This window comes from Schistocerca piceifrons, chromosome 8 (genome assembly GCF_021461385.2).
Source record: "Schistocerca piceifrons isolate TAMUIC-IGC-003096 chromosome 8, iqSchPice1.1, whole genome shotgun sequence".
NCBI lineage: Eukaryota > Metazoa > Arthropoda > Insecta > Orthoptera > Acrididae > Schistocerca > Schistocerca piceifrons.
This window is the reverse complement of record NC_060145.1, coordinates 91212236-91500593: the sequence shown is the minus strand read 5'-3', so window position 1 is coordinate 91500593 and position 288358 is coordinate 91212236. Positions and strand designations below refer to the sequence as shown.

Below are 288358 nucleotides of genomic sequence, written 5' to 3'. Positions count from 1 at the left end.
AAGAAGGTTGTATACATGGAAGAATCCCGGAGATACTAAAAGGTATCAGATAGATTATATAATGGTAATACAGAGATTTAGGAACCAGGTTTTAAATTGTAGGACATTTCCAGGGGTAGATATGAACTCTACCACAATCTATTGGTTATGAACTGTAGATTAAAACTGAAGAAACTGCAAAAAGGTGGGAATTTAAGAAGATGGGACTTGGATAAACTGACTAAACCAAAGGTTGTACAGAGTTTCAGGGAGAGCATAAGGGAACAATTGACGGGAATGGGGGAAAGAAATACAGAAGAAGAAGAATGGGTAGCTTTGAGGGATGAAGTAGTGAAGGCAGCAGAGGATCAAGTAGGTAAAAAGACGATGGTTAGTAGAAATCCTTGGGTAACAGAAGAAATATTGAATTTAATTGATGAAAGGAGAAAATATAAAATGCAGTAAATGAAGCAGGCAAAAAGGAATACAAACGTCTGCCGGCCTCGGTGGTCTAGCGGTTCTAGGCGCGCAGTCCGGAACCGCGCGACTGCTACGGTCGCAGGTTCGAATCCTGCGTCGGGCATGGATGTTTGTGCTGTCCTTAGGTTAGTTAGGTTTAAGTAGTTCTAAGTCCTAGGGGACTGATGACCACAGATGTTAAGTCACATAGTGCTCAGAGCCATTTGAACCAATACAAACGTCTCAAAAATGAGATCGACAGGAAGTGCAAAATGGCTAAGCAGGGATAGCTAGAGAGCAAGGATGTAGAGGCTTATCTCACTAGGGGTAAGGTAGATACTGCCTACAGGAAAATTAAAGAGACTTTTGGAGAAAAGAGAACCACTTGTATGAATATCAAGAGCTCAGATGGAAACTCTGTTCTAACCAAAGAAGGGAAAGCAGAAAGATGGAAGGAGTATATAGAGGGTCTATACAAGGGCGATGTACTTGAGGACAATATTATAGAAATGGAAGAGAATGTAGATGAAGATGAAATGGGGGATACGATACTGCGTGAAGAGTTTGACAGAGCACTGAAGGACCTGAGCCGAAACAAGGCCCCGGGAGTAGACAACATTCCATTAGAACTACTGACGGCACTGGGAGAGCCAGCCATGACAAAACTCTACCATCTGGTGAGCAAGATGTATGAGACAGGCGAAGTACCCTCAGACATCAAGAAGAATATAATAATTCCAATCCCAAAGAAAGCAGGTGTTGACAGATGCGAAAATTACCGAACTATCAGTTTAATAAGCCACAGCTGCAAAATACTAACACGAATTCTTTACAGACGAATGGAAAAACTGGTAGAAGCCGACCTCGGGGAAGATCAGTTCGGATTCCGTAGAAATATTGGAACACGTGAGGCAATACTGACCTTACGACTTATCTTAGAAGAAAGATTAAGGAAAGGTAATCCTACGTTTCTAGCATTTGTAGACTTAGAGAAAGTTTTGACAATGTTGACTGGAATACTCTCTTCCAAATTCTAAAGGTGGCAGGGGTAAAATACAGGGAGCGAAAGGCTATTTACAATTTGTACAGAAACCAAATGGCAGTTATAAGAGTCGAGGGACATGAAAGGGAAGCAGTGGTTGGGAAAGGAGTGAGACAGGGTTGTGGCCTATCCCCAATGTTATTCAATCTGTATATAGAGCAAGCAGTAAAGGAAACAAAAGAAAAGTTCGGAGTAGGTATTAAAATCCATGGAGAAGAGATAAAAACTTTGAGGTTCGCCGATGACATTGTAATTCTGTCAGAGACAGCAAAGGACTTGGAAGAGCAGTTGAACGGAATGGACATTGTCTTGAAAGGAGGATATAAGATGAACATCAACAAAAGCAAAACGAGGATAATGGAATGTAGTCGAATTAAGTCGGGTGATGCTGAGGGAATTAGATTAGGTTCAAATGGTTCAAATGGCTCTGAGCACTATGGGACTTAACATCTGAGGTCATCAGTCCCCTAGAACTTAGAACTTCTTAAACCTAACTAACCTAAGGACATCACACACATCCATGCCCGAGGCAGGATTCGAACCTGCGACCGTAGCAGTCGCGCGGTTCCGGACTGAAGCGCCTAGACCCGAATTAGATTAGGAAGTGAGACATTTAAAGTAGTAAAGGAGATTTGCTATTTGGGGAGCAAAATAACTGATGATAAAATTGAAAGTCAAAGGAAGCGGAGTGCTTTTCGTTTGCGTTTATCCTGTACCTATACGGGGTCAGCCCGGTATTGGTATTGTTAACTGGAGGGGGTGGCAGGATCCCCTTCCTGCCGTCACCCCTTTAACTGCCGGGACGGAATTTGTCTACCTCAACTGTCTGCCTGTGGAAGTGTGCGAACGTTTTCTAAATATTTGGGGATCGTGTAGCTGAGGCGGGATGCGGGTACCAGCCCAGTATTCACCTAGCCGGATGTAGTAAACCGCATGAAACGACAACCAGACTGGCCGGCACACGGACCATCGTCGTTAACCCCGGGCGAATATGATCTGGGGGCGGCTCGGCTGACCGAATCCCGAAAGCGGTCTGCTAACACGCGTGGCTTTCCGGGAGGGTATATTAACCCCGTAGACAGTTCGTTATTCTTTCACAAAAGCAGTTTATTTTAACATGTGGACATCTACACATCTGAAATAGCTTTCCTAACGCCCTATGGAAGTTCGCATACACACGATCCAATCTCTGTAAAGTGGGCTACGAGACTATCTGAAAACACCAACGCGAGCTACGGCGTTGTAAGTTTCAGGAATAACTTCGTTTCTGCAACAGATGCTATTTTACTGGGGAAAATTGGACTGAGACAGAAAATGGAGCATTCCAAGCGTAAATGTGCAATCAATTCAACCCACTGTCGATTCGATTTATACACGGTGTTTCAAAGAAAGTAACCGTAAGAATGAAGATGGAAGAAAGTTTTTATCTTCCTCGTAAACTTCAAGTTAAGAATTCTTCTGTTTGGCATTATCTATGAAAACTGCAAAGTGTCAAAAATCAGGTCCGTAGTTTTCATGTGTTGAGACTACCTCGTGTACTTGCGTTTACTCTGATAACATAAGCACTGTTGTCTATCTTTTCTTTGATGAAAAGGAATTTTTTTACCGTCTCCATCTGGAACATCTAAGCCATATTTCCGAGAGCAGAACAGATAGTAAAAGAAGAAATGCCACATATAGAACCGTACTGATCTCGTATAAAGCTACTTATAACTTGTGTCAACTAAATGTACTAGAGCTACAAATTTTTGAAACTTTTAAACATTCTCTCTCGTTTTACTGCTCTTCGCTTCATGAATGAGGATGAATGGGCTGATAACCTCGTAGCTGAGTCCCGTTAAATCATCATCACTGCAATCACTCTGCTACCTCAGGCATTGGCCAGCCGAGCATTGACACACATTTCCCGAACGCCTCCCTCGTTAGTGAGTGTTCGCTCGGCGCCTCTTCCAAAGTCTGTCACGGGCGAGTCCTAATATTGCGCCGCTGCGGGTGCATCGGCAACAGGCGGCCAACTTGTCGTCGGCACGCGCCTTCTGTTTGATGTTGCTGCCGCTGTATGTTTTCCTAGCAAAGTCCGCGTTCCGAAATACAGTTCTGCGAACTCTACTGCGAGTGGCTGTCTCCTTCTGCTTCGTTATGCGGCACGATGCGCAGCTTTGGCGCCCCATGTGGCTGCCTTACGACTCTGTTCCGTACGGCGATATCCGTAACGCAGTGTTCACATAGTACACTATTTCACGTAAAACGTAACACCTTTCTTACTTGGTGAACGGTACAAGATTTCGAAACGAGGTTTTCTGCAAATGACAGTACGCAAACGAATAGAAAATTTTTATGTATGTTAAATCCTCGTAACAAACGAAATCTTGGAGCAAGTATGCTTTATTTCACAAAATGGAACGATATATTTTCCTAAGGGGAGGTTTACTATCTTTGGCCCGAAAAAGAATGTTATTTGAGAACTTTTTTCTCGGGGTGTGTTAAAGGTACCAATGTCAAATTTGGTCAAAATCTTCATTGATATTTCCTCTACAAACTGGAATTTTTTAGACCGGAAATGCCGAAAAGCCAAGGTTGAAGTGCCGTCGGAACGAAACGTCGATGTAGACCTCCAAGCGCGGTATGTCACAGGTCAGCCGGCTCGTCTGAAATCAAAATTAAGTTGACGTTAGCGAAGTATATAAGATTCCTTAGGAGTTGTACCTCGCTTAAGTTATTTGGACCAAAGAAGAATATAATAATTCCAATCCCAAAGAAAGCAGGTGTTGACACATGTGAAAATTACCGAACTATTAGTTTAATAAGTCACGGCTGCAAAACACTAACGCGGATTCTTTACAGACGAATGGAAAAACTAGTAGAAGCCGACCTCGGGGAAGATCAGTTTGGATTCCGTAGAAATGTTGGCGCCACGTGAGGCAATACTGACCCTACGACTTATCTTAGAAGCTAGATTAAGGAAAGGCAAACCAACGATTCTAGCATTTATAGACTTAGAGAAAGCATTTGACAATGTCGACTGGCATACTCTCTTTCAAATTTTGAAGGTGGCAGAGGTAAAATACAGGGAGCGAAAGGCTATTTACAATTTGTACACAAACCAGATGGCAGTTATAAGAGTCGAGGGGCATGAAAGGGAAGCTGTGGTTGGGAAGGGAGTGAGACAGGGTTGTAGTCTCTCCCCGATGTTATTCAATCTCTATATTGAGCTAGCAGTGAAGGAAACAAAAGAAAAATTCGGAGTAGGTATTAAAATCCATGGAGAAGAAATAAAAACGTTGAGGTTCGCCGATGACATTGTAACTCTGTCAGAGACAGCAAAGGACTTGGAAGAGCAGTTGAATGGAATGGATAGTGTCTTGAAAGGAGGGTATAAGATGAACATCAACAAAAGCAAAACGAGGATAATGGAATGTAGTCGAATTAAGTCGGGTGATGCTGAGGGAATTAGATTAGGAAATGACACACTTAAAGTAGTAAAGGAGTTTTGTTATTTGGGGAGCAAAATAACTGATGATGGTCGAAGTAGAGGGGATATAAAATGTAGACTGGCAATGGAAAGTAAAGCGTTTCTGAAGAAGAGAAATTTGTTAACATCGAGTATAGATTTAAATGTCAGGAAGTCATATCTGAAAGTACTTGTACGGAGTGTAGCCATGTATGGAAGTGGAACATGGGCGATAAATAGTTTGGACAAGAAGAGAATAGAAGCTTTCGAAATGTGGTGCTACAGAAGAATGCTGACGATTAGATGGGTAGATCACATAACTAACGAGGAAGTATTGAATAGGATTGGGAAGAAGAGAAGTTTGTGGCACAACTTGACTAGAAGAAGGGATCGGTTGGTAGGACATGTGTTGAGGCATCAAGGGATCACCAATTTAGTATTGGAGGGCAGCGTGGAGGGTAGAAATCGTAGAGGGAGACCAAGAGATGACTACACTAAGCAGACTCAGAAGGATGTAGGTTGCAGTAGGTACTGGGAGATGAAGAAGCTTGCAGAGGATAGAGTAGCTTGGAGAGCTGCATCAAACCAGTCTCAGGACTGAAGACCACAACAACAACAACAGGAAACAAAATGGCGGCCATTTGAAAAAATAGGGTTTCTTTCATCGCGTGTAAATTGAAGCGGCCCGCCAGATACAATTACTGTCAGTTGTTCTCATAGCGCAGAAGATAGCACAGCAGATGATAGCACAGCTCTCCAAGCTACTCTATCCTGTGCAAGCTTCTTCATCTCCCAGTACCTACTGCAACCTACATCCTTCTGAGTCTGCTTAGTGTATTCATCTCTTGGTCTCCCTCTACGATTTCTACCCTCCACGCTGCCCTCCAATACTAAATTGGTGATCCCTTGATGCCTCAACACATGTCCTACCAACCGATCCCTTCTTCTAGTCAAGTTGTGCCACAAACTTCTCTTCTCCCCAATCCTGCTCAGAGTTTGATTTGGATTCGATCCTCACTACGGTCCCGTGTACACTGTCTTGTTCGGTTTTAGGAACCCAACCCAATTGGCGATACCGTCTCTGGCAGGCCGCTTGAATTTGCATGTGCAACGGCCTGAATGTCTAACTTCAGTGCTATTGAACTCGGAAACAGCGCAACGTATCGATTTTTTCTTTACAATTATTTCCGTACGGAGCCTACCCTGCAATACCCGTGAAAGCCCTTCAGACTGTTTCCGTCCACTCTCTGTGTAGTGATTTGACCGGCTGAGCTAGGTTTTGTCCGAAGGTGGTGTTAGTGTCGCTTTGTAAGAAGCTTACGGTCAGAGTGCCGTGTCGTCACTCCTTGTATGACATTTCGGGTCCGCCATCTGGCCAATACAGTACATGTCCCCGTCGTGGTTTGTGCCAACGGCCTTTCTGCGGTAATATGTTTTGTCTTTATGTGTACGACACTGGTGCGCATTATTTGTAACCTTTGAGAAAACTACTGTACCACGAGCTAACAAAAGGTGTGTCAGAAAACTCATAAAATTTTAAACACAATTTCCAATTTATTTTAATGCTTTTCCTTTTATAGGAGTGAGAAAATATTATAATTTTGAGGAGTAAGTGATTTTAGAACAATTAGGATTCTAGCAAAATGTTATCTTTTAAGAAGCCTGTATTTCAAACACACCCAAGAGTAACTAGTCGAACAATTATTCAATGCTTTGGCACGAATTAAACTCGTGATGATGTACTTCTTTTTTCAAAGTATGCACTCAAATCTAAGTGCCAAGAACAACAGAAATCCTAATGCCCTTTTATTCTGGAACAACAAAATTCACTATCAATCTCAAATTCGAAAACAGTCAGGTCCAAATTAAGTTTCCGAAGAGAAAGTTTCAGTCTGTATGCCTAAAACTGTTCATAGAAGTATCAGGCAGAGCAGAAAAGCAGATGCAGCATAAAAAAGCGTTAAGATGGAATTGAACAAGAGAGAATAAATGTTTAAATTTTTAACGATGAGCTCATAAACTTTTGTCTCGAATTAAAATTGCAATTATGCGTGTGCGTAACTATTCAGCGTAATAGGTTCTGAATGAGAGGTTTAAATTCTGTCAAACAATATTTATTAAAACCCTGTTGGATGTGTGTAATTAATGATCCGGAAGAGATAAGCGGATACGAAATTGCGTGACCTTCTAATTGACAGGACAAGCATAGAACATTGCTTTCCAACGGAAATTTCGGAATAATTTCGGTGGTACGTGGATATGAAATTAAAGTCGCAAGATGATGGAACGCACTGCTCTTCGTTTTACTGCATTTAGAATTTGAGAAAATGACTATTTATGTTATGATTTGACATTTTTTAATTTATCCAAAAGATACTACCATTACTGGGAATGATTTTGTATACAGAGGAAAGGTGCCTATTGTGGGAGAGTTCGCTAATGCGAGACAGTTAGATTCTGACTGAAGTAAGTGCTCAGTTGGTGTTGGGAATTATCAGAACTTATTTACCACAGCGGCTGAGGCACAAAGCAGTGACAGTACGACCATTATTCTACTGGATACTGTCGAGAATCCTTGATTTTAAAAGCGTTGAATTTCAAATTTGTGAGTGTAATATGCTCATAGGGTTTTAATAGCTGAAGTTCAGTAGCTGTTGCAACAATATTCATATGATTACATTGTGCACGCAGTATTTCATTCGCTGTAATAAACTGTCCTTCAAATCCAGCAGCTTGTCTGTGAGGCTAGGTTTATAGCAGACGATGAGTTATTTCTAATATGCGACATCACGCGTGGGTATCCTAATAAGCGGCAGTATCACATATTTGGACGCAGTATCTTATATTGGGGTAACTTCAGCTTGCCATCCTAGTAGCTGGAGTCATACTCCTTTTTTACCAAGTGGTCTGGTGATGATCCAGTTGTGCTAATATTTTACGTGCATTTATCACATCTGAATGGTAGATTTACCGATTCATCTGACGCATAAAAAACAGTATATTGTAGGGAATTCATGGGACCGTCCAAAACTTATTACTCCCAAGAAATAGAAACCTGGTGTGCAAATAACCCAGGTCATATAGTAACATCTTTTTTGATTACGAAGTTATTTGAAGCAGCCATTTTCTGAGCAGTAATAACATAAAATGCTATAACTGCCTCTGGAAAACAGGTCTCGTCCCATGTAACAGACGTATACTTAAAGACAATAACATTGCAGTACACCAGGCGTTTGACATTCAAGATGCGAACAGCAGAGTAAATGCGAGTCCAAATCGTATCCGACCAGCTCCCAAAATCAGCAAGCTAGACCAAGAGTCAAGTGATCTAGTAAAATCAGTAGTTCTAAAACTGTTAAGTAGCTGACATCGTCTCCATACAGGAAACATGTGAAACAATTCAAAAGAAGGCTGTAGCGGAATCAGAAGCGAATGTTTTGTTCCTGTAACAGAAAAAGAGAAAAACACCGGAAAAAAATCTTACAATCATTCGTAATCTGATATAAATTTAACTGAGGAGAGTGCTTCAGATGTGCAATCTGAAGAAGAAGATTCTGAGTGCATATTCTGCAGTGTACGTTTCTCTTAAGAGTAACATACAGAAAGGGCAACAGTGCATAGAATGCTGCCCTTCGGATCTCTAAGGATGCTAACGTGAAAAGAAAAAGGGTTTTGTAAGCCTTGACAGCACTTCTTTTGCACAGTAAACACAGAAATTGTTCGAGTGGCATTAAAGAAGAGAATATTATTTTAGGGTTCTTACGTTTGTCGATATTATGTTTTGTCTATCCCGTATTAGGAAACTATTTCTACTTCGGTTGAAATTGACTTGTTAGTGCTTTCGAATTCAGTAAATAAAATGCAAAGTACAATGATTTCAGGCAGTTCTCCAGTTAACAAACACGCGGTTATATCACATGTTGTAGTATAAAGTGGAGTAATGTGAGACGAGGAAAGTTTCACGTTAGGAATGTGGCTGGTATGATACCTACCCACCATTCGCATCAATTACCTGCACGTAACTAACGAGGAGGTACTGATTCGAATTACGGAGAAATGAAATTTGTGGCACAACTCGACTAAAGGAAAAGGGATCGGTTGATAGTACACATTCTGAGGCAACAAGGAATCGTCGGTTTCACATCAGAGGGAATCATGGGGCGACCATGGTATGAATACCAGCAAGCAGGCTCAAATGGATGTTGGATGCAGTAGTTACGTGGAGGTGAAGAGTCTAGCACAGGATATAGAGTAGCAAGGAGAATTGCATCAAACCAAAGTGAGCTTACAATACCTTAGTTCGTCCAGTCTTAGAATATTGTTCGTCTGTATGGGACCCTTACCAGTTGGGTCTGATTCAAGAGATTGCGAAGGTCCAAAGAAGAGCGGCAAGATTCGTGACTGGTACATTTAGCCATCGCGAGAGCGTTAAAAAATCTCAAAGAAAGTTTGAAGTGGGACACACTTGCAGATAGACGACGGGCTAAACAGAAGGGGCTGCTCACTAAATTCCGAAATCCGATCTTCGCCGAGGATGTAGAGCATATATTATTACCACCAACTTTCAAATCGCGTAATGATCATCATTCAAAGATAAGGGAAATAAGAGCTCGTACTGAGGCAATTGAATATCAGTGTAGACAAGTGTAATGTGCTGCGAATACATAGAAAGAAAGATCCTTTATCATTTAGCTACAATATAGCAGGTCAGCAACTGGAAGCAGTTAATTCCATAAATTCTCTGGGAGTACGCATTAGGAGTGATTTAAAATGGAATGATCATATAAAGTTGATCGTCGGTAAAGCAGATGCCAGACAGATTCATTGGAAGAATCCTAACGAAATGCAATCTGAAAACAAAGGAAGTAGGTTACAGTACGCCTGTTTTCCCACTGCTTGAATATTGCTCAGCAGTGTGGTATCCGTACCAGATAGGGTTGATAGAAGAGATAGAGAAAATCCAATGGAGAGCAGCGCGCTTCGTTACAGGATCATTTAGTAATCGCGAAAGCGTTACGGAGATGATAGATAAACTCCAGTGTAAGACTCTGCAGGAGAGACGCTCAGTAGCTCGGTACGGGCTTTTGTTGAAGTTTCGAGAACATACCTTCACCAAGGAGTCAAGCAGTACATTGCTCCCTCCTACGTATATCTCGCGAAGAGACCATGAGGATAAAATTAGGGAGGTTAGAGCCCACACAGAGGCATACCGACAATCCTTTCCACGAACAATACGAGACTGGAATAGAAAGGAGAACCGATAGAGGTACTCAAGGTACCCTCCGCCACACACCGTCAGGTGGCTTGCGGAGTATGGATGTAGATGTAGATGTAGAGGCGTTCAGACAGTCGTTTTTCCCTCGGGCGATCCGCGAGTGGAACAGAGAGAGGGGGGGGGGGGGATATGACTTTAATCATACAATGAAGGCTTTCACGACCGGATGGTACTGTTGTTGATAATTCTTCTGGGTTATATGGCCGTGGTCCATGGAATTCTCCATTCCTAACGTTTCGTCCAATACTACGTTGGACATCTTCAGAGGTATGGCTGGTCCTGCGGAGTCCTGCCGACTGACGAGTCGGGCGTCGGAGAGCGGCCTAAATACCGAGGAAAGGGGGCGTGGTCTAGCTTGCACGTAGTTATCTTTGACTAGTTTTCTCTCTGCTACTATGTGCAAGCTAGACCACGCCCACTTTCCTCGGTATTTAGGCCGCTCTCCGACGCCCGACTCGTCAGTCGTCGGGACTCAGCAGGACCAGCCATACCTCTGAAGATGTCCTACGTAGTATTGGACGAAACGTTAGGAATTGAAGAATTCCATGGACCACGGCCACTTAACCCGGAAGAATTATCAAAAAAAAAAATATGACTTTGGCGCAATTGTGCCCTCCGACACACGCCGCTTGGTGGCTAGCGGAGTATATATGTAGATGTAGATGTAGACCACAACAACAACAAAAAACAACTAGAATGTCTTTGAGAATTACTAATGATGTCAACGCTGCTGCTGCTGCTGCTGTGTGTGTGTGTGTGTGTGTGTGTGTGTGTGTGTGTGTGTGTGTGTGTGCGGTGCGCCTGATGTAGCCAACAACAGCCAAGAGCGCCGCGGCAGCGAAGTCGTTGGCGAGCTTGTCTTGTCCCATGTGACCGTTTCTGAGCGCTCACCAGCCACGCTGAAAACCACACCCGTCTCCAAGAGTACGTAACAGTTCGTGCCCCATTTGAGAATGACTTCGTTCTTTCTGAGCGGATTGACTTATTATCACAGAGCGGAGACCTGCAGCACGCCCCCACCCCGCCCTCGCCCCTGCCCGGGCTGCGCTGCGTGCACGCACGCGCGTGTGCGTACGCACGCATGAGACCGCGCCAAGCCTGGCTGCAGATAGCGGGCCCAGGAGGCGCCCATTTGCACACAATCGTCTGTCGCGTTGCGCCGCCCGCAGCATACAAACGCACGCGCCGCTTCTCCTCCGCACCTCCCCCCCTCCCCCCTTCTCCTTCTCTCTCTCAAACACAGGCCGGTATCCTTCCTTCTCTGATCTTCTGTGTGCCCGTGCCGCCTGGCCCGACCGGGACGAGGCTATTCTTCCGAAAAGGATCTATTTCATCACGCCACTCTGGCGGTGGTCCCCTTCCTTCCCTTCTCTCCAGTCTCCTCGGACTAACTGCGCCCTCCGGTGCTCTGGAATTCGGCCGTTCGGGAGAGGGAAAAGGAGGGGTCAGCTGCCTTATGCGGAAATTCTACGAAAGGCGGTCGTAGGACCACACAGCTGGTGCACTGAAAGAGCCATTACATTACACTCACACATGGTACTCAGTGATGAACAAAGAACAAGGATACTACTGAAAGTCACGAGCAGTTCACTATTATGAATATTAATTTTTTAGGCTAACCAATACTTAGCCTTCGTCTGAAGACTTTTCCGCTTTTTTTCCTGTATAGCTTCTATTTCTTTATACACATTTCTCCAACCGCGCCGGCCGCTGTGGCCGAGCGGTTTTAGGAGCTTTGGAACCGCGCTGCTGTTACGGTCGCAGGTTCGACTCCTGCCTCGGGCATGGATGTGTGTGATGTCCTTAGGTTAGTTAGGTTTAAGTAGTTCTAAGTCTATCGGACTGATGACCTCAGTCCCATAGTGCTTAGAGCCATCTGAAACATCTCTAACCGCTCTGCTAGTCTCAAAACGGACTTGCTGTAGAAGTCTGTCCAGATTAATATAGACAACCCATAGATGAGTTGGAACAGGTTCCACGAAGATTAATGTACGGAAACCAGCGATCAGTTTGAATGCTCAGTCGCTATGGTACAGAGCGGGGTATACAATAAAGATGGGAAAAACCGACCGGTTAAGGCTGATACAGGTATTTCAGTTCCGAATAACTGGTATTTTTCCGTATTTGTTTGGAAACGGTTTAGCAGAAGTTTTTCTTAATTTTTGTAATATCCGGATAAAAAGAAAAATATCACATAGCAATAACACAGCAGAGCCAAAAGTTTTGGTTTTAAATAAATTTTTATTCGTAAAATTTCCATTGCTTTAAAATATTACGATAGAGGCCGGCCGTTGTAGCCGTGCGGTTCTAGGTGCTTCAGTCCGCGCTGCTGCTACGGTCGCAGGTTCGAATCCTGCCTCGGGCATGGATGTGTGTGATGTCCTTAGGTTTAAATAGTTCTAAGTCCAGGGGACTGATGACCTCAGATGTTAAGTCCCACAGTGCTTGGAGCCATTTTTTGAATTACGATACAATACAAAATGGGAAAAGTTGGGTTGGGTTGGTTGGAGTAAGAGACCAAACAGCGAGGTCATCAGTCTCATCGGATTAGGGAAGGATGGGGAAGGAAGTCGGCCGTGCCCTTTCAAAGAAACCACCCCGGCATTTGCCTGGAGCGATTTAGGGAAATCACGTAAAACCTAAATCAGGATGGCAGGATTGAACCGTCGTCCTTCCGAATGAGAGTCCAGTGTGCTAACCACTGCGCCACTTCGCTGTGTTTGGTAAAATGATCGGTGGAATTTTAATAATAATGCCGACAGAAACGAGGAACAAATACGTGGCATAAGAATTGTTATAGCGTTGCTGAGACAATAATGTGATGTGGCCTATTAGATGGTACGAGTGCACGAGTACACGCATTTTGCAAGATTTTTTCATCTGGTCTATATGGTAGTTTCTAGCTGCCGTCGTCGGATATGAGTTGTATTACAGAATGGCGTCATCCCTAGCCTGAAACTATTTTACGAAGTACAATTTTCCATTAGCTTTAAAAGATTAGAAACTGGAGCAGCCACAACAAGCCTGTGACATAATGTGAGGAGAAAACTTAAGTCTTAAAAATTCAGTCATAGTTTGTGATAAAAATAGAAAGTTTCTGATCTGCTTTCTGTGTCGGCCTAACATGCCTTCATCTGTTTGTAGACCTTGAAATCGGGAATATTAATACGAAATATTGAGTTCTTGAGCCTCAGTTTCCACCCTTTAGCACTGACGATTCGTAATGGCCAAATAGTGGTATGATACTCGGATACAACTTGATTTTTGAGGAAGAGTCACAAAAATTTAGAGTACTGGTGGTTTTTCGTAGCATTCAAACAGTCACCACTTTCCGAGAAGAGCAGCGAACGATGGACGGACTATGTTTTCTTTTATTTGCCTGTTTAATTTAATTTTTTGAGTGTATGCATCTTGAAACAAGGGACTAAAAATTTTGGAATATTGGTCGATTTCTACATTTACTACAAGAAACAGTGGGAACAAAAAACCGAAAATCGGTTACTTCGGAAACCTCTTATTTTTGGCGGTTTTAATAGTCAGGTTAAACTGGCATTGGGCGTTGGAAAAAAAAATCAGTATAACCGAAAGCCTGTTGCTCCATCGATATCCGCCATCCCTAGCATATAATGATCACAACAAACACCAAATTACTGGAAACAAAACTTAATCTTTCGCGGGCAACTATCACACCGACTGCACTATACAGATAAGACTCTTCGCCTTCACAACCTTGGTTCCGGAAGTAGCTCTCTCTTACCTACCACAAGGAAAGCTTCCGGAACTGAATCCCGACTCGACACACAGTTGTCATCTACAAGGAATTTTCACACCGCTGTGCAGTGAAAAATGTTCTCACGGTTTGGTTTCTCGCACAAGTGTGTGTTACTCAGCTAGGACGTTGGCGCACAAACTGATAAGATGCGAAACACAGATGACATGGAAATAGACGCAAGAAGAATTTGCTTTTGTAATGAGGACATCGCCAAACATAATAACCATAGAAAACCTATTGATTCCGGACAATACATCTTACCCGAAAACGATGAAGTATGTTACCGTTAGTTACTGGCCAGCTACTCATAGTGTGTGATGGCAAGGAGAATAGGCAAGCCTGGAGGATTACTGGTACTACATTATTACGGAACATAACAAGAACAGAAACACACAGGAAGTCTTAAAAATTATCCTGTGCTAACTTGTCAGTTTTTTAAAAGTACATGAAACACAAATGGTCAAAGATAACCGCAGCCTAAAGGAGACGGTACAAACATGTATCTGTTCCAATGGAACCGTGTTCAGAGACACCGATCACAAAGAAGACAAACAAAAGGAACACGCTGTGTCACGATTTCCACTCCGAAGTGTGAATGTGTTACACTCTATAAACTTATTTAAAAATACTGTTACGTACTGTGATGTAATTGAGTGAAAGTTGTAATTTGTAAAATAAAATATTTTGAAAACGCATTGGTGTGCCGCTTTCTGGATGTCACTACCATCTTGCGAAGGTGGCTATGCAGGTAGAACGGAGAAGATGGATTATCAGAGGGTGTAAAGTCAGGATTATAAGAGGTTGTGAAGATCTTGCCACGCACATGTAAGTATCTTCACAATTTCCGGGTAGTTTGACGTCACCCGTTGTCGTATTGCAGGATCGTCTTCGCTTTCTCGTTAAAAATGACAGAAACACCTTTCGTTGTTTGTACTAGTAAAAAGAAAAAGTCTTCTTCGTTTAGAAATCTTTGATGATCACTTGGGATATCGGTTCTTCTCTCAACTTTGGGATCTTCGGTGAATAAACATGAAACTTAACGGGCTCAAAGATTTCGATGACCCAAGGTTTGAGTCGTTTCCTGCACTGCACTATGTCTTACTGGAAGTTTTATTATGAGTCAATTCACAGTGACACGCTTGTCTTCTCTAACGAACCCAATAGCTACTTCCTTGTCGTGTACCTTGGGGACAGTTGCAGGAGACCGATGCAAGGTTCATCCCGAGCCTTTGAAGGGCTTCACCCATCTGCTAACACTGCTGTCACCCATGTAAATATCTCCTCGTGAACACTGAAGTCTCATATGAATTACAGCAGCAAGTTTCTCCTCGTACACGAGGAATTTAATGAATGCGCGGTACCGAGACGAAACATCGATGTTGACGATTTTAACTATAGCCTGTGGTCACGTGATAGAAATTAGCGACGTCATAATGTGTCAACATATAAAGTCTGCAGATAGGCATAATGTAGTACTTTCTTCTACTTTCGTTGCAGGCCGCTAACGGCCACAATTAAGCCATTACGTTAACTTTACGCATTCTCCAATACTCCTTTTTATGTTCATTTCTTCTTTCCCACTATTCGTTTTCTTCCTTCTCTTTTTGGAAATGTTTCCTTTGGAAACCTTCCCATCTCTTAATTCTGTTTCCAGTTTTATTCTCCCTTCCTTGTTAATGATAACCTTTCTATCTCTTCATGTACTTTGTTACGTCAGCTGGGTTTGCCTGAAAATCTTTCAAAATGCTCTGCAATTTTTCTTATCAGTCTGCTAGCACTCATTCTTTGGATGTGTGCATAGAACATTAGTCTTATTTTCCTAATTTCGTTTCTAATTGTGTCTACATGCTTGTTTACATTTTCAATCTTGGTTCAAATGGCTCTGAGCACTATGGGACTTAACTTCTGAGGTCATCAGTCCCCTAGAACTCAGAACTAGTTAAACCTAAGTAACCTAAGAACATCAAACACATCCATGCCCGAGGCAGGATTCGAACCTGCGACCGTAGTGGTCGCGCGGTTCCAGACTGTAGCGCCTAGAACCGCTCGGCCACTCCGGCCGGCTTTTCAATCTTGCGATTTACTTCAGCATCTTGGTAGCAATCTATTCTTAAAGTAACTAAGCATGCTGGCATTTTCTTAATAAATTGTTGGAATTTCAGTTGTAACTAAGGGTTGTTCACGACTTTCAGGACAGGCTTTGTGGCCGAGCGGTTCTAGGCGCTTCAGTCCGGAACCACGCTGCTGCTACGGTCGCAGGTTCGAATCCTGCCTCGGGCATGGATGTGTGTGCTGTCCTTAGGTTAGATAGGATTAAGTAGTTCTAAGTCTAGGGGACTGATGACCTCAGATGTTGAGTCCCATAGTGCTCAGAGCCATTTGAACCATTTCTGAGCGACTTTCAGTGTGACTCCAGTTGATGTTTCATGCGCTGGTGGGAAACCGATAACGAAGGCATCTAAATACGGGGGCAGTACAAAAAAGTATGATTAAGGTTGAACGTCCCATTCATGACGCATCTGTTACAAACAGGGTTGAGAAAGGAACTCGGCCGTGTCATCTGCATTTTCGGAATTCTGCCTCGCCAAAATGACGGAAAAATCTGTATTTCTGACATTGTTCAGTTCACAGGAAAAGAAAGTCTCTTAAAAATCGGTGTTAAATACAGTTACTGTACTGACTGACTGTCACCACAGACACACAAAAATTTAAGTATTATGTGAAGAATTTAGGTTGTTTTCATTATACATATATTTAGTAGTGCCGTATCTACTCGAGGAATTAAAGGTTTCAAGTTCTATATTTTATTTCCTTTCAAAACGCGTAAAATACGTATCACACATACACGATCTTAGGCCTAATTTTTCTGGTATACAAGTTTTTATTCTTAACGTTCGTTTAACTGCATTAATATTATACACGTATATTAGTGTTCCACATAACTTTAGTGACTTTTGTGATCTGTAGTTAATAGAACATTACAGTTATTGCCTAGATAAATTTTGTAAAAAATATTGTGAATGACCATGAGCGAGAAGTGTTTGAGCTGCCCTAGAAAAGTCAGTTCTGGGGTTCTGTGCAGCTGTTGTGGCGGATGTTTGCACTGCGGTGAATGTAGTGTCATGGGAATTGGGGAAGTAAATGGGTCTCTTCCATGGTATTGCAGATTATGTTCAAGGGATAGGAAAATAGCGGAACAGGAAGGGAAGATTAGAGCCTTAAGCCCTTCAGGCTGAACTGGATAGTGCTAGACAGGAACTGATGAGGTCAAGAGGGGACGAGGGTGAAGACAGGTGGGAAGTGGTAGCAAGTAAGGGCCACAGAAATAGAACAGTATCAGACAGTTTCATCATTGGCACAAACAATAAATTTGCCTTGCTACCTCAGTCAGCTAAGGAGGAGGCTGAAGTAGATGTAAGTGTAGTCAGCACTCAACAGACTTTCACTAGGAAACCTACTGTTGCAAAAAAAAAATAGAAAGTAGGAGGAAAGTTCTGTTTTTAGGTAGTAGCCATGGAAGAGGTGTAGGCCAGATCTTGCAGGAAAAATTAGGTGACAGGTACCAGGTCACAAGTATTTTCAAGCCCAGTGCATGTCTTAGCCAAGTGATAGAGGATGTAGGATCATTTTGCAAGGGGCTTACAAGGCAGGATCATGTTGTGGTAGTGGGTGGAGCGGAAAACAGTATTGATAGGGACCAGGGCTACAATATTACCTGGTAAAAGTAGCGTCTGCAACGAACCATACAAATGTTGGCTTGGTTCCTGCTCTAATGCGGTATGACCAGCTCCAATTGAACAGCTCTGTCAGGAGGGTCAATATGGAGCTAGATCAGCTGCTTCGGGCGGCTACTTTGTCAGGCATAGGTTGTATTGGTAGGTGAGTCTTCACAAGACATGGCCTGTATCTCAGTAGGAAATGGAAAGGTAAACTAGCTGGGATGATACCAAAATTTTTAAAGGGGATGGGGGTCACTGAAACTCATGGGAGTACTTTTTTATGCTAAGATCAGTGTCCAGTCATCGTACATTGATTGAAATTAAACTTAATGAGAAGTTCAGACAGGCAGGTAGTGGAGATGTGAAAATATCACAAGATTCTCGTAACAGTATAGTGAAAAAATGTTAGTATGTCACAGGATTCACATAAAAGCACAGTGCAAAATAATGTTAATATATTGCATCAGAATATCAGGGGATTAAAAAATAAAGTAGATGAGCTTCTTGTTTGTTTAGAAGATTTAGAAACTGAGGGTGGAATAGATGTACTGTGCCTGTCTGAGCATCGTACTGTCACAGGTATGGAAATGATAAATGTAGGTGGATATAAGCTTTCAGCACATGGAGAGAGGATGGGTTGCCATATATGTCAAAACCAGTCACAGTGTGAGAAATATGGAAACTAAAAATTTTTGCGTAGAGCAACATATAGAAGCATGTGCATGTGAGCTTAAACTAAATAATGGCACTTTTATAATTGTCGCTATGTCTAGGTCCCCATTGGGAAATTTTCAACTATTTTTGAGAAACTTGGATTTTTTTTGTGCTACCTGTAAGACAAAGGAAAGCAAATTATTGTTTGTGGGGATTTCAACGTAGATTTTCTGAAAGAGTCCGATAGAAAGCTTGACCTTGAAGTATTACTTGGTTCTTTCAATTTGACATCATTTATTGATTTTTCTACTCAGATGGTACAGGAAAGCAGCACACTGATAGATAACGCCGGCCGCTGTGGCCGAGCGGTTCTAGGCGCTTCAGTCCAGAGCCGCACTGTTGCTACGGTCGCAGGTTCGAATTCTGCCTCGGCCATGGATGTGTATGATGTTCTTAGGTTAGTTAGGTTTAAGAAGTTCTAAGTCTGGGGGACTGATGACCTCCAATGTTAAGTCCCACAGTGCTTAGAGCCATTTGAACCATTTGAAAGTAACTTTTTCATAGACCAAGATAAAGTTAAACAAATAAAAACTTTTCCTCTGGTCTGTATGACCATGATGCACAGCTAGTTACAGTATGTGATGTAGCTCCATATAGTAGTGCAAAACAGTCCTCCAAAATAGTGCGTTCCATTAATGATTTAACAATTCAAAATTTTAGGGAAGTTTGCAAAAGTTAGACTGAAATGAGGTGTAAAGGGAACATGATGATAATTTAAAGTTTAACCTATTTCATGATACCTTTGTGAGTATTTTTGAAAACAGTTTCCCTAAGAAAACAGTGAAATATAATTGTAAGGAACCATGTAAAAAGGCGTGGCTTACTGAAGAGATAAAAATATCTTGTAAACATAACAGGAAAATGTATCTTATTGCTAGGAGGAGTAATGATCCCAAAACATTATAAGAACTACTGCACTGTATTAAGAAAAGTTATTAAAAAGTCCAGAAGTATGTGCATTATGTCTGAGATTATCACATCTGATGATAAAATTAAAACAATTTGGAACATTGTGAAAAGGGAAACGGGGCAACCGAGAGCACAGGAAGACTATATTTCTATCAAACACAATGAAAAGTTTATTAACAGGAAGTCAGAAGTAGAAAACATATTTCATAATAATTTTTAAGTGTTGTAGAGAAAATAGGAAGCAGCTATTCATTAGAAAATGCAAGGCAGTATATGGAAGAGGCAGTACCTATGCAATTTGATAAAATTGAAATTCGACCCTCCTCTCCTACGGAAATTAGGCAAATAATAAATTCATTTAAAAGTAAAAGCTCACACGGAATTGGTGGCATTTCCAACAGAGTACTAAAAGCTTGTTCCCAACAAATAAGTAGCATTCTCAGCGACATATGTAGTAGCTCACTGAAACAGGCATTTTTCCAGATAGACTAAAATATACTAGTGTTAAACCATTGCATAAATAGGGGATAGCTCTGATGCTAACAACTACTGCCCAATCTCACTTCTGACAGCTTTATCCAAAATTCTTGAAAAAGTAATGTATTCAAGAGTAACTTCACACATTTGTAAAAATGAAGTACTAACAAAATGTCAGTTTGGTTTTCAGAAAGGCTTTTCAACAGAAAATGCTACATATGCTTTCGCTGATCAAATAATAAAAGGATTTAGTAACTGAACATCACCCATTGGAATATTTTGTGATCTCTCAAAGGCTTTTGATTGTGTGAATCATGAAATACTTCTAGATAAGCTTAAGTATTGTGGAATGAGTGGGACAGTGCACAAATGGTTTAATTCATACTTAACTGGAAGAATGCAGAAAGTTGAAATTAACAGTACAGATAGTCTGCAAAAACCGGTAGAGTCCTCTAACTGGGGAGGTATCAACAATGGTGTCTCACAGGGTTCAGTCTTGTGTCCCTTACTGTTCTTAATATATATTAACGACTTGCCACTCTATGGTCATGAAGATGCAAAGCTAGTTCTTTTTGCTGATGATACAAGTATAGCAATCACACCTAAGAAGCAGCTGACGAAATTGCAAATAATGTCTTTCAGAAAATTAGTAAGTGGTTCTCTGCAAGTGGTCTCTCACTAAATTTTGAGAAAACACAGTTGATACAATTCTGTGGAGTAAATGGCATAACACCATTGATAAATATAAACTATGAACGGAAGTCTGTTGCTAAGTAAGAATACTCAAAATTTTTGGGTGTATGCATTGATGAGAAATGGAATTGGAAGAAACACATCGATGATCTGATGAAAGGGTTAGGTTCAGCCACTTATGCTATTAGGGTTATAGCAAATTTTGATGATGAATATATCAGTAAATTAGCCTACTATGCCTATTTTCATTCACTGCTTTCGTATTTTGGGGCAATTCGTCATTAAGAGAGAAAGTATTCATTGACCAAAGCGTGTAAGCAGAATAATAGCTGGATCCCACCCAAGATCACTTGCAGGCATTTGTTTACAAAACTCGGGGTATTCACAGTACCGTCGCAATTCATATATTCACTTCTGAAATTTGTCATTAATAACCCATCGAAGTTCAAAAACAACAACGAAGTGCATAGCTACAACACTAGAAGAAAGGATGATGTTCACTATGCTGGATGAAATCTCACTTTGGCACAGAAAGGGGTGAATTATGCTGCCACAAAAATCTTTGGTCACTTGCCAAATAGTATTAAAAGTCTGACAGATAGCCAACCAACATTTAAAAGCAAATTAAAAGAATTTCTGAATGACAACTCCTTCTACTCAATAGACGAATTCTTAAATATGAACTGGTAACTGTAAAAAGAAACTTAAATTAATTAATTATTTTCTGTAAAGAAAACTTATGCTAAAGTGACACGTTCCACATCATTACGAAATGTCGTATTCATGGTCTATGAAACTAGGATTAATGTATGTATGTATGTATTGAATCGTTACTACTTAACGAATGTTAATCTTTACTTAAGAGTACAAACTTATCATCCAGACTTACTGATACAATGTCTGATGAGATTATTCGCGATAGTATTTCGTCTCTGTCCTGTTAAGAAACTAGTTATATCCACTTTAATATCTTTAACGTGACCACGTGCCTCGCGTCCTTATTTTGGCCCCAGACTCGGTACTGTTGACACGGACAGTATCGTCGAAGCAGACGTGTTGCAATTCAAAGAGAACCAACGGCGGAAGAAAGGTTATACCGTTCCTAGCTATGGCGAGCGGTACGGTTACGCTTATCACACTTACTTTTTGTTGTGTGCTGTCCTTAGGTTAGTTAGTTTTAAGTAGTTCTAAGTTCTAGGGGACTGATGACCATAGATGTTAAGTCCCATAGTGCTCAGAGCCATTTGAACCTTACTTTTTGATGACGCACTGAGTTCCGTTTGCTAGCTCGCCATCCCACCAAAGCTTATGAAGTACTTCCGACTAGCACCACAACTACAATATTTACCGAGCGGCTCGCCACTTTGCAGCAATTAATATGAAAGATGAAACTCCCACTGCACAAATCATCCTAGTAACACGAGTTGCTCACTTGTGTTTCATGTGGGAAGGCTTCAAGGGGCGCTCGTAAATCTGAGCACAGTAGCGTCCGACTGCTATAAAATGAGACAGTGTTACCTAAGCGTTTAGCCATGCCGTCTCGTGAGACTCGGAATGTGTGAAGTATGAGCCGCGCGCCCGGTAAATCACGCCTAATGGCATCCTCTCCGGCTTCCGACTGCCTCTTGGGCGCTTGAGGCGTCTGCACTGCGCCGCCGTACTGTGTGTGTCTCCGAGGGGCGTTCAGCAAGTAATGCAGCACACTTTTTTGCGGCCAATCTAGGCTGAAAAATGCGGAATTTGTTGTGGGATATCGCGCAATAATCCCGCTCCACCCCCTGTAGTTTCATAAAGTTCCGAGAGGTGGCGACGCTGTACGTAGACTTTACTAACCAGGGGAGGCCACGACGTTTGGAACGCAGATTTACTGTAAACTTCGTACACTCGCAGTAATCCATGAGGACAACAAAATGTGTAAGCAGTAGCGCGTAGTTCTCAAGCGTTACTGATAAAATCACAGGGTAATTTCCGTCGTCAAATATATATCTGTGCGTGGCTATTTTAACCATAAAGCGGCTGCAGCCGAGTCGTGACAGCACGGTAGCTGAGCGTGTTCGGTCAGAGGGACTGCCGGCACGGTAGCTCAGCGTGTTCGGTCAGAGGGTTAGCTGCCCCCTGTAATAAAAAAAAAAAACTGAGTTAATAGATCAACAACGAACTTAAATGGATGTCTTACGACGTCCGCCCCGAGCAGATGCAACGAACGAAACCGAACAAAATGAGATTAAAAAAAATAAAAAATAAAAATAAAAAAAGAGGGTTTAGCTACATTCTGTAATAAAAACTGAGTGAAAGGATCCACGAACAACCTGAACGGATGTCATCGGACGTCCGCCCTGAACAAATTCAGCGAACAATGTAGAACAAAATGTTTTTTTTTTATGTGGTTGGCGTTGAAGCCCGCTAGATTGCTGGATCGAGTTACGTTCGTCAGTTTTTTTTATTTTCAACATAGTCATTTTCTTTACTATTTATGTTACAATTGATATAATGGGAGAAATGCCTGTAATCGGACGGACTTTTATTATATTTACAATGTTATTTGGCAGTCTACTAATTTTTATTACCACAGATAATACACTCCTGGAAATGGAAAAAAGAACACATTGACACCGGTGTGTCAGACCCACCATACTTTCTCCGGACACTGCGAGAGGGCTGTACAAGCAATGATCACACGCACGGCACAGCGGACACACCAGGAACCGCGGTGTTGGCCGTCGAATGGCGCTAGCTGCGCAGCATTTGTGCACCGCCGCCGTCAGTGTCAGCCAGTCTGCCGTGGCATACGGAGCTCCATCGCAGTCTTTAACACTGGTAGCATGCCGCGACAGCGTGGACGTGAACCGTATGTGCAGTTGACGGACTTTGAGCGAGGGCGTATAGTGAGCATGCGGGAGACCGGGTGGACGTACCGCCGAATTGCTCAACACGTGGGGCGTGAGGTCTCCACAGTACATCAATGTTGTCGCCAGTGGTCGGCGGAAGGTGCACGTGCCCGTCGACCTGGGACCGGACCGCAGCGACGCACGGATGCACGCCAAGACCGTAGGATCCTACGCAGTGCCGTAGGGGACCGCACCGCCACTTCCCAGCAAATTAGGGACACTGTTGCTCCTGGGGTATCGGCGAGGACCATTCGCAACCGTCTCCATGAAGCTGGGCTACGGTCCCGCACACCGTTAGGCCGTCGTCCGCTCACGCCCCAACATCGTGCAGCCCGCCTCCAGTGGTGTCGCGACAGGCGTGAATGGAGGGACGAATGGAGACGTGTCGTCTTCAGCGATGAGAGTCGCTTCTGCCTTGGTGCCAATGATGGTCGTATGTGTGTTTGGCGCCGTGCAGGTGAGCGCCACAATCAGGACTGCATACGACCGAGGCACACAGGGCCAACACCCGGCATCATGGTGTGGGGAGCGATCTCCTACACTGGCCGTACACCACTGGTGATCGTCGAGGCGACACTGAATAGTGCACGGTACATCCAAACCGTCATCGAACCCATCGTTCTACCATTCCTAGACCGGCAAGGGAACTTGCTGTTCCAACAGGACAATGCACGTCCGCATGTATCCCGTGCCACCCAACGTGCTCTAGAAGGTGTAAGTCAACTACCCTGGCCAGCAAGATCTCCGGATCTGTCCCCCATTGAGCATGTTTGGGACTGGATGAAGCGTCGTCTCACGCGGTCTGCACGTCCAGCACGAACGCTGGTCCAACTGAGGCGCCAGGTGGAAATGGCATGGCAAGCCGTTCCACAGGACTACATCCAGCATCTCTACGATCGTCTCCATGGGAGAATAGCAGCCTGCATTGCTGCGAAAGGTGGATATACACTGTACTAGTGCCGACATTGTGCATGCTCTGTTGCCTGTGTCTATGTGCCTGTGGTTCTGTCAGTGTGATCATGTGATGTATCTGACCCCAGGAATGTGTCAATAAAGTTTCCCCTTCCTGGGACAATGAATTCACGGTGTTCTTATTTCAATTTCCAGGAGTGTATAATATTCATAACTATCGTCTAGTAAACGACCAAACGCATAAAGTGATACTGAAAATGTATGCTTGTCCGTGTCTTCAAAACTGTTCGTATTTAATCGAAAGAGAACGAGAAATTGCTTCTTGAAAGACGCTATTAAAATACACTCGATACTGCATAACCAATTATCGGCGCCGATTTTTAAGGAAATACTGTGTTATGCATGGTTTGCTTCCCAACTATCGTCTGAAAGAGAGGTTTTTGAAGATGTTTACGAGGTTTGTTTTTCCACGGAAAACGTCAAAAGACCTTGCGTATGAGGAAACATAGCATTTATTCAATGTAGCTGGTGCGGTTTAACTTCACGTTTTCCATGCTTTTGCTAAAAATACCATCCTCCAACTTGTACCCGTAAAGTCGAAAGCGACGTTTAATAGTACATCTTTCGAAAGCCGTCTGTGCCGGTCAAAACTTGGAGGTAACAAGTCGTTTCGGTCTCCTTCCAGGTATAAGGGAGTTCTCAGATTAAGGACAACCATACATTTTCAGTATCACTTTATGCGTTTGGCTGTTTACTAGTCGATAGTTATGAATATTACATCATTTGTGATAATAAAAATTAGTAGGCTGCCAAATAACATTGTAAATTTAATAAAAGTTATTCCTATTAAACGTATTTTCCCCATTATATCAATTGTAATATAAATAATAAAGAAAATGACTGGCTGGTGGCTCTGAGCACTATGGGACTTAACTACTGTGGTCATCAGTCCCCTAGAACTTAGAACTACTTAAACCTAACTAACCTAAGGACATCACACACATCCATGCCCGAGGCAGGATTCGAACCTGCGACCGTAGCAGTCGCGCGGTTCCGGACTGCGCGCCTAGAACCGCTAGACCACCGCGGCCGGCGAAAATGAGTGTTGAAAATAAAAAAAAAAAAAAAAAAGAAACTGACGAACGGAACTCGATCCAGCAATCCAGCGGTTTGAACGCCAACCACGTCTTAAAAAAAAAAAAAAAACAAAAAAAAAAAAACTTTTCTGTATTCTTCGTTGAATTTGTTCCGGGCGGACGTCATCGGATACCCGTTCACTTTGTTCGGTGGTCCGTTCGCTCAGTTCTTTTATTAGAAGAGAATGCTAATGCTCTAGCCGAACACGCTTTGTTTTACCACTTTTCTTTTTTTTAATCTTATTTTTGTTCGTTTTCGTTCGTTGCATCTGCTCGTGGCGGACGTCGTAAGACATCCGTTTAAGTTCGTTGTTGATCGATTAACTCAGTTTTTTTTTATTACAGAGGGCTGCTAACCCTCTTTTTTAGTAAAGATTTTATTTCATTGTTGTAATCCTACAAATGTTCATGACACTATGCAGTTTCTTTTGACAGTCAGATATATTATGTAGAAAGTACCTTGAAAATATATGTAGATATGGTCTGGTGAAGAAAGTGTGCGTATTAAAATTTAAAGCAAGTGTTTGCAACAGCATAATCAGGTTTAGTTTGTAGTGTGGGAGTGAGCTCCACGTGGGATCCGAAGCACGGACCCCACGGGGGTACCCGGCATGCGCCACATGCCAGGGCAGAGCTGGAGGCTAGTGTTCGGAAGTCTGAAAATTCCAGCGCCGGCCGGGCTGGAACGTTCCAGACCCCTTACCACTTGTTTGTTTTTTGTTTTTTTTTTGTTTTTCAGTTTTTTTATTTTATTTTTACACAAATAGATAAAGGAAAGCTGTTCCTCTTCGGCTACATAAACAGAATAATCGGAAGTCGTCCCGTTACGACATAAGGATGCTCCATACTATAGCCCGCTGCGAATTTTTCGATTACTGTCGTCTCGATGCTGTGTTATTTCCGTTGTTGTTCAATCTCATAAAAAAGGGAACTGTAAAGGGGTGCTATGGCTATCTTCTCATGTCATCGATAATCCAGCTGCGTGGCGGAATATGGAATGCGCTCTCGCTCCAAAGAAAATTAGAAAAATATTGCCTGTATTTAGGGTTCTTGATGATCGCACAATGTCGTCCGTTGAGGTAATACCAAAAATCGGGTACTGCCTTTTCGCCATTACCGAATAGGTAGTGAACAGCGTGGCCGCAAATCCACGTTACACAGTTCGTTTTTCCTCTTGGGAAATACATCTCATCGGGGAAAAGAAGTGATCGGGTAGTTATCCTGTCGGGAGTCGTGCGTGTGAGAAAACCCAATATCTGGCACACCAAACACCAAACGTCCTTTGCCGTCCCGCATTCGAAACGACCCTCTGACCGAACACGCTGAGCTACCTTGCCGGCTGTCACGCCGAGCTACCGTGCCGGAACTGCTGCCGCTTCATGGTTAAAATGGCCACGCACAGATATATATTTGACGACCGAAATTATCTTGCGATTTTCTCAGTAACGCTTGAGAAGTACGGGCTATTGCTTACACATTTTGTTGTCCTCATGGAGTACCACGAGTGTACGAAGTATGCAGTAAATCCGCGTTCCAAATGTCGTGGCCTCCCCTTGTGAGGGTCTGTCACGGAGGTGTATTCCAAGGAGAGAAGTGTCATTCAGTTAGTTTTGGCGTAAAAATCAGAGCTTCGCAGATATTCATAGGCACTTGCGGAATGTCGACTGAGACCTGGCAGTGCACAAAAGCACGGTGAGTCGTTCGGCGAGGCGTCTGTTATCATCCCACAAAGGTCGCACAAACCTATCTGGTCTCCTGCATGCCGTCCGGCTGCCCACATCTGTCGTGACTCCTGCAGTGTTGGAACGTACGGACACTCTCATTCGCGGTGATGACGAATCTCAATCAAACACCTCGCTGCTCAACTGGAAGTCTGTGTTGGTAATGCTGACACACTCGTCCTCGAGTTGCGGTACTCAAAGCTGTGTGCTCATTGGGTTCCTCACCACCTAACAGAAGACTTCCACGTGTTTGACCCATGAAGGATGTTGAGTAGGTTACTCATGCAACAAGACACTGGCTGCGACTTCGGCCAATAGACTGTTTACCCCGAGGGCATACAGCGCTCCGAATAAGATTGCCTAAGGAGGTTAGGTTGAAGAATAGGGTTTTGTAGCCAAAAGAGGAGGGATAGTAACGTGTATTGGTACCCTGGAACCAACCTGCTTCCAGAGAAAAAATATGTTGCATTACCTTCAAAAATGGCTCTGAGCACTATGGGACTCAACTGCTGAGGTCATTAGTCCCCTAGAACTTAGAAGTAGTTAAACCTAACTAACCTAAGGACATCACACACATCCATGTCCGAGGCAGGATTCGAACCTGCGACCGTAGCGGTCTCGCGGTTCCAGACTGCAGCGCCAGAACCGCGCGGCCACTTCGGCCGGCTGTTGCATTACCTATTGAACACCCCTCGTACATCAGTGCCCCGCAAGCCACCAAATGGTCTGAGGTGGGCCATACTTCTGGTCCACTAACTGAACCCCTCTACCCTGTTCCAGTCGCGAACGGCGCGCTGGAAGAATAATCGTCGGTAATCCTCAGTATTGGCTCTTAATTCTCGAATTTTCTCGTCGTGATCATTACGCGAGATGTACGTGGGAGGAAGTAATATGCTGCCCGACTCTTCCAGTAAAGTGCTCTCTCGACATCTCAGTTCGAGACCTGTCCGCGATGCACAAAGTCTCTCTTACAGCGCCTGCCAGTGAAGTTGTTTGGCTTCTCTGTAATGCTCTCGCGCCGACTAAACGATTCCTCTGTAATGCTCTCGCGCCGACTAAACGATTCCGTGGAGGAACGCGCCGCTCTTCGTTGGATCTTCTCTACCTCTTCTATCTGTCCTACACGGGAACGGTCCCATATTGATGAACAATACTCAAGAATCAGTCGAACAAGCACCTTTAAGCCGCTTCCTTCGTGAATGAGTAACATTTCCGTAACATTCTTCCTATGAATCTCAGTTTGGCATCAGTTTTTTCTATTGGCTTTGTCATTCCAGTGAAGTTCGCTCTGGAAAGTTACTCTAGATACTTGTTGGTTAACACTGTTTCGAGCAGGTTTCTCATCAACAGTGTAGAAAATGGAAATGCTTTGTGGCTAGGGCCTCCCGTCGGGTAGACCATTCGCCTGGTGCGAAGTGTACGCCATTCGGCGACTTGCGTGTCGATGGCGATGAAACAGTGTAGTTGTACGATAGTACTTTTTTTCCCTCTGGATACGCAATATATGCTGCATGTGTTTACCTTCAGGGTCAACTGCCAGAACCTGCACCATTTATCAATTCTCTGCAGGTCATTTACAAATAGATACTGTCTTTCTGGCGTTGCCACTTCGTTACAGACAACCGGACAGACTTAAAGAGCATCCGGCGCTTCTACTACATCATTTATATACATTGTAAACAGTAACAGTCTAATCACATTTCCTTGGGGTACTCCGGAATTTATCTTTACATCTGTCGATTTTGATCCGTTGAGAGCGGTGTGTTATTATCTGCTAGAAAGTCTTGGATCCAGTCGCAGATCTGTTCCGATTCTCGATAAGCTCCTACTTCTTTCACTAAGTATCAAATGCCTTCGTTAAGTCAGGCAACACGGCATCAAGCTCAACACCGTTCTCTACAGCGCTATGGAGTCATGGAGGAACAGAGCGAGCTGAGTTTTGGTACTGATGTCTATGGGATTATTTGGCCAAAACTTTAAAAATCCTGTACTGGAGTAATGGATAAAGCACAAGGTATTTCGAGATCCGTCGATTTCACACGAAGATCAGAGACGTGAGGTAAATTTTAAATTACGCATAAAAGTGCAAAGTTTAATTTTCAAAAAAATCGTCCGTTGGAGACAACAAGTTTACTTTTATCAGTCGTAACTTATTTTATCTTCACTACGCGTATCAGAGTGTAAAGCTCCATCATCAGTTGGATGTATCTGAAGAAATACGGCATATAATTTACGCCTGTGTTTACCACTTTCGGGTAGCCAATTCCACTACGTAGCAGAAGGACAAAAACAGAAACACTATTTTAATACGTTGCTCATAGTTTGTGTGGAGGTCTGCAGCGGTCGTCGTATAACAAGCTCACTCGCAGTTTGTAAACTCTTAAGTGACCAGAAATGGAGTCAAGAATCTAATATGTGCAAATAGCACAGAAGATAATAATTCTGACTACAATGACAAAAACAAAACACTAATTTGGAATAGGGTCTCAAAGGACTGTGGAGGTCTTCGGTTGTATAGATGAGCGGAATATAAATGTTATCGCCGGCCGGAGTGGCCAAGCGGTTCTAGGCGCTACAGTCTGGAGCCGCGGGACCGCTACGGTCGCAGGTTCGAATCCTGCCTCGGGCATGGATGTGTGTGATGTCCTTAGGTTAGTTAGGTTTAAGTAGTTCTCAGTTCTAGGGGACTGATGACCTCAGAAATTGAGTCCCATAGTGCTCAGAGCCATTTGAAACATTTTTTATAAATGTTATCTCCATTAACCACAGATTGTTTTCTGACGTATTTACATAACTTAATACTTTGTATGCGATGTAACAAAAGAGAAGGAGCCTGCGACCATTTCAGGCAATGTCCTGTACAATGTTTTGAAACTTGTTTCAAAACAGTGTTTTTCACTACATAGCGTCGCAGTTCATCCAGTGTTGGAATGGGAGGCGAATAGACACAGTACTTACGAATTCTCACAATAAACAAATAAAAAAATAGTGTATCTTGCGATCTCCCGAAATTGCTGTCGATGCATTGTTAAGAAATGCCCATTTGTGCAGCTGCTAGTGCGGTGGTGCTTCTTCCTATTGGAAAATGAAATTTTTCTCATGGTCTTGCAAATGTGGGGAACACTTCGTCTAATCGAGCGAGCGAGCGGCATCCCAGTTTTTATCTTCATCCACTTAGAAAATGAGAATCCTGCGTAATCGTTTGTTGCTTATTCTTTCATATTTGTGGGGACGCAAATCAGTCACCAAACAAACATAATATTATATCTTAATGTCTCATAACGTCCACAGTTTCGTTGAGTTTCGACCCGGAAGGACATAGTAGATCACAAATTTCGAATGACTCATTATTTTCCAATAGACAATGAGTGAGTAATGGGATTTAAAATGCTGTACTTGAGCAGGAGAGTTTTTGTCAGATTAGAAAAAGTTTAGGCAAATTCCACCTCAAAGAATACGATATACAAACAGTTACGAAAACACAGTTTACACAGTTCGCAGACAGAGGCGAACACGGCTTCCTTCTCTTAGGTTACCTTAAGAGCTGTGCCGTCTGGAAGAGGATCAGGTCACAAAGCTTGGTAATAAAATAAAATTTGCCAATTTCTGAAATAGCAGGCCACGTACTAGACGGGATAAACACTAGGGAACAGAAAGAATGGTAACATTCTTATATTTCAGTGAACATTGTATAGATTGGGGATGTGCTCGTAGCAGATAGAAGTGGTAACAGTCTGGTAACTGTAGTAGAGGATAATCAGGAAGCAATAATGAACGACAGCTCACTGACGATAATTCTGGATCTTTTTCGGTAACTCCCGGCATTCAATTTGATTTTATGCTTGGTTTCCTGGTATCATACACCGTCCAGTGACATTAACGTGACGACTTGTAAAAAGACTGAATAACCACCTTGTGTACTGCGGAATGTTCTGGAAGGCACCGACAGAGATGTGGCGCCACGCCGACTACACTGCCGGGACCAGCTGCTCTAGGTTTCTCGGTAGAGGATCCACAGCCCGATGGAGATGGTCCAAAGATTCTCGACTGGGTTTAAATCCGGCGAGTTTGGTGTCTAGGGGAATACGGTAGACTTATCCTGGTGCTCTTCGAATCACGCACGTACAGTCCCAACTGTCTGATACGTTGCATTGTCCTGCTGGTAGATGCCATCGTGCCGAGGAAAAATAAACTGCATGTAGGGATGGGCATGGTACCCCAGGATAGATGCATACTTGTGCTCATTTAGAGTGCCACGAAAACATTCCCCAGACCATAACGCATGCACGGTGTTTGCTTTCAGACGTTTCACGCCGTACACGCCAACGGTCATCTGTCCGATGAGCACAAAACGTGATTCATTCGAAAAGATCACATGTCATGACGCAGTGGACGTCCAGTTGCGGTACTGGTGTGCAAATTCCAGCCTTCATCGCCGACGGACAGCAGTCAGCACGGATGCGTGAGCCAGGTGCCTGCTGCGGAGGTCCATAGACAGCAGAGTTCGCGGTCCAGTCGTTGAGATGACACTTGGCAGCCCTTGGTTCATCTGGGTGGTCAGATGCTCAACAGTTCCACGACTAACGTTGGAAGCTGAAGAAGTGAATTAAAATTTGCGCTGCGGCCGGGACTCGAACCACGGTCTTCTTGATTTCTAGACACATACGCCGACCATTACACCACCACAGAACTATGGTCAACATAGCTGCACAAACTACATAAGTCAATTAGCCTCCTCAACACAACCTCTAATTCACATCTCCCCTTGTTGTTGTTGTTGTGGTCTTCAGTCCTGAGACTGGTTTGATGCAGCTCTCCATGCTCCTCTATCCTGTGCAAGCTTCTTCATCTCCCAGTATCTACTGCAACCTACATCCCTCTGAATCTGCTTAGTGTATTGATCTCTTGGTCTCCCTCTACGATTTTTACCCTCCAAGCTGCCCTCCAATACTAAATTGGTGATCCCTTGATGCCTCAGAACATGTCCTACCAACCGATCCCTTCTTCTAGTCAAGTTGTGCCACAAACTCGTCTACTCCCCAATTCTGTTCAGTACCTCCTCATTAGTTATGTGATCTACCCATCTAATCTTCTGTAGCACCACATTTCAAAAGCTTCTGTTCTCTTCTTGTCCAAACTATTTATCGTCCATGTTTCACTTCCATACATGGCTACGCTCCATACAAATACTTTCAGAAACGACTTCCTGACACTTAAATCTATACTTGATGTTAACAAATTTCTCTTCTTTAGAAACGCTTTCCCTGCAATTGCCAGTCTACATTTTATATCCCCTCTACTTCGACCATCATCAGTTATTTTGCTCCCCAAGTAGCAAAACTCCTTTACTACTTTAGGTGTCTCATTTCCTAATCTAATTCCCTCAGCATCACCCGACTTAATTCGACTACATTCCATTATCCTCGTTTTGCTTTTGTTGATGTTCATCTTATATCCTCCTTTCGAGACACTATCCATTTCGTTCAACTGCTCTTCCAAGTCCTTTGCTGTCTCTGACAGAATTACAATGTCATCTGCGAAGCTCAAAGTTTTCATTTCTTCTCCATGGATTTTAATACCTACTCCGAATTTTTCTTTTGTTTCCTTTACTGCTTGCTCAATATTCAGATTGAATAACATCGGGTATAAGCTACAACCCTGTCTCACTCCCTTCCCAACCACTGCTTATATTGTCACTATTACTAGGGCATCCCAGAATTGGACGTAATAGGGAAGTACTATATTGCATGTGGTCGTATAGATCTTAAATTAAATGTTCCCTGAGACATTTAAGTCTCTAATTTATCTACGATAACGTTGGAAGCTGAAGAAGTGAATTAAAATTTGTGCTGCGGCCGGGACTCGAACTCCGCTCTTCTTACTTAGTAGGCAGATATGCTGACCTCGAACTACACATTTCACCAGCCGATCCTCACTGCTGTCTATGGCCTCTGGTGCACTGCAGCTGCCTCGGCGCCGGTTTTGGAAGGCGCCATTTTGCCATGCACGGTATACTTTAACAGTTTACAGACTTACCTATTTCGGAAATGCTTCCACCGTTGGGCCAAAAGCCAATGATCGTGCCTAGAGACATAAAACTACAGTAGACTACCGTAAGCAAGCGTAATCTACGGTAGTCTTGCTACTAGCTTTAGCCAGTTATGGACGTACCCGCATTACCTGTACACAAGGCTTGTCGGATACCTATTGGGCATTATCTCAAATCAATCGCTTTTTTCTTGTGTGCGAGCAGTGTCTTACTGGTTCCTTTTGGAAACAGGAAGCGATGAACCGTCTAGAAACTGAGAGACGATATCAAAAGGGCCGACCTACGGGACATTTTTGTTCTGTTCTCCTGTCTGTTACTTAAAAACAAACAGCGTAATAGTAAAATCGAAATGGTCAGCGTTTAATTTGAGCTTTTATTCCATGTTTGTTGATTTGTATCGTGAAACAGAGGGATGTTGCAGTAAAGATAAAAGAAAAAAATACAGATTTATAATGTTACGCTGGAAAACGCAGTTTCTTAAAGAAGCTAATACTAAAACAAATCTGCAAAATAAAAATTAACCAAACATCGCTTCAATAGTTCATCAAACTTGTATAAAAAATTTAGTTCTCATTCATACAGAACTTTCGGATTTAACACCAGTAACAGGACTCTCTTGTGATTGATCACGATGAAGAATGTTCTATTGAATGCAAAATAATAATAATTGTCCAGATTTTTTAAATGTTTGTGCACGTAAACAGTACTTGCATCAGAAGCGACTTCTTTGGCTACATAAAAGGACGGAAGTTACGCGGTCAGCTAATTTTAATTATGTATAAAATGCAATTTATATTCTGTAAGGATATAAAGTACACAACGGACTAGCACTGAATAATGTGCGGTTCTAATTTTGTGCAAAACAAACTACCAAAGAAAGAAAGAAACAGAGAGAAGCCGTCGGCTCCCAATTGCTCTCTCGCACATTCATGTATGTTTCTTTCCCTAACAATGCTACCAGTACCACCGGTAATCCTACAGTTTACTACGTCATTTATATACTCTACCAAAACTACCAAACCGTAGTTTTATTGGAGCGTAACTTAATCATACCCTTGAACGTCTGATAAATCTCTCCGGTACCGCCGTGCGGGATGGCCGTGCGGTCTCAGGCGCCTTGCCACGGTTCGCGCAGCTCCCCCCCGTTGGGGGTTCGAGTCCTCCCTTGGGCATGGGTGTGTGTTGCCCTTAGCGTAAGTTAAAGTTAGATTAAGTAGTGTGTAAGCCTAGGGACTGATGACGTGAGTAGTTTGGTCCCATAGAACTTACCACAAATATCTAGTATCTCCGTTTCCGCATCACTACAACTACTGCACTTTTTCAATGTCTATCCAACGGGCTTTCTACTGGGTGACAATTAATGAACTATATGAAATAAAATTGTCATAGCTTGTGAACTGTCTGCGTTAGGATGTTCAAACTGCAAGGTTGGCAGCGGGACATAATGGGAATAGTATGAGCATGCGCACGAGCCTTGTTGCCGGCCATTTTTCATTTGGATGAGTTCGTCAGTAAGCAAAATTGTCGCATTTGGGGGACTGCGAATCCGCATTTCGCGATCGAGAAGTCTGTTTATCTTCAACGGGTGACTGTATGGTGTGCAATGTCCAGTCACGAAATAATTAGTGCGATATTCGTTGGTGGCACGGTGATTACTGAACGGTACGTGAAGGTTTTGGAAGATGATTTCATCCCCATTATTCAAAGTGACTCTGATTTCAACAAGATGTGGTTCATGCACGACGGAGCTCGACGCCATCGAAGCAGAAGATTGTTTGATGTCCTGGAGGAGCACTTTGGGAACCGCATTCAGCCTTTCGGATGCCCAGAGGCCACTGGCATCGACCTCGATTGGCTGTCGTATTCTCCGAATCTCAACACATGCATCTCCTTTTTGTGTATTAAAGACAAGGTGTACAGCAATAACCCAGAAACCGTTGTTGAGCTGAAAACATTCAGGAGGCCATCGACAGCATCGATGTTCCGACAGTTCAGCTATTCGTCTGCGCCAAGATCATCGCCAATGATGGCAGACATATCGAACATGTCATAACCTAAATCTGAATATCTGTAATGACGTTTACATGTTTAATAAAATGTGTGCACGTCGTAGTTTGTAAATAAATTAACGTTTTTTTCATAGAGTTCAGTAGTTGTCACCCGTATATCCTCCACTGCTAGTGCTGCCACATGTCGGCTTTGAGTTGTTATTGCGCGATGACGTAGAACATAGGTGGTGGTCACATTAAAGTAATTTGACCGCGTAGTACTGATTACTTCCAGATGTTTCGCCGTCGTATCCACGTAAATAAGGCAACACAAGATTTTTCTTAATGTTTCATCACCGAGAGCCAGTTTTTATAATGTGATTCAATGTACGTCGTCAATTCTGCATTTAAAAACGGTCTAAGAGCTTCAGTAAATTAATGTGCGGGCGTTGCCTTCAGTCACTGGCTGGTCAAACACTGAGACACAAATCCTTCATTTTAATGCACATTAAGTACGTTACAATGAGATAACTAACGAAGTTTGCAGATGGATGGAACATTTCCTTACAAAAAAGAGGCAGCACTTTTTCCTGGATGGAGAGTCAGCTCCAGATACTTAAGTAATATCTGGTACGTCCCAGGGGAGTGAAGAAAGATTGTTGCTTTGGTGTTATACATTCGCGATTTATTGGATAGCATTAGTTTCCTTCTCAGCCTTTTCACAGATGATCTACAAAAGTCATTCAGCCTGAGAAAAATTGCAGTAATATCCAGATAGACCTGTACACAATATCGTATTCGTGCAAATACTGACAGTATTTCTTATGTTGAGAAACGAGAAGTTTTGCAATTCACCTAGCGTACTAAGTGTAGAAGTATGAAACCGGAATTTGGTTGCAACAAATACACGTCTGTTGTTTGAAATTGATAAACAATATTTTATTCAAAATAATTTTCATTGCTATTTACTAATTTCTCCCACCTCTCCGACAGTCTGCGAACCATTTTCGTACATTTTCATATGAATTGTAGCGTTGTTCAGTGAGAGTGTGTCCTAGTGACGCAAATAGATGATAATGGAATGGAACCAAGTCTGGAGAATAAGCCGCATGCCTTAGTATTTCGCAACTAAAGGCCTCGATCGTTTACCTGACTCGTTTTGCTGTGGGGCTTTATCATGGAGCGATATGGCTTTGTGTTGCCTTTTTCCATATTCCGGTTGTTTTTCACATAATGCTCGATTTATATCTATCTTTTACTGTTTGTAGCGATCAGTGTTAACGGGTTCACCAGGTTTTAGGAGCTCATAATTGACGACACCTTTCTGATCCCACCAAACACAGGGCATTGTCTTCTTTCCAAAGCGACTTGGTCTTGCAGTGGATGTCGATGGTTTACCTGGATCACCCATAATTTACGACGATTAGGATTCTCAAAATATATCCTTTTTTCATCACCTGTCACTATTCGACGGAGAAACGACTTTCTTTTGTATCTGGCGAGCAGTATTTCACAGGTGGTCTTTAGATTTGCTTGCTGTCTTTCATACAGATCATGCGGAACCCGTTTCCCCAATTTCTGCATCTTCCCCATAGTCTTCAAGCGAAGACATACTGCTTTCTGTCTCACAATCAATTGTTCCGCGAGTTCCTGTTGAGTTTGAGTATCATCTTCATCCAACAAAGCCTGCAATTCGTTGTCTTCGAACTTTTTCGGTGGTTTCCCGAGCTCATCGTTTTACACGTCAGAATCACCACTTTTGAAACTTTTGAACCACTCGTGATACTGTGTTCTCCCAAGAGCATGTTCGCCGATAGCTTCGACGAGCATTCGATGCGATTCTGCAGCAGTTTTCTTCTGATGGTAACAGGAAACCAATGCTGACCGCAAATCGTAGTTCGTAGGCATAAAACTCGATGTGTTTACGGGTTTGAAACAGAAAACGATGTATGGAACTTGGGTTACCGTGTGTTGACATTCGTCGTCAGCCGTTACAGGAAGCAGATGGAGCTGCTGCGTGGTGTCATTGACCCTACACTGACGGAAAGCACCATCTATGGGGAAATTCCGGTTTCATACTTCTACACAGGGTAAAATCGTGTTACCTTTTACTACAGCGTGAATGAGCTGCAACTGGTGTCAATCATTTATTAAAAATATTTGAGAGTAGCAATTTGTAGAGACACAAAATAGAACGACCGTTAGGCTCAATTTTCGGGAAAGGAAATGGCAGGCACTGGAAGATAGTGGGAAACTGCAAATTGTACATAAAAGGGGCAATATACAAAACATGTTTACGGGCCATCCTTGAATGTGGGTCAGGCGTATAAGACCCATATCAGAACAAACAGGAGACATCGGTCGGGTACCAAAGAATGGTTGCACGAATGGTCCTCACTCTTGGGATAACGATAAAGTGTTCAGTAAAAAATGTTGAAAATTCTTAACTGGTTTCCACTCGAAGGAAGGCACCGTACATCTATCGAAAACCTGATAGAGAAGTTCAAAAACCTGACAGAATTGCAGATGATATCAGACAACTCGTAGCGAGGCATATAAGCCGTCATTCTTACCAAACTCCATCCGTGAATGGAGTGGGAAGAGACGGAGGAGGTTGTAGTGGAAAGCCCGAGTTTTTATTGTAGTTTGACACAGCAAATAAGACATTTGAACACACTGTTTCAGGATGCCGTGACGAGAAACTTTGTTCCCATCCGAAACGATGTCACATGTTTGAGTGTCTACAAAATATCCACTGGACACTCGCGAATAGACTTTTGTATACCACGTGTACCGGTATGAAATGAGCGTTTTTTTGTGAAAATGAAACACTAATTTTAAATTGAAAAGTAAAAACATTTCATTCAAAGTACTGACCATTGCTTTCTATACATTTTGACCACCTTTCTGGCAATTTGTGGACACCACGCCAATAGAAATGTTGGTCTTTTGAAGCAAACCATCAGACACCCAATTTTCGACTTCTTCGTAGGAATCGAAGTGTTCCTCAGCCAATGCGTGTCCCATTGATGAAAGCAACTGGTAGTCGGAAGGGGCCAAGTCTGGTGAATACGGCGGGTTGGGTAACAGCTCCCAGTCAAGTGTTTTGATTGTATTCTGAACCATTTCTGCTTTGTGTGCAGGTGCATTGTCGTGTAAAAAAAATTACTTTGCCATGTCTTCTGGCCCATTCTGGTCTTTTTTCGATCAATGAATAGTTCAAATTGATCATTTGTTGTCTGTAGCGATTAGTATTCACAGTTTCACCGGATTTTAGAAGCTCATGATACACCACACCTTTCTGATCCCACCAAACACAGAGCATTGTCTTCTTGCCGAATCGATCTGGTTTTGCAGTCGATGTTGATGGTTGTCCCGGATTAACCCATGATTTTTCCCGTTTAGGATTCTTAAAATAAATCCATTTTTCATCGCCAGTAACAATTCGATGCAAAACTGATTTTCTTTCATGTCTTTGAAGCAAAATTTGACAAACGGTTTTTCGGTTTTCCATCTGTCTTTCATTCAATTCATGTGGCTCCCATTTTCCACACTTCTGGATCTTTCCCATAGCTTTCGAACGGTCAGAAATTGTTTTTGTGCAACATTTAGCATTGCTGCCATTTGCTTCTGACTCAAAGTATCATCTACATCCAGTACTGCTTGCAATTCGGCGTCTTCGAACTTTTTTGGTGATCTTCCACGTTCTTCGTATCTTACATCAAAATCATTATTTCTGAACCGTTGAAACCATCTTTTGCATGTTGCTTCTGGTAGAGCATGATCACCATATGCCTCGACAAGCATTCGATGCGACTCTGCAGCACTTTTTTTTTCAAATGAAAACAAAAAATTAATGCTTTCCGCAAATCATCACTTTCTGGTACAAAATTCGACATTGTTAACACGATAAAAACATTCGATGTTGTTTCTTCCATGACTTGATGTATACTAAATATTTTTCACAGATATCATACCAACCAAACAAAAAAAAATTAAGGCTCGTTCACAACAAATGTTCCCTATCGACACATTTGAGTAGGTTAGAAGCATAACTCACATTCTCCAGAATCATAAATTTTCACAAATGACTAAAAACGTGTTTTACATGCGTCGTGCTCAAATGGTTCAAATGGCTCTGAGCACTATGGGACTCAACTGCTGAGGTCATTAGTCCCCTAGAACTTAGAACTAGTTAAACCTAACTAACCTAAGGACATCACAAACATCCATGCCCGAGGCAGGATTCGAACCTGCGACCGTAGCGGTCTTGCGGTTCCAGACTGCAGCGCCTTTAACCGCACGGCCACTTCGGCCGGCCGTCGTGCTCATATCCCATATATTGACATCAGTATGTGCAAGAACAATGCTATAAATCATTATGTATATTTCAGATTATGTTTGCTTATTGAGAAATTACAATTATTTAAGGTCATATTATGGATCATGTGAGTTTTGTTAATGAGCTATGGAACATGTGAGTTTTAACAATCCCCATATTGGATCTTGTGAGTTTTGGTACTGAGCTGTTTGGACGATGTTGGTTTCGCAGAAACTATCGTGTTGCGACTCGACATGCAACACTTTTTGGTACCGACCGCAAGCCACTTTCACTTCTACCGTGTATTATTATATTCCCCAAAATAACTGAACAGAACAGAAAATGCACTCCACTGGCATCAATATTTACTAAATGGTTCAAATGGCTCTGAGCACTATGGGACTCAACATCTTAGGTCATAAGTCACCTAGAACTTAGAACTACTTAAACCTAACTAACCTAAGGACATCACACACACCCATGCCCGAGGCAGGATTCGAACCTGCGACCGTAGCAGTCCCGCGGTTCCGGACTGCAGCGCCAGAACCGCACGGCCACCGCGGCCGGCAATATTTACTACTACACAAGAAAATGGCAGCGAGTGAGCTAATCGCTGATTGGTCAAGATGAGGTACGGGACAAAACTCACAAGATTCGGCGGATCATGTGACTTTTGAAACTAACCATGAAGTTTAACACCGGTTTTCTCAAGGATCTTGTGCTAAATGTGAATAACTGTTTCGTGAATTATGTTCTATGTATAAAGCTATATGAGAATATGTCGGCATCTCAATTTTCATTATTTTGGAGCATGTGAGTTATGACTCTAACCTACACATTTGTATCTTAACGCTCATTTCATACCGGTACACCTGGTAAATCCACTTAATTTCTAATGAAAGCTGCACACTAGAGATGGGTAGTTCGCGAACGAACGGGTGCAAAGGAACGGTTCACCAAGATGAACGAAAGGACCGAGGAACGAATTCCAAGGAACGATCGGTTCATAGTTCACTTCGGTCGCGGCGGTCTACTTATAGTTCCCGGGAACGAGGAACGATCGGTTCATAGTTCACTAGTTCACTTCGGTCGCGGCGGTCACTTCGGCAGTTCTCGTTCCAGCCTCGGTCGCGTGCTCGTCTGTCTCGGTCTCCCTCGGCCGCACTCGTCGTTCTTCGCATGACCACCTGTCTCGGTTCCACTGCCGACTGCTCCTAGTTAGTTCAGTATCCCGATGTTCGTTTCGTTCACTGCGCTCGCCCATTTTACATGTGTTCCAAACTGTTCTTGCACTTAGTTCTGGCTATTAAGCATCCACGACCGGTAATCAAAAAGTATTTTACAGTTACGTAAATTACATAAAAATCACGTTGTATGTAATAGGTAAGTCTTTTCAGGTAACAAAAGGGCATATCAGCTCACTTCATTATATCGATGAACAGCAGAAGACATACTTATAACAAGGCAAGTTTTTTTTGTTATTCATATATTTTTTTGGTTTCATCGATTTGATTTAGGAACTAACTTTCAATAATTTGCTTAATTTTTTGTGTAAGAAAGTTCATATAAAACTATTTTCGTGTATCTTTCATATACAAAACATTACATTTAGGAAGGCTCTAATTATTTTTTAAGTTTGGTTGTTTCCAATTTGCGTTACCTGCTAGTTTGGTTTACTTGAAAAAAAAAGTGGGTTATGGATTATTTTGGCTCAGTAGCAAAAGCGGTGCCTCTCCATTTGAAAAGACATAGATTGCCATAAAATCATATTCACTTATTATCTCAAAAACATTTGTTCAGAAGGAGCTTTCAAACCAAAAACTTTATTACTGCGAACTTAATTATTATTATTATTGCTGCATTCACTTTAATAATGCAACATTTAAACCTAATTTTTACCAAGCGTGTGACGGAAGTATGATGAGAAAACCACATTTTATTTTATGCTTCCATAAAGTCTATTTCGCCTATGAACTCAGAGACAACGTGAAGTATATATAGAGTGTAAACGGTTATTGTTTACAACGTAGCATAGCTATGTAGTGGAAGTCGAGACGAAGAATTTTATACAAGACACTTGTGGTCTATTAAGTTGGGAAACAGCCACCAACAGGTTTACAAGAACGCGTGCAATAGCCCATGTGCGTCGCGTGAGATTTTCATGCTCTCTTCTCCAGCTCTCTACACATCGTCATCGATTGTTTCGCCATTGTTTCTTGCATTAGCTTGTTATTTCTTCACTGCCTAATTATTACATGTTTGTCTGTTTGTTGTATCTGCTCGTAACTGGCAACACATCGTCCGTAATTGGCGAGCAGTCTATACTCGGGCCGGTTTTCCGCGCGCCACCCTATATATTATTTCCCTGCGATCAGCCACACAACGCTACAGTTGGCTAAACGAGAGCTTCTGCAGAAGCACAGCAATTACTTCTAAAAGTGTGTAAGAATTCTGTAATGAATAAAAAGTCTATACTCCAGGGGGGAGGCCAGTGCCCCCTTATGGTGCCCTCCATCCTTCAGTCACCTACACTACTATTTTTCAGCTTTTCATAAGAACCATATACCAAGCACAAATGAACGACGAACGAGTAAAAATGAACGGTTCCCAAAAAAGAACGATCAGCAGTGAACTAGTTCCCAAGAATGAACGAGTTTGCCCATCTCTACTGCACACCAGAAGACGCGCGACAGATGCCGGAACACGTCGTGGGTGTTCTCGAGAAAGAAAGTGTAACTGGCTCATGTATCTGCTTCTCTTGCTTCATACTGCAAATGTTACTGTCTTTCGAGATAGCGGTCCAGCCTGGACGGCACAGGATTAGCTCCTATCATTTTTAGGAAAGTTAAAAGAAACAGGGCGTCAGGAGCGTTTGGAAGAGCGAGGGAACTGTGGGAGCGCGTGGGTAATTATCGCGTTCCTGCAGCGACGGGACACTGGTGGTGGTTGAGGAGGGGGAGGAGGAGGAGGAGGAAGAAGCCATGAGCCTCTTCCCGTCCCGTCCCGTCCCAGCGGCTGCTAAATAAGTTGTAACGGCGGCGGCAGACGGCAGCCAGACTGCGTGGCTGTGTGGCTGGCGCCCGGCACGCTACGGTCCGTTCTGAAAACGTCGGCCGCTACTGTGCGCGGCAGCGCTGCCCGGCCAGAGGCGAGCATCTGCGGGCGATCACGTCACGCGTCAAATGGGGCCCCGCGCTGGGCCAAAGGCGCCGCAGTCCTGCAGGGGTCAATGCGATTCTTTGCCGCAACTCACAAACAGTCTGCCCCGATTCTTTCAGACGGCCACATTTTCATCTATATTCTGCGTATTACTGCGCAACAGAGGCTATTTTTTGTTTACTGTTTTGTGGATAAAACCATCTAGGTCACTTAACAACTTTCTTTGCTTATTACGCCGTTTCGGATATTGCCATCATCAGATACACTCAGTCCAAAAGTATTCGGACAGTGGGAAGTTTCACAATGAGTACTCAAGAAACACTGACTATGAAACCAAAACATATTTATTAGCAATATATATGCGTAACAACATTAATTACAAAAGAATTACTGTATTATTTCGTTTCCAAAACATAAATAACAGAAAAATTAACAACGAAACTGAAACATCCTGCACACCCTGCTGCTACAAAAGTATTCGGACACTGTCCAATAAATGTTCATAAGTTGTACGACGAAAATGTCAATACCTTGTGGGTCCACCTTTCATTTTCAATACCTCCTCCAATCTACTAGGAATACTTTCCACGAGTTTTTTCGTGAAATCTGGGCCTATATTTGCCCATTCTTGGCGCAGGTTCTCTTTCAAGGTCTCCTTCGTATAGATGTTGTCCGCGCGGAGGGTCCGTTTGAATTCATCCCACAAATGTTCGATTGGGTTAAGGTCTGGTGATTGGGGAGGGGGGGTGCAATACTTTCGGACAATTGAAGACCAACCACATTTGTACAATATGCGCGGTATGCTTGGGATCATTATCCTGATAAAAATGAAAGTTATCCGCAATACCTGGATGTCGTGCACTCTCCTTCAAATGTCCTCGCAGTATATTCAAATACGCTTCCTTGTTCATCGTATTATCAATGAACACTAAATCACCCACACCATTGCCGGACATGCATCCCCACACCACGATGCTCCCACCTCCAAACATTACTGTTCGTTTGTGGTTCCTGGGATTCAGCTCTTCATTGGTCTTTCGCCACACGTTTGCCTTTCCGTCGCTTTGCCATAATGTAAATTTACATTCGTCGCAAAATATCACCCGATTCCACCAAGCCTGATCGTATTCGGCGTATTCCCTCGCAAACTGCATACGTTTCTTCTGGTTCACTGCATTTATGAATGGCTTTCGCCGTGCCACTCTACCATGGTACTGCGATCGTCGTAGTACTCTCCGCACGGTTTCGGGATGAACTTTTGTACCAAGGTCTCCCTCCACCTCACTTGCAATTCGTGCAGCAGATATTTTCGGATTCTGTTGTACCTTTCGCACAATCACACGTTCATCTCTCTGTGAAAATGTCCGTGGCCGTCCTGTACTGCAACGGAATTCCAATCGGTCTTCTTTCTCGAACCGTCGTGAACTATACTTTTGTTCATGTTCACTATTGCGGCAATTTCCCTGCAGGTTTCCCCTTCGCGTGATGATAAACGACAAGTTGCCTTTGCTGGAACGTAGAACACTTCCCTCTGCGTTCCATCGTCGACCTGCACAGGCTCGCGATACGTGTTTACTAACCATCGCTATCGTCTCGCGGAAATGTCGGACACACTGCAGTCGCTTCACCCTCTCTGCGTCTCGGAATGAACTATTCTCTCACGTTGTCCGCCTTTGTCCGAATACTTTTGTTGCACCTTCCCGTGCCGTTTTCAATAAATATTACGTAACAGACACATGTCCAACAACAATTCTTCGTGTTTGACGCGTGTTTCACGTTGCGACGTCGTACCCAGGGTCCCAAATACATTACAAAGTGCAATTTCTGTAATTGTTCATGCGGCAAACTGCAAAATTATGCGCCGTTACGTGCTGTCCGAATACTTTTGCGACTGGGTGTATCTGCAATTACGAACATAAAGAGCGAGAGGCATTTGTTACATAACACCACTGCAAAAGATGATTTTGTCTTTAAATGTTCATCTACCAGCAAAACGATGTTCAGCTTCAGTATTAAACTTTTTTGTTTTTAAAATTCAGTCTTAATCACACCACGTATGTTACAAGAACATAGGTGACCGGTTTCGGTCATATCACCTGACCATCATCAGACCTGTAATTTAATTTAGAAAGTAATAGAAACCTTACTAGATTTACAATAAAATAAGACAGTGTGTAGTGTTGGCAGAAGAGCCAACACTGTGTTTCTAGAGGAGGCCGAAATGCACGCGTTTAATTACACGCTGACTGGCATGAGGTCTGGAACAGGACAATGTCTTGAGAATTGCAGATAAAGTACGTAGTTGATATAATACTTAACTTTAATCCACAATTGTAGAACATCGCTCTTGATGATACATGCTTCACATAATAAATATCAATTGAATACGGCGCCTTGTTAGGTCGTAGCAAATGTAGCTGAAGGCTATGCTAACTATCTTCTCGGCAAATGAGAGCGTATCGGTCTGTGTAGCTTCGCTAGCAAAGTCGGCTGTACAACTGGGGCGAGTGCTAGTAAGTCTCTCTAGACCTGCCGTGTGGTGGCGCTCGGTCTGCTATCACTGACAGTGGCGACACGCGGGTCCGACGTATACTAATGGACCGCGGCCGATTTAAAGGCTACCACCTAGCAAGTGTGGTGTCTGGCGGTGACACCACATAATGCTTATAAGGAAAAAATACAATAAGACGTGCTATACCCATGGCATCCTTCGAAGATGGTAGGTGGAGCAATCTTCTCAGATGCTGTGATGTCAGTTGGTGCCAGCAAGCGACGAGCATACGCTTAAGTACGAAGATGCTCCGCCTACCTGTTCTCCCTCCATCTCACATCAACCAATCAATATAAAAATGGGTTCACATAAAGTGTTATTTCTCTTGGTCTCATTGAGTATTTTTCTTTCGAATATCTTCCGTACTTCACTGTAATATATCTTTCTATGCAAGGTCCAAGTTTCATCGAGCTGTCTTACTTGTTGGTGACACATCGTACGAAAGTGTATTCCTCACATCGTCAAATTCTACAGCGGAGTACCCTTCAAAAAAAGGTAGATGCTTACTTCAGTACAGAGGTGTTCATATTTACTTTCTCCACCCCTGTCAACGAATCGTTGCCTCGAAACACTATCCTTCACTGGATCAAACAGGAGAAGTGGAAGGCTCCATATCCTAGCTGCATGGTGAATTGGCTGCTACGGACCAAACTTCAAGTGTTCATTAATTGTCATGAACACCGATTGATATCGAATGTTCTTCTTCCGCTGGGCTTCTCTAAGCTTCTGAAGTGTCTTAGTGCTTTTTATGCTGTTCGTTGAATCTCATACTTAGGTTTGGGGAATGGCTGTGACAGCTCAATTGCTTCTCTGAGCTCCTAGCGTGTCTGAGTACTTTTCTTGCTGGTAGTTGAATCTTATACTTAGGCCTGTACAATGGCTGTGACTCGTTCGTCGATTCTGCATCAAAAAAAGCTCCCTGTTATCCTCATTTCAACAGGTTGAAGCCAATTGAGATCAAGGTTTTTTCCCAACACAAATCAGAGCAGACTTTTATGTTTGTGTGATGGTACCCGTAAGTTTTCCACCATCATCCGTACGGAACTGTGGTCACAGCTCAGTCGCGCAGCAATCCCACAGGTTGTGACACAGCCGTCCGCCTGAATCAACTCGTCCTCTAGCTCACTGTTCGTGCAAACAGTCACAGCTGACTATCTCCCATTGCGCTCTTTATCTTCATTGACGATTTTCTCTTCTGTCAACTTTTTCGTCTATCTGTGTGCGCATTGCTCTCATAATCTAAGGAAACACTCAGTAACCATCCTAAATTTTACACACATCAATAACACCGTCGCACCTGCTTGAAAAACGTTAGTCCCAGCTACATGTGAAATTTGAACGATTTACTTTCTGTCTGCCGTCAGACTTCCCGCTTTCAGTACAGCCGCTTTATTGGGGAATATCCTGTACTGCTATAACTGCCTGCCTTATTGGATGAAGAATTTGGAAGGAAGTCTGTACTGTTAGTTCATCCCACTGCTCTCCATATGGCAAGCACGTTCTGCTATAACGAACATCGAGAAAATAGAATTACAAGGTCAAATGACGCGTTACCACAGCTAGTTAGTCCTAGTTGAGTGCTTGTTGCAAACTGAAGCCTCTCCTTTGCGTCGCATGGTTTAGAAGTCTGAAAATGGGAGCTCATCCGTGAATGTTGTGTAGGCAGTTCCAGACACAATTTTGTCTAGAGGCACAGTATCTTCAGCAGCTGCTTTCGTGGTGGCAGTCTTTCATTACACGTAAATATCCTTCTTATTACTGTCCTATCTTTATTTGTAAGATTGCTGTACCCAGAACTATTGCTTTTTAACACAAAGCTGAACTTTGTCACAAGATTTACGATTGTTGTCACAATTCTAGCACGCCAGATTAACGCAATGTGCGGGAAAACGTCCTTATAAGGTAAGCGATTATACTGGGAGCAGTAGTGTTCAGTATAGATCGAAATTTATCAAAATACCTTACGCGATTAACGCGTTTCAACGAACACTATCAACAGTATCAGCGATAGCAAAAAAGCAAATTATAATTAGGAGTATCTACATAATTACAAGCCGACTAAATATACCGTAAGTCATACATGCTAGAAATAAATACAGTTTATTATATCAGGCCTGGTATTTTTTTATGGCCATTTCGTTGTTGGGCTGAACATGGTAACCTTCAACCGAGAGTATAAAAATGTGCATCCGCTGTCAAAAAGCAATAATAAAGTGAAAAATTATGTACATTTTTAATTATCAAAAAGAGCAGTTGTAAATTTAAGTTCTCGGTTATGGCAATGTCAGTAAAGAAAACGAATAACTACACTGCACTAAGCTGTGGAATATGCACTACGAAGCATAAATTTGGAGGAGGACTGTTGACTGGTACTGCGAGAAGTGGGATGATAAAGGAGTTTGTGGTCTGGTATATGGGGATGTGTAATGGGTGGTAGGAGACAAGGCTTACGGGAGAGGAGTGTCTAGGATGGAGGATAGTACTTGGTTGTGGATAGGGAGGACAAGTATGGGTGGGAAAGCTGTCCGCGGGAAGATGTGTTGCATCGCACTACTAGGATATTAATGTGGCACCTATATTCAGCAGTCGCAGTTTTTCAAGTAATATGATAGATACTCTGTTTCTTGAGACTATAGTGAAAGTCTTATAATTATGTACTACACGCGTTTCGCCTCTTCAGCGGCCAGTTTTCTGGCTGTTACGTTATTTCCATGTGTTATTCTATACGCAGGATTTCGATTTTTAGCACGCAGCGCTGCACTGAATCGAACTCCTGTGTGTAGAAGTAGGGATGGAAGTATCGTAAGAGCCAAAAAACTGACCAGTAAAGAAGCGAAACGCGTTTAGTACAAGTAAGTCCTTATTACAGTCGCAAAAGACGGAATAACGTTCACATTACTGGCAGACACCTGTATCTCTTGAACGAAAGATGAGATGCTGTCCCACGACCAGCGCGATCACCGCATCTCACTGTTAAAGCATTTTTCTCCTTTGTTGATGAGATGAAGTCGTCGATGTACGGCACTCTGGTAGAAACTGAATTCAGGAATAATTACTCGGGCGAAACACGCTTGCTTTATCAGTAACCCATCACGTCCGTAATACCCTTTTAGGTCGCTAATAACGAGAGACTACTTGTTGTTAAAACTTTTTAATTACTGCGTTTCACTCATGACGGAACGTCGGATAAGAGAAAAACTTAATCCAGAGGTATTCAGCCAAGTGGTATCTTTATTATTATTATTATTATTATTATTGCCATTCTTTCACTCACCATATTTTGCGAATAGCAGCTGCAGATGAGCATGTAGGTGAGCAGATTTCCGAAAGGTATGTGACACTGGAGCATATACTCTTCTTTCTTCTCCTTTTCCTTCTTCATCTCCTTTAGTGTTCAGGCGCGAGATTGGTTTGCAGCAATACGCCAGCCCACTCTACTGTCTGCCTTCCTCTTCATTTCCGTGTGCGTGGTACATAATCTTCTGCATGTTCTAATATCGTTGACCGTCACCGGCGATTCTACCCCCAAATAGATCTTTGTACCATAGTTCCAATGACGTTACTGTGCCTTAAAATGTGTCCTATTTTCTCTTTTTCCATTTGTCTCCGGAGACACCTGGTTTCCGTACTCTTCTGAGCACCACCTCGTTGTTAACTCTTATCTCTGGAACTGGTCTTCATCATCTTCATCATCTTTTTGTAGCACCAAATCTCCAGGGCTTCGTGGGATAATAGGAAAGTATGATGTACGAAGTACGGGGGCAGTTCAATAAGTAATGCAACACATTTTTTTTCTCGGCCAATTTTGGTTGAAAAAACCGGAAATTTCTTGTGGAATATTTTCAAACATTCCCGCTTCGTCTCGTATAGTTTCATTGACTTCCGACAGGTGGCAGCGCTGTACGGAGCTGTTAAAATGGCGTCTGTAACGGATGTGCGTTGCAAACAACGGGCAGTGATCGAGTTTCTTTTGGCGGAAAACCAGGGCATCTCAGATATTCATAGGCGCTTGCAGAATGTCTACGGTGATCTGTCAGTGGACAAAAGCACGGTGAGTCGTTGGGCAAAGCGTGTGTCATCATCGCCGCAAGGTCAAGCAAGACTGTCTGATCTCCCGCGTGCGGGCCGGCCGTGCACAGCTGTGACTCCTGCAATGGCGGAGCGTGCGAACACACTCGTTCGAGATGATCGACGGATCACCATCAAACAACTCAGTGCTCAACTTGACATTTCTGTTGGTAGTGCTGTCACAATTGTTCACCAGTTGGGATATTCAAAGGTTTGTTCCCGCTGGGTCCCTCGTCGTCTAACCAAACACCATAAAGAGCAAAGGAGAACCATCTGTGCGGAATTGCTTGCTCGTCATGTGGCTGAGGGTGACAATTTCTTGTCAAAGATTGTTACAGGCGATGAAACATGAGTTCATCACTTCGAACCTGAAACAAAACGGCAATCAATGGAGTGGCGCCACACCCACTACCCCTACCAAGAAAAAGTTTAAAGCCATACCCTCAGCCGGTAAAGTCATGGTTACAGTCTTCTGGGACGCTGAAGGGGTTATTCTGTTCGATGTCCTTCCCCATGGTCAAACGATCAACTCTCAAGTGTATTGTGCTACTTTTCAGAAATTGAAGAAACGACCTCAGCGTGTTCGTAGGCACAAAAATCTGAACGAACTTCTCCTTCTTCATGACAACGCAAGACCTCACACAAGTCTTCGCACCCGAGAGGAGCTCACAAAACTTCAGTGGACTGTTCTTCCTCATGCACCCACAGCCCCGATCTCGCACCGTCGGATTTCCATATGTTTGGCCCAATGAAGGACGCAATCCGTGGGAGGCACTACGCGGATGATGAAGAAGTTATTGATGCAGTACGACGTTGGCTCCGACATCGACCAGTGGAATGGTACCGTGCAGGCATACAGGCCCTCATTTCAAGGTGGCGTAAGGCAGTAGCATTGAATGGAGATTACGTTGAAAAATAGTGTTGTGTAGCTAAAAGATTGGGGAATAACCTGGTGTATTTCAATGCTGAATAAAACAATCCCTGTTTCAGAAAAAAAATGTGTTGCATTACTTATTGAACTGCCCTCGTATCTTCACTGATATGCGATTTTCTCGATGTGTTTTCGATTAACAGAACCCAGTTGGTAGAATGTCGAACGGAAAATAAAGTAGTACCGACCGTACCCCAAAGAAGAGTAAATGGCCTCTAACACAAGCATAAAGGCTTCATCAGATGGGATCAGAGCACAGTCAAATTGTTCACTTACGATACTTGTGTGTACCGTAATTGGGCGATCATATGGAAATGCAGAAAGACTTGAATAAAGTTTCTACTGTGTGTTACGAATTGCAGCTCTCTTTAAATGTGAATAAAAAAAAGACAGTGCCATAACAAGAACCCATAGGGCCCGTCTGTGAGATTAGATGTGAATATCTAGACTCTAGAACAATCAAACTGTGTAAGTATTTTGCGATAATGCTAAATATGTGCCGAGTATGCAAACTACTTGTGGGGAAGGCGAATGGGAAACTTAGTTTTGTTGGAAGGGCTCTAAGGAAAAGTGCGCTGGATGTGTAATAAATATTGCGTCAAGAAGCTAGTGCGACTAGTTTTACAGTATTTCTTCAGTATTTTCTAGTCCCTGCCAAGCATGCAAGGCATTTCTAGAAACTGTATTGGAAGAAGACTGTACAAGTATTATGCTGCCACCGTTGTACATCTCGCATAGGGCTCATGATAATAAGATAGGGAGATAGGGATTGTACATTTCTCTTCGTCTCCGTATGCGGCAGGGAACTGGTGGCATAATTCTTCTGATCATAGGAGTTTCCACTAGTGTCCTGGTTGGAATTTCAAACTTCAACATAATGTCTCATGAAGTGAGGGCATGTAACGCTGCTGATGGTGATCAATCCTCCGCCAAATGGCGACGCTGAGCACGACTGCGTCCCACCTTCTCCGGATTTTACCCTCTCCTTTCCCTCCATCATCATATAAAACAATCAAGACAACCCGTATACACGCCTACACAATCACCTACACTCAACTGATACATTTGGCACACAACTTCCTAACTTCGCGACAGCAATGTGTCACTGTGCACGAAAGAAGAAAAATCTTTCCGATTAGGCAGATAAACCGACCCCTTGGCATCTCCAAGCCATCCATGCCATTCGACAGTATCCGTGATACTGGTGTAGGACGAAATTGCATATTTTTAAAGATACTTTTCACAGGGATAAACGCCTTTGATTCCATTGACACCTGCAGACTGTTCTTCGAGTTTTTCGCTGCACTTCTTTGAGAATTACAAAGTTGCTGTTTCATGCGTGTCCATTGTCAGAATAAAACTTTGTCTGCGTGCATGGGTATCTCCGAGTGCGTTTTTGTGTGTGTGTGTTTCTCTGTCTGTCTGTCTGTCTCTCTCTCTCTCTCTCTCTCTCTCTCTCTCTCTCTCTCTCTCTCTCTCTATGTGTCTGTGTGTGTGTGTGTCTCTCTCTCTGAGTGTGTGTGTGTGCGTGTGTGTGTGTGTGTGTGTGTGTGTGTGTGTGTGTGTGCGCGCATGAGAATCAGATGAGATTGGGCTGTGCAGAGAGTCATATACTCAGTCATTTTTCGTTCGCTCAGTACGTGAATGGATCGGAACATAGCACTGAAGGGGTCGGCGGAAGGAATTGCTAAAACTCAAGATCAAATTTTGCGTTGCTACATGCTATATGTCTGGTTAAATTCAGAGGCAAGAACATAAATATAATAAGACCGAACTAATTATATAGCAGGCAGCATTTTCTAGTGATCATACCGGAACTATTTGTTACCAGTGTGTGGTAAACACGAAAGCACAACAGATAATTTGATAGACTAATATTTAGTAAACTGGGGGTTGACACTTTCCACCGTCATTTCAATTACCAACACTAGTTCGAACTACCGTCCGCCAAGCACTGTATAGTGGCTGCGTAATATGTATTAGACGTCGATATTTTCCAAATGCAATAATACAGTAAAAGAGTGATAGATTTTTTTGGAGAATTAGTTGTTAATTATTATTTCCATAGATCATATTCGTGATAAACGTTATGATGTGGAACGTGTCAACATAGAACATATATATCTACTTCTTTTTTGTGGTTTTGGCCCCATCTACTTGTGGTCGACATGGTTACCACTGTGTCTGGCGTGGTTCATTTAAGGCCTGTCCGGATACTCTTCCTGTCGTTAACCAAACTCTCCGCGTGCAGTGTTACCAACTTAATGTTTCGAAATATTTCCTAATCGTGTAATTGAGGCGGCATGGGGGTACCAGCTCGGTATTCACCTAGTTGGATGTAGCAAACCCCTTAAAACCACATCCAGGCTGGTCGGTTCGCCGGCCCTCGTCTTTAATCTGTCCTTCAACACGCACGGCTATCGGGACGGGTAGACATAGAAAGCCGGCCGCGGTGGCCGTGCGGTTCTAGGCGCTGCAGTCCGGAACCGCGGGACTGCTACGGTCGCAGGTTCGAATCCTGCCTCGGGCATGGATGTGTGTGATGTCCTTAGGTTAGTTAGGTTTAAGTAGTTCTAAGTTCTAGGGGACTACTGACCTAAGATGTTAAGTCCCATAGAGCTCAGAGCCATTTGAATCATTTTTGTAGACATAGAAAACACACACACACACACACACACACACACACAAACACAAACATATAAATAGGGTGAGTCAGGAGGAAAGGTACGTGTTTTGACGGGTGGTAGCATTACTGATTCTGAACAAAAAACTTGATGTGGATATATGCCCTATTCCGAATAGAACATGTTTTACGTACATCTCTATTTATTTTCCGTATTATTCATTGTCATTGTTTACAACGTACCACAGTGATAATGAGGAAGTTGAGACTAACATTTTGATACAGGGCGATTGTGGTCTATCAAGTCGGAAAACTACCTCAAACTGGCCTACAAAAAGTACCTAAGCTACAGCGCACTCGTGTCGCGCGAGATTTTCAATATTCCCGCGATCTCTCCGCGCCAACTGTTAGTCCTAGACAAAAAAATAAATAGGACCTGTTTTGCAGCAAATTTAATTTAATCCAATTGTGTACTGAGACACGTTTGCGTTGGAGTATGCGGTTTTCGAGTTATTAAAGAGAAACGTACAAAAGTGATATTAGACGTGTTCCATCTCGGGAACCATTAGCAATAGGGCACATATCCAAATGAAGTTTTTCGTTCAGAATCACTAATATTATCGCATCTCAAAGCATGCACCTTTCCTCTTGACTCACCATATATATCACCCTGCAAAAATAATGACTTGCTCATATTCAAGAATTCCTCTATAGTGTAGAATGAGCTGTTAAGGAGAAACACACATAATTTACATTTGGATATACTTCTACTAGCTATCAGACATCTTATTCCTAAGGGAACACAGTCAGAGAGTTGTATAGCTGCATGTTTCATCCCTCTGTGTCCAAAGTTAGATTTGTTAAAGGGTAATGCAGATCATTTTTCCTTCTACTGACGTACTTGTGAATATTACTTTTACTCTGAAATTCATATGGGCTGTTGATAACAAAATTCGTAAGTGGATAAAGATAATGTAAAGCTACGGTTAATATTCTCAGCTTCTTAGAGAGATGCCTTCAAGATGTACGTGAGTGAACGATCCCCACACATGATTCCAATTATTTTCTTTTAGGCAAAGATTACTTTTTGCCAAAGTGAGGAGTTACCCGAGAGTTTATCCCATAAGATATCAGTGAATGATAACGCGTAAAATATGTTAACTCACTGACTTTTTTATATCCCCAAAGTTGGCAGTTATTCTTATGACAAAACTAGTCGAACCTAAACGATTTAGCAGGTCTACTACATGGTTTTTCCAGTTTATGTTTTCTTTATTATGCATAACTAAAGACTTAGAACTTTCTATCATGTTTATTATTTCTTGTTGGTGTGATAGGTTAATAAGGAGGGCATTTATGACACTGCAAAAGTGGATAACTTCTGTTTCTTATGGATTTAAGCTAGCCCATTTGTGCATAACCAGCCAACAGCTTTCACAAAAACATTCTGTACTTTTTCCTGTGTTGACAGCAATGCTTATACCATCTACAAACACGACTAAGTCTGCCTCTGGATTCATATAAAATGGGGTGGGGGATGGAAATCGTTAGCACAAAGCCATTCCAATCCCAAAGGAAGTAGGTGTCGACAGATGTGAAAATTACCGAACTATCAGTTAAATAAGCCACAGCTGCAAAATACTAACACGAATTCTTTACAGACGAATGGAAAAACTAGTAGAACCCGACCTCGAGGAAGATCAGTTTGGATTCCGTAGAAATGTTGAAACACGTGAGGCAGTACTGACCCTACGACGTATCTTACAAAATAGATTAAGGAAAGACAAACCTATGTTTCTAGCATTTGTAGACTCAGAGAAAGCTTTTGACAATGTTGACTGGAATACTCTCTTTCAAATTCTGAAGGTGGTAGGGGTAAAATACAGGGAGCGAAAGGCTATTTACAATTTGTACACAAACCAGATGGCAGTTACAAGAGTCGAGTTGCATGAAAGGGAAGCAGTGGTTGGTAAGGGAGTGAGACAGGGTTGTAACCTATCCCCGATGTTATTCAACCTGTATATTGAGCAAGCAGTGAAGGAAACAAAATAAAAATTCGTAGTAGGAATTAAAATCTATGGAGAAGAAATAAAAACTTTGAGGATCGCCGATGACATTGTAATTCGGTCAGAGACAGCAAAGGACCTGGAAGAGCAGCTGAACGGAATGGACAGTGTCTTGAAAGGAGGATTTAAGATGAACGTCAACAGAAGCAAAACGAGGACAATGGAATGTAGTCGAATTGAATCGGGCGATGCTGCGGGAATTAGATTTGGAGATGAGAGGCTTAAAGTAGTAAATGGGTTTTGCTATTTGGGGAGCAAAATAACTGATGGTGGTCGAAGTAGAGAGGATATAAAATGTAGACTAGCAATGGTAAGGAAAGCGTTTCTGAAGAAGAGAAATTTGTTAACATCGAGTATACAGTTAAGTAGAACTTCCTGGCAGATTAAAACTGTATGCCGGGCCGAGGCTCGAACTCGGGACCTTTGCCTTTCGCGGGCAAGTGCTCAACCAACTGAGCTACCCAAGCACGACTCACGCCCCGTCCTCACAGCTTTACTTGTGCCAGTACCTCGTGTCCTAACTTCCAAACTTTACAGAAGCTTTTTCGTTCTATAGAGTTAAGTGTCAGGAAGTCGATTCTGAAAGTATTTGTATGGAGTGTAGACATATATGGAAGTGAAACGTGGACGATAAATAATTTAGACAAGAAGAGAATAGAAGCTTTCGAAATGTGGTGCTACAGAAGAATGCTGAAGATTAGATGGGTAGATCACATAGCTAAGAAGGAGGTATTGAATAGAATTGGAGAGAAGAGAAATTTGTGGCACAACTTGAGTAGAAGAAGGGATCAGTTGGTAGGACATATTCTGAGGCATCAAGGGATCACCAATTTAGTATTGGAGGGCAGCGCGGAGGGTAAAAATCGTAGAGGGAGACCAAGAGATGAATACACTAAACAGATTCAGAAGGATGTAGGCTGCAGTAGGTACTGAGAGATGAAGAAGCTTGCACAGGATAGAGTATCATGGAGAGCTGCATCAAACCAGTCTCTCGACTGAAGACCACAACAACAACAACAACAAAGCAGTAACATTGGGGGGGGGAGGGGGCGGGGGGGGGGGGGCAATGGTCGAACTCAGTGGGACTACCATTGTAATGCAGGCGATGCGGCGTGAGCGGCCGCGAGACAGGGAGACTGTAGGTAAACTGGTCGGCTAAGGAAGCAGGAAGGAAAAATATGAGGAGGGATTTATTTGGGGAGCGAGCGCAAAGAGGAGTTAAGTGGAAGGCGGCCCCAGTTGCGCGCAGCTGTCGCGCCGGAAGTGGGCGCCAGCGGCCGGGACGGGCAGGCTCTGCCGCCAGTGAGGGAATGCGTGCCGCCGCAGCACCTGCGACGCCAGGGGAGCTGACCGGCGCCACACGTTCACCACTTTTCGTTACCGTCATCAGTTCTTACACAGGCGTGATGCGACTCCACACAATCGCCTGTGTTGTACAAGGCACTTCATCTCTGCATAACCAACACATAACGAGTGGTTATAATTAAGATGCAGCTACTCACACAGGACCAGTGTAGCTTGCAATTATCGTACGGTAGCGAAACTTGCCAGGTATTCTAATGCGTTAATGCAGAACCGATTTACGCTGGAAAAAAATTAGTTCCGATTTTCGCCACTAGGTGCAAAAGTAGCTTGCGAATGCGAGAAAAAGTACACTACTGGCCATTAAAACTGCTACACCACGAAGATGACGTGCTACAGACGCGAAATTTAAGCGACAGTAAGAAGATGCTGTGATATGCAAAAGATCAGCATTTCATAGCATTCACACAAGGTTGGCGCCGGTAGTGACACCTACAACTTGCCGACATGAGGAAAGTTTCCAATCGATTTCTCATACACAAGTAGCAGCTGACCGGCGTTGCCTGGTGAAACGTTGTTGTGATGCCTCGTGTAAGGAGGAGAAATGCGTACCACCACGTTTCCGACTTTGATAAAGGTCGGATCGTAGCCTATCGCAATTGCGGTTTATCGTATCGCGACATTGTTGCTCGCGTTGGTCGAGATCCAATGACTGTTGGCAGAATGTGGAATCGGTGGGTTCACGATGGTAATACGGAACTCCGTGCTGGATCCCAACGGCCTCGTATCACTAACAGTCGAGATGACAGGCATCTTATCCGCGTGGCTGTAACGGATCGTGCAGCCACGTCTCGGTTCCTGAGTCAACAGATGGGGATGTTTTCAAGACAACCATCTGCACGAACAGTTCGACGACGTTTGCAGTAGCATGGACTATCAGCTCGGAGACCGTGGCTGCGGTTACCCTTGACGCTGCATCACAGACGTGAGCGCCTGCGATGGTGTACTCGACGATGAACCTGGGTGCACGAATGGCAAAAGGTCATTTTTTTCGGATGAATCCAGGTTCTGTTTACAGCATCATGATGGTCGCATCCGTGTTTGGCGACATAGCGGTGAACGCATGTTGGAAGCGTGTATTCATCATCGCCATAATGGCGTATCACCCGGCGTGATGGTATGGGGTGCCATTGGTTACACGTCTCGGTCACGTCTTGTTCGCATTGACGGCACTTTGAACAGTGGACGTTACATTTAAGATGTGTTACGACCCGTGGCTCTACCTTCATTCGATCCCTGCGAAACCCTACATTTCAGCAGGATAACGCACAACGCCATGTTGCGGGTCCTGTACGGGCCTTTCTGGATGCAGAAGATGTTCGACTGCTGTCCTGGCCAGCACATTCACCACATCTATCACCAATTGAAAACGTCTGGTCAATGGTGGCCGAGCATCTGGCTCATCACAATACGCCAGTCACTACTCTTGATGAACTGTGGTATCGTGTTGAAGCTGCATGGGCAACTGTACCTCTACACGCCATCCAAACTCTGTTTGACTCAATGCCCAGGCGTATCAAGGCCGTTATTATGGCCAGAGGTGGTTGTTCTGGGTACTTATTTCTCAGGATCCATACACGCAAATTTCGTGAAAATGCAATTACATGTCAGTTGTAGTATAATATATGTGTCCAATGAATACCTGTTTATCATCTGCATTTCTTCTTGGTGTAGCAATTTTAATGGCCATTAGTGTAGTTCCATTTGCACTGCCAGGGAAAACTGTCTACTACATAAATTGTTTGTCTAATTGTATTGATCTTCTTGTCTGTGAATTTAACCAACATATTCTCATACAGTAACATCAAAATGACTCAGTCGTGTGTTAGCACTTTCTTTCACCGAGCCTTTCAGTTCTGTCTGGAAAAAATTAAAATAATGTCCAGTCACACCTCGATAAGACATCAGCATGGAGCAAAAGCTGGTAAGTAGCACCTAAAAGTGAAAAATGCAAACTTATAGCTGCCATACCAGTGAACTTTTTTCATATCGATCACACAGGGCTTATTTCCATTCAGGTGCGATTTGTTTATTTTTTGTTCCTTTTTTTGTGCATGTTGGTCAACTTCAGAGAGAACATTCCCCGTTCACAGTGAAGTTACCAGAATGGAGAAGAGGCCTTTTTTGGTATCTTGGAAGCTTATCCGCGCACCAGTGAAGTAAGCGAAAGAAAATCTGAGAAAATGAACAAATACCAGAACTAGAGAGCTCTTCTGGCGGTCGTAAAGAAGTCTCAGAATACCTGTCGATAGGAGTAGGTAACAGAATAAGGATAAAAAAGTAAAGGTGAAGGTGATGAGCAGCAATCAAAAGGAGAATAACCACTTGCTTAACATATAAATTGGAAACGACTTAGCAATGCAGGCGACAAAAGGTTTTCTTCTGTATGTAGGTCTACTGCGTCGGGTATTGATGTGGAACCGAAGGGGAAGTTGCTGGACGTGTTGGACCAGAGCACAGGAGTGTATGGAAGTGAAATGTGGGCACCGGAAATACGGAGATGCAGAAACTGGAAGCATTTGAAATGAGTTACTATCGAAGTATGTTCAGAATTAAGTGGACAGGTGAAGTACGAAATAAGTTACTTCTTATTAAAAAGAGTAGGTGATGGTAGATGTCTATGGAACAACTTTCCCAAAAGAAGGGACATCTTAACGATATATGAGGTTTTTTTATTTATTTTTATTTTTTTTTTATCTTACGCTGGGAGGAACAGTAGAGGGAAAAACAGGGGAAAGATGAGATATAAAGAAAACATTCTAGAGAATGGTGGGTGTCAGTAGTTCTACAGGGACGAAATTATCAGCTGGTCTTTTTCTCTTCTTCCCTCCAACTAGGATGAGGCTTTAGTGATGCTTTTCTAGCTTTGCTGGATTTATTCCCAATTTTTTTATTCGTCTTCTCGCAATTCGACTTCCGACTGCCTAGTCATCTGCTTGCTGCTTTTCAAATGGCTCTGAGCACTATGGGACTTAGCATCTATGGTCATCAGTCCCCTAGAACTTGGAACTACTTAAACCTAACTAACCTAAGGACATCACACACATCCATGCCCGTGGCAGGATTCGAACCTCCGACCGTAGCGGTCTCGCGGTTCCATACTGAAGCGCCTAGAACCGCTCGACCACTGCGGCCGGCAGCTCACTATTCATATCTTGTGAAGAAAATGCGTAAAGCCAGCTCACTATGCATATTTAGTGACACCTTTTTCTTTTTAGAGGATACACAACACGTTAAGTTACAATCGGACGCCACGTAGGAATACTGTGCTGTAGAGACAAGTGACCAATATTGAAAACACATACAGATACCTTCGAAACGGCGACCTCAGCTTCATCGGACAGTGAAACAATTCATTCTCTGTCACACCAAATGCGCCACTGCCATCGAAAACCTGTATATTTCAGTCGATGGCCTAGAATTATAACTGAATTTCTTGAAGCTACACGGTTGCATTACTCTGTTGAGTATGAACTGAACTAAGCTACGACGAAAAATTGGAAGGACGACGTGAAAGTACTTGAAGCGGACGTTTAGCTACAGGAGGAGTAGAAAGTGGTGAAAGTGACAGAGACCACAGGGAGACTGTATGAAACACAATACCAAAGCAAACAAGAGTGTAGCACAGCGTTTTTCTAACAACGGACATGCAGATGGAAGAAAAAGAAAAAATCCAGAACTCGCAAGCAGGGAAAGGGATGAAGCACCAGACAGAGGAAGATGGCGACTAGGAAGACTGGAACATGTGTGACGGAATAGTGAAGACAATGACAGTAACACGTTTGTAGAAAAATTGAATGTACGATGACATCGAGTAATGTTTTGACCACGCTCATTAGCTATGTTCAGACGGAAGTTTTGTCTTGAACCTGCGATAAATTTCTTGTCGCGTCATGCTTCCTATGACATTTTTCTTTACTAGAGGGAGAGACGCAACTCGAAAATTTCGCATGCGTGACAAGGTCAATAACACTCGCAGCGCGCCTTGTCGCGGCGTTCCCCTGGATGTCAGGCTGACCCGCCAAACGTGACGTGCTGCGCTGGGGGCCCCTCGCAGCCGGGCGGCGGCGGACGCCTTTGAAGATTTTCTGTGTGTGGCCAGCGTGGCCTCGACGTCATCACAACAGAACGAGATGCGCTCTGAACCTTTAACGAGCACGTTGCGAATTGACCGCTCCCAGATTGGAGTTGCTGGCACTGTGCTATGTGACAGACGTCACAGCGCTTTTAGGTATGATGACCCCTTCCTGATCCGCTGTCCTGTGGTTTCCTGAATCACACTGTGCTGACAGTCCGCCCCCGGTACTTGAGTGGTCAGCGCGACAGACTGTCAATCCTAAGGGCCCAGGTTCGATTCCCGGCTGGGTCGGAGATTTTCTCCGCTCAGGGACTGGGTGTTGTGTTGTCCTAATCATCATCATTTCATCACGATCGACACGCAAGTCGCCGACGTGGCGTCAAATAGAAAGACTTGCACCAGGCGAGCGGTCTACCCGACGGGAGGCCCTCGCCACACGCCATTATTATTATCATTACTGTGCTGACACAGAGAAATTTCTCCGAGTATTCGTGGGATTGTACGTATTGTCACTAGTCGCATCCGAAGCTTTGAAGATATCCAAGACGCTTCGATGTCTGGCTGTGGAGAACTACAAACAAAAAGGTGCGACATTCAGTAATCCATCATGATATGAAAACCAGCAAAAGATACGTATGTACTATATCTGTCTACGTAGTTGTGATCATATAGAAAGATATTGCTAAGTGCAGATATTTCCATATAGACCTTCAAGGAACGTTCAAAAAATTACGAGGATCACTCCAAAAGAAATTCACACTATTTTTTTTAAATCCGTCTTTTATTCTACACGTTTGAAAGTATTAGAGTGTGTAGATACATCCTTTAGAAACAATATTTTCATTTCTCCATATAATTTCCACCCCTCTCAACTGCCTCACGCCATCTTGGAACCAGCGCCTGTATACCCACACGGTAAAATTCTGGACAAACCTGTTAGAGCCACTGTTTCGCAGCGTGCACAAGGCAGTTGTCATCTTCAAACCTTGTTCCACGAAGAGAGTCTTTCAGTTTCCCAAAGAGATGGTAGTCACATGGAGCCAGGTCAGGACTGTAAGGCGGGTGTTTCAGTGTTGTCCATCCGAGTTTTGTGATCGCTTCCATGGTTTTTTGACTGAAATGTGGTCGTGCATTGTCGTGCAACAGCAAAACATCCTGCTTTTTCCGATGTGGTCAAACACGACTCAGTCGAGCTTGAAGTTTCTTCGGTGTCGTCACATATGCATCAGAATTTATGGTGGTCCCACTTGGCATGATGTCCACAAGCAAGAGTCCTTCGGAATCGAAAAACACCGCAGCCACAACTTTTCTAGCAGAAGGTGGGGTTTTGAATTACTTTTCCTTGGGTGAATTTGCTGATACCATTCCATTGATTGCCTCTTCGTCTCTGGTGAAAAATGATGGAGCCATGTTTCATCACCTGTCACAATTCGTCCAAGAAATTCATCTCCACCATTCTCGTACTGTTCCAAAAGTTCGCTGCATACCGTTTTTCTTGTTTCTTTGTGAGCCACTGTCAACATCCTGGGAACCCACTTGGCACAAACCTTTTTTAACGCCAACACTTTCAGTATTCTGCGAACACTTCCTTCCCCTATCCCAACGTATCGTGACAATTGTGACAATTGGTTCACTGTGATGTGTCTGTCAGCAGTCACCAATTCGTTAACTCTCTGCACATTGTCTGGAGTGTGTGCAGTACGAGGCCTGCGAGGACAATCCTCAATATTGCCGTGCGCGCTTTCATCACATAACCTGCTTGCCCACCGACTGACTGTACTGTGATCGACAGCAGCATCTCCGTACACCTTTTTTCAACCTCTTGTGGATGTTTCCCACTTTCTCGTTTTCACAGCACAGCAATTCTATGACAGCACGTTGCTTCTGACGAACGTCAAGTGTAGCACCCATCTTGAAGACATGCTGTGACGGCGCCACTCACGGGAACAGGTTGAACTAAATTTGAAAACAAGCGGAAAGGATGTGTTTACACAGTGTAAAACTTTCACACATGCAGAATGAAAACCGTATTTTTACAAAAATAGTGTGCATTTGTTTTGGAGTGACTCTCCCTCGTAATCGAACGTCGCTTACAAGCGAACGTTGACTAAAAAAAAAATTTAATGAAATGCAATGTTTATTATGTTTGCCGGCCGTGGTGGCCAAGCGGTTAAAGCCGCTACAGTCTGGAACCGCGCGGCCGCTACGGTCGCAGGTTCGAATCCTACCTCGGGCATGGATGTGTGTGATGTCCTTATGTTAGTTAGGTTTAAGTAGTTCAAAGTTCTAGGGGACTGATGACCTTAGCAATTAAGTCCCATAGTGCTCAGATCCATTTGAACCATTTTTGTTATTATGTTTGATACATAAATAATAATATGAATATGTGATAGGATATGGGTAACATCGGTAGACAACCTGGAAAACGTTCTCATAATATAGGCTGTTATAATAAGATTCATCCAATTTCACAAGCCGGCCGATGTGGCCGAGCGGTTCTAGGCGCTTCAGTCCGGAACCACGAGGCTGCTACGGTTGCAGGTTCGAATCCTGCCTCGGACATGGATGTGTGTGATGTCCTTAGCTTAGTTAGGTTTAAGTAGTTCTAAGTCTAGGGGACTGACGACCTCCGATGTTAAGTCCCATAGTGCTTAGAGCCATTTGAACCAATTTCACAAGTCTATATCTTCCATATGAATGACGACAGAAACAGGGGGTGAATATTAACTTATGCCTAACGAAGTTGTTATTTTAAAATGAACCATTATATTTTAAATGGGTATATCTACACTCCTGGAAATGGAAAAAAGAACACATTGACACCGGTGTGTCAGACCCACCATACTTGCTCCGGACACTGCGAGAGGGCTGTACAAGCAATGATCACACGCACGGCACAGCGGACACACCAGGAACCGCGGTGTTGGCCGTCGAATGGCGCTAGCTGCGCAGCATTTGTGCACCGCCGCCGTCAGTGGCAGCCAGTTTGCCGTGGCATACGGAGCTCCATCGCAGTCTTTAACACTGGTAGCATGCCGCGACAGCGAGGACGTGAACCGTATGTGCAGTTGACGGACTTTGAGCGAGGGCGTATAGTGGGCATGCGGGAGGCCGGGTGGACGTACCACCGAATTGCTCAACACGTGGGGCGTGAGGTCTCCACAGTACATCGATGTTGTCGCCAGTGGTCGGCGGAAGGTGCACGTGCCCGTCGACCTGGGACCGGACCGCAGCGACGCACGGATGCACGCCAAGACCGTAGGATCCTACGCAGTGCCGTAGGGGACCGCACCGCCACTTCCCAGCAAATTAGGGACACTGTTGCTCCTGGGGTATCGGCGAGGACCATTCGCAACCGTCTCCATGAAGCTGGGCTACGGTCCCGCACACCGTTAGGCCGTCTTCCGCTCACGCCCCAACATCGTGCAGCCCGCCTCCAGTGGTGTCGCGACAGGCGTGAATGGAGGGACGAATGGAGACGTGTCGTCTTCAGCGATGAGAGTCGCTTCTGCCTTGGTGCCAATGATGGTCGTATGCGTGTTTGGCGCCGTGCAGGTGAGCGCCACAATCAGGACTGCATACGACCGAGGCACACAGGGCCAACACCCGGCATCATGGTGTGGGGAGCGATCTCCTACACTGGCCGTACACCACTGGTGATCGCCGAGGGGACACTGAATAGTGCACGGTACATCCAAACCGTCATCGAACCCATCGTTCTACCATTCCTAGACCGGCAAGGGAACTTGCTGTTCCAACAGGACAATGCACGTCCGCATGTATCCCGTGCCACCCAACGTGCTCTAGAAGGTGTAAGTCAACTACCCTGGCCAGCAAGATCTCCGGATCTGTCCCCCATTGAGCATGTTTGGGACTGGATGAAGCGTCGTCTCACGCGGTCTGCACGTCCAGCACGAACGCTGGTCCAACTGAGGCGCCAGGTGGAAATGGCATGGCAAGCCGTTCCACAGGACTACATCCAGCATCTCTACGATCTTCTCCATGGGAGAATAGCAGCCTGCATTGCTGCGAAAGGTGGATATACACTGTACTAGTGCCGACATTGTGCATGCTCTGTTGCCTGTGTCTATGTGCCTGTGGTTCTGTCAGTGTGATCATGTGATGTATCTGACCCCAGGAATGTGTCAATAAAGTTTCCCCTTCCTGGGACAATGAATTCACGGTGTTCTTATTTCAGTTTCCAGGAGTGTATTACATGCAATCACCTCCAGCCTTGGGATACTTTTTACTATTACGCTTAGTACAAAAGTTTCATTTAACGTTCGCAGGTATTCAATGCGCATTTTGTTTGACCCAAAACAAACATCCACACGGTACTCAGACTCCTCTCATACTCTGGCGAGCGTGTACGGCAGTAAACTTCATTCACTGCTGCTGTTATGCAGCGTCGCAATATGCACAAAGTTGTTGGAACGTTAGGCGAAATGTTTCATAAAACCTCCACAATTTCCCCGTAAATAAATCAAACAATGTCTAGGAACTGCTGGTGCCATAGACGAATATTTTGGTGCAGTACCGTATTCTTGGCGAAAATACCTTTTGCTGCTGTTATTGATTCTACGCATACTGAGTAAAGCTAACAGCACCAGAGAGACCCCCCCCCCCCCCCTGGTAACCACATGAAATGACTGGCGCCAAGGTAAACTTTTTATTTCAATGTATAATTAAAATACGCCCCATCTTCTTTCCTGTAGAAGTTCAATATTTGCCAGACTTATCGCTCGTAGAACATCAAGACGGTTAGTAGGGTTCTGCCCAGGTACGAGTCAGCACTACAGCATCAACAATTCTGATTGCTTCATTAATTAGTGCACGAAGGGTAGCAATGTCATTGACTGGTGTGGTGTACACGCGATTTTTGACGTAATCCCACAAAACAGGAATAATGGCACGAAATCGGGAGAGCGCGGGGGCCATGCTATGGGACCATCACGAACCATCCACCTCTAAGGAAATGTGTCATTCAGCAAATCCTGCACGTTCAGACTCCAATGTAAGGGTGCACCATCATTCTGGAAGAAGATGAACGTCTGCAGCTCTTCGATCTGTGATAGCGGGAACTGTTGGAGCACGTCCAGGTAAGCATTTCCCGTTATGGTTTTCTCTGCGAAGAAAAATGGGATCATCAACCTCTCGTGCATTAGATCACACCGCACACTCAGCTTCGGGCTGTCGTGGACGTGTTCACGTATGCTGTGTGTGTTTTTCGGAGCCCCAAATCCTAATGTTGTGGCGATTCACGTTTCTAGAAATGTGAAATGTTGATTCATCTAAAAACAGGTATTTTTCTGGGTAGTCGTTGACGGCGGAGGATGTCATCATAGAATACGAGAATTCATATCACATAGGACGATGGTCTGGCTCCGATGCTCGGAGCATTTCCACTTTGTACGCAGTGAGACGCAGTCGCTTATGTAACGCTTTATGAACAGTTGATCTTGTTTCCTGCAACTCGCGTGATGCACGACGAATTGACCTCTGAGGGTTGCGTTCAAATGCATCTTGCACTCTTATCAGCACACGTTTAAGACACGGGAGGGCGCACATTCCGAGGAAGGTCTTTGACACTGTCTGTCTCTTTAAAGTTTTTGAACCGCCTCAGTATGCTAGTTTTTGCCGGAGGTGACCTCCCACACTAGCGTCGATAATTCCGCACAACCGTTGTCACAGATTTGCTCTGCATACCAGACGACACATTACTCCTTTTTCTGACCTTTTGCCATTTTGATGCAGTCCAAGCCGAATCACATTTAACAATAAAAATCTGTAGTATCTTCAAAGATTTTCGGAAATGATAGCGAACCCCTGTAGAGTATATAATTCTGTCTATGACTTTCATGTCGCCATCGAGTACCTGAATGTCTTTGACATCGAAGAATTAATATCGTCTCTCATAATCTCAACATCGATTTTTTTTTAATTTTTTTATTTTGAATCCAAGCAACCTCCCTTTTACCTGTTTACTGTGATGATAACTTCTGTGAGTATTTTTTTATTTCGATAACTTATTTATATTCATTTTAAATGATTCTGACTTACAGGGTTATTACAAATGATTGAAGCGATTTCACAGCTCTACAATAACTCTATTATTTGAGATATTTTCACAATGCTTTGCAAACACATACAAAAACTCAAAAAGTTTTTTTAGGCATTCACAAATGTTCGATATGTGCCCCTTTAGTGATTCGGCAGACATCAAGCCGATAATCAAGTTCCTCCCACACTCGGCGCAGCATGTCCCCATCAATGAGTTCGAAAGCATCGTTGATGCGAGCTCGCAGTTCTGGCGCATTTCTTGGTAGAGGAGGTTTAAACACTGAATCTTTCACATAACCCCACAGAAAGAAATCGCATGGGGTTAAGTCGGGAGAGCGTGGAGGCCATGACATGAATTGCTGATCATGATCTCCACCACGACCGATCCATCGGTTTTCCAATCTCCTGTTTAAGAAATGCCGAACATCATGATGGAAGTGCGGTGGAGCACCATCCTATGGTACGTTTAGCTCCTTGCTTGCTTTATTCGTCGACTTCCGCGGGCTACGCGTGAAACTTGCCCGCACGCGTTCAACCGTTTCTTCGTTCACTGCAGGCCGACCCGTTGATTTCCCCTTACAGAGGCATCCAGAAGCTTTAAACTGCGCATACCATCGCCGAATGGAGTTAGCAGTTGGTGGATCTTCGTCGAACTTCGTCCTGAAGTGTCGTTGCACTGTTATGACTGACTGATGTGAGTGCATTTCAAGCACGACATACGCTTTCTCGGCTCCTGTCGCCATTTTGTCTCACTGCGCTCTCGAGCGCTCTGGCGGCAGAAACCTGAAGTGCGGCTTCAGCCGAACAAAACTTTATGAGTTTTTCTACGTATCTGTAGTGTGTCGTGACCATATGTCAATGAATGGAGCTACAGTGAATTTATGAAATCGCTTGAATCATTTGTAATAACCCTGTATATGTTTTTCACCAGCTGCGACATAGTCGCGAATATGAAAAGTGATCTACTACTGCCAAACATTTTTTATTCCAGTCTTTGATCACAATATCAATTCTTTTGACGATGACCGGTTGCAATCCGTAATGGCCATCCTCAGATCTACAATACAAAAATACATACACCTAGTAGGCAGTATGACTTTCAACACAATACAGCATAATGTATCACAATATAATATCATACACCAGCGAAATGTACAGATAAAATACGGTAAAATGTATCTGCTCTACACCATGTCCTAATGCAATAAGGCCGTAATGGCATCGTCAAAACATAAATATACTCAGCACAGCATCGTCACATAGGTCTAAAATAAGGTGTAGAATAGGCCACATCGTACCCGCAGTCAATTTTGCAACTGGCTACTGAAGTACAGTAGCTACCCGAAATCTGTTTGCCTGCATCCTACATAGATGTCGCTACTGTGGTCTTAGATGTAGTCATTTACGTAAGAAACATAATCTGATAAAAACACATTAGGTAGCAGACTTTTAAATATTGATCCCTCTTGTTGTTGTTGTTGTGGTCTTCAGTCCTGAGACTGGTTTGATGCAGCTCTCCATGCTACCCTATCCTGCGCAAGCTTCTTCATCTCCCAGTACTTACTGCAACCTACATCCTTCTGAATCTGATTAGTGTATTCATCTCTTGGTCTCCCTCTACGATTTTTATCTTCCACGCTGCCCTATTATAGAAACCAATAGTGATACAGTAAAAGACGAATATAGTTACCCATATAAAATTGTTGAAAGGAAATATATAAAGATAATAGGTCTGACACTTTTATGGTCAATTTACGGTCAAAAGTAAATATACGTAATAAATTGCCTGTAGCAACCTACAAATTACCTATGAAAGATAAAATGTCTATATGACAACTGAAGAAAAGACAGATCAGTGATCAGCGCCCTCTGTTGCGTCGGCCGCCAGGATGTTACGTATTCGCGCACCGATCGTAAGAACTTAAGCACTAGAGGGCTTTTCGTACATCGTTCTTACGATCGGTGCGCGAATACATGACATCCTGGCGGCCGACCCCGGGATTTAATGCCAGTGTAAGTGAGGTTTTATATATATATATATATATATATATATATATATATATATATATATATATATATGCTTATTACCATACTTGATTGTTATGTTTCTTTGCTTCCCTAATGTCAGGAATTGCTTTACACATTCCACAAAAAATAAAATAAAATTAGGACAAGCAATATTAACTCAAGACTGAGCTATGTGGTAATATAAGAAAAAGCAAAAGGGCTTTGAAAATTTTTGCCATGGTAAATTTTGTTTAAATATTTTGAATTGTTTACTTACAATTGTTGAAAGTTTTGATCGCAAGTGTGTATTTTGACCTATCTTGAAATTTATACCAAATATGAGAAGTACGTGTAATGTATATAATTGTTTTTTTGCAATAGAACAACATGAAGCTGCAGATTTGTGTGTATAATTGTCGTGTTTAAGTTCTGAACTATCACATATTACACCATCTACAAAAAACGCAATGTGGTTTCAAATATTTTTTGAGGCTCATTCATTGTTAACTAACATTACCACAGAGCAATTAATCAATTGTAGCCCTCTTGTACTTTTAAAATGCGCTCGATAATAAAAGGGATAACTAAAGTTTTCCCCCTTGGTTCCTATTCTCTTTTCAGATTTATCCTTAGTTATCTTTTTTGATTGCTCTACGTACAAAGTCGGCAGAGGACTCGTTTCTCATCCACTCCTTTCCTTTCATGCCCTTCAAGTATTGAAAACCAATGCCACTGAAAGCTGTCCCAAGTCACATCGCAAAGGGAAACATATTTCATCATACAGAAGATGCTATGGGAGTACCGGCCTCTCGGAACAAATCGTTGGAGCTAATATAATGCATATTTATCTTTAAGGCACTCCAACAGAGGTTGGTTCAAATGGCCCTGAGCACTATGGGACTTGACTTCTGAGGTCATCAGTCTCCCAGAACTTAGAACTACTTAAACCTAACTAACCTAACGACATCGCACACATCCATGCCCGAGGCAGAATTCGAACCTGCGACCGTAGCGGTCGCGCGGTTCCAGACTGTAGCGCCTAGAACCGCTCGGCCACTCCGGCCGGCTATTTGGCAAAGAGTATAGATACTCGAAATATATGAGAGTGGCGTTTGGTCGAACACGGAGTGCTGTGATTTGTTGGGAGATACAGAGATGCTTAAAAGGAATTGGTAGTTTGATTGCAAGTGGCAACTAAGGGGATAATATATCCAGCGGCAAGAGCTGTTCGTTTGGACTGAAGGGGAGGATTAATTCTTGTTCAACGGCTAGGGGTTTTTCCTTACATTTCTGCGAGGAGGTGGAGTCGGTTGCTGGTGCCGCGAAGGGGAGGGATTGTAGATGTAGATGATACAAAAGAAAGAGTCTAAATTTACCTTACGGACAAGTGGGTGAATTTTTTCAGTCTTGAGTTAAATAGTTATTATAGATAAGGTATTTGAGAGGTAAACGAGATCTCTGTTTATAATGAGATAGTCAGAGATCAGCTGGAAATCAGAAATATGTAAAAAAGAAAATTGGGATTGTTTTGTTTCATGTGCAGGGATCTGGATCCGCCACTCACAGTTGGAGATGAGCTACTACAACAACGGCTTGCTCTGTGGCTAACCTTTGGTGGCTTTCAAAAGTGGATGTTTTAGTGTTAGCCCACGAAAGTGAGTAGTCGTGCTGTAAGGCGTCTTCGTGTAATCCCACAAGTGTGAGTGGAAGGACTGGGAAAACGATAGACGCGTTCGAACGAGCTCGAGATATCCTGATACACCGCAGAGCTTAATACAGTATCGAGAGCTGCTCAAAGATTCAAAAAATGGCTCTGAGCACTATGGGACTTAACATCTGAGGTCATTAGTCCCCTAGAACTTAGAACTACTTAAACCTAACTAACCTAAGGACATCACACACATCCATGCCCGAGGCAGGATTCGAACCTGCGACCGTCGCAGTCGCGCGGTTCCGGACTGAAGCGCCTAGAACCGCTCGGCCACCGCGGCCGTGTGGTGCTCGAAGAGTCACGTGACATTTGACCCACGCGGCGCGAAAGCAATTGATCCTGAGGATCTAAAAAATTGCCACAAGAGCAAGCTATAGCTCCGCTTGAAAAAAGGCATTGTGCAATACAGTTAGAAATGGTAATAAATACTACCAAGGCACAAACTCCTGTATTTATGCCGGCCGGAGTGGCCAAGCGGTTCTAGGCGCTACAGTCTGGAACCGCGCGACCGCTACGGTCGCAGGTTCGAATTCTGCCTCGGGCATGGATGTGTGCGATGTCGTTAGGTTAGTTAGGTTTAAGTAGTTCTAAGTTCTGGGAGACTGATGACCTCAGAAGTCAAGTCCCATAGTGATCAGAGCCATTTGAACCATTTTGAACCTGTATTTATGAATACGACATGTAAGCATTTTATGATGATTATGTAAAGCTAACAAAGACGAAAGTATGGCCCTTCAAAAATGTTACTCGACTCTCATCCCAATATTTTTTTCTTTATTGTTATTTCGTCCCCCTCGCCCCATATAGGCGGGAGGGTGGGCTCTCAGCAGTACAATTCTCCGCTCTTCAGTCAAGCGAATTAAAAAATGTACGACGAAAAATACAAACAAAATTTGTGGCTGTTTTGTATTTTAGATTAAAAAATGGCTCTGAGCACTATGGGACTTAACAGCTGTGGTCATCAGTCCCCTAGAACTTAGAACTACTTAAACCTAACTAACCTAAGGACACCACACACATCCATGCCCGAGGCAGGATTCGAACCTGCGACCGTAGCAGTCGTGCGGTTCCGGACTGCGCGCCTAGAACCGCGAGACCACCGCGGCCATTTTAAATTAAAAATGAAAGACTGACAGTTAAAAAACGGAAAGACATACATGTTAAAACGTAACGCAATAAGGTGAAATTACTCTGACAAAAATAACGAAGGACTACTCTTTCACTTAAAATCAGAGGGACCTGCACTAGTTTCAGAAGTATTGCCGGAGGAGAGAGTATATTCCATAGGTTTGAGGGTGTGGATGGAAAGATAGCAAAACTATGTAGATGAGAGGTAGGAGCTGAGTTAGTGGGAAATACAGCCGATGGGAAAGACACAGGGCGAGCACTAGTGTGTCTGGTAGCTAGGGCAGTGGTTGTAAGAGGAAAAGGATGAGGATGGAGATAGGAGCCCTGTTGTGAAGTTCGATAGACGGGGAAGAGTTAAAGTATTAGGAGGGATCTCATTGTCTGGGAGAAGGAGTTGGCTGAAGTTGTGCTGGTATAGGATATGGAGTAGTGTGCAGGTGTCGGGACGGAGGGATGTTTTGTTGATAGTGTGGCGGCATGCTTTGTGATCAGAGGGGGACAAACTGATTGAGGAGGATTTGGAGGGATCTCTGGGATTCTGGAGTGTAGCGCAGAGGACGAGGAAAGCGGTGTCATCGGCATACTGAAGGAGGTGGACCCTTGAGGGTGGTTTGGGCATATCAGCGGTGTAGAGGCGATAAAGCAGTCGACAACAGAGCCTTGGGGCAGTCGTGCAGTGGGATAGAAGGTGTTATTAATAGTGACAAAGGATGGGTGATTGGATAAGAAGGTTGCAATAAGGCCCGTCGTTAACTGGAAATGCGTATGGCTGAAGTTTGAAAAGGAGACCGGAATGCCATACACGGTCGCAGGCTTTTTCTAGGTAGGGGAAGACAAAAAATAATGGAATTATGGGAGTTGGGTTGGTGGGATAGGAGATGTGTAAGATGCAGGAGCTGGTCATCAGGGGAGAAGTAAGGACGGAAGTACCACTGGTTAACGGGAAGAAAATGGTTTTGGTTCAAATGTTGATGGATGCGTCGGGAGAGGATGGATTCGAAGGCCTTGGTAAACACTGAGGTGAGGCAGATGGAGCGGTTTGAGGTTTCGGTAAGTAATGCAGACGTGAGCGGGGAAAGTGTTGCGCGCTTTTTGTGGAGTACTTGTTTTATGTTTTTTGGCGTATTTAATACTATATGTAGTATGTCGTCCGAGTACTGGAAGCTGGATGCCGGGCTGGGGCAGCAGTATTTGTATGTTCAAGGATGGTAGAGAAAAATGAGTAATGAAATTGTGGGTCATCAGGGACGGAGTAGATATCAGACAGATGTAATTCAAAATTGTTAGCTCTGCTCGGATTAATACGAATGCAATGTTTTGGTTATTTGTTAGAGACTATAATAGCTTACTGTGTGAACTGCAAATGAGAATTTCGAGATGAATCCTTAATAAACGAAATAATTCATGTTAAATTGACTGTGGTTGCGATCGCGAGAATAAATAACAGCTGCAAGACCCGTTGTGGATATAGAAACAACAGCCGTCACTAGATCGCAGGACGAGCTAAAGCCGTCGGCACACGGACCGTGCATCCGAACATCGAGAGTTGAGTCGGCACGGTAGCTCAGCGTATTCGGTCAGAGAGCTGGTTGGTCTCTGTAATAAAAAACTGAGTGAAAGGATCAATAACGAACTTGAAAGGATGTTACGTGACGTCCGCAACGACGAAACAAAAGGATCAACAACGAACAAAATGTTAAGAAAGAAGCTGTGCCAATGTCCTGAATAGAGTTATTTGTACGTGCGGTGGTTCGCGTCTTGAGACTTCCAATTTTTTTTTCCCAACATTCCATTTTTTATTAGGTTCTGATACTTTATTATTAGTTTAAGATAAGTATATATTACAATATTTGATGTTATGTAAATATAAGTTCACCTTTCTTTGAGGAGTGACTTTGTCGTCTGGCTTAATTACAGGACAGCTTGCGCTACTTGTATAAAGATATTTTGCTCCTTTCCTTTTACGCTTCGTAATTCATATGTTGCAAAGAGTCTGCTTCTGGGTAGGAACAATGATCAAGTAAGACTGACCTTGGGGTTTTACTAAAATGTGGAAATGGTGAAACAATGTTTATCTTATGCGGAGAAGTATTCCAAATTTATACCGCACTCTTTGTAACGGAACTTCTCCAAGATTGTGTCCTTATTGATTGGACATGGTACTTTCCTTTCCGTGGACGATGGAGGGAATGTGCGTTTTAATAGAGCTAACGTGGGAATTTTACGCGCGCCCGCTGAGTAAACAGTGTGATTTACGAACTAGAAACATCCCTCAACTGCCGCTGGAGTGCGTTGCGATCGCGTATACCATGTTGAGGGCCCACATACCGTATGCAGAAGTCGCATCGTTCCTGAGCGTTCAGCAGCACGTTCAACTTGGCACGCTCAACGTTAACGTTAGACAGCACTGCCCGTGCGCCAACGGCTTAAGGCTCCACGATTAGACAGAATCGTGTGAACCATGATTGTGATCATTTATTCCTTAATGGCTGTGTTTGCCGCCAATAAAACGCAGTCGTTGGGCCGGCCTTTGTCGCCGAGCGGTTCTAGGCGCTACAGTCTGGAACCGCGCTACCGCAGTGGTCGTAGGTTCGAATCCTGCCTCGGGCATGGATGTATGTGATGTCCCTAGGTTAGTTAGGTTTAAGTAGTTCTAATTTCTAGGGGACTGATGACCTGGGAAGTTAACTCCCATTGTGCTCAGAGCCATTTGAACCATTTTTAATGGCTGTGTTTACATATGATCTGTTCTCTGTAAGATACCGCAGCACGTGTTTTACGGTTATTTTTATGTTTAAAATCCATAATGCATTAATAATGTGATGACACATGAAAGATTGGGGTTGGGTTGTTTGGGGAAGGGGACCAGATAGCGTGGTCATCGGTCTCATCCGATTAGGGAAGGATGGGGAAGGAAGTTGGCCGTGCCCTTTCAGAGAAACCATCCTGGCATTTGCCTGGAGTGATTTAGGGAAATCACGGAAAACCTAAATCAGGATGGCCGGACGCGGGATTTAACCGTCGTCCTCCCGAATGCGAGTCCAGTGCCTAACCACTGCGCCACCTCGCTCGGTGACACATGATAGAGATGGACGAACAGAATTCGTTAGATTAAAACTGTGTGCCCGACCCAGTTCGAGTCTCGGTCGGGCACACAGTTTTAATCTGCCAGGAAGTTTGTCCGCAGCTCGTGGTCGTGCGGTAGCGTTCTCTCTTCCGACGCCCGGGTTCCCGGGTTCGATTCTCGGCGGGGTCAGGGATTTTCTCTGCCTCGTGATGACTGGGTGTTGTGTGATGTCCTTAGGTTAGTTAGGTTTAAGTAGTTCTAAGTTCTAGGGGACTGATGACCATAGATGTTAAATCCCATAGTGCTCAGAGCAGTTTTTTTTTGCCAGGAAGTTTCGTATCAGCGCACACTCCGCTGCAGAGTGAAAATCTCATTCTGGAGAATTCGTTAGCCCGAGATTTGACGATCTGTGAACTGCTCGAACTGCACCAGTAGATAGTAGTGTTGCAGGATTTGACACCGCACTGTGACTGATCATTTTGACGAAATGAGAAGATCGTATGGCATTTATTGGCCGGGATATCCCCTTCGGAGTTCGCCCGTATTGCAAGTCTTTGTAGTTGACGCCACTTCGGCGACTTGCATGTCAATGCTGAAGGACACACAACACCCAATCCCCTGCCGGGAATCGAACCCGGGCCCCCTTGCGTGGGAGACGGTAACGCTACCGCTGCGCTACCGAGGCGGATATCATGTTCATGGAGTACTGGTCTGTGTCAGCCAACATGCGTGGCTGGTCGTGTTAGGCTCAGCATCACTAAAAGCGTTTCTGGTGTGGCTGGCCTCTCGCCGTCGCGGCACCTCGCTAGCGTTTCTGTTGGTCGCGTTGCAGGTTCGCGGCCGCGGCTGTCGCTGCAGGCGCTGCCGGCCACCGTGAGCGTGCGCGAGGGCGACCGCCTGCGACTGGTGTGCCGCGCGCCCGCCAGGCGGCAGCACCAGCGGCCCCGCCAGCGCCAGCGCCAGCGCCAGCGGCCCGGCTACGGCCGGCGGCCCCGCCGGACGTCGGCGTCGGCGTCGGCGCCCTCCTCTCCCTCCTTCTCCTCCTCCTCCTCCTCCGGCGCAGTCAGCTTCTCCTGGTACCGCGACAGGGCGCGCCTGCTGCCGGCGCCGGCGCACTCGCGCGGCAAGGGCGCGCCGACCCACCTCAAGATCCGCAATAAAGCGTAAGTACCCACTGCCCGCTGCCGCCTCTCTAGTCTCTTATGGTTCTGCTCTCTGACAAAGTTGACAGTAGGACGGGTTTTCGTAATAGTGCGAATCTGCACGATAGCTTCGTAAATGGGAACGTTATTAAGCACATGAACGAAGATCTTCGCCTATTAACAGGTGTCACAAACGGGTTTAAAGCATTGCATTGTTTTCTATACAGGGTGGTCCATTGATCGTGAACGGGCCAAATACTCACGAAATAACCGTCAAACGAAAAAGCTACAAAGAACGAAACTTGTCTAGCTTGAAGGGGGCAACCAGATGGCGCTATGGTTGGCGCGCTAGATGGCGCTGCCATAGGTCAAACGGATATCAACTGCGTTTTTTAAAATACGAACCCACATTTTTTATTACATATTCGTGCAGTACGCAACGAAATATGATTGTTCTAGTTGGACAACTTTTTTCGCTTTGTAATAGATGGCGCTGTAATAGTCACAAACATATGGCTCACAATTTTAGACGAACAGTTGGTAACAGGTAGGTTTTTTAAATTAAAACACAGAACGTAGGTGCGTTTGAACATTTTACTTCGGTTGTTCCAATGTACCTTTGTGAACTTATCATTTCTGAAATCGCATGCTGTTACAGCGTGATTACCTGTAAATACCACATTAATGCAATAAATACTCAAAATGATGTCTGTCAATCTCAACGCATTTGGCAATACGCGTAACGATATTCCTCTCAACAGTGAGTAGTTCACCTTCCGTAATGTTCGCACATGCATCGAGAATGCGCTGACGCATGTTGTCAGGAGTTGTCGGTGGATCAAGATACCAAATATCCTTCAACTTTCCCCACAGAAAGAAATTCCGGGACGTCAGATCCGGTGAACGTGCGGGCCGTGTTATGGTGCTTTGACGACCAATCCACCTCTCATGAAATATGCTATTCAATACTGCTTCAACCGCACGCGAGCTATGTGTCAGACATGCATCATGTTGGAAGTACATCGCCATTCCGTCGTGCAGTGAAACATCTTGTAGTAACATCGGTAGAACATTACGTAAGAAATCAGGATACATTGCGCCATTTAGATTGCCATCGATAAACAGGGGGCCAGTTATCCTTCCTCCCATAATGCCGCACCATACATTAACCCGCCAAGGTCACTGATGTTCCACTTGTCGCAGCCATCGTGCATTTTCCGTTGCCCAATAGTGCATATTATGCCGGTTTATGTTACCGCGCCGCGCGGGACTAGCCGAGCGGTTTAAGGCGCTGCAGTCATAGACTGTGCTGCTGGTCCCGGCGGAGGTTCGAGTCCTCCCTCGGGCATGGGTGTGTGTGTTTGTCCTTAGGATAATTTAGATTAAGTAATGTGTAAGCTTAGGGGCTGATGACCTTAGCAGTTAAGTCCCATAAGATTTCACACACATTTGAACATTTTTTACGTTTCCGCTGTTGGTGAATGACGCTTCGTCGCTAAATAGAACGCGTGCAAAAAATTTGTCATCGTCCCGTAATTTCTCTTGTGCCCAGTGGCAGAACTGTACACGACGTTCAAAGTCGTCGCTATGCAATTCCTGGTGCATAGAAATATGGTACGGGTGCAATCGATGTTGATGTAGCATTCTCAACACCGACGTTTTTGAGATGCCCGATTCTCGCGCAGTTTGTCTGCTACTGACGTGCGGATTAGCCGCGACAGCAGCTAAAAGACCTACTTGGGCATCATCATTTGTTGCAGGTCGTGGCTGACGTTTCACATGTTTCTGAACACTTCCTGTTTCCTTAAATAACGTAACCATCCGGCGAACGGTCCGGACACTTGGATTAAGTCGTGCAGAATACCGAGCAGCATACATAGCACACACCAGTTGGGCATTTTGATCACAACAGCCACACATTAACACGATATCGACCTTTTTCGCAATTGGTAAACGGTTCATTTTAACAGGGGTAGTGTATCACGAAGCAAATACGGTCCGCACTGGCGGAATGTTACGTGATACCACGTACTTATACGTTTGTGCCTATTACAGCGTCATCTATCACAAAGCGAAAAGAGTGGTCCAACTAAAACATTCATATTTCTTTACGTACTACACAAATACGTAATAAAAAATGGGGATTCCTATTTTTAAAAAAAAAACGCAGTTGATGTATGGCAGCGCCATCTAGCGGGCGAACCACAGCGCCATCTGGTTTCCCCTTCAAGCTAGATGAGTTTCGTTCTTTGCAGTTTTTTCGTTTGATGCTTATTTCGTGAGATATTTGGCCCGGTCACTATCAATGGACCATCCTGTATATCGTGATCAAGCATGGTGGCAACGACATTCGCTTGAGATGACCCGGCCGTTACTTTTACAACTGGTGACCTCGTCCCTGTGTTGGTAATGTGCTGGTAGATGCCGACAGTGTACCCTTCAGCATTTTACGTCAAACGATAGAAATACAAGAGCATCTGAGTTAGAGACAGCTTCTTAGCAGCGTGTAGAGTCCCTTCCGCAGTGGTGGCGGCGGTGAAGTGTCATGGCATCGACTTCACCAGACACTGATGGAATTGGGAGCTGACCGCTCAACATCCACCCGCAATTCACGGAAGTGTTCTCTATGATGGTGCTATAGGTTTGAGTGCAAGTGGCAGCGACCTCGCATAGAGAGGCGATAAGGAACAAGGGCTGGGAGAAAGAGGCGGCATACAAGTACCAACACGCTTGGAAGGGTCATGTTAGCTGCCCGTTATGCTGCTGATGTTACAGGACACTTAGTGCGTTGTAGGCAAAGAAACACGTGCAAATGATTGGACACTTGTTCTTAAATTAACGACGGTAGCAGACTTGTCAACGACCGCATTTCATTTAAGGGCATTAGTATGTAAACAAGAATTTAAAAAAAAAATTTTAATTTTTTTCTTAAAAATTCTCTGTACTTTACTGCATAAGATAAAGTTTTCTTCGAGGAAACTGCACCGGACAAAGCCAGAAAACTAGAGGAATTAAAAGTGTATGCACACATGACGACGCGACAATGTGACACAGAAAGCTCTGTCAGAAACATAATTTTGTTCCCACTTGTTTGTTTTTATGGCTTTTAGTCCCATATTTCTTAGTGCACTAGATTATGACAAGTAATTACACTGCAGGACTCAAAACCCAGATGAAAGTTTTAACAACTGTATACGGGAACTGATACCAAAAACTGTTCTGGTTGGACTAAATACTTTGAAAATAGGTGTCCTGGATGCTGTGCTACGCTTCAGTCGTGGTGCAGTGTCAAGGTATAAGGTTATCGAATTGATGAGAGTGCCTGTTGGACTAAATATGCAAAGCATTTTAACTGGCGTTGACCCCTGGCAACTCTTCGAAGAAGAGAAATCAGTGTTGGGAGCCATCAAACAAGCAAGCTTTAATTTTAATTCACCGGATGTTCACTTTTTGAATGTTCTGGTACACATGGGTTAAAAACTGTAAAAGACAGAAGGCTGAAATTTTGTATATTCTTTTAAAATATACTTAATTAAAAAGTAGGCTATTAAAGACTTTTTAGATGAAAATTATAATTACTGGAATTTTTATAATCACTATTAAAAAATTGAGCAACATCTTTTTAAAAGTCTACTGTAAACATAATTGTGTAAAGAACTCCCAGAAAAAAATGAAGCTCTACTTAGTTTTTATTTCTATATACGTGATTGTATGTTGTTGTTGTTGTTATGGTCTTCAGTCCTGAGACTGGTTTGATGCAGCTCTCCATGCTAGTCTATCCTGTGGAAGCTTCTTCATCTCCCAGTACCTACTGCAACCTACATCCTTCTGAATCTGCTTAGTGTATTGATCTCTTGGTCTCCCTCTACGATTTTTACCCTCCACGCTGCCCTCCAATGCTAAATTTGTGATCCCTTGATGCCTCAAAACATGTCCTACCAACCGATCCCTTCTTCTAGTCAAGTTGTGCCACAAACTTCTCTTCTCCCCAATCCTATTCAATACCTCCTCATTAGTTACGTGATCTACCCACCTTATCTTCAGCATTCTTCTGTAGCACCACATTTCGAAAGCTTCTCTTCTTGTCCAAACTGGACAGCCGGCCGAAGTGGCCGTGCGGTTAAAGGCGCTGCAGTCTGGAACCGCAGGACCGCTACGGTCGCAGGTTCGAATCCTGCCTCGGGCATGGATGTTTGTGATGTCCTTAGGTTAGTTAGGTTTAACTAGTTCTAAGTTCTAGGGGACTAATGACCTCAGCAGTTGAGTCCCATAGTGCTCAGAGCCATTTGAACCATTTTTTTGTCCAAACTGGTTATCGTCCATGTTTCACTTTCATACATGGCTACACTCCATACAAATACTTTCAGAAACGACTTCTTGACACTTAAATCTATACTCGATGTTAACAAATTTCTCTTCTTCAGAAACGATTTCCTTGCCATTGCCAGTCTACATTTTATATCCTCTCTACTTCGACCATCATCAGTTATTTTACTCCCTAAATAGCAAAACTCCTTTACTACTTTAAGTGTCTCATTTCCTAATCTAATCCCCTCAGCATCACCCTATTTAATTTGACTACATTCCATTATCCTCGTTTTGCTTTTGTTGATGTTCATCTTATATCCTCCCTTCAAGACACCATCCATTCCGTTCAACTGCTCTTCCAAGTCCTTTGCTGTCTCTGACAGAATTACAATGTCATCGGCAAACCTCAAAGTTTTTACTTCTTCTCCATGAATTTTAATACCTACTCCGAATTTTTCTTTTGTTTCCTTTACTGCTTGCTCAATATACAGATTGAATAACATCGGGGAGAGGCTACAACCCTGTCTCACTCCTTTCCCAACCACTGCTTCCCTTTCATGCCCCTCGACTCTTATAACTGCCATCTGGTTTCTGTACAAATTGTAAATAGCCTTTCGCTCCCTGTATTGTGTGCTGTATATAAAATAATTAACGTGCTTTATTTCTGTTGCAACACGAAATGCAATTAAGAAATTGTTGTGAGACCAAAACATGTGGTTCATATACCAAAGTGTTTCCACCAGATCTGTTAAAAGATTGCAAACATCACAAGAGCTTGCAGCTCTTATTCTTTGAGCTACACTAATTAGAAAACTGACAAATTTTTCCAGATTTCCCCTAGTGTTCACGAACCAGCTCCCTTAACGTGAACCACCCATCAAGAACACTGCTGTGTTAGAAAGTGGAGCGCATAGCCTCCGGTCGTTTCCGTCACCTGCTGACGTGCGGACTTACAGCGTTCACGCTGCTACCTCTTTATCACACAACATTGTACTGAAGTATTTGCGCACCACAAGACTAGGGAAAGTTTTTCGTAATCAGGCACGTTTGATTACGCGGAATGTCAGTAACTTAATGTCGGAAGAGGCCAGCAAGGAAGCAAAAATCTGATTAAAAGGTGTGCTAGAGAGGGTTGCAGGAACTGCCAGTTATTCTAATTCCACAACAAAGAGAATAAAAAAGGAGGGTGTTGGGGGATGTAGATACCAGTAATGCCCCACGCTTCATTACTACACGAAAGCTGCACAAGGAGAAGAATTTTTTATGTTTTGATAATAACACCAAACAGGGTATCACACGTGCCCGTTTTTCTTTATTTTACACTGGCAGTATCGTAGTAGGCAATATTGTCCACAGTGCTACATTTCTGACCCATTTTTAGTTTTACGAGATTTTATTCTAGCAGTGGATGGTCGGACTTATTTTACTTTGAATCTTTGCTTACGTGACCATGCCTTTTGAGCACTCTAGTGAGAAAGTGTCGACTTTTAACGTCCATATTTGTCGAACTACTGGCCGTACTGACGTAAACTGTTAATACGATTCATTCCATACTAGCTAGCTGTAGGAATATGGTCGAACTAAATCGGGTGATGCTGAGGGTATTAGATTAGGAAATGAGACACTTAAAGTAGTATATTCTGAGGCAGCAAGGAATCAGCAACTTAGTATTGGAGGGCAGCGTGGAGGGTAAAAATCGTAGAGGGAGACCAAGAGATGAATACACTAAGCAGATTCAGAAGGATGTAGGCTGCAGTAGGTACTAGGAGATGAAGAAGCTTGCACAGGATAGAGTAGCATGGAGAGCTCAGGACCGAAGACCATAAAAACAACAACAGCTGCAGCTACTACATTACACGAGATATGCGTTAATGCATGGGCTCCATCTGTCGAGCTGCACCTCCCCTATTGCAGTGTAGTCGTTCACGACGGAGTCTCTCTCACCCACTACAGCAGTCCCTCTCCTACCTCGCCGTCTGTGCAGATGCGGATCATATTATTTTCTGTTTACTCCACAACTCTTGATGGTCGACGCCGTCCGCTGATACCAGAAACTACGACACGCGAAAAGCCCAGTTTGCTTAGAAATAAATAAAAGAGAGACAGAGAATAGCCAGTACCATGCATCTTCCTCATCCTACATTCTACTTTTACTCTGACAGTCAGTACAGGATCCCGAAAATCCGACGACATCGCCTTACTTCACACACTGAACTATTTCATTTGCAATCCATTCGAGTACTTCTCTCCATCGCAACAGCTGTCATTAATCCGATTGATGATGAGTGTATAACCTACTGAGAAGTAAACTGTAGCCTTCCTCCACAAAACCATTTTGCGTATTTTACATACATTGACGAAATCACTCGCATTAGAGCGCCAAAAGGTCCCAAATAATTTATTACACGGTAGTACTATTATAGTAGGAAAACATAAAATGACACTCTAATTAAGAAATGACTTTTCGGCCAACTTTGTGCGGTAACAGAGCCACTTGGGATATAGCGACAGAATGAATTAGCAACGTCGTCGGAACTCAAAATACACTACTGCCCATTAAAATTGCTACACCACGAAGACGACGATCTACAGACGCGGAATTTAGCAGACAGGAAGAAGATGCTGTCATATGCAAATGATTAGCTTTTCAGAGCATGCACACAAGGTTGGCGTCGGTGGTGACGCCTACAACGTGCTGACATGAGGAAAGTTCCAACCGATTTCTCATACACAAACAGCAGTTGTTCGGCGTTGCCTGGTGAAACGCTGTTGTTGTGCCTCGTGTAATGAGGAGAAATGCGTACCATCTCGTTTCAGACTTTGATAAAGGTCGGATTGTAGACTATCGCGATTGCGGTTTATTGTATCGCGACATTGCTGCTCGCGTTGGTCGAGATCCAATGACTGTTAGCAGAATATGGAATCGGTGGATTCAGGAGGGTAATACGGAATGTCATGCTTGATCCCAACGGCCTCGTATCACTAGCAGTCGAGATGACAGGCATCTTATCCGCATGGCTGTGACGGATCGTGCAGCCACGTTTCGATCCCTGAGTCACCAGATTGGGACGTTTACAAGACAACAACCATCTGCACGAACAGTTCGACGACATTTGCAGCAGCATGGACTATCAGCTCGGCGACCGTGGCTGCGGTTACCCTTGACGCTGCATTACAGACAGGAGCGCCTGCGATGGTGAACTCGACGACGGACGTGGGTGTACGAATGGCAAAACGTCATTTTTTCGGATGACTCTATGTTCTGTTTACAGCATCATGATGGTCGCATCCGTGTTTGGCAACATCGCGGTGAACACACATTCGAAGCGTGTATTCGTCATCACCATACGAGGTGCATTCAAGTTCTAAGGCCTCCGATTTTTTTTCTCCAGACTGGAATGAGATAGAAACATGCGCATTGTTTTAAAATGAGGCCGCGTTCATTGTCAATACGTCCCAGAGATGGCAGCACCGTACGGCAGATGGAATTTTACCGCCAGCAGCGAGAATGAGAACTGTTTTAAATACTTAAAATGGCGACGTTTTCCTTACTTGAACAGCGTGCAATCATTCGTTTTCTGAATTTGCGTGGTGTGAAACCAATTGAAATTCATTGACAGTTGAAGGAGACATGTGGTGATGGAGTTATGGATGTGTCGAAAGTGCGTTCGTGGGTGCGACAGTTTAATGAAGGCAGAACATCGTGAGACAACAAACCAAAACAACCTCGGGCTCGCACAAGCCGGTCTGACGACACGATCGAGAAAGTGGAGAGAATTGTTTTGGGGGATCGCCGAATGACTGTTGAACAGATCGCCTCCAGAGTTGGCATTTCTGTGGGTTCTGTGCACACAATCCTGCATGACGACCTGAAAATGCGAAAAGTGTCATCCAGGTGGGTGCCACGAATGCTGACGGATGACCACATGGCTGCCCGTGTGGCATGTTGCCAAGCAATGTTGACGTGCTATGACAGCACGAATGGGACTTTCGTTTCGTCGGTTGTGACAATGGATGAGACGTGGATGCAATTTTTCAATCCAGAAACAAACCGCCAGTCAGCTCAATGGAAGCACACAGATTCACCGCCACCAAAAAAATTTCGGGTAACCGCCAGTGCTGAAAAAATGATGGTGTCCATGTTCTGGGACAGAGAGGGCGTAATCCTTACCCATTACGTTCCAAAGGGCACTATGGTAACAGGTGCATCCTACGAAAATGTTTTGAAGAACAAATTCCTTCCTTCACTGCAACAAAAACGTCCGGGAAGGGCTGCGCGTGTGCTGTTTCACCAAGACAACGCACCCGCACATCGAGCTAACGTTACGCAACAGTTTCTTCGTGATTCCTCATGCTCCCTACTCACCTGACATGGCTCCTAGTGACTTTTGGCTTTTTCCAACAATGAAAGACTCTCTCCGTGGCCGCACATTCACCAGCCGTGCTGCTATTGCCTCAGCGATTTTCCAGTGGTCAAAACAGACTCTTAAAGAAGCCTTCGCCGCTGCCATGGAATCATGGCGTCAGCGTTGTGAAAAATGTGTACGTCTGTAGGGCGATTACGTCGAGAAGTAACGCCAGTTTCATCGATTTCGGGTAAGTAGTTAATTAGAAAAAAAATCGGAGGCCTTAGAACTTGAATGCACCTCGTACTGGCGTATCGCCCGGCGTGATGGTATGGGGTGCCAATGGTTACACGTCTCCGTCACCTCTTGTTCGGATTGACGGCACTTTGAATAGTGGACGTTACATTTCAGATGTGTTACGACCCGTGGCTCTACCCTTCACTCGATCCTTGCGAAACCCTACATTGCAGTAGGATAATGCACGACCTCATGTTGCAGGCCCTGTCGGGCGTTTCTGTATACAGAAAATGTTCGACTGCTGCCCTGGCCAGCGCATTCTCCATATCTCTCACCAATTGAAAACATCTGGTCAATGGTGGCCGAGCAACTGGCTCGTCACAATATGCCAGTCACTATTCTTGATGAACTGTGGTATCGTGTTGAATCTGCATGGGCAGCTGTACCTCTACACGCCATCCAAACTCTGTTTGACTCAATGCCCAGGCGTATCAAGGCCGTTATTACGGCGAGAGGTGGTTGTTCTGGGTACTGATTTCTCAGGATCTATGCACCCAAATTGCGTGAAAATGTAACCACAAGTCAGTTCTAGTATAATATATTTGTCCAATGAATACCCGTTTACCGTCTGCATTTCTTCTTGGTGCAGCAATTTTACTGGCCAGTAGTGTAACTATTCATGGGGCATAGTGGGCGCATGCAAAACCTGATACTAAGTCAAGGGTCTTCGTACCCAGCAAATTTGCTGTGAGCGCACGAAAGGCTGTTTATCTAATCTGCTTTCCCGCAGCTAACAACTGTTAAGTAAAAGCAAGATTGAGAGACAATCTCCGCTCATTCCAAATTAATAATGTAGATGTAGACCAGATGTGGCTTGAATTCAAAGAAGTAGTATCGGCAGCAATTGAGAGATTTATAGCAAATAAATTAACAAACGACGGGGCTGATCCTCCTTGATACACAAAACGGATTAGGACGCTGTTGCAGAAACAACGAAACAAACGTGCCAAATTTAAACAGATGCAAAATCCCCAGGATTAGTGATCTTTTACAGAAGTTCGAAATTTAGCGCGAACTTCAATGCGAGATACTTATAACAGTTTCAACAAAGAAACTGTCTCCAAACTTGGTAGAAAATCCAAATAGATTCTGGTCGTATGTGAAGTATGTTAGCGGCAAGAAACAATCAATGCTTTCTATGCACGATGGCAATGTAGATACTATCGAGAACAGTGCTGCCAAAGCAGAGTTATTAAACACTACCTTCCGAAATACCTTCGCAAAAAGAAGACAAAGTGAATATTCCAGAATCTGAATCAAGAACAGCTGCCAACATGAGTAACGTAGAAGTAAATATCCTCGGAGTAGTGAAGCAACTTAAATCACTTAATAACAGCAAGTCTTCTGGTCCAGACTGTATATCAATTAGGTTCCTTTCGGAGTATGTTGATGCATTAGTCCACACTTCACAATCATATACAACCGCTCGCTCGACCAAAGATCCGCACCCAAACACTGGAAAGTTGCACACGTCACACCAATATTCAAGAAATGTAGTAGGAGTAATCCACTAAATTAAAGGCCCATATCGCTAACGTCGATATGCAACAAGATTTTGGAACGTATATTGTGTTCAAACATTATGAATTACCTCGAAGAAAACTGTCTATTGACGCACAAAAAGTGGTTCAACTGGCTCTGAGCACTATGGGACTTAACATCTGGGGTCATCAGTCCCCTAGACTTAGAACTACTTAAACCTAACTAACCTTAGGACATCACACACATCCATGCCCGAGGCGGGATTCAAAGCTGTGACCGTAGCAGCAGCGCGGTTCCGGACTGCAGCGCCTAGAACCTCTCGGCCACAACGGCCGGCCCAGAGACTGCCTTTTATTGGCGGGACACTTAGAAAATGTAACAAATCTACTAAGGAGACTGCCTACACTACACTTGTCCGTACTCTTTTAGAATACTGCTGCGCGGTGTGGGATCCTTACCAGATAGGACTGATGGAGAATATCGAAAAAGTTCAAAGAAGGGCAGCACGTTTTGTATTATCGCGAAATATGGGAGAGAGTGTCAGAGAAATGATATAGGATTTGGGGTGGACATCATTAAAAGAAAAGCGTTTTTCGTTGCGACGGAATCTTCTCACGAAATTCCAATCACCAACTCTCTCCTCCGAATGCGAAAATATTTTGTTGACACCGATCTACATGGGGAGAAACGATCACCACGATAAAATAAGGGAAATCAGAGCTCATACGGAAAGATATAGTTGTTCGTTCTTTCCACGCGCTATACGAGATTTGAATAATAGAGAATTGTGAAGATGGTTTGATGAATCCTCTGCCAGGCACTTAAATGTGATTTGCAGAGCATCCATGTCGATGTAGAGAGCAGCTCGTGGGTAAATAGCTCAAAATAATTAAGCTTAATTTCCAAAGGTAGGCAAACTTTAAACTCCTATCCATGGCTGGCATCGTTAGACACTATTTATTAGCATTTGAAACTTGCCCATGCAGCCAGCAAACCACAGGGAAAAGTCATATTACAATTGGTTTTGACTATTTTGGTAGAAATTATTTAAGTCCTACCCTCGTATCATTATACGATGTAACATAGGATTAACAAATGACCAACGTTATTTACTATATATCTAAATTAACAATAAAATTTTCTTCGCATCTGCTGTGAGAACTGCTTCACAACTTTCGGATAGAGAACTGAATATTTATGCAGGTGTATTAATACCATTTAGACAGAATAGGAGAATAGTGTATATGAACCAGAGTTGTGTGTTACAGCAACCCATGTAGTTACATACGTATTCAAACGGGTATACGTAGGAGGTACATAGTGACATACATCTGGAAGTTGACCGTTCCATTTTTTGCAGCGTATTACGTAGGGATATAGTCAGCTAATTGAGTTTTGGTCTTCCCCTCGCATTCTAAGTACAGGAGAATTAGATTAGCAGCGCAAGGAGCTATACCTTGATGTTGGCACTGTTGACGAACCAGTACAGTAGCTTACAAGCTGGCACATTGTTGGATGTTAACAAGGTTTAGAGGCCGCTTGGGAACTTATGAGCAAGAGACTTAAGATTACTAGCAAGGACATTTATTTGGTGCGTTTTCCGGGTTCAGTTTTTCTTGCTCTCCGCATTCACATAGACGGGCTGCGCATACGATGAGGCGACAGAGGTGTTTGTTGAACTTTCATTGACTAAATTTCAGACGTGTTGTAATTGTCGTGAGCCTCGTTGACGTTTCTGTCTTATTACACCATGGTACTCTTGGAATCGTGGGGCGAACTAGTGCGTAGTGACTGCCTTCGATTTTGATGTCCGCGACCATTTCTTTTGCTAGTCCGATGATAACCGCTTTCTGAGTATAGGTATTATATTTGTCAGAGGCAGTTTACCATATTTACTTAGTCCATCCAGAGATGCCTGCTTTGCTAGGGCGTCTATTTATTCAATCCCAGATATACCAGAGTGGCATTCCTTCCTTACCATCATCACGACGTTGCGACTGTTCCTTTGCACACGAAACACAACGTCGACAATTGCTGCAGCTGTGGGGTTGGTAGAACTATAATGATAGTTTCTAATTAGTTGTAGAGCTGACGTACTATCAGAGATCATAACTATTGGGTCTGCTGTGGACCTCTGTGCGAATGTAGGGCTTCCAGAGTGGCAGTCAGTTCGGCTAGAACAACTGTGGAGTGTGGATCCATCTTGTATGTCCTTGTTTGCTCCACGGTATCCAAAAACCCTTCACTAGACTTGGGCACATCTGTATACACCAAGCACGCTTGGCAGTAGTGAGACATAAATTCCACAGCTGTTGCGTTAGTTGAATCTTTGCTGTAGAAGAGGGCTTTTGCACACCTGGTGCGTTAATGTCTGCATTTTCATACGAGGTGCGACAATAAAGTAATGATACTGATGTGAAAAAAATGTTGCTTACCATTTTAGTCAAGTTTAGTATATTCTCCTTCAAAGTAGTTCCCTTCTGATTGCACACACTTTTTCCAGCACTTCTGCCATTGATGGTAACATTTCTGGAACTCCTCTTCTGTAATATCCTCTAAGACCCTCGTCTCAGCGTTTTGGATGTCTTGTGGTGTTTGAAAATGGTGTCCCTTGACCGCCAATTTGACTCTTGGAAATAGAAAAAAGTCGCATGGAGCGATATCTGGTGAATAAGATGGCTGTGGTAGTACTGAAATTTGTTTTGAGGCTAAAAATTGCTGTAATGAGAGAGCAGTATGGGATGGCGCATTATCGTCATGCAGAATCCAATTATCAGCAATGTTGGCATGGACACAAAGAATTCTTTTACGAAGTCTTTCTAAAATTTCTTTGTAGTAATATTGGTTAACTGTTTGTCCAGGAGGCACCCACTCTTTATGAACTATTCCCTTGGAATCAAAGAACCAAAGGAGGTTGATGGTCGTCCACTGCGGTCTTCATCTTCAACATTCGTTCTGCCTTTACTAAACATTTTATGCCAACAAAAAACTTGAGCTCTTGACGTAATCTCACCTCCAAAAGCCTTCTGAAGCTTACTGTAAGTTGTCACCTTTTCACCCAATTTAACTCAAAAAGAAATGGCATACCATTGCGCAATATTATGCGGTTCCATTTCCTTGATGAGAGACACAAACATATGTTAACTTATTACAAAAATGGCTCTGAGCACTATGGGACTCAACTGCTGTGGTCATAAGTCCCCTAGAACTTAGAACTACTTAAACCTAACTAACCTAAGGACATCACACACATCCATGCCCGAGGCAGGATTCGAACCTGCGACGGTAGCGGTCGTGCGGTTCCAGACTGTAGCGCCTTTAACCGCTCGGCCACTCTAACTTATTACAGCACAGCTCACGAGCAGTTGCATCGATGTGCTGCTTGGATTAGAAGCAGCTTATAGACCAAGGTCAAAGATTTGTACCTACGCAAGCGTGCAGGGTTGCCACATCTTGCAAAGAGAATCAGTCTCATTACTTTATTGTCGCACCTCCTATATCCAGCCACGACAGGTGGAAGTTGCTTATTTATCCAGTACCTTCTGCAGACACAGTGGGATATTAATTGCCAGATTTTTTCGTCAAGACACAAGAGGAGGAATTTCGTGCAGAAGAATATTCGTCGCAATTTTAACGGTGGTTGGTTGGTGTTGGCATGAACGCCCCAGTGAGCATAGGTAAGGTTTTGTACTGCATAGCTTCGAATCTTTGGAGCGCACTGTCTGATGCTGATCCGTAACATAGGTGTCCGTTTCCGTGATACTTAGCGATTAAAACTAGACTTCTACATCGATTATGCTATAATTAATGCAATTTTGTTGGTTAATATAACAAGACTTACGGCTGTATAGTCGACATGGTGTACTGTATGACGCAATGTTTTCAATAACAGAATGTAAGGGAGACTTGTTTTCATTGTTGTTAATCTATAGAGAGCATGAATTAACTTTTGTTCCAACAAGCTAATTAGTAACTGTTAACTAAGACAGTAGTAATAAACGTAAACAGAAAATAATTCTCGACATACGTTTTGTATGAAATGTCGTTTTCACATTAATTGCCCAAAATTTTTATCTTCAGCACTAGTGCAAAGTTCACACCCTCGAGGAAATGATTGGCCCTTCCTCTAGGAAATTCCTAGAGTTTTGTTAAGGATTGTCGTAATCTAAAAAACTCTTGCAACCAGCTCCTTAAGAGGAACTCCTCGCTGGCTGGCAACACTTTCGACTGAAGCACCACAGTGCCACATTAACGCCATGTTATCTTTTTTCTGCGTCATGTAAAAAGCCAATGATGGCAGCTAGAGGGACTATCGCGAAAGAAGTTCTAGAAAATTCTTAATCATTGCAGAAAGGAAAAAACGCCAAGGAACACTTTTAATGTACCAGAAACCAGAAAATTACGACGTTTGGCTTTAATAAATTGAAGCAGTTTATTTTACTAACGACAAACAACCCACTTACAAAACAGTCTACAAATCCTCTCCATTATTTGCCTTTGTCATATCTGTCCACGAGCTTAAGAATTCTCATTTCAAAGTCGGCTGCCGCCAGTCCATTAAGCCATCGGTTCGCACTGCTTTCGTCACTTCGGCGTCAGTTTCAATTTTTTTCCGCTCAGGAAGTATGTGGTCCTCGGTGAAAGGATGTACTGCAAGAGTTCACTCTGAACCTGTCTCTTCAAATCCCGTGCGATGAGTGTCGGATGACCGGGTGGAGGTCCATCATTTTTTTTTCACAATTGTTCGGATACTGCTCAACATTTACACCACTTTTCCACATTTATTTCGTTTCTTACTGTATCTCCATACTATTTCTTTCATTTAAGGTAAATGTTTGCGATCTCAACTTCCTAGCATTCTAAAATACACCGCCTGACAGAAAACGTAAAGCACCCAAAAGGGAAGTAGGTCCGAAATGAAACTTCACTGTTTGAGGGGTTATGTGATATTATTGCAGTGATTACAAAATCGATTCGAATTCACAGTGAACTTGGCAGTATGAACCCACTTATCTGTACGGAGTTGCTGGCTCCCTGGTCTGGGTGGAAGCACTGATTCGATTGGGAAGGATGTCATAAAGCCAATGTCCACATTCCTGTGCAGGACTGACCATCAACTGTTGTAACTGGTCCTTGATATATGTCCAAACTGGTCCCACACATATTACATCGCGAACGAATCTAGGGATAATGCTGACCACAGGAGAATCTCAACACCACCCAGGCAATCCATACGTATTTTTCGTGTGCTGATGAGCATTAACCTGTTGAAAAACGGCATCATGAAGGTGTACACAACTAGAGGTGATACATGAAGACGCAGGATGTTGGCGACTGTCAGATTCTCCTCAATCACTACCACCCGTGAACTGATGTCATACACGATCACTCCCCATACTATAGAGCCAAGAGTAACACCGCGATGCCTCTCGAAAACATTGGAAGAATAGGACTTCTCTACAGGTCGCCATCATCCTCGCCAACCATGATACTCCTGGGTAGTGCAGAACCGAGATTCATCTCTGAACACAGTGCGACGTCATTCACCAGCCCTCAGCGCTTTCCAGTCACTACTCCAAACGCAGCCGTTTGAGTTTTGGTGTTACCAGTAGCCAATGGAAAGGCAATTCCCTTGTTGGTTACTGTATTAATGTTGCGGGACGACACAGAACACGGCAGGGAGTCCATTACTTGCTCTCTTCGTATTCCCAAAAACCGACTTGTTGAGTCCATGTCAAGTCCAGCTGCTACACCTCGCCGGGCAAAAGGAAGTCCGACACGATATTAGGGCGTTGTTGTTGTTGTGGTCTTCAGTCCTGACACTGGTTTGATGCAGCTCTCGATACTACTCTATCCTGTGCAAGCTACTTCATCTCCCAGTACGTACTGCACCCTACATCCTTCTGAATCTACTTAGTGTATTCATGTCTTTGTCTCCCTATACGATTTTTACCCTCCACGCTGCCCTCCAATACCAAATTGGTGATCCCTTGATGTCTCAGATCATGTCCTACCCACCGATCCCTTCTTTTAGTCAAGTTGTGCCACAAACGTCTCTTCTCCCCAATCCTATTACCTCCTCATTAGTTATGTGATCTACGCATCTAATCTTCAGCATTCTTCTGTAGCACCACATTTCGAAAGCTTCTATTCTCTTCTTGTCCAAACTATTTATCGTCCATGTTTCACTTCCATACATGGCTACACTCCATAGAAATACTTTCAGAAACGACTTCTTGACACTTAAATCTATACTCGATGTCAACAAATTTCTCTTCTTCAGAAACGCTTTCCTTGCCATTGTCAGTCTACATTTTATACCCTCTCTACTTCGACCATCAACAGTTATTTTGCTCCCCAAATAGCACAACTCCTTTATTGCTTTAAGTGTCTCATTTCCTAATCTAATTCCCTCAGCATCACCCGACTTAATTCGACTACATTCCATTATCCCCGTTTTGCTTTTGTTGATGTTCATCTTATATCCCCGTTTCAAGACACTGTCTGTTCCGTTCAACTGCTCTTCCAAGTCCTTTGCTGTCTCTGACAGAATTACAATGTCATCGGCGAACCTCAAAATTTTTATTTCTTCTCCATGGATTTTAATACCTACTCCGAATTTTTCTTTTGTTTCCTTCACTGCTTGCTCAATATACAGATTGAATAACATCGGGGAGAGGCTACAATCCTGTCTCACTCCCTTCCCGACCACTGCTTCCCTTTCATGCCCCTCGACTCTTATAACTGACATCTTGTTTCTGTACAAATTGTAAGTAGCCTTTCGCTCCCTGTATTTTACCCCTGCCACCTTCAAAATTTGAAAGAGAGTATTCCAGCCAACATTGTCAAAAGCTTTCATTAAGTCTACAAATGCTAGAAACGTAGGTTTGCCTTTTCTTAATCTAGCTTCTAAGATAAGCCGTAGGGTCAGTATTGCCTCTCGTGTTCCAACATTTCTACGGAATCCAAACTGATTTTCCCCGAGGTTGGCTACTTAGGACGTATTCGACGACTTTTGTCACCTCCGTGTAATCTAATACGTCACACTGCATGGTGAATGTTCTACAGAAATAAAACTAACGTGGAGTATGCCCAAGGAAGCTTCATAGAACCTCTCATGTACCTGGATAAACGAATGTAAGACGGGCCGCGGAATGGTTTTTTGGATGTGAAATACCTGAATAAAAATAATAGAGGCAGTGATGTGAAGACGAGGGAGATTGGAAAAAGCAAGTAAACTGTTTATTATTTCAGAAGTAACAGCTACAGCTGGTAATACGTTTATTCCACTGAGAGACAATACCGTCGAAGCTTTCAGGGAGAAATGTTTGCTGTTGCCTACGGAACCATGATTCTATCCTGCGGTACGTCTTCGTCCGAGGCAAAGTAGTGTATTTCCAGGATGTGTATGAATGAAGTAACCTGTGTCGCATAGGGGTGGTTTTCCCTCAACGCGTCATCGTCGGTGTGGAAGCTGACTGCGAACTGTTCACTCAGCGGCCGGTCTGTTTGGTAACACGTCGCAGGAGACGGTACTTGTACGGAAATTGGCACGGTGGATGACAGCTGCTGGGTGGGGTCGTTACTCAAGATTTACGTGTGCACAGGGTGGGCTGACTCAGCCGGGCCGGAGTACGCCGCCGCCGCCGCCGCCGCCGCCGCCACAGGAGCGCTTCTATTTTTCTTGGCGCCCGCAGGCGCGCCGCCGGGCTGCTAACTATAGCAGCGGCCGCCACCGCCTCCGCCTCCGGAGCCGGCCCGCTGAGGCCACGCCGCTTCCTTGTTATGAATGCGACTACCATTGTGCTGCGATCGAGCTCCCATCTCGCCCGTGCTACCTTTCCGATGCTCCTGACCCCTTTACTCGTAGGCCTTTCGAGATAGGGACTTCAAATTTCTGCCGTGGGGCCTACATTGAATACAGCGTCGTCACATGCCGCATCTGCTGTAATAAAGATCAATCTCTTAAAAGAAACCAGTCAACCCCTCACCCCCGATTCTTTACACAGTCGAACTCACACGAATAAAATAGCTCCAAACACCTGATTACTTTAGAAATGAGTTAATTTTGTTAAACATTTAATGTTAAGCGTATAGTCGAGAAAAAAGTTTAGAGAAGGTTTGAAATTATGTTCACATTTTATTAGACGTGCAGTCCTGGTAATTTCCTCTCCATTTTAAGCAAAAGCTAGTTTTTCACTCGTCTTAATGTTTATAACTTCGTATCTCCTGGATCATGAATCGTACAGTGATATAATTTTCCAGGTACGTTCAGTGGTATAAGTGTAAAATTTCTGCCAGTTGTGTTGCGAATAGAGTAAGTACACTACTGGCCATTAAAATTGCTACACCACGAAGATGACGTGCTACAGACGTGAAATTTAAGCGACAGGAAGAAGATGCTCCGATAAGAAAATAATTAGCTTTTCAGAGCATTCACGCAAAGTTGGCGCCGGTGGCGACTCCTACACCGTGCTGACATGAGGAACGTTTCCAACCGATTTTTCATACACAAACAGCAGTTGACCGGCATTGCCTGGTGAAACGTTGTTGTGATGCCTCGTGTAAGGAGGAGAAATGCGTACCATCACGTTTGCGACAGTGATAAAGGTCGCATTGTAGCCTATACTTTTAAAGCAACAGCCACTACCTAATAATATACCGCCGGAAAAAAGAATGCAACACCTTAAGGACAAGGTGATTTGATTGACAAATGAAGTGACGGGCAGTTCATCAGTTGTCCCAAATCTTTCTGCGGTATCGCGGAAAGAACGTCCAGCTCCTCGTAGCTTTATTACACGACCTCGTTCAAACTCAGTTATGTGTTGACAACGGTGTCTTTGTCGCCTTAAAGGCATTCTTGACTAAAATCAACTCACCACGTCGAGTCTCAAAGGTATCAAATGCTCACGACCGTTACAGCGTATATTTAAACCAAACCTGATTTGCATCCTCATAGTGACGCTACTAGCGCCAGTCATTTGTGACTGGCGCGAAACTTGAATAGACATCATCTTTCAGATTTAGAAACACACCTACCAACCTCGTTTATGTTGCACTACTTCTTCTTGGTGTTGTGATTTTTACCGCTGTTGTGTAAGGACGGAGCTCCCTTTTTGATGTCTCCCCAGTTACTGAAACATTTTACCTTTCCAACATTGTCTCAATCATTCAACACAACTTCTTGGATACTGTTTCCTACCGAATGAGGCGCAAATGTCACAGCAAAATGTCCACATCAGTACACAGGAAGTCGCTTCAACCATAAAGAGGCTACAGAGAAGGAAGGCACCCGGCCCTGATGGAATTACACTACTGGCCATTAAAATTGCTACACCACGAAGATGACGTGCTACAGACGCGAAATTTAACCGAGAGGAAGAAGATGCTGTGATATGCAAATGATTAGCTTTTCAGAGCATTCACACAAGGTCCCGTGGCGACACCTACAACGTGCTGACAAGAGGAAAGTTTCCAACCGATTTCTCATACACAAACAGCAGTTGACTGGCGTTGCCTGGTGAAACGTTGTTGTGATGCCTCGTGTAAGGAGGAGAAATGCGTGCCATCACGTTTCCGACTTTGATAAGAGGTCGGATTGTAGGCTGTCGCGATTGCGGTTTATCGTATCGCGACATTGCTGCCCGCGTTGGTTGAGATCCAATGAGTGTTAGCAAAATATGGAATCGGTGGGTTCAGGAGGGTAATACGGAACGCCGTGAACGATCCCAACGGCCTCGTATCACTAGGAGTCGAGATGACAGGCATCTTATCAGCATCGCTGTAACGGATCGTGCAGCCACGTCTCGATCCCTGAGTCAACAGATGGGGAAGTTTGCAAGGCAACAACCATCTGCACGAACAGTTCGACGACGTTTGCAGCAGCATGGACTATCAGCTCGGAGACCATAGCTGCGGTTACTCTTGACGCTGCATCACAGACAGGAGCGCCTGCGATGGTGTACTCAACAACGAACCTGGGTGCACGATTGGCAAAACGTCATTTTTCGGATGAATCCAGATTCTGTTTACAGCATCATGATGGTCGCATCCGTGTTTGGCGACATCGCGGTGAACGTACATTGGAAGCGTGTATTCGTCATCGCCATACTGTCGTATCACCCGGCGTGATGGTATGGGGTGCCACTGGTTACACGTCTCGGTCACTTCTTGTTCGCATTGACGGCACTTTGAATAGTGGACGTTACATTTCAGATGTGTTACGATCCGTGGCTCTACCCTTCATTCGATCCCTGCGAAACCCTACATTTCAGCAGGATAATGCATGACCGCATGTTGCAGGTCCTGTACGGGCCTTTCTGGATAGAGAAAATGTTCGACTGCTGCCCTGGCCAGCACATTATCCAGATCTCTCACCAATTGAAAACGTCTGGTCGATGGTGGCCGAGCAACTGGCTCGTCATAATACGCCAGTCAGTACTGCTGATGAACTGTGGTATCGTGTTGAAGCTGCATGGGCAGCTGTACCTGTACACGCCATCCAAGCTGTGTTTGACTGAATGCCCAGGCGTATCAAGGCCGTTATTACGGCCAGAGGTGGTTGTTCTTGGTACTGATTTCTCAGGATCTATGCACCCAAATTGCGTGAAAATGTAATCACATGTCAGTTCTAGTATAATATATTTGTCCAATGAATACCCGTTTTCATCTGCATTTCTTCTTGGTGTAGCAATTTCAATGGCCAGTAGTGTAGCTTTTCACTCGTCTTAATGTTTATGACTTCATATCTTCTGTACTACTTATCGTACAATGACATAATCTTGCAGGTACGTTCAGTGGTATAAGTGTCAAACGTCTGCAAGTTGTGTTGCGAATAGAGTAAGTAGTTCGGCAGCAATACAGTAAAACGCTACGCCTGGTGCTCAAGTTTTAGTACATGAACAGCGAAAAAAGCGATAAACTTATTCCCTTTCATAATTTTGTGGGGGATGTCAGCGGTAGAAAGTTTCGTAAAGATTTGAAATTATGTGTAAAGTAGGAAGTCCCTGAGTGAACTCATTCTCAAATACTGGATGAATATACTGTGTGTAACTGGCCCTCCATGAGTTACGCTGCCTAAAGATACATACGCAGCTTCTAACTGTAATACTTGACTAAGAGTTGTTAAAATTTTAACCTAAGTTACAGCTCTGAATGAGTAGATTAAGACAGCATTTTAAATTCATTAAATTCGGGCAATAATTTTTTGAAATAATGAAAATAAAATATTTGTTGCCCCTGGAAGCCGTTAGACGGCCAACCTGAAACTGGCACGAGGTGAACGTGAACCAAGTTATAAAGGATACTTAAATTGGGATCAGCGTGTGGTATAACTGAAGAATTCTATAATAACAAATTCCTGTGAAAAAACGCAAAAATAAGGTACTACAATACAGCAGTCAAGCCAGAATATCTATTAGAAAGTGAATGTCTAGCAGCAAACTGTAATTTAGATAAATTAGAAATAATGAAACAGCGACTCATTAGCAAAATATTAGGCCCAAGGAAAACTGTGGAAGGTTGAAAATTATGAAGTAACGATGGTATTTATAGAAACAGGAAAAAATATTACAAGAAACTGGTATTTTTTGGAATTTATATCGAATGTAAGACAATAGATTAACCAAAAAGATCTTCAAAAATTTGTGGAATAAAAAGCTAACAAATTTGGATCCACGAAGTGTAAAATGTATAAAATATAATATAAAAACTGAAGAAACAACTGAGAGAAAAGTTTTTAGGAAGTATTGAATATCGAAGTATTCTAAGGTAGAGCAGTGGGAAAAAATTAGTCTGAAGTAGTTAGAAGACAGCAAGATAAAACATAGTGAACAGATGAAAGAGTAATAGAAGATATGCAGAGAACAACGGAAGAAGAACTGAAACCGGCATGTGGCCCATAGCTTGCCCACCCCAGAAGAAATAAAACAAAATGTCGTTATTCTACTGCCCTTCCGATAAGAAATAAAATAAAATGTCGTTATTCTACTGACCTGGTATGAAGGGTTTTTGAATAACACGAAAGGTGTCAAACTTTTTTTATATTTTTGTCGCAATTTCGACTTCCTTGGCTTCCAAAAGACGTTCGATACTGCTGACCAAGATATGATCATACAGAGTCTTTTCCACAGGAACTATTTTACGTTTAACTACATTTGAAGAGAGCTTCCTTCATTATACCAAGTGGAAATTTTGCCCAAGTCTTTCTGCAGTTCGTTACGCACGCCCAACGACGATACTTCCCTACACACAAGAGCATAGTCAGCTAGCCATCTTATAGTGCTGCTGATCGAATCTGCTATATCGTTTATGAATACTGAAAATATAAGATGTCCTACTCAGTTTCCTTGGGGTACACACGATGTTACTTTCGTTTCCGAGGAACATTCAGCGTCTAGCATAATATACGTATCTGTGACTGACTTGAGGAATATTTGACTGAGAAGTATACAGGGTGATTCAAAAAGAATACCACAACTTTAGGAATTTAAAACTCTGCAACGACAAAAGGCAGAGCTAAGCACTATCTGTCGGCGAATTAAGGGAGCTATAAAGTTTCATTTAGTTGTACATTTGTTCGCTTGAGGCGCTGTTGACTAGGCGTCAGCGTCAGTTGATGCTAAGATGGCGACCGCTCAACAGAAAGCTTTTTGTGTTATTGAGTACGGCAGAAGTGAATCGAAGACAGTTGTTCAGCGTGCATTTCGAACGAAGAATGGTGTTAAACCTCCTGATAGGTGGTGTATTAAACGTTGGTATAAACAGTTTACGGAGAATGTGTGTTTGTGCAAAGGGAAAAGTTCTGGACAGCCGAGAACGAGTGATGAAAATGTAGCACGCATCCAGCAAGCATTTGTTCGCAGCCCAGGAAAATCGACTCGCAGAGCTAGCAGAGAGCTGCAAATTCCACAATCAACTGTTTGGAGAGTCCTACGAAAAACGTTAGTTATGAAACCTTATCGTCTGAAATTGGTTCAAGCACTGTCTGCAGCTGATAAGATTAAAAGAATCGATTTCTGTGATTTTATCCTTGCTCAAATGGAAACAGATGAATCTTTCGTTTCAAAGATTGTGTTTAGTGATGAAGCAACTTTCCACACTAACGGGAAAGTCAACCGTCACAATATCTGTATATGGGACACTGAGAATCCGCGGGAAACAACTCAGTATGAACGTGACTCGCCTAAGGTGAACGTTTTTTGTGCCATTTCAGCCAATAAAGTTTTTGGTCCCTTTTTCTTCGAAGGTGCTACTGTAACTGGACTACAGTATCTGGAGATGTTAGAGAATTGGCTGTTCCCTCAGCTCGAACAAGAAGCACAACAATTCATATTTCAGCAGGATGGAGCACCATCACATTGGCACTTATCTGTCCGTAACTACCTGAACGTCAACTACCCGAGGCGATGGATCGGCCGCCAGGCAACCCGTGACAGAGCACTTCATCACTGGCCTCCAAGAAGCCCTGATCTTACCCCCTGCGACTTTTTCTTATGGGGGTATGTTAAGGATATGGTGTTTCGGCCACCTCTCCCAGCCACCATTGATGATTTGAAACGAGAAATAACAGCAGCTATCCAAACTGTTACGCCTGATATGCTACAGAGAGTGTGGAACGAGTTGGAGTATCGGGTTGATATTGCTCGAGTGTCTGGAGGGGGCCATATTGAACATCTCTGAACTTGTGTTTGAGTGAAAATAAACCTTTTTAAATACTCTTTGTAATGATGTATAACAGAAGGTTATATTATGTTTCTTTCATTAAATACACATTTTTAAAGTTTTGGTATTCTTTTTGAATCACCCTGTATTGTACTAGACGGTGAATGTTCCTCGGAAACGAAAGTAACACCGTGTCGTGCCCCAAGGAAACGGAGTAGGATTTGTGATATTTTTCAGTACTCATAAACGACACAGTAGATTGGATCAGCAATACCACAAGATGGCTAGCTGACCATGCTCTTGTGTGCACGGAAGTATCGTCGTTGGGCGAGAGTAACGAACTGCAGGAAGACTCGGGCAAAATTTCCTCTCGGTATAATGAAGGCAGCTCTCTTCAAATGTAGGTAAATGTAAGATACTACCTGTAAACAAAAAAAGAGTAAGATCCCGATAGTATCTTATTACAAGATTAGTGGTGAACATCTTGAACATGTCAAATCTTATAAGCATTCATGTGTTAAGAAATCGGACGATGACATTTAGTCAGTCTTCGGTAATCAAATGAAAAACAAGTTTGTTGGAAGGGTTCTGGGGAAGTGCGGTGCATCTGTAAAGGAAATCGCATACACGACGCTACTGAGACCAGTTCTAAAATATTGTTCCAGTGTTTGGAGTCCTTATCATGTAGGTGTTAGAACAGTCAGCGAACGAACTCAGAGATTCTCAACAGATCGACAGAAACAGTACGAAAGTGTAACAGAAATACTCGGGTAATTAAAAGGCTATCTGTGGAAGAGAGACGATTTATTTCTCGTGAGATCTCGTTGGATTAATTTAAAGAACCTGTATTCACTGATGACTGTGCAACAAATATGCTGTCACCAACGTGTATCTCGTGTGAGGATCACGAGAATGACATAATGGAGACTGAGACACTTACAGAGGCATACATTCAGTCAGTTTTCCCTCGTTCAATACGGGAATGGATTTTGAACGAACATCAATAATTTTGCTATGATGCACCCTCAGCCAAGCACTAAATAATGGCCTGGGAAACATATGTAGTAGATGATGGTGACCGTTTTTATGCACATCTAACGTACAGCGATCATCGTAAATCCATGGCTTTACGGATAGTTTCACAGAACCTTTCCTGATTTATGACCTATTTTACCATCCCATCAGTGCTGAAAACTTCAGAGTAAGTCTCATCTTACCAGCACGTATTTTTCCCAATTATAATGTCGTTATTGGAGAAGATTTAAATCATCCAACAGCAGATTGAGATTATTGCAGTTTTGTAAGTGGTGGCAGTGACATCCTCCGAAATAATACAACCCACTTTCTCTGAAAACCATTTATAACAAATATTTCTGGAGCCCATTCAAGATGAGAAAACACTGCCTGACAAGAAAAGCGGAGAACCCAGGAGTGGAGGAGGAAACGAAATGAATTTTCACGGTTTGAGAAGGTACGTGATGTTATTTCAGTGATTATAACATCGAGTCAAATTTACAAGGAATTTGGTTCTATGAACCTATTTATACGTATGACGTTGCACCCCATTCTGTAAACGATCAGTTGGGAAGGCTGTTATAAAGCCGTCGAACCCTCACCTGAGGCAATCTGTCCACGAATGTGGGTAACTTGTCCTGGATATCTTGGGTACTGACACTGGGATGGAGATGACTTCAGAGATAGTGGTCTCTGAGAGCTGATCTGGAGATACTGGTGGCCACAGGAGTACTTCAGCATCATGCAGGCAGCTCTTAGAGACACGTGCCATATGTGGACGAGCACTTTTCTGTTGACAAATGGTACCACGATATTAGTGCAAGAGAAGAGACACATGAGGACGAACGATATCCGTGACATAGAGATCTGTCACAGAATTTCCTCAGTCACTATCATCTGTGACTGAAATCATACCCAATGGATCCCTACCCCATGACGACAAGAGTAACACCGCTGTTCCTCTCCAAATGATTGGTAGAATGGGACCTTCCAGACCATAACACAGGAATTCCAAACTGCAACAGGATACACTGCAAGCACTATGATAGTTAGGCAGGAGGTGAGAAAACTTGGATTTCATGGTCGAGTGGCTACTCATAAGCCGCACATCACGCCAGTAAATGCCAAACGTCGCCACATTTGGCGTAAGGAGCGTAAACATTGGTCGATTGAACAGTGGGAAAACGTTGTGTGGAGTGACGGATCAAGGTACACAATGTGGAGATCCGATGGCAGGGTGTGGGTATGGCGAATGCCCGCTGAACGTCATCTGCCACCATGTGTAAAGCCAACAGTAAAATTCGGAGGCGGTGGTGGTATGGTGTGATCGTGTTTTTCATGGAGGGGGCTTGCACGCCTTGTTGTTTTGCGTGGCACTATCACAGCACAGGCCTACATTGATGTTTCAAGCACCTTCTAGCTTCCAACTCTTGAAGAGCAATTCGGGGATGGCGATTGCATCTTTCAACACGATCGAGCACCTGTTCGTAATGCTGGGCCTTTGGCGGAGTAGTTACACAACAACAACATCCCTGTAATGGACTGGCCTGCACAGAGTCCTGACCTGAATCCTATAGAACACCTTTGGGATGTTTTGGAACGCCGACTTCGTGCCAGGCCTCACCCACCGACATCGATACCTCTCCTCAGCGCTGCAGTCAGTGAAGAATGGGCTGCCATTCCCGAAGAAACGTTCCGGCACCTGATTGAACGTATGGCTGCGAGAGTGAAAGCTATCATCAAGGCTAAGGGTGGGTCGACACCATATTGAATTCCAGTATTACCGATGGAGGACGCCACGAACTTGTAAGTCATTTTCAGCCAGGTGTTCGGATACTTTTGATCATTTAGTGTATGTCCAACAAAATGATCTTCTCCAAGCCAACCAGCAGGGATTCTGAAAACATCAATCACGCGTAGTACACCAACTTGCAGTTTTCTCACATGACATTCCGTAAGCCATAGATCAAAGTAATCATATGGATGCAGTATTTCTTGACTTCCAGAAAGCATTTGATTCGGCATTATACCAGTATTTATTATCAAAAGTAAGATAATACGGAGCATCAAACAAAATCTGTCATCCCACTGAGCATTTCCTGCTGAGGACGCAGTATTTCGTCTCTGACGGAGAGTCATCGACAGAAGTGGCAATAACTTCAGGCGTGCCCCATGGCAATACGATGGAACCATTGCAGTTCCTGTAGAATTTAATGACCTGATTAGACCGTATTAATAGTAACCTCAGGTTTTTCATAGACGATGCAGTTATCAGTAAGGAACTACTGTTGTCCGAAAAAAGTTGCACAAATATTCAGTAAGAACATGACAAGATTTCAAAGTGGTGAAAAGATTATTATCTTGCTTTAAACGTACAGAAATGAACAACTGTGCATTTCACGAAACGAAGAAAAGCGTCCTTTATCCCCAACATCAATGGGTCACAACTGGAATTTACCATTTAAGAGAAGTATCTGGGTGATTACAGTTTGCAGGTATGTGTAAGAGACTCACCAGTCATGGATACGGTAAGTGGTGGACTATGATTTACTGACACCACAGGGGGAAAATTCAGCGCAGTCTACAAGAGAGACTACTTTCTAACTATCGTGCGACCTGTCTTAACACACTACAAAGTGTGTGGCACCCATACCAAATAGGACTCCTTCTCCTTCTTTCCGGTGCCCTGTTTCCAGCGGACGCCGTGTCGGCATTGATATGGTACATCTTCAATGCTCACGCAGAACCAGCCATACCTGTATACAGGTTATGATTACAATGGGGTCGCCACTCCCAACGGCATTTTAACGCTACTTCCATGCTATCGTCCTCCTCGCCATCCACCCCAAACCCCGTCTACCCTCTCCTTCCCCTCCCCATCCCACTGCATCTAGTATTCTAGTAACCAACACACCAGAACCCGCCGTTAATACGCAAGGCGGATTTGATCTGAATCGACGCGCCTCATCATGTCCTGGAAGTGGGCGTTTTAACGACCTCGGCTATCCCACAAGGGGATTCTCCAACAACACCGCACCTTTAAAGAAACAGCATTAAGTGAAGAATCTGCCGATGTTGTTCCGTCCCATACGTAGCACAAACATAGGGATCGCAAAGATGCATTCTGCCAGCGCTCCATACGCGATTGGAACGGGAAAAAATACCAACATGTGGTGCCATGATAACTACCTTCTGCCCCACGTCTCACAATGGTTTGCAGAGTATGTATCTAAATGTAGATGCCGACAATTGTAATCTGCGGGCCGGCCGGGGTGGCCGAGCGGTTCTAGGCACTACAGTCTGAAACCGCGCGACCGCTACGGTCGCAGGTTTGTATCCTGCCTCGGGCATGGGTGTGTGCGATGTCCTTAGGTTAGTTAAGTTTAGGTAGTTCTAAGTTCTAGGGGACTGATGACCTCAGAAGTTAAGTCCCAAAGTGCTCAGAGCCTTTTTTTTAAAAAAAAATCTGCGTGCACACGGAAACTGAGATAAGTTTCTGTCCTTACAGTTGATAAAGACACTGCCTAAGAATGGGAAACATGCTGCCCCATTCGACGTTATACATTTTCTCTATATAAGTGAAATTATTAAGCATGCAAGATCCACAAATAATATATAAGACATTAGTAACAGTAGTAAGTTTTGAAGCACTTTGCCCAGACGATGTGCCCCAGCACTCGGTCACCCGAAAGGATACTCTACGTGCACACATTGTCCGTTATTCGAGTAACTTCCGTGCTCACAGAGAGTAGGTGTACACTGTCTGATCACGGACTCTTCGCCTTTTTGCCTCTTGAACTCTGCTGGGTCACTGTCAATGAGGTGTCCCAATGTCCGTGCAAGAATGGCAGCCCATTTTTCCTCAAGAGCCAAAAACAGAGGTTGTAGTGATACAGGACGCTGAGGTATGGAGCGATGTCCACTTTATACCTCATCTTATAGGTGTTCCACTGGGTTCAGGCAGGAACTCTGGACAGGCCAGACCATTTCAGGAATGTTATCGTCCACAAATCGTAGCCTCACAGCTTCTGCTTTAAGACAGGATGCATTGTCATGCTGTAAAATTTGTTTATATCCTTCCACATTATCTAGCGGTCCTAGCTCCAGGACCCGATGAGGGAGTTTTTTTTATAACATCACCAATAACCTTGAGTACATGATATCATCAACAATCTTGAATGTATGATGTCATCAAGATGGGAAATGATGAGACATTTAAAAATTTAAGATGGTGGATAACAGGCAGGAACATGAAAAATTCCAGGATGGTGGAACTAGCCCAGTTCCCTTTTTAACTCCTCTCTCTTCCCCTCCTCTCTCCGAAAAACAGAGCCTAGTCCTTTACATATCATTAAAATGAAACAGCTCATAACACTGCCGGCACCTTGTTGCTCAAAAGTATCTGAACGCACTGAATTGTTTTTTGTACCATGTTCAAAAGTGTTTATCCAGAAATTTGCATCACGTGTGGTACTTGAATTATTTTTGATACTGCTCAAAATATCCCAACTCACTGAAGTTTTCTTTGCAGCATGTTGAAAAGTAGAGTGTATCCGAATGCTCTCAATTTTTTGCGCAATGTTCAAAAGTATTTATCCAAAAAAATTGCGCAAAGCAGCACTCACGCGTGAGCAAGGTTTGATTTCTGTACTACGGATGATGTAAGGCACAACAGAGCTTCATATTATTTATTTCCCACTTCCATATTGTTCTGTGATGCTTGTCAAGTGTCACAGAACAGTCAAGCAGGAATGAATTAGTAATACTGAACTCGCTGAATGAGCATATGCTTGTTGCACCAAATGTTGTCTTGGTGATCCTGACCCTCGGCATAATTTGACACTCATACTGCATTGCAAAACACACATTGGTACTACTGCTGATCTAACTTACAGCTTAAAGTGTACTTGCTGACTACGGTCGTCGGTTCGAATCCTGCCTCGGGCATGGATGTGTGTGATGTCCTTAGGTTAGTTAGGTTTAAGTAGTTTTAAGTTCTACGGGACTGATGACCTCAGATGTTAAGTCCCATAGTGCTCAGAGCCATTTTTATTTGTATTTGCTGACAAGAATTACCACATGTATAAATTCGTCTCAAAAATCTATATCAAAGTCAGACAAACATTATATTGAACCCATGTTAGGGTATTAGCTTCATCTTGCAGCTCAAAAAGTTTGTCATCTTGTCACACAGAACATCCTGAACAGGAGTAATACATGCTTTCAATTACCCTCTTTGAAATTCAGTCAAACTTTATAGAGACCCAATGCTACGGTATTAACTTTATCTTACAGTACAAAACGTTTCTTACTTTCTCCCTCTCTCTCTCTCTCTCTCTCTCTCTCTCTCTCTCTCTCTCTGTAGCCCTCTCTTTCTCTCTCTGTAATGGTTACTTGAATGTAGCACCAATATCATACTACAGAGGGAATGGAAAAACTGAACAAAGATACTCGCGATATAAATATTATATACACTTCTGGCCATTAAAATTGACACACCAAGAAGAAATGCAGATGATAAACGGGTATTCATTGGACAAGTATATTGTACTAGAACTAACATGTGATTACATTACCACGTAGTTTGGGTGCATAGACCCTGAGAAATCAGTACCCAGAACAACCAACTCTGGCCGTAATAACGGCCTTGATACGCCTGGGCATTTAGTCAAACAGAGCTTGGATGGCGTGTACAGGTACAGCTGCCTCTGCAGCTTCAACACGATACCACAGTTCATCAAGAGTAGTGACTGGCGTATTGTGACGAGCCAGTTGCTCGGCCACCATTGACCAGACGTTTTCAATTGGTGGGAGATCTGGAGAATGTGCTGGCCAGGGCAGCAGTCGAACATTTTCTGTATCCAGAAAGGCCTATACAGGACCTGCAACATGCGGTCGTGCATTATCCTGGTGAAATGTAGGGTTTCGCAGGAATCGAATGAAGGGTAGAGCCACGGGTCGTAACACATCTGAAATGTAACGTCCATTGTTCAAAGTGCCGTCAATGCGAACAAGAGGTGACCGAGACGTGTAACCAGTGAAACGTCCCCTTAGGAAAATTATACATGACTGTGCTTAAACTGACACACAATATTTTTAGCGCAACGCAATCTGACTTTCAAAAATCCCTACAAAAGAATGGCCCTGACTAACATTAACCTATACCTTTCACAAATCACTTACCTCACAAAAATCTTCGTTACTCGAACTACTGCAATACAGCGAGCGCCACTACTGCCAGCTAAATAAAAGATTCAAACTACGGAAGGCACTAACTACTGATAGGTATAGTTAGCAAATGACAGATTTTAATAGAGAACAAACAATGTATTTACCTTAATAGTGTTGAAAAATCAGTTCATGACATCCAGTCTTACAAATTTCAAAACTCCGCCATTTCTCTTCCCACATCCACCACTGCTGGCGGCTCACCTCCAACTGCGCAACGCTATGCGCTGTTCACATCCAGCTGCCCAACACTACAATGGCAGACAACAATGCAAACTAGCCACAGACTGCACACACCACAGCCAGTGATTTTTATCAGAGCGCTACGTGGCGTTACCAATATAAAAAACCTAAACAGCCTACTTACACCAGTGGCACCCTATACCATGACGCCGGGTGATACGCCAGTATGGCGATGACTAATACATGCTTCCAATGTCGCCAAACACGGATGCGACCGTCATGATGCTGTAAACAGAACCTCGATTCATCCGAAAAAATGACGGTTTGCCATTCGTACACCCAGGTTCGTCGTTGAGTACACCATCGCAGGCGCTCCTGTGTGTGATGCAGCGTCAAGGGTAACCGCAGCCATGGTCTCCGAGCTGATAGTCCATGCTGCTGCAAACGTCGTCGAACTGTTCGCGCAGATAGTATTGTCTTGCAAACGTCCCCATCTGTTGACTCAGGAATCGAGACGTGGCTGCACGATCCGTTACAGCCATGCGGATAAGATGCCTGTCATCTCGGCTGCTAGTGATATGAGGCCGTTGGGATCCAGCACGGCGTTATGTATTACCCTCCTGAACCCACCGATTCCATATTGTGCTAACAGTCATTGGATCTCGACCAAAGCGAGCAGCAATGTCACGATACGATAAACTGCAATCGCGATAGGCTACAATCCGACCTTTATCAAAGTCGGAAACGTGATGGTACGCATTTCTCCTCCTTACACGAGGCATGACAACAGCGTTTCACCAGGCAACGCCGGTCAACTGCTGTTCGTGTATGAGAAATTGGCTGGAAACTTTCCTCATGTCAGCACGTTGTAGGTGTCGCCACCGGCGCCAACCTTGTGTGAATGCTCTGAAAAGCTAATAATTTGCATATCACAGCATCTTCTTCCTGTCGGTTAAATTTCGCGTCTGTATCACGTCATCTTCGTGGTGCAGCAAATTTAATGGCCATTAATGTAGCTTTTCAGCTTCTACTTTGCTTTTCTGTAGCAACGCGTTTGCTGAAAATATTTCGTCGTGAGTTCAAAATCCAACTTTTAAACACTAATCTTTCGTGCAACGATACGGAGAGGCATATTGGCAATCGCAATGATGAATCGACATATGAACTGATTACAAGCAAACATCTCAATTTAAAAAAAAATTAATATCCACTTTGCATGACAGGAAAACGTAATACACTATATGAACCTAAAAGTACTTGCATCACAGACGGGTAATGATAAAGCTTGACCAGATAGTGTCATTCCGTCCAGCTAGGGCACTTACTTTAGAATTCAAAGGGGTGACAAACTTTTTGTGCTACAAGATAAATTCTAATACCCTAGCATGCAGTCAGTATAATGTTTGGCTGACTTTGATATCGGCTTTAGAGACAAGTTTAGATACGGGAACAACAATGTTTACTTCGGTGATTCTCGTCAACAAGTGCACTTTAAGCTGTAAATTAGATCAGCTGCAGTGCCCATGTATATTTTGTAGTTTCATTCTACGCTGAGCCGGGAGTCAGATGCATTGGATGTCAGCAAGACAAGGCTTGTCAGAACAAGTAATAAGCTCAATCAGCGAGTTCAGTTTCGATGACGCCCTATCTGCCTGCCTTGGTACACTTGACAAGAATCATATAACAATTTAGGTGTGTAAAATAATTAATCTGAGGCTCCGTTGTGCCTTACACCACCTATATTACAGAAATCGAAGTTTGCACTGATGTGAGTGCTGATTTATGTAGTCTTTGTGCAAATACTTCTGAACATAGAGCGAAAAGAAGTTCAAAGTTTTCGGATGCTTTTGGGCAACAAAGACGGCTGCATTGTGATTGGCTGACTGATTTCAGTGGTCTGTAAAGTATTACACTCTGATTGGAGGAAAGGGGTAGAGAGAAGGCAAGGTGGTAATGTTACAAAGTAGATTAGTTCCAACATCTCTGATTTTTATTTTTTTATTCATCTTTAATTTGACATCACCGCCAGCAAGAAAGACCCACCAAGTGACACAAAGAAAAATAGATATAGAAAAATTAGCAAACCAGGAAGAACAAATAGCACAAATAGAAACTTTAATAGAGGAAGGATACCTTGAAAAAGCAACAGACCAAATAGAAGACCCCCTAAAAAAAATTCAGTGATACAAACAAACCAAAAAACAAGGACGGCAAAAAGATGGTATGATGGTGAATACTACAGCAAAACGAACCCTGTTCTTAGAACGCTCCACAGATTAAGAACCAGCACGACTAGGAAACATACAAACTGTACGCAGAAGAGAGGAGAATCTACAAAAAACTGACAGAAGAGAAGAAAGAAGAATACATAGAAAGAAGGGCAAAAAGAGAAGCGGATGAAGCAGAGAAAGACCCATACATAGCAGCAAGATCAAGAAAACTGCCTCATACACCAAATATAGACATGAAGGAATGGGGAGACCACTTCAATGAGATACTGAACAAACGAGGAATCAAAACACCCCCAAAGAAAGAGAAACAACGTCAAACTAAGGAAAAAGACAATGTATGGTAACCTCTAAATGAAGAAGATGTAAAAGAAGTAATAAAAGCACCAAAGAACAATAAAGCAGCAGGACCCGATAATATACATAATGAACATACAAAAGAAGCGAAAGAGGCCCTCCAACACGTATGGATCAAACTATTCAACAAATGCCTTGAACTTGGATGAATTCCGACCCAATGGAGACAAGTTCAAGACTCGACAATAAAAGTTATCTACAACGGCAGAGGAGACCCAACGGACCCAAACAAGTACAGAGGTATAGCCCTGGAAAATACTCAGTTCAAGATTTTTTCGAAGATAATTACACAAAAAATCCAAGCCTCTGTGGACAGTCATCTCCCAGAACGACAAATGGGTTTCAGATCTGGAAGATCAACACTTACGGCGGTAAGGCTTCTTCTAAACAACATCGACGAAGAGCTACAAAAGAAACAAATGTTCTACACAGTGTTCATAAACTTTACCAAAGCCTTTGACCTACTGGAAAGAGATCTCATAGTCCGAAAACTGGAAAACACAATGGGAGAATATAGCATATGTTGTTATTGTGGTCTTCAGTCCTGACACTGGTTTGATGCAGCTCTCCATGCTACTCTATCCTGTGCAAGCTTTTTCATCTCCCAGTACCTACTGCAACCTACATCCTTCTGAATCTGCTTAGTGTATTCATCTCTTGGTCTCCCTCTACGATTTTTACCCTCTACGCTGCCCTCCAATACTAAATTGGTGATCCCTTGATGCCTCAGAACATGTCCTACCAACCGATCCCTTCTTCTGGTCAAGTTGTGCCACAAACTTCTCTTCTCCCCAATCCTATTCAATACTTCCTCATTAGTTATGTGATCTACCCATCTAATCTTCAGCATTCTTCTGTAGCACCACATTTCGAAGGCTTCTATTCTCTTCTTGTCCAAACTATTTATCGTCCATGTTTCACTTCCATACATGGCTACACTCCATACGAATACTTTCAGAAATGACTTCCTGACACTTAAATCAATACTGGATGTTAACAAATTTCTCTTCTTCAGAAACGCTTTCCTTGCCATTGCCAGCCTACATTTTATATCCTCTCTACTTCGACCATCATCAGTTATTTTGCTCCCCAAATAGCAAACCTCCTTTACTACTTTAAGTGCCTCATTTCCTAATGTAATTCCCTCAGCATCACCCGACTTAATTAGACTACATTCCATTATCCTTGTTTTGCTTTTGTTGATGTTCATCTTATATCCTCCTTTCAAGACACTGTCCATTCCATTCAACTGCTCTTCCAAGTCCTTTGGTGTCTCAGACAGAATTACAATGTCATCGGCGAACCTCAAAGTTTTTATTTCTTCTCCCTGAATTTTAATACCTACTCCGAATTTTTCTTTTGTTTCCTTTACTGCTTGCTCAATATACAGATTGAACAACATCGGGGAGAGTCTACAACCCTGTCTTACTCCCTTCCCAACCACTGCTTCCCTTTCATGTCCCTCGATTCTTATAACTGCCATCTGGTTTCTGTACAAATTGTAAATAGCCTTTCGCTCCCTGTATTTTACCCCTGCCACCTTTAGAATTTGAAAGAGAGTATTCCAGTCAACATTGTCAAAAGCTTTCTCTAAGTCTACAAATGGGGCAAAAATAATCAAATCAGTCCTCTAATACAACTTAATCACAATATCAGACAACCTCTCTTTTTCGAACCTCATTCTACAATCGAATGGAGTCTTACAGGGTGACACAATGAGCCCTTAGCTGTACATTTTTGCCACTGAAGAAGTACTCCGAATTGGATACAATGAAGAAGATGTATACGTATAAGCATACGCCGACGAAATAGCCGTAGGTTTAACAGATATACATAAGCTGCAGAAAATCATTGAGAAAATAGACAAATGGTGCAGTGAACACAAACTACACATAAACATAACAAAGACAGAAATGGTGATTTTTCACAAAAGGAGGCAAAACACCCAAGAATGCGGAAACCAACATCAGAGGACAAAAAATAAAAATCTCATCAGACTTTAAGTACCTAGGGGTGACATTGCAACCAACAGCCAAATGCTTCACAAAACATACAACAGAACGTGCAGCCCAAGCAATAAGAGCAATACAGGACATCAAAAACATCCGCCTACTCAGTCTAGAAACAGCCATGAAATTATTCAACGCAAAAATCTTGCCAATCCTGGCCTATGGGATGGAGGTCATATGGGACCACCTGACAGAAAAAAATCTAGAAACACTAGAAAAGGTAAAATCGACTTATCTGAAAAGAGCTCTAGGTCTCTCAAAGACAACAAGATCTAGACTAGTGTACCTGCTAGTGAGAGAGACATTCCTAATTGAAGACATCAAACTTCGATATATGATGCCACACACCAGAGCTTCCAGAAATCAACTGAATATCATGGAGGACAAACGAGAAAAAGTATGGCCGGATTTCTATGGCGCTGAAGCAATGACGAACCGCTTATGGACAGCACCAAACTTCTAGCTGCGATATGTCGTAACTAGATTTTCTATTCACGGCTTTCATCATCTAATTTGCAAAAACAAAACTTATCACGACCCAACAACAAAATGTGTATGTAAACTGTGTAACGAAGCCTGTGAATGATATCACATAGAACTGTGTAGTAAAAGAGTGAAATCGATAAATGAATATGCAAAAATGTAAAATGTTAAGCAAAGTAACTGTATATGGCTATTTGGCTGCAATTTTATTGAATAAAAAAGAATAATTTGCCAAATGCTGCCATCCGCCATCTTTGATTTTTAAATTTCCTGCCCTCCTGAAGACGTCATACATTCAAGGTCACTGACTTGATGCTGGTTCAAGGTTCAAGGTTACTGATGACGTCAAAGCAAAAATGTCCTGACTGCGGCCCGAAGCTAGGACCTCTTGATCGAGCTCAGGGCTGACGTGCGGTCTGCAGTCGCCATAGTATCGTACAATACCTCCAAAACGCAACACCACCTCCTCCATACTCCCCTGTTTGCACTATAAGCGATAGCAGGTGATGTTGTCCAAACATCTGTCACACCCAGACTCTTGCACCCGATCCTAGTGGTGTCGTTCTCTACACCCCCTCAAGAATCGCTCAGCATTAATTACAGAAATTAATTACAGAAATGTGCGGCTCATAAGCAGCTGCTCGACCCTTGTACCTCCCTCTTTTTAACTCGCTACGCACAGTCATTGTGCTAGCTTGACTGCTGGCAGCACTTTCGAACTCAGGAGTGATTCCTTCGACTGATTTCATGCGATGTTTTACTACCACCCTTCACAATTCTCGGCGGTCCCTGTCCGTCAGTACATGGGGCTTGCGTTGTATCAGTTTATTAGTGGTTGTTCCCACGCGTTTTCGCTTCACAGTCACTTTACTATACTATACTCCATTCACCAAAACAAGAGACGTACTGTAAACACGACAAGGCGCGTGACCAAAGCGCTACCGTCGAGAGGTGTACAAGGCAGGGGCGTCAGAAATTAAAAAATCAAAGTCGTGTTTTTTATAATTTGGCACCAGAACATGATAAAGTGATCCGAGAACTACCTTCCGATACCTTTTTTTACGTTACATTAAAATTTATTGTCACTGAAAAAGAGAAATATTTAAGCTTTCATGAAAAGTTGTTTTTTCGCGTTACTCTATATTTATCACGCCATATCTCCTAAACTGTGTGTCGCACAGCAAAATAATTTTATAATTGCCTTCAGTACTATATGTTGACGACGTCTGCAAATTTTCTGCCCAATAGAGTCAGTAATAGTGAAGTAATAAATTAAAATCTCACGTCTGATGCAGAACTTTTACCAAACCATCATCCGAAATATAGTAAGCGACAAACTTTTCCACTTTAAATTTTTTTGTGGGGGCGTAAGCGAGAAAAGTTTCAGAAAGGTTTGAATTTAAATATGTAGTTTGTTCGAATGCGATGGGTGCAACCGTTTCTCCTTTATGAGCGATGCATTGTGCGGTTCGCAGGCGCGGCGCTCAGTCAGTGTGGCCGTCTCAGCTGCAGGTTTGAGCTCGTTAGTGGGTGTTGTACAGCGGCGATTTCAGGATACCTTAAGTTCATCTATTAAGACGCTTGAAAGACTAGTTGTTGATTATTAGAGTAAGTATATGTGTTTGTAGTCACGCTGAGCATTCACTGTTTATGTGCGCATCCAATCTATACAGGTGTTGGACGTTCTTCAGTGTATCGTGTGATAAGTGGGTACAAGGCCACACACTCCTTGAAGTCTCCCAAGAAAGGAAAATTACGACAGAAACTTTCTGAAAGTGTTGATGACTTCGATAGGAATGCGATACGAAGGAAAGTACACGATTTTTTTTTTTTTCGTAACGAATTGCCAACAATTGACAAAGTGCTTACAGTCGTGAACGTAGATGCAGATCTGGGCAATTTTCGGAGAACTACATTTTATAAGTTATTGAGAGAAATGAATTTCAAATATGTCCGGTGTGGGCGCGATAGCATGCTAATAGACAGGGATGATATCATTTTATGGAGGCGGTTTGTCTTCGAACCATTACACGGTTGAAAGATGAAGGCAGACCCATTTACTATTTGGACGAGACGTGGGTGAACGCAGGACATACCGAAGTTACGTCTGGGTAAATGACACTATAAATTCCTCAAAACAAGCTTTTCTGTCCGGATTATCCACCGGAAGCAAGGGCCCATCAGGTAAAGGGAAACGTCTGATTATCGCAAACATTGGCAACAAAGCAGGGTTCGTTGAAGGATGTTTGTGGACTTTCGAATCCAAGAAAAGTGGAGATTATCGAGAGGAGATGTGCGCCGAAACCTTCGAGAAGTCATTTCAAGATGTTCTTCCTCGGCTTCAGAAAAATGCAATTATTGTTCTTGATAGCGCGCCGTACCATTCTCGGAGAAAAGAAAAAGTTCCCAATGCGAATTCCAATAAGCACGAAATATCAGAATGGCTAAAATCTAAAAATGTTGAAGAAAGAACTTTTAGATATAGTTAAAAATCACAGAACAGCGCACAACGAATACACAATAAATGAAATGGCGAAGAATGCATGGAAAACCGTTCTCAGAATTCCTCCGTAGCACTGTGAATTAAACGCCATCGAGTTAGTGTGGGCCAGAATCAAAGGCTATGTTGCAGCGAAAAACAAAACATACAAAACGCCGAAAGTTAAAGTACTGCTAGAAGAAGCAGTAAGAACAGTGACTGCAGAGGGTTGGAATAAGTGCTTCCTCCATGTAGTAGAAAAAGTGGAAACTCAAATGTGGAAATTAGACTGCATTATAGAGGAGAGAGAGGAGCAGTTTGTTATGAACTTCAATGAAAACAGTTCAAGTTCGGCAGAGTGAAAATTGTTTCGTCCTTTATCATTATTATTACTGGTATTGTTATTAAAATTAACAATTAATTGTGTTTGAATGGAGCGTTTTGTTAGCAACCTGAATGAAAATAAATCTACTTCGACAGAATGAACTCAGTTTAACATTATTTTAACATTATTGTTAAATTTATTTTGTTCATTGTTGTCCAGGTTTCTCATGGTCCGCTGTGACAGCTCGGTAGCCAGCCGAACGCCACCAGCTGCAAAGCGTGCGCCAAGGATTTTCCACACCCCTACGTATCACGTGAACACCGAATGCTTTCTCTGGAAACGAGCGTAGTTGCTCACGTGACATTGTTTATGTTTCGCCCCAGCTCTCGGTGAATAGACTTCAGCAGCCAACTTGGGCAGCTTTAAAAGGGCTGAAACGTCCCAGGCGTATTTGTTACTTAGGTTACACATAGTGACTAAAGTGCGCGCCATTTATGACAGCGGCCAAGTTTAGGTTCGTTCTCCGCATCTGACGTCACAAAACAAAGTCAGCCAATGAACAGAGAATGACGTTGCCAGAGCTCGACTGCAGTGCAGACCACGGACGAGTGTCTTCAGTTTTAGGAACGTGAGTAATTCATAGTCATACCAGCAGTGTTTGTTGGTATTTTGCATGATTTTTTAAGTCCTCCAGGAGAAGTATTGAATGTGAGCTGCGTTAGCGTAATGGTTAAAGTGCATGGCCATGAAGTGAAAGGTTCTGAGTTCAAATCTTATTCGGGGCTTAATATTTTCTTTATTTAAAAACAATATCGAAGTGTCTCACTTCATGAATTTTATTCGTTTGAATGTAATTTTTTGAAATTTCTAATGGCAACTATACGCTATGGACTTTTACTTCTGCAAACTCTTCAAAATTTCATGCAATGGTTTACTACATTTAATGCTGCACAATAACTGCATTGAAATTCGAAACAAAATTAAGTCATTTATGGGGAGAAGGAATCAGTCAAGAAGATTTTTATAAATCAAATTTTTGGGCCAAATAGTATTTGTGAAATCGAATGATAAAGTGTGTCAAAGCAGTCGAAACACCATGTGTCTACACAGGCGAGCAGTGCAATGATGACAAAATCGCGCACATCGTGGAATGCGGGGAGCACGTCTCTGTAGCAGCAAAACGGTTAATGCGGCCGTGGTGGCTTTACTTCATAAACTGCGCACTATCCCCTAAACGTAAGTTTGCGAACTATACTATGGCGCTGCTTCTCTTGGCGGGTACAACTGGCAACGCAGCAATCTCCCGCGTCTGGGCAGGCATGTGCGAAACGCCAAGATAAAAGAATTGAACTATAGTCCACGTTGACAGCCATTCAGGTCTCTCGACTGATGTTACAGCTTCTCTCCTGACGACACGACACTCCCCGCCAAAGCGGCTTCGCCCCTCGTGACAACTAGTGGTTCATTCCACATTACATAGCGGTGTGCGGATACTTTTGATCGGCTAGTGTACACGATAAGTTGTGGTGAGCAGGGAGAGCTTGTGTTGCAGGTGGAGGTCGGTGGTGCTGATCAGCAAGGTGACGCTCCAGGACGCGGGCCGCTACGAGTGCCGAGCGGTCGTGCCCGGCACCTGCTCCGCAGCCAGCACTTCCACTGTGGTTACTGTCAGTGAGTACCTCTGCCTTTCTCAAGGGTGCGCCTGCACTTCTGACCATCCCTAGTCCCTAAGCTTATCACCTCATATGCCGCTAACACTACCAATATGACCACAACCAGTATGTACCAACCTGCTCCGCAGCCAGTACTTCCACTGTGGTTACCGTCAGTAAGTACCTCTGCCTTTCTCACGGGTGCGCCTGCACTTCTCACTGTCCCCAGTCCCTAAGCTTATCAACTCATATGCCGCTAACACTACCAATGTGACCACAACCAGAATGTACCAACCTGCTCCGCAGCCAGCACTTCCACTGTGGTTACTGTCAGTGAGTACCTCTGCGTTTCTCAAGGGTGCGCCTGCACTTCTGACCATCCCCAGTCCCTAAGCTTATCTCCTCATATGCCGCTAACACTACCAATGTGACCACAACCAGTATATACCAACCTGCTCCACAGCCAGCACTTCCACTGTGGTTACCGTCAGTGAGTACCTCTGCCTTTCTCATGGGTGTGCCTGAACTTCTCACTGTCCCCAGTCCCTAAGCTTATCAACTCATATGCCGCTAACACTACCAATGTCACCACAACCAGAATGTACCAACCTGCTCCACGGCCAGCACTTCCACTGTGGTTACCGTCAGTGAGTACCTCTGCCTTCCTCAATGGTGCGCCTGCACTTCTCACCATCCCCAGTCCCTAACCTTATCACCTCATATGCCGCTAACACTACCAATATGACCACAACCAGTATGTACCAGCGTATTCCATAAAGTGCTTATCATATGCAGTCCTCCTTCCTTCACGCCGTACTCTGCGCATAAGCCACTTACGCTTTGTAGAAGTTCATTTCAGTCTTCTATATTCATCGATATGATGGTCAACTGTGGTCCTGAAAAGGACCAAGATGGTGTCGCTGGAGGGCGCAGAAAAATGGTCTACCTCAGGGAACATCTATACCAACGACCAGCCATTGATCACAGGCACAAGGAGATTCTTATATGCAGATGACCTAGCCCTTGCTACGCAGAGCTCATGCTTTGAAAGAGTGGAAAGAAATCTGACAACAGCACTTAGAACACTGTCAAGCTACTACAATCGGAACCAACTCAGACCAAACCCTTCGAAGACACAAGTGTGTGCCTTTCATTTAAGGAACAGGGAAGCTAATCGTGAGCTACATATTACATGGTCAGGCATCCAACTCCAGCATCATTACGCACCTAAATACTTGGGAGTCACTCTCGATAGAACTCTGAGATTCAAAGTCACTGCAAGATCACCAAAATGAAAATCTCCGCTCGAAACAACCTAATTCGCGAACTAGTGGGCACACAGTGGGGATCACATCCACAAACTATTCGCTGTTCTGCAATGGCACTGTGCTTTTCTACTGCTGAATATGCTTCTCCAGTCTGGTACAGGTCATCTCATGCCAGACAAGGAGACATTGCTCTCAACGGAACCTGCAGGTTGATCACAGTTGCTTAAGACCTACCCCAACTGATAAGCTCTGCTGCCTGGCTGGAATAGCGCCACTATGGATACGCAGAACAGTGGCTGCCAACAAAGAGAGACTGAAAGCTCTCCATTTCACCAGAGAACGCAAGGCTGGAGTTATGGAAGAAGTCGACGCCTCACCTGCAGACCCCAGAACCTGAAGAACTACCACCTGGACGCAACGAGAGGTGGCTGGTGTGGAAATCTTTAAACAGATTACGATCAGGAGTTGGACGATCCAGAGACAACCTGAAGAGATGGGGCTTCATAACAGAAGATACGTCCTGTGATTGTGGGCAAGAAGAAACCACAAGCCACCTGTTCCTGTGCCTTTTGTGCCCTACATCCTGCACGAAGATTGATCTCCTGCAAGCCACTCCAAGCGCCTTGGAGGTTGCAAAGTACTGGACACATGTAATATAAATACAATTTATATATATATATATATATATATATATATATATATATATATATATGTACATATTTATTAGTGTGTATGGCTACTGCAAATCTGTATGTTTCTGATTCGAGAATAATAATAATTTCAGTCTTGGTCTCCTGCAGAAAATTACCTAAGGCACTTATTGCAGTATGTCAGTGGAAGATGCAAAAGAACCAAAGAAACAGCGTAGAGTTTTCTTGTTTGGGGAAGCAAATAAAAGTGTCATTAATGAATGTCTTCACAGTCAACTCCAAGCATTCACTGCAGGACACAAAGATATTGAGCATCTTTGGTCAGAATTTAAAGCTATTGTCCACCATGTACTAGAGAAATATCTGTCTAGCAAAAATATAAGGGAGGGAAAGGATCCACCTTGGTTCAACAAACATGTTAGGAAGTTGCTGAGAAAGTGAAACGTCCCCTTAGAAAAATTCATGAATTACTGTGCTGGTAAACTCCTTACGTTATTTGATTTTCAAACACCTGAGCAAAACTGAACGTACTCAGACATTTCCATCTTTACTTATTCTGATCATCACTACACTGACATACAATATTTTTAGCGCAACGCAATCTGACTTTCAATAATCCCTACAAACGAATGGCCCTGACTAACAATAACCTATACCTTTCATGAATCACTTACCTCACAAAAATCTTCGTTACTCGATCTACTGCAATAAAGCGAGCGCCAATACTGCTAGCTAAATAAAAGATTCTAACTACTGAAGGCGCTAACTACTGATAGGCATAGTTAGCCAATGAAAGGTTTTGATAGAGAACAAACAATGTATTTATCTTCATAATATTCAAAAGTCATCATGTATATATTAGTGTATGATATCTAGTGTTACAAATTTACTCTCTCTTTAATTGTTGTGTTCCTGTTTTCGCGTCCCGCGATTGTCAGCGTCAATTTCCAATTCTTGTAACAGTCTCTGAAAAGCTTCATTGTCGTCTTTGCAACGTCCTGCCAAGATTACATGTCGTAAACGTTCAGGCGATTTGATTAAGCAAATGTTGATGAGTTCTGAGGGGCTGTATGGGTTTGACAGGTACTGATCCTTGTGAAACATGTCTTCAAACTATTTCACAAGACTGGAAAATTCAGATTGTTCGAAATGTTTCATCATTATGATGCTATATTTTACTCAGTCTTGTGTAGCTTGAGACCAATATGCTGAGAGGAAGGCATGATAAAATTCTCCTTCACTGTGACAATCGTGAATGACCGATCGCATCTTACAGCTGGTTCATTCTCTAAATAGCCACACATAAATTCTGATCTGTGCCCTAGTGACCAGCTGGGAGGAAAAAAAAGAGAGAGTTCATGAAGCCACGCCAGTGGATGAATGTCGTGGCCAGAATTCTTAAATGTTTTGAATTTACGTGTAGTAATGAACAGCTTAAAGTCAAAATCATCGTGTCGGCGAGTCGCAAATCAGTAATGGTTACGTCGTGTCGGCGGTTCCATCACAAAATTCGGTGCACCTTGCCAATTTCTTTCATAATTTCCGAAATGCCCTGTGTTATTATTTTGTGGCTTTTTCGTATTTCTAAGTCCCTCTTCCCGTGTTGGAGCGCGAGTCTCCTCTGAAATATGTAATTCTTGTATTACTGCTGCTAACTGATCTTGTACTTCCCGGTTTTATCTGTGTTGCGTGTTAATTTGATTTTGATTTTGTTTAGATTTCTTAATTTGGACATACTCTTCTGTGTCAGTGAAGGCTACGGGTCTTGTGTTAGTCAGATCATCATCTACCTTAGTAGATAAGTTAGTGAACTGATCCGAAAGTTCGGCTACTTTCTCCGATAATGAATTGATTTCCTCAGTGTGTTTTTCTGGACCAAGTTTCAGAGTGTCCATTTGTGTTGAAAACGTATCTACTGCGTCCTTTAAGTTTTCCTGAGTTTTTGCAAGTTGCATAACCGAATCTGTAGATGCAACTGAGTCAATTTTAGCTTGCAAGGTGTCGTGATTTTCATGAACAATAGTTTGCAGTTCCTTTATGGCTGCTTCGTGATTCTTTAATTCATTTTCATGATGCGTAAAAATTTGTGTTTTTACATTATTACAGACTTTTTGACATTTCGATTCGATTTTAAATTGTTTGTTCTCTATCAAAATCTTTCATTTGTGAACTATGCCTATCAGTAGTTAGTGCTTTCAGTAGTTAGAATCTTTTATTTAGTTGGCAGTATTGGCGTTCGCTGTATTGCAGTAGTTCGACTAACGAAGATTTTTGTCAGGTAAGTGATTCATGAAAGGTATAGGTTATTGTTAGTCAGAGCCATTCTTTTGTAGGTATTATTGAAAGTCAGGTTGCATTGCGCTGAAAATATTGTGTGTCAGTTTAGTGTTGATCAGAATAAGTAAAGAGAGAAATGTCTGAGTACGTTGAGTTTTGCTCAGCTGTTTGAAAATCAAATAACATAATTCATGAATTTTTCTAAGGGGACGTTTCAAAAGCAGAGAATTTTGCACAGTTGTTTTAAAAGTGTTCACTGCCCCACTGACAAACAGAAATTATGCGAAATGAAAACAGCTGTCAAAAGGTCGATGAGAGACTCTTTTAACGAATTTGAAAACAATACTTTGTCTGCAGATTCTAAAAATAACCCCAAAAAATTTCGGTCGTACGTAAAATCTATGAACGCTACAAATAATTCAATACCTTCTATTGCTGACACTACGGGTAATGTAATCGATGATGATAAACAGAAGGCCGAAATTCTAAACCCAGTTTTCAAAAACTCGTTTACGGTAGAGGACTGTATCACCATTCCCCGTTTCAGTTATCAAACAAACGCAAAGATGGCTAACATAGTCTTTAGTGTATCTGGGATTGTAAAATAGTTAAGATTCTTAGAGGCCAGGAAGGCATCTATGCCAGACGGCATCCCCGTAAGATTCTATGTTGACTATGTGTTTAGTGTACCATTTTTGTCCATCATCTATCAGAAATCATTGGAACAGCGGAAAGTTCCACGGGACTGGAAGAAGGCCCAGGTCATAGCAATCTATAAAAAGGGTAGAAAATCGGATGCATATAATTACCGGCCAATTTCACTGACATCGATTTTTTGTAGAATCGTGGAACATATTTTGTGTTCACACATAATGACCTTTCTAGTCTCTGAAAAGCTCATCTGCAGAAACCACCACGGTTTTAGGAAACAGCGGTCATGCGAGACACAGCTGGCCCTATTTGTGCATGATACACAACAGGCTCTAGATACCGGCTCCCACATTGATGCCATATTCCTCGACTTTCGAAAGGCATTCGACTCAGTTCCGCTCTGTCACTTACTCCAAAAAGTCCGCGCTTACGGTCTGTCCGATGGCGTATACGGTTGGATCGAAAGTTTTCTAACAGACAGAGAGCTGTATGTCGTCCTGAAAGGGGAGACTTCAGCAGAAACAAGCTGAACATCAAGTGTGCCCCAAGACAGCGTAATAGGTCCGCTGCTTTTTACGATTTAGATAAACGATGTGGTTGATGGTACTGACAGCGGCATTAGACTGTTTGCCGATGATGCTGTAGTCTACAGGAAAGTAGTATCACACGAAAATTGTGTGCAAATCAATGAGGATTTGCAGAAAATAAATGCGTGGTGTAATTACTGGCAGTTATCTCTCAATATTAGCAAGTATAACAAAGCCAAAATCCCCATTAATGTGTGAATACAAAATAAATGCCCAGTCTTTTTAAGCGGTAACATCTGTCAAGTATCTGGGTGTGACTATTCGAAATAATCTCAAATGGAATGATCAGATTACACAAGTAAGGGGTAAGGTGAACTCTATATTGCGGTTTATTGGTAGAACCCTGAAGTGATGCAGTCCTACAACAAAGGAGATTGCTTGCAATACTTTAGTTCGTCCAATCTTAGAGTATTGTTCGTCTGTATGGGACCCTTACCAGTTGGGTCCGAGTCAAGAGATTGAGGAGGTCCAAAGACGAACGGCAAGATTCGTGACTGGTCCATTTAGCCATCGTGAGAGCGTTACAAATCTCATAGAATGTTTGAAGTGGGACACACTTCCAGATAGACGACGCGCTAAACGGAAAGGGGCTGCTCACTAAATTCCAAAATCCGATCTTCGCCGAGGATGTAGAGCATACATTATTACCACCAACTTTCAAATCGCACAGTGATCACCATTCAAAGATAAGGGAAATTAGAGCTCGTACTGAGGTGTTCAGACAGTCGTTTTTCCCTAGCGCGATCCTCGAGTGGAAAAAAAAAATGGCTCTGAGCACTACGGGACTTAATTTTGTATCCCGCCTGGGAGGCGGCGCGTGGATAGGAACGGGAAAAGGTAATACAAGTCGGTACTGCAAGAACGTGGTTTATTGATGCAAAAACAAGGCGAGAAACGATTACATAACTTTGTACGTAGGTGCGATGCTGAAGCGAAGTGTCCTGGCTGGCTGCACCTGATCAAATGGGGTGAAGCAGTCGAGGAGCTCGTAGACCTCGACAGCACCGGCTAGAGGACGCTGTCGTCTGTGTCTCTCGTAGTGCCACCTTGAGAAACTATTCCGTGGCATCGTTGCTATCAATGCACTGTGGGAGTTAACATCTGAGGTCATCAGTCCCCTAGAACTTAGAACTACCTAAACATAATTAACATAATGCATCCACGCCCGAGGCAGGATTCGAACCTGCGACCGTGGCGGTCGTGCGGTTCCAGACTGAAGCGCCCAGAACCGCTCGGCGCGACGAACAGTGCCCACCGCCACACAGCGCTTGGTGGCTAGCGAAGTATATATGTAGATGTAGACAGTAGCGTACTTCTAAATTATACAGGGCTATTACAAATGGTTGAAGCGATTTCATAAAATCACTGTAGCTCCATTCATTGACATATGGTCACGACACACTACAGATACGTAGAAAAACTCATAAAGTTTTGTTCGGCTGAAGCCGCACTTCAAGTTTCTGCCGCCAGAGCGCTCGAGAGCGCAGTGAGACAAAATGGCGACAGGAGCCGAGAAAGCGTATGTCGTGCTTGAAATGCACTCACATCAGTCAGTCATAACAGTGCAACGACACTTCAGGACGAAGTTCAACAAAGATCCACCAACTGCTAACTCCATTCGGCGATGGTATGCGCAGTTTAAAGCTTCTGGATGCCTCTGTAAGGGGAAATCAACGGGTCGGCCTGCAGTGAGCGAAGAAACAGTTGAACGCGTGCGGGCAAGTTTCACGCGTAGCCCGCGGAAGTCGACGAATAAAGCAAGCAGGGAGCTAAACGTACCACAGCCGACGGTTTGGAAAATCTTACGGAAAAGGCTAAAGCAGAAGCCTTACCGTTTACAATTGCTACAAGCCCTGACACCCGATGACAAAGTCAAATGCTTTGAATTTTCCGCGCGGTTGCAACAGCTCATGGAAGAGGACGCGTTCAGTGCGAAACTTGTTTTCAGTGATGAAGCAACATTTTTTCTTAATGGTGAAGTGAACAGACACAATGTGCGAATCTGGGCGGTAGAGAATCCTCACGCATTCGTGCAGCAAATTCGTAATTCACCAAAAGTTAACGTGTTTTGTGCAATCTCACGGTTTAAAGGTTACGGCCCCGTTTTCTTTTGCGAAAAAAACGTTACAGGACACGTGTATCTGGACATGCTGGAAAATTGGTTCATGCCACAACTGGAGACCGACAGCGCCGACTTCATCTTTCAACAGGATGGTGTTCCATCGCACTTCCATCATGATGTTCGGCATTTCTTAAACAGGAGATTGCAAAACCGATGGATCGGTGGTGATGGAGATCATGATCAGCAATTCATGTCACGGCCTCCACGCTCTCCCGACTTAACCCCATGCGATTTCTTTCTGTGGGGTTATGTGAAAGATTCAGTGTTTAAACCTCCTCTATCAAGAAACGTGCCAGAACTGCGAGCTCGCATCAACGATTCTTTTGAACTCATTGATGGGGACATGCTGCGCCGAGTGTGGGAGGAACTTGATTAACGGCTTGATGTCTGCCGAATCACTAAAGGAGCACATACGGAACATTTGTGAATGCCTAAAAAAACTTTTTGAGTTTTTGTATGTGTGTGCAAAGCATTGTGAAAATATCTCAAATAATAAAGTTATTGTAGAGCTGTGAAATCGCTTCAATCATTTCTAATAACCCTGTACATCAGAAAAATCAGCTGACTAAAATGTTCTCGGTTTTCAAGCCACTTCAAATACCGACTTCGACTTCAGGAGTTCAAACTTTTACCTGCCGGGATAGACAGGATATTCGCTTTATACAGGGCCAACCAAAACCCCATTGACAAAATTTTTGAGGCTGTCCAAGTTATTTCCTGGGTATTTTTGTATAAGGGACCCTTTGTAACAGGTTGCTCATAACAGACTAATTGCATTTCATTTGATTTATTTCCTTTATTAATCTTTGTATTGCGATGAAAACATTTGCACAACTATGCAATTGCCGACATATGCGTTGTGTGGATTGTTTTGAAACAAGTTTGCTCCATTTACCCACGGTACTCGATGTTGACAACAATAATACATTCACGAAAACGTCATGTAAACCAGTCACAAACTTCACGAAGCCACATGACCAACAACTAGCATTTCGAGATCAACTCTTGTTTAGTGGTGTACCAGTCTCAAACGATAAAAAACCCTGGGCAAACCAATTGTCTGGTATGTCAGCGGAGCTCCACAGAGGACAAGCTGAAACTACTGAGCACCGAGGAGAACAGCTCGCTACACACTGTGGGACAGGAAAAGATCTGATTACATCCTTAACGATGTCAAAGTAAAACCCATTATCAACGCAGTGCAGGACATGTTGGAAAGACCATGTATTACGGATGAAGACCAGCCAGATACCCCGAAAAATCCTCAAGCGGCAACCAGAGGTAGAAGAGATGCAAGAAGATCAATGAGGAGATGGAATGAGACCGTAACAGCTCACTAGATTTAACAATAGATGGAATATGGTGTGCGTACTGTAAGACCTTCGGTACACACACCATCAGATTATTTGACTTGTCGCTCCAGCAAAGTAGGCGAGTGTCAGCAATATGTCTCGTTGTCTTATTGTGGCGTGTTTATCTTCTGCCGTTAGGTCAGACGATAGAAATGCCACTTGCACGCTTAGAGTAGCAGATTGACTGTGACCAACTTTAAACAGAACTTGATTAATTTTCACACACATTTATTAAAATAATAATAATCATAAACCTTACTTAACTTGATTCTGGATGCTATTTACAATTGACAATCTGAAGTTCCTTTGGTCTTGGTACGTTCATCTTATTCTCACATATCTCTGATACTTGACAAAGTCTCTATACATTTCTCTTCATGGCTATGTACAGGAATATGAAATCTTATTAGGCGCAGACGGAAACTTGACTAGAGACTAATGCAGACTGACTAATCGGAGGTCTGTACACTCGTTATAACACCTCGAGCGTTCAGGTATCACTGCGCGAGTGTGATCCGCAAGGAGAAAAGGTTCTACATTAGCAGCAATTTCATTGGCTGCGTTACATATTAATACGTGGATCGGCGGAAGCAGAATTTGGTCCGTCTCTAAAACAGTGCCATCTCGTAGTGCGGAGACGGACGAGCGCTGCGCCTGCGCTGTTGTGCTTACAAGGGGAGGCCGCCAATTGTGAAATTCAGATTCGATTCATACTGCGCATGATAAAAGCTCATGGCCAGAGGTGTAATGTGGCAAAGCACCAAGATGCACTTCTCAGCCGTTGTCGAGAAAATCGACAGTTAAAAGAAACCGTTGCGGTAAAATGCCCTCTACGGTAAATTGTTTTATGCAGCGTCGTGGTGCAGCGGTAAGCGCTCGGGTTTGTAATCGGAAGGTCGCCGGATCGATTCTCGCGCCATGCAACAATTTTTTTATTATTAGTTTTTTGTAATTCAAATATAACTATTAATGAATAGCTTACGCATTTTGGTGAAGGCGGATCACTTTCCAATTGTACCGCCTCCATTTTTCCGTTTGTTTGACAGGGTGTACCAAAGCTCTCACGTCCGCACTGATTTTCGACGATGTTATAAGTTGTGCTAGGGACCGCATCTACCTTCTTTCGAAGTTAGCAGGCAACTACGCTTTTATGCGGCGGCTCGTTTCGGCCCATTCAACATCTGTCCTTCAAGTGTAACGAGCGAGTAACGGAGCTTATATTTCATACCTGCCACAGCAAATTTGTGTTCGTGGGGTTTCTATTCTAATTCGAACGTTTGACTTACGCTATACGTATTCGTTTCGGAATATCGTTTCTACGTCTTCCATTAACTACACGTGGTTAACATTATGAAGACAATTAATAACATTAGTGAAATACAACTTTGCGGAAAACATAATGATGTTCGAAGTCGCCAGTTTTTCCACGACAAACGACTTTCAACAACTTATTATATGCATAATTGTTGCAACTGATTGCCGGGAATTATATATATATATATATATATATATATATATATATATATATATATATATATATATATGTGTGTGTGTGTGTGTGTGTGTATAGACACATTTAAATAACAAAAAACAAATACTAAAAGAAAAAAAAAAAATCGCATGGCGCGAGTTTCGATCCGACAACCTTCGGATTACGAACCCGAGCGCTTACAGCTGAGCCACGACGCTGCCGATAAACACTATTCGTTGGGAGTATTACACTGCAATGGTTTATTTTAACTGTCGATTTTCTCGACAACGGCTGAGAAGTGCATCTTGGTGCTTTGCCACATTACACCTCTGGCCATGAGCTTTCATTATGCGCAGTATGAATTGAATCTGAATTTCACAATTGGCGGCCTCCCCTTGTTAGTGGGGCGCGCTCTAGTGGGAAAGTCATGTACGCGCTGACTTCGTGGAACTATGTACACAACATGGAAGAAGCAGAAAAACTACACAACAGTGTGGATTTAGGAACGGAAGAATTATGTAAAGGGCCCACGAAAGGTTCTGTAGCATAAATGAGAAATAAAATCAGTAACGATGAAAAGACAAGAACGTAAACCATATGGAAAAGTACAGAGGTGGACAAAAATATGAAATACCAAAAACACAACCCACTGCCATGTCTAATAGGATGTATAATAACCGTTCAAAATAGCTTCCGGTCAATGAATAAATACAGGTCCTGTATGGTTTGAAAGGGAATATTACACGATTCTTTCTGCAAAATAGTGGCAAGTTCAGGTAATGACGACACAGGTCGGTAGCGATCATGCACCCTTATCTCCAAAGCAGACCACAAAGGTTCAATAATATTGAGATCTGGTGACTTTAGTAGCCAGGGGAGATTCGACAGTTCATCCTCGTGCCCGCAAAACCAGCCCGGACGATACGAGCCGTGTGAAAAGAGGTCCTGTCATCTTGGGACACAGCACCACCACTGGGAAACAAACAATGTAACACGGGACGCACCTGATCGGCCAAGCTGGTCACACATCCTTTGTCAGTAATGCGACCTTGCAGAGTAACCGTAGGGCCCAAATCATCACCACCAAATCCCTGTCACCCTTCACTCTCGGCAGCAAACAGTCTGTATCGTTGGCTTGGGATAACGTACACCAGACGCAAACAGCCAGATGTTGGAAACTGTGCAACAAAACTCATCCTACCCAATGAGTTTCTTCCGCTGCTCCACAGTCAGGTTTCAGAGCTTCGGCGCCACGTTGTCCTGTTTCGGGCATTTGTATCACTCATGTGTGGGTTTGGAATTCCAGCTCACTCTGCAATTCTACATCTACATTTATACTCAGCAAGCCACCCAACGGTGTGTGGCGGAGGGCACTTTACGTGCCACTGTCATTACCTCCCTTTCCACTTCCAGTCGCATGTTGTTCACGGGAACAACGACTGCCGGAAGGCCTCCGTGCGCGCTCGAATCTGTCTAATTTTAAATTCGTGATCTCCTCGGGAGGTTTAAGTAGGGTGAAGCAATATATTCGATACCTCATCCAGAAACGCAACCTCTCGAAACCTGTACAGTAAGCTACACCGTGATGCAGAGCGCCTCTCTTGCAGAATCTGCCACTTGAGTTCGCTAAACATCCCCGTAACGCTATCACGCTAACCAAATAACCCTGTGACGAAACGTGCCACTCTTCTTTGGATCTTCTCTATCTCCTCCGTCAACCCGACCTGGTACGGATCCCACACTGATGAGCAATACTCAAGTATAGGTCGAACGAGTGTTTTGTAAGCCACCTCCTTTGTTCAAATGGCTCTGAGCACTATGCGACTTAACTTCTGAGGTCATCAGTCGCCTAGAACTTAGAACTAATTAAACCTAACTAACCTAAGGACATCACACACATCCATGCCCGAGGCAGGATTCGAACCTGCGACCGTAGCGGTCACGCGGTTCCAGAGTGAAGCGCCTTTAACCGCACGGCCACACCGGCCGGCACCTCCTTTGTTGATGGACTACATTTTCTAAGCACTCTCCCAATGAATCTCAACCTTACACCCGCCTTACCAACAATTAATTTTATATGATCATTCCACTTCAAATCGTTCCGTACGCATACTCTCAGATATTTTATAGAAGTAACTGCTACCAGTGTTTGTTCCGCTATCATACAGTCACACAATAAAGAATCCTTCTTTCTATGTATTCGTAATAAATTACATTTGCCTTTGTTAAGGGTCAGTTGCCACTCCATGCACCAAGTGCCTATCCGCTGCAGATCTTCCTGCATTTCGCTGCAATTTTCTAATGCTGCAACTTCTCTGTATACTACAGCATCATCCGCGAAAAGCCGCATGGAACTTCCGACACTATCTACTAGGTCATTTATATATATTGTGAAAAGCAATGGTCCCATAACACTCACCTGCGGCACGCCAGAGATTACTTTAACGTCTGTAGACGTCTCTCCCTTGAGAACAATATGTTGTGTCGGTATCTGGGCCGACACCGTGAAGTTGAGATGGCTGAAAATGCACGCTAGACTAACGCAGACGGGCGTGATGTACTGGAACAGGATACGTAATTAATGTTAGGAAGAAAAGTACGGAGCAGGATTAATACTTATCTTTAATATCATTGTGGTACATCGATCTTGACGATACACAGGAGACTTTAAGTACAATCACTGTATGGCTAATGGCGCCTTGCTAGTTCGTAGCCATTAACATAGCTGATGGCTATTCTGTCTCTCGGCTAATGAGAGAGAAAGGCTTCGTACATCTGGTCGGTAGCTAGGTTCTCGTACAACTGGGCGGTAGCTAGGTTCTCGTACAACTGGGGCGAGTGCTCTCTCGTATCACGAGACCTGCCTTGGTGGTGGCGCTAGGTCTGCGATTACACAGTGGCGACACGCGGGTCCGACATGTACTAAATGGACCGCGGCCGATTTAAGCTACCACCTAGCAAGTGTGGTGTCTGGCGGTGACACCACATTCCTCCCCCGCAAATCGGCGAATGGTCGTGTGATAAGGCTTCCGCCCGCCGTGGGGAGGACCACATGTTGACGTATGCGATGAGGTGGGGAGCCTAACAACAGGCGAGGCTGTGCCACCCGCACCCGGCCATTCGGTCCGAGGGGAGCTAGGAAACGCCTGAAAAACTAGTCCAGGGTGCACGTCAACATGCGGTGTATGCGCCCGTAAAGAGACAGGAGGGACCGAAAGATCAACCTCCATTGCGTCGGGGTAGCCGACGCGCGATGACGTCATGTGGTCCGGAGCGGGCGGGAGTTCCATGGCGGAGGACAGCTGGTCACGGGAAGCGATCGGCGGCGCGTGACCCTGGGAGGCGCTTGGCGGCTGCAACGAAGCGTCGAATGCGGGCGGCGCCGGCGGGAGAACAAGCGGCGGCGGCGGCGGCGGCTGCTGCTGCTGCAGCGGCGGCGGCGCGTCGCCATGGGGCAAAATGGAAGGCATCGTCGGTAACACCTGGGGATGAGGCGAGCCAGTAGATGGGTCCCCAGGGCGCTGACCGGACGGCACCGTCGCTGAAAGCAGACGGGGAGCGGCAGAACCCGAGCGACGACAGAGGCGCAGCTGATTGAGATGCCGACGCACCTCACCAGAGGCCCCCAAAACCAAATACATCGCGCGGCCGAGGCAGCTAAGAATGCGCCCTGCGAGCCAACGCCGTGAACCGCGATAGTTGCGATAAAATACAACGTCGCCTGGAGCAAAAGCAGGAGTCTGCCGCTGCACAGGAACCTGATGCGGCGGATGCAGCAAAGACATCAAGGTGCGATGAGGACGACCGTGGAGCAACTCAGCCGGCGAGCGACCATCTCGGGGCTGAGAGCGATACAAAGACAAAAAGAGCAACAATGCGTCCTCCCGAGAATGCGACTCTTTCAATTTCAACATCTGTGACTTGAAAGTCCGGACCAATCGTTCAGCGGCACCGTTGGACTGAGGCGAAAACGGCGCGGATGTCAGATGTTGAATACCATTGGCCTGGCAGAATGACTGAAATTCTGCGGACATGAATTGTGGGCCATTGTCGGAAACAATAGTCTGCGGAAGACCTTCAATGCAAAAGATAGCAGACAACGCTTGGATGGTGGCGGAGGACGTCGTGGAAGACATCCGGACAAGAAAAGGAAAATTACTGAAGGCGTCGACCAGAACCAACCATCGAGCATTCCAGAATGGACCAGCAAAATCAATGTGCAAGCGTTGCCAAGGGGAAGTGGCTTTTGGCCATGCAAAGACTTTCCGCGGCGGTGCGGATTGTTGTTCGGCACACGCCGGGCACGAAGAACACATATTCGTAATCGCAGCATCGATTCCGAACCAAGTACAGTGCTGACGAGCAAGTTGTTTCGTTCGCACTATACCCCAATGTCCTTGGTGAAGAAGCCGTAAAACAGAGGACTGTAACGAACGTGGGACCACGACTCTGGACTGATCATTATCAGAACGCAACAACAAAACACCACGTCGAACAAAAAGTCTCTCCTTGTGAGCAAAAAATCGGCGAACCAACGGATCCTCGATCCGAGACGTTGACAAAGGCCATTGCGTAGCAACAAAACGTAAAACAGTAGCAAGGACAGGGTCAGCAGCTGTGGCTGTAGCGACACGACGAAAATCAATCGGAAACGATTCGACCACTTCATCGGTTTCCGAATCAATGAACATGCAAGCAAGTTCGGAAGAATCGAATGCTTTATCCTCAGCAACAGGCAAACGGGACAACGCATCGGCGTTTCCGTGCGTAGCAGTGGACCGATACAAGATATCGTAGCGGTACTGCGAGAGGAAAATAGACCAGCGAATGAATTTCTGCGCTGTACGTGGAGGTACAGGCTTGGTCGGATGAAAAAGCGATGTCAAAGGTTTGTGGTCTGTGATGATGGTAAAGTGACGACCATACAAGAAATCATGGAACTTAGTAACACCAAACACGAGAGCCAAAGCTTCTTTCTCTATCTGTGAATAATTTCTTTGCGCAGACGAGAGCAATTTGGACGCAAAGGCAATAGGGCGATCATGGGAGCCAACTTTGTGCGCAAGCACAGCACCGATCCCGAAATCCGATGCATCTACCATCAACAAAAGGGGTTTCTGGGGATCGAATGGCGTAAGGCAAGTATTAGAAAGCAACGCCGATTTCAACTGGCGAAAGGCGCGTTCGCATTCCGTCGTCCAGACGAACGGAACACCTTTACGGCGTAAGCGATGAAGCGGAGCTGAAATGGAAGAGGCATTGCGCACATATTTATTGTAATAATTAATTTTACCCAACACACTCTGTAGCTGTTTCACATTTTGAGGGGAAGGCAATTTTTGTACGGCACGGAGGTGCTCTGGACTCGGATGTATGCCTTGGGCATTAATGACATGTCCCAGGTATGGTAAGTCACGAGCAAAAAACACACATTTGTCCTTCCTCAAGCGAAGACCATTTTGCCGCAAGACCTGAAATAATGTTCGTAAATTCGCAAGATGATCTTCTTCTGTCTGTCCGGAGATCACTATATCGTCCAGATAGTTTGCTGCAGTAGGGACCGACGCACAAATAGTTTGTAAATATTGCTGAAACAAGGCAGGGGCGGATGCACACCCGAATGGCAGTCTTTTGAAGCGGTACAATCCAAGATGCGTGTTAACCACCAATACGCGCTGGGATTCGTCGTCCACCGGTATTTGCAAGTACGCATCGGCTAGGTCCAACTTTGAAAAATATTTTCCCGGGCACAGTTTAGCAAAAAGATCTTCCGGGCGGGGCAAAGGAAAAGTAGCAGTCACTAGCTGTGGATTCACTGTGGCCTTGAAGTCCACGCAAAGTCTCAATTTTCCGGAAGGTTTTGGCAAAATTACTAAGGGTGAGGCCCAGAGAGAAGCTTGCACACGTTCAATTACACCCTGTGATTCGAGATCGTGTAACGTTCTTGCGACCTCATCACGCAATGCGTGGGGAACATTGCGCGCCCTGAAAAATTTCGGTTGCGCGTTTACCTTCAGTTCTAAATGTGCTTCATAGTTTTTAGCGCAACCTAAGCCCGGTGCAAAAATGTCTGCAAATTCGTCACACAGCCGAGAAACACTGTCTGTAGGCACAGTCTGATTCACTGATAGGACCTGATTTACAATAGCCATGTTAAACAACTTAAATAAATCTAGACCAAACAAGTTCACTGCAGAAGAAGAACGAAGAACGTAAAATGACACAAGTTTTGTTTGTCCCTTGTATGTTGCAAGAAGGCTGCACTGTCCTAACACAGGAATTTTCTGTCCGGAATATGTAGTTAGCTTAACATTTGCGGAACGCAACGGAGGTTTGCCCAGTTGTTTGTATGTGTCATGATTGAGCAATGAAACTGCAGCTCCGGTATCGAGCTGGAATGGTATCACTTGGCCTTCAAAGTCTAAGTCCACAAAAAGTTTATTGTTCTGCTGACGACAAGAGCGACTGTTTTGTGCAATTGGAACAGACACTGGTACAGAATCACTTGCTAATTGACGTGATTTCCGGCGACGTCGACGCACAGTTTTTGTGGGACGAACACAGTTACTGTTAGAGAAAGTGTCACTGGACGAAGCGGAATTAACGACATGAATGTCCATAGGCGAAGGTCCACGAGCCTGTGTGTCCCTGGTTCGATTCCGGCGCGAAGCAAAGGGCCTGGAATGATCGTGATTGTCTGATCTGAGCTTTTTCTGGCAAACACTTTGAACATGTCCTTTCTTATTGCAGAAAAAGCAAATAGCTTGGCGTGACGGGCAATGTTCACGCGAATGTCTAGTAGCACACCGCGGGCATGATTTCACTGCATTTGTGGGCTGGCGCGGCACACCTGGCTTAGCACGCGGCGGTCGCTGTGTCGACGTGCGCGAGGCCCGGTTACCGGGCCGCGCAGCGCGTCCAGCGGGCCGGTTAATGTTACACACGACTGGCGAAGTTTCAAAAGATTCCTGAGCACAGTCAAGTGTGTCCTGTCTATCCAATATGTCTATCACTTGTTGAAGGGAGGGATTAACTAGTTTCAAAATTTGCTCCCGTATGCGAACATCAGAAACGTTCTGTGCAATTGCATCACGCACCATTGTATCTGAATAAGAAAGACCACAGTCACATTCAAAGGCACAGTCCCTAGTAAGTCCTTGCAATGTTGCTACCCACTCCCTATTAGTTTGACCGGCCGTACGTTTTGTACGAAAGAACGTATACCGTTTTGCAACCACATTAACTATTTCTTTGAAATAGGCATCTAATGCAGACAAAATTTCCTCGTAGGACAGAGTTGCTACGTCGCGTCGGGGAAACAATTTCACTATCACACGGTATGTGGACACACCGACACAAGAAAGCAAAAACGGCTGCCGCTCTTCACCTTGAATTCTGTAGGCTGCTAGATGAAAGTTGAACTGGCGAGACCACTCGTGCCAGGTCTCATCGGCTGCCACGTATGGTCGAAAGGGAGGTGCAACAGCGTTCAGTGGCAGCGGTAGCGAAGAAGCGGCGGCGGCCGCATCGGTTTGAATGGTACGTTGACCCTGGACGAGCTGTCCAAGGGCATCCAATAACGCCTGCGTCTGCTGATTCTGCAAGCGATAAAATTCGGACAGTACATCTGGAGAATGTGGCGAAGCCATGACACAAATGTAAGCAATCAGAAAGAACACTTTAAATCGTCGCCAATGTTGTGTCGGTATCTGGGCCGACACCGTGAAGTTGAGATGGCTGAAAATGCACGCTAGACTAACGCAGACGGGCGTGATGTACTGGAACAGGATACGTAATTAATGTTAGGAAGAAAAGTACGGAGCAGGATTAATACTTATCTTTAATATCATTGTGGTACATCGATCTTGACGATACACAGGAGACTTTAAGTACAATCACTGTATGGCTAATGGCGCCTTGCTAGTTCGTAGCCATTAACTTAGCTGATGGCCATTCTGTCTCTCGGCTAATGAGAGAGAAAGGCTCCGTACATCTGGTCGGTAGCTAGGTTCTCGTACAACTGGGCGGTAGCTAGGTTCTCGTACAACTGGGGCGAGGGCTCTCTCGTATCACGAGACCTGCCTTGGTGGTGGCGCTAGGTCTGCGATTACACAGTGGCGACACGCGGGTCCGACATGTACTAAATGGACCGCGGCCGATTTAAGCTACCACCTAGCAAGTGTGGTGTCTGGCGGTGACACCACACAATATGCTGTGTTCTATTTGCTAAAAACTCTTCAATCCAGCCACACAGCTGGTCTGATATTCCGTAGGCTCTTACTTTGTTTATCTGGCGACAGCGCGGAACTGTATCGAACGCCTTCCGGAAGTCAAGGAAAATATGCATCTACCTGGGAGCCTGTATCTAATATTTTCTGGGTCTCATGAACAAATAAAGCGAGTTGGGTCTCACACGATCACTGTTTCCGGAATCCATGTTGATTCCTACAGAATAGATTCTGGGTTTCCAGGAATGACATGGTACGCGAGCAAGAAACATGTTCTAAAATTCTACAACAGATCGATGTCAGAGATATAGGCCTAGAGTTTTGCGCATCTGCTCGAGGACCCTTCTTGAAAACTGGAACTACCTGTGCTCTTTTCCAATCATTTGGAACCTTCCGTTTCTCTAGAGACTTGCGGTACACGGCTGTTAGAAGGGGGGCAAGTTCTTTCGCGTACTCTGTGTAGAATTCGCCGATTATGCGCATCCTCCGAGTTGTTTTGGCCCTGGCGATCGAGACGTTCAGATCTGCAGTGACCTTTGCAGTTGTCGTCCTTTTATTTTTCGTCATATTCTACTCAATGACCGTCTGTCACTACCACTCCACACACACTTTTTGTCCCAGTCCTGACTTAGCGGATGATGTTTCCCGCTTTCTCTGTATGGGTACAAATCTTCGACATGGTGTCTCTTCAAACATCAAACACTTCGACTACCTTGGTTACAGAACCACCCACGTTAAGAGCACCAAACATTTGCCCACGTTCGAATTCACATAGCTCCGACATAATGCACTCACAAGTACACAGAATACTTGTAACGTCCCCTTAGAAAAATTAATGAATTACTGTGCTGATAAACCTCTTACATTATTTAATTTTCAAACAGTTGAGCAGAACTGAACGTACTTAGACATTTCGCTCTTTACCTATTCTGATCAACGCTAAACTGACACACAATATTTTTAGCGCAACGCAATCTGACTTTCAATAATCCTTACAAAAGAATGGCCCTGACTAACATTAACCTATACGTTTCACAAATCACTTACCTCACAAAAATCTTCGTTACTCGAACTACTGCAATACAGCGAACGCCACTACCGCCAGCTAAAGAAAAGATTCTAACTACTGAAGGCACTAACTACTGATAGGTATAGTTAGCAAATGAAAGATTTTGATAGAGAACAAGCAATGTATTTACCTTAATAGTGTTCCAAAAGTCATGATATATGTATATCAGTCCATGATATCCAATATTACAAATTTACTCTCTCTGATAGACACACGTCCAGATCGTCCGCTCTCAAAATTCCGCCATCTTTCTCCCCACATCCACCACTGCTGGCGGCTCACCTCCAACTGCGCAACGCTACGCGCTGTTAACATCTAACTGCCCAACACTACAATAGCAATACTGCAAAAATGCAGACCAGCCACAGACCTCACACAGCACAGTCAGTGATTTTCATATAGAGCGCTACGTGGCGTTACCAACATAAAAACCTAAACAGCTACTTACACACTGTTTCGAACAGGAGTGACACATGCAACGCATTCAAAGTGTTGTACAGACGCCGTTCATGGCCAAATACGACGGCACCACTTGCAGGCTTGGCTTGCAACTGAGTTTATTTTTAAGCATGCATTTCTCAACGTGTTTCCATAGTACGGTCCAACCCCTGTAGTACAGTATCACAGAACGTAAGAATGTAAAGAATTAAAAGGAAAGAGAATGTGACTGATCCATATGAGTAAAGGAAACCGGGAATGGAGCTAAGGATCTTATTGGGTAGATAAACAATAATGAAGGAACCTGCATATAAAATTTTCACATCGATTGAACTAGAAGTTATGGATTCACAGACGCTGGACTGTAAGAAAATGTCGTGCACATTCTGAGTATAAAATTTCTTAATTTGCACTCGTGCCTTCAATTTAGTTTACGCAGACGTGGCGGTCTGTCGTCAATGATATGTAGATTTGCGAGGATTGAGTGTTTATTTCAAATATGCATCATCAAATAAAAGGCAGATAAGGTATCACCATGAATGTCGGATGGATTGCGTCACACAGTGAATGTGTTTATGGGCGGCACTGCGTGTGTTTTCCCCGCTGGGGTGGACATAATACGATATCACAGTAAAGGCACTGCTCGTATACAAAGCAAATGGCTGAAGTGAGAGTTGCGGAACATTTGGAACAAGCGACGCTACTTATTGGTAAGTTTGCATTGGAGGTTTTCTATGCTTCCTCTATGTACAGAACACAAAGCAATACTGCTCATGAATTCCGTACATACTGTGAACAGGACAGTCTGATGTTCTTATGAGTGTAAAGCGGTAAAAGCCTGCGAAAAGAAGGCAGGAAAATTAATGGAAGGCAGATGACTGACATGACATACAACGCTGTTGCTTAATGGACAAGATTCGGGCTCACCGAGAATCGGCCCAGATTTGTGACTGGATTCGAGTCAGGGTGTCAGACAGAAACTAACACGTTGTTTTTAGCGGGACGAAGTCGAAGAAAGCAAAGTAACCTCGGGAAAGCACCAGGAGCGTGATACAAGGCTGTAAACGCAAATGAATATTACATATGGAATGTCAATGAATTACAAACATCACTGATAGAATCAACGAGGAGAGTTGAAAATGTGTGCCCGATCAGTATTCGAACCCGGGATCTCCTGCTCACTCGGCAGGCGTTCTAACGCCTAAGCCACCGAGGAAAAAGGAATTAGCGCCGCTGCGCAGGCTTACCCCAAGCACGCCCCCTAGCATACTCGGATTCTCAACTCACTCCACACACCACGAAAGAAGTGCTCTCCGCCCATTAATCTCAATGCTCGTGGCAAGGCCTACTCCTGCATGATTTCGAGCGTATGTGTGCACCCGCACAGAAATGATCCTTGGCTTGCGATCTCCGTGACTATATGTGTATGGTGTCCGTTTCTTCGGACATGTCCAAAAGAAGACACCATGGAGGATGGTGACAGCCCTGAAGAATGAAATGTCAATGAATTACAAGCATCAGCTGCGTACGGGACGTTGATAAATCAGCAGGGAGAGTTGAAAACGTTTGCTCGACCAGGATTCGAATCCGGGATCTCCTGCTTTCTAGGCAGGCGCTCTAATCCTTTTTTTTTGTTTTGTTTTCATTTTGTTCGTCATTGTTCGTTGTATTTGGTCGTAGCGGACGTCACATGACATCCGTTGAAGTTCGTTATTGATCCTTTCTCTCAGTTTTTTATTCCAGAGCCCAGTCAGTTCTCGGACCGAACACGCTGAGCTACCGTGCCGGCATACTGTGCATATATTGGAGACGAGTTCCATTACTGTAGTATTACACTATTGGGGATAAGTCATAGTAAACAATAACAACTGTAAAATATATAGGAGGTGCCATCCACTGCAGCCTAGGATGGAATGACCAATTAAAACCAGCTGCAGCAAGAGTATATGCCAAACTGAGATTCACTGGGAGAATCTTGAGGAAATTTAATTCATCTTCGACAGAAGTGACTTACAGAACAGTCTTTCAATTGATTCTTGGCTATTGGTCGTCAGTCTGGAACCCTTACCGATATGGATTAGTAAAGGCGATAAAAAATGATCCAAAGAAGAGCGGCACGTCTCTTCACGGCAGGAGAGCATTACGGCAATGCTCATCAAAACCCAAAGACAGATGCTACAATAAGGGACGTAGTACATCACACAGAGGTTAACTGTTAAAATTTCGAGGGCTTAAGGCCCAGTAAGAACCCAGCAACATGTTACTTCTTCTCACATACATCTAGCGAAATTACCACGATGAAAAAAATCAGAGTAATTTGCGAAGGGAACGGGTAAGGAGAAATATGACAGTGGGTACCCTCCACCACAAACTTAACGTGGCTTGCTAAGCGTAGATGTAGATGTTGATGTAGGAGGTCAGGCGATGGGACAACAATAGTCTCCGCTGAGTGACGTAAGACAAGCCAAGCAGCGGCAAGCAACGTCAGAGGTTTGTTCTGTCTCAATGAGTCAACGGAGAAGCTCGCTTATAACAGAGCCTGTGCCTGCGACAGAGAGGCATGGGATCTGCTGTTATTAAGGTTGCTGGCGACGTAGTAATACGACAAAATGAAGTTGTAAACGCCGTGTAGGGTGGGATGCGCAATAAAATAATATTGTATTAAAATCATTGCCATCTTAAGAGGGGCACATTTAACAGTAGGTACAGAACTAATCAACAGTGTGAATGAATGTAACTGTAGGGAGCCTAATCTCTCTTATCTTATTCACATGATCTCAGCGTGCAATACGAGTATACGATAGTAGCAGCAGAACTGTCGCACATTATTTGCCGAATATCGTTTTTCTATGTCCATCGAAAAGTGTTTCGCAAAAGACACCTTTCGTAGGGAGATTTCCGCTTACGTTACCGACCATCTCTGTTAAAATTCACTGGGTGTTGTGTGATGTCCTTAGGTTAGTTAGGTTTAAGTAGTTCTAAGTTCTAGGGGACTGATGACCATAGATGTTAAGTCCCATAGTGCTCAGAGCCATTTGAACCAATTTTTTTTTGTTAAAATTCATTACGCTCGCACTGCGCTTCCTAGAAATAGATCCAACCAAACTAAGTATTCCATTCGCCTTCTTTTCTACTAACGTTAAGCGTTTGTCCCACTTCTTAATATTACCCCTGACTACTTCAAAACATATACAATTACTTTGCTCCAACCTTTTGAAATGCGTCGAAGAAAACGATCTATTAGCACACAACCAGCACGGATTCAGAAAATACCGTTCTTGTGAAACGCAAATGATTTTTTTTTTTTCAGACGAATGCTGTCAACAGGGGATCTCATGTTGATTTTATCTTTCTAGATTTCCAGAAGGCTTTTCGCATCCGTCTTTACAAGTGGCTACTAATCAAATTGCGTGTCTATGGAGTATAGTCTCAGTTGTACGACTGGATTCGTGATTTTCTGGCAGAGAGTAATTGATGGGAAGTTACGTAGCGAAGCAGAAATGATATATGGGATTTCCCTGGGACCTCTGCTGTTCTCAATCTTCATAAACGGTTTAGGAGAGAATCTAAACAGCCAATGCTGACTGTTTTCTGGTGATGCTGTCAAAAATGATTTAGACAAGGTATCTGCGTATTGTGAAAAATGGCAAATGACGAAAGTTAGTACAAAGTGTGAGGTGCGTCACACAAGTACTAAAAAATTCCATTAATTCTCCGCTACGAAATAAATCTCACAAATTTAAAGATTTTAGATTGAAGTAAATAATAAGAACAACTTTAATTGGAACCATCACAAAGAAAATAATGTGCGGAAGAGAAAACAAAAACTTTGTTTTGTTGGCAGACAGAAGATGTAAAAATCTACCTATACACTACGGTTGTTCATACTTTTCTGGAATATTTCTTCGTGGCATGGTATCCCTACGGGACAGGGCTGACAGAGAACATCGAAAGAGTTTAAATAAGGGTACCTCGTTTCACATTATCGCTAAACAGGCGACAGAGTGTTACTACTGTAATAAGCAAGTTGGGGTGGCAATCTTTAAAAGAGAGGCGTTTTTCGTTCCGGTGAAATCGTTTCACGACACTTCAATCATCAATTTTTCCTCAGAATACCAAAATATTACAGTGACTCCCACGTACATAGCGATAAATTTTTATTTAGTAAGAGATAGATAGATAGAGAAAGAGAGAGAGGGAGAGAGAAAGAGAGAGCAGAGCTTGCACGGGAGGATTTAATCAGGCCCTTTATTTTTGCTATAAGTGCGAGAGTTAATCGGAAAGCAAGGAACGGTCGGTCGCGAAATGGAAACCACAGTGAAAATCCGATGTGTTTGGCAGTGTCTCTAGTATTCCCGTCGATCGCGTTACGTCGTTCTTTCTAGTTCTGAGCACACAGGCAGCACATAAAGATACCTAGAACAATAGTGTCTCCCGCCAAGTACGAAAGACTGGTGAGAAATTTCGCCTGAATCTATGCAGTCAACATTACATAACTCTCGTGCGTTTTTTCTTCAAGAAAATTCTCAACCTCATTCCGCAGGGGTAATGACGATGATTCTGCATCGTTTTCAATTGGAAATGTTTGATTACCAACAATACAGCCCGTAATTGTCTCCCACTGAGTTTCGTCTCTCCTCACATGAACCGCTGGCTATGTAGACATTTTGGTACAGACAATGAGCTGTAGGCCAGCGTAGCGAACTGGCGGAAAGCACTGGCGGCTGCCTTCTATAACGAAGGAATTGGAAAGTTGTACAATGCCACGACAAACGTCTAAGTCGAATCGTCGACTGTGGAGATAAGTAGCTGGAAGTTGTAGCTAACTATCGCAAATAAAACAGTTTTGATTTTCACTGTGGTTTCTATCGCGCGATATGTCGTTCCTTACTTTTCGAAAAGCCCTCGTATTACCTTGCATTTCTTCACATTTAAAGAGAGCCTTCACTCATTACACCTAATGGAAATTCTGACCAAATTCTTGTGCATATCCATACACGACCAACGTCGATATTTTCCTCTAGAGCCGGCCGCTGTGGCCGAGTAGTTCTAGGCGCTTCAGTCCGGAACCGCGCTGCTGCTACGGTCGCGGGTTCGATTCCTGCCTCGGGCATGGATGTATGTGATGTCTTTAGGTTAGTTAGGTTTAAGTACACTACTGGCCATTAAAATTGCTACACCACGAAGATGACGTGCTACAGACGCGAAATTTAAACGACAGGAAGAAGATGCTGTGATATGCAAATGGTTAGCTTTTCAGAGCATTCACACAAGGTTGGTGCCGGTGGCGACACCTACAACACGCTGACATGAGGAAAGTTTCCAACCGATTTCTCATACACAAACAGCAGTTGACGGGCGTTGCCTGGTGAAACGGTGTTATGATGCCTCGTGTAAGGAGGAGAAATGCGTACCATCACGTTTCCGACTTCGATAAAGGTCGGATTGTAGCCTATCGCGATTGCGGTTTATGTATCACAACATTGTTGCTCACGTTGGTCGAGATCCAATGACTGTTAGCAGAATATGGAATGGATGGGTTCAGGAGGGCAATAAGGAACGCCGTGATGGATCCCAACGGCCTCATATCACTAACAGTCGAGATGACAGGCATCTTATCCGCGTGGCTGTTACGGATCGTGCAGCCACGTCTCAATCCCTGAGACAACAGATGGGGACGTTTGCAACACAACAACCATCTGCACGAATAGTTCGACGACGTTTGCAGCAGGATGGACTATCAGCTCGGAGACCATGGCTGTGGTTATTCTTGACGCTGCATCACAGACAGGAGCGCCTGTGATGGTGTACTCAACGACGAACCTGGGTGCACGAATGGCAAAAAAATTTTTCTGATGAATCCAGATTCTATTTACAGCATCATGATGGACGCATCCGTGTTTGGCGACATCGTGGTGAACGCACATTGGAAGCGTGTATTCGTATCACCCGGCGTGATGGTGTGGGGTGCCGTTGGTGACACATCTCGTTCACCTGTTGTTCGCATTGACGGCACTTTGAACAGTGGACGTTACATTTCAGATGTGTCACGACCCGTGGCTCTACCCTTCAGTCGATCCCTGCGAAACCCTACATTTCAGCAGGATAATGCACGACCGCTTGTTGCCGGTCCTGTACGGGCCTTTCTGGATACATAAAATGTTCGACTGCTGCCCTGGCCTCACATTTTCCAGATCTCTCACCAACTGAAAACGTCTGGTCAGTAGTGGCCGAGCAACTGGCTCGTCACAATACGCCAGTCGCTACTCTTGATGAACTGTGGTATCGTGTAGAAGCTGCATGGGCAGCTGTACCTGTACACGCCATCCAAGCTCCGTTTGACTCAATGCCCAGGCGTATCAAGCCCATTATTACGGCCAGAGGTGGTTGTTCTGGGTACTGATTTCTCAGGATCTATGCACCCATATTTCTTGAAAATGTAATCACATGTCAGTTCTAGTATAATATATTTGTCCAATGAATACCCGTTTATCATCTGCATTTCTTCTTGGTGTAGCATCTATAATGGGTAGTAGTAGTGTTCTAAGTCTATGGGACTGATGACCTCAGATGTTGAGTCCCATAGTGCTTAGAGCCATTTGAACTATTTTTTCCCCTCTGGACAACAGTATCAGCAAACAGTCTGGTAGGCGACTTCTGGGATAGTCAGCAGCTCTGCGTGTATTGAGAGCATCGCTCTCTCGAACCTCTGGCGAACTACAGCAGGCTCACGTCGAGATAGGGCGTAGTCGCTGCGCAGTCGCCGCCCGCCGCCGCACACAGGCCATAGCTCAGCTAAATTGAGCCGCAATTGGCGCCTTCATTGAAAGGTCCGCGCGACGAGCGACGACTGACGCAACCGGAGTAAGGCAAGTTCACGGCCCGAAATAAGAGCGCGTCGCGAGGCAGCGGGGCGCTCCTCTCTTCCCAGACAATTCGGTGCCGTGGCGCACCTGTCCGTCGGCGATTAGTGTGCTGCACGAGGCTGTGGTTTAGAGACCTTGCCACTCCGCTGGAGGCTACGGTATTCCATTAGGCTGTATACGACAAACTCCTCTGTAGAAATCAACATGGGGCCCGAAAACAACGATCGTGTGAAACGGAGCACGCTCTGTCCGTCCACGAGATCCAGAAAGCAATAAATCAGGCGCCCAGGTCGATGCTGTGTTCTTTGACTCGCGCTTAGCGAACAAAATACGGAATATCACACCAGCTGTGTTTACTATTAAAAACAGTCTTGATCACGATTTAATTATCAAAGTGACCGGTTTCGACCATTTCTGTGATCATCTTCAGACCTACAAGTTGTATACAAAGCTTTAATTAGAGGGCTACATAGATTAAAGAAAATACATGAAGTTATAAAGCTATAAAACGATTAATTACCATTGAATAGGAACCTCTTTCTGTTGGAGAATCACTACTGGAGAAACCAGTGCACGTCTTACTATATATAATGGAGGCTACGCCCACTTCTGACGGCATGATGTCATTACTAACCAATGAGTTATAAGTCGAATTACAATTTAAAATCTCTTAGCTAAAAGAACATTGTCAAGAATTAAAAATAAATACACACTAAACTTAGCTTATCAAAGAGCTATTGTCAATTAAGAAGCGTTAAAAGTATTGAAACATGTAGGATAAATGAACTTCGGTTTGGCAGTACATGGGTTGCTCTCTCAAGGCCTGTTAGTGAACCATTTGGAACCAGTGGTTGCCATGGTGAAGTTGGACGCCGTTCCAAAGATGAGGCAGCATGCTTCTTTCCACTGAAGTTGTTGTAAAGTCGATAGCCGAGCTAGTGGCTGCCATGGTGAGGACAAACGCCAATGCAAAGATGTGGCAGCAGGCTTCTTTCCAACGATGTTGTTGCGAAAGTGGAATGGCGAAGACTGTCGCGTCAGACGATGTATTATTGAGCAGCAACATGTCTTTATGTCTTTATTGAAACGATTTTCAATGAGTAGGCTGCAATAATCTTTAGCTGACATGTATACTACATGCTCCACAAATTCGATACGAAGTAGTTGTCCATATATATGAAATATTGTCTATGAAGTTGGTATGTTAATTACATGTGACAACTTTTAAAAGCCATTGCTATTCCTTAAGTTATATGTCAGTCTTATAAACAAATATAAATAATGAAAATAGAAGGAATTTAAAATTATAATATTATGAGCCATAGTGTCAAAAATAAAAGGATGTGAATTAGCAATATGCAGTCTGAAAGAAAATAAGCAAAAATTCTGAAACAGATAGTCAGTCATAAAATAATGTTTGGTGAAATAAAATTACAATGTAAAGATAAAATATTTCCTAAAAGTCTTAATAATTTTAAAAAACAAAAGATAGAAGAGTAAACATTCTAAAGCAGATCATCGAAAAGCTCAAAGAAATGTTTGTCTTTGAACTGAAGTTGTTCGTTTAAAACAGATAATGAATTACTTTCGTGAAGTGAAAAGATTTCTATGGCTGGACTGAAGAGTTTTCAGCAAATAGAACAAAACAATCATCCTCAATGAATAGAAATCTTCATACATAAAAGTAACTTAGAGCGTACCCTAAAAGAGTGTAACAGCACCATTACTTTTCACAGTTTATATAAATGACGTAGCAGATAACATCAGAAGCTCCATGAGGCTTTTCCTGGATGATGGTGTTGTATACAGGTACGCTAGACAATTGTAGCGAAACTCAGGAAGACCTGCAGAGCATCGACGTTTCCCTTGGGAGCAGAAATTGGCCTTCATCATATAAAAAAAATGTAATACATTGTGAATAAACAGAAGCAGTCACATGCATAAAATCTCTAGACGTATACGTGAGGAGTGATTAAACTGGAACGACCACATAAAACTAAACGGAGGTAAAGCAGATGCCAAACTGAGAGTCATTGGAAGAATGCTCGGGAAGTGAAGACCACCCACAAACGATAAAGCTTACAATACCTTCATTGGACAAATACTTGAGTACTGCTCGTCAATTTTGGACCTCTATTAGATGGGATTGATAGAGGAAATAAAAAAGGGCCGAAGCAGAGCAGCACCTTTCGCCACAGTTTCATTTAGTAAGCGTGTAAGCGTCGCGGAGATGCAAAGCCAACTCTAGCGCCAGAGAGGTGTTCTGCGTCTGACAGCGTACGTTCCTAGAAGAATCAACCAATATATTTCTTTCTCCTACGTACATCCCACAAAAGGTGGCGAAGGTAGAATGAGAGAGATTCGAGATCACATGCTATGCTAGATCTTTAAAGAAAGTGAGAGATAGACTATCCCCTTGTCGAACACCTTGGTTTACTGAAATTTCATCCATTACTTTTTAGCCTTTACTTACAACGATTTTCGTATACACCTACAGACTCTTTATCGTATTAATAAGTTTCTTAGAAAAGCCTTTAATTTTTAATATTTTCCACTGATGTGGTATTTTACCTTATCAAAGGCTTTCCCGTAATCGATAAATTCTGATTCAGTTTATAAGTTAAATTCATGGCGTTTATCAACAATTTGTCTTATTATAAACATATTACCATTACACGATCGTCCGTTCAATGAAGCCTGATTGGTCTTCTGGCATCATCGTGTCAGCGGTAGTTTGCAGTCTTTGATTAAGAATATTCCCGTAAATTTTGTATCCTGTATTTATTACATTTTCCTCTATAATTTCCTGTCACCTTTTAAAATATAGAAATAATTTCAGCTGTCTTCCATTCGTTAGGTACGGACAATTCTTTCAGGACACAATTAAAGCATGGAGAAAGCAAAATCCTATTTGATTAATTCAGCATTAATTCCATTTAGGCCAGTAGCTTTTATATTTTTTTTTTCTTTTTTTGTTGCATTGAAGGGGTACTTTTAATTCTTTTATGTCTATTCGATCTACAGAGTTACTTCTTATATAGTAACTTCCTCCATTATCTTCGTCATACGACAAATTTCTGTATTGTATCTATAATTTTCAGTTATCATATTGATGTTTCAGTACCTCTATCCATTTTATTCATATGTTTCATAAGTTATGTCTTCTGCGAATGTCAGGTTCAGCATTAGCAATTAATTTTTCCCAAGATTCCTTATGGCATCTTTTTATTAAATTCTCTGATTTGTTTCTTTTCTGTAATGTGTTTCCCAGGCGTCGTTGGCCTATTTTTGCAAATATGTGTTATAAGTATTTTAGTTTTCAATAAAGATATCTTTATTCTGGCCGTGAAATTATGTGCAACATTTGGTTTTACCGAAAGATATTAAAGGGAGTAAAATTTCATTCTACAGGTAAAGTTGTTATAAAAACAAACGATGATTTGCGAAAACATTTTTCGAGATGAAGTCAGTGAATTTACAAGCCGAAGGTTAGGAGTGATATCGTTACCAAGCAGACGTGAATCGGTTTCTGATTGAAAGAATCTACTTGTGTGTACATATTACGAATTGCATGTTAAGGATCGTTATATATCTATCACGTAAAAATATATTGGTCCTCAGACCTGAAACGCGGTGTATGACGAAGATTTTTGGGCGATAGAATGTTATCTAACTCACTACAGAAGTTCTGAATATAAGCAATGTTTTTTAATACACCGTATTCTTATTATGATATTGTTTCGTTATCAGCACTGGTTTAAGGAAAAGTCATAAACCATAAAGATTTATTTTGTGTAAAAACCGAATTATGGATAGAAACGCGAAAATCAATTATTTTAGCAGAAAACGAGATAAACTGAACTAGGGCTCCATTTCGCATAGTGTGTAATGACAGAAACTCGGCTTTTTGCTCTCCGTCATGTTGGTTTGTATGTAGAATATTCTAGAGATAGGGTCGTGAGCGTTCTACACGTATCTGTGGGCTACGAGTAATCCTAAAGGCAATCTACACATGGAAATGCTGACTCTGCTTTCTGCCAGGATATGTGTCAGAAATACACGTGTGAAAGTAAAATCGCTACAATGGATACAAACTCAGAGAACGTATAGAACAGTGTACCAGTAAAGCCTGATCACATAGAAAAGGAGTTCCTCGCGACGGCATTCTGATGTAAAATTATCGCTAGACTTGTCGCGTCAAATTTGACCTGAAAGTCGAGACTCGGGACATACGACCGTCCACGGCCTTCGTCTGTCACAACTGACTCATCGTTCTGCCAGAGATCGTGTGGATGTCTGGACGTTAATGATGTCCGCTGCAACGTAAGCAACGTGGCGAATTTCTCTAAATCTCTCGACATCGACGACCACTTCTTGCAACATCAATGTAAACGGCTTTGTTTGTAGCAGACCCCCCAGTTAGACTTGAGCAGCAGATCTGGAAACTAGGGTACAGTACAAAAATAGGCCAAGGGTTGTAAATTTTAGTTTCTGTAGCCTTCCTTCCGCTTCTAACATTACTTAATCGTTGAACAATATAAATAAAGCAAACAAGCAAGTGATTAATACATAGAAGTTGTTAGTCAATAAGTTTTACTAAATGATCTCCTTTTGTCAGATAAACGGTCGTTCAATAAATAATGCAAATATTTTTCTTCCTCAAAAACAAGGGTTGTATTCATTTACCACAAATGCATTACGTCACCTTAATTTGAGAGCCTCTCTGCTGTCATGCCACGACTCTATTGTCGTGCGTCTCAGCCGAGTTCTTGCTGCATCAATAACTTCCCCGCCATTGCTGTAGTGCTTCCTGCACAGTCACCCATCAGTGGACCAAAGAGATGGAAGTCAGAAGTTGTGAGACCCAGGCTGTAGGTTGGACGAGGAACGTTCCACTGAATTTTTGAGATTTCCTCTCGGGTGCACATACTCACACGTGGCCACGTTACTGCGAAAAGGAGAAGTGTGTTCGCATTCTAGTGCCACGAACATGCCATTACCGTTTCATCAATTTCCTAAGTCTCACAATGGACTTCAGATTTGACCGTTTGGCGATGGCGGAGGACACTGAAAAGAATAGCGCCTTCAGTGGCTCACAAGGCTATAGCCGGTAATGGCTGAGAGTTCTGTTTCGAACTTCTTTTTCAAAATCGATTGGTGTCAATCCATGAACAGGGCCAGTTCATGAAAACCCATTTCACATACAAGCGCGTATCATAACACGTCCCTCCCCTCCCAGCCCTGTTTCCCTCTATCCCTCATACATAAGTTGCCATACCTTTAAAAATGAATATAATTAGTGTGTTTCCACTACTAATTATGAGAGATTCAATGTACAGATTCCACGCTAGGGCCGCCTTCGGCGCCCCTCTCAGCTTGTTGGTAGTGGGACAACCTTCATACCAGTGCATTTTGTCAGTGCAGGCTGTCAACGTCAGGGGCAGGTATGCACTCAGGGGCAAATCTATTGTGACCCTTTGATTGACATGTATTTAACCTATTGTTCTCCTTTGATTGACGGGTCCTTAACCTATTTTTCTGCTAAAAGTATCCTTCCTTTTGATTGAGATGCACTAACCCATTGTTCCCCTGCCCCTCCCCTCCTCGTCCCCACTCGCTGCTGCAGGCACACTTTCAGGTCTGAGTTATTGGAATAAGTCTCTCTCACACTTATCAGTTTGATTGACTACTTAATTAAATTGATCAATTGATTAACCTCACCCCCCCCCTCTGGTAAACCCCCTCCACACCCACCCACCCTCCCTCCCGGAAATTGGCGCGAAAAAGACTCAGTTGATCGATCATTTACAGGGAATTCGATTGTAGTGTATGGAATATTGTTAAACAATTTAGACATTGTGTGGAATACATGGAAATTGGTGGAGAGGAAGGATCTCATAACAGGAAATTCAAGGGCGTATTGTCTATTTATAAAAAAAATTCATTTTATGGGGTTGGATTTCTCTTGCTCATCATTCTCTGCTGTTTGGAAACATGTAGGTCTTGTAAAAAGCAATTGCATGGAGCAAACATGTTGCATAACCTAATGTTCAGCACTGTACTCTGGGTGTCTTAACCTACAGTTTGACCCTTTGTCGCCACTTAACCTATTGTTCTATTAAGTGGTTTTCTATGTCACCTCCATTTCTTTAAATTATTGTACCGCATTTGATACCAAATTAAGTAATGAGTTATGTCATCCCACCATTTTCTGGCACACTTTTCGAATTTCACATGCTTTTGAACCCCATTTCTGGCGCATTCTTCTTTGTCACCCACCCCCTTAAACTATTTTACTGCATTTTACATAAAAATTATGCAAGTTAACCTATTGTTCTGCACTTAACCTGCTGTTCTGTTCCATGTCACCCGCTCACACACACCCGCCCCTTTACTATTGCACTCCTAACACCACGTTGATACAAATATTTATGCAAATAAATTAAATTGGTATTCTTCACATGTATGGGGTAGTTTTTCTTAAATCACAGCACCCTCTTGGTCGGTAAAACCGATGGAATTTAGAACAAAAGATCACTGACAAAAAATACATTCGGCCACCTGACACCTGACGCCAACACCAGTGTCTGGGTGCATCGGCAGGCCCCGTGAAGTGGTGACGTGGCCATCAGCTGCCCAGTGATGCACAGGTGTCCATTCGGGACCTGCAAGCATGAGGCAGTGTCATCCCTTTCATACTTGATACCCGAGAAATTCCTGTTGAAATACATTTTCACTTAGGCACCATTGCTGGCATGATGATGCATAGCTGAGGTGCGGGTCCAGTGCCAAGAGATGCTGCAATGCTTCCCAGAATAGCACAGATTGCATTGTTCCTAGCAATCCTAACAGGACAGCCCATCTGTCACTGAATTTACCCATCAAACTGCTGTGACTCCACTGTGGGAGCACTGTCTGCCCTTTTTTCTGCAGACAAGACTTTCAGTGGCAAAAAACTATTCTCTACACATCGCCATATTGCACTGGCAGTTAAACCCCACAAACGTTGTCTACAGATCATCAAATACATACAAGTCTCACAAGAATATTGGGAGCCAGGAACATATTTACCAGTGTCACTACAATTAAATATTATGATTGCTGCTACAGTCTGATGCCAGTTGATGTACAGGTAATGTCTCCTCTTGAGAGCTGTGGTTCTGGAACGAATCTCACTATCTATAGCACATATAATTTTCCACATAAAAATCTGTCTCATACACTCACAGCTATCGATGTGCTGAACCTATACTCCCTCACGACAGGACACACACTCATTTTCTCTGATCATGCCACGACATAAGCCATAGTAAATTTGCACTGCAATATACATGCATTTCAGACAAACAGTGCAGTTATCTTTTATATCTGTACAGTGCCTGAAAAAATTATAGTATGCCTACACTCACACCAGTTATATGCCTTGATAATCCTCAGTCCTAGGAAATTATCTGAAAAATCTTCGAATCAATGCTTCTGGAAGGTGCTGCATCCTGCCAAGATTCTCTCAAACAAGTGTTATGAAGGACAGGCGTCCGGCACTATGTGTGATAATGAATGCCATACCCACGGACATAATGCTTGGAAAGACATCACCGACACAGGTTGGTGTACTGTAATCAACATCGTTATCGACAGAACAACAAGGAAAATGTGAGGGTATGCTTAGGGGTGCCGATAACATTCTCACTGCTATGTAGAGACTCCTATATTCCAGTGCAAAGGATGTCTCGTGAATGAATGTTTATGATTGGCTCTTATCGAATTTACCCACCTAATTACTGATACCACCGATGTGGAAGCACAATCCACCATTTTTTCTTTCTGCAGACAAGACTTTCAGTGGCAAAAACTGTTTTACACAGATCGTCATATTGAACAAACCATTAAACCTTGCAAAGTGCCCTACATATCGTCAAACACGGAAAGATGCTTACTCAATTACACTGCTCTCCCAAAGAGGACAGGAGCTTGAAAATGAGAGTGTGAAACTGATCTCCAACCCAGCAATATATCACCGTGTCCTGTGTCGATGTAGTAAACATACAATTTGTATCCTGTGCCATACAAAATCACCCCTTTTACATCATTTGTACATATACCGCAAAGACAGACAGAGTAAGCACATACACCATAGGTATACTCGTGGCACTAGATATTTCCCACAAGGTCGGGCGGTCATCCAGACCAATGCATGACCAGAGGGTCCTCAGCAGATCGAAGTCACTCTCAGAACTGTTGTGCAAACACTGACTAATTTTCCCCTCAGCAAAAATGCGTTAATGTTTCTGGTCCGGATATACTAGCTTGCTCGCTTTTCTACACGCATCTCCAGACTCTGTGATTACAAGAACATATCTAATTTCACATGGTTTGCTAGAATATCATACCATTTTCCCGGTACTTCTCGATATCAAGCACATAGCAATATCGCTTGCATAGCAGTATCGCTTGCATGGCATAAATCCGAAGATATAGACTGGAAACTATTTCTCTAGAAACCCTAAACTTTAGCTAGTTGGAGCATTCTGTAAACCATGGAGTAACTAGAAACATATCCTGTCTGCGAAGACCTTTACATGACAACTCGAAAAAAAAATAGAGGAAACTGATATTTCCACTCACGAACACCGATGACAGTGATGTAACAGATTTCAAATCATCCTTATAATTTACAAAGTCGACTAAGGTGTTTCTCATGTGTAGAGAACCAGCAAACGTGTATTCCACCTGTCTTTTACCTCCTAGATGCACACACCACGATCAATGTCCTCTCAACTAAATAAAGATGCGAAATGTGAAGAAGCAGTCAGCTGAACAATTTATGTGGGAGGGATAATGGTTCAGCGCAACACATGTCTATGTTGAATCTCCTCAGGTTTCCACACTATCACGAAAGCTACCAACACATACTAAGTATTAGTTCGCTATTCGGCCATTCATTCACTACCAACAGACCTTTCCATTCGGACAGCTCCTGCTGTTAATGGGAAACGTGAATCATTACCGCTGTAGGACACCGACCCTGCACACCAAGCACTCCTAGACAGAATTATCCTAGTTAGTTGGTCACATATATAAGTGATCACTGTACTTACAATTGAATGTTATGATAGTGGTCTCAATTGAATGACATTCGACAATCTCATTCTGGAAATATCCCCCAGGCTGTGGCTAAGCCATGTCTCCGCAATATCCTTTCTTTCAGGAGTGCTAGTTCTGCAAGGTTCGCAGGAGAGCTTCTGTAAAGTTTGGAAGGTAGGAGACGAGGTACTGGCAGAAGTAAAGCTGTGAGTACCGGACGTGAGTCGTGCTTCGGTAGCTCAGTTGGTAGAGCACTTGCCCGCGAAAGGCAAAGGTCCTGAGTTCGAGTCTCGGTCGGGCACACAGTTTTAATCTGCCAGGAAGTTTCATATCAGCGCACACTCCGCTGCAGAGTGAAAATCTCATTCTGGAAACATCCCCCAGGCTGTGGCTAAGCCATGTCTCCGCAATATCCTTTCTTTCAGGAGTGCTAGTTCTGCAAGGTTCGCAGGAGAGCTTCTGTAAAGTTTGGAAGGTAGGAGACGAGGTGCTGGCAGAAGTAAAGCTGTGAGTACCGGGCGTGAGTCGTGCTTCGGTAGCTCAGTTGGTAGAGCACTTGCCCGCGAAAGGCAAAGGTCCCGAGTTCGAGTCTCGGTCGGGCACACAGTTTTAATCTGCCAGGAAGTTTCATATCAGCGCACACTCCGCTGCAGAGTGAAAATCTCATTCTGGAAACATCCCCCAGGCTGTGGCTAAGCCATGTCTCCGCAATATCCTTTCTTTCAGGAGTGCTAGTTCTGCAAGGTTCGCAGGAGAGCTTCTGTAAAGTTTGGAAGGTAGGAGACGAGGTACTGGCAGAAGTAAAGCTGTGAGTACCGGGCGTGAGTCGTGCTTCGGTAGCTCAGTTGGTAGAGCACTTGCCCACGAAAGGCAAAGGTCCCGAGTTCGAGTCTCGGTCGGGCACACAGTTTTAATCTACCAGGAAGTTTCATATCAGCGCACACTCCGCTGCAGAGTGAAAATCTCATTCTGGAAACATCCCCCAGGCTGTGGCTAAGCCATGTCTCCGCAATATCCTTTCTTTCAGGAGTGCTAGTTCTGCAAGGTTCGCAGGAGAGCTTCTGTAAAGTTTGGAAGGTAGGAGACGAGGTACTGGCAGAAGTAAAGCTGTGAGTACCGGGCGTGAGTCGTGCTTCGGTAGCTCAGTTGGTAGATCACTTGCCCGCGAAAGGCAAAGGTCCCGAGTTCGAGTCTCGGTCGGGCACACAGGTTTAATCTGCCAGGAAGTTTCATATCAGCGCACACTCCGCTGCAGAGTGAAAATCTCATTCTGTAAACAATTAATTTTACACGCAAAAACGCTGCGTTTCCATCTGTTGCCAATCCAATTGAACAGGAGCGCTACTCAACTGGGGAAAAAAATTCCATCGTGCATGCAAAATGCATACCCATTTATGTCTTAAAGTTAGTCTGTTCCCATCTTTACATCGCGATCGCATAACCAGCCATATTAGCGGACTGAAAATTTCCATCTATTCAGTTATCTATCTAGTCTGAAACCAAAAGCAAAGAGAACAAAAGGAAAGCCGAAAATTCAGAGAGGTTCCAAAGGTGCCTCAAGTACTACCCTCTCCTGTGGATACTGTCTCTTCTGTGGGAAATGCAGGAACCATCATTACTTGTCCACTTGACTGCGAATGGAGTCTCAATGGCAGGTCTATGCATTATATATAGATGCAACAGGGAACAGGGAGAACTCAGGATGTTAGATCCATTCATCTAACCAACAAGTTCGAGGTGCTGTGTTCCACTAAAACCGAAACTGAGCCAATTACACTCACTTCACTTCACCTGTTGGGAAACGTGCTGTGTACTATGACAAGCCAAGGCGAATGCAATTGGGCAGGGGGGGGGGGGTGGTCTATTAAATGTCTGCAGTTCAAAGGTTTGGCAAATAATGGTACCCCTTAATGTAATGGCAGCAAGAGACGGAAAGGAACATCAGATGCTCTCAGTGAGTATGCCTCGCGGCCTCATTCAGCATGCAGAAAATGCTATTCTGGCAGCCAACGAGGCAACAAGAAGCAACCAACCGCAAATTGTGGCACACATTGAAAAGAAAAAAAAAACGTGGTCTGTCGTCTGGGGACTGAGGTCATACGTGAATCATTCCAGCGATAAGCAGAGGAAGTTGAGAATACCATACTAGCCCACAGAGTTTCGATGAAGCTCACGGTCTGCAGATTGTCCCTAGAACTGATTGTGGCCCCGTGGTTCTGAGCTGAGTGGAAGGCTTGAATGAGAGACTGCGAAGGTTCTGTGAGAAATTGGGCTATGCCTTCCTAGACATGTGCCCCAGGGCTAAGAGCTTTAGGTTCCCCTAAATGGGTCAGGTGTGCACTACACGTCCTAGGCAGCTACCAGGCAGCTGACCGCCACAGGTGAGAGTATTAAAATGCTAGCGGTTAACTGCCGAAGCATTCACAATGAAGTGACAGAATTTGAAGAACTCCTAAAAACTGCTGAAGCTCAAATATTATAGGTACAGAGAGCTAATTAAAACCTGAAGTTGACAGCAGTGAGACACCTGGAGAAAATTTAAGAGTATGCCGAAAGGATAGGCTAATGGGAAAAGGAGGTGGTTTAGTTGTTGCTGTAGACAAGAAACTCAAATCCACTGAGACAGAAAATGAAGCTCCATACAAGACCGTTTAGGTAAAACTTCGTATCAAAGGTGAGCATAAAACAATGGTTCAGAACACCATTCATGACGGAAATATATTAAATGCAATGACAGCAAATAGACTCTACCTCTTTGAGGGTGTCTACGTTGAAACTAGTATCTGTGACCATGAGGTGATTATAGTAACAATGAATATCCAAGTAGAAAGGGTAACTAAAACAAGTAGATAGATTTATATGCTCAAAAAACTAGACGAAGATCCAATAGCGTCATATCTCAATGAGGAACATGAAACTTTTAGCTCAGGACAGAAGCATGTTGAGGAACTACGGCTTAAGTTAAAAATAATTGACCACACATGAATAGTTGACCACGCACGGGAGCGATATATACCCAGTAGTGCACTTCGTGATGGGAGGGGCCCTCCATGGTACACAGTCACTGTAAAGAAACTTCTAAAGAAACAGAAACTACTGCATAACAGGTATAAAACAAAACATAGAGCTATGGATACAGAGAGAGCAATATGCGAAGCCGTCTGTGACTATTTTCGAAAGAGCTTTCAAAAACCCAAAGAAATTCTGGTCGCCTATGTAAAGGCTATTAGAGGCATCAAAGTCAGTGCCCAGTCACTCGCAGATAAGACAGGAACTGAAATTCGGAGTAACAAAGCAAAAACAGAAATGCTCAGTTCTTCTTTTCAGATGTTCCTTTGCAAAGGAAAACAGAGAAGTATTGTTCCACTTTAGTTTTCGTACGACTGGGAAGATGAGGGGGGACATATTGCTGCCTCTAGCATCGAGAAACAGCTGAAATCGTTAAGACTGAACAAAGGCTTAGGATAGTGCTGGATAAATTTTTAAAGATGTCGATATACACTCCTGGAAATGGAAAAAAGAACACATTGACACCGGTGTGTCAGACCCACCATACTTGCTCCGGACACTGCGAGAGGGCTGTACAAGCAATGATCGCACGCACGGCACAGCGGACACACCAGGAACCGCGGTGTTGGCAGTCGAATGGCGCTAGCTGCGCAGCATTTGTGCACCGCCGCCGTCAGTGTCAGCCAGTTTGCCGAGGCATACGGAGCTCCATCGCAGTCTTTAACACTGGTAGCATGCCGCGACAGCGTGGACGTGAACCGTATGTGCAGTTGACGGACTTTGAGCGAGGGCGTATAGTTGGCATGCGGGAGGCCGGGTGGACGTACCGCCGAATTGCTCAACACGTGGGGCGTGAGGTCTCCACAGTACATCGATGTTGTCGCCAGTGGTCGGCGGAAGGTGCACGTGCCCGTCGACCTGGGACCGGACCGCAGCGACGCACGGATGCACGCCAAGACCGTAGGATCCTACGCAGTGCCGTAGGGGACCGCACCGCCACTTCCCAGCAAATTAGGGACACTGTTGCTCCTGGGGTATCGGCGAGGACCATTCGCAACCGTCTCCATGAAGCTGGGCTACGGTCCCGCACACCGTTAGGCCGTCTTCCGCTCACGGCCCAACATCGTGCAGCCCGCCTCCAGTGGTGTCGCGACGGGCGTGAATGGAGGGACGAATGGAGACGTGTCGTCTTCAGCGATGAGAGTCGCTTCTGCCTTGGTGCCAATGATGGTCGTATGCGTGTTTGGCGCCGTGCAGGTGAGCGCCACAATCAGGACTGCATACGACCGAGGCACACAGGGCCAACACCCGGCATCATGGTGTGGGGAGCGATCTCCTACACTGGCCGTACACCACTGGTGATCGTCAAGGGGACACTGAATAGTGCACGGTACATCCAAACCGTCATCGAACCCATCGTTCTACCATTCCTAGACCGGCAAGGGAACTTGCTGTTCCAACAGGACAATGCACGTCCGCATTTATCCCGTGCCACCCAACGTGCTCTAGAAGGTGTAAGTCAACTACCCTGGCCAGCAAGATCTCCGGATCTGTCCCCCATTGAGCATGTTTGGGACTGGATGAAGCGTCGTCTCACGCGGTCTGCACGTCCAGCACGAACGCTGGTCCAACTGAGGTGCCAGGTGGAAATGGCATGGCAAGCTGTTCCACAGGACTACATCCAGCATCTCTACGATCGTCTCCATGGTAGAATAGCAGCCTGCATTGCTGCGAAAGGTGGATATACACTGTACTAGTGCCGACATTGTGCATGCTCTGCTGCCCGTGTCTATGTGCCTGTGGTTCTGTCAGTGTGATCATGTGATGTATCTGACCCCAGGAATGTGTCAATAAAGTTTCCCCTTCCTGGGACAATGAATTCACGGTGTTCTTATTTCAATTTCCAGGAGTGTATATTGTACCGATATTTGTAAAAGGCTTCTATATTACCGCGAAAAATACCGATATTTTCAAACATCGGTGTTTTTGGCCCATCTCTAAGCGTGACAAATCTCAGGAGTGAAATACTTTTCATGTGTGTTCGGTGCATGAAATATTGTACCTATCATAAACATTTCAGGCAACAAGAGTCCATTTTCCATTAAATACCAGTGTAACTTTTGTGCCGGGTCTGCCTTACTTTTATTGTCCGTCTGTCTTTTCCTCATCCAGACACTCAGGAGGTAAGGAGAGCACACATACCGCCCTATAGCTGGAAGCAGGGGGTGGTAATTTCCACCATTTTCATACAGTGCTGTCACCAGCAGTGTTCGTTATGCATCTTGAACCTTCTTTCTCATCATCACCAACACTTGACACAGATGCAAGTCGCCGAATGTAGCGTCACCTGAAATAAGACTTGCAACTTGGCGGTCAAACTCCCCTGGATGGGGTTTCCTGGCCATCAGTGCCACACGATAATTACTTTTTTTTTTATTTTGATGGTAGAAATGACACATGGAAGTAACAAATGTTCGTCAATATGCAGTACAGATACATTCATGTTCAAAACTGGTGTTGATTTGTAGTACTCTATGAAATTAAGTACAATGTAAGACATTTACTGTTAGATTCTAAAGATAACTGCCGATGAGAACTATAGTGCCTATGAGTCAAGAAAAGACAATGAAATATATCACCTTCGATATTCAATATTTAATATAGACTGATCAATTTAGAGATTATGTAGATATTGGTGACATATTTCAATACTGTTGTGAGACAGTATATATATTTTGATATATCGATGTTGTTTGCCCATCCCCACCCACGGTCAAATGGAATCCATATAAGATTTGCAGCTGAGTTAGCCCATCTGTTACTATAATCCGTGATAGATGCTTCTAACAGAAAAAAAATGTGCATAGTAGAATGAATGCGAGCACAGATCACATTCATCTACAAGAAGGGTACCAGAAGTGATCCATAAAATTACCGTCCAATATCCTTGACATATCTTTTGTAGAATCTCAGAATATATACTGAGCTCAAATATAATGACGCATCTCAAACAGAATGACCTCCTCAACACCAACAAGCACAGATATTGAAAACACCGTTCATGTGAAACCCAATTTACACTTCCATTACAAGACATACTGAAATCTATGGATCAAGGCAGTCAGATAGACGCAGCATTTCTCAGTTTCCGAAAAGTATCAGGCTCAGTACCGGTACCATACCCGCACTAGTAATCAAAAGTACGATTGTGGTGTGTTAAGCGAAATTTGCTACTGGATTGAGGGTTTTTTTTTTTTTTTTTTTGGTAATGAGGATGCAGCAAATCATCTTGGGTGGAGAGTCATCGACAGATGTAGAGGTTTTTTTAAAATTTTTATTGTGCGTTTCGTAGATCCAGGTAGGATATGGAACGTGGCAAATTCTAAGGATTTTGAGTATAACTTATATGGCAATAGCAATGTAATGCAAATAAAATATCATTTACAGAATGTAAAATAAATTAATGGAAAATTTCGTTTCACTTTGAAAGGATGAGTAATGTATACAGGCTGCAATGTTAAGTTAAATGTTACAATAAGTAAATTCATAAGCACAAAAACAAAATTTTCGCTTGTCTATTATAGTGTCCAAGCATAAGGGTAGTAAAAGTTCGAACATAAAACATATTTAGGAATACAACAAATATGTAAAATATGATACACACATTGTAGGTTACTGTTCTTGAGTGGGGCAACATATTTAAAATAGAATTACTGACATAAAATTTCTCAAGACTAGTTCCAAAGTTTTTCAAGGTTAGCAACGACAAAAAAGATGAAAAACATGCTACAGGCACTGTAGTTTCCACTGATTGTTAAGTGGTGCATCAAAATAATTTTTAAATTAAATATCCGGACATAAAATTAATCAAATCCCTTTCTAAGGTGATTGTAAGTTTAGCAGAGATATTGATTTTGTCTCAGAAATTCATCAACTGCATAAAAAGATTTGTCTATTAGGTACTCTTTGAGATTTTGTTTGAATTAGGGTAATTGTTTGTGAAAACATTTAATACACTCCTGGAAATTGAAATAAGAACACCGTGAATTCATTGTCCCAGGAAGGGGAAACTTTATTGACACATTCCTGGGGTCAGATACATCACATGATCACACTGACAGAACCACAGGCACATAGACACAGGCAACAGAGCATGCACAATGTCGGCACTAGTACACTGTATATCCACCTTTCGCAGCAATGCAGGCTGCTATTCTCCCATGGGGACGATCGTAGAGATGCTGGATGTAGTCCTGTGGAACGGCTTGCCATGCCATTTCCACTTGGCGCCTCAGTTGGACCAGCGTTCGTGCTGGACGTGCAGACTGCGTGAGACGGCGCTTCATCCAGTCCCAAACATGCTCAATGGGGGACAGATCCGGAGATCTTGCTGGCCAGGGTAGTTGACTTACACCTTCTAGAGCACGTTGGGTGGCACGGGATACATGCGGACGTGCATTGTCCTGTTGGAACAGCAAGTTCCCTTGCCGGTCTAGGAATGGTAGAACGATGGGTTCGATGACGGTTTGGATGTACCGTGCACTATTCAGTGTCCTCTCGACGATCACCAGTGGTGTACGGCCAGTGTAGGAGATCGCTCCGCACACCATGATGCCAGGTGTTGGCCCTGTGTGCCTCAGTCGTATGCAGTCCTGATTGTGGAGCTCACCTGCACGGCGCCAAACACGCATACGACCATCATTGGCACCAAGGCAGAAGCGACTCTCATCGCTGAAGACGACACGTCTCCATTCGTCCCTCCATTCACGCCTGTCGCGACACCACTGGAGGCGGGCTGCACGATGTTGGGGCGTGAGCGGAAGACGGCCTAACGGTGTGCGGGACCGTAGCCCAGCTTCATGGAGACGGTTGCGAATGGTCCTCGCCGATACCCTAGGAGCAACAGTGTCCCTAATTTGCTGGGAAGTGGCGGTGCGGTCCCCTACGGCACTGCGTAGGATCCTACGGTCTTGGCGTGCATCCGTGCGTCGCTGCGGTCCGGTCCCAGGTCGACAGGCACGTGCACCTTCCGCCGACCACTGGCGACAACATCGATGTACTGTGGAGACCTCACGCCCCACGTGTTGAGCAATTCGGCGGTACGTCCACCCGGCCTCCCGCATGCCCACTATACGCCCTCGCTCAAAGTCCGTCAACTGCACATACGGTTCACGTCCACGCTGTCGCGGCATGCTACCAGTGTTAAAGAATGCGATGGAGCTCCGTATGCCACGGCAAACTAGCTGACACTGACGGCGGCGGTGCACAAATGCTGCGCAGCTAGCGCCATTCGACGGCCAACACCGCGGTTCCTGGTGTGTCCGCTGTGCCGTGCGTGTGATCATTGCTTGTACAGCCCTCTCGCAGTGTCAGGAGCAAGTATGGTGGGTCTGACACACCGGTGTCAATGTGCTCTTTTTTCCATTTCCAGGAGTGTATATAATGAGGGGTGCATTAAAATTCTTTACGCTAGAATAATAAACTCTTTTTTGAACCAGATTACAACTTTTCAGTTCAACATACAGACTGTTTTTGTTTCTTATGTTGTGGTTGTGATATTTGCTGTTGTCTTTGTAAAGAGAAAAGTCAACAAGGTAAGAAACATGCTTTAAGTCAGTGGTAAGAATCCCCACCCTTCGAAACAGGTGCACCATTCATTACTCTCTGTCTCTCTTGTTTTGCAGGAGGTTGGTTCCACCTGAATACAATCACATTAATGAAAATAGCGAAAGTAACAAGCCTTAATGCCATCTGCTTCATACACTGAAGTGACCACCATAATGCAAATGTTGCTGAACCAGATCTTTTAAAAAGATGAAGAATGTGGATTGGCTAATTTTTGTGATGTATAGAACCTTGTATAATGGATTTTATGTGCGTTAAGTGTGAGGCCATTTGAAGAAAACCAGTTTAAGATTTCAGAGAAAACTTTGACCACAGTTTGTTCATGACTATTTTCTGATAATTCATTAATGATATTTGTGGTATCATCACTGAAAAGGGTAAGTTTATTCTTTATATGAGAACAAAGTGGGAGGTCATTTATGAAAATAAGAAATAACAGTGGACCTAAAACAGAGCCTTATGGCACATCAAAACTTAAAATTCCCCACACAGATTATGTATGTTCTCGATATAAGTCATGAACTGACAGTTCCTACTAAACCATAATCCTCCACCTTTCTAGACAATCGAAGGTTTTCGAGAGATCTCAAAAAATACTTACTGTTGACATTTATGTGTTAATGGTTTCTGAAACCTGATTGTTGAAAGAGAGTATTGCTTGTTCAGTAGAAAGACCATCATGAAACCCAAACTGACATCTGTTGAGGATGTTGTGGAAGTTTAGATCATCGACAGTCATTCTGTGAATGAGTTTTTCAGAATTTTTGGGAAGACCGTTAAAAGGGAAATTGGATAATAGTTTGTGGCTTTACTTTTGTCATTTTTTTAAAAACGTATGGTACCACTACAGCCAATTTTAGTCCATCAGGGACAATTCCTCCTTACAGGGATGTATTGAATATGTCTCATAAGGCTTTGAGTCTGGACTTATACGATGGGGTACCTAAAGCAAACCAAACTTTTTTAACTTGATTATTCACATTTTAAGCACAAATCTTAAATTCCCTTCAAAGTACTCTCCAATTGCACTAACACACTATTCTAATTTTTATTCCATTTTCAAAACATTGTTTAAGTTCATCTTGTGTGATACTTAAAAGTGCCTCTGTCGTTTCCTCTCTTCACCTCAAGAACATTAGCAAAAGAGTTTCCTTTCATGTATCTTTTTAGTTTAGGAAACAAAACAAACAAAAAAATTGTACGGAGCAAGGTCAGATGAGTATGGAGGTGAGAAACTGGGGATCATATAATTTTTGGTAAAAAATTGTCGTACAGACAGAGCTGTGTGAGCAGAGGCATTGTCATGATGGGAAAAAACAGTCACCTGATTGCTACAATCAGTCCGCTTCCGCCGCACACTGTTGCGCAATCTTTTCAAAACTTCCAAGTAGAAAACCTGGATAACTGTCTGACCTTGTGGAACGAACTGTGAATGGACGACTCCTCTCATATCGAAAAAAAAAATCAGCGTTTTTTAAATGTTTGAACCTATCGAGTTTTCTTGGGACGAGGCGAACTTGAAGTCCTCCACTGGCTTGATTGTTGCGTTGATTCAGGATCGTAACCATAGCACCAAATTCGTCACCTGTGATAATTTTTGAAAAAAAAAATTTTTGGGGCTCATCTTTCAAAGCACAGCAAGCTTCACGCGATATTGTTTTTCTTGAGCAATCGTTAGTCGTGTTACGAATTTCGCAGCCAACCTTTTAATTCCCAGATCTTCTGTCACAAGTCGCTGCACTGCACTCCAAGTCACTCCCGACGGCTCCACAACTGCTTCAACGGTATGTCGTCGATCTTTGATGATGGTTGCACCAATGTTTTCAACATTTTCATGTGTTCAGGCGATGGAAGGACGACCAGAACAAGGTTTGTCATCAACTGACATTTTATCATTTTTGAAACGGCAAAACCAGTCAAACACTTGACTTTTCCCCATATCATCGTCCTTGTACGCCGTTTTCAACATTTCAAGACTTTCTGTTCCACTTTTTCCGAGCAAAAAGCAGAATTTCCCCGCCCGACGCTGTTCACGAAAATCAGCCATTGCAAAAACGACAGTCACACATATGGCATTTATAATAACATTTAAATATTTTTTGAGAAATATTGTTCACACCAACAGAATTTTTATTTCTTATTGACTTGGTTACTCTTTTAATCTCGTTTCCCATAACACAAGGTCTGCAGCGTTCTGTTGCTAATAGCTTTTGATAAATGAGTACTCGCTTGATCCACAGATCCTTTACAGTCACCCTTCTCTGCTGCAATCAAAAAAGTTTGTTTAGTAACCTTGGGAATGCCCAAGGGAAATGTACTTGGTTCCTTGCTGTTTATGTTATACATTAATGGCCTTGCAGACAGAATTAATAGTAACATCATATCCAGTTACCTATAATAGTACAATCTGAAAGAAGCCACACAAAAAATTCAGTCAGATCTTGTTAAGTTTTCATACTCATGCCAACATAGGCAACTTGCTTTAAATGTTCAGAGACGTAAAATTGTATACTTCTCAAAACGAATGAATCCAGTATCCTGTGACTGTAATGTCAGGAGGAATCAGTGAACTCATACAAGTACTTGCACGTAACACTTGGTCAGGATATGAAATTGAATGATCACAAAGGCTCAGTCATGGGTAAAGCAGATGGCAGACTTTGGTTTATTGGTGGAATACTGGGGAAGTGCAATCCGTCTACATAGGAGAGTGCTGAGAAATCACTTGTGTGAGCCATCCTAGAATACCTCTCAGGTGTGTGGGACCCATTCCAAATAGGGCTAACAGAGGATACTAAACGTAAACAGACAAGGGCAGCACCAATTTGTCTGAGCTATGGGAGAATGTCACAAAGATGTTGAAAGAAGTGAACTGGCAGACTTGTGAAGACAGATGTAAACTGTCCCAAGAAATTCTGCTTACAAAGAACCAACTTTAAAAAATGACTTTAGCACCAGGCCTATAACACACTGCCAATGGCCTTGACACAGTGGTAACACCAGTTCCTGTCAGATCACCAAAGTTAAGCACTGTCGGGCTGAGCTAGCACTTGGATAGGTGACCATCTGGTCTACCAAGTGCTGTTGGCAAGAGGGGTACACTCAGCCCTTGTGAGGCAAACTGAGGAGTTACTTGATTGAGAAGTAGCGGCTCTGGTCTTGGAAACTGACACACGCCCGGGAGAGTGGTGTGCTGACCACAAGCCCTCCATATCCGCATCCAGTGACGCCTGTGAGCTGAGGACGACATGGCAACCGGTCGGTACCATTGGGCCTTCATGGCCTGTTCGGGAGGATTTCTATAACACACTACTGCTCTCATAGGGATCATGAGGATAAAATTATATTAATTACAGCACAAAACGAGGTATTTAAACACTCGTTCTTCCCATGCTCCATACGAGAATGGAGTGGGAAAATGCCCAAATAAGTACAATGGAATATTTCCCCTGCCATGCACTTCCCAGTGGTTTGCAGAGTATGGATGTAGTTCGAGAAAAAATTCAAAGTCAACATTCAAAGCTTCACTTATGGAACTGAAAGTCTTAAACAGGTTACATAGGAATGAGTGTATAAAGTAGGAACGGAAATTGTTTAAAATGGTTGACCAGATGGCCAATGTACAGGATCTTACTGCTTTTTGAGGTTGAAATGAGGACATCTAAAGATAACATAATGGAAAAAAGTTGTAGATGTAAGTTAAATAATTGGTTACTACAAAATGGTTGTACAGTGCTACAATGTAATTCATAATGCACTCTTTAACAGGACAATTGTATGGAAAATACTGAAAACTCAATAGAAATTTCATTATGTTTCTGAGGGGAACATTATCTCATCTGAATGCCTCCACCATCATGGTTTATTGGCTTTTTATTTACATTCCTACTAATATGCAGCACTGATTTTTGACAAAAGCCACCACACAATCTAACAGAGCAAAAATTTTGCTATGAGCAACCACCCTAAAATCTCACTGCTCATAACATTTTGAAATACTCAGAACTTTTATTTCAATTGATGAGGATAATGACAACTTGATGAGAATTACAAAAGTAAAAACTCTTCAGCTTCAATAGTTAGTAATCTTTTCCCATATACTTATTTGCACATTTATAGCTGAGTTGCAACTTAACATAGTTTGATTTGGGTATATGCTCATTATAATTTAATGGTATTCAGTCTCCAAGCTGCAATTATTTTGCTTGTATTTGGTGCTTTACAGACAGGATACCACCGTTCTATGGAGAACCTTGCCCTGTCGAATACTGCATGAATGGCGGGACATGCATCTTGATTAAGGCTGTAGGAGAGCTAGCTTGCCAGTAAGTACAACACAACTTCTTTATTCATGTTTGATCCTGTAATATCTACAGCCATCAGAGATATCAAAGATAATATAAAATCTGACTTTGATATGCTCTGACTTAAGTCTATACTTTAATGTGCATATGTATAATTATTCATAATTATCTTAAGTACCCAATGATTTTATATCATCTGATGATCAAAAACCATCAGAAATAATTTTAGTTTGTTCTTAATCAGGTTACATTCTTTTCCAGTTTGATGTAGACTGGTAAGTTGTTCTGGGGCACTTTTTTTGACAGGAAGGTGTTCTGGTTTGGGGGACATGAATGTTATGACAACTTCTGGTTCTATGATTATGAATGGAGTTGTTTTAGCAATAAGCATTAGAGGCTACCAGATATTCTGTTTGAAAAATTATTGTTTTATGTGCTTATAGTAATGGTAGACTCAGTAGTTTTACTTTAGGGAATAACAAACAACTTACACAGTCTGACTACATCTGCATACATACTCTGCAAGCCACAATATGGTGCAGCCAGAGAGTACCCTGTACCATTACTAGACATTTCCTTTCCTGTTCCACTTGCAAATAAAGCAAGGAGGAGGAGGGAGGAAATTAGTGTTTAACATCCCATTGACAATGAGGTCATTAGAGATGGAGCACAAGCTCAGATTAAGGAAGGATGGAGAAGTAAAGTGGCTGAGTCCTTTCAAAGGAACCATTTGCCTTAAGCAGTTGTGGGAAATCCTGGAAAATCTATCCAGAATGGCTGGACATGGGCTTGAACCATTGTCCTTGAGAATGCGAGTTTAGTGTGCTAACCACCGCACTATTCCACTCAGTAAATAAAGCAAGCAGAAAATGGCTATAAGCCTCCATATGAGACCTAATCTCTCCAATCACATCTTTGTGGCCTTACACGAGAGGTATTTTAGTGGCTGTAGAGTCATTCTACTGACAGCCTCAAATACCGGTTCCCTAAAGAATGTCACCTTTCCTCCATTGGTTCCCATTTGAGTTCCCAAAGGATCTCTGTAATACATGTGTGTTGTTGTAACCTACCAGTAACAAATCTTGCAGCCCACCTCTAAACTGATTCGATGTCTTTCTCTAATCCAACCTTGTATGGATTCCGAACACTCGATCAGTACTCAACAATGGGTTGCACTAGTGTCCTACAGATTGCATTTCCCCAAAATTGTTCTGTACGTAGCTACAAATTAGAAATATCCACAATATTAATTCACCATATGCATAAAATAAGTATTATATGAATGCTTCCAAAGATAAATGCAACATCATATAAATTCAGTGCAAGAAAATAAAATTTATGATGATGATGGTGGAACAGGTTCTAACTACTTACCTAGGCTAAACAGAACTAGTTAGGCAGTTCATAGAATTGTTAATAAACATAAATAGCTTTGGTGTTTGCCAGTATGACACCTATAGCATCAAAAGTGTCAACTCATCCTCACACTATCACCCCACTGCCTATAATAAGTGGATGGTTAAAGCTTAACAAGCTATTATAAGTGGCTTGAGAACTAATTCTCCACAATGTTTCTGTCGAACACATCAAATTGGAGCTATTTTGAAATCACACACACCTTTAACCTCATATGGTCTAACCATAAATGATTCAATAAAAGACACCAAGTACACAAGCTTATGCAGCCACTTGTGTCTTCTTCTGGCAGAACAGTTGAAGAGAAAGTAAGAGGGGTGAAGGAAATGGACTGGCAAGGTTTAGTAAATGGGGAGAGTTACAGAAAAGCTACCCAGAATTTCATGTCAGAGGTGACTTACTAGAAGGGTTGAGAAGGAAAGACTGATTGTTGATGCGTGCTCTACAGGAAATTTGAAAACCTGCGAACTTAAATGTGAAAGATACAGTAATAAGCAAGACGGATATTACAACAGTGCAAGAATCAATAAGGCTGGAGGGCAAAGTGTATCGCATGTGGTAGATAGGTGAGGGGGCAGGGGGATGCAGGGAGAGAAATAGACAGGTCAGAAAATAAAATAGATTTAAAATAAAAGGGATTGAAGAAAAGGAATAATTAAGAAAAAGAAATGCTGAGACCATAGAAATTCATGTAAATTTAAGTTAGTTGGGTACCAAGAACCAAACACATCTTGTGATACCAGTTTCCATCTGTGGCATTCTGAGAAACTGGCATCAGGAGGTAGAGTACAGATGACATGTGTTATGAAACAAGGCACCTAGGTCACAACTAGCGATAAGTTACAGTTTGTTGCCAGCATACATCCTCTATCTATGCCCATTCATCATAACCACAAGCTTCTTTGGAAAGTTTCCCATTATGATTCAGGAAATAGCATTATACTCCTCACTTGTGTTTGCTAGTGACAGTACTTTTGTCCAAAACTCATTACCTATGATATTTATAAATTTTGCACAGTTTTCTGTAGAAATATTTCTTTTATATGTGTAATGTGCTTTTGTTTGTTTCAATAGTATTGAAGGCATTTTGAAGGCAAGAGAACTGTCACTTGATATGCCTAAATCTGAATTTTCTATTTCCTACTTTCATAGGTTTAATATTAACAAGGATGTTGTCCACGAGTCTGCAGTCTTTGTCATTGTTATAGGTTATATACCTGAATAAGAGATTCAAGAACTAATCTTTCAGCCACCTTTTCTTCATGAGATTTACAGAAGTGTCCGCCCCTGGTAGCTGAGTGGTCAGTGCGATAGAATGTCAATCCTAAGGGCCCGGGTTCAATTCCCAGCTGGGCCAGAGATTTTCTCCACTCAGAGACTAGGTGTTGTGTTGTCCTAATCATCATCATTTCATCCCCATCGACACACAAGTCGCTGAAGTGGCATCACATCAAAAGACTTGCAGCTGGCGAACGGTCTACCCGATGGGAGGCCCTAGTCACACAACATTTAATTTTTACTGAAGCCCACACAGACAACTGAAGTATTTCCTTCAATAAATAGAATGTCCAGCAGTGTTTTTAAGTGATTAGTGAATATTTGTCTATAAACTGCAATGACAATGACTTTACCCCGCACTTAATACAATTTCATGGCTGGTGTAATTCCCCTCCCCCCCCCCCCTGCGCTACACTAAAGAATTTTGTTTCACACCTTCTTTTATATCTGATACGTGATTTACTAAAGATATGTACTCCCCCATTTTTGCATCATTCCTGCAGTACCGGTACTGACTTGATAATTTATACACAGATGTATTTTGATATTACTTAGTCCAACTTTCCTGTAGCAGTGTTCCACAATTTACATCCAATCAATATTGACACCATTGATTACCCACAATATAAATACAATCACAATCGACACTGTTTATTAAAAAATCAAAAAAATCAAGTGCTAATGAATTGTTTCTCAGTCTTTGGATGCTTAAAATCTGTGAGTGACTAGCATAGGAAATGTTTACAATTGCATTGACATTTTGCAGTGTCATGTTCCGTCCCTTTCCTTGTGTGACATCGTCTGAGCCTCACTGACCATGATGTGCTGCTTGCTTCTGCTGGTGCTGCAGATGTTTGTTGTACAGTTGGTGGTGATAAGCTGTACTTCATAGTTTGCTGTTCACTACCCATCTTTTCTGACTCTGCTGCTGTTTCTGCATCCATGATAGATTTATATGCTGCATGACTTTTCCAGACTAGCCCAGTGGAATGACCAGTGTGACATGTTGCCATTATGTTTGGTTAGTGTCATCCAACACTTTACTGATATTTCCAAATGGAAATGTCTTGTCCTTTCTTTTCAGAAGATGCTATGTTTTCTATAGCAGCATGGCAGCACCTGTTGAGAAAATCTACACTAAGGAAGCTAGTATTTGGATATATTCGGTAGGCCTCCTGAAACTGCCTCTTAGCTTATGAATTTCAGTGTTTACATTCAAAGTAGACATAATGTTTAAGTTGTATCTCATTATGCTCTGGTTCTCAGCTGTGGCCAGAGCTTCTTTAGACCGGGGGCAGCATTCACTAGATTATTCCTATAAATGTCACTTGTACCTCCAATTAATACAGCACAATAGTTATTGGTTTTTCTATAGTCCATTACAACTTCCTTAATGATTTCCTGCATTGGAACATCTGGTTTCATGTATATTTCCTGAATGCTTTTAAATTGTAATTGCTGTGGAGAAGGTCTGAAACACAGTATCAGTGGCTAGCAGAATAGTCATGCTGCTGGGAGTTGCTCTCTCATGGCTTGCTGACACAAAAATCTCATATTTTATGCTTGATAATATGTGTCAGGAGTGAACCATCACTACCCTTGTATATATAGACTGAGTCCCTTAAATGTTCTTCAGTTATATGTTACAGATTCCCTTGATGCATTTTCAAAGTACAGAGAGTCAAACTTATTTATTAGTGGCACACATGTATTACTTCATGTAGCGAGAGAGTGTGGACTTATAGAATTTTTGAATGTTGGTGTATGGAGATTTTACTTTATGCCATAGAATTTTTGAGGCTTAATGTATAGAGATTTTACTTTATGCCTTAAAACTTCAGTATGATCAGTCAAAAGCTGTTCCATGTCCTCCAGCATTTACACGTATTCTTTTGAGTGCACTTAAATCTTTACATAGTACATGTATCACAATCTGGAACTACACATTTTCATAGGAGCTTCTTGGCTGTTACACAAATGGCCACAGGCACGTGAAAATATATCGAGGTTTACTTCCACAAAACACTCTGAATGATCCAATAAAATACATCGCTGAACAACCTCTAAACCATTTTTAATTTTTTTTGTTGCATGAAAGACACTCTACTGATGGTAAAACCTTGTGATTTCTGATACACCTGCATTACTGTCTCTTACATATTAATTTCTGGTATGTACTTCTGTAAAAGCAAAACTGAAACATTATTACCATTATTTCAGTAGAAAGGTAATAGGTATCGAGATGGCATGCTAGATGATTCATGTTCTTATATAAGTAATTAACTAAATAACAGATAAAAAGGTAGGCCTAAGATGGAGCTAAAATTCTAGCCTTTTGGGATCAGTAATCTGACTACATTGACTGAACTAACTTCAGTCTTCAATGGAATCTCCTCTTCTGTTAACTGCTTAGTAACTCCCTCCTCAAATCTGTTATATAGATATGAAGAGGATTAATAAAAAAAACTCACTTGCATCAAAAAGATGCTGCCACTTGGTTGATAAACCTAGAAGATGTCATCAGAATGTCACTTCATCTGCAACTTCGTTAGTGATATTCAAAAAACTTCACTATTCAATATTCACAAGTAAACCTACCCAAGGGATACACCTTGATTTTGATCATCTTTGAATACTTTTTAGTACAGTGCAGGATAAGAGACATTCTGTTAACAGGGTGTAACACCACCTTGAAATAGTTAATTTTAATATTTCTGAATAAATACAGTTGAAATGGTAACAGATACACAAAAACTTCAAACAAGAGTTCTATTGTTTTTAATTTATGTTATAACAGTGCACCAAGATTTGTTGAAAAAAGTATTTGTTTTTCCACTTACTATTTTGTTTTCATTTCGACATTTGACCAATAGAAAATGTATATCATCATTAACACAAAATACAGTGATATTTAATGAAGTGGTTCAGCAAAGACATGTGTGGTTGTATCTCTGTTTGGTTGGCAAAATTTAAAGTACATTCTGCATTTTTTTGACCCAAGCAATTCTGCACTTCCTCTTTTTTGCACAAATTTATGATAATGTTACAACAATAATTTACAAACAATTTCAAACATAAATTAATTAAATCTGAAAATATTACAAACTGAGTAGAAAAAAAATTAAAAAAGAAGTACACACACACACACACCCATACAGATATATGTGGGAAATGCTTTAAGCAACACGTATCACAATTGAAATTGAACTGAACACATATCAGGCCCATGTAGAGTGATTTAGAGGTACTCTAGCTTATTTCTGGCAAATGCGTTGGGGAGTGTCACTTTATCGTACATATATATTTGAACTTAGTGTTAATGATGTTGTACATTTTGATATTTGTGAAACGTCAAAATGAAAAACAAAATAGTGAGAGGGAGAGGATTTGGAAAAAAGATGATGTCTTCAACAAATCTAGGTGCACTGTTATAACATACATTAAAAACTATAGAACTTTAATTTGAAGGTGTTTTTTATATATATATATATATATATATATATATATATATATATATATATATATATATATATATATATATATATATGTGTTACTGTTTCAATGGTATTCATTCAGAAATATAAACTTAATTTTTTTTCATCAGGGTGTGTCACTCCCTTAACAGCTGTATGGAAATGTATAAAAATATTTGTGTCTCTCATTTTGATATACACTACAACATATTCAAAGCTGATCAAAATCAGAGTGCACCCGTTGGGTAGGTTTATGTGTCAGTCATTTGTGTTGCTGTTGTGGTCTTCAGTCTGAAGACTGGTTTGATCCAACTCTTCATGCTAGTCTATCCTTTGCAAGCCCCTACATCTGTGACTAACTACTGCACCCGATATCCTTTCGAAACTTCATACGCTCGTAATGCGAGCAGGACAAATATGTGAGCCGCAGCACCTCAAACATGAAATGCAACATCTGGAAAGTGTTCTGAGGAGCAATGGGTACTCCACAAATTATATTAGAAGTGTAACAGAGCCAAACACTTGGCGAAATAAGAAATCAGGAAAAGAAATGTCGGGTACGGCCTTTCTGCCATACATTCCCAGAGTGACGGACAGAATCGGCCATATATTGCACAAACATGGCGTAAAGACAATTTTCAAAAATGGTTCAAATGGCTCTGAGCCCTATGCGACTTAACTTCTGAGGTCATCAGTCACCTAGAACTTAGAACTAATTAAACCTAACTAACCTAAGGACATCACACACATCCATGCCCGAGGTAGGATTCGAACCTGCGACCGTAGCGGTCACGCGGTTCCAGACTGAAGCGCCTAGAACCGCACGGCCACACCGGCCAGCCAAAGACAATTTTCAAACCGACAAGGAAGATCAAAGAATGTTTTAGATCGGCAAAGGATAAAAGGGACCCACTTGCAGTGTCGGGAATATACCGCTTACCATGCACATGCGGAAAAGTTTACGTTGGAATGACTGGACAATCAATCAACACCACAATCAAAGAACATCGGCAACATTGCACATTGGGGCAGGTGGAGAAATTGGCTGTGGCAGAGCACGCACTGAGTGAGAAAGACCATGTAATAAAATTCTCTGACACGGAAGTTCTGGCTGTAGAGAAGCACTATCACACCCACATGTTTTGAGAAGCTGTAGAAATACACAAACACAAGAACAGCTTCAACAAGAAAGAGGAAAGCCTTAAAGTAAACAGATCCTGGCTTACCGTACTGCAGCAAATGACCGTCGCAGGTAGCAAGAGGAGAACCGCACCGGAAATGACTGCGGAGAAGCCCTCAGATGTTGGCGCAGCAGGTACATATAGTCTGTGGCCACAAGCTCAGCTCCAGTTCACCACTGGCAATGGAGGGTGAAGCTTTGATTATGCCAGCCACTTGTGCTGGCAAAATGACAGTAAAATCATCAGACAAATGCCGGCCAAAGAACCCAAGACAGAAGCAAATAGGTAGTGTGTCAGTTCAGTCTATATTTGATGTTAAGAAATTTCTCCTCTTCAGAAATGCTTTTCTTACTGTTGCCACACTAAATTTTGTATCCTCTCTACTTCAGTCATTATCAGTTATTTTGCTGCCCAAACTGCAAAACTCATCTACCACTTTTAGTGTCTTTGTTTCCTAGTCAAAGACCCTCAGCATCACCTGATTTAACTCAACTCCATTCCGTTACCCTTGTTTTGCTTTTGATAATGTTCATCCTTTCAAGACACTATTCACTCCATTCAATTGGTCTTCAAAGACCTTTGGTGTCTCTGACAGAATTACAATGTCACCGGCAAATGCCCCCTTGAAAAGAATTCAGTTTGTATTTCTTCTCCCTGAACTTTAACTCCTCCTCCAGATTTTTAGTTGGCTTCCTTTACTGCTTGTTCAATCTACAAATTGAATAAAATCAGCAATAGGCTACAATGCTGCCTCATTCCTTACTCAGCCACTGTGCCCCTTCATGCCCCTTGACTCTTATAACTGTCATCTGGTTTCTGTACAACATGAGTATACCTTTATACTTTTCACTTCCTGTATTGTACCTCAGCTGCCTTCAGAATTTCAGAGTTTATTCCAGTTGACATAGTGAAAAGCTTTTTCCAAATCTACAAAAGCCATAAACGTGGGCTTACCTTTACTTAACACATCTTCCTGTTTTTTTTGGAATTGTTGTTATTACATTCTTCTTGAAGTCTGAGGGTATTTTGCCAGTCTCACACATCTTGCACACTAGGTGGAATAGTTCTGTTACTGCTAGCTGTCCCAAGGATATGTGTAATTCTGAATAATGTCTTTACCCCAGGTGCCTTGTTTCGACTTAGGTCTTTCAGTGCTCTGTCAAATTCTTCCCACAGTAGCATTATCTCCCATCTCATCTACAACCTCTTTTGTTTCTATAATACTGCCTTCATTTCCCTTGTGTAGTCCCTCTATATACTCATTCCACCTGTCAACTTCCCTTCTTTGCTTAGTGCTTGCTTTCCATCTGAGCTCTTGATATTCAGAGCTGCTTTTCTTTTCTCGAAATGTTTGTTTAATTTCTCTATGGCTGTATCTAGCTGTCCCCAAGCTACATATGTTTCTACAGCCTTACCTCTGTCCTCTAGCAAGAAATCTCAGTCTTTATAAGACACAAAAAAGCTGCCAAAACTAATGAAGTCAACAAAAAAGTGCAGTTAAATTAGCAAAGGGAAAACTTACAGTTTGATATTCATGGTTAATCAATTATGACTTAATGTGCCTCTTAAATGGTTACTGATACCTGATTTTTAAATGACTTGTACTTATTAGTAATCCTTTTTATATTACTGTTTTGGTCACTGTACCATTTCTGAAGAAAATAAAATTGTAGTTCTCAGAAGATCTTTATGTACTATGAATAGATAACTGAATGTTTTATTTCTCACAGTGATTCATTGTGAAATTGTGCAACAAGGAAATGGAATTCTCATTTATGTTGCAGATGCGCAGAAGGGTTCCAAGGCTTCCGCTGCCAGAACAAAGACCTCACGTCAAATGGGAGTACGTATGGACGTGGATTGCTCTCTTGTACATTAGGCATTTCTTCCTCGTATTACTGCTAGGAAGAGGGTTGGAAGACAGCAATTTGCAAGTCTTTCAACACTCAAAAAAATCCAGACAAAATTATTTAAAGAACGTAAGCAACCCAGTGCCAAAGAATTAGAAATAAAGAATCTCACAGTGTCTATTAAAAACTGGTTGGATAGTTTTCCCTCACAGTACAATGCACACATATATCTACTTTTATCTGTTAGCGTGTTGCTAGTTCTCGAAAAGTGAATGTTTTTATGGAGAAATAAAACTGGAGTTTTTATTTATTCATCCATCTCACAACAAATTAGGACAATGCCTATGGAAGCCAAATCTGTAAAAATAATATAAAATGTTTGTAAAAAGCAAGTAAAGACAGAGTGAGAAAGTGAGAGAGAGAGGGACAGTACTCGGAGGTGCTCTCCAGAGGCAGACGAGTCGAGTCACAGGACAGACGTCGTGTCGTGCGTTATTCAGGTATGTCGCACATATTCCACTCAGAACAGTTGGTTTGTCTGCCTGTCTGTATATATATATATAAATATATGTGTTGTGCTAACATCAATAATACTCTCTGTTCTCTCACTCACATCCATCAACGATAGCATCTTCTGGTTTGAAACAAGCACTGCTGATCACTGCAAGAGGTGAGCACTGAAATGCAAGTAGTATGAAGAGATGTTAAAAAAACACACACTATCTCTCAGCAGTGTCAGTTCTTGTAGAAACTGTTAGCTTTCATTGTTACTCATGAAGAATGAGTTCAGATTGTATGACCTTCACTGTACCATATCTGTTTTGTTTTTAACAAGTATTTTACTAGGAGCATGCTCCTACATTTGTTGTGAGAAGGTGCATCATGATTGATTTTCTTTGTAATCAGCACAACATGTCTGCTTCTGAGCTACTGAAACATTTGTCACACAAATAAAATATTGTATACAATGTACAGGCATACTGAGCCACACTTGCATTGCTTGCTGTTTGAGTAACATACCACAGAACCTTGTGAAATATTGCACGATATTATCTCTACTGTTTGTAATTATTCTAACAAATACTGAGAATTAACTCCCCTATGATATGCATATTTGATGTAGCTTGTAAATGATGGTAATATTCTCATGTATTGTGAAATTTTTAATATCTATTAGTCTACTTTGTTTGTATTACTAACAGTCAGGCACTAACTTGCATGTGTAACAGTTGTGCACTGTGGCATGGAAAGAGTTCCAGTGCATACCTACTCCATTAATTTTCACAACACAAATTCAGAGAAATGATCCTATGTAGCTGATAATAAATAAGCAGAAAATTCCAACGACTTTTAAAAGGCAGCAGTCAATATTAAACACACAGAACCAGAGTAGACTATGAGTCACTGACAACTATCATTCATACAGATGGTTCGTCACCGCAAGTATTTAGTAGAACATTTTGTTGCTTCTGATTATTGTGTTCTGTGGAATAATCCATGATAAAGTTGACAAGTGAACAAAAACAGCCTGTCCACTAGTTCTGCTTATGATGCTTTAAAATCACTAAATTGTTACATTGAGTACTTCTGCCAGTAAAAATGAGACTGATTATAAAAAAGCTTAGTATCTTTTTCTCTGCTAGTAACTGTTTAACAGATTTCTGCCAGTGATTCAAAACTCAAGTAACAGATGCTAAGAAAGTGAAACTATGCTGGAAAGATATGCAGGGTGTGTCAGATAAATTATTTGCCTTTGTAACTTACAAAATAATACATGACAAGAATATTTATTGAGACAGGTCCACATAAGAAAAGTTATACTTTCTGCAGGTTTATCAATAAGTTTACTGAGTTATTTTCCTGAAAGGTATAGCAATAAGATACAATTTTTTAAAACGAACTAGTTTTTCTGTCATGTAGCTGATGTATTTAAAACAACTGTGTACAAATCTCCTGAAGGGTACAGCAATGAGATAGTAAAACATTGTTTTTTTTTCCTGTTATGTAACTGATGCTCTTAAACCAGGTGTGTACAAATCAGTTTAAATCACATTTCTGTTGTGTTTGGTTTGGGAGCCATAAACATTCAAAATGTTGGGGGTGGATACAACATGCTGTACAAAATTCTTGGCTGTATGCTGGTGGATGTTCTGATAGTGGAATGTTGATTTAAAGTGGGGTGTTGAAATATGTGCCCATTTTCCTGAATGCACAACACAATGTGCCTTCTAAAGTACCTGTGGACAAGCTGTCACACTGCCTTTGTCAAGGAGCAACAAGCTTCCTCAATGCACCATTTGAAGCCATCTGGAATTATGGGTTCAGTGTTACACTCATTATTCTTTAGATATCCCCACAAAACAAAATCTACTGTTGTTAAATTGGGCAACAGTGCAGGCCATTCCTGAAGACCATAGCACCCCAGCCACCTTCCAGATAATCTGTTTTTCAGTTCTTGCAAATTATCACACACAGAATGGGCTGGGCAACATTCATGCTACATCCACATACAGCCTCTAATGTCTAGATGGACATTTTCAAGGGGAGCACCTAAACTGTCCATGATAAAAGTGTGATATGTCTCACCTGTCAGTGTACCTGCAAAATAGTGTGGACCAATGATTTCATCCCCAAGGATTCTATACCACACATTAATAGACCACCTCCATTGATGACTGACAAGACCTACTCACCAATGATTATTGTGGCTCAGTAATGCATTTATGATGGTTCACTGCACCATAATTTGTGAACATGTATTCATCGGAGAACATAACACTTTGTAAGATGGTCCAGAGTGAAATTACTCATGTTGAATTTGCAGAAAGTAGCTCTCCAACTGCGGGTCCTGTGTCAGTGACAGGTGGTGTGGGTGAAACCAGTGACCCTGTACTATACACCACACAGATGTAAGGCTGATATCAGTGACTGCAGAAATGCCTCATAAGCTAACACGAGGATCATGGTGTATCACAGCTAAAACAAATTCCTCCATCTCATCGCTTCTTGCTGGTGTACATCTGTTACCACCACACCTTCTCAAACTACTTGTTTCGCAAAGTCATTGTTCAACACGTAAGAACATAATGTCTTCTGGAGCTCTTCAACAAGGATTCTCATGGCATCCACCATTTCTGGTTCATTGGCATTGTGTCGGCATTTGCCGAGGGTCAGCAATATGTCAATATACTCGTATGTGTATGCCATGTTTATTCAACATCAATATCTGCAGCACACTGAACCCCATTTGCATGTACAGTCCAATCTGCATTGTATACTGTAGTGTAAGGCAATGGTCCGCAGTCTAACTGAACATGACATCTAACAGCACATCAAGGGAGCTTGCAGCTCCCTGGCACTGGCTATGCTACATCTTGTCTGCAGGTTGTGTAGAAGGCATATTGCATTGTGTGTTCAGAAACATTGGTAAACATTTGAACACCTCACTTAAATCAATATTCCACCTCTGGAACACCTCTCTGCATACAGGCAACTATTATTGGCAGCATGTCGCATCCACCCCTAACACTTTGAAGGTTTATAGCTCCCAAACTAAACACATAGAAATGTGATTTAATTTGATTTGTACACAGCTGGTTTAAATACAACAGCTATATAACAGAAAAACTAAAGTTCTGTTTAAACAACAGTATTTTGTTACTGTACCTCTCTGCAAAATAACTCAATAAATTATGTTGATAATGCCACAGAAAGTGTAGCTTTTGTTATGTGAACCTGTCTCAATAAATATTCTTCTCAGATATTTTTTGTAAGTTACAGAGGCAAACAATTTATATGAAACACCATGACTAATATAGTGAAATAGTTGCCTTAAGTATCAATAGTTTTAGGGTTACCATCATCTACATTTCCTGTGCCATTATTCCTCAGTATTTTCACAAGCTGTTTTGCTTTTGTGAAAAATTCAAAACCAGTCTTTTATTTTGTGACATAAATGCAGGAGTAGCTTAATAATAATTCAAGAAGTCTCTCAAAGATAAGTGAAATCTGAGCAGCAGTGTTTAAAAACCATTGCCTACCTTAAGCACTTAGGTCAACTCTATCACATTACAACATGTTATCAATCAATTTCTATACTTCAAAACAGACTTTTTATACTGATTACAGTAGAATGAAACTTCCAGTCCATAGCATTATTTCATATAAAATGCTCTACAAGCTAGTAAGAATAGTTGCCATTCCTTATTTTTGATACATGATTGAACAATGCGGAATGGATGACTGGTATTTAATAACCGTGTGGCATATTTAACATTAGTATCAGCTAGGTGTGACAAAAAGAATGAATGAAAAGTTGACCTAATCAACATGATACATTGGTATGTGTGCACACATTTGCAGAGGGCTGTCAGTTTGACCCGTAAAGTATTACCACTCATGACTTCGAATCATCCGTGATGCATGCCAGATGATCAACCAACATTCAGTTGATTTTTGACTGTCTTCATCAGTAATTAGGTTCAAAATGGTTCAAATGGCTCTGAGCACTATGGGACTCAACATCTTAGGTCATAAGTCCCCTAGAACTTAGAACTACTTAAACCTAACTAACCTAAGGACATCATACACACCCATGCCCGAGGCAGGATTCGAACCTGCGACCGTAGCAGCCTCGTGGTTCCGGACTGCAGCGCCAGAACCGCACGGCCACCGCGGCTGGCCAGTAATTAGGTAACAGAGTATTATAGGATGAAAGTGTTCAGGGTTCCCCATGTATCCACCGAAATTTTTGCCATGGTGTTGTGGTTATCACATATGGTTGGTTGGTAACAACACACACAAAGTATCAAATATGCATTTGTTAATCACTGAGACAAAATGAAAAAACATGGCAGAAGAACAAGTTGTGTGCCAAGAATGAGCTAGCATAAAGTAGTCCAAAGAAGTAAGAGTCAAAGATAGGGCATTCTGTGCCAGAGACACCACAGGCCCCCCTCCCAAGAGTGTGGAGCACAGCGAAGGGAAGCTTCATCAGACAAATTCATAATCTTTGTGCCATCACGGCAGTTGAAGGCAGCAACTGGCATGAGAAGTAGGTACATCGGATCTGCAGTGCGAAGGTCCCATGGTTCCAACAGCTGCACAGGTGGAGAGACATCGGCTGAAGGTAGGTTGGCAGCGTTGGGAGGCAGGTCGGTGACTGACCACACCAGTTTCAGTCAATTAGCAGACACAGTCAGTGGACGTCTATGTAGGCGGATGATGAACATGTTCATACTGTGACGTAGCATGCAATGAGGACCCAAATAAGGTGGCTGCAAGGCTGCGTGCACGGTGTCATTCCGCAGCATCACAAAGTCACATGAATCAAGGTCCTTGTGGATGAGCAGAGGGGGTGGAGGCAAGTGATGTGCATACAAATCCATTCAACCAGAGTGGGAAGATCCACAGTAGTGGTTGACAGTGAATCCTTGACAAACTCACTGGAAAGGAGGAGGGGTTCACCATATAGAATCTCAGCAACCGAGGTGTTCAAGCCTTCTTTATGGGCTGAGTGACCAGGACCCATGGGAAGGCCTCGGACCATAGGCCACCATGGCACATAAGTGCGTCCTTGAGTGTGTGGTGCCACTGTTCGACCAGGCCGTTTGCCTGAAGGTGGTAAGCCGTGGTGTGAAATTTGGTGGTGCTGCAGAGTTTGCAGAGTCGTGCAAAGAGATAAGACTCAAACTGGTGTCCCTGGTTGGTTGTGAGGGACAGGAGACAGACAAAATGAGCAACTCCCACCAAGACAAAAGAATGTGCAATGATCTCGGCCGTGATGTCAATAAGAGGGACCGTCTCGACCCAGCAGGTCACGTGGTTGATGATTGATAAGAAGTAGCTGTAAGCCTCTGAAGGGGGGAGGGGACCAACAACATAGATATAGACATGCCGAAGACACCCTGTCAAACTTGCCCAATGGAGATTGAGCATGCCTGCTGACCTTGCTGCTCTGGCACAGGATGCATGCATGGGTCCAAGTATGTCAGTCATGCTTCACACCAGGTCAGACAAAACACTCTGTAACCAGCCACATTGTAGCTCACATTACAGGGTGGCCAAGATGTGCAAGGCAGTAAAGACCCTGTGACAAAGGGTGGTAGTGCCCAGAGGGTGAGGTGTGCCGGTAGAAGTGTCACAATAGACAAGGATCGTCCACACGTGTAGTATATGGGGCTGGACAGAGAGCAATAACTTGTTGTCTGATATTAGCTGCTGTATATCATCATCTTCGGCCTGAAGTCGAGCGAGCTCCTCCAGATTCAGCAGTGCAGTTAGCATGCAGATGTGAGAAAGGTTGTCTGCCACACCATTCTCCATGCCGAAGATATAGCACATGTCGGAAGAGTGCTGACAGATGTAGTCCATATGGTGGGAATGCCTCAGTGGAAGGTCCTTAGCAGGATTACAAATAGCATCCATGAGTGGCTTGTGACCTGTGTAGATCATGAAAGGTCACCCATCGAGGTACTACAGAAACGTTTAATCGCCTCGTACACTGTGAGGAGCTCACGGTCAAAAGCCGACCATTTACATTGGCTCTTAGTCAGTTTCTTGGAAAAGAAGCTGAGGGGTTGGGTGGAGTTGGCAGTGTGCTGTTGTAAAACAGCGCCCACAGCTGAGTCACTCGTGTTGGTAGTGATCGAGACATGGGCCTCAGTATCAGGGTGGGCAAGTGTGATAGCCTCGGCGAGGGCAGTTTTAAGGTTAACAAATGCGTCGAACATGGGTGTGGTCCACTCCAACTTCCATTTCCCAGTGGTGTTTTTGCCAGAAAGGGCATCGGTGAGGGCCATTTGGACGGAGGCAGCCTGAGGAATATGGTGGCGATAAAAGTTAGCCATACCCAGAAAACGACGGAGCTGAGCATAATCCCCAGGAAGAGGGAGATGAAGCACGGTTCCAACATGAGAACTCATCTGTCAGAGGCTGTTGGTGGTAACAGTATGGCATAGCAAGGTCACTGATGTGGAACACAGTTGAGATTTTTCATCATTGATCACCACGCTGTTGTTTGCAAGTGCCGAATGAAACGCATCAGTATTCAAATAGGCCGAAGGGTGTGATGATGGCCATCTTAGGAATATCCGAGGGATGCATAGGGATCTGATGGTATGCCTTGGAACAGTCTGAAACAGAGAAAAAATTAGAACAATGTAGTAATTGTGTGAAATCCTGTACATTAGGAACTGGGTAGTTATTGATAATGGCGTGAGTGTTAGGGGACCTGTAGTCCTTGCACATGTGTAAGGTGCCGTCCTTTTTAGGAACAAGGTGAATGGGTGAAGACCAGTTGTTATCGGAGGGGAAGAGGATGTCTGAAGCCAACAGATCCTGAATGATCTCCTTGGCACGAAGACGTTTGGATGCTTAAGGTGCCTGGCCTTATAACGTACAGGTGGGCCATCGGTGGTGCCATTACTGATCGCTGTCAGTCTTGAAGGGGGGTTGGCCAGAGGGGTCAAGAAGGGATCTGCAGGCAATGTCAGTTCACGGATTGGTGAGAAGACATTGTAGAGGTGTGTGTTGGATCACCTTGTTGCAGTTCTGCAGATAGGCAACGTATTGTATGCCATGTGTGTGACAACTCAGTGGAGGTAGAGTCTATGTGGGTGCATAAGGCAGCGTTCTGGGTACGGAGTACAATTATTTGTGAGCACACATCTGACAGGTCAGAGAGCTGTGCAGTAATGCACTTGAGCAGGGATGCACATGTGGAAAGCATAGCCAAGGAGTCAGAGAACGAAGTCATACTGAACTCATGTGAGCACAGAACGGTAGAGCCAGATGCTTGGCGGAGCACAGCAGCTTGCAGATCTGTTGAAAGGTTGTAATGATGTAGAAAATCCAACCTGATCACAGTTTCATCCATGTCGGCAATGTGGGAGGTCCAAGGGGAGGTGTGAACTGGTGATAGGCAAAGTGGCATCTTGATGGAGCCATGGACTGCAATGTCTGTGGCATAGAGGCGTCACATCACTGAAGCAAGAGGTGCAGCATTGGACAGTAGGCACCGTGAAGGAATGTGGCAGGATGAGGCACCTAAACGTGCCCACTGGAATCATTTGGGTAGGTGCAAGGTGCACGCCAGTTGTGGATGGTTTCCCCATAAGTAGTGTGGAACCAGCACAGCGGGTATGCCGGTGCCGGTAAGTGGGGCGGTGCGGAGCCGATTGGGCTGCTACCTGGGTGAGGTCAGCGGCTGTCAGGAGGCCACAGACATGTCTCCTGTTGGCTGCTAGGTGGCAGCTCCTGAATGGCAGCTGAGGCACCTAGGCGAGTGCGCTGGCCCCTGGAGGCAGAGTGCGGAACTAGTGTGCCACCTGAGGGTGATGGAGGTGTTGTCCATGACAGGCAGTGTTGGTTGAAAGCATAAGCCTGATCTGCCATGCCTAAACAAACCTCAAGTTGGTCGACGACATGAGAGAGTAGATGAAACTGCAGATTCGAAGGCATTTTGACCATCCATAATGCCCAAAGTGTGGCATCAGTTACTGCTTGATAATCAGCTAACGCATGTAGGCACCGCCAAAGCTGTGAAGGAGTGCAGTCATCGAGATGCTCATTGTGAATAATGTTGTGAATAGCCTCCACCAGAGGGCAAGAAAGGTGCTCAATGAGCAGTGCTTTCACCATCGAATACTTGTGGGAGGCGGGAAGTGAGAGAAGCAAGTCGCTGATGAGGTCCAAATGAGCATTAAGGTGACTTACCAGGCAGACAAAATGGGCATCGTCATCCAAAATGCCTTTTACGTCCAGTAGGTGATCCACTAAGGTGAACCAAGTCTTTGGGTTATCATTTTGCAAAGCAGGGTGCTTGGGAAACCTGCCGGGTAAGACATGTTAAGGCAGCACCGGCAGACGGAGGTCCGTGTCAGCAGAGCAGTATGCCTCTGACTCTGTAAGTGCAGTAGCAGTGAATAGTGCATCACCTGAAGCATGTGTGGGGTGGCAGCCACATGCAGCACATGGTATGGATGGGGAGGCATAAAAGTTGGCATGGTGTATCCAAACTGCAGGCCCGGTGAAGAACACAGTGCGGGTGTAACAGCGAGTGCCGTTGCAACAGTGGGTGGAAGGTGGTTGTGGCACTGCCACAGAGGGGCTGAGCTGGGAATTGGTGTGGGCAGAATGGCCAGTGCTGTAATGAAAGTGGGCGGAAGGCAGTTGTGGTGCAACTGTGGTGCAACAGTCACAGAAACCGGCACGGTCTAGGCAATCGGCATCACTGAGATGATGTGATGATGTGTGGGAAGGGGGGGGGGGGGAAGCAGTTTCTGCGGCACTAGGCAAATAAGAATTTGCTACCCCATGCATAGAAATGTTCAAATTACAGTTCTGAAACTTTGTCAGTATGTCAAATCATCCTGAAGGTAATGGCGTAGATGAAGGATAAACCACAGAGTCTTTAACAGGAAACATGTCCACAACATCATTAGATGGCATGCACTGTCCATGTTGTGACTGTTTTTGTGCTGCCATGCTAGATGGTGGCTATGTTGAGCTGGTTAAGGTTAGGTAGCTGCTGGAGTGGCCGGGCGTAAATAATTGTTCACTTTTAACCAAACTCTCATTAGGTACACTTGACCATTCGCAGTCGCATGCACAGTTAATAGGGTGCATGACACTTTCAGCAAAAGACACTGGTAGATCCATTGTGGTAGAAACAACGTGGGCTGGCACATGAAGTTTGCAAATGACAAAAACAAGCACAAAATAACACGCAATGATATGATGATGGTGGCGGGGTCACCACTCTGGTTGTCACGTATGATTGGTTGGTAATAACACACACAAAGTATCCAATATGCATTTATCAATCTCTGAGACAAAACAAACAAACATGGCAGAAGGACAAGTTGTGATTGAGAATGAGCAAGCATGAAGCAGTCCAAAGAAATAAGAGTCAAAGATAGGGCACTCTGCTCTGGAGACACCACAGTGTCATTACCTCTCCACACATGCCATTTTAGGTGGTGAAAATAATCTATTCTATTTTTGTATGCAGTGAGTAGTTCAAGGATTTATATGTAGTCAGAACGCAGATGAAAATTTAATCCTTGGTCATGTACAACTTTTTGCTGTCCTCAAGATTGTGTATTACTTACCACCAGAGATTCTAAATTATTTCATCTTGAAGGCATGTACATGTTAAAAATTTCTTGGTAAAAAGAGACTGTATGTCCCCCACACAGATTCATCAGTGTTTAATTCTTTAAGGTAGCACTGGATAGCTAAAATTTGCAGTAAATTGATTTGAAATTATAATCTGCTGTGTACAGATTATTGTGTGCTAATAACTTATAACCAGTCCAGACAACCAAACAGGGTCATAGAGTGGTTAATTCTGAGGCTGCTTGGAAACTGTAATTTCATTCACAGGTAGTACAATTATGAATCCTTAGCAAAAAACTGAAGACTGTTGTATGGTTCAATAAGAAATCTACAAGGAAGAAGGAAGGAAGATTGGGTTTAATGTTCTATCAACATCAAGATCTTTAGGGGCAGAACACAAACACAGATTGTGTCAAAGATGAGGCAGGAAATTGGCTGCCCTCATTTAAAGGAATTTTAGGGAAATCACAGAAAATCTGAATCTGGATGGTCAGACATGGGTTCAAACTGTTGTCCTCCCGAATGTGAGTCCAGTGTGCTAACCATTGGGGTACCCTGTCATTAAGGAATCTACAGTGTACATTAATGTATAAGGGGTGAACAGAAATGTTGTAGGTATGTTAACTACACTGCCACCCCAATCTACTGGTTAAAGTGCACTTTATTGCCTGTTTTGGCACAAGTGGCTATGCATGGCAGTTTGATGTGATGATCTAAGAAAAGAAGAAACAGACAGTTTCTCACCACTGTTGCCACCTGTTAAACTTAACTGTTACACAAAGTGATTGCCTCCTCTAGATTAATCCTTACATTAATGTCTTCAAATTTTGAAAATGCTGTTCAGTTTACCAAGTGCACTCAGGATCACTTTTACTCTTGTACTAACCTGTTTTGCTGTCCATTAAACTGTAGTCTTCAGTTGCCTCAAATGTGACTATTCATCAATTTGTTCTATGACTTAATTGTTGATCTGCAAAATTTTTTTTGATGTGTTGATTATGTATTTTTTTGTCTTACTGTATTTGATTTTTAGGTCTACTTCCTCTATTAACATTTTCCATTCATTTTTGAAGTTTATCTGCAGTAGAGGCAACAGTACAGTGTCAGAAAAATGAATGTAGTCCAAATATGTTCCATTAACACACATTTATTTTTCATTTTCCCATTTTTAAGGATCTGAGAACTTCCACTAAGACCAACGAGAATAGTTTTAATCTCCCCCTTGTGTCACTCTTCTTAGCGTTTCAAATCTCTCACTACACATTCATAATCTGATGAAAGCTTTAACAATGATGTACATATTTGTCAGTATATTAACCTGGACTGAATTAGTATGTTGTTTCTTAAATGCTGTTACTACAGATTTTGTTGAAATGAGTCAGAAACTTTGTCTATGAATCCTTAGAAAAGTGGCAATTCATGCTGATTGCTGTAATTTTGTTCACAACTTGAAACGGTCGATTGTGTTATATTTACTTTTGAAGAGAGCTTATTCCTCTGATTGATTAAAATCTATTTTTCTCTGTGTTTGGTGACATCTTTAGTGAATATTGCATACACTATTTTTATGTCTCTCACCTTTTGTACAAAGTACAATAATAACAGCCTTACTCTGGTTTTGTGGAATTGTCTTCCTCTGCAGACATCCTGTAAACTAACTTGCAAGTTAATTTTGTATTACTTTTTTCCCAGATTTAACCATTTCTACTCAAACACCACAATCTCCAGGCACCTTTTCATTTGTCATACTACTTCTCTCTTTATACACCTCAACTAGTTTTATATGTCTGATGTGCACAGCTTCCAGAATTTTATTATTTTCATTATCACCTCTCTGATCTCTTGATCTGTGTACAATCTTTGAAGATTTCTTTACATGCCTCTATGTTCCTCATTGTTGTTAGCTGCTGGACCATGTACCAAATTAACTGATGAAATGTGATGCCAATCCAATATAAGCTTTTTATACTCGTGCAGTTTTCTGTTGTTGCAATCACATTCTGCATCCAGCATTTCACATTAATCTATAACAGAGCTTTCAACAACTGTAACAGTTTAAAAATATAATTATAAATTTTAATGAGTGACCAGTACTGTACATCAAACAGTTTAGTCTGTAAATGATGGGACAGCAAAACTCAGATTCAGATTCGTATCTCAGTTTGTTTTCACTGTATCTGCCCACATCCTCTCAAAGATATTTTTCAAATGTTCCTATTATCATCATTTGCTTGAAACACTTACTCAACTGCAACTTCATTCCAGTTGAGATTTTGTTTTCATTTGCCTTTATTATATTTGCAGTGTCCTTTGCTGTTTTCTTAAGTACTTTTGTTAAATTATTTCCTTTTTTTATGTCTCTATAATCTTTATTTTCTATGACTGTGAACTTGTTCCTTAGTTTAATCTCATTTCCTCCCATTAGTTTAATAAAGCTCATAATCTATAATTGCAGCTATATGGCTAACAAATTGGTTTCTTTCCCATTTTGGAACTATTGTTACTCTCTACCATTCCACTCTTTAATAACACATGTAAAAAACAAACACTCAGTATTTCTGTGTGAGCTCCAATTTCTATTATTTTGTTACAATGATCATTTCTCCTATGTAGGTGGACATCAACAAAATATTTTTGCATTCACTGCAACAAAAAACACCTTTGTTTTAATGATTGCCAACCCTTCTTGCTTTTCTATTCCATGACACTCTCTCCTCTATTTTGTGACCACACAAGATTAGATTAGATTAGATAAGTTTTTTGTTCCGTGGATCCATGCTGATGAGATCCTTGTGGCTGTGGAACCTGCCCTTCTTTGAACTTTTCTGATGTCCTCATCAATCCCATCTGGTAAAGATCCCATACTGCACAGCCATACTCTAGCAGAGGATGGACAAGTCTAGTGCAGTCAGCCTCTTTAACAGAAATGCGGTATCTTCTAAGCATTCTGTCAATAAAACACAGTAAGTGTTCTGCCAATAAAACACAGTCTGTGGTTTGCCTGTCCCACGACATTCTCTATGTGATCATTCCAATTTAAGTTGTTCATAATTGTAATTTCTAGGTATTTAGTTGAACTGACAGCCTTTAGATTTGAGTGATTTATTGTGTAACTAAAATCTAATGGCTTACTTTTAGTACTCATATGGATGACCTCAAGCTTTTCTTTATTTAGAATTAATTGCCACTTTCTGCACCTTATATAAATCTTGTCTAAATCATTTTACAATTGGTTTTGATCTTCTGATGGCTTCACTAAATGTTAAATCAGAGCATCATCTGCAAACAATCTAAGATAGCTGCTTAGATTACATAGGCTAGAAACAGCAGAGTGCCTCTAACACTTCCTTGGGGAACACCATGTGTCACTCCTGTTTCACTTGATGGCCTACTGTTAATTACTATGAAATATGACCTTTCTGACAGGAAATCACAAATTCATTCATACAACTGAGTTTATGCCCCTGGGCACACAATCTGATTAGAAGCCACTTGTGAGGGATGGTATTGAAAGTCTTTTAGAAATCTAGAAATTTGGAATCAATCTGAGAGCCCCTTTCAATAGTACTCATTACTTCTTGAGGATAAACAGCTAGTTATGTTTTTCTACAATGATATTTTCTGAGTCTGTGCTGACTGTGTGGCAACAGACTGTTTTCTTTAAGGTAATTCATAATGTATGAACACAGTATATATTCCAAAATCCTACTACAATTTGGTGTCACTCGAATGAAATCAATTGGATAATGTTTCTTGCAGCAATTTACTCCATAAGTTAACATTGCTTGAATAGGAATTTTGACATATCTTTCTAAATCTATGATAGCACAAAGCATAGCTAACATCATATGCCTCATTGTCTGCCTCCATTGCTGAGTGGACAGCATGGTTGACTGCCATTTGAAGCACCCATGTTCAATTCCTGGTATTGCCAGGGATTTGTCCTTGGTGGGAGGACTGCAAAGGGGTGCACTAACCCTCATGATGCCAACTGCAAAGTTACTTGACTGAGTGGTAGCAGCTCCAGCTAATGACAATGGCTGGGAGAGCAGTGTGCTGACACCATGCCCCTCCAAACCACATCCAACAATGCCACTGGCGGAGGACGGCACAGCAGTCAGACAGTACCAATGGGCCAGTCCGGGCCTGTGGATGGAGTTTACATTTTCACACACCTCATTTGGGCATTCACTCCTGTGAGTGACATTTGATACTTTTTCTGAGACTGTCACTAAAAAATTGCACAACTTGCCCTACATAACTGTTATGATATTAGGAAAGAAGTTGTTATCATTAGTAGTCTACAACTTCCATTAATTTTAAGAAAAATTACTGAGTAATTCATGTGGTACTTAAGAATTATTAAAACCATCTGCTAAAGTACATAATTAACCTTTACACCAAGTGGTAAATGTTTCATTCTAGCAGAGACAATCAAATGCCTAGATTTCATTTGCAATCTCCTGCAACCATTCCTGTTCATGTAAATCAATTAAAATGATACTTAAGTTTGTAAATGAGTAATTCTTTGTCATGTTGTTTGGTATGAAGTAAGTTAATATGATCTCTTACTAAAGTCACACATTAAACTGGGCCACACATTAGGCTTAAATCATTTTGAGAAATTTTCTGTAAACACCGGTATCTGTGAATGTCATTATTTTATCAACTTGCATTCAAGAATACTCCACTTCTACATGAGGAACTCCATGACTGGATTAATGAGACTCCAGAAACAATAGGTCAGTGCATCTGAAGAAAGCCTAATCTGATTGTGGGAAGCTGTAGCTACAATCCCAGTACATCTCGCCAGAAATATGAAAGACTAAGGGAGAAATTTAACGACTGCGAGCAACACCCAATGGTCCCAAACAAAATGAAACAATGACTTTTCTTCCATTCATAAACTATACTCCATTGATGCCATAGCAAGTGAAAACTCAATATGTGAAACAAGACTAAATAAATGCTCAGCAGCAGTTACATTCACTGTGGTACAGCTGCTATGTGCCCATCACTGCTTCACCCATCTAAATTGAACTTTTTATATTCAGTAAATTTACTCATTTTTAAATACAACAGTATTTCCATATATGCAAATGCACTAGAATTTATAGGGTTATTTCCCAGCATCAGTAGAATTTAAGACAATGACACTGCTGCTCAGAGTTTCACCTAGAGAGAGTGTAGACTAGTGTAAGTGTCTTGTGTTCTGCAGGCATAGACATGTAACGAACATATGCTGTGACGTTTGGCAAGCAGAACTGAAGAGGTGTGGCCGCGGTGGGAGTGGCGGGAGCGATGCGAAGGAAGATGGCGACGGCAGGAGGCGAGCGAGGGGCGGCAGTTGCGTGATCGGTGGTGGCAGCAGGTGGCACCGGGTGGACGACAGTTCCGCTGCTTTCCAGGCTGGGAAACTGCCTCATCAGAAGAGGTACAGCATCAGTTATGAAAATGTATGTTTAGAAGAGATGCCGCTTTGCTAACTGGCAGTTGTGAAGTGACATTTTGGCCTTTTTTTGTTTGATGTTTGTGGCAAAGCAGCTTTGAACCCATAGCATCCTCTCTCTACTTTAAGACATCCTCTCTCTACCTTAAGTCTTCCATCTTGAAGTACATAAATCTCTCAGCACTGAAGTTCTACAACAAGTAACATATTTATGAATCCTCTCGTTTCATCTGCATAATTCTAGCAGCATTTTTTTTCTTTTCCTTACCTTCACTATACTGCATATTCATACATGTAGAGTGAGACAAAACATAAAATAAGTTTTTACTTGCACACAGCATACACATTTCACTGCATGTACCACCAGATTCTGAACAGCCAATAGTTGTGGTTATTCTCAGTAGCATGTCTGTTTTTCTTTTCTTTTCTTTTTTTCTTTAATTTTTTTCACATTGTCATTGATTATAAACTTGCCAGTAGTTTTATGTTATGTTGGTGGTATGTATTGATGACCATCATAAATCACTTTGCTGCATTCTAAAATCTTTTTCTTAGAATTCAATATCAGCTACGTTTACAATATCCCCAATCACCATTATAGGGGATTTAAAAATGTAGGAATATTTATGGAATTTCGATAGTTGTGTCACAATATACATATACAACAATGTTATTTGTTGATACTATTATTTCTCTTTTCCTGAAGAAGTGTGAAGTATGACTATAATGAATATATTACTAGGAACAAAAGTGCCCTCTACACGGATTTCAAGAGTTTAACACTTGCACAGATAGGAGACTTGTAGATAGTGTAAACTATTGGTGCAGGAGAGAGGTAAGGAGGATTGAATCATGATGTCTCAAATGCACTAACTTCATAAGCCTTCAAGTTATTATGTAGGATTATGACCTAGGCACATTCAGTTCCTAAGCTCTGCATAGTAACACAGTTATTAAATGGAATTTGGCTCGTGAAACAAAAACAATGCCCTATGTTACTGAATTTTATTATCCCTAAAATTTGTATGGTAACATCAGTAATGCAGTCACCACATACTCTCATCTGTCACTTGCACCATCTCACACCTATTACCACTGAGTAAGCCAGTTTCTTGAAAGTTATCACTTAAAGAGATCAGCAAAAGAAAGTGCTAACCCACAAGAGTGTAATTTTGTGTTACTGCATTTGATATGTTTGTTATATTCAAAACCAAGAACAGAAATTCAGTAAGACAAAACACTTTTGACAGTTCCTTCTAGCTGTAGAGGTGACACCACTTATTACAAGCATGTGGTGCATTTGAAAATAAAACAAATAACGTGATCAAACTAATCCCTGCTATACTGAGGGTTAGTACTTTCTTTCACTTGACTCCTTCAATTCCCACCTACAAATTCTTAACTCACTACCTTGATAAAGCAATGTAACCACCCCATACTAAATATAATGATTACCATGGTCCCACACATCTCTCCAGATCGACGTCCCACTTCAGACTTCCTTCGAACATTGCTACCTGCCAGTTCACACCTGCCTCCACAATAATATCCAGCAGCCCATACTACTAAAGGTGTGCTAAAGATGCAACAGAAAATTCCAGAAAATATCTGTCACATAACTCATACCAAATTCAAAGGACCACAATGTCAAAGATATAGTGGTCTGCCAAAAGATATTGTGAGCTTACAATAGAAACACATTATGTGTCATCCTTCCAGAACATACAAAAAATTTTATGAGTAATGCGATGCAGTTTAAGACAGAACTCAACAATTTTCCGTAGAGTTCTGAAGAGTACAGCAGTTATAATTTAATTAGTATTAACTCTATAATACAAGGGTAATCCCAATAGTAAGGTCTCCTTTTTTTTATAAGTACATAGACCTGTTTATTTCTACAATAGTTTACATCAGTTTACAGCTTGAACATTTAGCTATTTTTTGACATAATCATCATTTCTGTCCATGCATTTTTATAGATGCTGTGGCAGTTTTTGTATGCCCATCTCGTACCAGCTCGCTGCCATGCTGTTCAGAAAGTTATGAACCTCTTCTTTCACCTCGTCATTGGAGCTGAATCACTAGGACCACAATTAACACTGACAGGTACTGTGAGACTCTGAAAAAACTTAAATGGGCAATTCAGAACTGGAGAAGAGGAATGTTGAGCAAGGGCATAGTCATTCTCCATGACAATGCTTGCCCACACATCGCTCAGCAAATTGATGCTCTCCTGCAACAGTTTCAGTGGAACATAATCGCCCACCCACCCTATAGTCCTGACTTGGCGCCCAGTGACTATCACCTGTTCCCTAGGTTAAAAGAAAATTTGGCCGGAAAGTGATTCAGCTACAAAGATGAGGTGAAAGAAGAAGTTCACAACTTTCTGAACAGCATAGTGGCGAGCTGGTATGACATGGGCATACAAAAACTGCCACAGCATCTACAAAAATGCATCGACAGAACTGGTGATTATGTCGTAAATTAGCTAAATGTTCAAGCTGAAAACTGATGTACACCATTGTAGAAATAAACAGGTCTATGTACTTATAAAAAAATAGGAGACCTTACTTTTGGCATTACCCTCACACTATAACCATTCATTTCTTACACATACTGCACTGAGTGTGTTTTCTAAATTAAATTCTTCTACTTTATTTTTCAACTGCAGGTAACACAGCTGGTATCACAACTAGTTTCGATTATTTGGCAAGTCATGATTAGATGATCTGATTAAAAGGAATGAAAAAGGATGGTAAAATGCTGTAGAACAAAACTACAAATTCAAATTAGATCCTACATACAATTACAAACATTTGAATACACTTCACAATAACTTGTCAATGTACATGTTTAGATACACTTTGATGAGTTACTATGTAATATAATCAAGTGCATGTAGTTGTCTTTACAAGTCAGTTTGATTTTGTAATTTAGTTCCTACTATTTCTCTGTTCCAACTTTTCTTTCTTTTTAAAACCTCATCTGATCATGACTTACTAAGAAGTCAAAACTCTTTATGATACTATTTGTGAGACCTGAGGTGAAGAAATTCAATAAAAAAATTAGTAAGACATTTTCATTGCATTAAACATAAATAAAATGTAGTCCTTGATTTCTTTCCACACCTCATAAATCCTTCTCTCTGGGACCATGGAAAGTGATTCATGTAATTGGAAGAATTGTAAATACCTAGGCTTAAAGTTACTCATGCCAGTATCAGCAGTCAAGAATAAAATATACATTTGGAGCAGTATTATGAAGTGTTCTTGTTGGTTAACAAACATCGAAGTGTGTGTACTGCAAATAAAACAATTAACCATTCCAAAAGAAAGTTGAAATCATTCAGCGCATTCTTTAAGAAGAAACACATAAAAAAATGGCATAAATAAAATTAATTTCCCAAACATTACTGACTAACAAATTCGTGGATTACACCAGTTGGGTTTGCCTTCTATTATTTATTTGCAGGGATCAACACACTGTAGCCATACTGTGATGGAAGCTTGATGCTCCAGCTCATTGCTCTGACAGTGTGGCAAGTGGCACGTTGTTCAATAACTAGATGAGACCCTCTTCATGGCAGGGTAGTTCCTGCTGACAGAAACACCTTGGAATACTGTCATAAATCTATCTTCACTCTTGTCCTGCATGAAATAACCATAGATCTTTATGTTATTTTTCTAAAAAATGGTTGCAATATATTGCTCACACACCTATGAGAAGTTATGGTTTGACAGAACGAGATCAGTCCAGTAATCTGTGTTGCACTAACTGCACACTGCAGACTCCTTTTCACACAATGTAGAGGCTCTTGATGTAACTGAAGAGGATTTCCTAGATTCCAACATGGATTAGTCTGTGAATTCAAGTACACCAATAAGTGCAGCCATGGTTTCTCAGGAAAAAAGAGCATTTCAGGATCAACCCCCTTAGTATGGACACACTGCAGTACAATGTTGCACTATAGATAACAAACAATGCTATCTGAATTGTTACTTTATAAGGTTCCAATTTGCATCTGTGCACAGCTGTGTGACCTTGTGTTACTGACAGACCATTCTGAAGTGCTAAACGAGACAGAGATTTTCTCAGGCTTTATTTTTTCAGTTAAAACCAATATGCAACCTGTCACTGTCACACAGTGCTGTCCACTGTTATAATAGTAAAAGAAATAAATGGACATAATACCCAAACGTGTGGGAAGCTGGGAAAATGAGACAAAGCACTTGTAACACTGGGAGGAAGTGGTGATTATTGACATCAGTATCACTGAAATGTAATTGCTAGCTAGTTACTGCTCGAAGTTCATAGTAGGGTTGACTAGGGATGTTCACTGACAATTCCAACTGCTCAATACATTTGTGAAAGTTTCGAACTGCATCTTTAAGTAACTGTTTTACATCTTCTCTAGCCCCTGTGTCCACAGCATCCAACTCCAACAAAGTCTGAGTTAGTTTCTCATCGAGGTAAATAAATTCTTTACCATTTCTGCAAGAGCCACTAAATATGTTTGTCATACTCTTTAGTGTCTACATATCTTGCAGAACTGTGTTGAGTTGGCTGTTTGAAGGAGGAGGTCATTTGGTTTTGGAAACTGTGCTAATCCTCAATGTAACAGCTGATGCTCGATCTCATCTAGCTTGCTGATTTTGTCTCTCAAAATTTTGTGTAAAACAGTTTTTGTTCTCTAAATTTGAATGTTCATTCTTGATGTCTGCATACATCTGTTCCAAAGTACCCAGCTGCTTCTTTAGTGAACAGTAATATTCCTGAAACTGTTTTGTTGATGAGGTACAGGAATCTTTTGACATCAGAGGTGTAGGAACAAGTGATCTGCTGATCACTAGGTACGGAATCATCACTATTATTCCACCTGTTAAAGTGGGGCACAAGTAGAAATGATGTAGAAAATCAGCACCCAGCAGTGCTTCATTGACATCTGCCATGTTGAAAGTCCATGTAAACAGGGCATTCAGACCTAAATTGACTGTGCATCTAGTAGAACCATACAGCTTAATAGTTGTATCATTTGCTGCCCAGAGCTGTTGAAGGGAACCTGAGGTATTAGATAGAACAGTTGTCTTTGGGATTGTGCTTACTTCAAATTTGGGTTGACGAGAAAATACCTATCTGTGCTTCTATCAAGAATGTATAATCTGCCACTGTCCTCGGAAAACTGAGGCAAACTCGTTTGACTTACATGCTTGAGACATAGGCATTGTTGCATCTTATCATGACCCATGATGCCTACTGGAGGTCATGACTGGCATTTGGTTGTAAACATGGTGTAACGTACTTGTAAGTGTTTGCTCTGAAATAGGAATGAAGGCAACACCCGGATGCCATCTGCTAGCTGTGTGGTTGTAACCCTGAGTGACATCAGTTGGGGCCAGTTCACTGTGCGCAGCTGATCATGGGGAATCTGGGAGATATCTGGTGGCCTCACCATGTTTGTACAGATGTGTTTGTTCCATTTTGGCTACTGGTTGCTGTAATATGGTGCATAATACCTGTTGCTGTTGTAGGTCACCGTTGATTCCTATGTACGAGGGTGGTTTGAAAAGTTCTTGGAACAGAATAGAAATATAAGTACTTACATCATTGAAAAATTTCTTTATTTTTCAGTGTAGTCTCCTTGTAGATTAATGCACTTGGTCCAGTGATGTTCCAGTGCCTTGATCCCACCTTGAAAATGAGTTTCCTCTAGGCCTGCAAAATAGTTGTAAACTATCACTTCCTCATTTGAAGTGAATCTTCATATACCAAGAAAAATTTTCAGTGATGGGAAGAGATGGAAGTCTGACAGAGCCATACCAGGTGAATAAGGTGGGTGTGGCAATAATTCATACCCAGATTGTGTAATTTCACCATGGCAACACCACATGGAAGTCTGACAGAGCCATACTAGGTGAATAAGGTGGGTGTGGCAATAATTCATACCCCAGATTGTGTAATTTTGCGATGGCAATGCCACATGTGTGCAGGCACGCATTGATCCAGTGTCAAGAGTCGCAGCATCAATATTGCAGATAATTTTTCCATTTCTAATTCTTCAGCTGAAATGTGATTTACCCTGTCAGATGACATGTGGCAAGCATTATCAATTTCACGCACTTTCAATTGATGGTCCTACGTGACCATTTTGTGCACTTTTGCAATGATTTCTAGAGTAGTGACACATCTTGGCTAACCACAGCGCGGATCATCATCTAAGCTCTCCTGACCAAATTTAAATTCGTTTGTCCACTTGGCAACAGTTGAATATGAAGAAGTACAGTCCCCCCAGTGTATTCTGGAAATCAGCATAAATGTCCTTTGCTTTAATACCTTTCTTTACAAAGTTCTTAATCACAGTTCAAATCTCGATTTTTTTCATCTTCGCAAATCACTAAGCAGGAACAACAACAGAGCCGTGTCACCACCACAGTTCTCTTCCAAGAGCACTGACATGGCATGTGTTTACAGGCAACAGTCCAATGAATATCACACAAACAACTCGTTGTGCTAGCACTGACTTCTCGTGTTGATTTCAAGAACTTTTCAAACCACCCTCGTAGTTATGTCATTGATTTGGAAGAGCAAAAATTGGGTTGGCAATCCATAATTTGTTCTCACAGATATCGCTCTCATTTGAAATCAAAGAAACTTGGATTTCAGGAGGTAACTTGCTTGTCCATATTGCAGACAGTGCATCATCGAGCATAAGAGTAGTGTCCACTAATTCCCACATATGTTGCCAAAACTAGCAAGGTGTTGTGCAATTTAGAATTTCTGTATAAATCACCTACTGAAGTTGTTGCTCCAGTGATTTGCACAACAATTGCAGTAAGGCTGCCTCTGCTGTGTCAAACTTGCAAATAATCGAAGGTGATGGGATGATGTCACAGGTAACAGAAGTTTTAGTTACAAATATTGCGCAACGTTGTGGGTAGTCACGACAGTCTTTGCAGTGTTGAACCAAGTCTGCAGTTAGGTAATGAACACCATGTTGTAGGAACATCACTAAACGTAGCATGTATGGCACTAGGTTATGTGATCTGGGGGTTTCGTCATATGGTACCCCATTGATCATGTGTGCCATGGGAGATAAACTGTAATTCTTCTAATATGACCTAATGGCCAGGTTCAACATGGGGGAGAATGGGTTCATCTCCTCAATTTTCAGTGTGAAAGCACAAACATTTGAGATACAGTATTGGCAGTTAAATTTTACATGATAATTTGGTTCAAGCAAGTGAGTATGGTTTTGTACTGAGGCAGTTTTATCCATCTCACTTATGAGCACAGTAAAATCAGAGTGTTATGCCGTATTAATTTATTCCAAATGTTTCACATGGTCACTTTTACTTTTCACCTCACAAATAATTTACTCCATATCATTTGTCACACCTTGTAGTCCACTAAAAACAGTAATTGATTAGGCAAAATGTCCCAGTAAACTTTGTCTGGTTTCATGATCCATTGTTTGGCAGGAACAAAGCATTATTCGCTACTGATGTACTAATATTTCAGTACCCTTGTTGTGGATCACCGATGTGGGAAATTCCATGTAGATAAGTAGGGGCAACAACACTCACTTAATGTTGCAACAAAATTAAATCACTTTATTAGCATACTACCAGGCACCAAAAAGTATACATGAGCTAAACCAGATACCACAAAAGATATCTTAAACTGAAAATGAAGATATGAAAACACACATTTTGTTCCTAACTCTCTTATTTCAGATGCCATATTGACCTTTGCATGTTGTGTTCCCCACAAGTGTACATCAAGAGAAAGGGTGGCTAACATCTGAGGTGAAAGAGTTTTGTGCTAGGAAGGGAGAACTTTAATCTGCAGGTCTAACTCTAATCAAAACTAAATATCTTTTGCAAGCAACTTTGGAAAGCCTACTCTGTGTCATGAAGAAGAAAAAACTTTGCATTATGTACAAAAAAAAATTCACAGTTCCAGGAAGAAAACAAAGACAATATGAAGTATTATTATTATTTGTAAAATGTCTGAAATTAATAGTTCAGATAATAAATATAAAATCTGTCATTAAATAGGCAATACAGAAATCAAAAAACCAGTTAAGTAATATGAGAATTTTGTTATTAAAAAAAACATGAAAATAATAGCAGTTCAAAATATAGTAAGGAAAGTTCTGGAACACTAAATAATATAGAAGTACAGTAAAACACTCACCGAATAGCAGGAGAGTTGAGTAATTGACCGGATACACAAAACAGAAATAAAACTTGCTAGCTTTCTCAATAAATCCTTTGTTGAGCTAGAGTACCCATACATGCACAAAAACAAAAATGCACTCACCCACAAACACAAAAACGAACACGCACACGCATATGCACATGCACTTGTGCCCCTACATTGTGTTGGCTGGAAACACAATGCACAGATTGCATTTTGGCAGGTGAACTGGGGTGAGGTTAGAGTTGTATCGGATGAAATTGATGAAGCAGAAAGAGGCAGGAGATGAGAGGAGGGGCCAAAGTGGGTGCCTAGTGGCTCAGAGGTAGGCAGCAGGTTTGCTGACTAGGAATGTCAGAGGGAAAGGTGGCAGGTGTACAGGCTAGGCACCAGGCACATAGGTAATGGAGCTGGTGAGGCAAGGCGCCCGATGAATATGATGTGGAAGCACAGATTGGGAGGGAGTGACAGGACAGTGGAAGAGGAAACAGTTGGGTATGGGGTATGGGGACAGTGGGTTAGTGGAGGTGGAAGGCAGGAAGGTTCCGACAGCAAAGGATTTTTAAGGATAACTTCCACCTGCATAGTTCAGAAAAGCTGATGCTGGAGGGAAGGATCTGGATGAAGCAGCGACCAAAACCCAATATGTTTGCTCACGTGTTTGAGCCACTGGTCAAATTTGTTCTTGGTCCCAGTTTGGCAGTGGCCATTCAGTCCAGTGGACAGCTGGGTTGCTTGTCATACTGACATAAACAGACTGTCTAGCAAATTGCAGCAGAATTGGTATATGACATGTCTGCTTTCACAGGAGGCCCTGCCTCAGATGGGATAGGATAAGCCTGTGGTGACAGGGCTGGAGTAAGAAGTGCTGGACTGGTGGATAGGACAGGCCTTGCAGCTAGGTCTTCCATGGGGATATGACACCTGTGACAAGGGCGTGCGATGGATAGTGATGGACAAGGCTGTTGCGTATGTTGGGTGGACAACAGAAACGACTTTATGAGAGGTAGAAAAGGTCTTGGGTAGCATGTCCCTCATTTTTGGGCATGGTGATAGGTAATCAAAGCACTGGAAAAGGATATCCTTTGCAGCTGATACTTTGAGGGTGGTGGAAGCATTAGGGAGGATGTATGTATAAGGATATGGCATGGGGAATCTGTTTGTGGGGGGGGGGGGGGGGGGGTAGGAAGAAAGGGGAGAGGGGGGCTCTGTTTGTGAAGTCCCTCCTGAGACCCTCAGTACTTCAGTATACTGGGCAAGTGAACTGTTGTCACTGCAAGTATGCTATCCACAGGTGGCCAAGATGTATGGAAGCGATTTTTTGCTGTGGAAGGGGCCGTCAAAATCAAGGTACTGTTGGTGGTTAGTAGGCTTACTATATGCGGAGGTATGGATGAAGCTATCAGAGACCTGGAAGGTGGCACATTGGGCTGTGGAGGATCAGATCAAGGTGAGACAGTGTTGATGATGTGTAGGGATGAGGATAGGGTGTCTTGGCCCTCAGTCCAGATCATGAAGATATCATCAATGAACCTGCAGTCAAGGTGTTTGGGATCTTGGGAGGCTATGAAGATTTCTTCTAGATAACCTATAAAAAGGTTGGCATAGGATGGTGCCATGTGGGTGCCCATGGTTGTGCGATGGATGTGTTTGAGAATATAGTTGGTAAGGTCTATGAGGAATGAGGTAGTGGGTTTGGAGTTCGGTAGACAGCATGTTAATAATGACTTCCTTGAAGTAGCTCAGGAGATTGGAATGAACAGTTCAAGGGATAAAGCAATGTCACATACATACATACATACAATGCTCAGCCATGGAAATTAAGAATGTAATTAACTTCCACAAGACCGAAAACTCTCACAGCATAGATAATTCACAGCATAGATAATATCTCAAGTAAAGTACTGGTACTAAAATCCTGTTCTTCAGATGTAGGCAAAATATTTTTTTCACATATATGAAAGGTATTACTACCATAAGGGTTATTCACATACAGACTGAAATATACTATTGTCAGACCCCTTTACAAGAAAGGTAGTAAGACAGATATTAATAATTACTGACAAGTGTCATTATTTGCCTCCTTCCCAAAGGTACTGGAAAAGATTACGTATGCAGGAAAAGATGATGAATTGGTCACAATATGAATTTCATATCATCTATCCACAGAACTTGAGATTTTTCAACTCATAAATAAGATTTTAATGACAAAATATTGCAAACTAATATTTTCTGTGCCAATTCATAGTATTCTCCTTGAGTAGCTCAGATACTGTAGTATCAAGGATCCTGCTGGTACATACAAGGTGTACAACTTTGCTTCTGCCATTTTTTGCCCAACATTTGAGGCTTTAATGAAACAATTTGGTTACCCATGTATCATTCAAAGTATTTTCCAATGCTGGCCACTACTTTCTCCCATCAAAAAAATTGTTCATCTTTTGAAGCAATCCACAAATCAATCCAGTTTGTGACTTCTTCACTAGATCAGAAGTGTTGGTCAGCCAGGCCATGTGCCATTGATCTAAACAGGTGATAGTCAAAGGGAACAATATCTGGAGAATATGGCAGGTGTGGTAGTACTTCCCATTTTAATGTTTCCAAGTATGTTTTGACCTCTTTTCCAACATGGGTCGACCGTTGTTGTGCTGCAAAATCATTTTATCGTACCTCTCCCTGTATTGTGGCAATTTGTCTTTTAATGCTCTGCTCAGATGCATTAATTGCATTTGATAATGAGCACCTGTGATTGTATCACCTGGTTTTAACACCTCATAGTACACAACACTGAGCTGGTCTCATCAAAGGCAGAGCATGATCTTGGAGCTGTGAATATTCAGTTTGGTCGTCAATGTGGAAGCATGGCCGGGATATACCCATAATTATTTGCATTTAGGGTTATCGTAATGAACCCATTTTTCTTCCCCGGTCACAATGTGATGCAGAAATCCCTTCCGTTTTTGCCTCTGAGGCAACTGTTCACAAACACACAAAGTCATTCAACATCTCTTGGTTTCAGCTCACACGGGACCCAAGTTCCTTCTTTCTGAATCATGCCCATAGCCTTGAGATGTTTTGAAATGTCTTGCTGTGTCACTCTCACTAATTGTGCCAATTCTTTTTGAGTTTGACGTGAGTCTTCACTCAGCAATGTCACCAATTCGGCATCTTCAAAAACATTCTCTCTTTCACCACCATGCTGGTCTAAGATATTAAAATCACTGTTCTTGAAGCAGTGAAACTTTCACTAATAGCGTCCTTACCATATGTACTTGAGAGCATTCAATGAGACTCAGCCGCTGTTTTCTTTATATTGAAACAAAACAGTAACACCTCCCACAAATGACGAGAATTAGGCTTGTAAACTGACATTTTCAATCAAGGACAACTTTATGATGCAGACACAAAACGACTAATGTTTGAATAAGGTTATGTTGACTGAGGTCCAAGCTAACTGCCTGATGTGTGCGATCTGTTTCTTTTGACTGCTACTTACCATTGTTGCCACCTATTAGCAAATGGCAGAAGCAAAGTTGTACACCTTGTAGTTTTCATCCTATTTCACTAAAAGGATTCTGAGTGTTGCATTTTGAAACAGTATCTTTGGACTGAGGAATAATTAACACAGGTGTGCTGCAGGGATCAATATTGGGTCCCTTCTTGTTCTTTATATACATGGTGATTGAGCTAAGCTGTTCAGGTATAGCCTGAACAGTTTAAGATGCCATAGTTCTGTTTTCAACTAAATGAATAGTGAAAAAGCCCTCACTCTTTTCATAGCTATATTAATATCAGAGATGTCAGTATCAACTTCATTTTTTGAAACATTGATTTTATGATGGTAGTATCATAGCTCTGAAAGACACAAGTTTAACAGCATTTCATTCTTCAAAATCTGGTATATACTTTCTGAGAAATAACAACTTAGAACTTAGGATTTATTTGTTTTGAACATAAAACTGACTGCTGTATTATTTGAAACTCCGTGTGTTATTCAGAGATGTTGCATCAGGCTGCTAGGGTGCACCAGCTTTATGCAGCTAAGAAAGTCTGCTTGCAGAATGGTATGGTGGAGAAAAGTTTATATCATCAAGTGTTCTGAATGCTCACCATCAACTTCAAAACTCATTTGCAGCCACTGGGTGCAAAAACTGAAGCTATCCCATTGATACAATTGCACATACAGCAACAATGCAATTTTTAAATCATCTTGGGTTGCCAGAACTTGTGCATAGTGGCATCAAATCAGGTGACTGTATGAGGCAACTGGACACCTTCACATCCTTCCCTGCAACCAGGGAAGAGCTTGATGAGCACTATGCCAGCCACACATGGATAATGGGCTGTGCATCCATCATGCTAGTATCACCTACCTCAATGTATTAAAATTGGAACTTCCTGTAGGAGAGCTGGTAGCACTTTGCTAAGAAATTTTGCATATCTTTTACCTGCTAAGGTTGCTTTAATTATGTAAAGAACAATCACGTAGTCTCTGAGAACCCTACACTAAACATTCACACTCCACTACCTCCTTTGTTACCACTACTTCAACCTCTGTGGATTCTCAGTGTCCAAATAATGCAAATTTCTCACATTCCATGACTTGTAAAGATACCCTCATCAGTAAAGAGAATTCATTGTAGATGGAGCCTATTGTCCTTAAGTTGTCTCATAACTTTTGCATAAGACGGCAGTCAGTGCTAACTACTGTAATCAATTCCGAATTAGTAATCAGATTTTGAAGAGTGAAATCCCATTGAATCTGTCTCTATTAGAACTACAATGCTACCTGTATAAATTACTACTGTCTCATTTGGCAAAGGAAAGTTAACACTTCTACATCTATACTCTGCAAGTCACTTCCCCCTTTTCCTGTTTCAGTCACACATGGTGCACTGGAAGAATAATTACTGGTAAGAATCTATATGTCCTCTAAGCATTCTAATTTTATTTTCATCTTCTTTTCACAAGATATCTGTAGGAGCAAGCAGTATATTGATTGTCTCTTCAAGGAACATATATCCTTAAAATTTTAACAGTAGACCATACCATGATGCGGAACACTTCTCTTGCAGTGTTTGCAACTGGAGTTGACTGAGTGCCTCTGTGACATTTTTGTGCTTACCAAATGAAGCTGCAATGAAATATGTTGCTCTTCTTTAGATCTTCGTTATACCCTCTATCAATCCTATCTGGTGCGGATCCCAGGCTAATGAGCAACATACAAGCATTGACTGTGTGAGCATTTCGTAAGCTCCTCCCTTTTGGTGATGGACTACATTTCCTGAGGATTCTTCCAATAAATCTCAATCTAGCATCTGCTTTACCTGCAATTAATTTGATGTGGTCATTCCACTTCAAACTGCTCCATAGGCAAACACCTAGATATTTTATGGAAGTAGCTTCTTGCAGTGACTGTTCTGAAATCACACCATAAAGGGCCTTCCTGTCTATTCACAATATGTTGCATTTGCTTAAACAGAGACTCACTTGCCACTACCTGCAGAAAGCATCAATCTTCTGCATGTCTTCCTGCATTTCACTACAATTATCTAGTGCTGTGACTTCCCTGTATACAACAGCATTGTCCATGAAAAGCCTCATGGAACTTTGGACGTTGTTTACTAGGTTATTTACACGTACTGTGAAAAGTAATGGGCCTAAAAGAGCCCCTTGGGCAAATGCAAAGTTTCTTTTATGTCTAAAGACTTCTCTCAATTCAGAAATACATGTGGTGGTTTGCAAGAAACTCTGCAAGAAACTCTTCAATCCAGTTACACAGTTGGTCTGATTTTCTATACACTCATATTTTGTTCATTTGGTAGCAGTGCAGAACTGTATCAAATACGTCCCGGAAGTCAATGAACATGACATCTGTCTGTGTGCCTGTATCTACCACTTTCTGGGTCTTGTAGATGAATGGAGTGAGCTGGGTTTTACATGATCACTGTTTTAAAAACCCATGTTGATTCCTACAGATGAGATATCTGGTGTCTAGAAATGTCATAATACGAGGTGCGACAGTGGTATGCCATTTCTTTTTGTGTTAAATTGGGTGAAAACGTGACGACAAATTATGGAAAGCTTCAGAAGGCTTTTGGAGAGGAAGTTATGTCAAAAACTCAAGTTTTTCATTGGCATAAAATGTTTAGTGAAGGTAGAACGAATGTCGAAGATGAAGACCGCAGTGGACGACCATCAACCTCACGAGCAGATGTTGACTTGGCCAGGGTGCGTGAACTCGTACGATCTGATCGAAGATTATCCATGAAAATGATTGCAGAAGAACTGAACATCTATCAAGAAATGGTTCATCTAAGAATAACAGAAGATCTTGGTTTTAGAAAGATTTGTGCAAAAATGGTCCCCAAAAATATCACACCACAACAGCAAGAAACACAGAAAAATGTGGCAGCCAATCTGTTAGAGCAAACAGAAATCAATCCAGAATTGTTGAGCCATATTATCACTGGTGATGAAAGTTGGTTTTTTCAGTATGATCCAGAGACAAAATGCCAAAGTTTGCAATGGTGCTCAAAGGGATCACCCAGACCAAAAAAAGCTCGCATGTCAAGGTCAAAAGTGAAATGCATGATCGTGTGCTTCTTTGATTCCAAGAGAAGTGTACATAAAGAATGGGTGCCCCCTAGACTAACAGTTAACCAATATTACTACAAAGAAATTTTAGAAAGACTTCGTAAAAGAGTTCTTCGTTTCCGTGCCAATATTGCTGATAATTGGATTCTGCATCACGATAATGTGCCATCCCATACTGCTGTGTCAGTACAGCAATTTTTAACCTCAAAACAAATTTCAGTACTACCACAGCCACCTTATTCGCCAGATATCACTCTGTGTGACTTTTTTCTATTTCCAAGAGTCAAAACGGCGGTCAAGGGACACCATTTTCAAACAACACGAGATGTCCAAAAAGCTGTGACGAGGGTCTTGGAGGATATTACAGAAGATGAGTTCCAGAAATGTTAACATCAATGTCAGAAGCACTGGAAAAAGTGTGTGCAATCAGAAGGGAACTACTTTGAAGGAGACAACACTAAACTTAACTAAAAGGGTAATCAACATTTGTTTTTCACATCAGTCTCATTACTTTATTGTTGCACCTCGTATGTGAACATAAAAGAGTGAGTTTTTTCAAGGACTCTTCTTGAAAAGTGAACTGACCTGGGCTTTTTTCTGATCATCAGGAGCAGTTTGCTCCTCTAGAGACCCAAGGTACACTTCTGCTAGAAGATGGGCAAGTTACGTCACATACTCTGTGTAAAATTCAATTGGCATCCTGTCAGGTCCAGCAGCCTTTCTGCTGTTGAGTGATTTCACTTGTTTTTCTATCATTTCATCACTTACATTGATTTTTCTCATTTTGCCATATGTGTCATGATCTAAAGGAGGAACTAAAGTGCGATCTTCTATTGTGAAACATTTTTGGAAAAGATGTTTAGTATTTCAGTCTTTTCTGTGCTACTCTCTGTTTCAGTACCAATATAGTCACAGTGTGTCTATACAGATGAATTTTTATCAGTTTACTGATTTAACATAACAGTAATACTTCTTATCTGTCAAGTTGGTAGACAGAATTTTACTTTCAAATTCATTGAACACTTCATACATTGCCCTCCTTATGCTAATTATGGTTTGTTTGGTGTTTGCTTGTTTGTAAGACTTTGGGTACATTTAAATTTGTAATGAAGCTCTTTTTGCTTTTGTAGTAGCTTTCTAACATGGTTATCAAACCATGGTTGATCTTTTCCATCTCTCACAATTCTGTATGGCACATACTTGTCTAAAGCATTTTGTAAGGTGCTCTTGAACTTCATCCCTTGATATTCAACATTGTCAACGCTGGTTATGAAATTTTTTTGTTGACCTGTCAGGCAATCTGAAATCTGACTCTTGTCACCTCTTGTTAAACAGAAAGATCTTCCTACCTTCCTTTGTACTCCTATTTACAGGTGTATACAGTGGTGCTTTAATTGCCTTAATCTCACTGAGTCCCTTTTCTACACTAAGTCAGTTTGTTGTCAGTGGGTCTCATATGTTATCTTCAGGAGTTGGTTTTCTGGTTTCAGATAAGCCCCTCAAAACAATTTTGCATGATTCTCTGCCCCTACTAGCCATCATAATTACTTGAGTCTCTCAGTCTATAGCTGGTAAGTTAAACTTTCCATTTAAAATTACAACATGACCAGGACATTTACATGAAACATTCTTCAAGTTTCCACTCAGATGTTCCATCACTACTGCTGCTGAGGCAGGGGTCTATAAAAGCATCTGATAACCATGTTTCATCTGCCTTTAACAGTTGACTTCACCAAAGTATTTCACATTCTGAATCTGTACTAATCTCACCAGACATTATCATATTTTTTATTGCTAGAAATGTTCCACTACAACCAGTGCTCAACCTACCTGGTTTCAGCCACCTAGCAATTCCTACTACTATGTGGGGCTTGTTATTATTTATAAGTGAGACTGATTCTGCGACCTTTTCATAGACACTCCTGCAGTTAACTAATACTACATTAACATTTTCATTCTCTGATACGATGAATGCTACCCTGTCTGGATTCAAATTGTGAGTTTTTGGGCCTGTGAACAGATTTATCTAATCTAAAAAGACCACATGTGCACACCACATGTACTCTGCTATCCTGGTAGCAACCTCCTGAATTTAGAGCATGCCTGACCTATTACAAGGAATCTTAAATTTTCCCACCTGATATTGGAGGTCAAGAAATCTGCATTCAGGGTCATCACAGAATCACCTGAGCCCCTAGTTTAAGACCTCCACTTAGCTCCAAACCAGAGGATTGTGATCAGTTCTGGGAATGATGCAACAAAATGATAGCTCTGCATCCACCCCACAGCAAAGCTGGCTGTCATTACCAAATCAGCCAGCTGTCTGTAGAAACTGAAGATCACCCCTGAACCCAGGCAGTAGGAGTCATTTATGCCAACATGAGTCATGATTTGCAGCTGGGTGCACCCAGTATGCTCAGTTGCTGCCAGCAGAACCTCCTCCACATCTTGGATAAGGCCCCCCTTGCAAGCAGCTTGGACACTGGCCTCCTTTTCTGACCCACCTGCTATTTCTCTGAGTGACTCCACCACTCATCTAACATTCGATTTCCCAGTGACAACCAATCCCACCTGGTGTACTTGTACAGACCTCTCTGGAAGATTGGCCCATGTCCCAACAGCCAAGGCATACTGGCTCAAACGTACTGTCAGTAGTTACTGAAGTGTAATAGGGGCAGCCACACAGATACCTCTGTAATTAATAATATTAATTCAGTTTACAGTATCTAAAGTTTTGTTACTATGATGTTAATTTTCAGAAATGTTGTGGCTAAAATTTATTAGTTATCTTAGCAAAACTATAGTTGGATTCAGTAAAAGTAATGTATTTTATTGGAAAACTGACAAAGCAAATATGTACTTGGACTTACTCCATAGATGTACTTCATAAGCTGATAAATAAATAAATAAATATAGATATTAAAAGAGACTATACATAGTTTAGTGAGGACTTTGTCAAAAATCATCTGGATAATAACAGAATTATAGTATCTCAGAAATATCGGGAAATATTTGAGGCTAACAGCTTCTGAAAATTATTAATAGGGGTGGACATGGGAGGTGGGAATGGTTAGTCACTGAATGTAGATGAAACACAATACAAGCAATTCAGTATTGTACAAGACCTGATGACACCATTAGAAATAATGCGCAAGAGTAAATGAAACAAAATATTTTAAATTTTTGGGTGTTTACATTGATAGGAACCTGAGCTGGAAGTTACACATGTTGCAGATTATCTTAAATGTCAGATCTGCAACTTTTTGTGTTGTGGATAATATCAGATTTTTGAGAGTAAAAAGTTGAAAAATTGATTTACTTTTCCCACATCCATTCACTTATGTCTTTTGGCATTGTATTCTGAGGCATCACTTCAATATGGAAGAAAAGTGTTTCTTACACAGAAGGATGACATTTACCATCCACCCTTGAATCTTCTATTAGACAGACCTTTAAACATTTGGGCATACTGACAACATTCTCACAGTAAATTTACTCCCTTATGAAGTCAGTTGTAAACCATCAGCTACAGTGTAAACACATCAGGAAAATTTTATGTTACCCATTACTCACACTCAGCCTTAATATGGTGTACAAAACATTTTTGACCATTTACCCACAGATATAAAGAATTTAACATACAATGAATGTAGTATGGCATGTGTGTGTGTGTGTGTGTGTGTGTGTGTGTGTGTGTGTGTTTAACAGATGGGGAGGGGGGGGGGAGGGAGAGAGAGAGAGAGAGAGAGAGATCATAGTGGATTATAAATCACTGTATATATATGTAAAACAAATGTAGCAGTGCTGGGAAAGAACCAGAGTGCCAAGCAGTAATAGAAAGCACTGATGCTCAAGTCGTTATGGGTACTGATATCTGGCTAAAGCCAGAGATAAGTTCAGCTAAAATTTTTGTGAAGGACCTAACAGTGTTCACCAGATGTGGCTTGAATTCAAAGAAATAGTATCAACAGCAATTGGGAGATTTATAAAAAATAAATTAACAAGTAACAGAGCTGATCCCCCTTGGTACACAAAATGTGTTAGAACATTTTTGCAGAAACAACAAAGAAAGCATACCAAATTTAAACAAATGCAAAATTTCCAAGACTGGTGATCTTTTGCTGAAGCTCAAAATTTAGTGGGGTCTTCAGCGCAAGATGCTTATAATATGAGGTCTGTTCAAAAAATTCCGAAACATTCATAATTTCACATCATTGGTGTGTTGGAGCAAAATGTGGTAGGCATCCCTGCACATGCCTGTGTTTAATGTGTAACTGCTGGGAGTTTAATTGTTGTATGTCTGTTTATTATTGTTCAGTGCTGTATTGAGTAGAAAGTTGTGTTGCACAGTTTGTGAATTTTGAGGTGCAAGAGTTAGAGAAGCAGTGTGTCTGCATTAAATTTTGCATGAAATTCTGGTGGTCCCACCTGCTTTATTTATTTTGGTTGTTGTCCTCAGTGTTGACGTACCGTGTTGCTACATTGGCTGAAAAATGGGTTGTGGATTCCAACACAAACTACTGCAAATTATATAGCTGACAGGTGCACAGCTGCATTTCACAGTACTTTAATTTTCACTTGGCACAACCCCCCAATATTACACAGTTATATGGCCAGTGCACTATTGTTAAAACTTTCCACAAGCCTCATAAAAAATTGCAGCCAAAACTCCACACACTGCTATGATAGTTTACTGTTGAACAGCTAAGAGCAGTAAAACCTAACCACAAAGTTCACAGTTCTTGAAGAATAATCAGGTACATATGGAGCACTCACTGTCATTGGTTTTTACATGTGGCCTAATTGTTTAACACTTATGTCACAGTTAAATTGAAGCATTGTTGTTGTTCTTACCAGCACAGGTTACTCATCGGAAACTCGACCATGAACTGACTGTCTCATGACCAAAAATCAGGCCCTTATACATCATCACAATAATAGGTGCCAAAAGTATACATTGTTTAAAGTTAAATTTACAGAAATTACAATTAAAACTTAACTCACTCAATTAACTGAATACATTGAAAAATTGGTTCTTTTTAACAGTTTCTTCTACTGCAAGAGTTAGGCCAAATTATTTGCTTAAATCATGAAATCCACAAATATAGTTATGCAAACAATACTTTTGACAAAAGCTGTTAATTACTTTGGAATTAATCAAGGGCTGGTTTTGCTAACATGTTTCTGAATAGAGCCAGATAGATACTTTTAGATTACTAGCATTTTGTCTTCCAAATGTTTACAATTATTACAGAACTTATATTTGTTTATATGTCAATAATGGAATTTAAGTTATGAAACAGTTACCGTATTTACTCGAATCGAAGCCGCACTTTTTTTCCGGTTTTTGTAATCCAAAAAACCGCCTGCGGCTTAGAATCGAGTGCAAAGCAAGCGGAAGTTCTGAAAAATGCTGGTAGGTGCCGCCACAGCTAACTTCTGCCGTCGAATATATGTAGCGCTACACAGGCGTGCTTTGTAGGCACAAAGATAAATACTGGCGCCAAAACCTCTGGGTCAGTAAATAAATTTAAAAAAATAAAAAATAAATAAATAAAGGTGGAAGACGAGCTTTTTTCTCCGCCCCGAGTTTCGACCACTGCATTTTCATACATTATTCAACGAAGTAAATACAAATTCCGTATTGTTCATCTTCGAATGTAGCAGAATTTCAATGTAATACGAAAATCCGACTGGCAAGACTGTTTGGGATGTTTGTCAATATGGCCAACTCTACGTTCTGAATTTTTTCCTACCTGTGAGAAGAGGTGGTTGCTAATAGGAACCTGATGAAATGTGAATCAGATGCAGTATTCTCTTCACTATAAGAATAATACGAATATAAACATTTTGCCATGTATTCTTTCGTGTTTGCTGCTATCTCATTTAAATCCTGTCTGCCTAATAAACTACAAAACTAGAGTGAGACAACAGCAAACGCGGAAGAATATACGTATCGTTTCATGTTTATATTCGTATTATTCTTATGCCTAATAGTGACACAGTCAGAAATGAAGTACGGCAACTGACTAGATTTTTAAATCTAAGGTGACTAATTTCTGTGCAGAATTTGATGTACTAAAGAAGCGTCCGCAAAGATTTTCAAACGGAGAAAAATTTTCGACTAACTCTCGTTCAGAACTATGTTCTATCATATGCAGTCTATTATTTGGTTCTGGTTGATCATTATCAAAGAAAGCAGCAGTGTAAGTAACAACAAAGAGCAGTCTCTTGCCGTTGTTTCGGTTATGAGACAATTCCTCTCTTTTTTATTATTGTAAGCGACGGTAGTGCGCACAAAAGCAAGCCATGCCGCGAGCGGCAACAGGCCGTAAACACGAACTATCGGAATGTGACAAACAATGCATGATGCAGTACAGTAATGCATTTTCAGCTTAGAATGACGTAAACACCTATAACAAAGAAAACGGCACTTATCAGATCAAAGCAAAATAAGCAATCGATTCAAACCAGACGAAGCGCGTGAAAAAGGAAGGGTACCCATATAAATACGGATGGAGCACCTGACGCATAGCAATGGCTACCTGGTAAAGCTTAACTGCTAAGCTTACGACTCGAACCAAACTAGTGTAGCTGCATCGTCATTCATTCGACTTAAATTGTGTCTCATATTACAATGTACCAACTTTGTTTCGATTTGGAGGTGCGGCCTAAAACTTTTTTCTCACCTTGAATTTCGAGTCTCAGATTTCAGGTGCGGCTTAGATTCGAGAATTTTTTTTTCCTTTATTTCGAGTCTCATTTTTCAGGTGCGGCTTAGATTCGAGTGCGGCTTAGATTCGAGTAAATACGGTATTGATTTCTCCCTATAATGAAAGATACTAACTAGGAATAATCAACATAAATTAGAAAAATCAATTACATACATAAAACTGAGCACAAAATGAGATCTGATGTTAAGACCTTTAGAACTGAGGGCCAACCTTCCTCTTTTACAAAAAACATATTATATTCATGTATGTTAATAGCAAATTGTAAAAACTGAAAAATCCAATTTAAGGAGGCAGATGGCAAAACAAGAGAGGAATTAAAATTATCCCAGCTTGCTTTGTCACAAACTCAAGAACCTTTAGAGAGACACACCAAATGATGCAGGAAGGCTAGGGAGATGAGTGCTTAAGCCATACTTGGTGTTATGAATAGTTCACACAGTTTAAAAATGGCCAGATGGAAGTTAAAGATGACTCTCATTCAGGACTCCTCTACCAACAATTCTCATGTCAGGAACATCAACAAAATTGGGTGTGCCAGTTGAAGACTGACTGTTTGAGAGATTGCAGAAGAATGTAACATTTCAGTTAGATTTTGTCATGAAATCCTGTCACAGCATCTTGGAATGCATTGTGTTGCCTCCAAGTTCGTCCCACAGCTCATGAGTCAAGCCCAGAAAGACCTTTGCCTCGCAATCTGTGAACAGCTCTTGGATTGTGCAAATGAGAATGAGCTGTTCCTTAAGAGAATCCAAAGTTGAAAACCCCACCGAAAGGATGAAGATTTACAGTGAGAGACAAGATAAAAGAAAATTCACAGGCAGTGCTTTGTGTGAACCAGCAAGAGGCATACCAAGACTGCTTCTGGTACTGGAAATGGCAATGGCAGCTGAGTATCAATTGTAGAGGAGAGTGTTTCGAAGGAGTAAAAGGTAAGCATAGAAAAATTTCGTGGACAAAGTTCCAGAAAATTTTGAACAGACCCTGTAGTTTTCACAACAAAACTTTGTTACGAAGCCTGGCAGAAAACCCAAAGAGATCCTGGTCATATGTAAAGTTTGCTAGTGGCAAGACACAAGCAATGCCTTCTCTGCATCATAGCAATGGAAATATTATCGACAGCAGTGCTGGTAAAGCAGGGTTACTAAACACAGCCTTCATAAAATCCTTCACCACAGAAGACAAAGTAAATATTTCAGAATTCTAATAAAAACAGCTGCCAACATGAGTAACTTAGAAGTAGATGTCCTTGGAGTAGTGAAGCAACTTAAATCACTTAGTAAAAGTCTTCCAGTCCTGACTGTATACCAATTATGTTTGTTTTAGAGTATGCTGATGCAATAACTCCACACTTGACAACCATACACAACTGCTCGCTCAATGGAAGATCCGTACCCAAAGACTGCAAAGTTGCACATGTCACACCAATGTTTAAGAGAGGCAGTAGGAGTATCCCACTAATTATAGACCCATATCATTAACATTGATATGCAGCAGGATTTTGTAACATATATTGTAGTGTTCAAACATTATGACTTATCTTGAAGGGAACGTCCTATTGACACACAGTCAACATGGATTTAGAAAACACCATTCTTGTAAAACAACCAGCTCATTACTCACACAAAGTGTTGAATGCTATTGACAAGGGATTTCAAACTGATTCTGTATTTCTAGATTTCCAGAGGGCTTTTGACACTGTACCTCATAAGTGGCTTATAATCAAACTGTGTGCTTATGGCTTTCTGTATCAGTTATGCAACTGGATCCATAATTTCCTGTTAGAGAGGTTACAGTGCACTGTAATTAATGGAAAGTAATTGAGTAAAACAGAAGTGATTTCTGGTGTTGCCCAAGGTAGTGTTATAGGCCCTCTGCTGTTCCCTATCTATATCAATGATTTAGGAGACAATCTGAGCAGCCGTCTTAGGTTGTTTGTAGATGATGCTGTCATTTATTGTCTATTTAGAAAATATATCTGCATGGCGTGAAAATTGTCCCTAAATATTGAAAAGTGTGAGTTCATCCACATGAGTGCTAAATGGAATCCATTAAACTCTGGTTACATGATAAATCAAAATAGGTCATAAATTCAACTAAATACCTAGGAATTACAGTTACGAACAACTTAAATTGGAACAAACACATAGAAAATGTGGGAAAGGTGAAACAAAGACTGTGATTTACACGCAGAACACTTAGAAGATGCAACACATCTACTAAAGAGACTGCCTACACTGCACTTGTCCATTCTGTTTTGGAGAACTGCTGCATGGTGTGGGATCCTTAACAGATAGGATTAATGGGGTACATCAAGAAAGTTCAAAGCAGAACACCACATTTTATATTATTGAGAAATAGGGAGGAGAGTGTAGTGATCATGATACAGGATGTGGGGTGGACATCATTAAAACAAGGGTGTTTCTCACTGTGATGAGATCTTGTCACGAAATTTCAATCAGTAACTTTCTCCTCTGTATGTGAAAATATGCTTTTGATGGCAACCTATATAGGGGGACATGATCACTATAATAAAATAACAGAAATCAGAGCTTGCACAGAAAGATATAGGAGTTTGTTTGGTCCGCGTGCTGTTTGAGAATGGAATGATAGAGAATTATTGTGAAGGTGCTTTGATGAACTCTCTACCAGGCACTGAAGTGTGGTCTACAGAATATCTGTGAAGATGTAGATGTCTTAAGAAATCATAAAATGATCAACATGTTGCCATATTTTTTACTTCAAAATGTCCTACAATTGTAAAATTTACTCATTTCACACCATGAAGATGTTGCAATTATGATGCACAATCCTTGCATGGGTGGGATCATAGTTCAACAAAGCAAATAGAGGATCACATTAACAAATGATACCACAAAAATAAAAATAAATTCAGATTGGGGGAACATTAAAAATTGAGTTCTGCTGCTTCACTATACAGGGTATGGTCCACACCTGTTCTGAATCTATAAATAATGTGTCCCTGATACTGGAGGGCTATTTAAAAACTGTAATCTTCTATTTACACAATTAAGTAACATCCCTCAGTTGTATCTACTTTACACATAATGGCGAAAAACCTTGAGTGAATAGTAGATATCCTGATGATGGAGCTTTAGCTCTGAAATACAAAATACATATTTGAAACAAAAACCTGAATAACTGATATACACTCAGTTGACAGACTTTAGTTGATAAAGTATATATGTGTCACACAGTTTTAAACAAAGACAAGTAAAAAGGACCTACAGTTACCAGAAGTAGAAATCCATGATACATACTAGACCCATTTGATTTGGAGTCAGTAGATTTTTCTTTATAGAAATATATTCTTAAAATGATATCCAACCATATTTGTGACTGGATGGAAAACTTTGACAGCTGGACCCAGCAGATTATCCTAGATGTAGAATCATTTAAAGTCAATGAAGTGTTATATGGTGTGCCCAGGGGAATGTAATAGGGTGATAGGATACTGTCGTCATTGTGTTACTTGCCGTCTAATACATGTTGCAGGCGATGCTGTTATCTGTGAAGAAATTCTATACAGTAAAATTTGTAGTAATTTCCAGTTAGATCTCAACAAAATATCTGCCTGGGCCAAAGACTCTCATCTAGTTCTTATATGGAGAAACACACATTTATATACTTTACGTTACTTAACTTTGTCTGTGTGCTTTTGCAATTTCATCTTTTATTTTTTGAGCATTTGTGTGTTTACAAGGAGTAGACCCACAGTTATTAATTGTATAGTGTAGCTTTATACAGTACGTAGCACTGTTGCCAGTTGATCTGTGTAGGCAGCAACTACTGTAGAGAGCTCAGTAAGGCACCCGCCTCTGTACAAGCAGCATCACCCTTGTTGATTGTTTGTTCACTGTATTACGAATTTCTATGTACAAGTAAGTTACTCATTTGACTTAGTTCAAGTGCTTCTGTAGTTTTAATTTCTTGTGCTTGTGTAGCATAAATGTATACTGTCTTTGACATGGATAGGGACTGTGAATGCTATATTCAAATGCAACCTGAGCTGAAACACCTTTGCTCACAGCTCTAGATGGTGCTGTCTTCAGTCACAAAGCTTAAGCCTTTTGCCAATGAGTATTACTGTGGGAGATCCAAGTGACATGCAGCACTACATACATGACCCTTGACTATTACAATGCTGTGGTTGACCCAGTTACTGTCCACATTGTGGTCAACCCCTCACACATGGTAGAATGGTAGGTAGTTTCCAAGTGTAGCAGACTTTCTGGGAGACCAATCAAAAGGCCTCACATTTTGTCTGACAAAGAGGTTCAGGCACTATCTATGGCTGATAACGATTCTGAGCCAGCTGCAGTCAATTTTACTCTGTATCAGAAGAAGCCTTTCAGTCTGCAAGGTCTGCGTATTCACAGAGGGTGGGATTATTGGTTATTAGGAGCTCCAATGTTAGGCATGTGATGGTGCTGTTTAGGGATGTGGCTGTGAAGGAGGGGAACAAATCCAATATGCACTCCATGTATATACAATGGAAAAGCACCCAGATATGGAATGGGTCCATCCAGATGCTATGAGGAGAACAGTGAGTAGCCAGTTGCAGGTGATGGCTCCTGTTGGCACTAGCAATGTGTGTTGCTTTGGATCAAACAAGGACTTCTCTGTTTTCCAGCAGCTATCTGGAGTGGTAAAGACATTCAGTCTTGCTTGAAAGGTGTTGGGAGCTATTTAATAGATCAGGGGTCTTCTGCATACAGGAAGCACCTGCATGGCTAATGGGAGCTGTGTAGATTGAACTATGAGATTTTTTAAGTTAGAGGGTCATGGAAAAGTACCAAAACAGGTACAGAGAGCAGGTCAAACACAGGGCATTGGTAATACAGGAAACATCATTATTATTATGGTGAACTGTTGCAGCTGTGTTGGGAAAGAGCTGGACCTCCAAGCATCATAGAAAGCACTGAAACAGAAATCATTGTAGGTACTGAAAGCTGACTAAAGACAGAGGTTAAGTTCAGCCAAAGTTTTTGCCACAGATCTAGCTAGGTTCAGGAGGGATAGGCTAAATTCAGTAGATTGTGGTGTGTTAGTTGCTGTCAAAAGCAGGTTATCTTGTAGTGAAACTGAAGTAGATAGGTGTTGTAAGTCAGTATGGACAGAGGTTATACTTGACAAAAGAAATAAATTACTAACTGGCTCCTTTACCTTATCACCCAATCACTGAAAGTTTCAAAGAAAATTTGAATCTCATATGAATACATACCCAACTCTTAAAATTGCAGTTGGTGCTAACTTAAATCTACCCTCAATATGTTATCAAAAATACATGTTTAAAGTCAATGGTAGGCATAAAATACAGGGTTATTTTAAATGATGGACCCATTTTCAAAACTTCATATCTATTCAAGTACAAATCCATAATGAACAAGCTTTCTACCAATGAAAAGAGGAAGTTTCAAAGTTTTTTTCATAATGTTTGATATCAGTTTACTAAATTTAATAATATGTGATAAATTAGTTTTTAAAAAGTATTCGTATGGAGTGTAGCCATGTATGGAAGTGAAACATGGATGATAAATAGTTTGGACAAGAAGAGAATAGAAGCTTTCAAAATGTGGTGCTACAGAAGAATGCTGAAGATTAGATGGGTAGATCACATAACTAATGAGGAGGTATTGAATAGGATTGGGGAGAAGAGAAGTTTGTGGCACAACTTGACCAGAAGAAGGGATCAGTTGGTAGGACATGTTCTGAGGCATCAAGGGATCACCAATTTAGTATTGGAGGGCAGCGTGGAGGGTAAAAATCGTAGAGGGAGACCAAGAGATGAATACACTAAGCAGATTCAGAAGGATGTAGGTTGCAGTAGGTACTGGGAGATGAAAAAGCTTGCACAGGATAGAGTAGCATGGAGAGCTGCATCAAACCAGTCTCAGGACTGAAGACTACAACAACAACAACAACAATCATTATTTAATAATTATAAATGTAATAAATGTTATAAATGTTCAATGTGGCCACTGCTAGCTGCACAGCAAACATCGATGCAGTAGCCAAACTCTGCTCACACACGCGAAAGGTATCTGCTGTTGCTGAGTGCACAGCAGCTGTCATCCAGTTCCTCAGATCATTCAGAGTGGTTGGTAGAGGCGGAACATAAAGAGCTTCTTTCACATAACCCCGTAAGAAATAGTCGCAGGGTGTGAAACCAGAAGAACATCACAGTGCCAATGGGGTGGAGCTACATCCTGTTGGAAAATGAAGTCCTGGGGATCTTCCATACCTTGAGGGAACAGCCATTGTTCCAGAATGTCCAGGTTCATGATTCCCATGACAGTTCTTTCTGCAAAGAATGCAGAAAACCTTGTACTACACAGTCGCCATCTCACTCACAACTGACAGTGAAATGGAAATGAAACCATAACAGCCCACCCACCACTGCCGCCAAAAATTTTTGAAGCTTCATCTTTTCATTGGTATAAAGCTTTTTCATTTTGGATTTGTACTTGAATACATACAAACTTTTGAAAATGAGTCCATCATTTCACCACATGCTTTTCCTGAAAATTGTGTTGAGTAATGAGTTCAGAAGCCCACACAAAGTGCAAATGGTTATGATAGGACACGTTACCTCTTAGTGACAAACAATTCTAAGCAAATAGAGTGTCATGACAGAAGTAGGAATTAGTGACCAGATGGTCATTACAGCAGAACTGAATATTGTAACATACAAATTTGTTGAAAATTAACTTTTGAAAAAGCAGATAAAAATTTGCTTGATGCCTTCCCAAGAGACAATCTCCATTCTTTCTGTACTAACTATGTACGTGTTGACCAAATACAGCTTAAATTCAAAGAAATAGTGTTTATGGTATTTGAGTTTTACATTAAGTAAAGTAATAAAAGATAGAACAGATCCCCCATGATACAGGAAACTACTGCAGAAGCTATAAGAAAAAGCATGCCAAATTTCAAAGAATACAAAATCTCCAAGACTGTTGATGGTTTAAAGAAGCTACAAACTTAGTGCACATTTCAATGTGACCTGGTTTTAATAGTTTCCACAATGAAACTCTGCCTCAAAATCTGGCAAAAAATCCACAGAGGTTCTGTTCATATGTAAGATAAACCAGCAGCAAGTCGCAGTCAATATTTCCAACGCATCATAGGAATGGTAATGTTAACAATGACAGCACCACTACATGGAGTTTTTCGAAATTCTTTCATCAAAGATGATGCAGTAAATATTCCAAAATTAAAATCAAGAACAGCTGCTAACATGGGTAGTTCAAAAGTATACAGTCTTGGTTCAACTTAAGTCACTTAATAAAAGTAAGTCTTTCTATCCTGACTTATCATTTAGATTCCTTTCAGAATGTGCTGACAAAGTAGACCCAGTTTTAGCTGCCATATACAACCACTTGCTCAAAATACCCACACCTAAAGACTGCAAAGCTGCACAGGTCACATCATTCACAAGAAAGAAAATAGATGTAATCCATTGAATTATTGACTCATTCTGCTGACATAACTTTGTAGTAGAATCATGTAACATGTATTCCAGCACTATGAAATATCTAAAAGAATGATCTATTGACACATAACTAGCGCAGATACAGAAAACATTGTTCTTGAGAAACACAACTGGCTCTTTGTACACATGAACTAATGAGTGATATTGAGAGGACATCTCAATTTGATTACACATTTCTAGTTTCCAGAATACTTTTGACACGATTGCTCACAAGCATGCCTATGGCGTAGTGTCTGAGTCGTGTGACTGAGTTTGTGATTTCCTGTCAGAAACATCACAGCGTTTAATAATTAATGGGTAACCATCTAGTGAAATTGAAGTGATACCTGGGGTTCCCCAAGGAAGTACTATAGATCCTTTGCTGTTATTAATCTATGTAACTGAGTTAAGAGAAAATCTGAGCAACCCTATGCCATTGTTTGTATATGATGCTGTTGTTCAATGTCTAGTAAAGTCATCAGAATCTCAAAAATAACTGAAAAATTATTTAGACAAGTGGCAGAAAGTGGCAACTGATTCTAAACAATAAAAGTCAATCAATGGAATATCCAGGATGGAATGTAACAATATTGTGAAAAGGAATGTTACCACTCATCATATAGCAGAGATGCTACGTCGCAGATAGATACAAAAAAAAAGACTGTCACAAATAATAGCTTTTGGACAGTAAGGCCTTCTCCAGAATTAGACAACAAACACACGCATACACACTCAGGCAAATGTAACTCACACACACGTGACAGCAGTCTGAGGCAACTGAGGCCACACTGTGAGCAGCAGCACCTGTGCATGATGGGAGTGGCGGTTGGGTGGGGGTAAGGAGGAGGCAGGGATGGGAAGGGGGAGGGATAGTAGGGTAGGCATAGTGGACAGTGATGTTCTGTTAGGGAGTGCAGAGAGACAAATTGTAAAGAGGGCAGGGCAGCTATGTGCAGTCGGGAAGTTAGACGGAGGGTGCAGAGAGGGGGGGAGGGGGGGGGGGGATAGCAGGAAAAGGGACAAGTAAAATGACTGCTTGCAATGAAGGAATGAGGGCTGTGTAGTGCTGGAATGGTGACAGAGAAGGGGTGGATGGGAGGGGACAATAACTAATGAAGGTTGAGGCCGGGAGGGTTATGGGAACATAGGATATATTGCAGGGAAAGTACCCAACTGCGCAATTCAGAAAAGCTGCTGTTTCTGGGAAGGCTACATATGGCATAGGCTGTGAAGAAGTGATTGAATTGAAGGATGTCATGTTTGGCAGCATGCTCAGCAACAGGGTGGTCCACTTGTTTATTGGTCACAATTTGTCAGTGGCCATTCATGCAGACAGACAACCTGTTGGCTGTCATGCCCACATAGAATGCAGCACAGTGGTTGCGGCTTAGCTTGTACGTCACATGACTGGTTTCACAGGTAGCCCTGCCTTTGATGGCATAGGTGATGTTTGTGACAGGACTGGAGTAGGCGGTGGTGGGAGGATGATGTCTAGGACAGGTCTTGCATCTAGGTCTATTACAGGGGTATGAGCCCTGAAATAAAGGTTGGGAACAGGGTTTGTGTAGGGATCATCATCATCATCATCATCATCATCATCATCATTTAAGACTGATTATGCCTTTCAGCGTTCAGTCTGAAGCGTAGTTCCCCCTTGTTAAATTCCTCAATAATCCCCTATTCAGTGCTAAAATTGATGCCTCTTCTGATGTTAAGCCTATTACTTCAAAATCATTCTTAACCGAACCCAGGTACCTTCTCCTTGGTCTACCCTGACTCCTCCTACTCTCTGCTGCTGAACCCATGAGTCTCGTGGGTAACCTTGCTTCTCCCATGCATGTAACATGACCCCACCATCTAAGCCTGTTCACCCTGACTGCTACATCTATAGAGTTCATTCCCAGTTTTTCTTTGATTTCCTCATTGTGGACACCCTCCTGCCATTGTTCCCATCTACTAGTACCTGCAATCATCCTAGCTACTTTCATATCCGTAACCTCAACCTTACTGATAAGGTAACCTGAATCCTCTCAGCTTCCACTCCCATACAACAGAGTTAGTCGGAAAATTGACCGGTGCACAGATAACTTAGTCTTGGTACTGACTTCCTTCTTGCAGAAGAGAGTAGGTCATAGCTGAGCACTCACTGCATTAGCTTTGCTACACCTCACTTCCAGTTCTTTCACTATGTTGTCATCCTGTGAGAATATGCATCCTAAGTACTTGAAACCGTCCACCTGTTCCTCCTATTTGGCAATCAATCCGTTTATATCTCTTTCCCATTGACATTACTTTCGTTTTGGAGATGCTAATCTTCATACCATAGTCCTTACATTTATGATCTAGCTCTGAAATATTACTTTGCAAACTTTCAATCGAATCTGCCATCACAACTAAGTAAATCGCGTATGCGAGACTGCTTATTTTGTGTTCACATATCTTAATCTCACCCAGCCAGTCTATTGTTTTCAACATATGATTCATAAATAATATGAACAACAGTGGAGACAGGTTGCAGCCTCGTCTTACCCCTGAAACTACTCCAAACCGTGAACTCAATTTTCCATCAACTCTAACTGCTGACTGACTATCTATGTAAAGATATCAATATAATGGAAGGAAACATTCCACGTGGGAAAAATTATATATAAAAACAAAGATGAGGTGACTTACCGAACAAAAGCGCTGGCAGGTCGATAGACACACAAACAAACACAAACATACACACAAAATTCAAGCTTTCGCAACAAACTGTTGCCTCATCAGGAAAGAGGGAAGAAGAGGGGAAGACGAAAGGAAGTGGGTTTTAAGGGAGGGGGTAAGGAGTCATTCCAATCCCGGGAGCAGAAAGACTTACCTTAGGGGGAAAAAAGGACAGGTATACACTCGCACACACGCACATATCCATCCACACATACAGACACAAGCAGACGTATTTAAAGACAAAGAGTTTGGGCAGAGATGTCAGTCGAGGCAGAAGTGTAGAGGCAAAGAAGTTGTTGAAAGACAGGTGAGGTATGAGTGGCGGCAACTTGAAATTAGCGGAGATTGAGGCCTGGCGGATGACGAGAAGAGAGGATATACTGAAGGGCAAGTTCCCATCTCCGGAGTTCGGATAGGTTGGTGTTGGTGGGAAGTATCCAGATAACCCGGACAGTGTAACACTGTGCCAAGATGTGCTGGCTGTGCACCAAGGCATGTTTAGCCACAGGGTGATCCTCATTACCAACAAACACTGTCTGCCTGTGTCCATTCATGTGAATGGACAGTTTGTTGCTGGTCATTCCCACATAGAATGCATCACAGTGTAGGCAGGTCAGTTGATAAATCACGTGGGTGCTTTCACACGTGGCTCTGCCTCTGATCGTGTACACCTTCTGGGTTACAGGACTGGAGTAGGTGGTGGTGGGAGGGTGCATGGGACAGGTTTTGCATCGGGGGCGGTTACAAGGATAGGAGCCAGAGGGTAGGGAAGGTGGTTTGGGGATTTCATAGGGATGAACTAACAGGTTACGAAGGTTAGGTGGACGGCGGAAAGACACTCCTGGCGGAGTGGGGAGGATTTCATGAAGGATGGATCTCATTTCAGGGCAGGATTTGAGGAAGTCGTATCCCTGCTGGAGAGCCACATTCAGAGTCTGGTCCAGTCCCGGAAAGTATCCTGTTACAAGTGGGGCACTTTTGTGGTTCTTCTGTGGGGGATTCTGGGTTTGAGGGGAGGAGGAAGTGGCTCTGGTTATTTGCTTCTGTACCAGGTCGGGAGGGTAGTTGTGGGATGCGAAAGCTGTTTTCAGGTTGTTGGTGTAATGATTCAGGGATTCCGGACTGGAGCAGATTCGTTTGCCACGAAGACCTAGGCTGTAGGGAAGGGACCGTTTGATGTGGAATGGGTGGCAGCTGTCATAATGGAGGTACTGTTGCTTGTTGGTGGGTTTGATGTGGACGGACGTGTGAAGTTGGCCATTGGACAGGTGGAGGTCAACGTCAAGGAAAGTGGCATGGGATTTGGAGTAGGACCAGGTGAAACTGATGGAACCAAAGGAGTTGAGGTTGGAGAGGAAATTCTGGAGTTCTTCTTCACTGTGAGTCCAGATCATGAAGATGTCATCAATAAATCTGTACCAAACTTTGGGTTGGCAGACTTGGGTAACCAAGAAGGCTTCCTCTAAGCGACCCATGAATAGGTTGGCGTACGAGGGGGCCATCCTGGTGCCCATGGCTGTTCCCTTTAATTGTTGGTATGTCTGGCCCTCAAAAGTGAAGAAGTTGTGGGTCAGGATGAAGCTGGCTAAGGTGATGAGGAAAGAGGTTTTAGGTAGGGTGGCAGGTGATCGGCGTGAAAGGAAATGCTCCATCGCAGCGAGGCCCTGGATGTGCGGAATATTTGTGTATAAGGACGTGGCATCAATGGTTACAAGGATGGTTTCCGGGGGTAACAGATTGGGTAAGGATTCCAGGCGTTCAAGGAAGTGGTTGGTGTCCTTGATGAAGGATGGGAGACTGCATGTAATGGGTTGAAGGTGTTGATCTACGTAGGCAGAGATACGTTCTGTGGGGGCTTGGTAACCAGCTACAATGGGGCGGCCGGGATGATTGGGTTTGTGGATTTTAGGAAGAAGGTAGAAGGTAGGGGTGCGGGGTGTCGGTGGGGTCAGGAGGTTGATGGAGTCAGGTGAAAGGTTTTGCAGGGGGCCTAAGGTTCTGAGGATTCCTTGAAGCTCCGCGTGGACATCGGGAATGGGGTTACCTTGGCAAACTTTGTATGTGGTGTTGTCTGAAAGCTGACGCAGTCCCTCAGCCACATACTCCCGACGATCAAGTACCACGGTTGTGGAACCCTTGTCCGCCGGAAGAATGACGATGGATCGGTCAGCCTTCAGATCACGGATAGCCTGGGCTTCAGCAGTGGTGATGTTGGGTGTAGGATTAAGGTTTTTTAAGAAGGATTGAGATGCAAGGCTGGAAGTCAGAAATTCCTGGAAGGTTTGGAGAGGGTGATTTTGAGGAAGAGGAGGTGGGTCCCGCTGTGACGGAGGACGGAACTGTTCCAGGCAGGGTTCAATTTGGATGGTGTCTTGAGGAGTCGGATCATTAGGAGTAGGATTAGGATCATTTTTCTTCGTGGCAAAGTGATACTTCCAGCAGAGAGTACGAGTGTAGGACAGTAAATCTTTGACGAGGGCTGTTTGGTTGAATCTGGGAGTGGGGCTGAAGGTGAGGCCTTTGGATAGGACAGAGGTTTCGGATTGGGAGAGAGGTTTGGAGGAAAGGTTAACTACTGAATTAGGGTGTTGTGGTTCCAGATTGTGTTGATCAGAATTTTGAGGTTTTGGAGGGAGTGGAGCTGGAAGTGGGAGATTGAGTAGATGGGAGAGACTGGGTTTGTGTGCAATGAGAGGAGGTTGAGGTTTGCTGCAAAGGTTGTGAAGGGTGAGTGAGTTGCCTTTCCGGAGGTGGGAAACCAGGAGATTGGATAGTTTTTTGAGGTGGAGGGTGGCATGCTGTTCTAATTTACGGTTGGCCTGTAGGAGGATGCTCTGAACAGCCGGTGTGGATGTGGGAGAGGAAAGATTAAGGACTTTTATTAAGGATAGGAGTTGACGGGTGTGTTCATTGGCTGAGTTGATGTGTAGGTGAAGGATTAGGTGGGTGAGGGCAATGGATTGTTCAGTTTGGAACTGGTATAGGGACTGATGGAAGGAAGGGTTGCAGCCAGAGATGGGAACCTTGAGTGTGAGGCCTTTGGGGGTAATGCCAAATGTCAGGCTTGTCTGACATTTGGCATTACCCCCAAAGGCCTCACACTCAAGGTTCCCATCTCTGGCTGCAACCCTTCCTTCCATCAGTCCCTATACCAGTTCCAAACTGAACAATCCATTGCCCTCACCCACCTAATCCTTCACCTACACATCAACTCAGCCAATGAACACACCCGTCAACTCCTATCCTTAATAAAAGTCCTTAATCTTTCCTCTCCCACATCCACACTGGCTGTTCAGAGCATCCTCCTACAGGCCAACCGTAAATTAGAACAGCATGCCACCCTCCACCTCAAAAAACTATCCAATCTCCTGGTTCCCCACCTCCGGAAAGGCAACTCACTCACCCTTCACAACCTTTCCAGCAAACCTCAACCTCCTCTCACTGCACACAAACCCAGTCTCTCCCATCTACTCAATCTCCCACTTCCAGCTCCACTCCCTCCAAAACCTCAAAATTCCGATCAACACAATCTGGAACCACAACACCCTAATTCAGTAGTTAACCTTTCCTCCAAACCTCTCTCCCAATCCGAAACCTCTGTCCTATCCAAAGGCCTCACCTTCAGCCCCACTCCCAGATTCAACCAAACAGCCCTCGTCAAAGATTTACTGTCCTACACTCGTACTCTCTGCTGGAAGTATCACTTTGCCACGAAGAAAAATGATCCTAATCCTACTCCTAATGATCCGACTCCTCAAGACACCATCCAAATTGAACCCTGCCTGGAACAGTTCCATCCTCCGTCACAGCGGGACCCACCTCCTCTTCCTCAAAATCACCCTCTCCAAACCTTCCAGGAATTTCTGACTTCCAGCCTTGCATCTCAATCCTTCTTAAAAAACCTTAATCCTACACCCAACATCACCACTGCTGAAGCCCAGGCTATCCGTGATCTGAAGGCTGACCGATCCATCGTCATTCTTCCGGCGGACAAGGGTTCCACGACCGTGGTACTTGATCGTCGGGAGTATGTGGCTGAGGGACTGCGTCAGCTTTCAGACAACACCACATACAAAGTTTGCCAAGGTAACCCCATTCCCGATGTCCACGCGGAGCTTCAAGGAATCCTCAGAACCTTAGGCCCCCTGCAAAACCTTTCACCTGACTCCATCAACCTCCTGACCCCACCGACACCCCGCACCCCTACCTTCTACCTTCTTCCTAAAATCCACAAACCCAATCATCCCGGCCGCCCCATTGTAGCTGGTTACCAAGCCCCCACAGAACGTATCTCTGCCTACGTAGATCAACACCTTCAACCCATTACATGCAGTCTCCCATCCTTCATCAAGGACACCAACCACTTCCTTGAACGCCTGGAATCCTTACCCAATCTGTTACCCCCGGAAACCATCCTTGTAACCATTGATGCCACGTCCTTATACACAAATATTCCGCACGTCCAGGGCCTCGCTGCGATGGAGCATTTCCTTTCACGCCGATCACCTGCCACCCTACCTAAAACCTCTTTCCTCATCACCTTAGCCAGCTTCATCCTGACCCACAACTTCTTCACTTTTGAGGGCCAGACATACCAACAATTAAAGGGAACAGCCATGGGCACCAGGATGGCCCCCTCGTACGCCAACCTATTCATGGGTCGCTTAGAGGAAGCCTTCTTGGTTACCCAAGTCTGCCAACCCAAAGTTTGGTACAGATTTATTGATGACATCTTCATGATCTGGACTCACAGTGAAGAAGAACTCCAGAATTTCCTCTCCAACCTCAACTCCTTTGGTTCCATCAGTTTCACCTGGTCCTACTCCAAATCCCATGCCACTTTCCTTGACGTTGACCTCCACCTGTCCAATGGCCAACTTCACACGTCCGTCCACATCAAACCCACCAACAAGCAACAGTACCTCCATTATGACAGCTGCCACCCATTCCACATCAAACGGTCCCTTCCCTACAGCCTAGGTCTTCGTGGCAAACGAATCTGCTCCAGTCCGGAATCCCTGAATCATTACACCAACAACCTGAAAACAGCTTTCGCATCCCACAACTACCCTCCCGACCTGGTACAGAAGCAAATAACCAGAGCCACTTCCTCCTCCCCTCAAACCCAGAATCCCCCACAGAAGAACCACAAAAGTGCCCCACTTGTAACAGGATACTTTTCGGGACTGGACCAGACTCTGAATGTGGCTCTCCAGCAGGGATACGACTTCCTCAAATCCTGCCCTGAAATGAGATCCATCCTTCATGAAATCCTCCCCACTCCGCCAAGAGTGTCTTTCCGCCGTCCACCTAACCTTCGTAACCTGTTAGTTCATCCCTATGAAATCCCCAAACCACCTTCCCTACCCTCTGGCTCCTATCCTTGTAACCGCCCCCGATGCAAAACCTGTCCCATGCACCCTCCCACCACCACCTACTCCAGTCCTGTAACCCAGAAGGTGTACACGATCAGAGGCAGAGCCACGTGTGAAAGCACCCACGTGATTTACCAACTGACCTGCCTACACTGTGATGCATTCTATGTGGGAATGACCAGCAACAAACTGTCCATTCGCATGAATGGACACAGGCAGACAGTGTTTGTTGGTAATGAGGATCACCCTGTGGCTAAACATGCCTTGGTGCACAGCCAGCACATCTTGGCACAGTGTTACACCGTCCGGGTTATCTGGATACTTCCCACCAACACCAACCTATCCGAACTCCGGAGATGGGAACTTGCCCTTCAGTATATCCTCTCTTCTCGTCATCCGCCAGGCCTCAATCTCCGCTAATTTCAAGTTGCCGCCACTCATACCTCACCTGTCTTTCAACAACTTCTTTGCCTCTACACTTCTGCCTCGACTGACATCTCTGCCCAAACTCTTTGTCTTTAAATATGTCTGCTTGTGTCTGTATGTGTGGATGGATATGTGCATGTGTGCGAGTGTATACCTGTCCTTTTTTCCCCCTAAGGTAAGTCTTTCCGCTCCCGGGATTGGAATGACTCCTTACCCTCTCCCTTAAAACCCACTTCCTTTCGTCTTCCCCTCTTCTTCCCTCTTTCCTCATGAGGCAACAGTTTGTTGCGAAAGCTTGAATTTTGTGTGTATGTTTGTGTTTGTTTGTGTGTCTATCGACCTGCCAGTGCTTTTGTTCGGTAAGTCACCTCATCTTTGTTTTTATATATAATTTATCTATGTAAAGACCTTTAATTGCTTGCAAAAGTTTGCCTCCTATTCCATAACCTCGTAGAACAGACAATAACATCCTCCTAAGAACCCGGTCGTATGCCTTTTCTAGATCTATAAAGCATAGATACAATTCCCTGTTCCGCTCATAACACTTCTCCATTATTTGCCGTAAGCTAAAGATCTGGTCCTGACAACCTCTAAGAGGCCTAAACCCACACTGATTTTCATTCAATTTTTCCTCAATTAATACTCGCACTTTCCTTTCAACAATACCTGAGAAGATTTTACCCACAACACTGATTAAAGAGATACCTCTGTAGTTGTTACAATCCTTTCTGTTTCCATGTTTAAAGATTGGTGTGATTACTGCTTCTGTCCAGTCTGATGGAACCTGTGCCGACTCCCATGCCATTTCAATTATACTGTGTAGCCATTTAAGACCTGACATTCCACTGTATTTGATGAGTTCCGCTTTAATTTCATCCACCCCAGCTGCTTTATTGCACTGCAATTTATAGACCATTTTCTCCACTTCCTAAAATGTGATGCTATTTCTATCATCATTCCTATCCCATTCTACCTCGAAATCTGAAACATTACCGATCGTATTTTCACGTATATTGAGCAACTCTTCAAAATATTCCCTCCATCTGCCCAAGGCATCAACAGGATTCACCAGCAGTTTCCCTGACCTGTCCAAAATACTTGTCATTTCCTTCTTACCTCCCTTTGGAAGACTGCTAATTACACTCCAGAATGGCTTTCCAGCAGCTTGACCCATGGTCTCCAACCTGTTTTCAAAGTCTTCCCAAGATTTCTTCTTGAATGCTTCAGTTATCTGTTTGGCTTTGTTTCGTTCTTCAACATAACTTTCTCTGTCTACATGAGTTCTAGTATGTAGCCATTTTTGATATGCCTTCTTTTTCCTTTTACAGGCTGCCTTAACTGTGTCATTCCACCAAGCTGTTTGCTTCATCCTACCTTTACACTCTACTGTTCCAAGACATTCTTTAGCCACTTCTAGTAGTGTGTCCCTGTACCTTGTCCATTCCTTTCCCAATGACTGTAATTGACTATATTCAACTAACTGGTACCTTTCTGAGATCACTGTTATGTACTTGTGCCTGATTTCCTTATCCCGAAGTATCTCCACTCTTATCCTCATACATATGGACCTGACCTCCTGCACTTTCAGCCTCACAATACCAATTTCACTGCAGATTAAATAGTGATCAGTGTCATCAAAGAATCCCTTGAATACACATGTGTCCCTCACTACCTTCCTGAATTCCTGATCTGTTATTATACAGTCATTGACAGATCTGGTTCCCCTGCCTTCCCAAGTATACTGGTGAATGTTCTTATGTTTAAAAAATGAGTATGTGATTACCAAGCCCATACTGGCACAGAAATCCAAGAGCTGTTTCCTGTTCCTGTTGGCCTCCATATCCTCTCCAAATTTACCCATAACCTTTTCATACCCTTCTGTTCGATTTCCAAACCTGGCATTAAAATCACCCATGAGCAGAACACTGTCCTTGTCCTTTACTCTAACAACTACATCCTTGAGTGCATCATAAAAACTATCCATCTTATCTTGATCTGACCCTTCACAATGTAAATATACTGACACAATCCTAACTTCCTTGCTAGACACTGTCAAATCTATCCACATCAGTTGTTCGTTTACATACCTTATTGCAACTGCACTGGATTCCATTTCTTTCCTGATGTAAAGCCCTATACCCCATTGTGCTATTCCTGCTTTGACTCCTAACAGGTAGACCTTGTATTCTCCCACTTCCTCTTCTTTCTCACCCCTTACCCGAATGTCACTAACAGCTAAAACGTCCAACCCCATCTTACTTGCAGCCTCTGCCAGCTCTACCTTCTTCCCAGAGTAGCCCCCATTAATATTAATAGCTCCCCATCTCATTACCATTTGTTTGCCAAGTCGTATCTTAGGAGTCCCTGGTTTGTCAGTTAGAGGCGGGACTCCGAGGCATTTTGCTCTGATTGTTGCCAGCATCATATTTAAAGTACCAGGGAAGCAGGTTGCTAGCCTTACTTGCTCCAAGTCACATTGGGTTTTACCCCTAATGGTTGAGGGACTAACTGGTGGATTTGGTAGTCTTTGCCATTGGAGCACAAAGGTGTAGAGATGGACAAGTATATTGTGTAGGTTCAGTGGACAGTGGAATACTACTGTGGGAGGGGTGGGAACGATAATTGACAGGACATGTCTCATTTCAGGCCACAACGAGATTTAGTCGAAGCCCCGGTGAAGAATGTAATTCATTTGCTCCAGTCCTGGGTGGTAGTGAGTTATGAAGGGAATGCTCGTCTTTGGCTGGATGCTGGGACTTTGTGAGGTGCTGGGGGACTGAAAAGATAAGGCATGGGAGATTTGTTTTTGTACATGGTTTGGAGGATAACTATGGTTTTTGAAGGCTTCAGTGAGACCCTCAACATATTTCAAGAGGACTGCTTGTCACTGCAGATGTGATTACCACAGGTAGCAAGGCTGTATCAAAGGAACTTCTTGGTATGGAATGGATGGCAGCTGTCAAAGTGGAGCTACTGTTGATAGTTAGTAGGTTTGATATGGAAGGAGGTACTGATGTAGCCATTTTTGAGGAGAAGGTCAACATCTAGGAAGGTGGCTTGTTGGGTTGAGTAGGATCAAGTGAAGCAAATGGAGAAGTTGTTGAGGTTCTGGTGGAATGTGGATAGCATGTCCTCACTCTCGATCCAGATCGCAAAGATGTCATCAATGAATGTGAACCAGCTGAGGGGCTTAGGATTCCTCTAGATGGCCCACAAATAGGTTGGCATAGGATGGTGCCATGCAGGTGCCCATAGCCGTACCTCAGATTTTTTTGTAGGTGCCCTGTAATGCCTTCAAAGGAGAAGTAATTGCAGGTCAGGAAATAGTTGGTCATGGCGACCATGGAGGTAGTTGGTTTGGAATTGGTTGGGCATTTGCAAAGGTAGTTTTCAGTACTGGTAAGGCCATGGGCATTAGCGATGGTAGGGTAAAGGAAGGTGGCATCAATAGTGATAAGCAGGGCATCATGTGGTAAAGGGACAGGAACTGTGGAGAGTCGTTGCAAGAAATGGTTGGTATCTTTTATATAGAAGGGTAGGTTCCGGGTGTTGGTCTATGAGAGCAGAGATTCTCTCAGTGAGGCCACAGTAACTGGCCACAATGGGGTGTCCTGGATGGTTGGGTTATGGATTCTAGGAAGCATGTAGAAGGTGGGAGTGTGAAGAGTGGTAGGGGTGAGAAGAGAGATGAAGTCCAGGGAGAAGTTCATGGAAGAGCCTAAGGATTTGAGGAGTGACTGGAGATCCTGCTGGATTTCTTGAATGTGGTCAGCGTGGCAAGGTTTTGTACTTGGATGTATCTGACAGCTGATGGAATCCTTCTGCCAGATAATCCTTGCGGTTCAAAATAACAGTGGTGGAGCCTTTATCCGCAGGTAGAATTGTAAGATCAGGATCAGTTTGAAGATGGTTGACTGTTGTTCTTTCTGCGGATGTAAGGTTAATTTGAATGTTGCTCTTTTTACTTCTCTCCTTTTTCACCACTATCCCACCCCTGCCCATCTCCCCCCCTCCCCCCCCCCCTCTCTGCTCCCTCTATCTAACCTCCCGACTGCACATAGCTGCCCTACCCTCTTTCCACCTTGTCCCTCTGCGCTCCCCAACAGCAATCCCTCCCATCCCCACACACCCCAGCCTCCTCCTTACCCCCACACAGTTTCCACTCCCATCATGCACTGCTGCTGCTGCTTGCAGTGTGACCTCAGTTGCCTCAGACTGCAGTCGTGTATGTGAGCTATGTTTGCATGAGTATGTATGTGTATGTTTGCCATCTGATACTGAAGAATGCCTTATTTGTGACAGTCTTTTTGTTGTGCCTATCTGCAAGTCAGAATCTCTGCTATGTGGTGAATAGCACCTTCCCTTTTCACAATACTGTAAACAATAAAAGTGTGAGACCTTCCACATGAATACTAAAAAGAAATTTCTTAAATTGCAGTTACATGATAAATCACAAAAATTTAAAGTTAGTCAGTTCAATTAAATACAAACAGCTTAAACTGAAACCATGACATAGAAAATGTTGTGGGTAAGGCAAAACAAAGACTGTGTTTTATTGGCAGAACAATGAGAAGATTAAGTATTGGTGCATGGTATGAGATCCTTACCAGAAAGGATTGGCAGATGACATCAAGAAACTTCAAAGAAGTGCAGTTTGTACTGTATTATCACAAAATGGTAAACAGTGTCATGGAAATGATAAGTGAGTGGGGTGTTTCTCTTTGCAGTGAAATCTTTCCAGAAATTCTCCAAATCTGAAAATATTTTATTGATTACCACCTAAATATGGGGAAATGACGATTGTAAGAAGAGAAGTCCGAGCTCATATGGAAATGTTTAGGTGTTCATTCTTCCCACAGGCTATTCAAAAGCTAAATTATCAAGAAATAGCCTGAAAATAGTTCTATAAACCAAGACTTATTGTATAAATTACAGAGTAATCATTTAGATGTACATGTAAGTATAGAAATGTGTAAATGTTGGTATATTCTCACAAGTACAAGACAAATAAAGTCAGTTGTGTCATAAGAAATTTGGCAATACTGTGAAATCCCTATTTTACATTTTTCTGCAGTCCAGCCTTAAAATATGCAAAATTGAGGGAAATGTGCAGTCAAGAAAAATGTTAAAACCCCCAAAAATATGAGCAAAAACACATGTAATTGGCATACACAATTAAAAATTGCTATCCTCTTCAATAATTTGTATAAAATCTGTCTAAAGAAGGAAATTAAATGGACAATACAATGTTTACACAATAATTTGTGGTAATCAATTTCATTAGTTCTTAAAAAATGAGAGATGTGCAACAGCAAGTAAAAATTCGTAAAAAAATGAAATTGGTGTGTGGATACAAGGTAACCAAGCTGTTTTCCAACATGCTACAACCAAAACACACGTTTTTGAGAGAGGATCCATTGTGATCACTCAGAAAAAGCAAAACTTGATGAACATGTTGAACCAAACCAAAAGCATCACAGCAGCTAAGTGGTTAAACCATAACCATAAATGCAGACATCTGCTTAATGATACAGAGTGTCACTATTGCTGTTATTGCTTAATGCTTTTCTCATGAGCTGCACTCCATATCCTCACCACTGTTAAAGTGTTATTTTAGGATTGACGAGAGAAACAGAGATGTGAAAAAATGAGTTTATATTCTCCAGTTATCATTACAAATTTATTAGAAGTCAGCTCAGTTAATTTCTGTACACTGTAAAATGTGATTTTGAAAGAAAGCTCAGGTGCTACAGTTTCACATCACACCATCCATCTCTGCTGCCAATCTTTATGATCTGCGGTGAAAAGTTTTGACATCGGTAGCTTATGCAGTTGTTGCAACTGTATCATGAAAGATTTGAACATGAGAGTCTTCAAAAGGTGCTATCGCAAAAACCTTGTTCTGGTTTCATGTGAAATCTATGTCATACCACATCATCTGTATACACACATCAAAAAGTTTTTGCGTCACCTCAGTTCTGAGAGTTCTGGGACCTATACAGAAAACTGGAATAGAGACCAACATAAACATCATTTCTGCCCTTTTAATTGCTCATGAAAACCACAAAAAAATGGCTCTGAGCACTATGGGGCTTAGCTGCTGTGGTCATCAGTCCCCTAGAACTTAGAACTACTTAAACCTAACTAACCTAAGGACATCACACACATCCATGCCCGAGGCAGGATTCGAACCTGCGACCGTAGCGGTCACACGGTTCCAGACTGTAGCGCCTAGAACCGCTCGGCCACGATGGCCGGCTGAAAACCACACATTGCATGTTGTACCACCATACAGCAAGACCTTTAGAGCCGGTGGTCCAGATTGCTGTACACACTGGTACCTATAATACCCAGTAGCACATCCTATTGCATTGATGCATGCCTGTATTTGTCATGGCATACTATATACAAATTCATCAAAGCACTGTAGGTCCAGATTGTCCCACTCCTCAATGGCGATTTGGTATAGATCCCTCAGAATGGTTGGTGGGTCACATCGTCCATAAACAGCCCTTTTCAATCTATCCCAAGCATGTTCGATAGGGTTCATGTCTGGAGAACACGCTGGCCACTCTAGTCGAGTGACGTAATTATCCTGAAGGAAGCCAATCACAACATGTGCATGATGGGTGCATGAATTGCCATCCATGAAGACGAATGCCTTGCCAATATGCTGCTGATATGATTGCACTATCAGTTGGAGGATGGCATTCATGTATCGTACAGCTGTTACGGGGCCTTCCATGACCACCAGCATACGTTGGCCCCACGTAATGCCACCAAAAAACAGCAGGGAACCTCCACCTTGACACACTCACTGTAGACTGTGTCTAAGGTGTTCAGCCTGACCTAGTTGTCTCCAAACACATCTCCAACAATTGTCTAGTTGAAGGCATATGCAGCAGTCATTGGTGAAGAGAACATGATGCCAATCCTGAGCGGTCCATTCGGCATGTTGTTGGGCCCATGTGTACTGCGCTGCATGGTGTCATGGTTGCAAAGATGGATCTCACCATAGACATCAGGAGTGAAGTTGCGCATCAAGCAACCTATTGTGCACACTTTGATTCGTAACACAATGCACGAAAAGCATTATTCAACATGGTGGTATTGCTGTCAGGGTTCCTCCGAGCCATAATCCGTAGGTAGCAGTTTTCCACTGCAGTAGTAGCCCTTGGGCAGCTGGAGTGAGGCATGTCATCAACAGTTCCTGTCTCTCTGTATCTCCTCCATATCCGAACAACATTGCTTTGGTTCACTTTGAGATGCCTGGACACTGCACTTGTTGAGAGCCCTTCCTGCACAAAAGGAACAATGCAGACATGATTGAACTGCAGTATTGACTGTCTAGGCATGATTGAACTACAGACAACACAAGCCGTGTTCATTCCTCATGCTGGAATGACTGGAACTGATCGGCTGTAGGGCCCCCTCCATCTAATAGGCGCTGCTCGTACATAGTTGTTTACGCCTTTAGGTGGGTTTAGTGACATATCTGAACAGTCAAAGGGGCTGTGTCTGTGATATAATATCTATAGTCAACATCTATCTTCAGGAGTTTTGGGAAGTAGGATGATGCAAAATTTTTTTGGTGTTGTATTTTCAGCTCTTCACAAAATACTTTCACCCCTACCAGCACTCCTGTCACTGAACGGCTACTCCTCCTCTCCACACATGCAGTAGGCAAGCTCATTTCATATGTGGTAGTGTGGTGTGGTGGCTGTGCTGGCTCTTGGGTGACTTAACAAGTCGCCAGCCTATAATAGTTCACTAGCCAGAAATGGGTGACATTTTCTTAACTATCACCAAGCATATTCTTCAAGATTCAGTGTTTGAATCTGAAAAGTTGATGATTGATATTGTTGCTGAATACAATACATCAGAAGAACAGGCAAAAAGATAAGACTGAAATTAAAAGTGGCACAAGAAAAGGTGGTGGCGGGGCCCATTTGTCATGTATCAGCTCAGCCCAGAACACTTTTCGTTGACTCTCTATTTTTCCCATTACTGCTGCAACCTAGCAGTAGTTGTGTAATAATTGTGCAGTGAAGCTAAATGTTGCAAGTTGTGTTGGCAACACTGATAGTGGATTACATCAGCATTTGCTCTCCCACATCTTCTCTCTCCACAATAGCCTACAATATCCCCTTAACTCTGCAACCACCCGTGGTGCAAACCACCTGTATTTTGTGCCACTTATAACTCATTCCGTCACATCAAATATCGACAGGAAGAAAACAGGACAAAGTCAAGTGAAATGTTGAGTAAGAACTGAGGTAGATCTTACAAGGAATGTAAGATTGAGGAATTTTTAGCATTGATATCATGGGCTTTTTAGAGGGGCTACAAATTTGTGGTGTAGAATCATGAACAATGTGAAATCAAATAATGTAAAATCAAGGATCCACTTCATCAGTCTGTAGCGATATGAAATAGAATGACAACAAAGTGCGAAGTTATAAAGCTCTTTTGTAAGATACTGAGAAGCTGCTAAATATGTATGAAAGAGATTCATACAAAACAGTTGTATGGCCCTGTTTTAATATTACTCGACAATCACAGAACTGACCAAGACACGGCACTTTTGCAAGAAGGACAGTGCAAATTGTGACAAGCTTGCTTGAGTGCCATGAGAGGGCAACAAAAATTTTGAAAAGTCTTCTTCACTCGTGGACACTTGTGAATCACACCATACATCTCACTAGAATCTATCCATATAACAGAAGACACATTTTTTTCAAGACAGAGATCATGAACATTCTTCAGCCTCCTTTCAAATCTAGCCCGCAGACAGAGTGCAGATCAAATTAGGTAAACAACAGCTCACACAGAAATGTCCAGGTCACTGTTCTTCCCATGCCTCATACAAGAATGGAATGAGAGGAAATCTTAACCCTCAAATGGGCATGCCACTTTTTTGTAACACGAGTGTGCAGTGTCTTTATATTATGAGGGTAAAAATATATGGGAAAAATTAGAGTTTAACCTTAGTTTAATTAAACCACTATAAAATAAACTTACACTATGTTATCTAAGTTACTATATAGTAAAACAATAATAAAATAAAATATCATTATAACCAATCTGTTCCAAAGTACAAGTGTTACTCTACAGTAATGTCCCATTCAAAGCATTAAGCAGTACAGATGCATCAGATCCCTACCAACCACTTGCTCAATTGCTAATTAGCACATAGACAAGTGCCTCATTGGAGTATTATGCTGGTAGCTCAGAATCTGGCTCATTTTCTTGCACAGATTGTAAATTTTTTCCCACCTAGCTCATAGTTTATTTTCTATTACTGCCACTCACTTGGACATATGACAGAAACATTTAGCACTGTGTTAGCTGAAGCAGTACTGAAGGAATAGGTTTAGATTCGCAACTGTAAAATAACAATGGAATGGTACAAGTGGCGCACTTTATACATAGGCATACCTGCTCGAGGGTTAATATATGGTACAATAAAATAATATCCTTTGCCATGCACTCCACCATGATACAGAGACTATAGAAGTAGATCAGCATTTTGAAATCCACTGTTGGATAAAGATCTACTCTAGGTTTACCTATGCATTAAAATCTTGAGTGATATGCATCCATGTTACCCCTGGATGTTTTCTAATGTCATCTGTTCACAGTCCTTTGAGTTCTCATTTTTGCCTTTTCTTATATCTTGGAATCCTGCAAAGACCTTAGGCTTCATTTGTTTGTTTCCTATCTTTTGAAGTAATTGCCTACATGTATCTCCCCTGTGCTTGCTGAGTGCTTGTAACAGATTACCTGGCACAAAACCAACTTCTGCCAATCCAAAATGAACAAATAGTTGGATGGTACCTACATAATGATAACACAGCAAAGAATACCAAAATTTTAATCATTCAGTCAAAATTAAGTTCAAAAATTCCCCAAAATTTATTCATTGTGGTGCAAGAAAATTAACACTCCTCACAACTACCAAGTATTTTATCGCATTGTTGTATGTTTTACTTTTCTCTGTTACTTGTTTCTTTGGGAAAGGGATAATTTAAATAAATAGTTTGAAAAGGGTAGATTGCTACTCAAAGTACAGCACTTATGCTAAGTCGCAATTAAAAAAAAATCATCATCATCATCATCATCATCATCATCATCATCATCATCATTATTTAAGACTGATTATGCCTTTCAGCGTTCAGTCTGGAGCATAGCCCCCTTATAAAATTCCTCCATGATCCCCTATTCAGTGCTAACATTGATGCCTCTTCTGATGTTAAACCTATTACTTCAAAATCATTCTTAACCGAATCCAGGTACCTTCTCCTTGGTCTGCCCCGACTGCTCCTACCCTCTACTGCCGAACCCATGAGTCTCTTGGGTAACCTTGCTTCTCCCATGTGTGTAACATGACCCCCCATCTAAGCCTGTTCGCCCTGACTGCTACATCTATAGCGTTCATTCCCAGTTTTTCTTTGATTTCCTCATTGTGGACACCCTCCTGCCATTGTTCCCATCTACCAGTACCTGCAATCATCCTAGCTACTTTCATATCCGTAACCTCAACCTTGTTGATAAGGTAACCTGAATCCACCCAGCTGTCACTCCCATACAACGAAGTTGGTCGAAAGATTGAACGGTGTACAGATAACTTAGTCTTGGTACTGACTTCCTTCTTGCAGAAGAGAGTAGATCATAGCTGAGTGCTCACTGCATTAGCTTTGCTACACCTCGCTTCCAGTTCTTTCACTATGTTGTCATCCTGTGAGAATATGCATCCTAAGTGCTTGAAACCGTCCACCTGTTCCTCCTATTTGGCAATCAATCCATTTATATCTCTTTCCCACTGACATTACTTTCGTTTTGGAGATGCTAATCTTCATACCATAGTCCTTACATTTATGATCTAGCTCTGAAATATTACTTTGCAAACTTTCAATTGAATCTGCCATCACAACTAAGTAATTCGCGTATGCGAGACTGCTTATTTTGTGTTCACATATCTTAATCTCACCCAGCCAGTCTACTGTTTTCAACATATGATCCATAAATAATATGAACAACAGTGGAGACAGGTTGCAGCCTTGTCTTACCCCTGAAACTACTCTGATCCATGAACTCAATTTACCGTCAACTCTAACTGCTGCCCAACTATCCATATAAAGCCCTTTAATTGCTTGCAAAAATTTGCCTCCTATTCCATAATCTTGTAGAACAGACAATAACTTCCTCCTAGGAACCCGGTCATATGCCTTTTCTAGATCTATAAAGCATAGATACAATTCCCTGTTCCACTCATAACACTTCTCCATTATTTGCCGTAAGCTAAAGATCTGGTCCTGACAACCTCTAAGAGGCCTAAATCCACATTGATTTTCATCCAGTTGGTCCTCAACTAATACTCGCACTTTCCTTTCAACAATACCTGAGAAGATTTTACCCACAACACTGATTAAAGAGATACCTCTGTAGTTGTTACAATCCTTTCTGTTTCCATGTTTAAAGATTGGTGTGATTACTGCTTTTGTCCAGTCTGATGGAACCTGTGCCGACTCCCATGCCATTTCAATTATACTGTGTAGCCATTTAAGACCTGACATTCCACTGTATTTGATGAGTTCCGCTTTAATTTCATCCATCCCAGCTGCTTTATTGCACTGCTATTTATTGACCATTTTCTCCACTTCCTCAAATGTGATGCTATTTCTATCATCATTCCTATCCCATTCTACCTCGAAATCTGAAACATTACCGATTGTATTTTCACCCACATTGAGCAACTCTTCAAAATATTCCCTCCATCTGCCCAAGGCATCCACAGGATTAACCAGCAGTTTTCCTGACCTCTCCAAAATACTTGTCATTTCCTTCTTACCTCCCTTTGGAAGACTGCTAATTACACTCCAGAATGGTTTTCCAGCAGCTTGACCCATGGTCTCCAACCTGTTTTCAAAGTCTTCCCAAGATTTATTCTTGGATGCTGCAATTATCTGTTTGGCCTTGTTTCTTTCTTCAACATAACTTTCTCTGTCTACCTGCACTCTAGTATGTAGCCATTTATGATACGCCTTCTTTTTCCTTTTACTTGCTGCCTTGACTGTGTCATTCCACCAAGCTGTTTGCTTCATCCTACTTTTACACACTACTGTTCCAAGACATTCTTTAGCCACTTCTAGTACTGTGTCCTTGTACCTTGTCCATTCCTTTTCCAATGACTGTAATTGACTACATTCAACTAACTGGTACCTTTCTGAGATCGCTGTTATGTACTTGTGCCTGATTTCCTTATCCTGAAGTTTCTCCACTCTTATCGTCCTACATAATGACCTGACCTCCTGCACTTTCGGCCTCACAATACCAATTTCACTGCAGATTAAATAATGATCAGTGTCATCAAAAAATCCCCCGAATACACGTGTGTCCCTCACAGCCTTCCCGAATTCCTGATCTGTTATTGTATAGTCAATGACAGATCTGGTTCCCCTGCCTTCCCAAGTATACTGGTGAATGTTCTTATGTTTAAAAAAGGAGTTTGTGATTACTAAGCCCATACTGGCACAGAAATCCAAGAGTTGTTTCCCATTCCTGTTGGCCTCCATATCCTCTCCAAATTTACCCATAACCTTTTCATACCCTTCTGTTCGATTTCCAATCCTGGCATTAAAATCACCCATGAGCAGGACACTGTCCTTGTCCTTTACTCTAACAACTACATCCTTGAGTGCATCATAAAAACTATCCATCTTATCTTGATCTGTCCCTTCACAATGCGAATATACTGACACAATCCTAATTTTCTTGCTAGACACTGTCAAATCTATCCACATCAGTTGTTCATTTACATACCTTATTGCAACTACGCTGGGTTCCATTTCTTTCCTGATGTAAAGCCCTACACCCCATCGTGCTGTTCCTGCTTTGACTCCTGACAGGTAGACCTTGTATTCTCCCACTTCCTCTTCTTTCTCACCCCTTATCCGAATGTCACTAACAGCTAAAACGTCCAACCCCATCTTACTTGCAGCCTCTGCCAGCTCTACCTTCTTCCCAGAATAGCCCCCACTAATATTAATAGCTTCCCATCTCATTACCATTTGTTTGCCAAGTCGTATCTTAGGAGTCCCTGGTTTGTCAGTTAGAGGTGGGACTCCGTCACCTCCAAAGGTCCAGGGCATTTTGCTCTGATTGTTGCCAGTATCATATTTAAAGTACCAGGGAAGCAGGTTGCTAGCCTTACTTGCCCCAAGTCCCATTGGGTTTTACCCCTAACGGTTGAGGGACTAACCGGTGGATTTGGTAGTCTTTGCTGTATGAGCACAAACGTGACCACGACTCAGAATATGTCAGAGATGCTCAGCCTTATTCCAAAGTAACTGGTATCCCGACTGTCAGGACCACTTACTTGGCCACTCATACGTTGCCCGTGGTTCATGAACTAGGACATGACTACAGGAACCCACACCATGAACCACACAAAAAAAAAAAAAAAAGCTGCCAAACACATAAGCTTTTGGCCAATAATGCCTTTATTGGAATTAGACAACATACACATACACATGATCACAGTCTCTGGTTTCTAAGGCCAGACAGATTCAGACTAAAGTCATATACAGGGTTATTACAAATGATTGAAGCGATTTCACAGCTCTACAATAACTTTATTATTTGAGATATTTTCACAATGCTTTGCACACACATACAAAAACTCAAAAAGTTTTTTTAGGCATTCACAAATGTTTGATATGTGCCCCTTTAGTGATTCGGCAGACATCAAGCCGATAATCAAGTTCCTCCCACACTCAGCGCAGCATGTCCCCATCAATGAGTTCGAAAGCATCGTTGATGCGAACTCGCAGTTCTGGCACATTTCTTGGTAGAGGAGGTTTAAACACTGAATCTTTCACATAACCCCACAGAAAGAAATCGCATGGGGTTAAGTCGGGAGAGCGTGGAGGCCATGACATGAATTGCTGATCATGATCTCCACCACGACCGATCCATCGGTTTTCCAATCTCCTGTTTAAGAAATGCCGAACATCATGATGGAAGTGCGGTGGAGCACCATCCTGTTGAAAGATGAAGTTGGCGCTGTCGGTCTCCAGTTGTGGCATGAGCCAATTTTCCGCGGGCTACGCGTGAAACTTGCCCTCACGCGTTCAACCGTTTCTTCGCTCACTGCAGGCCGACCCGTTGATTTCCCCTTACAGTGGCATCCAGAAGCTTTAAACTGCGCATACCATCACCGAATGGAGTTAGCAGTTGGTGGATCTTTGTTGAACTTCGTCCTGAAGTGTCGTTGCACTGTTATGACTGACTGATGTGAGTGCATTTCAAGCACGACATACGCTTTCTCGGCTCCTATCGCCATTTTGTCTCACTGCCCTATCAAGCGCTCTGGTGGCAGAAACCTGAAGTGCGGCATCAGCCGAACAAAACTTTATGAGTTTTTCTACGTATCTGTAGTGTGTCTTGACCATATGTCAATGAATGGAGCTACAGTGAATTTATGAAATCGCTTCAATCATTTGTAATAGCCCTGTATGTGAGGGTTGCATTTGCAATAGTGTGCGTATGTGTTTTGTGTGGTTCTGATTAAATATCTTTATTCATCCATTAATAGTATACATTGTATGGATGTAGTCAGTTACAATATAATTTATTATATTTATTTTGTTACAAAAACTTGGATAATAAATATAAATATTTCATGTCAGTATATATAAATAATATTACTTTTCCATATTCACATATTCTTCAATGTTATAAAAACTATGTGTTAGTAAAAATTGTTTAAGATTTACCTTGAATTTATGAAATTATTTGATTTTCTTTATTGTAGAAGGCAATGCACTAAAAAGTATTTTGGGCTGGTAGTTTACATTTTTCGGTAGAGCACTCCATTGTGGGTGTCTGTGAAAATCATCTCCGTTTCATGCTTATGAACCTGTTTATTTAATGGTGAAAATTCCTGGTGAGTTTTCAGAAAGCAGACACATTCATAGATGTATAAGGTAGGAAGAGCCATTATTTTAAATTATTTAAATATTTCCCTGCATAACACTCTACAGGAAACCCATTTCATTATTCTAGTAGCCCTTTTTTGAAGTTTGAAAGCTTGTTTTGTGATACCTGTATTTCCCCAGAAGATCACACCATATCTAAGCAAACTGTTCATATAAGCATAATAGGCACACAGCAATGGTTCAGTGTTGCAACATTCCTGAAGCATTCTTAGCACATAACAGTGTTTATTTAGTTTTTTATTCAAAACTTCTAGACGCTTTTTCCATCTCAAGTGCTCATCCACCAACATACCTAGGAATTTTATGTATGGAGCTTGTGCAATAACGTTGTTTCCTAACTCAGCTTTTACTCTTCTTCTAGCTTTACTTTTAATATTATTGAAATTCATCAATACTGTTATATCCTTATTTATGATGAAAGCATTATCGCTAAACCATTTTCCTGTCTCATTTATTGCTCTAAAGACACTCTGCTGTAGATTATCCTCAGTTTATCCTTTTATAAAAATGCTAGTGTTATCAGCGAACGTCACTGTTTCTGCAACTTTGAGATGGTTTGGTAAACCGTTTATATACACCAAGAACAACAGAGGACCTATCACGAAATCCTGGGGCACTGTGTTAGGCCCTCTGTTGTTCTTATATAAACGAATTGCCAAACCATCTGCCAGTTGCAGAAATGGTGATGTTTCTGCAACTGTCAGATGAAGGCATTTTTAGCCGAAAGGCTGAAAGCTTACTTGTTTGACAGTCTTTTTGTTATGCCTGTCAGTGACTCAGCAACTCCACTATATGATGAGTAGCAATCTATCCTTTTCATAATATTGTCATTATTCCATCCTGGATTTTAACTTCCAAATTTTGACGGTTACGAAATCCATCCTATCAACAATGTTGAGTAAAGCTATTTGGTAATAAATAGGATTTTGAAATATTAATGCAACAAAATGACATTTTTATGGTTAGTTTAATCAAGGCTGAATTTTTGTTTAGAAAATTAATTACAAAAATTAAGGGAATGCCCAATGATAACCAACAATAAATTCCATTTTTGTAATTTAGCCATTATTTCACATTGTAAAAGATGTTAACAACATTTAACATTTAAAAGTTAATTTTAGTGTGTTTACTTCCTTCAAAAAGAAATAAAATAAAACAGCTATACATGAAACCGAACATGAAAATCACATCAGATCACATTATGATGTTACACCAGCATTCCCTTTGTTTCAATCCATAATTCTTACACCTTCCTCTCGTCTCTCGATAGTTCACTGCCTTTCAACTTCTTGGTAGTTCCCAGTCAATTGTTTTAGTTCACCATACACTGCTGCTGGCTTTCAGTGACACCAACAGGTAGCATTCTAACATGTGTGAACATCTTACTCTGTTTCATCTGCCTCTTCATTTTTACAAGGGAACACTCTTGATCACTTATTTTAAGCACTCAATTCAATGGGTCCTCTCCATTTACACTTCTATAGCAGTCTCTTCCAAATTTCACCCTGACACTTCAAGTAACATCACTCATGTTAAGCATCTTTAAACATTCTGCAATGTATCACATCTAGGCAAAATTTACACACAAATAAAATTCTCTCCAAGAAAATATATCCTTATCTAAATTCACAACTTTAACAATGGCACCTTCCCAGGCACTTGAAAGTTGAGCACAAATTAAATATTCACAAGAGGAAAATTATACTTATCTCAACATAAAGAATTTTAAAACTGGCAGCCTCCCAGATACTTGTTCCTCAATAAAATGCCTGTCACTACATTTTCTGATCCTCTGGTCTGACAGATTTCTGCATCAAACTGTTGAATAAATAACAGCCTGTGACAGACCTACCACAACACTGCTTACTAAATAACCATGTGAAGAGGTTAAAAGTGGAGGTAGTCAGTTGACACACAGCTCTGTTTGGAGTACTGCTTCAATATTGTCATAGGGTTAAACTGCACATGTCTGTTTTCATGCCCAACAACTAAATTTACAGCAAAAATAGTATTGTCCTGTGACCCTTTGGTCAAATTTATTGAAGCATTAGCAAGTAATGCAAATTTAAATATACACAAGTTTCAGCAAAGTGAGTATTAATAAAATGATGAAAAAAGTTATATTCTTCTAAGCAACTGATACAGTGAAAACCAAATCTTTTATGTTATAATGAATTGATGATTTATTTCACCTGTTAAAGCATGGAAATTAAAATGGTGGTCCTCCAAACGATTAAACAATATCATGAAACAGAATGAAAAAGTTTTCAAATTCAGTGAAGACTGTGTATTTAAAGTGATATCAGATTCTCCAATTACTGTTTAAATGACATTGGTCCATGAAATACAGAGTCCCATTCTGTTAAGCAAAACACAAAATATTTGCCAGTTCATGAATAAATAACATTCACTATGCTGATCAACGTATCAGAAATCACATAATTATGAGTAGATTCCTGCAGTCTATTGAATAATAATTCCATACCTGAAGAAAAAAAAAAATCAAAGTTCAACACTGCATATCCTCTAACTTTTGCTTATAAGCTGTCTGGTCCCCCCCAAAATTCATAATGAGTATAAAATACAGAAAATGGACCACTATTTAAAATATGTACAAATTACAATATAAGTTAAATGAAAGTTCTTTCTCTCCTGCTCCCCCCCCCCCCCCTGCCCCCCCCCCTCCAGCTATACACATTATCATGAGTCTAATAGTTTAGGAACATATGAATTTCTGTTAAAACATGATAAAAACAAAAGTGGTCTCTTCGATAGAAGCATCTCTATGCACTCTATTCAATGGAGGTACCAAATATTCCATTTAAATTACAGTTTCGAGCAACAAAAGGCTTTAATATAGGCCAAATTTAATGTTTGATTAAGTAAACTATGAACCACATAATAGGTTATTCACAATACTTAGTTACAATGTGTATGGTAATAGGAACACCAAGCTGTGTTCATGTTCCTGTAATTGTGGAGAATACACTGATCTGTCACATTCATATGTTTTTGTTGTTGTGTTCTTCAGTCCAGAGCCTGGTCTGATGCAGCTCTCCATGCTACTCTATCCTGTGCAAACTTCTTCTTCTCCGAGTAACTACTGCAACCTTCATTCTTCTGAACCTGCTTAGTGTACTCATTTCTTGGTCTCCCTCTATGATTTTTGCCCCCCCCCCCCAAGCTTCCCTCCAATACTAAATTGGTGATCTCTTGATGCTTCAAAATGTGTCCTACCAACCAATCCTTTCTTCTAGTCAAGTTGTGCCACAAATTCCTCCTCTCCCCAATTCTATTCAGTATCTTCTCATTAGTTACATGATCTACCCATCTAGTCTTCAGCATTCATCTGTAGCACCACATTTCAAAAGTTTCTATTCTCTTCTTGTCTGAACTAGTCATAGTCCATGTTTCACAACCATATAAGACCACACTCCATACAAATCATTCAGAAAAGACTTCCTGGCACTTAAATCTATTCTCAATGTTAACAAATTTTATATACTGTCTCCTTTGACCATCATCAGCTATTTTGCTCCCCATGTAGCAAAACTCATCTACTACTTTAAGTCTCTCATTTCCTAATCTAATTTACTCACCATCACCTGATTTAATTTGACTACATTCCAGTATCCTCATTTTGCTTTTATTGATGTTCATCTTATAACCTCCTTTCGAGATACTGTCTATTCCATCCAACTGCTCTTCCAGGTTCTCTGACAGAATTACAATGTTGTCAGCAAACCTCAAGGTTTTTATTTCTTGTCCATGGATTTAAATTCCTAGTTCAAGTTTTTCTTTTGTTTCCTTTACTGCTTGCACAATATACAGACTCTATAACTTTGGGGATAAGTTACAGCCCTGTCTCACTCCCTTCTCAACCACTGCTTCCCTTTCACGCCACTCAACTCTTATAACTGCCATCTGGTTTATGTTGTTGTTGTGGTCTTCAGTCCTGAGACTGGTTTGATGCAGCTCTCCATGCTACTCCATCCTGTGCAAGCTTCTTCATCTCTCAGTACCTACTGCAGCCTACATCCTTCTGAATCTGCTTAGTGTATTCATCTCTTGGTCTCCCTCTTCGATTTTTACCCTCCACGCTGCCCTCCAATACTTATTTGGTGATCCCTTGATGCCTCAGAACATATCCTACCAACCGATCCCTTCCTCTAGTCAAGTTGTGCCACAAGCTCCTCTTCTCCCCAATTCTATTCAATACCTCCTCATTTGTTATGTTATCTACCCATCTAATCTTCAGCATTCTTCTGTAGCACCACATTTCAAAAGCTTCTATTCTTTTCTTGTCCAAACTATTTATTGTCCATGTTTCACTTCCATACATGGCTACACTCCATACAAATACTTTCAGAAACGACTTCCTGACACTTAAATCAATACTCAATGTTAACAAATATCTCTTCTTCAGAAGCAGTTTGCTTGCCATTGCCAGTCTACATTTTATATCCTCTCTACTTCGACCATCATCAGTTATTTTGCTCCCCAAATAGCAAAACTCGTTTACTACTTTAAGTGTCTCATTTCCTAATCTAATTCCCTCAGCATCACCCGACTTAATTCGACTACATTCCATTATCCTCATTTTGCTTTTGTTGATGTTCATCTTATACCCTCCTTTCAAAACACTGATGATTCCGTTCAACTGCTCTTCCAATTTCTTTGCTGTCTCTGACAGAATTACAATGTCATCGGCAAACCTCAAAGTTTTTATTTCTTCTCCATGGATTTTAATACCTACTCCAAACTTTTCTTTTGTTTCCTTTACTGCTTGCTCAATATACAGATTGAATAACATTGGGGATAGGCTACAATCCTGTCTCACCCCTTCCCAACCACTGCTTCCCTTTCATACCCCTCGACTCTTATAACTGCCATCTGCTTTCTGTACAAATTGTAAATAGCCTGTTGCTCTCTGTATTTTACCCTTGCCACCTTCAGAATTTGAAAGAGAGTATTCCAATCAACATTGTCAAAAGCTTTCTCTAAGTCTACAAATGCTAGGAACGTAGGTTTGACTTTCCTTAATCTTTCTTCTAAGATAAGTCATAGGGTCAGTATTGCCTCACGTGTTCCAACATTGTTACGGAATCCAAACTGATCTACCCACAATATTTTATCCAAGAGGATGCCATCATCATTTAACCATACAGTAAAGCTGCATGTCCTCGGGAAAAATTACAGCTGTAGTTTCCCCTTGCTTTCAGCCATTCACAGTACCAGCACAGCAAGGCTGTTTTGGTTAGTGTTACAAGGCCACATCAGTCAATCATCCAGACTGTTGCCCCTTCAACTACTGAAAAGGCTGCTGCCCCTCTTCAGGAACCACACATTTGTCTGGCCTCTCAACAGATACCCCTCCATTGTAGCTGCACCTACAGTACAGCTATCTGTACCACTGCTGATGCATGCAAGCCTCCACACTGACGACAATCTCATAGCTCCTGGGGGGGGGGGGGGGGGCACATTTACATAAAAAATAATAACTTCATAAATAAAATATACAAGAAGCTGTGGCTTTTAGTGATGATAGCTTGCGTCCTCAGCCATCATTTAATACTTTGTCCATGAACTGTTCAACTGATATTAATTTTTAATGATTCTTATCAAAGTTCTCATTTCCTGTTATGACCTGACTTCAGTAGTTCTTGTGACACACATAATACTAACATCTCAATACATGCACCTTGATGTCATAATTACTCTGATGCAATTGGTTTTGCTTTATGTTCAAAACTGTGAATTATTGTTTAATTTTAAAGTATTTCTCAATAGACTCAGTCTGCCACATTGTGATAGCCACCATCTTGAGTTTGGCTCTCTTTTCCTCTGTGTGTAGGACTTGTACATAGGGCCAAACTGAACCAGTTAGAAATTTTAGAAGTTAAAAACAGATGTGTATATCCCCACACCTATTATTAAATGAGCAAACCCAGTTCAATTATTCACCTCTTTTAGATGAGATCACAACCTAGGATAGAAGCAAAACTTTGGGCCCTAGTCCATCATAGTTAAAAATATCTTGGCTGATGCATAACTTTAGTCCAGTCATTGTAGTATAATTGGTGAATGTGTAATAATGTAAGTAATTTGTTAAAAATGGTCATTGACATAAATGCACATTAAGCTATGGATTGATACCTTAAGAAGTTGAGATGATTATCTTCACCTTCTCATCATGTTTATCTGTGAATTATCATCTTTGGGAATCAGTAATGTACTTGAAAATGGGGCTATAACCCGAAACATAGGTTGTGCGATAACATTAATAATAAATTCTAAACCAAGGCTAAAAACAGTGTTTGTTTAGTTAATTGACAATGTTTCACCAAGAACCCACAGTTGATTCAAATAAAATGCTCCATAAGTTCCATCCTGTCTGCAGACTGTTTCACAGTTCTGGGTTCTGCTTTATGCAGATTAACCCACTCCTATTCAGGGTCCCATAGTTTCTCTATTTTAAAGCATTTCCTTTCTTCTGTATACCATGGTTTAAGTTTTTCTTCTGATTCTGCCATGCCTCCACATTCAAATTCTTCTTTGTTCATCTTTTATGACAGTTTGTTTATTGGTGCACAGAATGGTCTCCTCTCAACCATTACATTTTTAATCTTCTTTTCACCCACTATCTCCTACTTTATCCATTATCTTTTTGTGATCATCACTTATATAATTTCCCTCCATCTCTCCTCTCATTGATTTTTTATTATTGTCACAAATTTGCTTCATATTACATAATTTTTCAGTCACTAACAATCAAACACTGCCATTATTCATGAAATATACACATCAAAAAAAGTTTTGCCTGTCCCATTTCCCAGAACTCCTGAAGATAGACATTGACTGTTCATAGATGTCACTAAACCCACCCAAATAAGAAAACAACCATGCATAAGCAGCACCTATTAGATGGAGAGGGTCTGATAGCTGATCAGTTCCAGTCATTCCACCAGGAAGGAGGTAAATGATTCATGTTGTCTGTAGTTCAACTATGCTTAGATGCTCAGTACCATTGTTCAATCATGTCCATATTGTTAATTTGTGCCAGGAGGGGCTCTTTTGGACATGTCCGAAAGATCAGATGCCATCTTCATGTCATTTAAGGCTAACCAGCTGATGACCTTCTGCAGTGCGGATGCACATGAATTGCCTGAACTCTTACGGGACTCAGTGGATTGTCTGCCACAAGTTATGGGTATAATGGCAGGGACACTACGAATGTAGTGTGTGGACTATAAGTTGAGAATGTGGGTCTCTCGGGGAGCGTACTGGTGATAAGTCCCTGCAGTCACACTATCCTCTGTGTCCTTGGTGACTCAGATGGATAGAGCATCTGCCATGTAAGTCCTGGTAGGGGCACACATTTTCAACTGTCTCCATTGATGTATATTAACACCCGTCAGTAGCTAATGATGCTGGTCAACAAAGGCAGAGGTTCCTTCCATAGAAGCACTGTACCTAGCCACATGAATCAACCAGCAAGGAGACCTGTGGGGTTGGCATTGTGAAGGTTGGGGAGTAGGTGAGAGATAGTAGTGCATAGAGTTGTTACTGTGAGGAGGGACACTAATTCAGGTATCACATTTGGAATGAACGTAAGGTCCTGAGGAGCTGTTGGAGGTTCTGTTGCTTTGCTGGGATGGGATCTTGGCTGTAAGGTTTGTGTGCAGAGGTGTCAGAAAATTGGCAGAGGCCCTCAGCCACATAGACACTACAATTCATGATCACTGTGGTGGAGCCTTTGTCTGTGGGAAAGATGTTATAGTCTGGATTAATTTTCAGGATACTCATACTGTGTGCAATTTTGGACTCACTGGGGAGTGATTTAGTAATCTGAGGTCAGGTTATAAGTGACAAATACCTGAAAGATTACCGAGGATGTCTAGGTGGAAGGGGAGGGAGATCACAGTTGGAAGGAGGTTGAAAGTGTTTTAAACAAGATTCTAAGTGGGGTTTGGTTGGCTGTTGTCAGTGAGGCGTGTGGTGAAGACTACCACAGTTGTCATGAATCATAATGACTATGTGGCTGATGGTCTCCGTCACCTTCAGACACCTCTGCACACAGCCATGATCCTTCACATTATGGCTGGATACAGGGCTCCCACAGAATGAACCTCTTCCTTCTATGACCAACACTTCCACACTATTGTCTTTAACCTTGCACCCTACATTTAAGACACCATTCATTTCAAAGTAAAATTAAAGCACTAGCAGTAAAAACGAAGTCTTTTGACCTAGGTTTCAGCAGTGCTATGAATGCATACAACAGAAGTAAAACAATCCAACTGGTATGTCACATATAAAACTAAATATCAAGTGATAAGGCTCTAGTCAAAAAAATTTTGAAATAGAGTACATAGAAGGCAAGCCACTATGAGCTGTTCACATGTATCAAGCTATGGTAGCAACAGGATCTGATGCTATCATAGCTTGACAAATGTGAGCAGCCCGTAGTGGCTTGCCTTCTATGTATTCTATTTCAAACATTTTTTGCCTAAAGCTTTAGCACTTGATATTTAGTTTTGTACATGACATGCAAGTTTGAGTGTTTTACATCTGATGAAGGCACTCATAGCAGTGCAGAAACCTATGTCAAAAGATTTCTTTTTTGCAACTGTGGGCTGCTATTGCTTTAATTTTACTTTGAAATGAATTAGGTAGCATAAACGATCCTCCAACCCACAAACCAGAAACTCCTTGGAAAATGACAGTACAGACAGGTACTACTTCGTCATTCCTTTTTTTAACGGTATACTTCACTGTCACTGTTTTCTTCCATTTTGCCTTCTGGGTGTTTACTACTCTGCACTGTGGTGAAGAAACATTCATAAATTTTATCAGAAATTTATGTTGATTTATTTTATTCAATGTTGTCACCTAAAGATGAAAGATATCTTCATAGCAGAGTTCAGTAGCTTTGCATTCTTTCATTCCCTTAGCTTTTGGGCACAAAACCTCAAGTCCATGAGTGCATTTAATAAGAGGTCCTGTTTTATACTTTTTCCTTTACATTTCAGATCAACGCAACCTCTTTTTGAATCAGGATTTTCTCCCACCTGAACATTCTTTGACCTGTATGCCATTTTCAGGATCACAAAATCATCATCCATTCTACTTTAGCCTGGAATACTTCTTTGTTGATTAACATGAGAACATCAAGTGAATGCTTGTCCAAAACTAAGCTGTAGATGTTTTGACAGCAATAAAATCTATTGCAACACTATTTCCACCAGTAAACATCATTACAATAAAAAGCAATGTGGCATACGGCAGCCTGGTGTACCAGTCTACTCTATTAATGACAACTGCTTGCTATGCAAAGAAAGTAAAAATGCTTGATAGTAATTTTACTGAATTTGTGAACCTTTGCTGTAACACTAAGAATGCATATAATGTATTAAAACCTTGTGATTTGGAGTGCTTTTAGACATGGCAGTATTCAACCTTTTCTAAAATTTGGTTCAAAAGTTGATGTAAATGATCAACATTTTGCCTTTACTTTGTCTTATTCAGTTTTGAAATTGTGCATTCATAGACTTCTAAGAAATTCTCCTCAGTTTGTAACATCATGATTGGTGTATGTAGTCATCAGAGAACTTACAACTAACGTGCTTATCAGGCCCCGAAAGAAATCGTATTTGTAAGCAAGTGATAGTCTGTAATAATAATAACTTCTTGAAAGTTGAAAGTATATGATAGTAATTCCCATTTACAAAAATGAAGAACAGCAAGACACCTTTATTTAAAGATCCATCCCCTGCCTTTCTTTATTCTCAAAACATTTTGAGATGGTAGCTTAGAATACTGTAAAATTTTCTGACACTAACCCTTTAATGGGAACTCATCATGGCACACATAAATGATTATATACAAGCAAAACAAGTTATCATTCCAGAAAGTCTGCCTTGAAAGACCTAAACAATAAAATTGGCATTTTCTGTTAACTTGGGAATGCCTTTGTCTAGAACACAAATAATAATTTTGTGTGGCTCACTAGCCTGGTGCATATCTTCCAACTGGATGTCAGTTTGGCAGCCTGTGTGTCCTTAACCTACACTGGTTATACAACTGGGGAAAGGGAACCTACAGGTTTACATAGAATCTGACCCACGTGTCATTTCTGGTGACACCTCACATGATTGAGAAGTGAGGGCTCAATAAAATGCACACTGAAAAATCCAAGGTTCCACCAGGATTCAATTCTGTGACCTCCTGATTTCCAGTCAGCTGCTTTACCACTAGACCAAAAGATGTGCCTAGACTATAAAATTCTCTTTTCCCTTGTATGTGTTGTTGTTTTGGTCATGGTCTTCAGTCCAAAGACTGGTTTCATGCAGCTGTCCGCACTACTCTATTCTGTGTGAGCCTCTTCATCTCTGAATAACTACTGCAACCTACATCCTCCTGAATATGCTTACTGTATTAATTTCTTGGCCTCCTTCTACTAGTTTTACCCCTCACACTTCCTTCCAATACTAAATTGGTGATCCCTTGATGTCTTGGATCAACTGATCGCTTCTTTTGGTCAAATTGTGCCACAAATTTATTGTCTCTTCAATTCTACTCAATATTTCCTGGTTAGTTACACAATCTAATCTTCAGCATTCTTCTGTAGCACCACATTTCAAAAGGTTCTGTTCTCTTTTTATCTAAACTGTTTATCATCCATGTTTCACTTCCATTCATGGCCACACTCCAGACAAATACTTGGAGACTTCCAAACATGTGAATCTATATTTGACATTAACAAATTTCTCTTCTTCAGAAATGCTTTTTGTGCCATTGCCAATCTACATTTTATATCCTCTCTGCTTTGGCCATCATCAGTTGTTTTGCTGCCCAATTATAACAACTCGTCTACTACTTTAAGTGTCTCATTTCCTAATCTAATTCCCTTAGCATCACCTGATTTAATTCAACTATATTCCATTGTCCTTGTTTTGCTTTTGTTGATATTCATCTTACGGAACTTTAATTCCTTCTCCATATTTTTCTTTGGTTTTCTTTACTGCTTGCTCAATTTACAGACTGAATAACTTTGGCAATAGGCTATAGCCCTGTTTCACTCCCATCTCAATCACTACTTCCCTTTCATGCCCCTCAACTGTTACAGCTGCCATCTTGTTTCTGTACAATTGTAAATAGCCTTTTGTTCCCTGTATAATACTCCTCCTACATTCAGATTTTCAAAGAAAGTGTTTCAGTCGACATTGTCAAAAGCTTTCTTTAAGTCGACAAATGCTGGAAACATAGGTTTATCTTTCCTTATCTTCTACTCCATTGATGAATTTCTCAGTAGAACCAACTGATTTGTGTGTATATAACTTCTGCACAATTTCACTGCAGTAATGTGTTCATTGTAAATAAGTATTATAGTAGTTCTATTACATGTTTATTACTTTATAAATAAAAAAACTTTTTTATTTTAAATTCAGTGCATTAGTGTTTGTAAAATGATTCTTTCATAGAGTGTTCATTAAAAAAATGATGATCATTCCACTTGGGACCTGTGGAAGATACATTAGCTTATTTGTTTTATTTGTAAATATTTGTCATGTATTATTGTTTTTCTGACATGTTCTGCATCCTGGAGGACCTCCTCACTACAGATCAATTGGAATGAAAGTAAACCTAATCTAATCTAATTATTGTCTTTCTGACATGTTCTGCATCCTGGAGGACCTCCTCACTACATATCAATTGGAATGAAAGTAAATCTAATGTGATCTAATCTAAGACAAGTAGTAGTGTCAGTATTGCCCTGCATATTCCTATATTTCCCCAGAATCCAAACTGATCTCCCCCTTCTACCAGTTTTTTCATTCTTCTGTAAGTGGTATCCTAACAATAAGAAACTGAGGGCCCATTAACAAATACCTTCAAGAATAAAACTAAATTTGTAGTAGAAACATTACATATTGATGTACTCCAAAGTTCAGTGATCTCTCTCTCTCTCACACACACACACACAACACACACACACACACACACACACACACACACACACACACACACAAAAGGAAACACAACCACTCACCTTTAGCTAATTATGTATGGTACACAGATACAAGCAACAGAAAACTATTTATATTATCTTTTGAGCTTTTACTCTTTCTCTGATGAATGTATCACGTTCACACACACACACACACACACACACACACACACACACACAACCACACAGACAACCAAACACACAAGCCCATGGCCATGGCAAGACTGACTGTTGATTATCAATAGCAGTTGCCGGGGCTCTTGGAGGTGGGGAGGGGGTATGGAAGGGCACACGAGACAAGAAGAGGGTGTGTGTGTGTGTGTGTGTGTGTGTGTGTGTGTGTGTGTGTGTGTGTTGAACTAGGGACCTAGAAACAATGGAGAGGCTTTGTCCCCACTGTAGCCCTCAGTGGTTCACAACCCCACAACAGAATACAGCAGTCCACTCACCCCACCACAGCCCCACACCAAATCCATGGTTATTATGCAGTTCAGCCCCCAGTGAACCCCCAAGGAATGTCTCATACCAGATGAGTGTAACCCCAGATATTTGTGTGTTAGAGTAATTATGGTGTACACTTATGTGGAGACAGTGTTCGCACAGCAATTGCCAACATAGTGTAACTGAGGCAGAATAAGGGGAACCAGCCCGCATTCATGAAGGCAGATGGAAATCCACCTTAAAAACCATCCACAGGCTGGCCAGCACACCGGACCTTGACACTAATCCACTGGGCAGATTCGTGCTGGGAACCGGCACACCTTCCTGCTTGGGAAGCTGGATAGGATACTGGTGGGCTAAGAAGAGGGTAGTGGGATACTGTGTGGTGGGTGAGTGATTCTGGAACAAGACGAAAAGAATTCAGAGGTTAGAGAATATAAGAAGTAGGGAAGGGGAGAAATGGAGGGGTGAAGGAGAGTAAAGTGGAGATGAGTAAGGAGATAGGGAGGAAAGAGATGGAGATGACTGTAATGGGAGGAGAGAGCAGAAGAGGAGGGACAGAAGGGCAGAAGGAAAGCAAGCACCGAGGGGTGGAGAGGGGGGGGGGGTCAGGCCTGCATGGGGGGGGGGGAGGGGGATTGGGGGGATGGGGAAGGAAGAGTGTTGGGAGGAAGAAGAAATTATGTGGACTGGGGAAGAGTGGTGTGGACAGAAGCGAGAAGGGGAAACATAAGACGAGGCAGGTAGGCCTGGGGGACTGCGAGAACACTAAGTACACTATTCTCACTAGTGTAGTTCAGGGAAACCAGTGTGTCTCAAGGGAATATCCAAATGGCACACATGGTGAAGCAACTGTTGAAGTAACTTGTGTTGTGGGATGCAACATGTTTGGCAGCTGGAAGGTCAAGCTTTCAGTTTGCCACAGTTTGACAGTGGATTTTCATGTGAGTAGACAGTTGGTCGCTTGTCATGTCTACTTGAGTGCTGTGCAGTAATTGCAGCATAGGTGATATATAATGTGGCTGCTTTCACAAGTGGCCTTGTCTTTCATAGGATAAGAAACAGGAAGTGGTGGCTGTGTGGGACAGATCTTGCACCTGGGTCGACCACAAGGGAATGACCCATGGGATGCAGGATTGGGAGGTGGATTGGATTAGGGCTGGACAAGGATATCTGTAGGTTGGTTGAGAAATGGAACACAACTTTGGGAGATGTGGGTAGGATTTTGGGTGGGATGTCCCTCATCTCAGAGCACATCGGTAGGTAGCAGAAGCCCTGGTGAATGATGTGATTAAGGTTTCGAAGGCCAGATGGAGTGCTGTTTGGTAGCTGGCTAAAAGGTTTAGTGGTGTCAGAGGAGATAGCATGGGAGATCTGTTTATGGATGAGCTGTATAGGATACTGTCTGTCAGTAAAGGCTCTTGTGAGATTATTGGTGTATTTCAATGCCAGATTTCCACTGTAGTCTGTGGTGTCCATGGGTGGTGAGGCCGTAAGGAAGACTTTGATGTGGAGCAGTTGACAGTTGTCAAAGTTGACATACTGCTGGTAGTTGGTGAACTTGATATGAACAAAAATATGTATGGAGCATTCTAAGAGGCAGAGATCAGCATCTAAGAAGGTAGCTTGTTGAGTTGAGAAGGACCAGATGAAATTGATTTGGAAGAAAGTGCTGAGGTTATGGAGGAAAGAGCAAAGCTTGTCCCTGCCATGAACTGGATCATGAATATGCAGGCTGCCAGTGGAAAAGAGATAACAGATCAGGAAAGGATAAGAACCTAACTATTGCTATTAAAAATGATGTAAAGAAATGCAAATGCAGAAAGAACCACATGGCAGGGAAAAGTGTAGAAAGATTATTTGCATTCATATCTCACAGTCAATAAGATGTTCCAGAGATTCTGTGAAGGAAGAACAAGTTTAGGACTGAAACAGTGCCCCTTATCAAAATACAAGCATATATTTCATGAATATCTCAATGTATCATTTAGTACTCTTCACATCAATGTCTCCTCCACTTGAAAGTTGGGTTTTTAACAATACCATGAAAAGGAAATGACACTCGACATACAGCAGAGATGCTGAGCTGCAGATAAGCCCAACAAAAAGACTGTCAAAAAGTGAGCTTTCAGCCGACAAGTCCTTCATCAGAGATAAACAGAGACACACACACACACACACACACACACACACACACACACACACACACACACACACACACACACAACTACAGTCTCCGCAGCCAGGGGCCAGCCCAGGTCAGACAGCCAGAGATTGTGGTCATATGTGTGTGAGATGCGTTTGTATGTGGGTGTATGTTGTCTAACTCCGATGAAGGCCTTTTTACCCAAAGCTTACTTGTTTGACAGTCTTTCTGTTGTGCCTATCTATGATACAGCATCTCTGCTATATAGTGAATAGCAACTATCCTTTTCATAATACTGTTACATTCCATCCTGGATTTTCCATGTTTAAGTTCGTGTTAATGGAAATAAAAGCACAAACATGTCTGAGAAGGAGAATGAACTATGAAATAGGAAGATAATCCAACTGCCATTAAGACTTGCTTTGCCATGCAGCAAAATCAATGTATTCCAAAACTAGCCATCATTTAGATTTTCTATGCTAGACAAGTATGAATATACAATCCTCGCATCATAAGCCATACCAAGGAACAAACAAAAGAAAGCATGATCCCCTACACCTGATTGGGTGCAGAATCTTCAAGGGGATGCAGTCAAGTTGCTTTGGCTTTGCTGGACTTTCTTTTTCAATTACATAAGAAACAGCCAAATGATGGGACAAACACTATACATCTACTCTCAGCTTTTTGCAGCAGTTAAATTAAAAAAAGTTTTATGATGGTGATGCTTACAGCATTCTTGGAAAAGAGTGTGAAATTCAATAATATTGATAATTTCTTTCCTGTTCTTGGTCACAGCTATATGCCTTCACTTACGATGAAAAGGCATCTTGCCTCCTAAAGAATATGATGATATTTTAGAAGAGCTGTGCAGGTAAGCATAGCTCATGATGTGCCACCCCTATCCCCCCTCCCCCTCCTCCACTGCCCAATGCAGTTGCTGCCATGTGGTGTGCACAGAGGGGCATCAGCAGGAGCAGGCATCTATGCATTGCGCTATTGAAGTCACTATACATTACATAATGTGTACATTGTGCAAAAAATTTAATAATTTTTAACATGATTTTTGTTCACTAATGTAAAAAAAAAAAAAAGATGTAGCTCATTATCAAATTCCACTGACATTGTTTCATCTCTTTAGTCATGAAATGTTACACACAAAGTTACTTTCACATTTAATAATGTTAGTATGGAAGTATGGATTAACGCATTGAGGACTGTATAAGCATTGTATTTATTACTTTTAATCATATTATGTAGACTGTATCAACCAAAAGCATTTTCACAAAGACAATAAAGTACAAAAGTCAAAAAGCACATAGCTTTTTCAAATAGTAAATATGTTTCTCTAATTCACATTATATTCTTTAAATCATTAAATATTCTATATTACACCTTCTAAAGTAGCCTATGTACAATATTGCTCAAGTGTGTGAGACCCGTACCAAATATGACTAATGGGATATTGAATTTATACAGGGAAGGGCACTACAAATGGTCACAGATTTGAGTGATCCATAGGAGAATGTCTCAGAGATACTGAAGGAACTGAATTGGAAGACTTTTGGAGATAGATGTAAACTATCCCGAGAAAGTCTATTACCAAAGTTTCAAGAACTGGCTTTAAATGATGACTCTAAGAATATACTACAATCCCCTATGTATTGTTCACATAGGGATCGAGAGGATAAGATTACAATAATCACTGCACACACAGAGGTTTTCAATCAATAATTCTTCCAGTGTTCAAGATGTGAATTGAATGGGAAGAAACCATACTAACTGGTACAATGGGATATACCCTTTGCTATGCATCTCACGGTGGTTTGCCAAGTATGCATGTAGATGTTCCTTTTTTATGTTCACACTCTCTCTGTAGCAAATTTAATCAAAATTGGTTCTGTGATTTGGTTGTGAAAAGATAACAGACAGGGGAACTTTTGCAATTGTATCATTAGTATGGATTTGTCTCAGACAGTGCTGGTATTTATCCAAGAAAGATGCATCCTGTAGGTTATCAAACTTTCAAGCTGCAGATTGGAAATTGTATTAATAGAGACATAAATGTACAGCTGAGTCCAAGTGCTGAATCTGTGATTATTGAAACCACTTTTCCACATGCAACTGGAAATTGTGTTAGCACATTCAGGTCAATGTTGAGTTTTAACATCAATGATTGCACATATCAGTAGGTGAGTGTTCAGGAAAGGAAAATATCCTAAGCTCTGCAGAAACTCACCACTGATTGTGAGAGTAGGAAAAAAAGGATGATACAGAATACAGGCCTTTTTATATTAACATTGGCGTTGAGTATCACAAACTGAAGACAACTATTTTCTAGCCCCTGATTGTTTTAGTTGCAGTATTTCCCTATTAGTACTGTACTCCACTCCTACACCTTGTGGAAGGTTTGCTTTGAGAAGATGAATGACAGTACCATCAAATATGAGAATAAGTTTGGGCACCTATACATTCCTGTATAACACTTCTGATCTTTCAAGAAATATATTGCGATTCTTCAATTGATTGCAATGCTATCACCAGGGAGGTGCTGTAAGTGCACATAAAATTTCAACACTTTGGTTGAAATACCATCACAGTCAGAAGAATTACTACATTTCAGTTACCTAACAATTTGGGTGAGTTCTTTGACAGCAGATTTGTGTCTGCTGGTGAAGTGTCCAATGCCTTTTCAAGTAGATCTAAAGAATCTGCTTTTGAGAGCCCATTTTTCTCTCAATGTTTTCAGCTATTGGTAAGAAGACTTCATTTGTTTCAGTGCAAATGATTTAAACATCATCCACCGCACTGGTACTGTCATCGGGTAGTTCAGAACCTTTTACCTTACACTGTTTATTCATTTCATATGTAGTAATCCATCAAACTGCCTCTTCTTTGTACCTGGAATTTTTGTGCAGAGTGCATAGCTTTTGTCTTTTGATGACACAATGTCAACTTTTGCAATATTGCTTGTAGAGTACCTTTAACCCAAGAGCAGGTGCGTCTATGTAAAAAGTGTGCCAAACACAAGTAAAATTGTTTTGTACTGTTTGATTGTTGTTTCATAATTGTGAGTAATATCTGTCCCTTCATTACTGCTTCAGTTAACACAGTGATAAACTGTGTTGTCATAAGCCCAAGTGAGCTGCAGTAATATAAAATAAAAGGTGATCTAGGTCAGAAAAAATTATGATTTTTGCAAGTAAATGACCCAAATTATGAGCTTACAACACAATACTAAAATGAGGCAGTTCTCTATGAGATAATGTGCAATTGAATAAGTGGCTGTCTGGAATCTGATGCAACTGCACTGTTTAATGCTTCGAGTGGGTCGTTACTGTTGGGTAACACCTGTCTATGGGAACAGAGTAATACATGAAAAGTTATTTCATTACTGTTAAATTATATGGTGCTTTAGTGTATATTATGTAAGTTTATTTTATCACTTTTTTAATTAAACCATGATTTTCCTTGGTAATGTAAAGACTGCTATTCTTTAAATGCATATTTGTGCCCGCTTGTGTTATGTAAATTGGCAAGCCCGTTTGCTAGTTAAGTTTTGATTAGTGCTAGTCCTCAATAATGAATAAAGTTCTCTCTTTCTGGCACAAGATACTTTGATTCAAGGTGTTATCTGTCCTTTCTCTCAGCTTACACTGTCATTATCCTCTTTCAAGGAATTCATAGCATCGTAAGAATGTTTTTAGGAAAGAATTGAATTTCTCATCTACTGTGTGTGCTTGGTGACCTTCTTCCTGTTATTCATCCAGTAAATTCTCTCTGAACAGTTTCCCTTAGGATCAGTATCACAGAATTACAAGTGCTGACTATTTTGTATCAGTCTGATGTGGATACTTTACTGTTGTCATTTTACCGCTGCAGCCTGATAAACCATTTACTTTGGGGCTCACATCTATATCACAGAAGTCTGTAAGTAATAAATGGTAAGCACTACATTGTGTATGTTCTACAGAATTAATTTATTCAGGATGACAGATTTTCCACTTACAAGGACATCAACAAACGTTTGTAAACAGCATTGGAAAAGATGTTACTCATCTAGACTGAGGCACAAACACACAGTAAATGTTATCTTTGACAGTGCACTATTCATGCAGTTTATGAGGTAAAAAGTCAAACAATAAATATAAAGGGAGCAAACCAGAAAAAAACATTAACATGAAACTCAATAAACAGTGACTATATAACAGTTTACATTAAATAAACAAACATAAAATAAAATTAGTACCTGATAAGACTACTTCAAGAAGTATTACACACAGAAGGTGATACACAAACCAAGTAAAAGCAAGATGTAACAATTGTAACAAGACATAACAAATGTAACAACAGAACATTTTGAGTACACAAGTAGTCATAATGAAATAAAATGAACTGAATAAACACATAAATATCGAGGAATATGAAGGAACAGACTGTTTGGGAAGTAATGGAAAACTAACACTATTACGTGAAGTTTAGAAGAGGGGAAGTATTAAGCTGCATTTGGTCATGTAAAATTAAATCAGGACTGTGGGACAGATGTTTGTTGGATTCTAGGGCTTCTAGCAGTTTGAGTTTTTGGTCTTTGTTTGCTAAGTGAAGAACATGTGACTGTGGCTGGTAGTCATGGCCTTCACTCAATACGTGCTCAGCAAATGTGGAGTCATAATTTTGCAACCTGCATTCATGTTCACCCAGCCTAGTTGCTATGTCCCTGCCTGATTGACAAATATAAAACTTATCACAATAAGGACAAGTAATTTTGTATACCCCACTGTTGGCTAGTAATTGGGTCTTATCTTTCCTACTGAAAATACACTGGGCTGTGGTATTCTTCACAAAGTAGGAAACTCTACAGTTGCAGGGTTTCAGTGATTTTGCTAGAATCTGTGATACCTATCCTAGGTGTGGTACTATACATCTCTTCTGGCAGACAGTGGAAGGGCCAGCAGAGGGACCATAGAGGAGTGGTATAATTTTCAGGTTTTGTTTCCTATGCAAGATGTGTCAGTCAGGACAGGATTGTAGCCATTGGCAGAGGCAATAAATTTAATTGTGTCCAACTTCACTTTGAAAGCTTTCTTGGCATGGGAGCAGATATGAGATGGTGCATCTTTGAGAGGGAAACTACATGTTTGTGTTTTACTGGGTGTGGTGCACAAGTAGGTATTACTGTGTCTGTAGTTGTAGTTTTTCTGTAATTTCTGAAACAATGTGTCCATGTATTGTTGTCAATGATGAGATCTAGGAAGATTATGGGCTTGTTGCCAATTTCCATTGTGAACCAATTATTTTTATGTTGACCTTCTCCTTAAGTTATGCAAAAATGTGTTGAGCTGTCTTATAGTGCCTGTCTACATACACTGCACATCACCTATGTATCCAAACCAATATTTAATATCTGCACTCTGTATTCAAAAATTCTTGATTCAAAAACTATTGTTCAAAATGGTGAATGAGTATTTAAGCCAAAAGTGGACTAAGAGGAGACCTTGTAGCTAAGCTGTCTGTTTATGCAGAGTCTCTTGGAACTGAAAATAGTTTTGTGATTGATCTCAAGCCATTCAATTCCACAGAATTGACATTAGACTTGCACATCACTTTTCTCAGAATATCAAAACATTCCTCTACTGGTATGTTGGAAAACAAAGTCAGACATCAGAGGATTCTGATTTAGTGCTGTGTGAAGTAGGTAGAGCTTTTCTTATTTGCAAGGTTCACTCAGACTGAAATACCATGCTTTGATTTGAATTTAGTGTTGCTTTTAATTAAGGTTCTCTTGCCTGCATCTCCATCGATCACAGTCTGCTGCATTCACAGTAATTTTGATGGGTTGTGTGCCTCAGTCTAATGGTTAACTGGTTATGTGAGACCTTCCAGATGCATGGTATGCTTGAGGAATCATAGACTCATGCTTTCTGCTTACCTGACAAATTACTAATTGAGTCATTTACTCATAGGCAAGGACTGTTCAGACCCATCTATGTTACAAGTTTAATGTCATGAGTTAACATATCTAACCTGATAATGTTGCTGACCTGGTAACATGGCTTCTAAGCTATGAAACTAATCATTAAATAAATTATTTACAAGAGCACCAAAGCAGTTATTATTCAAGATGCCAAAATAGGTAGCAATGACATTTTTGAGATAACTCTATCAACTGATTGGATAGGCTAATGGCAAATGGAGGTGATCTATTTGTCACAGTAACAGGAAATTCAAATCCACCAAGGCAGAAGTTGAATCTGCATCTGAGAGTGTCTGGACAAGAGTCAGTATCAAGGGTTGACATAAACTTATAATCAGAGCTTTCTGTTGACCACCAGACTCACTCCAATATGAACCAAAAACTCACAGTTCACTAGTATGAATATTTCCCAATCATACTGTCATCATCAGAAGAGAAATTAATCATCCAACAATTTGTTTGGGATAGCTATAGGTTTGTCAGTGGTTGGTATGACATGACATCCTAAACACTGCTAAATGTTTTCTCTGAAATCTGCCTAGAGCAGATAGTTAAGGAGGCCATGCATAGTACAAATATAACACATTATACGCAATGGCAACAAACAGACCTGATGTATTTGAAAATTATTACATTGAATGTGGTGCCAACGGCTACTAGGCAGTCATAGCAACAATGATTACCAAAGTACAAAGAGGCACTAAGATGAACAGAAAGAACTTAAATGTTGAGCAAACTAGATAAAGAAGCAATAGTCTCATGTCACAAAGAGGAACTTGAAAAATTTTGCTCTAGGCAGGAGTATGTAAAAGAATTATGGCACAAGTTTAAAAGTTAAGTTGACTGTGTGTTGGATAGATATGTACTGGTAGCTAGTTAAATAGTTCATGATGGGATAGATCCTTCATGGTGTACAGTCATCACAAAGAAACTTCTAAAGAAACAGATGTAAAACAAAGCACAGAGTTGTAGATAGATGGATGCTGAATGAAATACATATAGCTGTCAAACTGAAAGTAGCAAGCAAATGCATACATGATGACCTACATTTTAAAATGTTCCTTTACCAACAAAAATCCAAGACTATTGCCCCAGTTTAATTGTCACACCACTGAAAATGTGATATAGAATTTAGTGAAAATGGTGCTGAGAAACAGCTGAAATTCCTAAAATTGATAAAAGCTTTAGGACCCAATGGAACCCCAATCAAATTCTACACAGAATTTACAGCTGAGTTAGCCAATCTTTTAACCATAACATACCACAGATACATTGAACAAGAAATTGTGTCCAGTAGCTGGAAGAGAGCAAAGGTTACATCGGTCTACAAGAAGGGTACAAAAAGTGCCCCACAAAACTACCATCCAATGTTTTTGAAGACATTCATCTACTGTAGAATATATTCAAATGTCAAACATAAACAAATATCTTGACCAGAATGACCTCCTTCGAGCCAACCAGCATGGATTCTGGAAACATCAGTCAAACAATCATGCTAAACCCAACTCACACTTCCCTAACATGACACCCTGGAAGCCATGGATCAGGAAGTCAGGTCAGTGCAGCACTTTGAATTTCAGAAAGCATTTGACTTGGTACCAAACATATGCTTGTTATCAAAAGTGCAACTGAGGATTTCTTGGTGGGGAGAATGCAGTTTCTTATCTTGGATGGAGAGTTATAAACAGATCTAGAAGTAACTTCAAAGATGACCGAGGGAAATGTGCTGGAACCCCTGATGTTAATGTTGTATGTTAATGTTCTTGTACAAAATATTAACAATAACTTATGACTTTCTGTTGATGATGTAGTTATCTATAATGAGGTACTACCAGATAAAAAGCTACACAAATATTCAATCCAATTTTGGTAAGATTTCAAAAGTGGGGCAAGCATTGGCAACTTGTTTTAAATACTCAGAAACGTAGCATCCTATGACTACAGTATCAACACATCACAACTGGAATCAAGCAACTCATACAAATACCTGTGGGGGATTTAACAATTCATTAGGACATGAAAGGAAACAATCAAATACACTGTCGTAGGTAAAGCAGGTGGCATACTTCGATTCATTGGTGGGATGCTAACAAAATTCAAGAGTCTCCAGAGGAGATAGCTTACAAAATGCTATTGTGACCCATCATAGAATACTTGTCAAGTCTGTAAGACCTGTACCAAACAGAATCAACAAGGGTTATAGGGAGCTGATATTTAATGGTAAGTCATTAACATACAAGAGAAATAGGACTGGGTCTAATATGGAGACTTGTGGAACACTTTGAGATATATTTTTCCAGTCAGAATAATAATTTGCCCTATTTAAAGGGATGTTAATTCTTTGCTTTCTGTTTAGTAAGTAGGATTTAAGCCATTATAGGGCAGCGTCCCTAATTCTGTTCTTTTCAAATCTGTAAATAAGCAATGCATGGTTTACAAAATCAAATGTGATACTGGAAAACACAACAGAGCTATTTGAACATTAAGGTACTAATCTTCAGGAAGAATTAAAAAGAAAAGCATGTTACACATCTTAATTTAGTATAGCGTACAGGGACTGATATGGGACTTCATGATGTCCAAAACTATATTTTCAAGTGAAACAGAATGGACAAGTAATGTAGCTGCTGAAAAATCCTTACCTTTCTATCATGTCAGGCGAAACTGCTACTTTATTTGGTATGTGATTTAGTGAAGTGATGACAAACAGAGATCCATGTTCCCCATTACTTAACAATACTAACTGTACCTTCTTCATACATTTATGAAATTTTTATTTTCCTCTACAATAACCATTTCAAACTTGAAAATTACAATTTCAAACATTATTACAGCACTGCTCATAAAGAAAGTTTTAAACTTAACACCACAGCAATAAAAATTTTGTTCCCAGACGCCACTATATATGGGACTAAAGATTTATAATGAACTAAAAGGTAAGAATATATTTAACATAGCTCACTGAAACTAAGACTGTACAAAAATACATTTATCCATACATGTAAAAATGATATTGCACTTGTTGATGTGCAATAATGCCTGTACAAATGTACATTGCAGCAGTTTTTTTTATAGTCATGATCTTACACTGTAATTTTAACTTGGTCCTGTGAAATAAAAAATTATAACTGTAAATAGTATTGTAGTAATATCTATAAATTAATTTCAAACTTTCGTTCTCTGTAATTTTTCACCTATTGAAACTTTTGTATGAAAAAGGTACTAATGATTCTTTTTCAGCTTCCCATGTATCTTTTATAATAAATTTGGCAACTTTAACATTGTACATTCTGAGAAACACAAACTACATATATATTTATATTTTTGTGATGATAAAATGAATTTTTTTGTATAGTTACATAATTTTTTTGTATGCAGCTCAGAAACAGAAGAGTGAGGGACAGAGCATAGGAGCTGCAGTAGATCATCTCACTGTCCAAAAATCAACCTGCCTCCTGCCTGCTCGCCTTAGCAGAGAACGCTTTTACATGCCTCCATGAGCTCAAATTGCAGTGACAATGGTTGCCACTGTGCAGACATGATTGTAATGCAAGCCACATAGGTGACAGCTGGAAACTTCTGATTAGACTGTGACTTTTGTGTCAAGTAAACTGTGTGTAACCAGAGAGAGTCCGCAAGTTCTGGGATGCATTCGTGCCAGATCCTCTTGTATTAAAAGAAATTCATACCAAAGACTTAATTATAACTATTTATATGTCGGGAAAGAGATGAATAACGTTAAATATTTCACTTTTCCCCTCTTTATTGCCATTATTGCGTAAAAATACGTGGACAGCTATCTTTAAATTAGTGTCTTTACAAAACCTGTTTTCCGTAGATGTCTTCGTCACATTGAGTGAGATATGGAGAAGTGACTGATAGGATGCTAAGTGTAATGGAGATACCAAATATTTAATAGAGAACTTTTGCATTATGTGTACAATGAATGTTGTGGTCTGTGTCTGCTGTTCTTCAAAGATGTGATGCTGTTAGTTACAACTGCAGGTACTTCAATTTTATGTAACTAAAAGTTCTGAAAAAATAGTGTTGCTAATATGTGTTGTTGTCAGCAATGTGCAGAGTCTTAGATAAGCAGTGTACTATGTTGAGTTCTTCATATTCAAGAACCTGATTTATAAGTACTGATGCTAAAGAGGTAGAAGTTGGAACCCACACCATCAGTTGTCTGTCAAAAGCATGTTTAGCGCTACTTGCCACATACATGCTTATTTGAATGGTCGTTTCAGCTTGATGCTGTGTGTTTTAAAACTGAACTGTAGTTACTGTTATGCTCGTGTCTCAATGTAATGTTATAAGAAAAACGTTAAATTATTGTAGTCAAACAATGGCAGCTTATATAGCTGTACTATTGAAAAAACTTTTTAAAAAAGATTACAGCAGCCCCATTGAAACAATGCTTTCTGATGCAAAGGTTTGCTGACTGTTTCTGAAATGAAGACTCAGAACAGTTGTTGAAAATGCTGCAGACGCAACAGGTTAGGCAAAGTGGTTCCAAAGGATCTTCAGTTATTATAACATATAACTAATAGGGGGAGTGTCTTTAGTTACTACATCATCTGTAAAGTTATTTTTACAGTACTTCACAGTCTCTTGAGTAACCTTATACGGAGATTGTAAGTTAATTAAATGCAGATATTCAAAATACCAGACATAAGCATCTTACCATCAAATATATTGCTGACTGTTACATAACATCAATTTGTATGCCAACCGACTATTTTTCAGAAAGAAATCATTCTTAAATTATTCATCTGTTGTTTGTCTGCTGCAGCTGAAAATAGAATTTAACAAGCTATAAAAGAATAGTTATAAAATTTGTATCCAATTTGTCAAAATAGTACAACTAAGACTATACTGTCATGAAGACAGCAGTTCTGTTTTGAAAAGATCTGATAAAGTCATTTTATATAGAAATAACTTTAATATAAAGAAATTAAAGCATGTTTAAATGCCAACCTGCCAGATCGCAATTTTATATTATTATTTGTGCCTATGTTACATGAAGGAATAACAGTGATGAACATACATGTAATTCACAGCAGCAACAAAATCAAGGGCAAGTAAATTAGCTCTCTCATTTTAAATATACCATGTGATAATGTGAGTGCTTGTTCACAGACTCATTCCTACTAAAATTATATTATGCTTGCTTCCTATGTAAATTTGCAAGAGATCTACCAGGAGATAGTATGTAGTCAGTGTCTGACAGGAGCTAAATTACACGTTCAATTATCCTCATAAATGATTAAAGATAATTTCTGTTGGTCAGAAACAAATCTGGTATTTCTCTCTAATCATAACAGACAATAGTACCTCAATTATAATTAAAAAGCACCAACTAGATAATTTAAAGTTGTGTTAAATTATTGTAATTACTCTGTAAATATCATTAACCTTGAAAAAAGTATGTATATAAATGTATATGTCTATATTGTGCATAAGATCGATGTACATTTTGTGTTCTTTAATACAACAGCTTTGGAAAGCAGTTGCTTAGATTTTGCATATATTTAATTTTAAAATTATTGACCAAGTTTGCTTTATTTGTATTGAATCAATACAGCCACTTTGATATGAATGTGTAACTAAAAATACTCAGCACAATGTTTAGACTGAAACAGCATAGTTAGTTTTCAAAAGGCATAATTTCCTTTGATATAGAGGCAGTGAACTTTGCATCTTGTCCAAGGATTGATGCAGCTCATCAATATCATTTCTGTTCTCTGTAGATGTATTTAGCTGCCATTATTAATTTGAGTTCATATGATACAGTTATGATTCTTTAAGACATTATTACCTTACATATGGTGCAGCCTTTACAGTAATTTCAAAATACTTGATCCTACTGGTACGTGGTTGAGTTTGCTACCTCAAGAGAGCTCATGTTTCTCTGCATTGCCTAATTCTACAAAGAAAGATAATAAATTGTGACAATAATATAATAGCCGCAAGTAATGCATTTCTGATAAAGAGTATTTTTTGGCCATCTTTTGGTCTTTCACTGTTTCACAAATACAATAGTTTGAATATTAGACAGGACATTGTATTGCATTAGAATTGATGTGAATTACAAAATGAGTAAAGAAATTTCTAGGAAACAACCAATGCAAGCAGTATGGTGGTCATTTCAACAGTGCAGATATTCTCTCAGTAGTTGCTTTAAATGTTTAAGGTTGTAATATTGTTCTAGAAATTTAGTAATTTTTATGTTACCTATGTATATCAGTATTATAGTATATTAAATCAATCTTCAATCAGTTATTAATAACAGCTTCTAAAATTACTAGTTCAGATTTCCTCCAGTCAAAATGATCACCCTACATGCATCAGTAACATAAAAAAGAATTGTTTAAAATTCCATATTATAGGATTTATCTTTTATTCATATGTTTTGTGACTGTTTTATACAAAATGAGTACATTATCATTCTTGAAAACCAGCAGTATTTAAAAAAACTTATTTTCTCTTTTTTATTTTTGATTAAAATGTACATAGTTATATCTTTTCTTAATTCAATCAATAAATAATGTTTAAAAGCACAGTCATACATTTAACTTTGATTTGTCCCTCTAATCTCCTTCACTGTCTCATGGTTGTTTTTTAATTCCAGAAGTCAGCTTTGTGATTTTAATATTTTAACATCCAATCTCACTCAAAAATGCATGTGCAGAACACACACACATACTTGCTATGGCAATGCAGCCAGCTGGAGTGACAGCTTATGTCAAATGGAGTGGGTGGGAAAAACAAGAAGAATGAAAAGGTAAATAAATGACTGTTGTGTACTGTTTTGAGTTGACAAAAAACCCCACTTACTTCCAAAAAGGGCAGTGCACAAATCCATTGCATTACACAGGAATGATCAGGAGGGGTATAGGTGGGTTGGCATCTAGCTCAGTTCCTTTTAAGAACAAGAGGAGCAAATCTGGTAAAAATCAGGCCATGTAATAGTTTTCTTTCAGAGTAAAGGGATGTAGAAGATGTAGCTCAGGAACTTGCATCTGTTTGGAAATTGCCCTTCAACCAAGGTCCCAGGTGGAACAATAGAGAACAGGGTAGGCTTGTGTTTACAGAACAGAAGCCAGAAGTGGAAAGCACAGCACATCCGCTGCAGCACTTGACTGCCTGCATACTGGGCTGTACATGACTCCTTCCCACATGCGTAGTGGCAAAGTTCGAAACTGATGCTTTTCCAAGGCATCTCTCTGTAACAGTTCTTACCATGAGAACCATGCTGAGGCCAGCATCATATGGTGGAATCATCACAACAATGAACTCGAAGTATAGCTGTTGCATTTGCAAAGTATTGGGTTGGTGTAAAAGTTCGTAACTTTTTTTCGTAAGTTTAATAAACACAACAGATACACATAACACAGACTTAAGTCATCAATAATGTATTCTCCTTCATTATTTACAACAGTCTGCCAACTCTGGGGTGACGTTTCAATTCTGGGACTGTAGAAATCACATGGTTTTGAGGCGAAGAACCCATTGAGCCATGTTTGAAGCCCATTTTCATTTGGAAAGCAAGTTCCTTTGAGTCTGTTTGATAGAGAGTAGAAAAGGTGAAAACCTGAGGGTGTAAGATTAGGTGCATTAGGTGGGTGTGGAATGACTTTACAACCCACCTTCTGTATAATGATTTTTGTCAGTCTAGCAAAAAGCAGGCAGTTGTTATCGTGTAGCAGCATCACTTCACACAGTCTTCCTGGTTGTTGTTCTTGCACTGCATCTGCAAGACATTTCAGTTGTTGACAGTAAATAACAGCAGTGATGGTTACTAGTACACCACACAGTCACTGTTTCACAAGACGCATAATGTTATCTTTTGTGATGCACACAAGTCTTTCTACAGGAAGTTGTTGTTTATTTAGGCTCAACCATTCCTTTCTTTTCCTTATGTTAACATAAAGATACAATTTCTTATCACCAGTAACAACACAGTATAGGAATGGTCAATGTTGTTCAAGAGCTAGTTGATGAAAAACATGCAAAGATACACATATGGCCACCAGCTGATATTGTGATTTTGGCTTTGAGCATCCGTTATCCATACACCCAATTTTTGAAGCTTTCCCACTGCATGCAACAGTTGCATGATGGTGTAATGATCACAGTTTACCTTATTTACCACTTCTTGAGTACACTGAATGTGGGTCATTGAGGATTAATGCCTTTAAACAGTCTTCAATACCCAAACGTCTTTCTGAATGTGGAGAACCTTTCATTTCAAAAGAAAACCATTTTCTTGCCATGATCGGACCAATGGCATTATCTGCAAACATGGTGCACATGTATCTGGCTGCCCTTACTGCTGTCACCCCTCTATCGAACTCAAATAAAGAATATGTCAGAGATGTCTCTAGCATCCACAGCTCGACTCACTATCTCCAAATGACAAAATGACAATATGTAAACTCAAATAGCAATAGTAAACTGCCAATAAAAAATGACAATCAGTAAATAAACTGACTGCAACCAGAGACGGAATGTGAAACAGGAGGAAGTAATAGGACGAGGGGGCTGAAAGTGTTGGGGTGGAGCATGTGAGGACATTAGGTTAGCGTAGGTTGAGGTCGGGATAATTTCAAGAGTGAAGAAAGTTTTGTAAGGATAGCTCCCATCTGCGCAGTTCAGAAAAGATGGTAGCTGATGGGAGGATCCAGATGGCTGGATTGTGAAGCAGCCATTGAAATTCAGCACATTGTATTCAGTTGCATGTTGTGCCACAGGATTGTATACTTTGCTCTTGGCTATAGTTTGGTGGTGGCTGTTCATCCTGATGGACAGCCGGTTGGTAGTCATACCAATAAAAAAAGCTACACAATCATTGTGGCAGAGTTGGTATACAACATGGCTGCTTTTGCATGTGGGTCAGCCTTTGATGGGGTTTTTCACCTGTGACAGGACATCTACATCTACATTTATACTCCGCAAGCCACCCAACGGTGTGTGGTGGAGGGCACTTTATGTGCCACTGTCATTACCTCCCTTTCCTGTTCCAGTCGTGTATGGTTCACGGGAAGAACAACTGCCTGAAAGCCTCCGTGCAAGCTCAAATCTCTCTAATTTTACATTTGTGATCTCTTCGGGAGGTATAAGTAGGGGGAAGCATTATATTCGATACCTCATCCAGAAACGCACCCTCTCGAAACCTGGACAGCAAGCTACACCATGATGCAGAGCACCTCTCTTGCAGATTCTGCCACTTGAGTTTGCTTAACATCTCTGTAACGCTATCACGCTTACCAAATAACCCTGTGACGAAATGCACCGCTCTTCTTTGGATCTTCACTATCTCCTCTGTCAACCCGACCTGGTACGGATCCCACATTGACGAGCAATACACAAGTATAGGTCGAATGAGTGTTTTGCAAGCCACCTCCTTTGTTGATGGACAACATTTTCTAAGGACTCACCCAATGAATCTCAACCTGGCACCCACCTTCCCAACAATTAATTTTATATGATCATTCCACTTCAAATCGTTCTGTACGCATACTCCCAGATATTTTACAGAAGTAACTGCTACCAGTGTTCGTTCTACTATCATATAATCATACAATAAAGGATCCTTCTTTCTATGTATTCGCAATAAATTACATTTGTCTATGTTAAGGGTCAGTTGCCACTCCCTGCACCAAGTGCCTATCCGCTGCAGATCTTCCTGCATTTCGCTGCAATTTTCTAATGCTGCAACTTCTATGTACACTACAGCATCATCCGCGAAAAGCCGCATAGAATTTCCGACATTATCTACTAGGTCATTTATATATATTGTGAAAAGCAATGGTCCCATAACACTCCCCTGTGGCACTCCAGAGGTTACTTTAACGTCTGTAGACGTCTCTCCATTGAGAACAACATGCTGTGTTCTGTTTGCTAAAAACTCATCAAACCAGCCACGCAGCTGGTTTGATATTCCGTAGGATCTTACTTTGTTTATCAGGCGACAGTGCGGAACTGTATCGAATGCCTTCCGGAAGTCAAGGAAAATGGCATCTACCTGGGAGCCTGTATCTAATATTTTCTGGGTCTCATGAACAAATAAAGCGAGTAAGGTATCACACGATTGCTGTTTCCGGAATCCATGTTGATTCCTACAGAGTAGATTCTGGGTTTCCAGAAATGACATGATACGCGAGCAAAAAACATGTTCTAAAATTCTACAGTAGATCAACGTCAGAGATATAGGCCAATAGTTCTGCGCATCTGCTCGACGACCCTTCTTGAAAACTGAAATTACCTGTGCTGCTTTCAAATCATTTGGAACCTTCCATTCCTCTAGTGACTTGCGGTACACGACTATTAGAAGGGGCCAAGTTCTTTCGCGTACTCTGTGTAAAATCGAATTGGTATCCCGTCAGGTACAGTGGACTTTCCTCTGTTGAGTGATTTCACTTGCTTTTCTATTCCTTGGGCACTTATTTTGATGTCAGCCATTTTTTTGTTCGTTCGAGGATTTAGAGGAGGAATTGCAGTGCGGTCTTCCTCAGTGAAACAGCTTTGGAAAAAGGTGTTTAGTATTTCCACTTTATGCGTGTCATCCTCTGTTTCAATGCCATTATCATCCCAGAGTGTCTGGATATGCTGTTTCGATCCACTTACTGATTTAACGTAAGACCAGAACTTCCTAGGATTTTCTGTCAAGTCGGTACATGTAATTTTACTTTCGAATTCACTGAATGCTTCACGCATAGCTCCCCTTACGCTAACTTTGAGATCGTTTAGCTTCTGTTTGTCTGAGAGGTTTTGGCTGCGTTTAAATTTGGAGTGAAGCTCTCTTTGCTTTCGCAGTAGTTTCCTAACTTTGTTGATGAACCACGGTGGGTTTTTCCCGCCCCTCACAGTTTTACTCGGCACGTACCTGTCTAAAACGCAATTTACGATTGCCTTAAACTTTTTCCATAAACACTCAACATTGTCAGTGTCGGAACAGAAATTTTCGTTTTGATCTGTTAGGTAGTCTGAAATCTGCCACCTATTACTCTTGCTAAACAGATAAACCTTCCCTCCTTTCCTTTATTTTCCTATTTACTTCCATATTCAGGGTTGCTGCAACGGCCTTATGATCGCTGATTCCCTGTTCTGCGCTTACAGAGTCGAAAAGTTTGTTATCAGTAGGTCCAAGAGTCAGTTCTCTGTTTAATTGCTCGAGGTAATTTTCAGATAGTGCACTCAGTATAATGCAACTCGATGCTCTTCCCACTCGTCCTAAACATCTGAGTGTCCCAGTCTATATCTGGTAAATTGAAATCTCCACCTAAGACTATAATATGCTCAGGAAATTTATATGAAATGTATTCCAGATTTTCTCTCAGTTGTTCTGCCACTAATGCTGCTGAGTCGGGAGGTCGGTAAAAGGAGCCAATTATTAACCTAGCTCGGTTGTTGAGTATAACCTCCACGCATAATAATTAACAGGAACTATCCTCTTCTACTTCACTACAGGATAAACTAGTGCTAACAGTGACAAACACGCCACCACCAGTTGCATGCCATCTATCCTTTCTAAACACTGTGCCTTTGTAAAAATTTCGGCAGAATTTATCTCTGGCTTCAGCCAGCTTTCCATACCTATAACGATTTCAGCTTCGGTGCTTTCTATCAGCTCTTGAAGTTCCGGTAATTTACCAATGCAGCTTCGACAGTTTACAATTACAATGCCGATTGCTGCTTGGTCCCGCATGTCCTGACTTTGCCCCACCCTCTTTGAGGCTGTTGCCCTTTCTGTACTTGCCCGAGGCCATCTAACCTAAAAAAACTGCCCAGTCCATATCACACAACCCGTGCTACCCGTGTAGCTGCCTGCTGTGTGTGGTGCGCTCCTGACCTATCAAGTGGAACCCAAAACCCCACCACCCTATGACGCAAGTCGAGGAATCTGCAGCCCACACGGTTGCGGAACCGTCTCAGCCTCTGATTCAGACCCTCCACTTGGCTATGTACCAAAGGCTCCACAGTCAGTCCTGATGGCGATGCTGCAGATCGTGAGCTCTGCTTTCATCCTGCTAGCGAGACTGGCAGTCTTCACCAAATCAGATAGCCGCTGGAAGCCAGAGAGGATTTCCTCGGATCCATAGCGACAGACATCATTGGTGCCGACATGAGCGACCACCTGCAGATGGGTGCACTCTGTACCCTTCATGGCATCTAGAAGGACCCTTTCCACATCTTGAATGACTCCCCCCAGTATGCACATGGAGTGCACATCGGTTTTCTTCCCCTCCCTTGCAGCCATATCCCTAAGGGGCCCCATTACGCGCCTGGGTCTAACACAGGGATATGATCCCAGTGGCAAGGGGTTGGCTTTGGGAGTTGCCTAGGGATGGACTAGGATGTTGTTAGGGTTGGGTGGCTGATGAAACGCCACTTTGGGAGTGGTGGGAAGGATGTAGGTTAGGAAGTCCATCATTTCAGGGCATGATGATTGATAGTCAAAGCACTGACAAAATATGTCGTTCATTTGTTCCAGTCCACTGTGGTACTGGGTGATGAAGGGGGCTCTCTTCTGCAGGTGGCTCTTGGGGATGGTGGAGATTAGGGGTGTGTGGGAAAATGGCATGGGAAATCTGTTTGTGGACTAGGTCCGGGAGATAGTGCCTGTCTGTGAAGGCCTTAGTGAGACCCCTCAGCATACTGGGAAAGGGAGTTCTTGTCACTGCAAATACACCATCCCTGGGTGTGGGAGGCATGGCATCTGTCAAAATGTGAGTACTGTTGGTGATTGATGAGTTTAATGTGAACATAACTGTGGAAGGAGCCATCAGAGAGGATGAGGTCAACACCTAGGAAGGTGGTACACTGGGTTGAGGAGGTACAGGTGAAGTGGGTGGAAGAGAAAGTGGGTGGAAGAGAAGGTGTTGAGGTTGTGAAGGAATGGAGATAGGGTGTCTTGGCCCCCTAGTCCAGATCATGAAAACACCATCGATGAACCTGAACCAGATGAGATTTCCTCTAGATGGTTCATAAACACGATGGCACAGTAGGGTTCCATGCGGTCCCTGCACGCTCTGCCAGACAGTGTTCTTCTCTCTCCCCCACACATATCCTGCTATTCCACCACCTTACATGCATTACTCCTCATTGCTGTTCACGTGACAGTCGCACTTCAGTTGGAGCTGCTGGTGGTAGAGATCATGTGTGCTTGTTTGTGTGTATATGTGTGTGTGGGTGTGTGTGTATGTGTATGTGTATATTGGCACACATGCATGTGTGTGTGTATGTGTGTGTGTGTGTGTGTGTGTGTGTTGATATACCAACCTCGAGTTTCCACTGTTTGAAACAACAAAGTCTTACATTTTGTATATTATACTGTATGTATTGTACTTACTACATGAAAAGCTCTCCTCTACATATTGTTTAAGAGAGAAGTTTGGTTCTCTTTTTGAATCACAGTGATCCATGAGCTACACTAAATACGAGATAGCAGGCACATTTACTTACATATGTAAACAACACAATTAAGAAATAATGTCAAGCCACGATGAGGTACCTGACAAATGTCAAAATTGTCTTGTGATCGAAAAATATTGTTTTTCGTGGAAGACAGATATGCAAAATCCTGCAAAAGCTTTTCAGTATGGTTTTTGTGAGCCAATTTTCTTGAAGCACCATTACCATATTATCTCATGTTAGGTTCTTTATGATGGCATAATTCCATAAGTGCCAGAAGATGAAAATGAGCACTTGAAATTCAGCAAATGGTTGAAATTAGCTAATAGTCTGGAATGAAACACTTCCTATCAAATAAATAGACTGCCTCTGTACAAAAGAATAATAAAAGCCAAATTTCTTCTGCAAACCGAAAAATAACTTCATTGTTGTGCAAAGCGATTAATGCATGACTGCCAGTAATGTGGTAATAAAATCAAATCAGAAAACTGTCATTAATCTTCCTTGATTATGTGAATGTATTTTAATTCATTTCATAGCTCTCAGTAACAGAAATCCGTTTTGATGCGAGAGCTGTAAATGAAGAACGAACAACAAAATTACAAAATGTAAATGCTGGTCACGTGGAGACTATACTCCCCCACTACAACTCAACTGTTCTACACATGCGCAAATCTGGCAGCTTGGGCACACAAATAAAATTTTTTTGGGTAGCGTCCTGGCTGCTCGCAGCTACTGCTTATACTTCTGACAGCCACACTTCCAGCAGAGTCCGCGGTAGCGTTCTCGCTTCCCGCGCACGGGGTCCCGGGTTCGATTCCTGGTGGGATCGGGGATTTTCTCTGCCTCGAGATGACTGGGTGTTGTGTGTCACTCATCATCATTTCATCCTCATTCACTCACAAGTCGCCGTAGTGGCGTTAAATAACCTGTGGAGCAGCAGCCGAACCGCCCCGCGAGGGGTCTCCCGGCCACCAATGCGCTCCTTATTAGTATTTCAAGCAGAGAGAAGTGGGAGGAGGAGTGACTCATATGTGACTTTAAGCTCTGTGCTTGCACTTGAGCCTGCTAGCAACTGCTCAGACAAACCTAATTTAAACAGTTGTGATGCCAGGCCCATTGAAAGCAGTTTGTTGTTACTAACAAGGGAACCTCCCCATCGCACCCCCCTCAGATTTAGTTATAAGTTGGCAAAGTGGATAGGCCTTGAAAAACTGAACACAGATCAATCGAGAAAACAGGGAGAAGTTGTGTGGAACTATGAAAAAATAAGCAAAATATACAAACTGAGTATTCCATGCGCAAGATAGGCAACATCAAAGACAATGTGAGCTCAGGAGTGCCATAGTCCCGTGGTTAGCGTGAGCAGCTACGTAACGAGAGGTCTTCCCTCGAGTGAAAAGTTTACTTTCTATATTTTCGCAAAGTTATGATCTGTTCGTTCGTTCATTGACGTCTCTGTTCACTGTAATAAGTTTAGTGTCTTTGTTTTGCGACCGCACCGTAAAGCCGTGCGATTAGTAGACGAAATGACGTGCCTCTCCAATGGGAACCGAAAACATTTGATCGCAAGTCATAGGTCAACCGATTCCTCCACAGGAAAACACGTCTGATATATTATATACGACACTGGCGACGGCATGTGCGTCACATGACAGGAATATGTTGTCGAGCCGCTTAACTTGTACACTTGGCGAATGGGTAAGAAGATTCTTCTGCCTTGCCCGATTTAGGTTTTCTTGTGGATGTGATAACCACTCCCAAAAAAGTGATGAAAACATAAGAGTTTGTCACATAAACTGAAAATAAAAAATTAAGCTTCTCACTTGGGGGGAAGACTTGAACCAAGGACCTCTCGTTCAACAGCTGCTCACGCTAACCACGGCACTCCTGAGCTCACAATGTCCTTGATGTTGCCCATCTTGCGCATAGACTAGTCAGTTTGTATATTTTGCTTATTTTTTCATAGTTCCACACAACTTCTTCCTGTTTTCTCGATTGATCTGTGTTCAGTTTTTCAAGGCCTATCCATTGTGCCAACTTATAACTAAATCTAAGGAGGGTGCGATGGGGAGGTTCCCTTGAATGTACTGCATAGTCTTTGTCCTAAAGCCTTTGATACATGGAACTGTCAGTGGATGCTTGTGTGCACTTTGTGTTTTCTGTTGTAAATGTCACATTTTCTTTGCAACCTAAGTTTTATATTGGTGTTTCGCTCTCTTTTATGTTTTTGTTTTATTGCTGCAGTATTTTTATGCAGTAGTGGGCTACAAATAAAATTCTTTGTGAGAGTATCAGTTCCGACCAGTCAAAATTACGAAAATTTGACTCAAAACTAAAACATTGAAAAATTCATGGAATTCTAAAAAATCCTGGGTTTTTCCTAGGGCTTACACACTACTGGCCATTAAAATTGCTACACCAAGAAGATAACGTGCTACAGACGCGAAATTTAACCGAAGATGCTGTGATATGCAAATGATTAGCTTTTCAGAGCATTCACACAAGGTTGGAGCCGGTGGCGACACCTACGACGTGCTGACATGAGGAAAGTTTCCGACCGATTTCTCATACACAAACAGCAGTTGACCGGCGTTGCCTGGTGAAACGTCGTTGTGATGCCTCGTGTAAGGAGGAGAAATGCGTACCATCACGTTTCCGACTTTGATAAAGGTCGGTTTGAAGCTTATCGCGATTGGTGTTTATCGTATCGCGACATTGCTGCTCGCGTTGGTCGAGATCCAATGACTATTAGCAGAATATGGAATCGGTGGGTTCAGGAGGGTAATAAAGAACGCCGTGCAGTCGAAATGACAGGCATCTTATCCGCATGGCTGTATCGGATCGTGCAGCCACGTCTCGATCCCTGAGTCAACAGATGGGGACGTTTGCGAGACAACAGCCATCTGCACGAACAGTTCGACGACGTCTGCAAGCAGCATGGACTATCAGCTCGGAAATCATGGCTGCGGTTACCCTTGATGCTGCATCACAGACAGGAACGCCTGCGATGGTGTACTCAACGACGAATGAATCCAGGTTCTGTTTACAGCATCATAGTGGTCGCATCCATATGTGGCGACATCGTGGTGAACACAAATCGGAAGCGTGTATTCGTCATCGCCATACTGGCGTATCACCTTGCGAGGTGGTATGGGGTGCCATTGGTTACACGTCTCGGTCACCTCTTGTTCGCACTGACGGCACTTTGAACAGTGGACGTTACAATTCAGATGTGTTACGAACCGTGGGTCTACCCTTCATTCGATCCCTGCGAAACCCTACAGTTCAGCAGGATAATGTACGGCCGCATGTTGAAGGTCCTGTACGGGCCTTTCTGGATACAGAAAATGTTCGACTGCTGCCCTGGCCGGCACATTCTCCAGATCTCACATCAATTGAAAACGTCTGGTCAATGGTAGCCGAGCAACTGGCTCGTCACCGTACGCCAGTCACTACTCTTGATGAACTGTGATATCGTGTAGAAGCTGCATGGGCAGCTGTACCTGTACACGCCATTCAAGCTCTGTTTGACTCAATGCCCAGGCGTATCAAGGCCTTTATTACAGCCAGAGGTGGTTGTTCTGGGTACTTATTTCTCAGGATCTATGCACCCAAATTGCGTGAAATTGTAATCACATGTGAGTTCTAGTATAATATATTTGCCCAATGAATACCCGTTTATCATCTGCATTTCTTCTTGGTGTAGCAATTTTATTGGCCAGTAGCGTACATCCTGTGGAAGGATAGTACTTGTACCACTGAAGGAAGTAAGAAAGGAAATAAATTAAAAGGAATGTTGAGACTGAAGGAGAAAACATGACAGCATCAGACTTGTCCCTGCCTTGGGAGGAGGGGTGTGTGTGCATCACTGGTGGACAGGGGAGAGTGGTTGTTGTCAATTCTGAAAAATGTTCGCCATCAGCTTCACCCCCAGAGGCCCTGAAAAGTGCTCTCAACGCCCCAATATTTCAGGCCAATAGGGATTACTTGTTCACCAAAGAGATACATGGGTTAAAAAAATAGCGGGTTGTATTGCACAACATGTAGTGAAACATGGACTGTGGGAAAATTGCTAAACGGAAGAGAATCGAAGCATTTGGTAAATGGTGCTACAGAAAGAATGATGAAAATTAGTTTGATAAAGTAAGAAATGACGACGTTGTCCTCAGAATCACCGAGGAATGGAATACATGGAAAACACTGTCTAGAAGTGGGGCCAGATTATAGGACGTCTGTTGAGACACCAAACTTCCATTTATTTGAAGGAATTTAAGGTGGTGAAAACTGTAGAGGAAGACAGAGAGTGAAACAGATCCAGCAACTGATTGAGGATTGAGGACATACGTTGAAAGTCCTACTCTGAGAAGAAAAGGTTGGCACAGGAGAGGAACTCGTAGAAGGCCGCATCTGGTTTGAGGTTGGGTTGTTTGGGGGAAGAGACCAAACAGCGAGGTCATCGGTCTCATCGGATTAGGGAAGGATGGCGAAGGAAGTCGGCCGTGCCCTTTCAAAGGGACCATCCCGGAATTTGCCTGGAGCGATTTAGGGAAATCACGGAAAATCTAAATCAGGATGGCCGGACACGGGACTGAACCGTCGTCCTCCCGAATGCGAGTCCAGTGTGCTAACTACCGCGCCACCTAGCTCGGTGGGCCGCACATATCTAGTCAGTAGCCTGACGACGCAAAAAAAAAAAGTGCTTTGCTTTTGAACAAGCTCTTTTATATGCTTGAAGAACTCGCTTATAAACTCTGGAATTTCTCATAGAGAACAAAAGTTGAAAACCAACCTGTCTCTCTTCACACGCCCGATCAGTTTGCACGTGGCTCATTTATAAAGCTCGGTAGCTGCGCTGGAGTCTTGGAGAAGGTCACACACCAACCACTGCCAGAATTCTGTGCTATGAAGTACCAGATACTGACGAAAATTGCAGGCGGGATATTGTTGACGAAATATAAACGTCCACAGCGTAGTGGGAGTACAGTTTAGTAAATAAAATTGCTAATTTCACACTTCTTCAACTGCTTTGAGTGCAACGACAGATTTATCCATGAGATCGGTAAAAAATTCACAATATCCTGAACCCCAAGTTACTGTTCAAAGCTAAAATCCAAATAGATCTTCTGCTGGAAAGATTTTTCAGTTCACAAACGTGTGCAGAAATTTTAAAAGTTCATAGACTTGACACACGAAATATTTCAAAAACTTGTGTTCACGAGTAACACCCTGCACTTCAGCATAAGCTTTGTTCTACTGGTTGGCGCTGGACAGCACAGACGCCATCCGTAAAAAGCATGCCTTTTTCGGTTGAGAAACTCACAAAACGCATTGTGTGCATATTGTTGCTAAAAGTATGAGTATAAATGATTTACATATCTCGTCCATAGGTGCTTATACCTTTATCTGATTGAAATATGTCAGTTGGACAGCTTATTATATGTAACTCTAATGTAGCAACGCTCAACGGTTACTCTCGGACTTGGCAACGAATAAGGGAACAATATTGAACTTATACCTATCGCAAGCAATACATATAAATACACCAAGAATTTCACCAACTTCTGCATGGTAATATCAGGTTGTTGTTGGATTACTTATATTGTGAGTTACTTCTATCTCCTTATAGAGAAGTGACCAAAGTCAGCAATCTTCACCATTCACTTTCTTAAGCTCCAAGAAAAGGGCTCTAAGCACTATGGGACTTAACATCTGAGGTCATCAGTCCCCTAGACTTAGTAATACTAGAACCTAACTAACCTAAGGACATCACACACATCCATGCCCGAGTCAGGATTCGAATCTGCAACCGTAGTAGCAGCGCGGTTCCGGACTGAAGAGCCGAGAACCGCACGGCCACCGCGGCCGGCGCTAGATTACAGCTCTTTGAAATTCGACAGTATATAACAATTAAATAATAAAGCAAATCTGAATGCATCTGCCGTCTCAGATAAACGTGGTGCATCTAATGACACAACAATATTTTCAATATGTTTATACCAGTGAAAGGTAATGTTTTACAGGGTCTAAACATTAATGTAGTGAAGCTCTGAATTAAGAACTATTAAATGTTTCGTGCAATTTCAGCAAACGATATCTCGACAGCATTGGACTAAAGCTATCATCTCTGAAAGTTACGTATCTGTACCTGCTTTAATTTTTGAATTATTGCGTTTTTTATATCTTTTCACTCCGTAAATGCTTCACAATAAAACAGCAAATAAATGGAGAGTGAATACCTCATATCTGGTCATACTTGTGTATTTATCTATTGAATATTGTACTATTTTAACAGTGACTTCATGTAAATATTAATGAGAACTCCTAATACAAAATTATGGGAATTTAAGAAGTTGTCAGTCACTTGTGGTAAGTGACACCATTAAAAAGAATGCCAAAAGACGCTTGTGTCAAGCGACCATAAATAATTGCTTAAACAGTATTTGGGGATAATCTGTTGTCATTTAATGTGAGTGCACTTGCTCAAGAATACTGACTTATTTATTTGTAAACAAACCATTATTTCAGACTTCCTGGTAGATTAAACTGTGTGCTGGACCGAGACTCGATCACGGGACCTTCGCCTTTCGTGGGCAAGTGCTCTACCGTCTCAGCTACCCAAGCACGATCACGCCACGTCCTCAGCGTGTAATACGTATTATTTGTGGAGTACATTCACGGACGTCCTGTAGAAACCTCTTCAAAGAACTGGGTATACTATCTACTGCCTCTCAGTATATTTACTCCTTAATGAAATTTGTCCTAAATAATGTATCTCTTTTTCCAACATACAGCTCAGTTCATACATACAATACCAGGAACAAAAATGATCTGCACAAGGACTTAAAAGCACTTACTTTAGTTCAAAAAGGGGTCCACTACTCACAAGGGAACCTCCCCATCGCACCCCCCTCAGATTTAGTTATAAGTTGGCACAGTGGATAGGCCTTCAAAAACTGAACACAGATCAATCGAGAAAACAGGAAGAAATTGTGTGGAACTATGAAAAAATAAGCAAAATATACGAGGGCAGTCCAATAAGTAATGCAACACATTTTTTTTCTCAGCCAATTTTGGTTGAAAAAACCGGAAATTTCTTGTGGAATATTTTCAAACATTCCCGCTTCGTCTCGTATAGTTTCATTGACTTCCGACAGGTGGCAGCGCTGTACGGAGCTGTTAAAATGGCGTCTGTAACGGATGTGCGTTGCAAACAACGGGCAATGATCGAGTTTCTTTTGGCGGAAAACCAGGGCATCTCAGATATTCATAGGCGCTTGCAGAATGTCTACGGTGATCTGGCAGTGGACAAAAGCACGGTGAGTCGTTGGGCAAAGCGTGTGTCATCATCGCCGCAAGGCCAAGCAAGACTGTCTGATCTCCCGCGTGCGGGCCGGCCGTGCACAGCTGTGACTCCTGCAATGGCGGAGCGTGCGAACACACTCGTTCGAGATGATCGACGGATCACCATCAAACAACTCAGTGCTCAACTTGACATCTCTGTTGGTAGTGCTGTCACAATTGTTCACCAGTTGGGATATTCAAAGGTTTGTTCCAGCTGGGTCCCTCGTTGTTTAACCGAACACCATAAAGAGCAAAGGAGAACCATCTGTGCGGAATTGCTTGCTCATCATGTGGCTGAGGGTGACAATTTCTTGTCAAAGATTGTTACAGGCGATGAAACATGGGTTCATCACTTCGAACCTGAAACAAAACAGCAATCAATGGAGTGGCGCCACACCCACTCCCCTACCAAGAAAAAGTTTAAAGCCATACCCTCAGCCAGTAAAGTCATGGTTGCAGTCTTCTGGGACGCTGAAGGGGTTATTCTGTTCGATGTCCTTCCCCATGGTCAAACGATCAACTCCGAAGTGTATTGTGCTACTCTTCAGAAATTGAAGAAACGACTTCAGCGTGTTCATAGGCACAAAAATCTGAACGAACTTCTCCTTCTTCATGACAACGCAAGACCTCACACAAGTCTTCGCACCCGAGAGGAGCTCACAAAACTTCAGTGGACTGTTCTTCCTCATGCATCCTACAGCCCCGATCTCGCACCGTCGGATTTCCATATGTTTGGCCCAATGAAGGACGCAATCCGAGGGAGGTACTACGCGGATGATGAAGAAGTTATTGATGCAGTACGACGTTGGCTCCGACATCGACCAGTGGAATGGTACCGTGCAGGCATACAGGCCCTCATTTCAAAGTGGCGTAAGGCCGTAGCATTGAATGGAGATTACGTTGAAAAATAGTGTTGTGTAGCTAAAAGATTGGGGAATAACCTGGTGTATTTCAATGCTGAATAAAACAACCCCTGTTTCAGAAAAAAAATGTGTTGCATTACTTACTGAACTGTGAGTAGTCGATGGCTAAGATAGGCAATATAAAGGACAATGTGAGGCCAGGAGCGCCGTGGTCCCCTGGTTAGCGCGAGCAGCTGCGGAACGTGAGGTCCTTGGTTCAAATCTTCCCTCGAGTGAAAATTTTACATTCTTTATTTTCGCAAAGTTATGATCTGTCCGTTCGTACATTGACGTCTCTGTTCACTGTAATAAGTTTAGTGTCTCTGTTTTGCGACCGCACCGCGAAACCGTGCGATTAATAGACGAAAGGACGTGCCTCTCCAATGGGAAACGAAAACATTTGATCGCAAGGTCATAGATCAACCGATTCTTCCAAAGTAAAACACGTCTGATATATTCTATACCACACTCGTGGCGGCATGTGCGTCACATGATTGGAATATGTTGTCGACCCACCTAACTTGTACACTTGGCGAATGGGTAAAAAGATTTTTCTACCTTGCCCGATTTAGGTTTTCTTGTGCATGTGATAATCACTCCCAAAAAAGTGATGAAAACATAAGAGTTTGTCACATAAACTGAAAATAAAAAATTAAAATTTTCACGCGAGGGAGGACTTGAATCAAGGACCTCTCTTTCCACAGCTGCTCACGCTAACCACGGGACCACGGTGCTCCTCACCTTACATCTTCCTTGATTTTGTATATGTTACACATGGACTACTCAGTTTGTATATTTTTCTTATTTTTTTCACAGTTCCACACAACTTCTTCCTGGTTTCTCGATTGATCTGTGTTCAGTTTTTCAAGGCCTGTCCACTGTGCCAACTTATAACTAAATCTGAGGGGGGTGCGATGGGGAGGTTCCCTTGTCAGGAACAGTCATCTTCAATAATTTGCCAGCAAACATAAAAAATGTAGTTACAAATAAAGATCAGTTCACAAGGAGCCTGAAAGAATTACTAGTGGCCAACTCCTCCTACTTCATTGACGAATTTTTTAATAGAAACAAATGATGTATTGTATATACTCTTACTATTAGTATTGTTATTTCAGCTTAAAGAAAAAAAATGATGTATTGTATATACTCATACTGTTAGTATTGTTATTTCAGCTTAAAAAAAACCATGTTCCACATCCACGAGGATCTCCTCAGCGCGGATCTATGGAACGGAAAACTAATCTAACCTAATCTAATCTAAAAATCTCACAGCTTCACTTCTGCCATTTCCTCGTCTCCTACCCTCCAGACTTTACAGGAGCTCTCCTGCGAGTCGTGCTTGGGTAGCCCAGACAGTAGAGCACTTGTCCGCAAAAGGCAAAGGTCCTGAACTCGAGTCTCGGTCCAGCACACAGTTTTAATTTGCCAGGAAGTTTCATATCAGCGCAATCTCCGCTACAGAGTGAAAATCTCATTCTGGAAACCAGTATTTGTAACTAATGTGAATTGTCTGAGTGTGCTTGAATGTTTATAACGTTTTTATATTTCAAAAATTGCAGTGGCATATCAGTTTAGGGCGGGGAGTGGTCAGTCAAATCATGTCTGCAGACCTTAAGAAAGGTTTAATTTTGGTGGGGACAGCTTTCAGCCAATGGAAAAGCAGACAGGCGCGGAACACCACTTCAGTGACGTGGAGAGAGAGACTTCTTTGAGCGAAGACCTCAGGGGACGAGTCTAAGCACTTTTCATTGAGATGTTGAAGAGAACACCTTATGCTAAGACCTGGTGGAAGGCAGACGTGCCTATGGTAATGTGTGATGTCCGTTGCGTGGGTGACTGATTCTGGACGGTGAATGGCCAGTGCGAAAAAAGCGCAGGTCATTCCTGTTTTCAAGAAAGGCCACACAGTTATAGACCTATACCGTTGACGTCAATCTGTTGTAGAATTGTGGAACATGTTTTACACTCAAGAATTATGGCGTTCTTGGAAAATGAACATCTCCTCTATAAAAATCAACATGGATTCCGCAAACAGAGATCCAGCGAAACTCAGCTCGCTCTGTTCCTCCATGAGATCCACAGCGCAGTGGACAACGGCGCTCAGGTTGATTGCCCTTTAATGAAAGAAATACGAGCTTACGTAGTATCAGAGCAGACGTGCGACTGGATTCAGGACGGAACTCAACACGTCGCGTAGAAAGCGTCGGATGATCTTTAAGTCTATTCGCAGATGATGCAGATGTTTATAGTGTAGGGAAGCAGCGTACTCACGCCATATAGAATTCAATGCTTTCCATTATGTGCCAGCATAGCTCTAACTAGCTATGACGTCACAAATGTTGTGAAATACCTTAAAAGTAAAGTAAATTATCTGAAAAGTTAATAGTATGTCAGGAGTGATGCTAAAATAATAATGTTTTAACTTTTAGTTTAGTAACTTTTAACAGTTTTCGAAATTTGGACGTTTTACGTAAAAATAATCGGCGCAACAGGAAGGAGCTAGAAACTTCAAAATTTATATTCAGATTCATTTTTCATTGTAATTTAATGTGAACACCATGCTGAATCTCACAAAGTGTTGGTTGAAATTCATGATTTTCTGTTTTTGTGTCCTAAAAGTATGGAAGCAAGATAGATTAAGTAAGTGATTAGATAAAGCTAGGATGCTTAGATTTAGGTAGAAAGGAGATACGATATAATAACAAAGATATGAGAAGTTTCCAAAAGGAATCTATAAAACTATAGCTGTAACGTCTCTCCAGAGGGCAAGTTCAAAGCTCATCTATTGCGTGCAGTGCAACTAAAATAATTATCTCGCATAAGTATTTAACCTAGACACATCAGAATTTTATTACAGATACTGACCTGTGTGCTGATAGCACAATTAAATTGAGAGCTTCACTGGCCTTCAGCGAATGAAGCAATTAATTACTTACAAGGGAACATCCCCATCGCACCCCCCTCAGATTTAGTCATAAGTTGGCACAGTGGATAGGCCTTGAAAAACTGAACACAGATCGATCGAGAAAACAGGAAGAAGTTATGTGGAACTATGAAAAAATAAGCAAAATATACAAACTGGGTCGTCCATGTGTAATATAGGCTTTATTAATGGCAGTACAAGAATAGGAGCGTCGTGGTCCCGTGGTTAGCGTGAACACTTGTCGAACGAGAGGTCTTCAGTTCGAATCTTCCCTCGACCGAAATTTTAACTTTTTATTTTCAGTTTATGTGACAAACTCTTGTTTTCATCACTTTTTTTGAAGTGATTATTACATCCACAAGAAAACCTAAATCGGGCAAGGCAGAAGAATCTTTTCACCCATTC

General features: G+C 42.0%; 1 protein-coding gene and 1 non-coding gene across 2 annotated transcripts; one reads left to right on the top strand and one right to left on the bottom strand.

Moving 5' to 3' along the window:
* Positions 1-55296: 55296 nt before the first annotated feature.
* Trnas-cga lies at positions 55297-55371 on the bottom strand. The gene has a single exon. It is a non-coding gene; the product is annotated as a tRNA-Ser (tRNA).
* Positions 55372-75041: 19670 nt separating this feature from the next.
* LOC124712093 (pro-neuregulin-2, membrane-bound isoform-like) lies at positions 75042-269867 on the top strand. Its single transcript, XM_047242390.1, has 7 exons — positions 75042-75057; positions 75149-75479; positions 116412-116530; positions 165434-165533; positions 174645-174703; positions 190092-190263; positions 266747-269867. The coding sequence occupies exons 1-7, from the start codon at positions 75042-75044 to the stop codon at positions 266763-266765; spliced, it is 816 nt and encodes a 271-aa protein (XP_047098346.1). The 3' UTR covers positions 266766-269867.
* Positions 269868-288358: the final 18491 nt, after the last annotated feature.

Coding starts and splice junctions, on each gene's coding strand:
- LOC124712093 (XM_047242390.1), top strand. Junction 165,534..174,644: donor GTAGGAGAGCTAGCTTGCCA/GTAAGTACAACA, acceptor TTTATGTTGCAG/ATGCGCAGAAGGGTTCCAAG. Junction 174,704..190,091: donor AGACCTCACGTCAAATGGGA/GTACGTATGGAC, acceptor TTTGGCAAGCAG/AACTGAAGAGGTGTGGCCGC.